The sequence below is a fragment of the Mastacembelus armatus genome, chromosome 21 (assembly GCF_900324485.2).
Source record: "Mastacembelus armatus chromosome 21, fMasArm1.2, whole genome shotgun sequence".
Taxonomy (NCBI): domain Eukaryota; kingdom Metazoa; phylum Chordata; class Actinopteri; order Synbranchiformes; family Mastacembelidae; genus Mastacembelus; species Mastacembelus armatus.
Window position 1 is genome coordinate 19,595,482 of NC_046653.1, and position 288,358 is coordinate 19,883,839.

A 288,358-nucleotide genomic window follows, 5' to 3' on the forward strand; every position below is an offset into this window, starting at 1 on the left:
GATCAGAGCGTCCCGCTGGAGGAACAACACTGGTGTGATTAATGAGAACATGCACACACACACGCGCACACACACACACGCACACACACACGCACGCACAGGGCACTGCAGGTGATAAATATGTGGTTCAATTACTATGATGCTCCATTGTTTTATATGGTCCCACTGGTATAACATACATAAATACCCCCCCCTCCACACACACACGTACTAATACACATATTCACACGGCTTTTGTCCTTTTTTTTTTTTTTTTTTAGGATTTTCTTTCAAATACTCGACTCTGCAGGGTTGTAGTTTTGTGAGGACAAATTTCAGTCCGATGAAGAAGCTCCATTTGTTCAGTTCAGTTGTTTAATGACTCAGTCTAATTTCTTAAAGCTTTTAATCCTCAGAATTGTGTTTGTTTTTCTAATTTAATTTGTTAAATTTAAATTTATCAATAGATTTCTTAGCAATAGGCTAAATCTTCATGGAAACACAGTGTCCTGCAGTGTGTCCTCCTCAGTAGGTAATGTCTGTTCTTTACTGAGATGATCAAAAACTTCTGTTTCCTCACAGAGAGGAACACAAACTACAGTCACACTGAGACTCAAGTTTATGCTTTAAAACATCAGAGAGGGAGGAGCGGCTGTGGGACCAGGAGGAGGTGGCCTTTGACCTCCGACCTCCCAGTGGTGGAATAACCTTTGACTAGTGTAAGGAGGAAAATGCAGAGAGCTGCAGATGTGACAACAGAGCACTATTCTGCTGTCCAACAACTAAACACTGCACAGTGAGTGTGTGTGTTACCGCTTCATCATTAATGCAGTTAGTTTTGTCAGATCTAGGACAAAACAGAACAATAGAGCGAAACGCTAACACACACATATTGTTCTCTATAGTTTACTATCCTGTGTCTTGTTTCTATCTGGTTCACCCAGAAAACGTGACTCTGCTCCAGGTGTGTTCAGTTATGGTGCATAGTTATGACAAAAGTAGTGAGAGATAGATTTCAGCAGAAGTTAATCTACAACTTCAGACAGAGACAGTTATACTGTAAACAGACAAATATAAATACTGATTTAGGTTTAACAGGCAGTAGTGGAAGAAATATTCCATTCACCCATTATCTATACTCACTTACTCCTATTTAGGATCAGCTGGAGCCTATCCCAGCTCTCTCTGGGTAAAAGGCAGGGGTACACCCTGGACAGGTCACCAGTCCATCACAGAATATCACAAAACAAAACTACTCAAGTAAATTTCAAAGGTTAAATAGCAATTACTTATTCTATTATTTTACATGATGCATTTATCTGCAAATAGCATTGTAGTACTGCAGCTTATTGAGGTGGAGCTAATTTTATCTATTGAACCTTCTGTTGTTTGGTTAAAGCTATGATACATACTATTAACGAATCGGTTTTTATACTGACAATATGTTCTGTATGAAAACTGTTCATCTACAAACGAGCTAATAACCAAAAAAAGTCCAATATTTTCCCTTTAAAATGTAGTGAAAATACCATTAAATGAAAATATAGTAAAAAAAACATTGTACTTGTGTATAGTACAGAGACTGCTGTCCTGAAAAGTTTTATTTTTAATTACACACACAAAGTATGTCCTGATTTATAATTCACATCAGTGAAGTGTTTTTCAGTGTTCAGTGTTTTTCTTCAAACTCATATTTGATGTTTCCCCAAATAAATCTGTTCAAAAACACCTTTAATGAGTTCATTCTTATGGACACATTAGTTTTGGTCTCATTATGTCCATTCATGGTTTTTTTATTATTTACTTTACGTTTATGTTTTATGGTCCCAACTTACAGATTCTACTACATGTATATGTTCATTCAAGGCTTTTAAATTTTATTTTATTCCAGTATTTAAAGTAGTAAAGTCAAAATAAAATTATAATAAAAGTAAATAATAAAATCATTTCTAAGAAAAAGTAATATTGTTATAATTTTCCCCCTCCAGTGTAATCAGTGGCTTCTACACACCTGATCAGCCCTGCTCCACGTTTGATTGGCTTATTTGAAAACCAGTGGTCCAATCACAGGCAACCACATCACACAAAGGACAGGTCAGTTTCAATTTGAGCTCCTCTGTTATTATGTGTTTGAGCGTCTCTGCTCTATGACAGTTTTATTTAATCGTGTCTAGTCTGGTTTAACTTCAGCTCAGAAAAGAAAATCTCACTGTCACAGTTTCTGCTCTAGGTGTTAGGTAGGTTTCCTCACTGTTTAACACCTGATGTCAAAACAACCTGGCTGAAATGACAATGAACATGTGCTCAGTTGTTGGTCTTTAGATGCACTGAGCTGATATTAATGCAGTAGTACTACAGTCAAATCTCCCTTCATGATGATATGTTTAGATTTGGTTTGAGGAGCAGGGATATGTTGTAATTCTCATGTGTCCTTGGTAAGAAGAGAACTTTTGTCGGGGAACTAAAAGTGACAAATTTATCTTAAATAGACCACAACTGCAAAAAATACTGAGTCAAATTAGCCTGATGGGGCATCAGTAGTTGTGCAGTTTGTTTCTTGTTGCTTACAGTGCAGTCATTGGTTGAACAAAAACAGGTCAGTGCTGTAATGCTACTTTTACTTGAATCAAGGGTCTGAGTTGGAGAGAAACCAACAACTGCTCTACAGCTGTATGATGCTTGATTAGTTGGTTTCCAGAAAGTTTAATCATAAACAGTTTTCGTTTTGAGTAATTTTTGGGTAATTAAGAAAAAAGTGAATGCCAAAATTCATTCACATGTGCAAGGTTGGGTCAGAGTAGTGGTCAGTTTCTGTGTGTTTTCTGTGCGTTGTTTGTTTTCGGTGTGTTTTTTTTGTTTGTTCCTGGGCAAGTCATGAAGCTGTCAAGTCTACGTTGTGTACTGCTGTGATCAAATCTTAACAGGAACCTGAAGGGATCCAATAGTTAATTTTGCCTAAATTACATCCATCGTGTTACTTCAAGAGTCCTTCTGTTTGGTTCACTCGTTCTCTCTCTCTCGCTTTCTTTTTCTGGGTCTCTCGCCCCTGGACAGAACATCTGTTTTGCTCTAACGGCATTGTGGGTCTGTGTTACTGTGGCAATGCCTCCAGTTATGCCAGCTGTTCTACTTCCTGATGTCAACATCGCTACTGGCAACCATGATGAAAACAACAACATAATTTTCATCAACATATTCTCTGTGACGGTAAGGACTAAAACCTTCATTAGTATAAACACTGGACTCGCAGTGTATTTGTCAGGTGTGTGTGTGTGTGCGTGTGCGTGTGCGTGTGCGTGTGCGTGGCAGAAATTAGGAAAGTTAATTTACTCCAATACAGCACAGTACATTTTGAGGTAAGCTACTGCTTCTGTTTGATGTTGTCCATTTTAACTGCATTGCATTTGTTTGACAGCTGCAATTACAATTATTTTACACACAAAACATTTATGATGAGCCTAAAATATGATGCGTTGTCATAATTTAAACCCATTTTAAATGAATTTAGTTCAGTGATAGTGAGGACTAATTTATAACAGTAATGGTTGCTGTAAGGATTATTCTTGTTACTGAAGTTTTTCTTTTTCAATATTATTATTATGACAAATTAATGTGGTAAATTTTTTTTTTTCTGTATATTTATTTTGTGGAAGATTATGACCCCAAAACATGTGCCAAAATCATATGCAATAAATCTTGTTAGTTTAGTATTTTCACCATTTCAGTTTCCCTTCAATGGTGCTGAGCTGACAGGAAGTGACATCACTGCAGCTTTACTCTTTGATTGGTGGTTGTTACTGCGTCGTCCTTCATACAGGATGTCCCATTCCTGCCTTTGTGTCTCACGTGTTTGTTTACTTTAATCGAGACAATAAACAAGTGGCTCTTTAAATAGTTTGCCATGGAGATTACACACACATACATATCTTACCATCTTTATGAGGACACTAGTTAACACAATATAACTTTCAGTCTGATCTGTACTAGTCACTCTAAATATTGTGTATTTATTGATAGGGTATATGTTAAAAACATGGGTGTATTTTTCTCTTCTTTTACTTTATCTTATATCTGTGGAAAGGAGCACTTTAATATAACAGTTTCCTGAAATGGATTAATAAAGTATTTCTGATTCTCATTCTGGTTCAGAATATGTTCCCAAGCCAATTGTCATCGCAACTAAAAACTAACAACAGCCCTTTCCCTTGGACCTGAATCTGACTTTAACCACACAAGAAGTCTCACATCCAAAATATCATCAAAGTGCAAACATTTCATTATTGCAAGAGTTTTTAAAAACTAAAATGTGTCCTCGCTCTCACTCACAGCTGGTTGAGAAGACATCTTTGTTTTTATGAGAGGGCTGAATGTACAGTGGAGATGTTCTTATGAGAACACACAGAAAACATGATGTTAAATGTTTGAGATGATCCACTTTGACCTCAGAGTGTAAACAAAAGCTACTGTTATTTGAATCAATGTAAATATGCATCAGTCTGGAGTTTTATTTTTAGATTTGAATTTATTGAAGATGTACATGATTTGGGGATTAATGGTGACTTCATTCTCCAGAGTTACTGTTGTCTGCCTCGTGAGCCTCATGCAGTCTGGCAGTTTGTGTGGTCGTAAATAATTATACAATATTGCAGCCAATACACGATTTCTGAAATAATCAAAACAGCTACACAAGATGGCAGTATAGGTTACAAATAGAGAACCAATCCTAAATCCTCTGCCGTGTTCGTGCAGTAGCATCAAATTATTGCAGGGTCTCATGCTGCCTAACACACAGTGCAAGCAGAATAAAAATTGCATAAAAAAGCAGAGCAACAGTAACTTAGTGGCATATTCCAGTCACTCCAGTTTAAAAAGGCAACTGGTTTAAATAGATTTGAGATTTTTGCTTGTTCAAATATGTTGATATATGTGACCGTAGTTGGCAGTGTCACAACGACCCGCTTTCTATTGTCCAATGAGGAAGAAGTAAAGGCAAGGTTTCCTCAGATAACTTTATAATAATATAGGAAGGTGAGGGATCAATTGGTGGGAGGCGGGGTTGAGGAAGAAAGACAGAACTGTAGGGTGTGTGTCCATGTGTGTGTGCCTCCAGGATGTTATTTATCACAGATGTGAAGAACTGCACTTTTATTTTGACAAGAGGCCAGCATTCACCTCTTTTATTTTGATATCCTTAAATAGGAGAGGCCTTGACAGAGGTGAACGTCCTGTGATGACAGGAAGAGGGTGAGGCGGAAACGGAGGCTAGACCAGCATCCGTCGTCAGGGGTAACAGTCCCCAAAACCTCGCCAGTCACACACGTTTTACTGCTGAAAAGAACAGAGGAAGTTCAGTGAGGTCGTCATGGTTACCGAGGTATTTACAACCAAAACCAGCTGAGAGGAAGTGGTAGTCAGTGTGATGACCTTTTGACCTCTCACTGTTTCTGAGTTCAGGTTTTTTTTTTTTCCAACCGCAGACACATTTTCCTGATAGTTTCCAAAACCTGAAAAGCTCATTTTCATATTTCAGCAGCACAACTGGTAAGAAATGTTAATAAAGCAGGGAAATTATGTTATAGAGGTGAAAAATCACACTTAGAAGTTTGTTTGTTTTACTACCAGTGAGTCAATGAAATGTGATGCAGTGAGTTTACATAATTTATACATGAATATAGTACGTAAATTTATATAAGTACAACCTGTGGTACTTGTATTTTCCATTTTCTACCTTACTACATTACAGATAGACATATTGTGCATTACTACCACTACTGTGTTTGTCCAGCAGCTGCAGTGACTAGTTAGAATATTACATATTGAAATGCTTAAAAAAATCTTATCTTGTGGCTTTTGGGAGAGACCAGATCCCACGGTTGGGAACCACTGGACTAAACTACCCAAACACATGTAAAGAGTTAAAACGATCTCCACCTTACAAAGCTACAAAGGTTATGCTTTAAAAAACAAAAAAACAAGACTGGATGGCGAATCATGTTGTTTATGTTGGTTCCAAGCAGCCTCACTATTTATAGAAAGGGCTGAGATTCAATAAACATATGGACAGCAGCACTAAGACTTTTTTTTTTCCAGGAAGACGTCCATAATGTTGCACTTGCTTAGTCACATCAAAAATAACTGTGTCTAAAGGAAAAGGTCATTGCAGGTCATTTACAGGATGTACTGTGTGAATGTCTAATAGCTAAGATTCAGATATTAGTAAGGGGGGTTTCTAAAGCTGATCGCCCGTCTGTGCAGTTCTGATGCCGGCAGCTTCTCACACCACCCAGCTGAGGGATTTGGGGGGCCAGTGTGTGGTGTGTGTAGGCCTGCTACTGGCTCTAATGAGGATGCCCTTTGAAACAGTAATCCTATAAGCTAAATGCTAACATGATGATGTTCAGCACTTTTTTTTGTTTATCATCCTCATCATCATAATATAATTGTTTAGCACTAAACTCAAAGTCTGGCTGAGGTGACAGAAATTTCTTTTGCAGATATTTCATCATAAACCAAAATGAAAATTCCAAATAGAAATTTTGACCAAAGGGAAACTTGGTTGTCTGAGAAAGGTTTATGGCTTAATGTTATCAAGCTGAAGATGTGTGTGTTTGTGCATCATGTGACGCGATTTAAGTCACCATGTGATACTGTGACTTCTGAAGGACAAGAGTTGAATGAGATCATTTCATTGTTGAACTGCATAAACACGCTACAGTCTGTTACTGCGCTCCGTCTTCTGTCATGGGTTTAAAGTCCTAGAGGTACTTAGGTCAAATGACTGGCAGGCACATACAGTAACCCAACACACACACACACACACACACACACACGCACACACCAATCAGTGATTTAGTGTCTGACTTGGATGTCAAGGTTATCAGAACAGTGATTGATTCTCTTCTGGTCCGGACTGGCCTCTGTTCAGTCAGGAGGTAAATAGTTTAGTGTGAGATGTTCAATGACTCAAGTCAAATTTGAATTTATCTTTATATACAGTATATGCTCAGAAGAAGCAGGACAGATTCAAGTTTTCACACAAAAATTCAAGCTACCTTGAAAGTTATTTAAGTTCTTCTTTCTTTCACACCTCCACACAGCTGGTTGATCGTGCTGCGACGTGGGCGTAAAAACAGAATGTTCTAACACAGCCCCCTCTAAAGAACAGAGGGTTTCTAAAGCTGTTACATCAGACAAATCAGGCAGTTCTGGTTGAGTAAACGGGTATTTAGATCTACTGTATATGATCGACAGAGAAACAAGCTGCAGCGGATTTGACACCTCAGTAGCTCCATCCATGTCAGCTCGAACCATATTTCTTGACAGCTGTCTGTGATGTAATCTGAAGGCAGCCTGTGACAGGTGAAAAGACGGGGACTACTAGATGTATGGAGAGTTAGAAAACAAATGTGGTTTCTTGCTTCCTGTTTTCAACAGACAATCAGCACGGGTTTATTTTATGTCAGCCCCTTCCCCTAACCCCAAGCAAATGGTTTTTGTGCCTTAACCTTAACCAAACCTTCACCACAGAGCCAGAGTTTAATTTTCAGGTTTATCAGACACCGACAAATGATTGTTGTTCTGATGATGGGGCAGTAGGTTAGAAAATGCTTCTACTTGATGTATTTCTATGGAGGACAGCTGGATACAGTGGTTTGACTTTAATTTAGGGAGTTGTTAGTGTGGAGTGCAGTTGTAACAAATCCACTACAGTTCGAGGCGAGCTGAAGTGGACTGTGGTGGCAGGAACCAGGACCACAGCAATTAAGTCACTTTCTGTGAAAAGTCCAGCTCTCATGATGAACTGCAGCTGTGTGTTGCAGCGACACAAAGAGACACAGTTCAGAGGACAGACAGGCTGAGACCAAACTTATAAGAGAATCGTTTCCTCACAAAGAATCACGTGAGGAGAAAAAGAGCTTAATCTCCAGCAGGGTCTGTTAATGAATCGTCAACAGTTGGAAACCAGTCAGAAAGCTGTGGGAGACGATGCAGCTGCTAATGTGAGTGTGAGATCGTTGTTTGCACTTAAAGCCTCAGTAAGACATCGCACTGTGGGCTCTGTCTTAACGCTGACATCATTATTTTCCATCCCAAAATGAATGAAGGAATAAAAAATGGTCCCAGTCCATGAAAAGAAGCTCTCATTTGTCAAGGAAATTTGAAGACATCTATTTTTAATTGTGCCTCCACAGTTTGAAACAGAATGTAATTTCTGCAGCTACATAATAAAACCATAAACTCCATACTGTGTAAAGACGCTGACAGTGCATTATATACTGTTCTGCATTAATACATTAAAATCCATTGACATCTTGTATAAAGCCTCACAAATATATAACTTTTTTTCTGTTCATTTTTGATTCTGTGCAAATGCTGAATAATTCTTTGTGCTGCTGTTGAATTGTACTAAATTATACAGTGTTTTTGTCTAACAAAATATAAACACTTGTCAGTATAATGCAATTCAATTCAACAGCAGTACAGCTTCCTACATGATCAGTGGAAACACCTTCCTAAAGCAGCAGGGCTGCCACTGTTGTATCTAGGTGTACCAACTGAGTTCATCTCAAAAGCTCTGGGAGTCTTAAACATGCTGCATGTGCAAGACAACCTAAAAATATCTCAGAACATGGTGCAATTTGCTGGGAAGCATGAGTGAAAATCCCTAAATCAAGAATAAAAAGACTTTTGTGGCTGCAACAAAAAACAGTCCACAGATTGTGGACAGTAAGTGGTTGTTTCTACATACTACGTCCTGACATGGCTCCACTATGGGAGGAAAACTTTTACCGTATTTTCCTGGACTATGTTGCACTTTTTTGTTTTTGTTTTTTTATTTAACTCCTCTGGCCTGTCCTGTGACTTATATGTGTAGATTTGCAGTCATTTTGTTGACTAGTCACTGGTGTTAGATGGCACTCTGGACTCAGCTGGTGATAATATTTGTACCGCCGAAGAAATAAAAATGTTTATGTTCACACTAAACTACAACTCCTAGTGTAACACAAGTGAAAATGCCACCCAGAAGAGCTGTACTGCAGACTTCACAGTGCAGGTAATAAAATCTGCAGCTGAAACAAAGTTTGGAGTGAGAGTCGGCTTTGATTGTTGAAAATATCCACCTTTGGCTTTGATTACAGTTTTGCAAACACTTTCACTGAGTATTTCCAGGTATCTTGCTGGAATCTCTCACCAGATTGTCTGCAGACATTGCCAGAGCTATTCTGCATTATTATTATTATTTTTTTGGGCTGCAAGTTTTGAACCCTATGATCCAATTTGTTCCAGAGAGTGCCAATCAACTGAAGCTGTAGCATGATGCTGCAAGGAGGGGGGATAGCTATGTTCATTGAGTATTTCCTGGGTTTTGTGGAGATTTCCATCTTGGTCTGCAGCAAAACACCCAAACCCTCTCAGATCCTTCCCCTTGTTCCACTGTTGGAGTGACACACCCTCATCTTTCAAGACTGTCACTGTCTTGTTTCTAAGGGCGGCTGTTTATAGGAGAATTAACAAAATCTCTGGCAGATCAGCGTGGCCATAAAACATGCAGACAGCAATATGTTAGCTGTTAGTTTAGAGGTTGAAAGTCCAGGTGTTTGGGTTGGAATCCCATGAAGCTTCATGATTGTTAAGATACAATTTAGCTTTCCAAAATAACATAACATAGCAACAAACCTGAATGAAAGCAAAGCTGTATTGTAAAATGTTTGAGGCATTTTCAAATTTTTTGGGGGGGGTTAGTATCTTTCAGGTAGATGTTTTTTCACCTTTTAACATCTGCCATGTCTCATACTGGAGGAAGTGGTTCAGTTGTCACACTCCGCTTTTTTGCGATCAGATCTCATCTGCTAAGATGCCACAGGTCACTCTGAATGATGTCTAAATAACAGTGTGGTTAAAATTTGGTACAAAAGCCACTTGTTGGCATGAGGGACAGATTGTGGTTTGTATTAAAATGATGTGAAATCAAAAGTGTGTTCAAGTTCAGCATGTGTACTGGTTTTACAGCCATAATACCTTTCCTCTGTGGACTGTCACCTGATTTCCTCTTTAGGGCCAACAGACATGAGTCATAAGACATACAACAAACAGGGTGCTATGTATAGAAATGCTGCTTGGGGACGCCGCTGATATGACTGCTGTTATTTTTCTCACCAGGACGGTCTATGAAGCAAGTGTGGTTCTACCTTGAGCGTCAGTGCAGTCATCACCTGGGTTTTCTGGTCAGTGAATGAACACATCATTTGGCTCATAATGTACTTTGTGTTTTATGGTTCCAGTTTTAAATTGGGCAACGCAAATATGACTTTGTTCCACATAAGTGGAGAATGTCCTCTGTCTCCTCTCTCCCCGAGTCTGAGCTCATGCTGACACACACACAAGTTTCATTAGGGATGATATTGTTGTGAACCCATTATAACTTCCTTCCCCCTACACACACCCACCACAGGAGGTCACAGACATGAAGCCAACAGCTGGATCCAACATGGACACACACACACACACACACACACACACACACACACACACACACACACACAAAGACAGACATCCTTTCTGGGAGACCAGAGGGACAAGGTCTTGTACAGCCATTAGAGCTGTGTGTGCATACTAGTCAAAGATAAGCGGGTCAGGGCCACAGAAAGATAAAATTCAGGATGAAGCATGAAGCACCCCTCCACACATACATAAACATGTTAGTACAGATATCTTTGTGAGGACACTCATTGACATAATGCATTCCCTTGCTCCTTGCCCTAACCTTAGCCATCACAGTTAACCCCCAACCTTCCCACAAAACCCAGTTCTAACCTGAACCCTAAATTCTTGATTCTCAAACAGGCCTTTGAAGATGTGTCAAAGTCCTCACTTTGATGGCTCAAACCTCAGACTGGTCCTCAAAAAGATGGCCATACAAACACGCACACACACACACTGGCTCTAATGGCTGTTTGAGCCAATCAGCTCTCAGCTCGTTAACACACTATTAGTTTCCCTCTGGGAGAGAATTTAACTGCAGCTCATTAACATAATTAATTGATGCTCGTTAGCTTAATGAAGCTGCAGGTTAATAGACAGAACAAAGTCCTCAGTGTTCATTTGGACTCTGACACAGCAGATGAGTTCATTGGAAAATTAACTCTCATTAACAACACATTGGTGTCCAAAATGATTTAACAACACAACCTGACAAAATATATACATGTCATACAAACATGATCCAATACATAACACAATTTAACAGTTGTAGAGTAATTTCATTGAGTGCTAAGTGGAAAGTTGTAAAATCAGAGGTCTAAATTTCTGTTTTAGACACTTTTCAGTTCATCTGTAGGTTAACAATTGTCTGGGGAATGTTTTGTCTGTTAAGGCACTTCTAGACGGCAAGTGGTGGCTGCTGCTCCCTCCATTGTTTCCAATGTGTACACATTGGCAGCGACGCCAAGAAAAGATGGCTGCTGTTTCCGTGAACGTGTGCAGCTATTTGTTGCTGCCGTCTGGTCTGATGATGGCTGAAGTTATTTTTTTGTTTATTTGTTGTTTTGTTTTTTTTTTAACTTGATGGCTCAATGTGTTATAACATAGAAAACAACCTGCACAGAGCAGACATATCAATCAACAAAAAGCAGTTGTGAAGCCAATAATAAATGAGATGAAATGAAAACAACTTAATATGTTGAACGGATTAATGCAAAGTTGTACACAGCCACAGTTACCTCATGATGGACTGGACATTGGTGATCTATCAACTTTATCAAGCTTTCGACTGTTTTAAGGAGTCGATATGTTGGCTGTGAATCAGTCTGCGTATTGTTTGTAGCGTATCTTGGCCCACACACACTAAGTCACCTTCTCCTCTAATCTGACCCGTGCCGGTGCCGACATATAGTAACTGAACACTGTTACTGTGCCGTAATGTACATTCATGCTGACGAACCTCCACAATGATGCTTCCTGTTAAATGGCAGCACTCACTGACCCTTGCTGGGGAAGAACAGGCCATCCATGGGAAGTTCACTTCCTGGGGAGCACAATGGCTGTTGTTTCAGACCGGATATGACATCACTGTCAAGGACTTTGGGACAGGAAGGAGCTGATGTTGAAACTGCATCTCCTGCCGTAAAGTGGAGGCCAGACCATTGTATCCGTCCATCCATCTGATCCAGTGTAGTTTACAGATAATCACCTAATCAATGTTGAACTGGCATTTGCAATAACTCATTAGGGTCCTTGCCATCTTTGACGCCAGACTGTCCGGTCTTGGGGATTGTAGAGTCTCGGTCTGAAGATAGGCCTGTGTTGAACTGATGGGAGTTTGTTTCGAAGAAGAGATAACTGACCTCATTAATTTGGTATAAGTGACAGGTAGAGCGAGGGGTGGTTCAGAAGATAGTGTGTTTCTTGTCTGTAGAGTGTTTCATCTGGGATAAATCCATTCAATCAATCCAACAGAAAATGAATGTTTTTTTTCATTCATCATAGTAGCTCCAAATGCTGATAGAAGTGTTGTACCTCATCAGGTAATGTTGTGGGTTTAAAAAGCCTGTTTATATTTCATTATATTTATTAAGGGTCTATTAAGGATTATTAAGAAAGCCACTTTTTTTTCCTATTACAAAAGGCTGTTTGTGAGTCTCGTTTTGGACATTTGACTGTGTAGTCCTTTCCTCAGTCAGCTGTGTGTGCATGTGTCCGAAGGCATCTTCTGCAGTAACAGCTTGTGTTGCCTGTGGGACAGCACACACAGTATAACTGCTGCAGGCCTGTAGCTCATTAATGATTCAACATATGGCTACACACATAAAACAGTCTCATTCTTCTGATCTTGTCATTAATTACTGTTGTATTGAAAGTAAAACAGACTGATGATATGAACTCTGACCCTGTTCAATAGACAAGGCTTATTTATGTTGTGTTTCCCAGTTGGGCTCCTGCGTCTTTCTGAGCTCAGTTTGGTCTGAGCTGTTTTCTGTCATCAGGACACAGTAGGTGTTTCTTTCATCTGTGAAGAGTTGATTGTTCAGCTTATAGTTTTGAGTCAAAGACAGCTGGGTTTCCTGATTTCTTTAAGAAGATGTTTCTCTTATCTTTTCATCCCTGTCATCCTGGCTGGTGAGGAGTCCCAGATATTTTTAACCTCCTTTTAAAATTCTGTTTATTTTTCCATCTTTCTATATCATCCAGTCCTTTCCCTAATGGCTCTGATAATTTCAGACGTGTATATATATATATCTGTTTATAGGGCTGCATAAGCAGATGCATTATTGGGGCATACAATCTGCACACTTACGCATTTTTAGCTACATGCCCACAAGAACTGAGAACTATAACAGTTCTTAGAAAGATGTTTTTTGGGAACTGCATTGGCAGCTGGCATTTTTAAAAGTATATTTTAGTAGTCTAACCAATTTTCTACATGGAAAAACTTCACACAACACCGGTCACGTTCTCTCCAACAGTTAGACGAGGAGACTGACACCACTGATAAAGGTGGCGGTTAACACACAGGAAAATGTCCGTGAATAGAAAGTTGGGCCTCTTTGTGTAGTTAGATGTCATGATACCTTGTACTCTGCTACATTTATCGGACAGTTATTGCTACTAGTTAGTTTGCAGAGACAGATTATTAACCATCACATAATTATAATGCATCATTATAGAGTAAGCTACTCAGTGGTGTATTAAGTGGTTAAAATTGAGTTGAAGCATGGGTCTCTGCGGTGGTGTTTTTGCCCTATTCACCCATTCTCATGACCTGGTCAGACTTTAGTTCTCCTTCCTCTAGAGCCAAGGTCTTTTTAGTAGTTTCCTTTTTTGCCACTGCTTATGAATTGGAAGTGGACAAACTGAACTTCCATGAAACATACTGTTTTTTTTTGTTTTTTTTTACTATGGCTGGCTAGATAGTTCAGCTAATGATTACAATGGCAACAGAGCTCTCACACACATACACACACACACGCACACACACACACACACACACACACACACACACACACACACACAGTCTGATGCCTGATGGAACCAATTAGCAGACGTTATCATGGCCTGGAGACGTCACAAGCTGTTCAGACACCCCTACTCTCCCCTCCTTCCCTGGGGGGTCTGTGTGTGTGTAAGTGCTTGTGTGCTTGTGTGCGTGTGTGTGTGTGTGTCACTGCACATACATCACTGCTTAAGTATTTACAGTCCTTCTGTGTTTTATAGTGTATATTACTGACCTACATTCATCTCTGTGTGTGTTTGAGGGCTGTTAAAGACTTAGTAGTGGGGTTAGAGTGAGAGGTAGCAGTTGGGGTTACATATTTAGTTGTGATGGTTAAGATTAGGGTAAGGGGCTAGCCTGATGTCAGTCTCTTCACATAGAAAAGCTGTAGAAATCTGTGTGAACATGAATGTGTATGTGCTGTCCTGTCCTGGCTAACTGTCAGTGACCTCAGTCACAGGAACATGTCCATTTAAGGCTGCAGATGCACAGAGCTGCACATGTTTGAAATCAGTTTCCCCCTTTTGCATCTGTTGAAAACCATTGTTGGGAAACAACTTCGTCATTCATTCTGAGCTACAGGGGGTTACACTGTGGGAGGACTTTCAGACACCCCTGGTTCTGCAAGTCCTGTTACTTTTACTGAGAGACAAATTACGGGACTGAAAGCTGGATGGTCATGAAGCTCTCTTAGTTGGATCATCAGTGCAAAAAATTAACAGTATGAAAGTACCAGCTCCATTAATTAAAGAATCAAAAGTATGTGGTTTTGTACGTAAAAACGTCAGGGGCGTAACTGCCAGGGTACGTTTTGGCAAGAAAGATCTAATCACTAAAAAATAAAAGTCTGCTACATGTGCTGCTAATGGCAGGTATTAGCCAAAATCCCCTGCTAAGACAAGAAATTTCACTGTGAAATAATACTGACTACTCTTTTAACGACAACACACAACAGTTACCACACATAGCAGCTCCATAAATGGCTTTGTGGAGCCACATTTACATGACCAAGTTAGTCATACTTAAACAAATAAAGCCCAACTTGGGCTTTCAGGGAATTTCTAGTTTATTACAACTTCACTCTCAACACATGCAGCCTATGTGGTTAGGCTGGATCTGGGTGCACTTAATGAATTACTTGTTATAAACCAATCCCTGAATCACAACTAAATTGCCTGTCCGTTATATCATCATATGGAGTTGCTATAATCAGTTGATTTACTTGTGGAGGTGAAGAAATATATCTGCAAAGACCTGTGTCGGTGACCTTTGATGTGAATATGCTGTTGGCCAGTAGCGGGCCATCCTGAAAGAGCTCACCTTTAAGTGATGGTTTATCCTGCAGACAGTTATTAAACAAGTATCTATGGTCAAAATGCACGAATTTATTGTCTGCACGGAATGACATTATGACCGACTAGAGCTAAGGCGTTCCTGGCTGGCTAGAGTGTTAGCAGTTAGTTTGCTGGTTAAGAGTAGTTCTTCAATTTGCTCTATGTGTCTATGTCACTGATCATCAACAACATGCGTGATCTTTGCAAAGACACACACATGAATTTTGGTGTTTCCTTCTCTGGTGTGACTGGGCCTGTCAAAAACATGTATTTTCTATGATCATGTGGACTGTTTTAATTTACACGTTCAAGAAGTGTGAAAGTGCTTGTGTCAGCTGTGGTCAGTAGTTCTTTGTGTGTGGAAATAACTAGCAGTCATTTCCTTCCACTTTCAGTAATGTCAGCAACCCCACCCATCTCCTCAGTCCAGCACCCCCACCCCCATGTCTCCTCCTGACCCCCCACAGCCTCCTCCTCACACACATGCACAACCTGAGATCAAAGCCCAGTATCTGATCAGACTGATCTGTGATCAGTTGAAGTGAACACAGCAGGGATCAACGGTCTATTAGCATACCACAGATAACACGCACACACGCACGCACACAGCACACCCATCAATACTTCTGATCTCTTAACAAATACTGTAGTTGATGGTTTGATATGGCTGACATTCACATTTCCTTTACACTGTGACTGGTCTGTTTGTGACACATTTGTGCGTCGTTATCTTCATCTTGAGGTTTATGGGTACAAACCAAAATACACAATTTTATGAAATGAAGTTAAGTACAAACATATATGTAGAGCCTCACAAAATGAACATTACTGGCACAAAAACTGAATTGAAATTGAAATAACCTATAATGTCACTAGTATGAATAGCTCCTGTGTGCTTGTGTGTACTCCCAACAACGTTTGGACATGGGTCGGTAAACGGTGTCCTGGGGGATATGGTCCCAGACCTGGATCAGGCATTAGTGAACTCCTGGACAGTGTGTGGTGGTAACATGATGGCATTGGATACACTGAGGGCTAATGTTTCATAGATGCTCAAATGGATTTAGGTCAGGTGAATGTCAGGGACAGTCAATGGCTTTAGGACACACAGTAATACCAAATCGCTTTGAGAGTTTGATATTGTTGTCCCTGAAGTTTAGTTTATGTGTTATACTGTGATGATCATACGTTCCCTTGATTTTTTTTTTGAGCAGTTGACTATTTACATATTTTTCTGTTTCTGTTATTTATTCTCAGATGATGAAAATGTTATCCAGCTGTCATTCTCAAGCTGCTGTGCTGTGGTGATAAGAGTTCATAGTTTCATATCTTATACGTTAACATCAGCAGGACATAGCATCAGTTACATAGAGTGTCTGATGTGACAGAAAGTCCTTCTTAACTTTGTTATTACTAGAAAAGCTGTAAAGGAGAAACCGGTCTAATGTGAAAGTACTCTGTGGACTTTGAAAGGATAAGGCAGGCAAATGAAGGCAAAAGAGGAACTATCAGATGTGTTAGCTGTGAGCACATTCAAACACACATTTAGCACAGGAAACTGAGTAACTGACAACGCAGCTGCTACTTTTTATATTTATGGGAAACATATTCCTTATACTGGTTGTTTTGTTTTAACTGGTCTTACTGGCATTTTTTCCTGGTGAAATGCACAGAAAAAGGCAGGATTTTTACAATTGTGTTTGGTGTCTTCATCATTTTAATCTGAACTGAATAGAAACTGGGTATAAAAGGAGGATTTAGCTATGTTGACACTAAAGGCCTTAATTTTTTAGTTAGATTTTCCTTTTTTCTTTTGGCAGCTCATGTTCATGTTAAAGTGAGCAGTGGCAATACAGTGAGGTCCTGCCACACATGCAAGAAGCAGAAAGTGCTTGGTTATTATATGTTCCTACTTACTTGGCTTTAATAGAAGCTTCACCTTAATTGAACAACAAATTTGAAACTTCGTTATCTCTCCATGGAGCCTGTCGCAGTTGTTGCTCTCCTCTCTTTATTTTTTACCAGTCAGTGGCCAACATTGAACAATGATGCCTGGGTAGTATGAGCAATAAGACTCAATGGACTCCCAGATGGTGGATGTGTGGTTAGCACTATTGCCTCACAGCAAGAAGGTTGTGGGTTCACAACCTGGCCTTTCTGTGTGGAGTTTACATGTTCTCCCTGTGCTTGTGTGGGTTTTCTCCAGGTACTCTGGTTTCCTCCCACAGTCCAAAAACATGTATGTCAGGTTGATTGGTGACTCTAAATTGCCCATAGGAGTGAGTGTGAGTGTGTGAGGTTGTTTGTCTCTATGTGGCCCTGTGATGGACTGGTGACTTGTCCAGGGTGTACCCCTGCCTTTCACCCAAAGAGAGCTGGGATAGGCTCCAGCAGATCCCTGGGACCCTGGTTAAGGAATAATAGGGTATATAAAATGGATGGATGGACTCCCAGGTGTTCTAACATCAGACCATAACCTACTCAGAGCAGGAAACACGACTCTGCTTTATGTTAGTTTTTTGTTTGTTTTGTTTTTAAAGGACATAAAGGTGCTCAAAGTGTGTGGGACGGTGGGAACAGTAGCTGGTCAGTTTCCAACATAACTGCAGGGTCATTAACAGGAAATACCAACAAACACACTCAGTGAATGTGTATGTGTTTATGTAGCACATAGTTCCTGTCCAACATTTCCCAAACAGTCTGTCTGCACCACAACTGTCTTTCTGTCTGGAGCTATTTTTATCAGAAGGGTTAAAATCACACTAATAGCTTAAGTTATATAGTGATAAATCTAGGTTCTTTACCACACAAGATTCTGACATGAGAACAAATCTGGTATTTTATTTTATTACATAGATTAAAAGTGTTTAGAAAACATACCATAGAGAAATGCTACTCTGTTAGTGTTAAAATGTTTTCTTTTCTTACTGTCCCTCTGTTTTTTTTAATGATGGTTGATTGAAGGTCTGGAATGAATCACACAGCGGTTCGACTTTTAAACTGACCATTTCAGGACAAATATTCTTTCCCTGAACTTCAAATAAACACAGCTATCGCCAGCTGTTCATAGTTCAAAGTATAAAATCATTGTTTGCTGAGTCAAGACTAATGCTGGATTACAACTGTTTGAATCACATAGTTATGTTTATTTTATTTTTTTTATTACAGAATATACTGTAAATATGTCAGTGGCCAATAGGTTGTCCTACATTTGCCAGTTTATTATGTACACCAAACTGGAACTAATACAGTCTAATATGTACTATGGTTCAACATAAAGTCTGTTTACTCAGGTATTGTACTAAAGTGCAATTTTGAAATGCATTTATTTTTTTACATTTCATTTCATTTTTTACTTTTACTTTTTAGACTATGGTATTTCTATTTTTACTTATGTACTTAAGTACTACTTTCATCCCTGCATCCTGAGGTGGTGTGAGAGATTTTTGGTCCCATGAAAGAATACAGTCCTGGGCCCTTTATATAATAAGGGGGCCCCTGTTAGTTCTGGGCCCTTGGGCTTGGTATCCATGAATCCTTGGGATTCAGCTCATAGAGTCCATGAACCAGCCATTGAATGTCTTAGGTGGTCAGAGTCCACAAATGTTTAAGCTGAATTTAATTTTTTATCTGTTTGTCTGTCTGTCTATTTGTTTGTCTACCTGTTAGTCTGCCTGTCTGCTGTTTGTCTGCCTGTTAGTCTGCCTGTTAGTCTGCCTGTTAGTCTGCCTGTTAGTCTGCCTGTTAGTCTGCCTGTTTGTCTGCCTGTTGTCTGCCTGTTAGTCTGCCTGTTAGTCTGCCTGTTAGTCTGCCTGTTAGTCTGCCTGTTTGTCTGCCTGTTAGTCTGCCTGTTAGTCTGCCTGTTAGTCTGCCTGTTAGTCTGCCTGTTTGTCTGCCTGTTAGTCTGCCTGTTAGTCTGCCTGTTAGTCTGCCTGTTTGTCTGCCTGTTTGTCTGCCTGTTAGTCTGCCTGTTAGTCTGCCTGTTTGTCTGCCTGTTAGTCTGCCTGTTAGTCTGCCTGTTAGTCTGCCTGTTTGTCTGCCTGTTAGTCTGCCTGTTTGTCTGCCTGTTAGTCTGCCTGTTTGTCTGCCTGTTAGTCTGCCTGTTTGTCTTACCTGTTTGTCTGCCTGTTAGTCTGCCTGTTTGTCTGCCTGTTAGTCTGCCTGTTTGTCTACCTGTTTGTTTGTTTGTCTACTTGTTTGTCTGATTGTCTGCCTGTTAGTCTGTCTGCCTGTTTGTCTGTCTGCCTGCCTGTCTGTCTGTCTGTATATTTATGCAGTAAATGTTTATATCCTATGAGCTTTTGTAGACCCTGAGTAGTTGCCTGTTGGCCTTGTAAACTCCCATCATAGACGATATGACATTTTTGCTTGTTTGTTTGTTTGTTGTTTCTCTGGTGCATTTGTTGAGTCTTTGTGTGTTTCGACATTCAGACAGTACAATCAGATTACAGCCACACAGACTTCATTCACACTCCAGTGATAAGTGCAGAGGAAACACCCCAAACACACACACACACACACACACACACACGCACACACACACGTGCATATCCTCGCGCTCAGTTTTAGGCGGACACTCCTGGTGTGGAGAGGAATCACCCTTACACAGAGAGAGGATCTGGTCTCCGGTGTCCTTTTCTGTGACTTCATCGGAAACTCTGATGAACTTTAGTTTTTGGGCAGATTCCTCTCATCCCTTCAGTTTCATCACTTTCCTGTCTGTCAAACTATCCCGGAGCCTCGTGCGCGGCTGCCTCGCGCGGAGGGAGAGACGGTTAACGGTCGGTGGAGGAGCAACAGGGGGTTTCGCCGCAGAGTCGCACCGGGAACAAACTACGGCTTTTTGGACACTGCCTGCCCGCTATTGACTCAACATCTGTCCGGGACCGACTGGAACCAGTGGCTGACCCGGGAAACCTGCTGTCTGAGCGGTACAGTACCTGTTAAACGTCCGTTAACGGGGACAGTTGGTCGGTTATCAAGTTAGTAGATGGACAGAAATGATGGATGAGACATTATTGTGTCTTTTTCTAAAGTGCAGTGACCTAAATGTCCTAAACTCAGTGTTTGTGAGCATCTGGGCTGTGAGTCAGATTAAACATTGATTTTAATTGATTGATCAGAATTAACGGGATATGGTGCCAACCACAGCGGCTCATGTTGGCTTCAATAGTTCTGCTTAGTTCTTCTATAGTAGTTACATATATATAGTATATATAGTATAGACAGCAGTCATTGCGTTACTGGAAGGTAAACATTAAAATAAACCAAATCATTTTTACACTTTAACTAGAATTCTTTACTGTGAATTCTTTACAGTTCTATTAGTTTTTATTTTTTAGAGGGAAGTCTAGGTCATGGTGGTATATGCAGGCTAAATATATGTTAGCATCACGTACCCCCATTACTCTACATGTACTTCTCCAGTAGTATTAGTGGGAATTGTAATACACCATTTCTTTTGGCCTTACTAGGCATTAGTTATTATTGGCTTCCTAAGATCTGTCCAGATGTTCTGTTGCTTGGCTAACATCCTCCTGCCTCCCACCAAAAGCCAGGGGTCTAGGGGATTTCCCAATACAGGACTGGCCCTCTTAATAAGCTTATCCGGTCTTTTCCAGTCCACAGTCGAGATGCTTCTGTCCCAACAGATCACACCATAACAGATGGTTGATGCCACCACTGTGTCAAAAAAAGGTCCTGAGGAGTGTGCCCTGCACTCCTAACGACCTCAGTTTTCTCAGCAGGTAGAGCTGGCTAGCAAATACCGTCTATTATTTACACAGACTGAAATACTGAAATCACAGTCCACATGTCTAAGAGCGTCTACCAGAAATATTCTATTATATTTGGACAGACAATAGGATTTTTTGAAACAAGAGACTGAAGTCGGCAGTTAATCACCAAAATACTTGAACTTTCTTTTGGAAGCTCCTTGTCTAAATTGCCCTGCTCAAAGAGCAGGTTATCATGGCAAATCTTGAAAGCCCCACAACAAAATCAAGCTTGAACCCTTGCCTATCCTAAACCTGGTCACATATTATAGATTTCCTGAATTTAAAGTTTGTTCTGATTTAAGGTGTATTAATTATTGATTCTTGATTACTGTCTCTCTGGTGTTCTTCAGGTTGGTCTCCATTATGTGTCCCTCAGCATTCAGCATGCGTGTGCACTGCTGTCTGATCCTGGTCCTTGTCCTGGTCCATCCTGTAGTAGGATACAATCTGGATCAGGACCACAGTCTGGTGTTCAGTGGTCCCTCCAACTCTATGTTCGGGTACTCAGTCCTGCTGCACCGCCACAGAGATCACCGCTGGTCTGTATCTATACTGGATTATGATTGATCGTCTATTGATTACTTATTGCTATTGGAGCTGTGTTTATTCTTTGTTGATATGAACATTGCATCTGTTACTTGTGGTGTATATGCAGTTATGACATCATATTGTAGTTTCAGTGTGTTATATTTAATGTCAGTGGGTCTGGTTGTGATGATCTCACCAATGGTGAGTCATGACAAGTGCCAAAAGCAGCTCACCATCCTAGACAACATCATACAGGATATTACAGCATTATGATATGGAAGTTCATACTGTTGATGATGAATCTTTTCAGTTATGAACACTAACATTAAAAATAAATGACTGCTGCTGCTTCTCTCAAAGAGCTCTGGAGATCAGTACATTTAAATTCAATTAATTACAAAGTGATGCTTTATTATCTGGCATTTTAACAGAAGGACTGTGTCTGTGCATGCTAATTCCCCTGTTCTTGTCAGTGACAGAAGCTCTTTGATGCTACTACACACACATACCATTCAGACACTGAACAGATAGGAAGACTGATTCTGTCTTACCGCCTCTCTCTCTTCCCCCTCTCTCCTTCCCTCTCAGGTTGGTGGTTGGAGCTCCAGTAGCGAACCTGTCCTCCAGTGTATCAGTTCAATCTCCAGGAACTGTTTACCATTGCAACATCACTGCTGAGTCCCATTACTGTCATCCTATGCCTGCTGGTGTGTTTCTGTCTTTGTGTTTGTGTGTTAAATCTTTTCTCCAGCATTTGATTGTTCCAAAAACCTGAGAGAATCAGCCTCTGTGCATGCGCAGCTGCACTCTCCACTGAAAATAATGGCCTTCCTTTGCTCAATGCCAGAAGTTCAACAAAGTTGTGTTCAAAATGATAGTATTATGTCAAAGAACACAGTTTGTATCATAACCATAGGATGGCTGGTGCAGAGGCTCAGGAGTCAAGTACAGTATAACTAGTAGAAGAATTAATCCTGGATCAGTTTTATCCCCCAGCACAGAATAACATCATCAACATAGCAAGTTGTTGGATTGTCCAATCAAATGTGTGCATATTCCAGATAGAAAAACTTTAGAACTCATTTGCAATTTTATCACTTACCTCACAATTGTGGACACAAAGCTAAAAATTACTGTTGCAGCAGTATATGTGGTGTCTGTCAAGACCTGAAGCTTAGTTCTGTCCCTCAAATGGCAGGAAGCAACATATCCACAACAAAACAAAGCTGTTGTCTGTCTGAACACAACTAAGCATAACCAATGCTATGAAATGTTTTTTTTTATATATATATATAACTTGGGGACAGATGCTTGTCCTGAGAGTGTACAATGTTCACACAGGACAGTTTTGGTGGCACTGCATTACATGTGAAAGCTGCATGTGTTAAACAGTGGAGACACCTGAGTTGTCTGTGTGCATATGTGTAGATGTTGTGAACTGTGGAAAGACGTGTCAAGCAGAGAGTGATAACCAGTGGCTGGGAGTCAGTCTGTCCAGGCAACCAGGAGACAAAGGAGGACACGTTTTGGTAATACACACATCCATGCTCTTTCTCTAGCTCTCTTTTATACTTTATACCTAATCTTCTGCAGTTTTATCACAAGACCACACATGCCCTTTGTCTTCCATCTTTGAATAAATGCCGAAGTCACATCTTGCTTCCTTGTTCGACTTTTGTTGAAAGTACTGTAATTAGATCATTTAAATATATTTACCACTGACGAGAGTTTCTAAAATCACTTTGACACTGAACACCCAATATGACTAACAGGTTGGAGGCCAATGTTTTCTTTGTTTGCATTATGGAATGCAATTTATATTGGATGTTTAGGTACTGTTTCCACAAAAGTGTCCAAATAATGTACGGCAGCTTTATATTTCTTTATACAAGAATGGAGAATTCCCGGCTAAGTCAGTTTTAATTTCAGTTCATACTTAAATAAGACCAAGGAAAATCTAAGATTAATCATGGAAATAATCCAGCAATGTTAAAGACATGTTTGAAAGAAGCTTTAAATTTAGTGATTGAGCAAAACAGGCTCCAGCCTGCACTATTTCCTTATTGTGATGATTTCTTAAACAGTGAATTAATGTGATACTGCAGAGTTAAAATAAATACATAGCTGGACTGACAGTGTTCAGCAACACAGTCTCTGTCACTCTGGTATGGGTTATGTATATATATCTACACTGCTGTTAACTTGTGATTGTGTTGTCGATAATGAGACTGTCACATGTTGTTTGTGTGTTGATGGTGTGTATGTGTGTATGCATGCCCAGGCGTGTGCTCACCGCTGGAAGAACGTTTTCTACTCAAGGAAAGACAATCAGAACAACAAGTTGCCCAATGGAGCCTGTTTTCGTTACAGTAGTGACCTCAGACACTCCCAACCCATCATCCCCTGCTATAGAGGTACACACACATACACACACTCACACTGTTTTAGATGTTAGGTCAATTTTTTTTAAGTTGCTTTTTGTCCTTATACCTATGAGAGAATCAAATGGTTTTATCAGTGGTTTATAGTGTGTGAAAAAAGGTAATTACCTGAACCTAAAATCTAACAGTACTGCAGTGAAACAAAAGTTTGTGTTTCTCAAAGCAGATAAGTTAAAGTTTTACATCCCCATGTTCCAGAGGGCATCTAATTTAACTTAGCACAAAGACTGGTTATTGTGCTTCTGTTTTTTGTTCTCCACCAACTCTTACGGGAAGTAACTGGCGCTTCAGCAGTTAAATGCTACACTGTTCACTAGCTAGTTGCTTACTTTGCTTCTCTGCTAGCTATTTGAGCCTATCCATGTAGTTCACAATGTGTTTTATATTGTGACAATCCTATTCTTTTTACTGTTATTTGATGCAATATACTTATATTCTTATAATATTAAAATATTGTTACTTTAAACAAATTTTCACCATCCAAATGCTTAATGAGTGGAAAAATAGAGACCCATCTGCAGTTTGACATTTTGGAAAGTAAGACCATTCTCAAATGTTTGTGTGTTTGTATGAGCGAGAAACCAACAGCTGCTGATCTGCAGGAGGAAAACACTTGGGTTTTATCTTGTTTATCTTCACCTCTCAACATCTGTCTGTCTCTTGCAGACCATCAGAGGAAGTTTGGTGAGGATTATGGGTCATGTCAGGCTGGTATTTCTAACTTCCTGACAGAGGTCAGTAACACAGAGGCAGCAAACTTTTTTACAATCCTATTTATCTATCCTATTTATCTTATTTATAAGTTCAGCAGTACATAGTGTTTTTAAAAATCTGCACTTATTGTAACAAACACACTGTTCTCTTTTCTGGTTCTTTGTCATGCTCTGAAATGAATTTCTCCTATTTTTGAAAAGAGAACAAGGCCTATCCCCTTCCTGTGTCTAAAATGAAAACTCAGCTACATAAATTATGATTTAGCAATAGGTCACATGTATGATATAATATAGACATGTGAGTTACATTATATGATCGAAGCCCTGAAAAATGCATATCTCTCTCAGGATCTGATCATCATGGGGGCTCCGGGGACCTCCTATTGGACAGGTTCTGTTCTGGTCTTTAACACATCCAGCAGAGGGATGTCAGTGTATCTGGACAATGATGCTGGAACTGTTGGCTTTGGAAGCTATCTGGGTAAGTGATACACCAGCTGCTGCTGCTACAGACATAATGCGATATCTATACAGTACATACTTTGGCCAGAGCTGATATTATTGTAGCTACATACAGGTGCTGCTGAGGCCAAATAGTTACACGTGCTGCCACTAAAATGCAACAACTAACTGGCAAATAATGCACATGCTATTACTGGTACACTTGTTCTCACCAGCTGTGTGCACCTTCTCCCCGTGAGTTCACCTATGCCACGATGAAAAAAAGTCATGTGCAAGCTGCATGCACAGACACAAACAACAAGCACACAGCTACATTGCATATGCACTGGGCTGTGGAAGCTGTCTAATTGCCACTGAGCCCAAACAGTAACTATAGCCGAATGCTTCCTGATATGCTGCTTCGTTTCCTGTGTAGACGGTGTAACACCTGCATGATGGCTTGATGGAGGAGACAGTTATTTAGTCACTCTAAATGGATCAGTGATTTTCAATTACGTTTTATTTTTTATTTTTCTTACTGCTGTTAAACAGCACTGGCCGAAAAGAAATATATCAAAGAAATCGGTGTTTTCTGCCCACTCACATGCTGCATCAGGGTTTTTCTTGCAATTTTTCTTGCAATAATTCCACTACACTGTACAGTGATAGTTTCTTCTAACTTTCCTTAATAAGTACTAGGCTTACATTTCGTTTAAAAATGTCAAATGTTTTCTTCTGCCTCTTGTTGACATTATACATCCACAAGATTGTTTTGATAGTGAACTGTGCTGCAGAAGGCCGATTATTTTATATATATATATATATATATATATATATATATATTTTTTTTTTTTTTTTTTTTTTTTTTTCTGTGCAGTTTTTGTCAGGACCATCAGTCCTGCAGCCCAACTCGCTCATCTGTTTTTTTTTTTTTTTTTAGTCATATTTTTGTACTTTGGATGGTAAGGTAATTAAAAGGGACTTTAAAGTACATTCTGTTTCATAATTTCTATTGGTGAAAGGTATTTAAATTTATTTTAAATTTATCATGGTGAACCTGCAGAAACCTGAAAACTGACACAGTAAGTCAGTTTTTTTTTTTGTCTTTGCAAACAGGATGTTGACAAGATGGTGTGATCTTTGTTCTGACTCTGTTGAAAGCAAACATTTTCTGTTCTTGTGTGAAAAAAAGTTCTTTTATACAGAGATCGTGACAAATGTCATTGTGTTGACCTTACTTCAGAGCTTTTTTGATTTACGCTCATCTCAGAAAAGTTGACAAACTGTTTCTCTGTGTTCATTTGGCACAGCTGCTGGTATCCCAATACCGGGATACCCACCATCCCAGTGTATCCAGGCTGTTAGGCTGCTATCAACCATAACAGCTGCCTGTCATATCTTAACCCTGACGCAGATGAGACTAAACTAGGTTCTAACTGTATAGCATTAGAGAGCAGCATATGAGGTAAATTATGTATATCTTAAACTTGTACCTTTTCAGTACTCAAATATATCTTGCTTTCTGTCCACCTTTGCACCATTACAGGGTACTCTGTTGGAGCTGGTAACTTCCTGAGTCCTGCTAGTGTGGAGGTGGTGGGTGGAGCTCCTCAGTACAACCAGAAGGGCAAGGTAGGACATGTTTTCCTATATGAGGTGTAGATATTTTTGTAATGTCAAGACATCTTCATGTCCTGTCGATGGAGTTGTGATTTTGATTATTATTATTGTTGATGTTTTGTGTAGTGTTATGTAATGGTTGAGGTGTGTGTGTCTTGATGTGCAGGTCTTCATCTTTACAGTAGAAAACACCATGTTGCGGGTTGTCTCTGAAGTGTCTGGAAAACAGGTAAGAAAACACATAGCATTAGCCTTCTCCATCCAAACAATGGAAAAATGTACAAATACTTTGTTTGTGTATGTGTAGCTGGGATCTTACTTCGGCTCCAGCGTGTGCGTGGTGGATCTGAACGCTGACGGTCTGTCAGATCTGTTAGTTGGTGCTCCAATGGCAACAGGCATCACTAGAGAAGAGGGACGAGTCCACGTATACATCAACCAGGGGCAGGTAAACAAGCACACACTTACTATTATAGCACAAAATAGTGAATATAATAATACAGTATATATTATTAGTATATATCCTAATAATATAATGTGTACATATAAATTAGGTGGTTCTTCTGTCTGGATATGTCTCGGCCTCATCAGCATACTAATATTTTTACACAGTATGGGATATAGGTCTTCGCTGCTAAACTGCCAACAATTATTGGGACCACTCACCAGTTCTAGTGCACCCCTTCTGTTCACTACAAATGAAAATATTCTTGATAATGCAAAAGATATTTTTTCCAATGTGAACCTACTATATTTTATATAGCGTGGAATGGGCTTTTTCACAGCAGACATTCTCACTTGTCTGTTCTGGAAAAGAACAAGCTTTAATAATAACACGAACAATGGTTCTATCTTTTCATGTCCCAGTAAGTCATGAATAACAGCACCCTGAATCTGGAGCAGCTGAAGGGAATTGTGCCTTCATTAATTTATTTACATTTTTATTTTTATCTTCCTACTGAGACATGTTGGAATGTCTTTTGTGAAAAGGGCTTAGCTTACTGGAACTCTTTGTTTCCTTACAAACTGACTCTTGTCTCAGGCGAAGCTGTTGGAGGCAGAGTTTCAACTGAGTGGCGGAGATGCTTACGCTGCCCGGTTTGGAGAGACCATTGCTGACTTGGGAGATCTGGATGACGATGGTTACCATGGTAACTATTACACCTATTTAAAAATGCCAGCTTCCAGTGGTTAGTGTTAGTGTTACGTTAATGTTTAACAAATCAACATGAATGTGTAGGCACTTTTGGACCAGAGGAAGTTTTTTATAGTTATAGAGCCTTTGGAGGAAGAGCTGTTTGGTCCGAAAGTGCCTTACAACTTCCTCCAAAGGTTCTAAGAACTACGAAAAGTTTCCTCTTGTCCAAAACGTTCTAAGAACTGTTATAGTTCTCAGTTCCTGCGATGCAGACACACAAAAAAAGGGAACTTCCTCCAGTTATCTATCTATGCTATCTATCTATGGAAAATGTGCTCCTGTCTGAAAGTGCTTTAAGGGCCATAGTCATTTTTAGAAAGAGCCAGGTCAATTTAATAACTTATGCTTCTGCTCTTTTTGGTACTGCTGCTAATTGTACTGCAAATCACTGCTTCTTCTGATAGTACTAGTAACTATTGCTACTACTGCAAATACTGCTTTACTTTGGTTTTCTGTGTCACTTCAGCAGTGATAATTATGGAGGTTTAAGTGCAGCTCTTTAACTTTCTGCCCAAATCTACACACCAAGCACCACCAACAGTCACTGCTACTTCCTGATAATTAAGAAACACCACTCACACATACAGGCCCCCTCACCTTCTGTGTGTATGTGTGCATAATGTGAGGGGTGGAGTGTGTTATTAAGTTCATTAAAAGTGTAATGACAAACTGTTGCTGCTCTGTAGCTGAACCTGCCTTCTAATCAGCCCTGGCTGGATAAAAGGTTCTCTGTGTGTGTGTGTGTGTGTGTGTGTGTGTGTGTGTGTGTGTGTGTGTGTGTGTGTGTGTGTGTGTGTGTGTGTGTGTGTGTGTGTGTGTGTGTGTGTGTGTGTGTGTGTGTGTGTGTGTGTGTGTGTGTGTGTGTTCGTGTTCGTGTTCGTGTTCGTGTTCCAGGAGATCACTCTTTGTAAGAAAAAAACTGTTTAACTTTCAGACCTTCACATCTTCAAAGGACGCCAGTTAAATATTAAAGGACCAGGCTGGTGTTTTCTCATGCTTATGTACTAGTCCTGGATGCTTTCATCCTGAGGACATGAGTCCAAACCAGAAATTAGGTCTTTACATTTTGTTATTATCGGTATTTTTTTAGCCTTCTGAGTTGCATGGGTCCTCTGAATGGCAATAATATGACTATAATTTAATTATTTAATAATAATTTGACTGCTAATCAACATAAACCAATAGTTGTCTGAAAGTAAGCAATTCAATTTGTTGAGGTTTGGCTAGTGAGTTTGTGGGCGGGGAGACCAAGAGTCCCCACAAATAGAATAATATTAACATGAATGTGTTTGTAGATGTGGCGATTGGAGCCCCACAGGAAGACAACCTAAAAGGAGCTGTGTACATCTACAACGGCAGGAAGGAGGGCATCTCACCAACTCCATCTCAGGTACAAATACCAACGCCACAATCGCGGTCATACTACTACTACTAGTACATGTAGGCTAATTCATTGATTACTCATTTAGTTGAAGTGTATATACTTCTGGTTAGTTCATTTTTTTTTTTTTTTTCTTTTTTCCATGCATAATATTGTAAGTGCTTATATGATCTGTATACACATTTGAATTTGTAAAGTAACTAGTTCATATTGATGGAGATTTAAATATACATAAAGTTGAGAAGTATTAAAGTATAAATTGCCATGAAATTGAAATAAAATTTAAAGTACTTAAAATTTGCACCTAAGTACTATACTTGATTAAATCTATTTAATTACATTCTGCCACTGGTTCTGCGATATACAGCATGATGTGTGTGTGGGTGTGCGTTTTCAGAGGATTACTGGATCCACACTAGGCCATAACCTCCAGATGTTTGGCCAGTCACTGAGCTCTGGCATTGACATCGATGATAACGGCTACCAGGGTAACCTCAACTGCTACAGCTGTTGCCTATGTCATAACCTCTGCCAGATTTTATATGTCTGTTCTCATTAGATCTCCTTTTAATCTCTTTCTGTCTCTGCAGATGTGGCAGTCGGTGCATTCCTCTCAGATTCTGCTGTGGTTCTCCGGTAAAACCACACTGAACCACACTGTTCAGGAGCTAAAAATTTTTCAGCTGTAGTTTTGTGTTCTTTCATAGAAGTGTACAGAGAGAAAGCATCCCCTCTATTAACTGATTTCAAAGTTAATCTTACCTCCGGGGAAGAAAGATATTATTTGCTTTGAGGAAGAATATTTTCTAGATTCATAGTTGTAAATAAAATCTACAGTTTTCAATCATTATATTAGCAGTATCCACAGATTTTGATATGCGTGCACTTCAGCCTAGTCATCAATCTGTAAAAATTGCTTTGAATTTGTCCTTCAGAACCCGTCCAGTGATTCAGGTGAAGGCCTCTCTGGAGCTGCCTGAGCACATTGACCAGGGGGTGGCGCTGTGTCAGGAGCACAGGACTCAAACTGTCTGCTTCAATGTCACTGTCTGCTTCAGTGTCAAGTCCAGGCAGTTCAGAGGAGCTATAGGTACTGTAAAGATGTCAAATGCAAACTCCATACAGAAAGGTCCCTGACAGGTTGCGAACCCTTCTTATGTATGTCTTCTTTTCTGAGAAGTTTAAGATTGTTTGTGTCCTCTCTTCTTCAGACCTTCAGTATAATTTGACCTCTGACCTTCTCCATAAACCATCCTTCCCTCATCGTTTCTATTTCCATGGTAATGGGACATCCAATAGCACGTGGGGGCATGTGAAAGCACGGCATGGCCAGCTCACTTGTTCAAAACATTTGGTTTACCAAAGGGTAAAAAACTCACACACACAAGCAAAAAAAAAAAATACAGTGAAATATGACTGTAAATGTCAATAACTGATTGGATTAGTTGTCATGATGGTAACAGTGTTTGTGTTCCCTCTGTACGTATCTCTTTCTCCTGCAGAAAGAGGTGAAGGATATTTTTACGCCGGTCCAGTTTAATGTTTCCTACAGTCTCAGAGAAACCAACGCACACAGAACATCTAGAAAAATCTTCCCTCCATTAAAATTCATTCTACAGAAGCGCACAGGACAACAGAACACTATCACCAACCAGGTACCAACCAGTGTTAACCCTGACTACATATCAGTAAATGCTAATACCAGCCAGATGCAGATTAGTTCTAACACTAACATTTTTATAAATTCTCATTCCCTGTATAAGGATTCTCCAGAAAAGTCACTTTAAAAAATATAGGCAGTTCTCTTCAAAGGATGTGACTTACTGGCCAGATCTGTCAGTAAGCACTGTTACCACATTTACTGAGAGAGTTGCAACATTGTCTCTTATCAGAGCAAGATGCCAAACTAAGACAAATGTGATAACTAACCTCTCAGTCTCCTGTCAGAGCAGCTTCAGTGTCGAATCTGTCTGTTCACAAGTGTTTTCAAAGGAAGGAAACGGCTAATCTGATTTCAGCACCACTACACACACTGATAATGACTTCCTGCAAACCTAGATGTATTTACAGCTACACGTCATTACCCAGCAACAGTCAGCTCATCCTGTGTCCAGACCATGTCCCACTGACGCGTAAAAACAGAGTTAAGAGTAGAAATTTATAATAAACTCTTGTCTCTTTCTCTCTGCCAGACTTGGTTCACTCGTTCCTGTTCTCTGGTGAACTGTTCAACCAACATTCAGCTGTCAGCTCAACTGGTGCTGCCACAGTAAGAACACGCATGCACACAACACACATTAGAGCAGGAAGCTTTGTGTGAATCACAAGGAAAAGGAGAGAAATAGACTGAAACAAAAGCAATATTGTATTTTATACTTATAATTGAACCCATAATAATGACTTCTCCTGAATTGTGTTTTATGTAAAAGAAGATCCAGTTTTCAGTTCTTTACAGATAACATGGTGGATATTATTTCACTGACAGAGGCCAACATTATTAAGTGCTGAAAACTTCAGGGGGATTCCTATAGAACATCACATAGCAGCATTGCTTTTTCCCTTATTTTGGCTGGACCATGCTGGTGTTGTTCATGTTAGGGCTGGGTGACATAAAAAGCTATCTATCTATTTACTTGACATTTTTTGTGAAATATGATTTGCTTGAGAATGATCAATATCAATTTCATGTTTCATGTCTGTGTTTGAGTATGGAGTATTTATTTTTTGTTGTTTGTCCTCAGTGAGCAGAAGTACTTTGCTCTGGGCTCTGGGCAGACCATCATGTTGAAAACCTCACTGCTGAACTCTGGAGATGATGCATTCCTACCACGGCTGACACTGCGTTTCCCAAACATCATCCACTACATAAAAGTACTCCAGAATGTGAGTATCGGTATACATACGGCAAAAATCTGTCTTTTCCAACATGCCATGAGATTCCACCTAAATGCATGTTACAAGTAGCTTTAGAAATAATAATAATAATGAACAGTTCAATGAATTGGTTAGCTTGCTGTGGAGGTGTTCAGCCTGATAATTACTGAAAATCAACAATAACACAAATCATTCAATGTATACCCAACAAACTATCTGTGTGTGTTTACTTTTTGCAGGAGGACAATGTGGTCAATTGTGATGTCACTGAGGAAGCTAACAGCACAACAGTGGGTGTTGACTGCAGAGTTACCAGCTTCCTCCTCCCAGCCCATGCCCAGGTAAGACACAGTTCATGAAAATATTTTAGAATGCAACTAAGGCTACAGCAATGCTAGGACTGAGAATGTAGAGGACTGGAGGACTGAGAATGTAGGACTGAGAATGTAGATTTTGCAGGTATTTTTTACAGCTCAATATTATAATTCAACCTATATCTGGCATGAATTTCTGAACCAAATGTCAAAGCAATCCATTCAAAGCACAAATGTGAACCTCACCATGGTGCTAGAGTCAGATCTGGTGGTGAGCTATGAATGGCGCTATAGAATCGGAGCTAATAATGCTCCTTCACCCCTGTCTCTTTAAACACTGCCTGTATTTTAGAGATCACATGTCAAATCCAGTGTTGTCAGCAGATACTGCAGTTGTTCATTTCAGTAAATATTGCGAAAGAAGCAGAGCAGCAGTTAAGGTCACATGTGAAAGGTTATAGATTGATATGACCATAATGAATCAACTTACCTAACTAAACCAAATGAATAAGTTCTGCTAGTTTAGTTTAAATTGAAGGAGGAAGGGGACGAAACAACCTGCATCATTATTATATACTATTGGAAGTCAATGACATTTTCCTGTTTCTTGTAGTTGTATATCAACTTCCTATTGGATGTGAATCAGAGCAGCACCCCTGGTGACATCAGTATTCATGTCAATGCCAGCAGGTAAGCGCCCTCATCTCCAGATGTGAAGATAGTCCTTGAAAGTATCAAAGGCTACAGAAATCAATGTCCAAAATATTTTCATCCAGTTTAATTTCAAAGTTGCAAAACCAGACTGGTTTGATTGATCCATTTTTATTGAACTAAACCTTCAACAAAAACTTGGATTGGGTTTTTTTTGCAGCTCAGAATGTGTTAATATATTAAAGCTGGTTTCTCTTCAGTGATAACTATGAAAGGGAGGAGTATCTCCATGACAACGCCATCAGTCTCCTTCTTCCTCTGAAATATGGAGTGGATGTCAACATCCATGGGTGAGTCAGCATATGTTACTTTCTTTCCAAAAGTAAAATAATAAGTCATTCATGTTTTCAACAGATATCCTATTATATATGAAAAAAGAAATAAGAACACACATGACACACACCATATATATTGAATATGGCTGTTGAGGCTGCAGCTAAAACTCTGCTGAGTCAGTCCTGGCTGACTGCCTGTCTGTCTGTCTGTCTGTCTGCAGTTTTGTGACTCCAACCTCTTTTATATTTGGAGATGAAGACTCGTCTCCAGTTGACTGCTTCACTGAAAGATTCAATTACACATACAAGGTAAACATCAGTCTGGTTCAGGATTGTCCTGCTCCCAAATGTGGGGGAGGCACAATTTGTTTGTCTGAAGGGGGCTCACATACCTGTTGTTCTGTTTGTCTGCAGGTGATAAACCTGGGTCCCAGCAGGTCATTAGACACTGTGGTTGACATCGCATTACCAAAAATCCTCACACCTTACCAACACAGACTGCTGCAGGTGGTTGACTGGCAGGTACGTCTAATATACTGTAGCAGTAGCATCAGTGGTAACAGATAAAGACAGGGAGCAGTCAGTGTAAATCTGTTAGTAGTATCTGTGTGGTTTCTCACAGGTTTCTGAAAATATTTTTTTTTTGCTGCAGTTTGAGTTTACCACATGCTGCCATCTTTGTCAGTTACTGGAGCCACAGGGTAAAAAATGGCTGGAGCTGAGGTGGGAAGAACAACCAGCAAAAACCATGGTTGAGTGTGATAGATAGACTGAGACACTAAATACTGCAAATATGTCCCTAAATAATGGAATAGTTCTCAGGCTCTCTCCCACATAATGGGCTGATGTTAGGCACCCAGCCTTGGGATTCACACGGATGTTGGATTTGTGGCAGTTTGTTTGAGAAGCATTGAACACTCACCCATGGTGGTTGCTGATTGGGTCACGGTAGCAGTGATGGTTGAAGTAGAAGTTGTAGTAGTAGTGGTAATAGTAGCAGTCATATTAGTATTAATAGTGGTTGTGGTAAATGAACCATCCATGCTAGGACAGTGTGTATATAGTAGTAATATTAATTAGATTATTTCTTGCTCTTTGCAGTCATCTCATGGTGTGTGTTCGATCAGTGACACGACTGTTTCAGTCACTGAAGACTGTAATGTCCCTCAAGCTTCCTTTATCAAGCAAATCATCTTCTTTTTCTCCTTCACCTCCACTCGGAGAATGGTACACACACACACACACACACACATACACACATGTTCAAGTAAGGCTGTACAAAATTTCTAATGTAATAATCAAAACGTTTAAGCTATTTCAGTGAAGAGTCCAATATTGTCATCAGGTTTCAGTGTAAAAACAGCAGTGGTTTTCTTTGTATGTGTGTGTGCAGTTTTGTGGCCGTGGCGATGAACTGTGTGAGCGGTTGGTGTGTCGGCTGGGGAACCTGGAGGCAGGGAGAGATGCCACCATCCAACTGGAGATCAGACTGAACCCTGCTGTACTACTGCAAGCTCCGGTAACACACACACACACACAGACCCACACATTATTGTTTCAGTCAGATGGAGTTGTCTGATATGGAGTTACTACTTAAATCAATACAACTGTCACATTCATTCACTCTTTATATATGTAGCTGCAACTAAAAGTCTTATTTTAAGTCCATTTGTTGTGTACTGTGTGATTATTGGACTGAGTGCTGCCAAAATATAGGTGAACAACAAACAGTATCTGACTGCAGCCTGTGAAACAAGGACTGCTGCTCTGTTAATGTGATGATCTTGCATGGAGGTGTGAAACTGCTTCAGAGATTAAAATAATGCCTTAGCTGATGAACTTAACACCTCCTGCAGAAGCTTTAAATTGGCAACCACAATTAGTTTAGAAACTTTAGGAAGTTTCAGTTCACTTAAAAATATTTTCCCCCAAAGGGGAAATTGAGGCCAGCAATTTTTCAAACAAATAAAAATCACATGCACATTAAAACAACTAAAAAGCAATTATGATTTTTTTTAGAAAAAAGGAGCTATAAGATTCTTTTAAGTATAATTTTAATAAATTATTAAAATTAAAAAGGGTATGTGAGATTATTTCTGGTTGTATAATTTGTTTTAACCTCTTTACTTGTGTTGCAGCACAGAGTTACAAGGTCTTATAGAGTGAATCTAATCATCAAATTAAAACAGGCTCTTTCAGGGGGTCAATTTTACATAAAATGTGATCAGGGTGTTTATTCATACAAGACATGTAAGGAGGTTGTTTTGCATTTAGAGAAACCTGGTGTGTGTCTGCATCTCTTTGTCTCAGGGTCGTCATACTATCATGATACTGGAGAGCACAGCAATGATGTCATCTCCCAGAGAAGACCATCACACCGTACTCATCCAAGAACAACCTGTAGCACAGGTAAAGGCCTGCAGCCAATCACAACCAACAGCTTATCAGAACCAACAACACTGGAGAGCCAGACTGGACCATATCTGGAACTACAGTAGCTGTACTGTACCAGGAATTTAAAAGAATGACTTTTACTTGTGAGAGTATTTTTATATGAACATTGTTTCACTAAATTAAGGGATCTATGTGGGCCTCTCTCCATATGCTGTTCCTCCACCGCTGGTAATTAGCATTGCCAAAGACTTATTGGAGCTAAAGTGGTGCAGTATTTAAAAAGGTGATGTGATTGTAGTACCCTTGAGATTTTACTAATAATCATATGGCGTCTGGTACATTTCTAGGTGTTGGTGGAAGCTCTGTTCACTCAGAAACCCTCAACAACAGTGAAGGTCTTCATCATCGTTGTCAGTTTAGTTTTGGGTCTGATGATCCTGGCTGCTCTCATCTGGTGTCTGTGGAAGGTAAATCATCTCTGAAGAAATATCTTTGATTTGATAATATTAAATTGTTGAACAGTGCACTCCTTAATGCTCTCTGAACAACTAACACTTTAACAGTTGTCTCTAAATTACTATAGCTCAAATGTTGTCATGTCCACCTTTACTGATGATACTGAACATGCTGTATCAGATGAATTCTGATATTAACCATGCACAAATCTGAACAGATTTGCTTTACTTTTGGAGCAAATCGAACTTACTTGATAAACCACCATACATTGCAACATAATGTACTGATACCCTGAAGTATGTGGCAATGTTTAAATGAAGTTGTACATTATAATATACTGATAAACAACAGTACAACTGATAAACTATCTTTATATTTTTGCTATATACGGTGCTGATAATTTATATATATGTGTAAACAGCACAATGTCACAAGATGACAGATATGCTAGCAAAACCATCCTACTTTTTTGACTCTCTGTCCACTCTGTCTTTCAGGCTGGTTTCTTTAAGAGGAACTTCCACAAAAATGATAAAAGAGACAGCTGGGACTACGTTCCTAAAAATGAGAGCACTTCCTAATCCTGACTACAGCCTCTGACTAAAAGGTGGAGTTCACATCTCACCTCCTTTTATTGAGACATACAGCAAGTGCTGATGGACGGTGAAAATCATCAGCTGATGCAGTCTGTCCTGTGTCAGAGGTTTGAAGTCAGCCCAGCTGGATTCAACACAGACCTGTGAGTGTGGCAAATGGTAACATGTCTCAAGTGAACACCTCCTCAACACACTTGAATCAGCCTGTAACCTTTCAAACTATTTACCTGATGTGCCTTCACAAATTGTAAGAGACTGAAGCGATGGATGGATGGAGTATTAATACAAATGCAGGTGAACCTCTAAAAATCAAATCTAGACCAATTAGAAGGCCTTAGGTCTTCCTGGAATCATCGCCCTGTTGACCAGATGACCTCCATTTTGACTTTTTCTAAGAGGAAGTGGCTTTTGTAGACCTTTGATCTCAGAGGGTTGAAACCTCTGGAAAACCTCCCCTTGGTCTGTGCATATTTTTTCTGCATTTTTATTCACCTGCTCACCAACACTTGCACTGGTGAGACAGAGCAGACACACACATTGTGTGTCCCATTTAATGGCAAACTGAAGAAGTTCAGTGATGGCAGCCCAGATGTAGTGGTACATCACTGTAGATACAGGTGGAGATGCTGGGAAATGGGTGTAGAAAAGTCTCCAAGGTTGTTAATGCACAATATTACTGTGGTTTGTCCTTTGGCCTGTTTTTACTCTGGGATTGCTTTGAGTTTTGTTTATTATTCCTGAGCAAGTAAAGATGATTGTGATAATGACAATTTTAGAATAAGAAATTAAGTTGCAAATATAACTGATTCTGAAAGTATTTTTATTGTATATTTTTAAACTGTAGTTCCTGATTCCACTGGTATTTCCCTAATCTACAAAACAAATCATAATCATAATCTTGAAATAACAGTTTCACATTGGCTCGTGATGATGACAGACCTTAACTGACTTCTGGATCATAATTAGCAGAATGTAAAGCACCCACTGTGTCAACAAGCTTCCAGGCAAACGTTACCAGAACATATGGAGGAGTTTTACTGTGACACATTCTGGTCTGACCCGGCCTTAAAACAGTCTGACTTCACTTCACTTCACTCGCTTCAATTTTTTCTGATCTGCTGTTTGTTCGTGTAGCCTGCTGTGCAGCTGCTCACCTCCACTCTGAGGAAACAGTTCAGGGAAATGTAACAGAAAAACAGGAAACTGTTTTGGTGCATGCAGGAAAAAGTGAGAACAATGTACTTCTGGGCTGAGCCACGTGAACACGGCTGAGGGAAGGATGACCGCCTGTGTGTGCTTCTCCTCCACAACCCTCCTAGGGACAAATATCATGTGACAAGTATGGCATGAATGGTTTCTGCTGTTTAGACATCAGTGAGATAGTTTTTCCATCCCATATAAATGCTCTTCCTGTGTGAGTTATAGAATAATTACAATAAGACATTTTATTTATAGAGTGCTTTTAGTTGTAAAAGATGTCACTGGTTGGGTGACAAACAGCAACATGTTGAGCCACAGGGTTGAATAATGGAAGATTACTTGAAAAATGACAGTGTTAAAAAAGTTTTTAAGGTGTTAAAAGCATTCAGAGGCATTGTTTTAACTGTGTGTATTCTGTGAATGCAGACATTTAAAACAGCTGCTACCCTCCCTTTTGCTTATCTCTTTTTTACAAATGCACATCACAGAGATTTTTTTAAAAATATTTTAATACTTCAGTTTGTTTGTATGAAGTTGTTCTGCACTGGAGTCTGACTGCTTTTATCAACATTTTCTATTAAAATCAAAGATTTTCTATTTAAAACAGCTACAGTTTGTACTGTATTTTTTTTTTCTCCTGATGTTAAAAATCTGCATTTTCTCAAAAAAACTTTTCCAAAGCATTTACATAAAAAGCAACAGCTCTATTATAATCAAATATGAAACTTGTACAGTCTTTGGACACATTGACCTCATCTAGAGTGGTTCTGGTTTGTGTTGCAGCACATTATCTGTACAGAAAACTGCTTGACTTATCAACGTGCAGGCACTATTAAAACAATAATACACTAAGGAACAAAAAAATGTACTGCAGGTAAGTCTTCATTTGTTTACAGGGTTGGGTTTAGAAAAGTATATTGAGCTCACATTTATGTTTGAATGCAAACTAAATTAATCGTGTATTTTTATATTTCATTTGAGCAAACATATTTATTTTATTCATGTTTATATAATTATTCATTACAAATTGTTACATTAAGTTCATATCTTAAATGCTGATGCATAACTAAAAGCTGGTGGAGAAAAAATGAGTTTAATTTGTAATAAAAATATGCAGATTTTGTTAAAGTCAAGTTGTCTGACATGAGCTGGTAATAAAAATAAAATGTAAACATTCATTTGAATAAAAAACATGTTATCAGTCATAAAACTTATAATCTTAATTTATCATAAAGCACTGGAATTAACAATAGCTTATAGGCTTTTTAAAGCTGCAGAAATCAGTCAGTTAAAATCAATGTATGGAGGCACAATGCTCCAATGCTACTTTTGTGTCTTTTTGCATTAGTTCATGTTCCACAGAGTAATGACCTCCAGCGGATGTTGCTGAGTCATTGTGGTTACCATGGTGACATTTCTTGGTCCCGACCACACAGGCGGATGGAGCGTCCTCTGCTGGACTCAGATGCAGCTGCACGAGACAGTCGACTCAGCCTCCTGCACCTCCTCCCCGTACAGAGTGATGAGCTGTGAGTGGACCCTGAATGCACCACAGAGAATTATGTTCAGCAGAAAGGTTGGATACAAGCGTTTGGCCTGATTTATCATTTTCATGCTCAGTATATAAAATGATGGAAAACTAAAGTAATGTCACGATAATGTTCAACTCATCTAAACCATAAAAAGACCAAAAATCTTGGTTCACTCTGATGGTTATCTGTCTCTCCATTTTTGCACATTTTCAAAATATCTGAGGGCAGCAACACCTCCAGTTTGTAGTGAATGTTTTGTGCAAGAACATAACCGCAGTGACACCACATATTCTCCCAGACATGACAAATCTTCGCCAGAGCTGAGCCTCACCGACCATGATAAACCCATCGTTGTGTAAAATCAATGTCTATGTACTACCTGAACTAAATACACCATTTTCATACCCTTTTCACTTTCATTATTCTCTTGTTCAGTTTATCAACATTATAGTTAGCAGATGAATCAGTAGTTAATTTAATGATTAATTGTAGCCCTTTTTAACTTGGTATAATGACACAGTGTAAATAACTATATTTTTGATATTTATGAGGACTGTTTTCTGTCTCATACCTGATGAGCACCTCGTTAGCAATCTCCACCAGCTCTCCATCGATGTTCCAAGGGAAGGCAGCTCCCTCTGATTGGATGATGGGTGTGGTTTTGGAGTCTCCCTCCTCCTCGCTGTCCTCAGACCAGCCAATCAGCGACCGGGGGCGGATCTTTACCGCAGACACAGTGTGTGTCTCCACAAAGGAAAAGCTGAACTGAAGACAGACAGACAGACAGACAGGTGGATCAGGACTGACGGTGTGTGTGCGTGTGCCAAAGGTCAGATAAGTGTGTCAGAAAATCTTGGTAAGCAGCTTTTCAATCTGCAGCAGGGACAGAGGTTCTTCCTGTTTAGTGCCCTCTGTTGTCTCTAATGAAACACATGACGCTCCAACAGGGGGCAGCAAAGACCAACAGACAGGACAGAGACAGTCTTGTCTGTCCTTCCACTCCACTATTTTTCTGGGATATATAACATTGTACTTTTTTACTCCACTACAAAACATTCATAAAAAATGAAGATTCTAAACCCAGTCTTAAGAGAAATGTTTAAAATATGACGCATTGTAAAAGTTATTGCATTTAGCCTCTCAGAAATATGTAAAGTTTGAGCTTGATTGAGTAATGACTTGAATTAGTTGATTGGTCAATTATCACAAATTAATCAGCAACAATTTTATCTGATTAAGTTCATTTGTATGCAAATAGGAACATTTCTTCCACTACTATGGTCAGGTGTACCCATGACCACTGCAGCACTTTCAGACAGGTGAAGGTCCACAGTCGGACTCAAACTGGGGTTGTCATGGTTACACATCGCCTGATTCCCCAGGACGACTTGTCGTCCTATCTGATGTTGAGCTGAGGCTGAAAGGATGTAGGTCAGTGAGTAAACAGCCTGTTTACAGGACAGTTAACGCCACACTGTATATTTAGTAATTGGGTTAGTGTGCAGTCTGATAGGCCAGACCAGGATGAACCAGCTAATCTACTCACTAAATAGTTTGTTTTTCATTTGCTCTGTGAGAGGAGGAGCCTGATATAAGAGTGTACCCATTGATATAAGGATTCAGATATTTCTGTTGAGTAGTAAAAGTAAAAATACTTATAATCATGGATTACAGTTTTACTTAAATACAAAAGTTTTAGCATAAAAATATTCTCCAACCACCGAAAGTGTTAATTGTATATCTTAATCTGAATCTGTTAAATTAATCTATCTGTTTGTTAGCGAGTAGTGTCTTTTTCTCCCCTATAATCAACATTGTCAGAGCAGTAAAAGAGAAAAAACTGTGAAGTTGTGGAGCAGACAGCTATGTCCTGTTTTCTGATACATCGTTATAATAAAAAAATGATACAACACAGCTACTTTAAGGATCTCCCAGTTTGACTGACAGCTGCTCTCACCTGTCCACTGGAGCTGCTGTATCTCTTCAGGTGTTTGATGAACTCTGACCTGGAAGTGTTTCTTACTGTGATCAACTCTGCGCTGCCATTTGCCAAACTGTCATAAACAGCAAGGGCAGGAGAACGATCAGTCGCAGAAACATGATGAAACAACGCAGAGGAGCTGGTCAACATACAGCCGTGTACCTGGTGTTGGGTGCCAGCCCTTGAGGCACATGTGGACTCAGACAGGGGATGGACATGATGCTGATACTCAGGTACAGGCCCTGATTGGTCATCCAGGACTCTTCCCCTTCTGCATCAACCAGTCATAGAAAGATGAACAGTAAATCAATCTATTGACAGATGGAAATCTTTCCCATTATAGACATACAAATAACTGTCTTACCTGACTCTGGGCTCTCGTCCTGGTCCTGGTCCTGATCTCTGAAAAAGAGGAGATCACTTTGTTTTAAATGCAACAAACAGTAATGTTTATTTTAAAGGGAATTTATGTCACACTGACAATAATGTCTCTGTTATTAAATCAAATATTAACATTTTGTTGTTAGACGATAATTAGAGACTGATTGAACCAGTTATAAACCACAGTGATATAAACAAAGGTACAGAGTTGAAGGAGGTAGATGCATCTGTGGTCCATGAGAAACAACTATAGAAATGTATAATTAACAGGATGAACTGTCTCGGTGGCCATTCAAACTGCACACACTGTTTAGATGAATTAAACAAAATGTGAAAGCATGTTAATAATGAACTTTCGAGGAGCTGACAGGCAAATTTTCTTTCTTTTGGACATAATCAGACTACCTTTTGCTGTTGTTTCCATTCCTTATTCTAAGCTAAGCTAACTGGCTGCTGAGCTGAGCTGGGAGACCTGCACATGGGGGGATTTCTCCAAGCGGAAATAACGTCAGTCTTCAGATGACCTTAACCTGACTGTTTCTTACCGATGTTCGAGCAGATTTTTGGTCAACTTCTTTGTTGGTAGGAAAGACAGCTGACAGTCCTCTGGTCTGACAGAGCAAGAAATGTTTTTAAAAAATTACTTTGTCTCAATAAATATTACAAGACATATTTTTAAAAGTTTACTTTAAAGTCTCAATAAATATTACAAGAAATTTTTAAAAAATACTTTAAAGTCTCAATAAATATTACAGTAATTGCCATGAAAATATGTACACATATATATGTTTTCCATATTCAAATATATGTAATTCAATTATAATCATTTTTTCACCTCAGTTTTGCCAGTGTCTTCACCAGAGCGTAGTCTCGTCGCCGTGACGAAGGCATCCACCTCTTCCTTTCTGCCCGTGCTAAGCTTTGCCCGCCAAATCCAAACATGGCAGAGAAGCCGAAACGCACTAACTGACCGCGAGACACAAAGCTGCACATGTCCACCTGCTGCAAATGACCTGCGGACAGAGAGAAACAGGTAAAATACTGATGTCTGAAAAAACTTCTGTTTGATGATGAATATTTATTAGAAAAAATTAGGACCTTCTACACACAAACACATCCTGTAATGAGGCCAAGTGGTCATATGGTGGAAGGGTTATTAATATTCATGAGCAGCAGTACTCCAAATATGGGTGACAGAAAGAGGTCATGAGTGTGTGTGTGTTAATATCCATATATCTTCAGTGAGTGCAAACACATTACAGTGGATTGACCAGTCTGTGCTTGTATTACTATTACTTGTGAAATTACTATTATAATTATTGTGAAATTTTACTTAAACTGTGACTAATCCTATAATTTGACTGTGTTTCATTGTGTGGAAACTTTACAGAAACAACATGAGATGTGTCAAAATCCTCTGAAACTACACCTGCTGATGGAGACTGCAACATGTGGCCAAATTCTCCACAGTTTCAGTAAGTGGACGTTTTTGTCAAAACCTGACCCTTAGAGCCTACACATATTATATACAACTGGATGAGCTGCGGTTATGACACCAGGAAAGATTGTTTCTGAAGGTTTCAGGCAGCTAGTTGGCTAGTTCCCAACAGTTGGCTAGTGTAGGTGACAAACAGCTGCTAAACACAGTTTGATCTCCCAGTTAAACATAATACCATTGTTTTAAACCTTCCACGCTCTGAACTGAGACCTGGGGGACACAGCTGAGTATCAGCCTGTCCTGTCTGTGATGCTAATGTTAGCTTAAGGAGCTAAAGTTATCAGTCAAATACAGCACACTGTCATTGGTACTTAACAGCAGTCTGGCACTATTGAAATAAATAGACAAATATTTAACCACTGATCAAGAAAAGTTTGTTTTGGTCTTGTTCGCCTACAAAAGAAAAGCCACTCTTCACATCCCTCAAATCACTATGGAAAAAAGTATTGTGTGTTTTCACTTAACATGACAGATTTCCTTCTCTCAGGTATACTTAATATATTCATGAAATTTCAAAGCAGGAGACTAAATCTAATACTAATACTAACAGCTCTGAAATAAATTCTCCTTCATGAAGGTGATTATGTTCAGTTGTATTCAAACTGTTGTGTTGATTCAGCTGCATGATCATTTTGGAGGCTAACGTTTCTGATAATGTTTAACTGTATTGCTATTATTTTGTCTACCCCATTTATATCAATGCATTACAATTCAATAGTAGCACAAACTACAGCCTCCAAAATGATCAGTTCATTTGTCATGCAGTAAAAGTACCGTAATTACTGTGTTGATCCTTCACAGTGGTATCTTTGTTTACTTCATTTCTTCAGTAACATTTACTGGAAACTGAATAGCCTAGATCTGTAATATATTAATGAACTAACCAAAAGTTTACTTATAAATTGACTCTTTCTATCAGTGCCAGGTTTCAGCCAGTTTAGTATGGGAATATATCAACAACAAGCAACTAATGTACATTATTTTATCTGAATCTGTATTTGTGTACAGATGAGACACATTTATAACGTTTGCCACAATTATTACTTATATATATACAGATGTGCATACTTTCAATGTAATGTATAGCAAACAATCAGAATTTACAGTAGATACACAACCTTCAACACAAACAAAGCAACTACAGAAATATTTGATATCTACACTGCCATGCCAGTGATAGTGAGAATAGCATTAATCTCTACTTTTTATTGTCCCACAGGCTGTGAATGCATCACAAAACAGAATGAACAGGAATAGAATATAAAAAACCTCATCAAAATAATTTCACCATCAAGACCATTCAACAAGACGCACAATCAGCTTTCAGAGAGACACACACACACACACACACACTCACACACACACACACTCACACACTCACACACTCAGTGCACCATCTGGTCACATACCTGCTGTAACCTACTGAACTGTTGTCTCCCCACCTGTCTGTCTGATGGACTGCCTGTCTGTCTCTCTGGAGAGAATCTGATTTCCTCACCATATGGCGTGTCGTGATTGTGTATGTGTGTGTGTTTGACCGTGTGTATAGGATTAAAGCTGAGACTGTCAGTGATCAAACCTGCAGCGCTTCTTAAAGGTCCAACCAATATTTGTTTTGACCATGTAAACAACAGTTCATATCCTGGAGAGTTTAATTCATTAACTCTACAAAATAATCACATAACAGGGACAGTGATATGAATGATCAGTTATGTTCACCTGTTTATGTCATGAACACATCTGCCCTCACCTGTAGTCGCCTGGAGTCTGTGGGAACAGCTTCCTGTCTGGAAATTTTAACAGTTTTTCTATTGTTCAGGAATCGGTTCAATTAAAGCCACTCTAAACTGCCATCTGCTGCATGTAGCATACAGTATTAATTAGTGTTAATGACCCACCATCTCACCACAACCTGCTGCCAGCTGATTGGTCAGCAGGTTTACCTGAGAGGAGAGATGAAGAGGTGGGGCCACACTGAATGGAGTAAATGTGGGATTTAAGTGAAACTGATCTTGCTGTTCGACATCTGTGTGCTCCCTCCCCCAGAGCCCTGTCACACCGTCTGTTTGTTTTTAAGCTGTGTCCGTGTTGCCTGTCAGCCAATCACATCAAAGCTTAGCAAGAACTGAAGCTCCTGATTGGCTCACTATGAGTCAGTATAAAACAAAATAAGAACAATGATAGAGACTATCTAAAAGAGACAGAACCCACCCAGGATAATCAACATCCACAGATATAGAAGATGTAGAACCCACCTATTATGGTGTTGCTATAGATCTTTGACAGGTAGAACTAGTACAGAGCTATAGAAGATTTAAAACCTGCTCAGGACACTGTGGCCATAGATCTTGAAGAGGTCAAGGTAGAATATATCCAGGATGACATAACTGCAGAACCCACATCAATCTGATTATAAAGATAAACAAGATACAGAAGAACTGATCTACAGTAGGAAAAAAGAGTATATAAGCCACTCATTGCCGTCAGACTATAGACAACAGAGATGTAGATTTATACCACAGCCAGTGTGACTGGAGGATAATGTGTAATGTAATGTGTACTAAGTAGAACCTACCCAGCACGATGTGTAGAGCTGCAGTGACTGGATCTCTGACTCCATGAACAGAACAGGAAACCACATCTGTAGAGCCTGTAAAGATGGACAGACAGACAGACAGTTCAAAAGAGGACATCACACCACGTAGAGTGATCTGCAGTATTTGGGGGTGTGTCCTCTCCCTTACCAGCAGGAATTATCCCCAGTGGCAGCACTGGTTTTACTGGTTGTTCTGGAGAGTCTGCATCCAGCTGAGCTCTGAGGACCAGAGCATGGCATAGCTCTGCCACTGACCCATCCCCACCAACACACACCACCCTGACAAACAGGTGGCAATAGACCAGTGTCAGGTGACAGGTAGAAAATGATTTAAGTCTCTCATCTCTGGCATGATGAACAGGTATCCACCAGGATAAACACCAAGAATGTTCTCTCTAACACTGCATATTGAACTTTTGGTGTGTACACATTCATGCATAAATAAAGTAACAATTATTCTTTGAATACTCAAAGTTTGTGTGATGGCTAGTCCAACATTTCTTAAGGTTTTGCTGGGGCATATGTTAAAAATGAAAAAATAAATAATGAGCTGTCAGGAAAACATCGAGCTCTGTGTGTTACCTACATAGCTGTGTTTTCTTTAAGATTTTTTAAATATTATTATTGTCGTGTCGTGTTTAATTTTCGTGGGAAATTTGTTAGGTGTAAGGTATTTTGGGGCCAGGTCTATCAATTATGTGAAAGTGAGTTTTTCAGTTTTTCTTTGTGTATTGTAATAATATTAATATTAATCAAAATGTTATTGTTTCACAGGTGTGTCCATGTGTTCAGGAGCTCGAGAAAGTTCGTCTGCAGATTCTGTGTTTGCAGAATATATGAAGTAAACCAGCCTCCTTCTCCTCCATCCTGCGTATGGGATTACCTGAAGCTCTGGTTGCCATGGTGACGGCCAGTCTAATTGGCAAATGTAGGTTTCAACCAAATCCTCACCAGAGAAGCCTCACACACACATCTCACAGTCAGCAGCTAGCTTAGCAACGCTGAGCTAATCTTTAAGCACATTAAGCTTTATGGGGGCTGAGCACAAAAGCTGCTTACACACACACACATATATACAGCATCACAGACACTGTGATAGAAGTTTAATCAGTGTTTTATTATGATTAGGTCTAGCTTTTGTTGTTGTATTATTTGTTTCAGTAGCATAGCATGTTATTTTCACTTTTATTACACATTACAGACGTTAACTCCACATTAGCAATACTCGAATGTGTGTGTAATCAGTGAGGGTCAGTGTGTTTCCAGGCCAGTGTCTGACAGTAAACTAGTATTAATTATCTGGTTCAGCTCAGTCTGTTGTGGAAGAATGACACAGTTTAAAAATGACATGTTAATCTTCTACTTGAAATTAGCCTTTTCATTTAGTAACTTAAGTGTCTTAGACTTTTCCTGTAAAATAAAATGAATAGGTTATGTCTTGTTTTTATATCTTTGTCCATCATTTCTATTAGGAATAATAATAACAATAAAAACACTCCATCAACCTGAGTTAAAGCTATTACCAACTCCTGAAGTTAAGGTTAATTTGATTATCAAGACAGCCACAATGGATAAGATCTGAAGGGAGCTAGAACTCCAATAATGTATCCCAGTAAGAATTTTTGTATAAATCTGCCACCTTTATCTAGGAAATATCTTCTGAAACTCAAAGCTTTCTAGCATTTGTGTGCAAAGTAACCATCTCTAAATCTCATTAATGCTGTCACGCCACTGCTAAAACCAAGTTCGACCTTACAATTCAATTATGTTAATATAACTGGATTACTTTTCTGTGCTGCTGCTTTTTCATTTACAGAACTTGTCATGCTAAAATGGCCAATGACAGTGCAGTTGTGGCATATCAAGTGAAGAAAATTGCAGAGGAAACAAATATTATCATATAAAATGCGATAACCTTAATCTATGGCAAGAAATCACATTTTTTCCAGGACAGGAGTGATATACTCCCATTAAGTAATCATTGTAAAAACAGGAGAGACAGAGAAACAACTAACCCATCATATTCATCCAGCCTGCATTCCTTCATCACTGAGAGAGCATGACCCTTCCTCTCTGTCACTGGAGAGAGAGAGACAGGTAGAGAAGGAGAGATGGGTAGAGAGAGAGGAGAGAAAGAGCAAACAGATGGAGAGACATTTAGATGGACAGAGATAGACAGTCAATGCATGTGTGTGGTCACATGTAGACAAGTGTGTGTTCGATGGGTGCCAGAAAAAATTGGGACAACGGATATTACACCATCTGCTGAGAGAAGGAGAGAGATGATAGAAAACGAAAGGAAGGGAAAGGAGAAGTGAGGAGGCACAGAAACCAGGAGAAAATAGAAATGAAAGGGGAGAAAACAAGAAAAGTCATCAGAGGGGAAGAAACAAGGAGAGAAGAAGGAAAGGAAAGAAAATCAGACGAAAATGCACGAGAGAGAATAGGAAAGGAACCAAAAATGAGGAAGGAAAGGAGAGGAAAGGAAAGCAATGTAAGGAAGAGAGAGAGGGAAGGAGAGGAAACAAAGAATACAGGAACAGGTTGTCTCCCTCTGTCACAACAGATGGGCTAAGCCCCGCCCCCTGTATCAGTTTACCTAGCGACCAGAGACCGCCATTAACTCTGACCTTTGGACCTCCTCCGCACACACACACAGATTTCACATCCTCAACTCTGATGTCAATAAAGGCGAGCTCTATCTGTTAAAATCAACATACTGGCCTTAAAAATACCTTCATTAAATCTGCATTAAAAAAATCCCCTGTGGACTGACTCAATGCCAGTCTGAGGCATGAAATAATAACCACTGCCCAAACATTATCCTCTTCTTCCTTATTTGTTGTAACGTAAACAAGTCAGTGTACTGACCAGTGATGTTAGTGCGGACATCAGCCATCTTGAAGAGCGGAGCCACGTGTTCTCTGTAGATGTGAACGGCCTCCTTTCTGTGGCTGCTGGGGTTGATGAAGACTTTAAGGTACCTGGGACGACTGCTGATCTCTGCACATGCACACACACATAGACACACACACACACACAGGTCAAAATTCACTCATCCAGTGAAATACCTGAACATACTGTCTATCAGATGTGTTGGCACTAAATCTTGTGTAGAAATTGATATTTCCCAGACAATAAATCATAATAACTATGTTTCTTATCTGACTCTTAGTCCTGTTACACCAAAACAGCTGGTTCATGTTCTTCCTATAGATTTACTTTTGACATGTCTGTTTGCTTTTTTTGTCAATTAACATATTTGTTTTGTTATCAAGACCCGAGATAGACCTGTCAGCTCAAGGCTCCTCCACCATATGACCCTACAAAAGATGGAAATAACATTTTTTTTTAATCATTGCTTAATCTATCTATTTAGTTTAATTAATTATTTAATTATATAATCTGTGGCCACAAATGACAAAAATTACATTACGTTTCAATTTCTGCTTCCTTCTCAAATGTGAAGGAGGTCTGTTTGATAAGAAATGTTTAGAATATCATTTACACTGCTGGGAGACTGTGTGTGTGTGTGTGTGGTTCTGTGGTATTGACTCCAAACTCCAGACACACACATTGGCCCCCCCTGTACTGCTCATCATTAGGCAGATTTAGAGACCGTATTATAAATCCCCATGGACCATCACAGATCGATACACACACACACACCAGCTCCATTAGCCAGCTCATTACTATAATCTGCTCCCAAAAGGCTATGACCTCGCCCTGTTAATGACCCCACACACATTCAGAGTGCACCCCCTGCCATCAATCCACCCCATGGCTCTGACCAGCATCTCAGGAGTTCCTGTGAAGAGGAGCTCAAAGACCCAGGATGGTACTGAGAGCCAAAGGGGCTTGGTACTCCATTCAAGGGTTCCCATGCTGGTTTTTATTAGCGTAACTATGAACTTGATACTAAACCAAGGACACAACTTCTGTGTATCTACTGGGCAACTGAACACTGGCAACACACCTGATACATTACTTCAGTGTCTTAACACTAGGGCTGCAACTATTTTTATCTATATATAAATATATATACTGCTCATTTACTCAATTATAGAAATAGAGAACAGAAAATACCCATTATAATTCCCCCAGTGACCTCATTAAATGGATTATTTCGTTCTACCAGCTGTCCAAAAACCAAAAATATTTAATGTATCATCATTTCCAAGATCAAGTGCAAATAAATGTCAACAAATCCAATTAGAAATCATTGGATATTCTAACTTCTAACTCCTCTGCTGTACAATCACCATAGTAATATCCTCAGCCCTGATCGTGAACAAGGCCTCTCTAGCTCCAGCTCTCTCCCTATGCATGATTGATGCTCTCTCACACAAACACAGTCCCATAGGAGATTATGTCATGCGATTTGTTGATATTTTTCTAAGAAGGAAGGCAGACAGACACATAGATGTAGAGATCAGGTATCCATCAGATCATCTCCCAGCCCCAGTTACTATGGTGCTGCTAAAGCGTTACCATGGTAAACAATCCCAACGTTGTCAAGGAGAAGTGTTGAGTTTCTGGCGCTGAACACTTAGATGCTGAATGTTGTTGACAAAAACGGATTATATTATATAGCCATCTAAGGTCAGTGCACAGCTGTAATCAATTAAAGGCTTTAAACATCCAGTTTAATCAGACTCTGTTCTAGTTGCAGCTTCTTGCGTAGTTTCTTGTGTAAATTTGCAGTTATCTCTGTTTTCTATCACAGTAACATCTTGGGTTGTTGGTCGGACAAAATAATAAATTTAAAGATGTCACAAATGGAAATTGTAACACATTTTTCACTCTTCATAATGACTAAACATAAATATTCAAAAATACAGATGAACTAACTGAGTGACAGGTAATAGTAAAAACATTTTGTTGAGCAACATCTGGGTTGCCAGGTTGCAATAAAATCAGTGAGCAAAATAAAGAGGCTTCTGTACATATGAATGTGTACTGCTGTACAATAAAGTTAGTTTCCAAACAAACCAATAAAGCCTTAACCTGAATATGAAAGAGAGCGGTTGGCATGTCACTATGGATACGCAGTTAATATGTAACGCAGAGCTGCATACGGCCTCAGACTGAACTCTCTTCTGTTAAAACGTACAAACTAGAAGAGTTCATTGATCTGAGTGGTCACTTTTTGGTGAACCCTGTCGTGCAGGTCACCTCTCAGCCATTAATAGTCATCAAATGAAAAAGAACATTATTTAGACCACCATTAAAAAGTATAAGTTAAAGTGTAAAAGTCTTCTTTGTCCAGAAAATTTACATTTTCCAGTAATTTATATTTTAGTATTTAGTTTCTGAAAGGCAAACCTAATCAAATTCTAATAAGGGACTTGAAAAGGATTTGATGAAGTGCTATTGAACCATTCCAACTACTGTCATTTAGACATTATGACCCTTTACAGTATCACCCAACGACCACTGCTGCCTCCCACTGATTGCCACCGTGAACTCAAGCTAACAGCTCTGTAAGCGACAGGTGAAACTGACATTGGATTGACATGACAATTGATCTGGGAGGAATCGCAATGGCACCTGGCGGCCTGAGCGTACTCAGCCCGGCCGCTGCCACCGCTCCCTGAGTCTGTTGTGCTATTTAACAACTGCAGTCAATCCATCCCTCCGTCTGACTGCGCGTATGGAAACAGACTCTATACAGCATCACTGCTCGCCTTTTGTCGCTCTGACTGCCATTCACTCCTTGTACGGCGTTTTGCAGCTGCCTCACACAGCAAGCAGCTCAGAATAACGCTCTGGAGACAGGAAGTGTCTGCTCTCTGCTCACCATTGTGCAGCTGAATGTTCAGATCTGAAGGTTAAGAAGTGGCGTTGGACTGCCTGCTCCACAACGCCACCATTCACACAATACGCTTTTCACACTGACCTCTGGCTGGAAAATAGGCTTAATGTCCGCACAGCAGCAGAGCGGCCGAGTGTGTTTACCACACACACACACTCCTCTGCCACAGTGTGTGAAGTCACAAAAGCCGTCACAGATTGATGTGCAGTGTGACCATGCAAGCTGACACACGACCTGTGAACCCTTCTTATGTGTGTGTGTGTGTGATGCCAAAGACAAACACTTAAAGAAGTTGTGACTTTGCTGCAGGGCCTCATGGGTAATCTGGTTTGATGGACAGACAGACGGACTACCAGACAGGTGACCAGCGATATGTCAGACTGATGCCATGGTGACAGGACAATGGTAGCGCCTGTGTGAGACCTTTAACCTCCTCATTTATGGATGGCTTGTAAAGTCTGTTGGAGCTGACATTTCTGGACGAACATAGAAAACCTGACATGTCGTGTGTGTGTGTGTGTGTGTGTGTGTGCGTGTGAGTTAAATCCATACACTCCACACTATTGTGTGTTAAGTGTCAGGCACACACCGCCCAGTACAGTGCACCTGGGAAACCACCGTCTGGGAACTTCAGTCTGCAGCAACAGGCAGAACGTCATGGTGCTTAGGTCTTGTCAGGAGGTGGTGGTGTTTAGGAAACGTGATAAACATGATGAAATCTACACAGAAGAACACTTACTTCCTTGCAGACAGCACAGACAGTGTGCTGATTTTTATACATCTTAGGCTTGACTGGTTTTAGACAGAAATTTAGATCTATGTATATACGTACAGAATTTTTGCAGCAGACATGGCGTAACGTTAGCATTTATTTAAAGTCATGTTTGCAAATTTCACTATTGCATCAGCTTTGGTTTGGTCTCTGCCAACTCCTGAAGAAATAAATCTAAAATGATCTATAACTACATCTTCCCTTTAAGGGGGTGATAATCAGTTCTTGTTGAAACTGTCTTAGAAAGGTGATGACTCATCAGTCTGATCATATTGGAAGTTGTAGCTGGTGCTGTTGTTGAATTGTGCTGCATTATACATAGATCTGTTTCTGTTTTTAGCCTGGTCTTCAGTGTGGAAAGCCTGGTGGTGTATGAGCTGAAGTGTAGACAGTAGTTTAGCTAATCTGTCTTTCAGACAATATGATTCAACCGCTGACGGCAGGTTATTGAGAACTGCTGAGTGTGTGTGTGCGTGTGTGTCTAATCTGTGTCTCTTTGTTCCGGTGGATTAGCAGATTAGCTCTCCTGTCTGATGTAACTGACTCACCTCATTAAACTGAGTGGTGAACAGGCTGAATGAAAACCATGAAATTATAATCTAAGCAAGTAATGATTATTCAATAGAAATCATCCATATAAATATTGAAGAACCTGTTGGCCTTGATTTACATTCCAGCATGTCCCTTATATGTGCCGAATGGCCATTTCTCTTAGGAGCATGTTTTAAAAATATGTGTACATGTTTCATCTTGCCTTTATGGCAAATAGGGTAGGGGCCACAAACATTTTAGTCACTCATTAATAAAATTTGTTGCAGGCAAATATAGTTTAATGTAGATAAAAGACAACACAGAAAAACATCTTTGATTCTGTCATCATTCTTGAGTTTACAAATGCCTGTATGGCTAATATTTGGAGTGTCACAGTCCTGGATCAGAATTTGGTTCTGCCTAATAAAATATCAACATGTTACATGTATTGTATCTGGCATCAAATACCTGCAGTATATAACATGATTTCCACCTTATGGAAAACAGTCATCATTTAGGAGTTTCTCTTACAGTCACTTGTCATTAGACCATCATTGTTTATTTAAATATTAAATACTTAAATGTATCTGTCTTCCAATCTGTGTCCACTGTATCTGAGGTGAATGCCTACAGGGACAGTGTTAATAAGTATTATTCAGCAGGGTGTGTGTGGAATCATCTTACAGTATGACGCTCGCAGAAGCACTGACTCATGTTTCTAGTTTATCTCATCTCTTATGTAACAGAAAAACTGTTTGAAATCTTATTATCAGCTTGGATGCTTTTATTGGTCCATCAGATTAGCAGTGATTCCACAAGGGGTCAAAGAGGCTCCAAACTGGACCCCAAGTTAAATATGTGTGGATTAAAGGTCAGTGCATCCAAATCATAAAAAAATATCTATACTTAAGTTGTTAAATCCCATGCCACTGTGCAGATATGTTAATTCCCTACATTTTTGTTGCGTTTGCTCTTCATCTTAGAGGTCTTCTCTCACTACTTAGGAACTGACACCTGCCTGGAACCTGAGTCAGTCCAGGTCCAGAATCTGCCCAGCTTAATCAGGATGGGCAGGGCTGCATTTTGCTGCGGGTGTTGGGTCTGTGTGTCATATGCTGAGTGGGACAAAATTGCTGAAAATAAAAATGCAGGACATGTGGGAACAACAGAGAGAATGACTGTGAATTTCACAGCTCACTGAATCTTTGTTAAAGGAACTAAAGCCTGAACCTTATTTTATCTAAATGGATATGGGAAACATATTTAGAGTTTATGTTAAATAGCATTTTTTTTTATTAGACAATAATTAATAATATGAATATTCTTCTCTAACATAAAAACCAGTTATGTCTGTCTCTCTCTGTTTTGGTAATTTTGGATGGGTCTCTTGTTTTGTTGAAACTTTATGCAAACTTTTAGACCAGTAAAGACCTCTACCTCATAGTGCACATCTGAGTTTTATGTGTTACCTTTGAGCAGCTCTTTCAGGGTGTTGTACCAAGTGTGTGTGTGTTCGGCTGAGGCGTTATGGAGGTGCAGCGTGTCCTCCTCCAGCCTCCTCCCTCTCCTCCTGCAGCAGAACAGAGCCACACCGAGCACAGCTCCCCCCGACTGATGGCCAACTGCTCGACGCCGCTTCACCTTCACTGCAAACACGTCCTGCAGCAGCAGCACACCTGGCTGCAGCATACACACCTCACCTGCCATGACAGGGTAAGGAGACTTAGTGCAACACAAAACTAAAAAGTCCATATTTATCTCAACAATCTTATGTATTATTGCTGTTCATCCATCCATTATCTACCGCTTGTCCTGGAACATCCAGGGTCATGGGGGGCTGGGGCCAATCCAGCTGACATTGCACAGGGGTGGTGGGGTACACCCTGGACAGATCAGAGATCTATCATAGGGTTTAAATGCTATTAATTTTATATTAACATTTTATAATTTGTTTTATTTAATTGCATTGCTTTCCAGCTCTTCTACACATATACTTGTTTGTCATATTAACCAGGCTTATCCTGAAGAAATCTGTTATTAAACCTATTTAAATCAAAATCCCTGCAGCTGCTGTTTTTTTAATGATTATGAGTTATTGGTTGGTTTGTTTGTTTGTTTTTTAAAAATGTGTATGGGGAGAGTTCTTTATGTTTATGTCAGTCAGTAAAATAAGAATGTAGCATAGTGTTGCAGGTTCATCCCTCTTCACATTACATAATATTATTAACTGTATTAATCATTAATCCATTCACCAGCATGTACAGCAGCACCTGTCAATCAATCAGTGTGGCCAGTGAGAAAGTCTGAAATCTGATTAGTCAGTGTTAATCATCCAACCCTCTGAGGATAATGTCAGCAGAGTTCAGATAGTACACTGAGTTAGTTTGTTTACTTTCCATATCCTAACACAAACTGTCGTCCATCTTTAAAAAATTATGTTAGCACAAAAAAAACAACTACAGGTTACATTTAAAAGCTGCGTTGCGGGCAAACTAGCTTCAGAGATGGACACATTTCACAGCAGCTGGATAAACATCTGTAGATGAAAAAACTCTTTAATGACATATATTAATTCACTTCAAACAGAAAAAAAATCCCTCCCGCTGTTATCAAATACTCCAAACCCCCCACCCATTTTCCACACAGAAAGGCCAATGTCCATATGCCATAGTGTCACAGTGTTTTTGCTATTTTTTTGCTATATATATTGTAAATATTACACTTTCTGGACACTCTTAGGACAGATCAGCTCTTCAGATGAGGAATCCAGGCAAATAGGACTGAGACACATTTAGGCACAAAGATACAGATTCCTGTTGGTGCTTGTTTTCCAAAACAATATTAAGACTGAGATGACTACACAATATCATCTTATAAAGCTTAAGAGGTGATTACCAAAAGCATTATAACTAAAGGCAGTCATATAATGATTGTATGTTAACAAATGTAAGAGTTTCTGAGCATCTTAAGAAGCTCTTCAACCTGCACAGTTAGTTTCTCCCCTACTATATTAATATGTTTTTTTTCTGATTTCCTGCTTTTATGTGTCAGCCTTGTGATAGACTGGTGCTTTGTCCAGGGTGTACCTGCCTAATGCCCAGGGTCAGCTGGAATCAGCTCTGCCCGCCATGACCCTCTACAGGCAGTAAAGATGAAGGATGGATATTGTATTTCCAGGTCATGTATCTTCTCTTTTCTTTTTATTTTTGAAGCTTTTGTTAATTGGCATATATTTACATAGTCCAATACATGAACTGATAGCTGTTCTGTGTATTCATTAAACTTAAGGGCACAATCAGTGCCTCATTTTAGGTTTAATATAAGTTTAAGAGTAGAGAAGAATGAGATCCAAAACAATAAATGTGACATGAAACACGTGTCACATTTATGCTACAGACATTCCTATAGTTTTGGCCAAAAGAATCATCCTTTTTTTATTCAGTTTGACTGTCTGTTTGCTTTGCAACATGTTAAAAAAAAAGATTTAAATTAAAAGAGAGAGACAAATTTTCCATTGGACCCAATAAAGATGACTGATCTGAGTTGACAGAACCTACAGAGCTGCTGCACATACACAGTGTGTTGCCCATCGCAGGTAGCGTGTTGGCTGCCTCCAGATGGAGATGAGCTTCCCATCAGCAACCCATTGCGCCAACACACACATACTGTACACAAGCACACAAAAAATATACCATACATACATATATATATATATATATAAATATGTTGGTGTTATTACAGTTGTGAGGACCTTGTACCATATTCTTCTCATTCTAAATTTAACACCAAAAACACATCAGAACTGTAATAAATACATAAAATTAATTGTTTGATGTGTAGTGACCACACCACAACACAGACACACACACACACACACACACACACAGTGGTGGTCCAGTCTCATGGTGACCAGGCCATGTGGCTCACTGTGGGGAGTTATGGATCATAGTTTACACACACACACACAAAAACACACGCACATTCTGCATTGCTCTATCACTATCACTCATGATGTAAACTGCTGATATTGTTAACTGATTGTAAATTGATCAGCTATTGTTCCATCACGTCTTACAATCAGAAAACCTCCAGAAATACTTTGATGTCTGCAGGAATCTTCATCTCTCACCCAGAAACATGCAGATTGTCCACTTCCATAATAATATTAAAAGTAATTTTAAAACTCTGTAGCATCATCAGTGTAACTTACATCAAGTTTCAATAAATTGTAGCGCACATTTTAAACAACTCAGAATCCAACTCTGAAAAACAAATAAATACCAAATTAAATAATGTATGGTTTCATCCATCACCTCAATATGAATGTTATCCATTCACTGTGGTGCTACAGTAACACAACATTGTATAAAATGTGGCTCAAGATGATGTATTGTAAGGAAAAACACACAAGTCAATCCTTAAATGAGGGGCAGTTAGATGGAAAGATGGAAATACTCTTATATTTTATATAAAATGTCTATTTTGTGTGCTTCGTGGAAATAATCTATAATGCTTCATTAACTCACTAAGTGTGTTTCAATTGCACTTTATTGAGGCACAGTGACAGCGACACAGTGGTTCATGTTTTGTACCATTGATTTAACCATAACAGTTTCATGCTGATCCGAGCTGTAGAAGTGCTCACACTGTGAGTCAACAAAGACTTTCTGGAGGAAATGAATTGAACTTTTATTGACCTTTTACAAAATTAGGGGTTTATTCCACTGCAAAAGCAATTGGAATGTCTAATTGTTTGAGTTTATGGTAGAACAAAGCTGTAAAGTACTTATATTATTGTGTAACAACTGCAAACTGGGCTGAGGATCATTAGAAATTCTTTCATACTTCAGCGGATACGATAACACAATCAGTTTGTTTATCTGACAGCTCGGGTCTCACCTCCCTGACAGACAGACAGGCTGCTGGGTGAGAGGATGAATTTATGTGTAGAAATAAATAACAGCTGATCCATTTATATAGTAATATCTAATCAGCACATACACACACCAACCTCACACAGCATGCTGACAGGCTGACTCGTGTGTGTGTGTGTTAATCTCCTCACACTGAGAGACTCTAATAACCCCCCATGGGCTGAACCAACTGCTCTCTACTACTGCCAACACACACACACACAGTGCTGGCTTAATGACATTAGGTTGGATGAAATACAGCAAAACAGATTGGCTTCAAACACACACACAGCATTTACACCTTCATCTTGCTCCACTAACCAGATCTGTTTGAATGGATTTCAACCAAAAACTAACACACAACACGGGACATTGCCAAAATAATACTGTAGTGTTATCACTGTTATCAAAATATTACCACAATTTCAACACAGCATGGCTGTGTCAAAGATGGTGTTAACCCTTAAAAGATCTATTACACTGCTCTATAAGTTTCAAACACTTCTCCTCTTGCCAAATAAACATAAAACTGTGTGTCTTGAAAATGTGTTTTAGCTAGCTGGAGGAGTAGCTAACGTCTGTTACTGTCTGTTATCACACAAGACAAAGTCTCTTTCTGCTGTTGTCAGAGCTGCAGGAGCCAACATGGATGATATAGGCTTCTGTATGAATAACAGCGTTGAACCTGCTCATCCCTAATGCATCAAAGTCTGACTATTTACAGAACAGTAATGGATGGAAACACATTAAATAGCTGTAAAAATTTTAAAAACGTGAATGTTGGTGTGTTGTGGAGAATTCAACATGTGCATCTTCATCTGATCTGACTGTAGGGTTTTCCTGATGCAAGTGTTACAGGATAGGTGGGGGTTCTTCCCTTTTAAAGACATAACGTAACAGGCCAATGACTGAAACATTGACTCCAGACAAAGGTAATATTCACCCTTAATCTGAGGTGTTTTTTGGTTTTAGTTTTACAAGAGAGAAACTTCAGTTCATATATTTGGCCCCAAAAGCATCTTAAGACTTAAGATAAACCTGATCTTACGAACCATCTTAAGCTTAAGAGGTGTTTCCCAAAAGCATCAAGACTAAAGACACTCTTAGAAATTACTGTAGATTAACAAGGGTCTCTTTCATGCTGGAGGAGGCTGACAACATTAAAAAAGCTTCAGAACCTGCAGAAGGAACCAGAAATTATTTTTCGTCATTTTTAAGTCTGTTTTTATTATGAACTCTAATATTCTTTGTTGAGTGACGTTTAACATGCGATCAGTAATAATGTTTGATTAAACAAAAACAAAAGTAAAACTTAACTAAGACACAAGCACTAACTAATTATTTTAATTTTCAGCATCATCTTAAGCTCCACAGTCCAGCGACGTTATCAGTGTGCACATGCTCTTATGCTCAGGTTCTGCTTTGTAGAAAGTATAGAAATGCTCTTACAAAACTCTGTCTTGTAAGAATGGCCAAAACTGGTCAGCGAAACACACACACACACATACACACACTAGGTTTTCTATGGGAATCATCTGAATCCTCGTCTATGTCGCGGACCTGTACGACCAGATGTCATGTTTCAGGTGGTCTCAACATGACAGAACTTCTCCATTACAGCACCAGCTGTCTCGACATTACACACAGTCTGCGTGCCTGTCTCACCAGTAGGACAAATGATCACCATGGCAACCTGTCACTGTAGTAACTGACCTGTGGGGGTCTCCGGGATGATGGGGGTCCAGGTCAGTCTGGTTCGGGTGAGCAAAACGTCATGACTTTTCTTCCCCAGTTTGAAGATCCCACGCAGCACAACACACTCACTGACACACAAACACACACAGAATTTATTTCAACCAATCAGAAGTCAATTACATACATTTATCAATGAAATATTGATGTTCATATTGATTAGGACTGCCGCTAACTATTATTTTCAATAGAATTTAATCTATTGACTCTTGTCTCAGTTAATCTATGAATCATTTGGTCTACAACATGCCAGAGGATAGTGAAAAATCCGTTATGATGGTGCGAGACAATAGCAGAGGAAAGAGGATTCTTAGCTTTTGAACTTCTTTTTTCAGAAAGACAGACACCCTGTTTTTTGTGAAGAGGAAACATGTCATGAAGTGCAGTGGTGTGGCTCCCTGGTGTCTTTTTAATAGTTTTTGGACAACAGTGCAGGTCTGTGGGACACACCAATAAGCAAAATAAGATATTACAGTGAGTACAACAAATTAATTGTTGGTTTTAATCTCTCCATGTGTTTATTAAATAAAAAACAAAACCATAGAGTAGATAATCTCATATTTTACCCAGAATCTGACCACCAAAGTGGGAACAGACTTTGACTCAAGGGAAACAATCTAGCAGTTTGATGGCTTGGTTTAATGTAAATAAACAAAACTGTCATATTGAAAAGTAAACTTAAAGGAAAATATACAAACTGAAGCTTGAAGATCTGCAAAATGGTAACTGAAAACAACAGATGTGCATGAAGCAATGAGCAAGTTGTAATGTTGCTATATTCCAGGTTTTTCTCATGGTCTCTATGATTTCCCTGCACCCACTTAACTCAACAAAAGTCATTATATTTGGGGCGGAAACAAATTTTATTTTTGCAAATGTGTGTTACAATGGAGTGAAAACTTATGGAGTGTTGCATTTAAACTTTTTCTAAACTACCTTTGTACTAAATTGCATTAAGGTTAAGAGGAAGGCAGAGCTGTATTAATGTACAGTATTACGCTGTGTATTTGACAGCAGTGATGGCACAGCTTTGGCTGCTGTGGTTGGCTCAGGAGCACGTGTGTTTTTACACCCATTAACTGGATGTATAAACTCTTGTGAGGAAAAGATTTAACTAAAACATAAAACGATTAAATCGCACTGTGGCCAGAAAATGTAATAATAAAGACATATGATACTGAACATGTGTGGTCAGTGAGCTGATCTGAAAGCTGTGAAATAATCTGGTCTGTTTTTATAAATTTAAATCCATTATATTAGTTTCACTGTAGTGAGGTTTTGACTGCAGAGCTTTAACTTTAAACCACTTTTGTGAGTCTCTTACTAAAGTCCAGGCTTTAAGGATTTTCTTTAAACTCAACTAGTTTGTTGTATGAACCGTTTCCAGATCCGTGGTCCTGTGTAAAACCTGGAACTGAAGGAACCTGAGCGGAACCACTCACCTGTTGAGCTCCTCTTTCTCCTCCACCTGCTCCTGGTTCTCCTCTTCCTCCTGCTTCTTCTTCTTCTTCTTCCCGCTCCGTTTCTGTTTCTTCTTCGAGCTGTTTCTCTGCTCCACCTGAGGCTCGTCCTCACGCGCCGACATGTTTACTGACGCAAACAAACAAACAAACAAACAAACAAATAAACAAACAGCGTTCCTCCCTGATAAACAAAGCGGCAGATAAACGTGCAGTAAGCTGATCACCACTGGCAGGTTACGGTGTATTTCCGGGGTCTTGTCGCTATGGAGACAGACACCGGCGGCTCGTGCGCGCTCTGGCGTAGCCGAGGGATCTAGACAGGAGCGCGCGCGCGCCTGTTTGAAGCAGTTTAAAGCTGCTAATCGATCAGTTTTTGATCGATCAGATGAGCAGCAATGATCGTAAAAAAAAAAAAATCAGGTTTCAGAAAAAGTACCAATACTGCATTGTAAAAATATTTAATTACAAGTAAAAGTCCTGCAGAAACATACTCAGCACAAGTATCAGGACATTGTATTTGAAGTATCGATTACATCTTCTAAAATTATGCAAGATATCACAGATGGATGAAAGGGCAAGAAAATGTTATACACCCCCCTTTTTTAAATCAGTGTGTTTTCCCACTTTACTGTAGAATATAAACAATTTAAAGTACTAGTACCAGTAAAATTGAGTTTTCTCCCAGGAGCTAATAACATGTTGCTGAAAGGCTTTTTTTTTTTGTCTCAGGTTACTTTAATTTCACTCGTGTGGGTTATTAAAGCACCAACCTCAGTTTAGGTGGTTATCTACTGGTAAAGGATGGTCTAGAGCTTTTAAAACAGGCAAATACACAAAAAAAATGAATATAATTATCTTTGAAAATTTAAGAGTTGGTAACCAGTTAACTCAGTTATTTGAGTTTCACCAGTGTTGATTACCTGCAGATAAAAATATCTTATTGTTTCTGATTATTGAAGGTGTGATTTTAACACCTGCTGGCCAGTGTCAATCCTGGTTGTGATATAAAGACCATATTATGAGCTACAACTCACACACACAGCATGTGTGTTGATGACAGATGGCTGAGTCTAAGCTGCATTAATCAGCGTTATGATCAGCCAACAGACTGAAACACAAACCCTCTATCACAAAGACTACTGCTAATACTTCTATTAATACTCCTAATACCACTGCTGCTACTACAGTACGGTAGCTGTATTCTGAGTGTAATGACAACCCGTCCACATGAGGTGGAAATACACCAGAGTTTGTCCTAACAAATATAAACATTTGCAGAGGAAAGCTCTGGTTCTTCAAGGAATTTTTTAAAATTTTTTTATTTTTATTTCATCAGGACTCTGCATTTATCTGACCAGTGTCTTGTTATTTGTTATTTTAAAAACACCTTTACTGTGACTGTCTTAGTGTTTTAACACATCCAGTAAACCTTATATCTGAAATTCGTATAATTTAGTCCTCCTCTTTATACCAGTGAAGCTAGAAATAGAACACAGTGCAATTTAACAGCGTTTGAATCAACACATCACTAAAACATCTTAACAAAGAATATTATCACTTTCATGAAGGTAATAATGTTCAGAATTTATTACAGGACTGTTGCACTAGACTGAATCAGGTTTACCGAGTCCCCAATATACTGACACCTGAGTGTATCCTGTTTCATTTAAACAGTCTGAACAATCTATATACTAGAACCTGACTTTGTCTTATTATTATTCAATGTTAACAGGGAGGCTAAATGGTGGGATATGGCCACCATATTGTCCCTGTTGAATTACACATTTAAACACAGACGCACACACACACACACACACAGCAGGGCAGCAGTATGTATGGAGGGGGGCTCTCATGCATAAATGAGATCATTTTCATAAATTAAAATCTTGCCTGCAGAACGAACATCTGTGCCCTTCACACACACACACACGCACGCACACACACAAATAGACACGCACACATTTTCATAGCTCTCTTTGTGAGGACACTCATTGATATAATGCATACCCTAACCCCTACTCATCACATCTAAATGGCTGAACCCAAACGTTTCCCTACCAAAAGAAATAGTTTAGTTATTTATGAGACACTGGAGACATGCTATTAATTTAAAGTCTATCATTTTTCTGATTTGAGTGTTTTATGCATAAACATGTTTTCCAACATCCAGAATAAAAATTAATTTGACTGAAGTGCACTTGTAAAACATGGACTGAATGGGGTCTAATTTAGCCTGGAGACAGCACCTGTTTGTACCTTCACATTCAGGTCACAAAAGCAACCATCAGTTTCTTTTAAAGTGCGATGTTTGAAAAGCCCAGAATGGCTTATAAAAACATATTTGGCATATATTTTCATAATCCTCAAGTTAATACGCTCTTTTCCTTTCCAAGCAGCTGATGGACTGGCATCTTTACTGTGTGTTGGAAACAGAAGCACACCTTGTAACTTTCGGAAATGCTGTTATCACAGTAATTCAGGGGACTGTATTGTTTATCATCCAGATGGTTATGGTAACGTTTGGGGTTGCTGCGACTGCCTTCAGAACTATGCTGAGTCTTAAATTTCTGTGGGTTTGTCAACTTTTTATTTTAGAGAAACTGACTGATGGTTATGTCTCTGGATACAACCACAATAAGATGGATTAAAGGGACGTGTTACTTGTTTTTGTGTTTTGAGCTGATGAACAGAGTCTCGGACAAATCATATTGAATTCCTTTTAATAAAAGGCCTTTATAAACATCTATCTTATAAAATATGAAGAAGAGTCACATGAAATGTTAACAGAATGCTACAGGAACATTATAAAAAGCAAAAAGTAAAAACCACATGAACAACATGAACACTTTGACCCACTGCCAGCTTAATGCCAGCCCAACACCGGCCCAGCGCTGCCTCACACACTGACCAAAAAATAGAGAAATCTTTATTCTTTCAACATTTGGAATCATCAGCTGAGCATTGCCCAGGTTTTAACAAAATTGCATAGTTTCCTCCAGATTATTGCTTATTGATTATTGATTATTTTTAAGTGATAATAGGGATCATAACGAAACATTCAGAGAGCATCTTCACAGGATGAAGTGCTAAAAAGATTACATCATCAGTGTGACATCATCATGGACATCACCATCCTCATGACCAGACTGAGGAAGCATGGTAGAGCCTGACGCAGACGGAAAGAAGAAAAGAACGAAGGACAGAAAGAAAGATATAGTGGTCTGTCTGTTCATCTCTCTGTCTCCATCAGTCTCTCAGTCCTTCATCCTCCTCTTCCTCACGAGTCGTGGAAGATGGCGTTGAGCTGGGCGTTCATCAGCCGCTCATGGTGCGAGTGTCCATCAAAACCCATCAGCCCGTCCACCTGCAGCTCACCACACCGTGGGTTGGAGCCCCCACCGCCATAGATGGCAGCATGGCCCCCAGCTCCTCCACCCCCGTAGTGCACACTGAAGGAGAAGCTTTTGTCATAGTCGCCGGGTGGGACGGCCTCATGTTTGAAGGATGAGGAGAAGTTCCCGTTGATGCTGAGTGGCGGGCTGAGGGGCGGGTCAAATGCGGGGCCGTCCGACACAAGGACACCATCAAAGAAGGGCTCCAGAGGGCCGTAGGGCTGACCTTTGACCTGGTGGAAGATGTGGGAGGGCTCCATAGTGCCATAGGGCGGGCTGGGCAGGCCGGCTGTCAGCCCAGGACTCTGGTAGGAGAAGTGTCCAGGATAGGCGGCAGCACTGACGGGGGGAAGATGAGCCGGCAGGTCAGGAGTCTGCTCTGGCAGGAAAGTCCGGGGGTTCAGCTGCAGGCAGCCAGCCACCAGGTTAGTGGTTGGCTGAGACAGGCCTGAGAACAGAGAGGCAGTAATCAATCAGTACTAATTAATGTATTTCATACTTTCATACATGAGTTAATACACAGAAAATAAAAGACCTTCACATCTGCCTCAGTGGTACTTTCATTTTAGTGCTAATTAGCATGCTAACACTGTAAAATAAGATAGTGAACATGGTTAACATGCATATCAGCTTGTTAGCATTGTCAGCATGAGCATGTTAGCATTTAGCTTAAGGCAACACTGTGGCTAAGCTGCTAGTCTGACTATATTCTGCCATATTTTCCTTCCCCAACTATTTTGTTTATTTCTCTGAATTAAAAAATACATGTTAATATGTAAGGTTAAAGTTGAGTACAAATATACTCATATGTTTTGTCCCTAGTGGAACTTCCAAGTTTGGGATTAGAGTGCGCTGTAAGAAAATCATGACGTTTTGTTACTGGCTCTGGTGACATCTATTTCCTATGACCAAACATCTCTGTTGCTTTTATTTGAGGCTGACCTTTGCAGAGCGCCTGCACAAAGCTCATGAGGTCGGGTGCCTTTCCTGAGCGTAGGATCTCACTCAGGGCCCAGATATAGTTCTTGGCAAGGCGGAGCGTCTCAATTTTGGATAGTTTCTGGGTTTTGGAGTAACAGGGCACAACTTTCCGCAGACTCTCCAGAGCATCGTTCAGCCCGTGCATACGGTTCCTCTCCCGGGCGTTGGCTTTCATACGACGGATCTTAAACCTGCAGAAGCACATTATTGTTAGCCCTGTTAGCAATTATCATAACGGCATGCACAAATTACTTGTGAGTAAATGTACATGTTATTTGTAGATGTCTATGACTATTGGTTGCACAGACAGTAATAACACTGCAGCTCAGAAGCACTCAGTATTTCAGCAAAAAGGAAATAATACAGTAGGTGAGAAGAGGGACTGAATTAATTTTTGTCTTTTAGTCCATGTCAATTTTACCTCAAGCATCACTTAGAATACCAGTCTTTATACAAAAGTTCTGACTTAAAAACTAACAAACCAATACAAATTGAAATAAAGCAGGTTATTTTTGGTTCTTCCTGAACCTTCTTAAGATGCTCAAATGGACAGGAGCCACTTAGTATCATTTCTAAATTATAATGCTTTCTAAGAAATAATCTTTTTTTAAGTTTCAACCTGCAAAAACTGGATTTTTGGCCTCTTGTGGGCAGTGGAAATACCACTAATGTATCATCACCTTTCATGGTTATATGGTAAAGTTGTTAGCAAATAGTTATTATTACTGACATCCAGCAGTTATAGAGTAATTTTATTAATTATTTAGTTTTGTTTCTGCCCACATGAAAAATTTAATATCCAGTATGACCATGAGAGCAAAGAGAGCTGCTGCTTCTGTTCTTTTTAGATAGAACAAGAACGGCTGAGGCTTCAGGGTAATGACGTACTACTGTCAAATGGCAGGTTAAAAGAAAAAAAAAAACTATATAGTTTTAGATCACACCCCTCAAAATGTGATGTTTCTGTTTTTGTTTTTTTCCTCAAATAACAGTGAATATTTATGTCAAACCTGCTTAGTAAAATTTTTGTCCATCCACTTTGATCCTGATGTCTTTTTGAAAACCTGCTGATCCTGCTCCTCAGAGGATGAACCCTTTTACTCTGAGTGACCTTTCCTCTAGCACCAACCTCAGGACAGACTCTTTTTTTCATTTTAGCTGAGCTCACATAATCTTACTAAACATAATTAAAACTCAGAACACAAAATGAAAACTATCTCCTTCACCTCTGCATTCGAGCCTTTGTCATCTTCTTTTTCTTCGGCCCTCGCCTCTTGGGCTTGTTCTCGCCATCTTCCTCCTCATCATCCTCCTCTTCCTCCTCGTCTTCGTCTTCCTCGTCTTCTTCCAGGTGGTGGAGATGGTCCTCCTCCTCTTCTCCTGCTCCTCCTCCCAGTCTTTCTGGCTCTCCTAGCTCTTGCTGCTCCTCCGAGTCCAGTGACTCCTGTTCCTCCCGCACAGACCTGGTCATGATGCTGATTTTCTGAAAAACACATATTCACATGTTCATAGTTTGAGGCACACATTGATTTTTTTTACAGCAGCATTTTATATCATCTCCACAAGCCATGTCAGCCTAATTTCCTACAACTTAAATTTCCATTTTTTTTTTCAAAAACTGTAATAAGTCATGAAACATTTTGCTGTAAACTCATTTTGCATTTTGCAAGGAAGTTGTTTTTCTTATTCATATCAAAGATGATCAGCAGGACTCAGTCCACAGTTATCAGTTATTAGCCTTCAAATTCCACATATAGCCCAGTTTTAAGCTTCTAGGCTGGAATTGCTCTTAGTTTTGTCATTAACCATGTTCTTCCTGCTGTGTATCCAATGACCTTAGAGATGAAGGAAGCTGAATTGAACTGACTGATGAAAAGGTTTATTCTCCTGAGAGCAGAATATGTGGTTCATTTCTATCCTTAGGATCAGCAGGGCTAAGCCTGGAGATGAATGAAGGTTGTAACTTTTATTTTCTTTTAAATGAAAAGGGGCAGACATGCATTAAAAACCATCTTGTGATTCTTTATGTGAAATCTAAATAAGGAGAAAAAGAGTTGGAACAATGTGCTTTTAAAAATGTGAGAGGCATCAACCAGCAAGTCCTTACTAAAATTATTGCAATCAAATAGTTTTAATCTTAATTAATTTAATCTTACATCACGAATAGTTCTAAGATTTAAGTTATTGCGTGATTTTAGGTGCGATTCTTCACGCGTGTCTGTGCAGCAAAAATGAAACGGAAAAATAAGAGATTTAATTTAATTTGCAATTTAATTTGGTCTAAATTACAAATTCAACAGGGGAGGTTTTACTACATGATAACACTACATTTAATTTCATATTTAACTGGTAATAAAATAATAAAAATGTTGAAAAATCCTCAGATATTCGAGTGTGAAACGGAACCAGCTTCATTCAGTTTCTTTAATAAACTGCAGTGTCGCTCAATTAACTTCAACATTAAAGGCGAATCAATTTAAAAGATTTCCCACAGGGACAGACGATCCTTTAAAATAACTGAAACTAAATATTTAGCTAATGAATCAGAAAACACAACAATAAATCTTTAGTTTATTCAACGACTGGAAATAGGGAAAACTTTTTAATTATATTGAGAATCTTAATTGATCAAATCCGATTTTCTGTCCTTCCCGTTTTTCTGCTGACTGCTCCCGTTAATTCAACAAACCGGTGGATGAGAGTGGACATATACAGTAGCTACCGGACGAACACGAATAAAAAAATAAATAAATAAACAAATCAATCAATAAATGAATAATATATGAAATATAATATCAGGAATGAAGAAAATAAAAATGATATGTGCAATAAAAAAAATAGAGATTTTTAATTTTAAATTTTAATGGTCTAATAAAAAGCTGAAAATGAAATAAAGCAGATAATTTTCTTTTTTTAGTCTTTTGTATTTTTTTAATCTACTGCCAACGACTCTCAGTTAAATTAAAGCGTTAACAGATTAATATTAATTTAACGCCCTGAAGGTCACATCAGACATCTGAGGGCCGATCAGAGCAGCAATTTATCAATCAGATATTAGTGATAGTTTGTTTCAGACGTACCTGTTGTAATGAGCCGCTGTCCGTCAGATCGCACGCATCCCGCGCGCTCTATCTGCGTGCGTGACTGTGCGTGACCTGCTCTGAGCTTTCTGAGGTGTGTGTGTGGGAGGATGCTGCTTTTATACGAGCAACACACACACTCGCACACACTCGCGCGCCCCGGGGGCTAATTAGAATATTCCGACCACGCCCCCCCGGCACGCGCCATATGGTGCATACGTCATTAAAACCCCGGGGATCACGTGACAAATCTTCCATTCGTATGAGCCAACATCTCTCTCTCTTTCTCTCTCTCGACCATCTGTCGCCACATACACACACGCATGCGCGCACACATCCACCATATCCATCACGGTTTGTGTGACTACATGCGGATCCTGGTTTAATGTGGCTGTTGTGGATGATGATGATGGTGATGCTGATGTTTTCTCAGAATCTGCAGCTACTTCAGCATCTAAACTCAGCAGAACATGTGTGTTTGCATAGCACGTCATACACAAAGTGTTTACATGATGCATTTAAAAGCAATAGGAGCACAGTAACAGCAAAAAGCCTTAATTAAATGATCATCACCTTTTTAAAGGAAATTTGAAAAGTTAAGAACAGAGACATAAACACAGGAAAGCAGGGTGAGATTGTTTACAGTGAGTCTTTAAGGTTCAGTCAAAGGCGTGCACAACCTAAAAGCTTTTCCCTTTAACAGACACTGTCCCACCCATGGGACATTTTGGCCTTGGCAGCACTACTTTAGGTGTGTTTCACTCTGTTTCTTTCTATTCATGAGCTTAATTTTTAAAGCCATTATAAATAACTTTGATGCAGAACAGGTTCAGACTTGTGGTGTCGAAGTATTTTCCAAATAAATAATATCTGAGGCAAAACAAAATTTACATTTGTATTGTTTGTGCCTCTGTAACCTTCGTTCTATTCTACTCATTTTGACCTTTTCTTTGTAAAATTTGGAATTACCATTCAAAAGTACAGTATTTTTTTTAAATTGTAGGTACATTATTTTTGAGCTTCTGAACAATAACAGGTTGTGTCTGTTGATGGTTTACCTGGATTTGGTTAAAATGGTTGAGCCAGTTCCAGCTCTGTGGTGTCTGTCCATGTTTAGTGTAGTAGCAGTTGTCCACAAGGTCAAGAGGGTTGACATGATCCTGTGCACGACCCCAATTTATTTACACTCTCTGGTCAACGTTTTGCTGCAGTAAGAACAATTCATTTGGAAGCTTTTTTAAATTTTATTTTTATTTTTTTTCATGGGATTTGTTGGCAGTGAGAAAATATAAAATATCACCAAACTTAAAGACCATTTCCAGCTGTGATCTGACTGGTCCAGGAGCATTGGGATTACATCGTATTCTGTGCTTTTTTTCTCTAGATTTATTGTGAGTTTTTCCTGATCTGGATAACATACCCAGACATTATTAAAGGTACCCTATGGGGTGTTCTCTTAAAAAGCTGCCTTTACATTCAGTGCTAATCAGTACATGTCTGAATTAACTGTGAAACTTTGGTAATCTTGTGACTTTTTGCGACTAAATACCTGCAAAACTAATGACCCCTAGCAGCCTTAACTGCAGTTTGTGTTTGTGCTAATTCATAAATGTTAGCATGCTAAGATTGGATATGGCTTTTGTTAAAGGCATAAATATTGAAAAACAAACACTGACTTTGCTGGAACGCAGTTGTCTGTGGTCACTGCATGATCTTTGCCAAAGGAACTGAAACACCAACACACACAAACATCCAAAATTACGTCACTGTATTCAGTGGCTGTGAGTCTAGAAATGCAGTGAAGTCTGGACATTTACATAAATGTTGGATTTACCCTTTGATCAAAAATGTTGAGAAATGTATGCAAAGATTTTTGAGACAGAAATGATCAAAATTATATCATGTTGTCACCTGCTTGTGTTTATAGATAATTCAATTTAAGATCCTTACTGACCGTGCTGTCTCAGTTCCCATTTATGTTTTTAACCATCACCTGATTGTAACTGTAAATTTGTATGTTACAGTAGATCCAACAAATCATCTGAACTGGACTCTGTCGTGTATTAGTATTTATGTCAGTGATGATGTCCTTATTAACCCAGATGAGTCACAGTTACGCTGATAAACCATCACACACTTGTAGCTTTCGGACTCTGTTATAGTCACTACAAGCAGGTGCTACACACTCTTACTGCAGGTACTAGGTCGGGCTCTTGTAGTTGGACTAGGCGCATCAGATTCGGCCTTTAAGAAAGATGAAGTGGACTTTGGACCAGTGAAGAGGTTGCTACGGTGATGATAAAGTGGTTGCTAGGAGGTTACCAGGCAACATTAGAGGACCCGTGTGTCTGTCCATCTCTGACAGCTAATGGTTAACACACAATCAATCTCTCTGCTGTTCTGCTCAGGATTAATGAATATACAGAGCACATCTGAAGGAAATGAACTTTTTTTACAACAACTCTCTCTGGTTGTACTTTAGGATTTTAGGAATAAAAGCACATATACTAGAAAACACGTGGCACAGAGTTTGATGACGTTTTTAGAGCTTTTTCATTTTAAACAGACACCTGAATAATCTGGATGATTACATGAAGAAGTCTGAAGATGCACAATTCAGAATATACAACAGCAAAGTGACAGTAATTCACAAGTCAGTAACTGCTTGTTATTTAAAGCGAAGTGAACAAACAGCAAAGCTACTCGCTGTTGAATACGAATTATTATTCTATACTGCAACGTCTATGTGTGTGTGTGTGGTAAAGGTCAAATTATCTTATTCATAGAAAGATCGAAGTAGCCAATGAAAACACACACAAAGCTCTTGGCATGTATTATGCTGTTTAAGCTTTTTGCTAAGACTTTACTCTTAGTACTTAAGTAAGATTTTCATTGCAGGGCAGTATTTTTATACTGTGCAATTCAACTTAAGAAAAATTATGATTTACCTGGAGTCTGGGTCAAAACAGAACGTCAGTGCCAAGATTAACTTTCTTTATAAGATTCATATTTATTATAAGATCCCACCCAGTCCATTACATTGTCCAAAGTATCATTATCTTGTTTATATCACTGACACCTCAGTAAAGATCATCACAGTTCACTGGTGTTTGGTTTCCATCTGCTGGTTACAAGTTGGTCCTGCAGATAAAAGCACAACTTTCCTTTTTGTTTCTTTCCACATTTCCATTTATTGTACCATGAAAGTGATAAATAATATAACATATTTATTAGTATCACATATTTTTGCTTTCCTGGGGCATAGTCTTATATTTCTGTGCCTTTATGTGTCAGTACTTTGAACATAGAAGTGTTGCCTCCATTTGTCATTTGACTGGATGTACCAAATAAATATTTTTTAATTCTGAAATCTTGCTACAGTACAGCATCAGATCATCACTGTTGGTTTGGATGAAATTCAAAGAGACATGTCTTTAAGTATTGGGGATTCAACTAGATCAGATTGTAACTGCACACAATATGGGTTGGACAAAATAACTGAAACACCTCTAAGTTAGAATAGATAAGAAGAGATAAGACTTGATTTATCCCCAAAGGGAAATTCAAGAAAGGCATCATATTGCAGGACTGTTAGGCTAGTGTCTGTTAATTAAAACTTGGTGTACCTAATAAACTGACTATGGTACAGGCTGCTGGTATTTGCCTTTTGTTTAAAGTGATTTAAGTGTAATATTGAATTATTAATCACCATAACCATTATCATTTGTAATGATCCTGCATCACTGGACGCTTCCCTTCCTGTCTGCTATTATATTATATATATATTATCACTGCACTGAATGCGGGTGCTGCAGTTCAGGAAGTGTCCGGCAGGTGTCGGTGTTCCTCCGCTGCAGCCTGCAGGAGACACGCCTCCACCTCCTCCTCCTCCTGTCGGCCCACGCTGCTTTTGCTGCTGCTGCTGCTGCTGCTGCTGGTGGTGGTTTCAGGAAGCGGAAGCAGGAATGTTGGAGTGTTTTTTAGAAAAGTTTGGACAACTTTGACAGTTTGGGAGCTGAGTTACAAACTGCGGAGAAACATGACGGTGAGTTACCGAAGCGCGCACAGCATTGACAGCAATACCGCTTATTGTACTTCTGAAGGTGGTAGTACTGTAGTACTCTGTGTTATGAGTTGTAGAGAGTTTTACTACGACTGCTCAGTCGTGTCGTGCGTCTGAAACAGAGCAACTGAACAGGATAAACAAGTTAGTCTGAGCTAAAAGCAGAAGAGGGAAGTTTAATATCACATGATGACTCTAAAAACGCTTTTAAATTATTTTTATAAAACATAAATTAGTAGATTAGAGTCGCTGCACCTCACAAGTGACAGATCAGCATCTACGAGACATGGCTTCATGACTGTGTATAAGCAGAGAGAAAAGTAGTAGTAGTAGTAGTTGTAGTAAAAGCAGTAATATCACAGTATTGATATACATTAGTTTCCAGTGAAAGTCCTGCATTCAAAGTAGAAGTACTCACTACACAGGCTGTACTTGCAGACACCAAAATTAGAAGTACTGCAGAGTGACAGAAACATATTCTACTCATTGATGTGTACATGACTTTAATGTTGCAGCTCATAAAAGTGAGGATGTTAGATACTTTATAAACAACAGTTTTATTTATGGTTATAAATTAGATATATTGTTGATGTGATTATACTTTGGTTCAATACTCTGAAAATATCAATGACTTGTAACTTAAGCACTAATAGCTAAATGTAGGGGAGTAAAAAGTACTTTATTTTTCTCTGAAATGTACTGCAGTGGAACAATGAAGTACCATAAAGTGGAAATACTTACCTCAAAATTATACGCAACTACAGTACTTGGGTAATGAAGTTACTTTGGACCATCACTGGTGTGTTGTTTGTGTGTGTTTGTGTGTGTGTGTGTGTGTGTGTGTGTGTTGACAAACAAGCCGTTTCAGCTTGTGTCAGAGGAAACAATGACTGGTGAAATGTGATGAGTGGTGAAATGTAACTTAGCACAATTCCTCAAACGCTGTAACTAAATATAACTACAGGTATCACTTTATACTTTATACATCATAATCCAGAGGGTAGTATTGTACTTTCACTGCCCTAGATTTATTTAGCAGCAGTAATTACCTTACGCATGAAGTTGCGACACCTGCGATGACCTAACAAAGAGCCATGGATTGTTCCAAGATACTGTAGTTTTGACATAACAGTATCTAAATTAAATCACAAGGTTGAACTTAATCTAGTTTGGGTTATAATCGCACTGCCACAATACTGGGTTAACTAACTAACCCTGTTAGTGTTTGTTTTTTAAAACCCAAAATACAATACAGTTTCACTACAAAAAAGAACTCTAACACTGTTTCAAAATAACAGTTTAACAATATACAGTAGTTTTCTTGGGAAATATTGTGGACAAGACTTATAGCAGTGAATAAAACTAATGTACAAGTACTTCAAAATTGTACATAAGTGGTGGTAGACAAATTCAGATTATTTACTCTTAGTAAGTGAAAATACTACAATAGAGTAATCCTTCTCTGTGTGTATACAGTATCTATAGTGTCTATACTATATGTTGTACTAATTTATATATTTATGTAAAAAACACCATCAGAGGTGACAGGTGATATCTCCATACTTAAAAAAAATAAAAAAAAACAGGTGCTGAGTATTTGTTGATAATTGACTAATCAAGTGACTGTTAAGTCCCTAAGCTGAATTTTGGGCGCTACACTTCTGTGTATCTGTATTTTTTTAATGTTTTGTTTGCAGAATCTTAATTTGTAAAATAACATAAACTACACTAGTGAATTAAAAAGGATTATTTCCTCAGAAATGTAGTGGCGTAGCAGTATAATGAGCCTTAGAATGTAAATACTAAAAAAAAAATACAGATACTTCATATTTGAATATCATCACTGTACTTAAGTAAATGTATTTACAGTCATCTTCCACCTCTTTGATGTTTCTGCCGTCTTCTTCACTTTGTTGTGATGACAGCTGCTCACAACGTCAAAGTGAAAAATAATAGTTAGAGGATTTGTTGGGTTTCTGTCTGTAACAATAATGTGAACATGCTCTGTTTCCCACACTGTTATTTAACTGTGTTTGAACGAGATGAAGGTTCAAGTGTCAGAGCAGCTGGAGTGTTTGCTGTGTCCAGACTGCAGGAAACAGACTGTAACAGTGTGGTTTCATTTGTACAGTCCCTGCCCTCTGAGTCTGGGCTCTGTCTCGGTCGACAGGTTAACTTGCACACAGACTTGACATTTCATGCAGTCACTTGGTTAACTTTTCTCAAAACGTTCAGTTTGTAATGATATAAAACAGACAAAACTGTGAATCATCACTTTTCATACTTTATTGCAGGAGTGCATAATGTCCATTTTAAACAGGCTTACACTGTACGTACTGTAAAGCTGCAGCAAGTTAATTTAGAAATCAGTCAGTTTACAGTAAATTACTCAGCAGCTGTTTGATAATGGCTGTAGACTGTTTCTGTTCAACAAAACTACCCAAACTTCTCAAAGTCAATAATGTTAAATTAAGATTCAACAAAAAACAACTAACTTCATAAAATATATATTTTAGTTATTTTTTTCTAAATTAGGAAATATTTGCTCAATTTGCAGCAGTTTTTCATCACTAAATACTTTAATAACTGAGTCCAACCTGAGTGCAACTGTTCTCTGAAGACTGATGCTTTAAGACTGCGGGAGTGTCTAACTGTATGAGGACTCACTCCCGGCACACTGTCTGTATGTGTTGTTGTTGCTTTCTTACATTCCAGTTTATTTGACATTTACAAGCGAAGTCTAAAAATAACCCTAACCCTTTGTCGCTCTCTCGGACAGGAAGTTGTTCTCTTCTTCTATCTAAACACTCGTTTCCTGATTCACACGTTCATTTAGATTTGGCAGCATGCTCCTCTTTTTCCTCACTGTAATAGTTTCAGTAATTAATTGGATTAAAACAAGTTGATAATGAAAATAATCATCCAATCTAAGTAAAATCTCAAACATGTCTTTCCTCTCTTGGGATTTTGTCCATTGGTGACAGTGCTTGAGGATAACGCCTGTTCATGTACGTCTTTTTCTTTAACCATCCATCAGTTTTTGGATTTATGCGGCTGTTTGCTTCAATTCATTTCTATCCAATCAACCTCTGGAAACCTGAAAGTTGTTTCAGAGAAGCTGCATCAAAGTCAACATTTATATATCTTTATTTTTCTTGTCATGGTCTTGTTTGGAAAGGCTCTGTGGTTGTGTGTTGAAAGTCGCTTGGATGCTGCCTGACAGCTGCTGAACATAAACCTTTCCAGTGCAAGAAACCACAATATTCCCACTATTGTGGAAAAAGTGTTCGGATTGTTTAATTCAGTGTCAGTATGAACTAAGACGATGTCTAATTGTGTTTGAATTGTTGAATAACAAAAATGCTCAGTTCTTGTTGTACGGTGGTGTCACAGGGTGGAGTTTCTTCCTTCACAAAAGATCTTTGGCTGAACGAACAAACCTGACAACAGACAAATTTGTTTTTGGCTGTTATTAAGTTACTCACAAAATAACATTAATTAGCGATGATTGATATACCCTGACACCAGAGACATTTGCCATTTTAACCAGTAACGATTGGCAGAGAAGCTGCCATGCAAATGTTTTGTTTGCTTAAAAAATGCAAGTGAGACCAATCATTTGTAAAATATTGGGAAATGGAAACACTCATGAAGGCACATGTTTGTCTGCTGTGAGAGTAGTGTACGCTTAGAGATTTTCCCTTGAAACAGTGACTGCTGTGGCAGAAAACAACTTTATGAGTGAACCACAAATGAAGTTGTGCACGAAACAACAAGCTGAAACTCACGGTAGCTTCTTAAAGTGATGTGCATTCAGGCACCTTCCACATTATAATATTGTTCTCACGTTGACATTACTGTAGTACATATACTTGTTTTCCACAATGTTTTGGTTGCCTTAGTGTTTGTTCATTTATTCATTTACATGGGCTGTTGTGTCTCCGTGTGTGTGTGTGTGTGTGTGTGTGTGTGTGTGTGTGTGTGTGTGTGTGTGTGTGTGTGTGTGTGTGTGTGTGTGTGTGTGTGTGTGTGTGTGTGTGTGTGTGTAATCTCAGCAGGTCTCAGTGTGGGTAACTCGGTCATCAATAATAAAAAAAGTCTCTTCTAGCTTCTCCCCTCACCACAAAACATCGTTACATGGTTTTATCTGTCCAGGATGGACCACACACTTTTCATTTAGGTTCATTTGAATTTGACAGGGTTTAGAATGAATCACTCTTTGCTGTATCTGTGTTGTGCACATGTCATGGTGCTTGCTGTCATTTATTGCCACCTGTCTGTCATTTATGTACTACTATAATGTTTTTGCAACATCTGTCTGGAAATACAGATGAAGGGTCACCTTTAGGCTAACTCTGCTACATTTACATCAGATTTTATTAATATGTGCTGTCCCTGTTAAATAAACAAATAAATAAGATTTTCTCTCTGTCTGTCTCTCTCTCTCTCTCCATGTATGTTACCTGATGCTGATGTTGCTGAAGAGTCATCAGACATTTCTAACCGAATGACACACAGACAGACAGATATGGAGACTGGAGCTCTGGGAGTGGACACCAGTGTTGCTCCAGGTGCGTTGTCTTACTTAAACTGTTAAAAGTGAAATAAAAAAAGTATTATCTATTACCCAGCCCCAGATAAGTGAATGGATATTATCTGTTACTAATTATTGTAACTGTTACTGTTATAATTGTTACTTAATGAACAAATTAACTGCTGATAATGTGTTTAAGGGGGACGTAAAATAGACAATTAACTGAAAAACATGAATAAAACATGAGCTAATCTTCAGGGCCCCACACCAAGGTCACTCTACAACCCTAACTTGGAGTGCACATCCAATGTTTTCACAGGTCCCCATACAGAATGGGTCATGCTGGTCATCCTGTTGGCACAGACCCGCTAGCACAGTTAATTATACTTGGTGGCAACAGGACAGCTCAAACCCTGTAGCTACAACACTACAATGACTGTCAGTGTCACTGTTCAGCCACACTGTTTGTTACGCTGCCTTGAATTGTTTTTCGTCCTGTCTTCTCTATCCTGCTAATACTACCAGTTATATTAATTGAAGAAGAAATACCAAATTCACAACCTTTATGGCGCTTCTGTGTGGGTCACAGAGTGCAGGCAAGTCGACAGGTTCATTTCAATAATGGTGTTTTGTTTAGTTGGTTCCACGACACTAAGAAGGCTCAACAGTGTGTTCCAGAGACCCAGAATCACCACCTGCTTTGCCTGCACCCACATCCCCATCACAAAGAACCTAGCAGGCCTCAAGCCTGCCTCTATAGAGTTGCTTTTAACTAAGCTAGTAAGCCTCAAGATAGTTAATTAACAAATATTGCTGCTAACCTGGACAGCTCGCTCCGTAGTAGAAAAAAAAACTAAGCTATTAGCAACTAACTAATCTAATAGGCCTCAAATAATAGAAACTGTTAAATTGAATGAATAAATAGTTGAAATATATACCTAAAAAATGGACATATATAATTTTTAAGGATAGAAATAGTTAAAAACAATAGATAAAACATTAAAAATTGTTAGCAAAACATGAGAGATTAATGTTAACCATTTAAATAGCTAAATGTAATGCATTAACAATTGAAGTTGTTAACTACAAATAACTGGTAAAGTCTTGAATAATTAACTAAATGTACCTAATAAACAGTTGAAATAGCTAAAAGTAGGGCTGGGACTTTAACGTGATAATGTCGATCAATTTATCACAGAAACAATAACGCATTTAATCGCACTTTTCTATGGTGGAACTTCCGCGTTTTTTTGTTATTGTTTCTGTATTTAATTGACCATAACGTGTTAAAAGTCCCAGCCCAAGCTTAAAGTAATGGAAAAACAACAGTTAGCTGAACGATAAAGAGTGATAATAGTATGATTGCAAACTGGGCCAAACCAATTGAAGCAATTGTGTTTTCAAAAAATATTAATTTTATTTATAGTGTTACTTAACATCACAACAGCCTATTTAGGACATGCTGCGAATAATACTGGAGTGTGTCTGATGGAGATATGGGGCTATATCAGACAACCAAAAGAAGGTTTTGATGCTTCGCTGTTTTTGTTCATCAAAGGTCCACTTCAAAGTACTGGTCCACACAAAACATGATGTGACAATGTTTTAATTCTAGGCCTCTTGTCTATATTGTCTCCTCTCAGACTGGTGGTTGAAAAGATCAGTTAGATGACGTATATATGTAGGTCAAGAGTGTGTGATTGCTCAACTTGACTCTCTGGCTGTGTTTATTTTTTTTTTTTACTTGATTACAGCTTCTGTTTGTCAGGTTGAATACCTGCAAGACCTGATTGATGACTTAACAGCGTGACAGACTATTATTTACTTAATTGATCCTCAGATCCCAGAGTGACGTCAGGCTGCAGCAAAGCCTCTATGCGCCGTCTGGCCTGGGCCCAGAGCAGAGACTCGCAGTGGCAAGAATCAAAACAAGAGGCTTGTAGCTTCCAGGGGCCCCACAGAGATGAGGACAGACAAAGACCCTCAGACGAGCCAGGTTAGATGCTCAACTGTCATCAGCAGTATCACAATGGAATATTTTGAAAGTTCACTGTATTTTGAAATATTTCATATTAATCCTGTATTTCAGGCACTGTATGTTCAATATCAACTTCCCTGCCACCTTGCAGGCACATTAACTAAGTGCCAGTCAGTAGTGAATATCACCTGTTATTGGACAGTTTTATCTGGCCACAGTTATATAAATATGGCTGTAAATGTAAGCTAATAAGTAACAGGTGAGTGAACAGAAAGCCCAGTGGTATAGTGTATCTTATGCACCTTAGACAGGGTCTCCGATACAGTTTTCAGATGGAAAATAATCCACTCAGTGCATATCTTGATCTTAATTATTTGATACTATGATTATTCTCTATTAATAACATAATTTAAAAAAGCTTGTTAAAAACGTGTTTATAGTGTTACATTATAAAACTATTGGAAGATATACGGCGTTTTCTGTATTTGCAGCGTGTTTCTATAGTTGGTTGTGTTGTCTCTTTGCACCTCAGTTATGCAACGAAAACATACAAAACACAACCAATATATTTTCTGTATTGTTTTGTCATATTGGTTAAGAGAACTTGTAGTTTGTCCATTTGTATTTTGTTTGTATTTTAAGAGCAACTAATTCTCTGGGCCACCATAAGACTTTCTGCTTCATTATTTTCAAGATTTTAGTTTGAGGATGTAAAGGGCATTATCATTATTTTACCTTATATTTATTGTTTCCCAGAGAGTTCTGCAATGTGTCAAGGTGTGAATGTGAATGTGGCTCATTTAGTGGCTCATTTAGTCGTAAAATCTGGTGGAATTGCAGCCATCTGGTGCCATCAGATATTGAGAGTTGTATCCTGAAGTCTGACACCAGTGCAGTGTTTTTATAGCAAGTTTTAATCACTATTGCACACAGCATCTGTCAACTGCTTTAACATCCTCACCTGTTTTTCTGTCAGGGCGAGTTCCTAACAAGATCACCAGCTGGCTGAGTGAATGCAGGTATGGTATCCATTCAGTGCTTTATTAAAGGATCATGCCAGTATTTTTTAATGCTTTGCTTTAGCCTCTTTACCATATGTCATGTCTTAAAGCCGTACAAACGTTTCAGATCCATCTGCGTTTGTTGTTATATTAAAATAAAACTGAATAAATGTTCAGCATGGGGATGGGGGCATTATTTCTCTGTAGCACGCTTAGTGTTGTTGACTTGAAACTTTGACTCTGTAGAAGGGAGAAAACTAATGGATGAAGGAAAATGAGCCATGGGAATGTGTGGCAAAGAGAATTTGTAGTTAATAAAAAAACAGGCATAATGCTTCTTTAGCTGGATGTACTGGTTTATGATGATTTTCTGGTGTCGTGAGGTGCGTGTGTTTAGGAGCAGTGTTATTACCTACTTATTTAGACCTGACACGCAGCCAATACTGAGGCATACAACACTCAGAACACACACACGCCCAGATATTGGCCATATAGAGCTGTTAAGAGAAAATAGAAGAAAAGAAAGACTCAGGAAGAACCTGACAGAAGACGGAAAGAAAGGGAGAAAAAAGAAGTGAGAGTAAACAGAGGAGGGGTTCCTGCTGCTGAGTCAATACTCTTATCTCACACACACACACATACACACATGATTAGCCGGTGTCACTCACAACCGTCCATTTCTATGGTGCTGTGACGTGTCCTCTGTAACATCACCACGATAATGTGACCAGTAGAATCAGAATCACACGTTACCATAGCAGCCACCGAAGGGCAGGGCCTGGGGTCAGCATGGCTGCCAGTGCAAGGGTAAGTGAACTGCGGCTGCGCAGTTACACAACCATTGCTGTGTGTGTACGTGTTTCTCCTACATTGTGGGGACTGAAAACTGTTTACACAGTGACATCCTTGTAGGGACCAAAGCCAGGTCACCACCATGTAATTTATTCAATTTTAAAGAGACAACTTGGTTTAAAGGTAGGGTGAGGTTAGAGTTAGGTTAAGCTTAGGGTAAGGGTTAGGGTTAGGCAGCTAGTGGTTAAGGTTAAAGTTAGGGTAAGTCTCCAGATAGGTCAGTGTAATGTCCACATGAGGTATAAAAACAAGTTTGTGTGTGTGTTGAATGGCACCATGAAGTTTGTCCCATTGATAAGAGCTGCAGGTTGTGTAACAGCTCAGTGTACCCAACGTCCAGCTGCAGACAGCACCTCAGATCCTTTAGCTTACTGCTACTGTCAGCTAACCTGATCTGTCAACTAGTTAGCCTGGGACAAATTGTCTGGTCAGTAGAATTCCTGGGATTTGGCTTGGGGTTATTTAATCTAGCCTTGGTCTTGGCCTGATCAGGAGTTAGCACTGCGATACAGTAGTTAATCTTTGCCCAACATGTAGTTAGCCTGTGTCACTAACCAAGTTGTTAGCACAGCAAAAGTTAGTCGTAGGCTTCTTAGCCTGACAGGAAGTTAGTTCTGGGATAGTTGATGTTCACCTGACAGGCAGCTGGTCTGTGTCACTTCACCTTTACCTGAGCAACTAGCTTGGCTTTGTTTGCCTCCAAACAGCTAACACTGGAATAGTTAACCTTTTGCCTGGGGTCATTTTCCTTTACATAGCATGCTTTAGTGTTGAGATAATTAGCCTTAATCTGACAGACAAATACTTTAGGCAGATGTTGGGTTATTTAGGTTAGTTAGTGATGTAAGGGCTAATGAGCCTTTCGCAGCCAGAATCGAATCTAAGCAGGTATTGATCCTGGATAGGTTTGATACATACAGTGGGGTAGTTTTATGACATGGTTTGCTTTATATCAAGTATTAGTCCAGGATGATTTTGCTTTATACCGACAAAGGGTTTGCATGGATTTATTACTCTCCACCTGAGTTTTGATGTTAACTAGTCTAGCAAGGTTGGGGCTGTGCAGTATGACTATGTCATTGAAAATTCATAGAAGCTGCACATCATTGTGGGTTCCTACATCCTGGTTGTTGTATACCCTTGATTTCCTCTATGTGGTGCATTATATCTGGTGTATGCTACTGGTGTCACAATGTATGTAGCCACATATAGTATGCAATAATAGGACCTAAGCTCATGCATTTTTATGTTTTAGTAGTTTGGGTTGATTTATAACTCTCCATCTCTTTCTCTCTTATCCAGGACTCCCCTTGGAGCCTCTCTAGATGATCAGAGTGCTTCTCCCAGCAAAGGTAATTCACATTGTCTGTAGTTTATATATTAAACTTTAAACTTTAAGGACCCCTACCTGTTATGACATTGACACCACCCTCATACTTGGGACTTTGGTTTATGACTAAATACTTGAAACCAGTTATCACAGTTAACAGTCACTGTCAGTATGTGTCAGAATTGGTTTCTCCTATACTGTATTAATATGCATATGTAACTGAAATTCTCACAACTTTACCGTATCTGTGTGTGAGAACAGGAGCACTGAAGAACGGCTGCAGCTTTGAAGATGACCTTTCACTGGGAGCTGAAGGTCAGTAAATTCACAATACAAATAAGATTAGAGATTTGTGCTCATTGTTAACAGTTTCCTTCCATGGTCTGCTAATAATATTTTAAATTATGCCATGAATACAAGGAAAACTCTTGGAAAATGGTCTTGTTCTTTATTGTAGATGAGAAGGTTTATATTGGTACTGTTGCCACTTAAACTCTGATGATTTGAACAGTTTGTCGAGAAGTTCCTTATTCAAACCCCACATTGTCACCCCAGTTGCTAAGTGCTAATTTAACTTTAATAGAAATACATTAGTATGACTAGAATGAAACAAAAACCAGTGATGATTTCCTTACAGCTAGCTTTTTTGTCTTAAAAAAAAAAAAAAAACAGTGCTTATTTTTTCAGACAATCAGGTAATCTAAGAGCAAAAATGAAAATTACCTTAGCATTTTAGACTACTAAACTAGCTGTCAATAATAGCAACAAATCTGCCCTCAAAATCTGTTAAAGCGTGATGTGGACCATTGTGGAGTCTTCTGGATTATCTCTTAATTCCACACACATTAAGGAGTTGTTTTTTTTGGCACTGAAGGACTTGGGGATTTACTCTTAGACCAATAAGACTCTTACGGTTGATTCACTCCTTAGTTCAGGGAGTTGTTGTGGAGTGAGCATGTTTGGAGCTACTTTTAACCTGGTGATATTTTGTGAATGCAGCTCATTATGTGTGTCAAACACAACAATGTCAGGAGAACTGACAGAAAATCGTGTGAAACATTGCTTCACATTCATTCCTGTCTTGTTTCTTCATGAAGTTAAAGTAAACACACAGGTGTGGAAACACAATACATGCATGACTGACAGTCATCTGCTTGTGTGTGTGTGTTTTCATAATGTTTCTGACCACCTGTGAATACATTACATTATTTAGGTAAGCAATAGCCTGTAATGACTTGATGTTGAAGCGCTAAACACTGACATGGTTGTGTGTAGTGGCTGTGTGTATGTGTGCGTGCATGTGTGCGTGCGTGTGTGTGTACGGGGTTAACGCAGAGTAGCAGGGACTGAATAGATGCTAATGAGTTGATGATGAAACATTAGAAGTTGTGTAGATTTTGACTACACAAATCAAGTTAACTTTTACTGTATTTAATTTTAAAAAACATCATAATGACTGCTCCCCTTTTGAAATAACCTGTCCTGCATCTTAATTTTCTTTTTTTTTTTTTGCTGTAAAACCAAAACAACGAGCTGAAAGATGTAGAGTAGATGTAGAGTTGAGGGCAGCTGCAGATTCGTGTGTTAATTTCTGTGGGTTTGTCACTATGAGCAACACCGTCTTAAATTCAAATAGTAAGGTGATCAGTGGTTAAAATACTAAATATTTCTTATATTTGCTTTAAGCCAATGTTGATTTTCGAGGGTCACATGGAAAAATTTACAAGCTAGACAAAAAAAACAGAGTATATCAATTTAAATTTGTGCACAAGAAAATGAATGTATCAAATATTTCATAATAAAATGATGAATATTGCCTAAAAGTTAAGTGGGTGGCATGAGTTAAACTCAAGCTCATCTTTTTAGTTACTGTCTCTGTGTATTTCTATCCATCCCTGAAAATGTTGTGTCATGTTTTATGTTCAGACACCACACCCTGTGAACACCCTCAATCCTTTCTCCATTTTCATTTCACGAAGCTGTCTGTGTTCATGTGTACAGCACTTTAGGATTAAAGCTTTGTAGATTTGGGTGAAGTATTTGTTGAAAAGTGGAGGAGCTGTTCTGTTCCTTCTACTTCCTGCATTAGTGTAGATCTCACCGCCTTAATCATGCTGAAAGTGATATTTGACAGTAGTGGCTAATGTCCTCAGCAGTGCAAGAGGCTTTGGAGATGTCATGTATGAACAGATCCTAATGGGCTGTAATGTCAAACGTTAACAGGATAGGATAGGAAGGGATTAAAGTGTTAATGTGTGAATGAGAAGATAGCGAATTAGTAAATTAAATGGTCCAGAGTGAATAGGATACAAATGAATAAGTGAATTAATGTAAGGAGGTCAGTTATCGACATGTTTGGCTCCTTTAATCCAGTTGTCTGTCAGAGAAGAAAACACTGGATTCAAAGAAACATTCAGGAGAAATGAAGCAGAAAGAAAGGAGGCACACTCACATAGTTAGCAGCAGCACCGCAGGTCTCAACAGGTTCAACTGAGAAACCAGCTGTCATACCTCCAGCTAGTGACGACTTTTAGTTCTCTGACATAATTAAAGTTAACCTGGCTCAGCTTTATTTACAAAGTGAGAATGGCAGCAGCTTTAGCTCTAAAATCATTTTAAGCTCAATGGGTTCAGACAGACTTAGAGCAATTTTTAGCAGGCTGTTGTTTAATGCTTATTGAGCCAACAACTGTCTGGGGCAGATTTTAAAGCTAGTTAGCTGATGAAGCCAACTTTTTATGTTTCCACTTAAGTAGTTTTAAAGTAAGAACATCATAAGAACATAAATTCACGCTTAGTAGATACATGCATGATGTTGTGCTAATAGACTGAGGCTGACCCTGCATGAACAGATCTGTGCATAGGTTTTAGGAACTAAAAGTGTAGTAAGAATGCTGTCTAAAAATAATGCCATAAACAGTTTAAATTAACTTGACACACAGTGTAGTAACCAGAAACGCCCTAAATTTAATTTGTTCTGATCACCTTTGCCTCTAAAATGGCACCAGCTGTCTTTAGTTTTTAAAGGCACTTGGCACGTAAGTCATTGCAAGTATCTTGGAGAACTTGTTCTCCTGTGGATTTTTGCCTGTCTCTGCTGCTTCATATAATCCCAGGCTGACTCTTGATGTTGAAATCAGAGCTCTCTTAGTCACCTAAAACCTTTGTGTAGTACTGTGTCCCAGGTGTAAAGAAATGATTCTTTCTTATGTGAATGTAAATAATAAAAAACATAATTGTTTTTGTATTGCATTGTAGAGCTTGTTTGACCTGGTATTATAAATATGATGAACAAAAATGTTAGATCAGACTATTATTATGTAACCTGTTTGGCTGCTTTGTTTCTAAATTATATGCTTTCGCTTTTAATGTTACAAGAGAAAGGGCTTTTAGCATGACAACCAGCTGAGGTATTTGGCAAAACTAACACTTTCTCTGGTATTATTAGCACGAGTTGCTGGAATGTAAACTTCCTCAAATCCAATAAAGAGCAGGAAAGAGCAACTGCATCTTATGTTAGAAGAGATGATCACTATTTAGGTCATTTTTCTTGTTTTTGGGGTTTTGAAAGACCCCAAAGACCCCTCTTTATTTGCATTGAGTTTCCTATAGTACAGTGACATGCACATTTGGCAGACCTAGTGTGCCTAGTTATTGTGGCTAAGCTGTGATTCAGCAAATGCTCTGAGTGGGGAAAGATTAAGTGAACAGTCAGTTCATTCAGATGATCAATCTGACAAAGAAGCAATTTGAAGAAGTTACCTTGAGTTGTCAGGGGGAGCTTGTGATGGCTGTTATCACTGATTTTTGACATTTCTCGACTAAATGATTTATCAGTCAATCAGAAAAGTCACTGGCAGATTAATTAATCATGAGTAATCTGTATTTTCTTTTTTTTCCATGCAGCCAACCACCTTCATTCCACTAACAATAAAACTGAACCCTGGTGAGTTATTTTATTTTATTCTCTACGTTTAGTCACCCATTTAGCCATTTTTACTGTCGATCACACAATAAAAGCAAATTGAATATATTCACTTGGCCATCGTGAAATAGCAATGGACCATTTTTATGTTCTGACATTTTCTACACTGAAAAACAGTCTATTACAGAAAGTCCTTGTCAGGTCTACTGCTCTAGTATAACGGGATAATGTGATCTGGCCTAAGGTTTTTCTGTGTGTTAAACACTTTAACACAGAAATAGATGGACCCCGTTTAAAATGAAGAAGCTTAATATGAACAAAATATTCAAGTCTTAAAACTAGTTTTTGACATGAGGCCACTACAGTCCTAATCCCAACTGGTTTCTCTTTCTGCACTGTGAATGTGTGTGTAGTTTCAGTCTTGCGGCAGATCAGAAGAGGAGTCAGTTTAAAGAGAAAGGAAGAAGTATGAACTCCACAGGATCTGGGAAGAGCAGCACAGTGTCCAGGTCAGTCCACACTGTTGGTCAGACTCACGGAGGTTTCTGCAGGAAACAACAGGTAGAGCAGGACAGGGACACAGAGCCGTTACTTAACTTCAAACCAAATAAACAACAATGCAGAACATGCATTTGCACCTAATAAATTCAGCCATATTGTGTTATAACCTGCAGTACAAAATGTTAAATATATATAGGTTATCTACCACAGAGCTCTAACAAGTTTCTATTCCAACTGGACAATGGTCTGATGAATAATGCTAAATGCATCTTCCCTAAAAATATTTGTTTTATTATGCATTTTGTATTTTTAACCTCAAAAGTTGCATATCAGTCTCTTAAGTAGACACAGCTTAATTTTAGTGCTGCAATAATTTAATCAGTAAATGACTTATTCAATTAACTGAGTATTTTGTTAAGAATAGTCAGCAACACCTTTTATACTTAATCATTTATTTGTCTGTGCAATAACCCTAATACATAGAAATTAATTTTACTTTCATGTGAAATAGCATAAAATCCTCACATTTCAGAAGAAACATTTATGCTTATGTTTATTTTGATTATCAGTATTTACAGATTCATTTTCTGTTTATCAGCAAATTAATCCACTGATTGTTGCAGCTCTGCTTCATTGTAAGAAGACGCAGAAACATTTTTTGTTTTCTCAAGATACTTTCTCGTTTTTCCTGTGAAGATGTGAGTTAGATTTTCCTCATCCAAGTAAACTTTAACTGGTTTGAATGATAAGAACAGCTCACAGTGTCACTGCTCTGTCAGGAATGTTGGGTTCTAACACTTTCAGATCTCTATCAATGAAGCAGGTGGTGGTCAGAAAACTAACTAAATATATTATTGTACTGTTTAAGGTGCAACAGCAGATTTGTGTTTGGAGGATTTACTGATGAACTGGTAGTGGGAGGTTGACTTTTTGGTGGTGGGGAGCAAAGGGTTCGACTGACAGTGCAGAGTTTGGGCAGTGCAGCAGTAGTTGGAGGTGTAATGGTTAATAATGTGCTGTGGCTGGTGCATCATGGGTGATCCATCCCCTGTTGTATGTTGGTGACGCAGGGTTTGAGAGGCTCCTGGGCTGCGTTCAGTGTGGCAGAGTTTTGCAGCAGATTGTTCAGGTTTCTGGGTGTTTCAGGATGAAAACCAGTTAATTCACAGTTAAAAGCCCAGAGATGGGTCATGTACAGTAACATACAGGGTTAAAAACAGGTATCAGACCTTCAGGGAACCACATTAGCTTCATTAAAGGGCAAATTCAAAATTTTTAAAGTCTTTAAAGTCTTTCCTACAACAATAGTTGCCTCTCCTAATATTTCCTATCTAATGTGCTTTCAGTGTAGGTAAAGAATTGGAAAATAAAACAGGGAATCATTGTCTAGGGATTAGCTCCAGACAAACTTTGAATTAGGAAGGCATCATTTAATGGCCTGCGTTATCAAGATGATTGATTTTATTAAGACAAATCCCTGACTTTTGTTTCTAACATGCATGAAACAATGTTCTTAAGACATATTTTAACCTTTACGGTCAGGGAATGAGGACAAAAAGCTGAATCTATTTTCTGCTGCAGGAGCCACTGAAACAAAATATGTGATACCTGTCCTGATAGTGTACCTCTGATTCTGCTTTAAAAAGGTTTTTGTACTAACCACTTAACACAAACCCAGGATTACTGCATCATTTGGTCCCTCCAGGAATCTGTCATGTTGTGTTCACAAGCGTGAATGTAAATTCAAACAATCTGTGTGATTTTTAAAGACATTATGATCAGAAAAGGTCAAATTCAGTGAAGGCTTTCCAATTTTACCAGTCACCACATTGTTGCATAGAAAAATAATTCAATGCAAATCAAACCTACATGTTGACTGGAACAGGAACCTTTCTGGTACTTTTTTGGTCTAAAAACAAAGTGCTAAAGAGGATATTCCTGAGATAAACTAAGCCTATTTTTCAACTTACTGGAAGTCTTTGTGCGTCATGATTATGAGTCATTTTTTTTAAACAGTCATGTTTGACATATGACTCACAGCTTTTAATATTAGAGCAAATTAAGGCAAAATACCCAACAACAGCTTTTTTTTGTTTTTTTCTAAAGCTGATGTAAAGCCTTAATTTTGTTATTTTGGTCCTCAATAGTCACAAATAAATTTTGCCAGAAGCTGGAGGGACTGATCTGCTGCTGCTGGTCGGGTTCTTCAGGTGTCTACTGTACTTTCTCCAGGTGGGGTTGTTGACGATCTGGGGAGGGGCAGAGCATTGTTGCAATCTCCAGGGAGGCTGCGTCATCACTAACTCTCACTGACCAAATAATGACCTAACTACCTCACTAACAGACTAACAGCGCTAACATCAAGCTGTGTGAGAAGTACTAACTGGATGTCTGTTTTCATAGTGTTTCAGGGGTGTTGGAGCAGGCAGAGACGTACCCAGTGAAGATCCTCCTTACCCTGCGGTTAGACTGACTAAACTAACCAGCAGACTAACTCAACTGCAAACTGACTGACCAGATGACTCACCTGCTGACTCACTGTCTGTGTGTATGTCCACAGTGTGTCAGAGCTGCTGGACCTGTATGAGGAGGACCCTGAGGAAATCCTCCTAAATCTTGGTTTTGGTCGAGAAGAACCTGACCTGGCCTCAAAAATTCCCTCCAGGTTCTTTAACAGCTCCTCCTCAGCACGTGGCATTGACATGAAGGTACTGATGAAAATGGGGTGATTGATCCTGATTGATCAGGAAGCAAAAACCTTTGAACTGCTGGTACCAATACCAGTTTACTCCCTATGTCTCCAGGTCTGTTCATTTATTGGCAACCAAAAATCGCCCAGAACAGCCGTTTTAGACAGTCACTCACACATACACAACCATACTGTCCTGTCCACAGTAACACTGAATAAATTAAATGCACAACATAAAGCGAAACAATCCATAATGTGAGGCAATAGCAGGGTGGAAAAAAGACCTGCCACTCATTTCACTCTTGCTGGTTTTTCTAGGATTACCTGCCCTACCTCTAATATATAACTCTACCTGTGAGAATACACCAGAGTCCTTTTTGGAGTCTGCCACCTGCTCTGTCAGTAACACTTATCACTGATGCAGTTTTATAATGACATCTCTTCCTGTGCTTCACCTGCAGGTTTACCTGGGAGCTCAGCTGCAGCGCATGGAACTGGAGAACCCGAACTACGCACTGACAAGTATGTGCATCTATACCATACACATTACAGTACTCCTGCATCTGTTCCAGTGTTTACGACTCTCTGCATCCCTAACAATGTGTTCTACTGTAATACGTTTCAGTCGGGCAACAAAAGCCAAACACCTTTGTACTGCGGGTGGATGGTTAATCGTGTTAGTGATGTGAAGCTCAGGAGTTCGTGTCCTGAAACTGTAGATAGAGGAAGCTCAAAGACTGTGTGTCCTGTTCCCAGCACTTTTGTGGTGTTTTGTGGGGTCCTTCAGTTCTTTTAGCAGTTTTGCCAATTGCCTGGACAACACAGCCAGCAAGGACAAAGATCTGTTTGTCCCAGACACACACACACAGACCTGCTCCGCTAACATCCTGGCCTCTTTTTGTTTTCAAACTTGTGTTTGCATGAAGGTACCGGGTCGTTAATTGAAGACTCACATGCACACACGGCTGATTCTTTTCTTCTTGACAGTTTAATTGTCTTGGTGCTGTAAAAAAAAAAAGGCTTAACCAAAGATCCTTTGCGTGTGAGAAAATGAATTACTCCACAGCTGAAGTATTTCAGGACTGGAAAAGTTTGATTTTTCACCTTGGTCTTTGTTTGACCAGATTGAACCTCATGACTGGGCCAAGTTGGTTTGAGGTGAATGAGATAGTTTTTTGTTTAGCAGAATGACCTCAGCATTTGAAATTCAGGATACATTTGCCTGGACCAGAATTTATATCTTTGTTCTTTTGATTTGTAAGGTTATTATGCTGTTCAGTGAAGCAGATTTGTATTTTTGCCAGTATGAATTTTCCAAGACTTATTGACCTTATCCTTCCTAGCCTTGCTCATTTGTTTGTTGTTGCTGGCTATGGAAGATGCAGCCTGTCATGTATTTGTCAAAGTTGGGAATTCAAAAGATCAGATGGCCTGAGAACAGCACATTCACCACAGATATCAGATTGAAATGACTATTTTCAGTGCAGAGTTATGTTCAACATTAACCAACTTGCAGCAGCAGCTCCATGTGCGCTGCACTGTTTTACTACAATACAGTTCTTGGTGCTTTTGACATTTAATTTTGAACACAAATTAAGACTTTTCATCTATATGCTGGACTGTTCAGGGTAATAGTGTAACTAACTGGATAAATGTCCACAATCAGACAGGCTTTGTTGTGGTATCATACTGTTATTAATTCACAATAAACGACAAATGCAGACACATTCTGACTTGTCACTATCGCTGTTGTAACAGCATGATCCTGGCACTGTGTGGGAGAACTGATCTAACAACTATGTAAATATATAACCATCTATATAGCCTTTATTTACGCTCTAAAAGGACACATTGAGGAACAAGAGCCCTGTTTAACAAGAGCATGTTGCTGAAATGCATATGTTGGGTTATCTGATAATGTCAGAGTGACGCTGGCTAACGAGCAGATTTCTGGTCTGGGTTTTCAATGGTTCAGGATTTAGATGTCTCTTCGGCCTGCTGGTCAGAGGTCACCAGGTGTATGAATCTGAATAATTACAGAAGAAACAACCTGACACTGTTTGTTATGAATGTTCAGAGCGGGTGTGGTGGCTTGTACGTACACATAGTTCCCATTTGCTTATCTTAGGATCATGACCTATTTTTTTTTGTTATCTACTGATAACAACTAAATGAGTCACGAGTTGTTAGGTGGCACGCACACTGAAGCTAAATTAACTGAGTCAGGAGACAGGAAAAGGGCCGAAACACCTGCACCACGCAAAAAAACATCCACCATAATGCATTAAAAAAAATAGCTACGTATCAGTACTAATGTCAACAACAGATGCTTCAACATCAACCAGTTTAATTATCACTTTGAGCACTGAGACAGCAGAAACCGAAAGTCTGCACTCTTTGTGTTGACAAGACATCAGCCTGATACCTGCACATGGAACAGGACTGAACACACAGTTCAGTCGACTGCCATGGCCTCACATGTTGTAGCCAGAGATAATCTCTATCACTATGGTTTGTCCATTTTATATATATTATATCTTTAGATTAGATTACATATAATTTATCTCTAAATTAGTGATATTTCTCTAGATTAGTAAAATGATAGTGTTTTTAATGGGCAAAACACTTTACAGTTGCCCGCTGGGAATTCTTTGCCCAAGGACACTTCAGCATGTAGACAGGAGGATGCTTGGGGATCAAACTGGTTAAATGGTTAAATGCTTTTTAGGTGTGAGTGAGTCTCTGTCAGCCCTGTGATAGACTGCTGATCTGTCATTGAGCGAGACATTTAGTTTCTCACCCAATGTCAAGTCCCCATGACCCTCTACAGGGTAAGTGGTAGGCTATCCTGTAGCTGATAGATGGATAAAAAATATTCTCCATTGTGTGGGCAAACTGTCTCTGGCTGAAATTTTTGATAACTTATCTTTTTGTGTGATCCCTTTTGATGTATTCTTCTGTTTTTGTGCTCTATTCAGTGGCGTGCTTTGTCCTCATTTGGGAAAACCAGACTCTCTGCCCCTGGTCTGACTCTTCCCTGACTGGTCTAGTCGCAAAAAGTAAACTGATCTCAAGTCATGCAGCTCACAACCACCTGAGTGATGGATGTGTTGTGTTTACATTGCCTGTTGTGCTTTGTGAGTTGCCAGTTGCGAGACAAGGACTTCATTGAACCTTGCTGAAGCCTTAAATGTAAAACACCTGCTGACTAACCATCAGAAAAGCTGCAGAGACACAGGTCAGAACTGGACCTGTTTTTCTAAGTGAGCTGCTCCTTTAACAGTCTCTGTTCTCTCTGTGGTTCCTGGACTCTTTCTTCCTTTCCAGAGCATTCTCATACTGTCCTATTGGTTCCCGGGATCCCAGACACGTGTGTGTGTGTGTTGTTGTTTGTTATGTAAGCTCTGTTCTCACCATCAGAAAGAATCTCTTGGGATGAGGAGAGAAAAAAAGCTGGAGTACATGTCGTTTTTTTTCTTATTCCTCACTTCCTGTTTTAGAATCCTCAGAATGAGCATTAGTGCAGAGTCAGCAGTCAGCAGGAAACATAGCATTAATATCACAACACACAGCTGCTGCTTCAATAAGAGGTTTTTGTTCTGTAGTCATGCGGGGATGTGACTGAAATACCTGTGTGACTGCCTGACACGTTGATAATAATAAATTAGCAATATATTAAGTAATAAATTAAGTAATATATGTTTTAACTTAAAGTAGTGCTTTGTGCCTGTGATGGACTGGTGACCTGTCCAGGGTGTACCCCTGCCTTTCACCGAAAGAGAGCTGGGATAGGCTCCAGCAGATCCCTGTGACCCTGGTTCAGAATAAGCAGGTATAGATGATGGATGGATTGATGGTGATCTGTGTTTTTCATTGGCCCTTTGGCAGCAGAACAAGTTGAAAGCTGAGTGACAATGTTATCACCTAATAAAAATGTTATGGCTAATATTTAATCAGACCATTGTTGTTACATCCTGTAGTTGCAGAATGAAATTATCGTCACATTAGAGTCGTGTTTGTGCAAACCAGATCCACAACAATCAACGATTTCTGAATTTATCTTTCAGCTGTTGGTAAAACCAAAACAAGGATCTAAAAACGGCTCAGTATTGTGTAGATCTGTAGATCTGCTATGGATTCAGTGAGTTTTGCTGTGGGCTAACACTGGAGGGTTTTTTGGGTCTAGATTTGTTTAGATTATGTGATTAGAAAATGCAGAATTAGCTGTTAGCTGTTTCTGTCACAGACAAGTATCACAGAAATACTTTCATACTGTGGAAAACATTGACTCTTAGGTGTGTTTATGGATATTCATTTGCAAAATACATTGGGGATAACAATTTGTGTAATCGGTTGTCAAAGTCTAAGATAGACCACATCTAAAACCACGTATCTTGCCTGGTCATGTCAGGTTTTCAGGATAACTGTTGGGGATTGTACTGTAAAAATGTGTTGACTTTGCCCATCCCAGCAGCTCAGTGATTAAGAAATATGCCATGTAATTCCAGCACGAAACCTGTCCCATGTTTTTTTTTTTTTTTTTTTTTCTGTAATAAAGGCCAAAGGAATTACCTTTAGAAAATGTGCCAATATTATGTTGGGCTTTACATTTATAATGGCACCTATCAGTGTTTTAAGGTGTTTACTATACTAACACAGTTAGTTTAAACTCACTGTTAGATTAAATGAGAATGAAAATCACCAAAATTGGAGTTGGAATACTTTCAGTGACGTGACTAAATTTATCGACCAACAAGTCTGTTAGAGGCCAGGATGGGGTCAGAGGTGCGAGAAATAGGCCTGGACTCTGTTTGAGGTGAAGACATGGAGTTATGAGGCTTTTACAGAAGACAGACATCTGTGTTCATAACAGACTGACAAGTATTTAGACAGCGAGGGATGGTGGGGAGGAAGGAAGGAAAGTATGCAAGTCATCATCCTGACAGCTCAACTTACACAACCATAGTAGAAGAAGAAGAAAAGAAAGAGGAGTGGCTCTGATGCCTGCATTCAGTCCCAGCACAAAGCTTTTTATTTTTGCAGTCTTTTGCTGCACACCCACAAACTCTTTTGTAATTTAGGTGTGAAAATCATCCAATTGGATGAACGATATGTATTCTTTCATTAATAAAGTGTATTTTGGTGCAGTAGTCTAACTAGTTCTGGCTGTATCTAACATTACTCCCTTCACTCAAAAGTGAAGGGAGATTTTTGACACATAATGTTATGCTGAAAATGCAGAAAAGAGGCCACAACGTAGCAAATTATTGGATTAACCAAACATAAACGGTCCCTTGTGGTTTCCATATGTGTTTTCATTTTGTGAGGTTTTACTGGTGCTTTATTCTTTCTCTTTTTCAAGACTCATCTTCACAAGGCTGAAGATGGGACAGGACTGAATTGCCCTTTTTAGATGGGTGTTATTTTGAAGAGTGCCTTAAAAACAAGCCGAGAGACACCAGGAAACATAGCAGAGATATTTGGACTGGCCCAGAGGAGGGAGAGAGCTGCCTCACTGTTGGATGTTGACATGTTCAGACTTTTAACTAATCTGCCTCCTGATCTACTCCTTGCCACTTATTACACTTAAAGAAACAGTCTTAACAATTTAGGAAACACTGTTCTCAGGCTTATGGACCTATTTTAAGCCCTCTTCACTTCCATTAAGATTGAGGTTCTTGTCACGGTAGAAGTGGTGTACAGAAACAGATGGTATGGTATGAGGTTTTTAATTCCATCTGTTATTGGCTCTGTAGGCAAAATGTGCCTGTTGCAGTTGTGGGTGTGATAAAAGTGTCTCCTGGTTTCTGGCTTTGCTTTGCTGCTTTCTCTAGATCAGGGGTCACCAAACCATGTTCTTTAAAATCTTCAGCCCTGCTTGTTTTCCTACTATCCCTGCCCTAGCCAGGGATGATTACCTGGGCCAAAGCTTTAAATTGAACATGTCACAGTGAACTAGACTTCACAGCATTTCTCTCACAGATATCAACTTTCATCTGCACCAAAACCCTTTAGTCAGATGAGGTGATGGATTTCATTTTCATATCTGTGTGACCAAAAACTGTTTAGCCTAACTTAGCACAAAGACTTAAAGCAGGGGGAAACTGCTAGCCACCCCTTTGAGCAGGTCATGTTTAATGTTTCTCCTGCAGTGCCTCAGCTCTAGTACTTTTATTTGTTTGATTCATCACCTAAAACTGAAAAACAGGCAAATTCTTACAGACTTCAAATTATGGCAGAATTTAAACGTTTTATTTGAATTTTGCGTTTGGTCTTTTCTGTCTTTATTTTTACTTGGGTTTGTCTTGGTGAAGCATTTAGAGACTGTGGTTTTGTGTCTCTCTGTCTCAGGTCGTTTCCGTCAGATCGAGGTGTTGACTACAGTAGCTAATGAGTTCTTCCAGCTCTACAGTCAAGTCTCTGGTCAGCCAGTCCAGTGCATCAGCTCAAGTGACCAACAAGGTAACAATGCCAAGTCTATGTCAAGTCTGCTGACACATGGAAAAAATCTTTTGGTTTTATCTGTATTTAACAAATATTTAGGATTATACGTCAGATAGGGATTCAGTCAGAGTCTGACACTGAAGGTTTAAAGTTGTGAACAACACTGTTGAATACCAAGAATGCTAAAAGCAAAAGCTGAATGCAGCTGTGGTTGCAACAGTTTAATTGTATGCAGATGTTCCATACAAAATATACTTCGTATGGTCCTCTTTCTGGTATTTGTATCTGTTTAATACTTTAAGAAAATAAAAGAAACCCAACTATAAAAGAAAATAAACGTTTTGTTCTCAAGAAAACAACTTTGACGGCCCCAAATACACATGAAATGAAAAGTGATTATGAATCAACATCTTCAAAATATTTGTGGTAATTTTATCAGATATATTGAGTTAATGGTAAATTTAATTTTAGGCTTACGACTTTTTTCATGAATGATAAACAGATATTTAGACATTAGCTTCAGTTTCATAACATGGTCATGTCATCAGTCCTTTGTCTTCACTATAGAAAAAAACTTGACAAATGGATTCATGAGTATATGTTCATCTTCACAGGAGGAGAAAGAGGAGGTAACGAGTCCTCTCCTCCTCTGAAAAGGAGCAGCTCAGCTCTGAACGTCGCTAAATTCCTCAAGAGGACCATCAGCAATCGCAACCTGCTCACGTCCGCAAATGCCGAGTCATCTGAAACACACACAGCTAACCAGCACAAACAGCTGAACGGACACACTCCCTCTGAACACACACACACTAATGGCCACGTACACGCTGGTCCAGAACAGGACAACCCAGACCTCCAGGCAGAAACGGTCAGTCAGAAACACGTCCGCAAGAGAGACAGTTCCTTGGCAACAGTTACCGAGGAAACCAACGGGGACGGTGATACAGATCGGCTGAGAGACGACAGGTAGCAGTAGCTACTTATTATTATTTATAATTTATAATTTATAATTTTGCTAATAATTTATTATTGTTATTTCTACCAGTTGGCAGCGGTGGAAGAATGTGGCATTTAATAGAAAAAATTGCCCCATTCAGATACATGAAGTTTTTAAATTTTGGGACCTAGCTTGAGCTGATAACAAATCATAGACATCTGAAACTGGCGAGAGTCCCAAACTAGAGACTGCTGGTTTAGTTTTTATCAATATATTGAATTTTATTATTGTCATGTCTTTTTATAAGATCATCAATTGTAAAGTAAATAAATAAATAAATATAGAGCGTCCCAGTAGCTGATCGGTTCTGGCAGGTGCTCCATACACATGGGGCACGGTTTGCAACATCTGTGGTTTAAGTCCAGCCATCAACATGTGTTGTGGGTCACCCCAATCTTTCTACCCTGTTGCCTCTCTATGACCAGCTGTCAAATGTAGGCAATTAAAAAAATATAGTGAAGAAAAAAAATGACAGGATTTCCCTCTGAAATATAGTGGCATACTGTATAATACAAATAAGTACTTTCCACCACTGCCAGTCTGTATTCACTGCTGATTTCTCAACAGTCCTAAACAGAGCAGTACTGAACCAGCAACCAATGGAGAGTGTCAACCAGAGTCAGGTGACCTTCAGTCACCCAATCAGAAGACAGAAGAGAGACCCCAGGTGGTCAAAGAGGAGGACAAGGAGAACTTGATCTCAACCACAGAGAAGGTTCCTCTCACCCTGGCTTTACCTCAGCTGGCACAGCTTCGCAATGAAAACGCAGACTCTTTCGACATAGAGGAGGTAACGTGTTCTCCAGGTGTGATTTAAAGTGAAATTAGAACATAGGAAAACTTTTAACTATCAGTAGAAGACCTGTGTCCCTGACACATGAACATACTTTAGTTTGTTCATGTGTGCCTCCCAGTGCCAGAAAAGTACTATAGAAGTATTCTAGTAGTCAAATTCATACAAATAAGGTTAGATTGAAATCCTCTTCTCATCATATTTGAATGTAACACTAAGGTGATTTTACTGAAGGTCTGTTGCTGCAGCAGAACAAGCATGTTGATAGTGTGTCTGTACAAATCCACGCTGTTTATCTTTTTTTTGTTCTGTTTGCTTTTCCTTTGACTGAAGATACTAACCTGGAGCAGCTCTTTGTTTCCTTCTTTTAAAATTCATCCTGTTGTTTGTTATTCAGATTCAGAGTAATGAAGATGATGCACTGCCACCCAGAGACAGAGCCACTGGTGAGTCACCCTAAAATCTGATTTTAACCTCACCTTAATCTCTGACTTGTCCTGCGGGGTTTTCCTGCAAACAGACAGAAGTAATGTTTATATTTATGTCACTGAGATGCATTCTCTGTATGTTGAGGCCTTATATACTTTTACTACTTCATAAACAATTTCCAAACCAATGTTTTGAACATTTTGCATTGTTTACTTGCTATTAGTTGTTTTTATTGCCTTTGTTAGGAGATTTCCACACTTATTTGGCAAAGACCCTAGAAGCCTCCACATGGTTATGAAATAATTTAAGTAATTGCTAAGGTATATAGCATTTGCACCACTGAGGTGCAGTAGACAACAATGAGTCCTTTATCTTCTGGTTGTCAAATCTAGTTTAAATCTTTAATCGTTTAAGTTTATATTTAACTGATTTTGTACAATTAGCAGTTAATTGGTAATTACTAGTTATGAAACCTTCATGTATATTAGGAGTCAGGACCTCAGTAGCTTCTATTACATGTGGTTAGATGAACTCCTATGTAATGCAGTCCTGTGACAGCACTTATTAAACACTGAATGTCAGTATGAATAGAATTTGTAATGTCAGTCTGTAATCAAATATTATTGATGGTTTTTATAATTCACCTACAACAGACATGTTCACACATGTTTACACACACATCTACAGTCTGAACACAGATTGTTTAAGTCAGGTACTGATCCGGTAAGTCAGGTTCATGGTTTGGGAATTTCAATTACTGAAAGAAAACTGGAATATGATATTTTCTTCACCAACACAGCAGAACTATGTGCATAAATCAATAAAATGACAAACTTTTTTTTTACAAATCTGTGAAATTTGGGGATTTTTTTGTTGACATGAAATTATAACAATTGTCTTATGTAAGATCCATTAGAGAAACACCATATATAGACAGGTGAAATCCTAAAAGAAGCTTATTTTTGTTATTGATTTTCATTTAGCATGCGTCCGTATGTATTCTTTTTAAATCCTCTAAGCAGAATCTCACTTGAACATCTAGCGTCTATGTTTCTGTTCGATATGAGAGTTTTGATCTATTCCCTACTATTGAGTGTATACACATTTATACTGTGTATTAAAAGCTTGTTTCTGCCACCTGCTGGACATAAGTGGTACTACAGGAATAAGCCCAGATGTTTTTATCGTCTCTGTCTCTCAGACCTGCTGAGGACAGTCAGCCAGCAGTCAGACAGCAGTGGTTTTGCTGAAGAACCCTCTGCTGATTCCAGCAGCTCCCTCAAGGTTTGTTTGTCAAGGGGTCAAGTAATAATGTTCTTAAATTACTAATTAAATTCAGTAATTATGACTCAATCATTACACAACAAGGTATCCTGAGCAGATAAATTAGAGACGTTATCAACTCTAAAATAATCACATTTTGCAGATAAGATGTCTGTAGGGCTTTGAATGCAGGAATATTTCTATATTGTGTTGGTATTTAAAATCCTATTACATTGGTCTGCTAAGTAATTCTTTAATTGTATTTAGGTGCAGGAGAGCAGCGACAGCTGTGACAGTGAGACCACTGTGACATCACACGTGTCACGAGATGTGACCACGCCTCTCGCAATGGACCAACCAGCATTTATTTTCCCAGATGGCAGAGTGGAAGAGGTGGCTGTTAGGGGTGCTGCTGAGGCTGATGGGAAGAGTAGTTCCAATGAAGAAGATGAGATTGATGGGATTTCAGAGCAGGTTCCACTCTATTCGGCCCACCAGCTCCCAAAGAACAGACCAGTGGAAGCAGAGCAGGATGAAAACCAGGGGGAGGAGCAAATTGAGAATGGGGTCAGGACTGATTCTGAACCAGAAGCAGAACCGGAGGTTACTCATACTATGTCTGCTTCAGAACAACCACCACAACAGAATAAGACCGAGATCACCTCAGTGACGGAGGGAGTGGGTGTGGAGGATGAGACCCATGTGTTCTTTGATGATTCCAGTTCATTTTCTTCTTCTGTGGCATCCTCTGTCGTCCTTTGTGCTCTGAATCGAGCAAAACAGAACCAGCTGAGTCGGGTACCGATCAACTCTCTGCCCAGCGAGACGCCCCAAATCCCAGGAAGAGGACGAGGAGGACGTGGCATCCGCATGGAGAGGTCCTCCTCCCTGCCCTCTTCACTCCTCTCACCTTCCAGGGTTGTCTCCTCAGTCAGGATCCAGTTTGGCCGTGGGCAGTCATCCTGCACCCAGCCCAGGTACTCCTTTAGATACACCCAGGAAAACAAAGGGGACAAAGAAGAAGAGGAAAAGGAGCATAGGGAACAGGAGGAGGAAGGACAAACCAGCTGTCGATCTACTCTCTTAATAAACCCTGCCTCCTCATCTGGCTCTACCAACCAACCAACAACACTTCCCACAGAAGGTCTCATCCCACCTAAACCCATCCCACGCTACTTGATGGAGTCATCCTCTTCACTGCAGGGCTCCAGTCCTCCTCCTGATTGGTCAGGAGGAGGCCACAGCCACTACTGGAGTACCCAGAGTGTTCCTGATCTCTCCTTCACTCAGCAGCAGCCAGGCTACTTCCAACAAAACATGAGCACCAACCAAAACAAGCAAACCTGGAGTCCAGGGCACATGACATATTCTACTCCTTCACCTCAGTACTTATACCCCAGCCCCAATAGTAGTCCCAGCGTCAAGCCCAGCCCTTACCCCTTCTGTCGAAACACTCCTCCACAATACCCCTCCCCTCTCAATCCATATGCTAGTCTTCCTAACCTCCATCACCACCACAAAACCTTGAACCACCATTCCAGTCTGACCAGTCTCCACCAAGCTACATCTCCCACATTTCCCAAGCAAGGCAGCTTCTCCAGCTTGCATCATCCCTCAGCTCCCATACCTCCTCACCACAGCAGTCTGGGAAATATGGATCCTATGACGTCCATAATGCACCAGCAGAGCTACAATCACTCATACAGTAACCAGCTGCCTTATCATCCCAGTCCTCACGGCTCACAGATTGGCTCACCCTACCTGGGTTACCATGGGTACAACACAAACCCACATCTCATGTACCCCCACCCCATCACCCAGTGTCCACCACTGGCCCCAGAACACAGCCTTCACCCAGGTCTTGCCAGCCCTGCTCCAGGCTTCCACCCAGGCCTGGCCTCAACCTTCCCTTTAGGCCACAACCTCCACCCAGGGCTCACTCCTCCTCTTGTTCCAGCTCCAGGACTCAACCAGGGCCCATCAACCACTGAGATGCAGCTAAGGAGAGTTCTGCATGATATCAGAGGAACAGTTCAGAGTCTGAGCCAGGTTATTCCTTTTCAGTCTTAATCCCTTTAGCCTATGTGGTTGCTTTAGTTGTTGTTTGTGGTAGTTTGCATCTCTAATCTCTTTAGATGAAAACATTGGTCTGTAACAATTGTGGTTTTCTTGTTGTAGCTTTTTCTATTTGGCCATAAAAATATGTCCAATGGGACAACAAACACCCATCAAATAGGGTGTAAACAAGCCAATAGTTTGTCTTATTCCCTACCACAGTGATTGAAGGTAAAACAGGGTTTTTTTGGTTTTACATTTGGGGTTTTATACAGATTAAATAAAGTTGATAAAACCTTTAGCCAGGCTAAGATGGTTAATTTCACGTTTAGCACACAAAGACTTTGTTAATCTCCTCAAGTCTTGGCAAAACAGGTAAGAAACCAATTTTCTAAAATGCCAAACTTGTCCTTGAAGTGTAGTTGGTGTTTACAACACTTTGGGTTATAGTTTTACTTTTTGCCCTTCTTTTTTCAGCCAGACAACCTGGGGCTTCATGTAAAATCAATATGGTCACTAACTGCTCCGACCTGCTGCCCTATTAGGCCTATCTTACTATTGTTGCTTACTTATGTTTTGTAGGAGTTGATTTGTACACTTTGAGTAAAATAGGTTTGACCAAGTTAACTCCAACTTTGTTTTTGTCATCTTGTTGTGTTCAACATCCTGTACTGAAATCACTGTCCCATTTCTCTCACGTAGAACCGAGCTGACACTCCAGATGCATTCACAGACCACAGAGCAGCTCTGTCCAGCCACCAGGTACTATCATTCCTCAAACACCCCTAGAATTTTGTGCGTGCTCTTAATGAAGTAGTTATAATTGTGGTCTCGTTTGTGGTTTTGGTTTGATCCAGGATTCGACAAAGTGACTGATCTATTGTCATTGTCACTGAAGTGTGTTTCCCTCTATCTCTCTCTGTCTTCAGTCTTTGGCAGAGTTTCAGCAGAAGAGGAGGAGTCTGAACTTATTTCGCAGTCAGATGATGGACTTGGAGCTGTCAATAATCCGACAGCAGGCTCTGGTCTACAAACACCTGAGCCCTGCTGACAGGTGACACATAACTGTGAACAGATACGTGTTTCACAGTATCCTGGACTCATGTTAATTGATAGAAAGCAAAACCTGGTGATTGTTTGTCTGTGTAGGTTGGAGATGGAGCAACTTCAGGCTCTGAGGTCAGCAGTGAGAGAGGAACTACAAGAGCTGGAACAACAGCTGGAAGACAGACTGTTGGAGATGACGCATCATATGGTATGTACACACGACACACAGGTTATATACACATAAAACACACAGTATATACACAAAACACTGTGTATATATACTCACACACTATGCACACACAAACTACAGTCTACATACAGCCAATACACACACTATAGGGTATCTGTGCACAAACGATAGAGTATAGAAACACAACACACACAAATCAGACAATACATGATCCAATACACAATGCAGGTATAGAGAAACAACACACAAAAGGTTTGATGTGATGTGTCCTTGTAGTAATGCTGTCAGTCCTGTTCTCTTCCTCAGGGTCTCCATAGAGATGGTAGTGTTGACAGTCTGTCCACCAACTCTGCACTGAGAGCCATGGAGCCGGTCAGCACAACACACACACACACACACACTTGTGTATATAAAGATAAAATTAAAATTTGTCTTAATGGATGACTTCATCTCATCTGTCCAGGTATCGGACCTTCTCAGAGAGCAGCTCTTCCTCCAATCAGAGCTCAGCTACGACGGCCAGGGCCCCTCCACCAACCCCTCCTCCCGATCATCCAGTCCAGTCAGAGAAGGAGGAGATGGCGAGCAGAGGCAAAACAAGTACCGAGCATCAATCAACATAACCCCTGTCCTCCCTCCTCGACCTAACACATGCACTGAGGAAGAGGAGGAGGAGGAGGAGGAGGGAGAGAGGGATAAAGGTGGTGGTGGTGAAAGAAGTCATGGTGAAGTACCAGAGGAAGACGGAGCACAGGGCGTCAGAGTGGAAAACCTGCAGCAGCTCATCAGAGAGGTAACAGTCTGTCAACACAGGCCTTTGAATAAAACTGTAGTAGTAATGAATTAACATGTCTGTTGTTCTGTCATCATCATTTAGGTTTTTTTTACTGATCAAAAAAAATCTCATAGCTGTGATTAGATTTTGGTAATTTTACATGTGCAATTTCTACTGCCCTCAGAAAAAATGGTGCTTTATCTAAATAATATAAAATATTTCCTATTTCCTGAAATGTCTGTTTTAGGTTTGCTGTAGTAAAATGAGCACACTCACCAGGTGTGTTTTATAATGGTCATTAGTCGTCTTATTCATGTTTGCCCAACCAGTAATTATCTATAGAGGAATCGCCTGATGGTATTACTGAAGGGCCAGCTCCGCTGTGTGATTGTGACGTTGACACGGACCTGATGGCTGACATTGTTTCATCTTTTGTTATAGAAAAATGATCAGTGATTAGATTTTAGAGCACTTTCTACATAAAGTGTTTACAGCATTTTTTACAAACGTTTATCACTTCTGTCTCTGTTTTCCAGATTCGAGAGAGCGTGGCGCAGGAGGTCCGACAGGAGATTTACAGTGAGCTGCTGGCTGCTGTGTCGCCACGGCGATCACCCCTGCCTACCAGGCAACATCCCCTGTAGTGATGGCAACAGCAGAGCACCACCTCTTTCACCTTCAGCCTTAGTAACCACAGCCTGAACAGCACCACTGTCTGTCTGTAACACTGTATAGCTGAGTAACACTGTCTGTGTGTCTTTAACACTGTACGTCTGAAACACTGAGGATGAAATGAACAGCTACACATGATAAACCCCACCCACCCCACCCGTGGCACGAACTTCTTAACAAGCATGGTTTAAGTGAGAGGTAGAGGGTGGAGCCTCAGACAGGAGTCAGCAGCTATGTGCAAAATCACTCCCAGCTTACTATATAATGTGTTCACCATTTTGTAGTGGTGTCTAAATGCTGATTGTGTAAGTCTGTTCACTATATAGTGCACTCACACATCTACAATGAGATGTAATGGCATGTATATGCTTGATGTGATGCATGCTGGGAACCCCAGTCTGGACCAGCCTGTCCAGAACCCATTTCCTTTGAGCCATCCGAAATGTTTTTCTTTTTTTGCTCACAGTCCTTCTAAACTTTTCTTTTTCTGAAACCAGACCTTAAACTACTACTACTACTACCACTACCGCCAGTACTACTAGTGCTACAACTAGTGCTGCTAACAGTACTGCTAACATTATCACCACTTCTAATCCCAGTCCTGTGGGTGTGCCAACAAAGTTCTTAACTTGTGGTGTTGGTCTGAGATTAGATCACGATGTAAACAGATATGTTATGTCCAGGTATTTCTGTTCCCCCACACAATAAACTACACTTAAAGTAATGATAATTAAGGAAATAATACAAATTATCAGCAACATAGTAACTTAATAATCAGTAACTTGAAATGTTAAATGTTTATATATATATATATATATATATGTATGTATGTAAACAACAACATAGTTCACCCAATTTACAAAAAACACTTTTATTTCCTCTCATTGTGCTGCTTTTCTTTTAGTTAGTTAGTATTGAAATCTCTTTTACACCCAAATGCAACAAAGGTGGATTGAATTTGTTTCTTCTGTGTTTACAGCAGTGAATGATGAGTGAAGCGTATATCAAATTCCATGCATCTAATGTAGGTCAGTCGTTTGAGATATGAAAACTAGTTATAGACAGGTAGAAACAGAATGTAATTACATTGAAAGATGATGTTGAAAATTGCTGATCAAACATAATGTCACAAACAAGAAAATCTCAAGATTATGATTTTAAATGTTACTGGTTTACGTGGTCGTCCATGATTTTGGGATGGAGGCAAAGTCTCAGAGACTTTTTGACAAAATATAATCAAAAGTATTTGTATGAAGAGATCCCATGAGAGGAAAGAAAGAAAACATATTTTTTGTAATTTGGCAGACTTGAGCCACAACACACACTCAGAGGACAACCTCCCTTTAAAAATACTACAGATGATACTGCAGTTATTTATGCACAAGGTGTTACATCCATTCATTTTTAAAGTTAGAGTTAAACTCAGTTATTTTACATGCACAGTTACTCATTCCATGCACATTTCTGTTTAACATAAAAGGTTTAAAGAGGATTTAACATATACCATTAAAACAACATGGATCACAACTGTCATTACTTCATCATCATCATTGTCATTATGCTTCTCTTTCCCTCCTTCACAATTTAGTCCATTTCTGTTTTCTCTGGTTTGACGTCACAGTCCTCTGGTCGTCAGTTCATAGAATGACTCAGTTCAAACATCTTTTGTTTTCTCAGCATTGTGAAGTGAGGTTATATTATGTTACAGGAGGTTCATTCTTGCAGCGGTTTCTTGTTATTTTAGATGATGAACACAGGTCAACAGAAGTCAGTTTGGTAATCGGAGAATCAGAGCAGTAGTGGCTACAGCAAATGTGTTATATCAAATAACCTGGGTAAACTGTACTTTAGGTAGGCCTGTAGGAGAGGACACTTGTCATGCTACAGTGGCTCAAACCAGTGTTTCCTTTTTATATTTCTATTTCCACAACTGCTCAGTAAAGGAGATATAACGTAAATCAGACAGCTCAGTAGTTGTTGGCAGGTGGATTGTTCAGCCATGGTTTGTGCTAAGCTAGGCTAAAATGCAGGGATTTTCTCAAATGTTGTACTGCTCTTTTAACACTCACTCCTTTCTTTGTTTGCACCTGAGCAGGTGATAAGTGTATTTGTGTAATGTCATGAGGTACAGATGTAAGGCTCAGTGGTCCAAGGTTACTGTACAGCAGCAGCAGGTCTCGGTAAGTTGTCATGGTGATGGTGATGATGATGATGTAATGACTGATGGGAGGAAGGAGCTTAGTGAGCAGGCATTGTAGCCTGAACCTTAGCTGCATTAGCATGTTGCTTCACACTGTCCAGTGACAAGTTTGTATGCAATAATATAAATATATGTACTGAGGTTACTGGTAGTAAATTATCAATAAGTCACTGATAACATTTCAGATGTGGTCAGTTATCCTGCAGATCTCTGAAACACTGTTTACCTGTATGTCTAAAACAAATTAATCTCTGCCTTGCTGTGTTTTGTTTGTTTGTTTTGTTTTTGGGAAAACTCACTTCACACAGAACCGAATGATCATTGCACAATTACTTACTAATTGCCATTTACTGAATGATCTGTTTTCTTTAGCATTAAAGCCTATGTGTAGTGTGGATTGCAAGGATGCCCCATCGAGAGACGTGCCAATCAAAGCAAACATGCCCATAAATACCTCTTTTTTTTTTTTTTATCTTAACAATCCTTATGAAAATTTTCACACAGACATTAGAATTGAAATTATCTACTGAATGCAGACCTTTGTGTATGTGGATGTTCATTCTTGTTTATTGGGAGAAATATAGAGAATGTAAGTGCAGAAGTCCACTTACTAATATCAGGGAGCTCTCAGATGCATCTGACAGTCTTTATTAAGCAAGTGGGGCTGACTCAGGTGTGAGTGTGTGTCAGTCAGGTTATAGCTTATTATTAGCTGGACTTTTCACCTTAGATTCTCTTCACTGTTTGATGCCTTTTGTAGAAAACGTTTTATTTGTCATGTTTTATTGATCACAAATTCTGCTCTGCTTGGACCAACACTCACTGTGAGCTCCAGCTCCAGTTTTATATTTACTGATCAAGGATTGTTCAAGTGCTTCTAATTACACTTTGTTTGACTCTTGGTGCCATTAATTTCTATTGATGAAAACGTCTATTAATGATGATGTTTATTTTGTACTGATATCTTGTCATTGGGATGCAGGGGAGGGATCACTCTGTAGAGAGATGAGTATAATAAAGATGTATTTATTTTTGATGGCTGCCTCATTTGTGTCATTGGTTGGCTGCCATGGTAATTTTCAGCATTAATCTGCACACATGGATACAGAAAGTACTCAGAGCTCCTCTCTTTTCCAGGATGTCATAGAAAAGAATCTACACTGTTACTTTGACTGAAACTTTTATCAGTACTTAATTGCTAATTCAATTTTTTTTAACATTTGTAATGTGACTACAGCTTGGGCTGTAGTTAAACTCTTTCAAATGTTTCATCTGCAAAATTTAAGCGGTGAAGCGACAGAAAATATTGAGACAGCTTAAATCCACAGATCTGCAGTTACAAAAGAACTGGTCCTGTCTTAAAGGCAAATGGTGGCAACACCAAATGTTGATTTAATTTAGGGTTTTTCTTTCACTTTGCATAAAGTTAATTTGTAAATAATTCTCTCTTTATGTTTGGTGCTCTTTTACAATACTCTAGATTTTCTTTTCTGTTTACCTTTTTATTTGGACATAATTAAACATTTGTACTGTTTTTCGTCATCACAGCTGCCGGTTTTCTCTTCAAACCTACATCAGACACTGAAACTCACCCTCCTCAGACGCGGTAATTTTATCACCACTAGGGGGCGACACGCCCACAGCCTCCCCGTTAACACCTTTGGACTTTTATTGTGAAATCCGGAAAGCTAAGGCTGACCTGGAAGTGTTTTCGGGAATAGAAGGAAGTTTTCCGCCATAAGACCGACACTGATTTAACCAAAAGTCGGCGACAGATTGGTAAGAAGGCATTAAAATGTCAGGAAGGAGATATTAGAAAGTGTTTCTCTTTAATAGGACAGAAAGAGAAACTCGTTTTTGACTAATACCAATGGTTTAGCTAGCTCGGTTAGCGCTATGGTAGCATTAGCAGGCTAACGTTGGCTAACTGCAGCTGATCCAAACACACATGGCGATAAAACAGACGCGTTTGTTGGAAATTGTTGTCTGTAACCAGAGGCGGATTTAGAGCTAATTGTTGTTTTTATAACCTGGACGAAGTAACTTGTAAATGAGTAGCGGACTTATTTATTTGGATGTAACCGGTCATTGAGCACAGTGCGTTTCTTAATTAAAAGTGAAAATCAGAAAATCAGCTATGTTAATCATTTTATTTTCATATAAAACTGCCTGATGATGAATGTCACTATTTGGTGCTGGTTTATACCCAAGCCCAAGCCGAGAATCTGTGAACCATAAAAACATTTCACTGCCTTCATATGTTATTGATGATTAATTGCAAAAATAAACCTCTTGATTTTTGGACTAATGTTGGGGCTAAACTAGAGATGTGATTTGTCAAGTTTGTAAAATTATGACTAAAGTTGTTTTGTCTGTGTGTTTTTCAGATATGGACCCTCCAGGCAGAAGTCGAAGCCCCAGTCCAGTGCAGAGAGAACACAGTGGTGAGTAAAACCTGCTCTCACTACTTTTTGTTGAAGTAACAGGAGCAGTTCTTTGAACTCAAGCTGTAGTTTTAATAATAACTGTCATCTCTGTCTTCAGGACCTTCAGAGGATGAATCCAGCCCAGCCGCAGAGAGGCCCCAACAAGCCAACTCGGTGGAGAGAAGCCCCAAATTAAGACTGTCCCCTCAGGCCAGTCCTGCAGGCCATAACCCCTCCGGAAGCTCTTCTTCCAGCAGTTCAGATAGCAGCCGCAGCAGCAGCAGCAGCAGCAGTAGTAGTAGTAGTGAAGATGAGGATGAACATCATGGGGCACTGAGGAAGATCAAGAGTAGCGTGGCTCAGATCAAAGTAAGCAAGGACTGATGTGAATGTTAATAGCATTTCATATATTTACATACTCTGGATACTGTCGACTTACTGAAGTTATTGAGCTTCATGTAAAGGAGAAAAATGGGATGTCTTACACTTAGTTTTTTTTTTTTTTGTTTGTTTGTTTTTTTTTTTTCAGAGATCCAGATCCAAGTCCCAAGAGGAAGACAGATCCAAGTCCAGAGAGAGACCCAGATCCAGGGGACACGAGCGTTCCAAGTCCAGAGACAGATCCAGGGCACAAGACAGATCCAGATCCAGGTCCAGGGCACGAGACAGATCCAGATCCAGATCCAGGTCAAGGGGACGAGACAGATCCAGGTCAAGGGGACGAGACATCTCCAGGTCCAGGGGACGAAACAGATCCAGGTCCAGGGGACGAAACAGATCCAGGTCCAGAGAGAGAGACAGATCAAGGGGACGAGATAGATCCAGATCCCGAGAGAGAGACCGGGACTGGTATGACAGAGGACGCTATGCTAGGTAATACAAGAATCGACACAGCTTGTGATTGGCTTTTAGTATTTTTTGCTGTTTTTTATTACTTTGACATGAGAGGATCAGCATGTTAAAAACATAAGATATGTAACATAGAATTTATCTGAAAAAAAACAGAGATTTAGTTTAGAATAAAACAGAATTAAACTATAATCATAATAATACAATGTAATCATACAATAAAATCATATTTATCCAGTGACATATAATGAAATCGCTAGAAGATAAAATTTCTTTCCATAGTTATGTTCTACCCCCATCATGACAAGAACAGAAGACTGTTATGCCCCAGTTACAGGTAGAATTAGTTACTCTAGATACATTTTTGCTTATATTATTATTATACTATTGTAGTTGTATATCCTTTGCCAAAACACTAAATACATTCACCCTTCTCTTTTCATTTTACTTATAATAAAGGCATTTTTGACTTCAGAACTCAGACCTGAAACAATCTCACTTGGTGTTATTATGAAGTAATTACAGTAATTGTGTCTCATGCGCCTTTTCCTCTGTTCTATGCAGAGATCGCTATGATGATCGGGATCAGACCAATCGGGATGCAGATTCAGATCAAAGGAGACGGGGCCGCCCTGCTTCCTCTCCGGCTGACAAGGAGCCAGTGGCGGTCGACGAGCCACCAGCAAAGAAGAAGAAAGAGGAGGTTGATCCGATCCTGACGAGGACTGGTGGAGCCTACATCCCCCCCGCCAAGCTGCGCTTGATGCAGCAGCAAATCACTGACAAGACCAGGTAAGAGCTCAATACAAATCATTTAAATTTGACTTATCCTTCAGTGATTGTCGATGAAAAAGAGAAAGGGGATAAAACAGAGAGCAGGATTGAAAGATTAGAAAAGTAATTTATTAGTTGTGGAGCTTTATGAATTTGGCAAAATAGACCTGGAGCCAAAAATGTCACCAGCTATTTGAACCTAGATTCCAGTTTATTGATGCTGTGAAAATAGAAATGTGAATATGCATATGTGCTACTCTAAAAGATACACAGCAGATTTATATGCTGTACAGTAACTTTGCGCAACAGTATAAATTGAACCTGCAGCTGGGATAATCTCTGCTCTAACACTGGGATGTGTTCATCTGTGTGAGCTGTTACTAATGGCCCACCTCCTGTGCAGTCTGGCCTATCAGAGATTGAGCTGGGAGGCTCTGAGGAAGTCCATCAACGGTTTGATCAACAAAGTGAACGTTTCCAACATTGTCAATATCATCCAGGAACTGCTGCAGGAGAATATCGTGAGGGGCAGGTGAGCAGCAACGCACGCCATCAACTAATAATATTCAAATCTAAGCCTCTGCAACGGCTGCATTCACATTTTGGCAGATAATACAAATCAAATCACAAACACAAGGATTTAATCTCACAAGTTTATGAGAAAACTCTGGAGGTGACGTGTTGCCTCACTACCTCTGACTGTGTTCATGTCTGTCTGTGAATCCTTGCTGTCAGGGGTCTGCTGGCTCGCTCAGTGCTGCAGGCTCAGGCGGCTTCTCCGATCTTCACTCATGTTTACTCTGCCGTCGTGGCTATCATCAACTCCAAGTTCCCTCAGATTGGAGAACTGATCCTCAAACGCCTCATCCTGAGCTTCAGGAGGAGCTACCGCCGCAACCTCAAGGTACCCGTCTGTTGATGTTGATCAACGGAAAATGAAATACCTTTTTTATTGTTTCCTTTTGTTATCAAATAACAGTTAATACCTTATTAGCTGCAGCAGTAGTGTTAGTGATGTATTAAAACCAGTCTGTCATTTGTTTTCCAGCAACAGTGCCTAACAGCCTCAAAGTTTGTGGCTCACCTCATTAACCAGAACGTGGTAGGTCCCGCAGCCTGACTTTAATATTGGTGGAGAGTTTGAGTGCTGAAGTTCAGCCCTAATGAGGCATTTTTACTTGTCTCTGTGTCTGCTTCAATGTTTCTCACCCCCAGGCCCATGAGGTTTTGTGTCTGGAGATGCTCACACTGCTGCTGGAGCGACCCACTGACGACAGCGTGGAAGTCGCCATCGCCTTCCTGAAGGAGTGTGGACTCAAACTAACTGAGGTTTCCCCCCGAGGAATCAACGGTACACTGCAGCTGTGTCCAAACGCTTTTTATTGTCATTGTCCTCTTTTCTGTGTTAATTCAAAGTGAAAGTGGGGAAACTATATTGGCTAAAAAGTTTAATGTAGTAAGCCAGTTCAGCCAAGTTTAACCCCTGAAGTTGTCTTATTTTCCAACTATGTACGACCTTCAATAACCAAACATGTCCACTAAATTATTTCTAGTTTGAAAACCTGACCTCGGCTGTTAAACTTGATTATTTAAACAGTGTTGTATTTCTCCGAGAAAACATACAAAGAGATAGATTGCAAAGACCCATTGATTAGAAACATGCTTATGCATTCGTACTGTTTGTCTTTTCAGCCATATTTGAGCGTCTCAGGAACATCCTTCACGAGTCAGCCATTGATAAGAGAGTCCAGTACATGATTGAGGTGATGTTTGCCATTAGGAAGGATGGCTTCAAAGATCATCCAGTGATCCCAGACGGCTTGGACCTGGTGGATGAGGACGACCAGTTCACTCATATGCTGCCGCTGGACGACGAGTACAATACAGAGGATATCCTCAGTAAGACCCATACAAGAGGGGCCGGGGTACCAGACTCTTTGTCTGTCTGCAGAAATAAGTATGTGCATGTAACCCTAATGTGTGTGTGTGTTCACTCAGATGTGTTTAAGATGGACCCTAACTTCCTGGAGAATGAGGAGAAATACAAAACCATTAAAAGAGGTGAGAATGTACACAAACAGCACACTGCAACAGTCCAGTCAGCTGTCACCTCCTTCACAGTTTAACCAATCTGCTGTCGCCTCCTCCTGTCAAGATATCTTGGACGAGGGCAGCAGTGATTCAGGGGAGGAAGCAGACGGCAGCGACGAAGATGAAGACGATGAAGATGAGAACGAGGAGGGAGGAGAAGGTGAGCTGGACATGCTTTTCTGAATGGAGCATTTCTGATTTTACTACCAAGTCAGTCAAGCTGTTAAATAGTAAAATAGAGAGAAATGCTGCTTAAAGGTCCATGTAGATAGAAGGAGAGTTAAAGTTACAGTCTTGCAGTTTTCAGTCCTGGTTGATTTAGAGACACTTAGTGGTTGTTTAATACTGAATATCACTGAGCAGCACTATTGTCAGAAATAATATTGTTATTATTTATAATATTTTGTTTGGTATTCTAGTATGAACATGACTTTATCATTAGATTAGCATCCTGCCTGACTTTAAAGGTTCTCTCTCCCTCTCTCTCTCTCTTTCTCTCTCTCCCTCTCCCTCTCCCTCTCAGATGAGAAGGTCACAATCTTTGATAAGACAGAAGTCAACCTGGTTGCTTTCAGAAGAACAATCTACCTCGCCATACAGTCCAGGTACACACACACAGTGAAACACTATGTAGTTGTAAGGATGTAATTCGTTCCCTACCTCCTTACCCTTACTTGTAATACCATAGTTAACTATCTAACACCAACCCCTAATCTAAACCTGATTCTGATCTGCACCTTAAAACCAAGTCTTGACTATCAAACTGCTCTTTGAAGATTGAAAACCAAAATTTCCTTCAAAGGATATTTTCAAGATAAAATTTGTCCAGACAGCCATAGAAACACTGACTCAGTTGTCTCTCAGGGTGTTGGCAGTTATTTACAGCTCCTGTTATATTCAATAGACTTGGACTAATATTTAAAGCTGTGTGTGCGCAGCCTAGTTGCCATGGTTTCACTGAAGAACAGTTCACAGGTTTAGAGAACGGCACGAAACACTGAAGCAAGCTGATAATTACACATGAGCTCACTGATGCACACTGACTTATTGACTGACTGGTTGTTTCTGTAGCTTGGACTTTGAAGAGTGCGCTCACAAACTGATCAAGATGGACTTTCCTGAGAGCCAGACGGTAAGTACGCACATTCGTACAGCTATCTTTGTGGGGACACTCTTCATATTGCAAAACTGCACATATGATTGTTTTTAACTGGTTTCACAATACTGCTGATTTTACAGCAAAGCTTTGAATTTAATCTGAACTTTAATATGTAGTTTTTGCACAAACATCTTTGCTTTATTAAGATATTTTATGTCTGTCTGAGCAGAAGGAGCTGTGTAACATGATCCTGGACTGCTGCGCTCAACAGAGAACTTATGAGAAATTTTTTGGTCTCTTGGCAGGGGTGAGACACACACACACACACTGTTTTTTTTGTTTTTTCAAATATTTTTGGCTTCATTTGCTTAAGTTTTGATATTTCTGCTTCCAGCCCAACACAATGGAGCTGGATTTTAGACAATTTTGTTTCTGTGGTTTATTACATTTAGAATTTTTATCTGCCACATTTGACTGTAAATAATCAGCAGGGGAAATAAGGACAGTTTTTTTATATTTAATAACACTAGCATTAAATTATCACTGTAAAACACATAATCTGGTCTAGAGTGATTTGCTGTTCAAAACACTTTTGACTTGTTAATGTGTGTGTGTTTGTTTAGAGGTTCTGTCTGCTGAAAAAGGAGTACATGGAGAGTTTTGAGGGGATTTTTGCGGAGCAGTACGACACTATTCACCGACTCGAGACCAACAAACTGAGGAATGTTGCACGACTGTTCGCTCACCTGCTCTACACAGACTCTGTTCCCTGGAGTGTAAGGACATGTGCATACATGCCTGTCTTTCTGTAAATAGTGGGGACACGCATTCACATAAAGCATTCTGTAGCTCCTTACTTTAATCTCAGCCATTCCAACAAAATACCAAACCCTGACTCTATCGAAATTCCTAAAACCAACCCTCAAATAGCCATTGAAGTAATAAGGACTGGCCAAAGTGTTCTCACTGAACTAAAATTTATCCACACAACCATAGAAAGACACATATACGCACACAGTCCACAGCAATTAAATCCACTACAGTCTGATTGAACTCACAATAAACACACAAGACCAACTGTCCTTTTACACTGAATTTCCTTAAAGTTCATTCTCTCTTTCTGTCCTTTTCTCTCTCTCTGTGTGTTGGGGCTTGTGAATGTCTCTCGACCAGGTGTTGGAATGCATCCGAATGAGTGAGGAAACCACAACATCGTCCAGCAGGATCTTTGTGAAGATCCTTTTCCAGGAACTCTGTGCCTACATGGGGCTCCCCAAACTCAACCAGAGGCTCAAAGACACGTATGAACACACACACACACACACACACACACACTAGACAGTCATACCACCATCACACAGAGTACTCAGACTGTTTTAATGAAGGTCTGACCCACTTGATAAAGATAAATAACAGGTTTCTGCTGTTGTAATGGACATTAAAATAACAAAACCTCTTATTTACACAAAAATGACACATTTCAGCCTTTAAACACTGGTTGAACATTGAGATGGTATTAGTAGAGGCCTGTGGCGAGATGGCTATTAACAGCAAGAGCACACATTTACTGTGAATGTGTTAAGGAAATACAGTAATTTGTAATATACATAAAGATGGAAAATTAGATAATGAAGAGAATGTGATTGGCTGCTTTGTGATTAAAACTAACTTAATCCAAGTTTGCAGATGTGACAACATGGTTTATATTTAAAAAGCCAAATTTTAAGAAATAACAGTGACAGTCTGACAGTTAAGGCAAATGATAATCAAAATAAGTTGTAATTTGTGTGTGCACATGTTTCAGGACTTTGCAGCCATTCTTTGAGGGTCTGTTTCCCCGTGATAACCCCAGAAACACTCGCTTCGCAATCAACTTCTTCACCTCTATTGGACTGGGAGGACTGACGTAAGAGACACACACAAACATACACACACATGTAATATACTGTATGCACAAGACTAAAAATATGAGGACACCTGAACATTCCTGCTATGTGTGAATATTAAACATCCCACGGTTTTGTCTGCTGTTTTACCTTGTTGTCTCCATGTCTATATCCTCTTAAGACACTGAACTCAGTTTCCTCAGTGTTAAACAAATGTACTTAAAAGTCATAAATTCCACTTCCAGTACTTTAAGTCCTCAATGTGTTGTCTTGCTCTATTGTGACATATTTTACACACATAATTCTCTCGTCTTTCTCAGGGACGAGTTGAGGGAACATTTGAAGAATGCGCCGAAGATGATCATGACTCAAAACCAGGAAGTGGAATCCTCTGACTCCTCCTCATCCTCTTCATCCTCCTCCTCATCCTCCTCCTCCTCAGACTCTTCCAGCGAATCAGATTCAGACTCCTCTGATTCAGACTCCTCCTCCAGCAGCAGCAGCAGCTCAGGTATGATGAGTACTGTACTGACTTAAGGTCAAGCTGTATCTGAGCAGAGGGTCAGTCCCTTAAAAACAAAAGCATCTTAAAATAATTTCTATATTTCACTGGCCAGTACCAGGGAGATATGGTATAAAATAAATCGAGACTGATCACTTTACACTTTTCCTCCAGATTCAGATGCCAAACATAAAAAGAGGGGGAAGAGAAAAGAGCAAAGTGAGGAGAAGAGGGAAGAGAAGGACAAGAAGCGGAAGAAGAACAAACCCTCTGACAAGAAACGGGTCCAACGCAAAGAAGATGACGAAGATGACAGTAACAACGAGAAGCAGTCGAGGAAGGACAGGAAAGGTCGTGCACGCGATACACGTGAGGCTGAAGTTAAGGAGCGTGCACATGAAGGCCCTCGTCGAAGCCGACCAGATGAAAGAGAAGAAGAGGAGAAGGATGAAGTGGAGGAGAGAAGACGAAAAATGGACCTTCAAGACAGAGAAAGAGACAGAGAGAGGGAGAGAGACAGAGACAGAGGAAGGGACAGAGACAGAGAGCGGGGGAGGGAGAGAGAGAATGAGGAGAAGAGAGACAGAGAGAGAGATCGAGAGAAGCAGAGGGAGAGAGAGAGGAATAAAGAAAACAGAGACAGGAACAGAGAGGAGAGGAGGAGGAGATAAAACTCATCCTGCATCCTGAAGCGGAAGTGATGGACTGATGACAGATGAGTGAATTCTTTCCTTGTCATCTCTCTTCTTTGCCTCATCATGTCACTGGTGTTTTGTATTTGGGACCTGCCTCTGTCTTTCACACTCTCTCCATTTTCTATTGTTAATTTTTGTTGATGAAATGAGAAAAAAATCATTAAAGTTGACTTCATTGTTTTTTTTTAAAATCTGTTTCAGTTTTAACTCCTTCTACCTCACGACCAGTGGTGCAGTATTTTATTTTATCCTGCTGGCTTAAGACGTTTCTTGTCATTTTTCTCAGGAAAACTGTCCTGGCTCAGCCCCCTTGAGTTTTTGGATGGATTTAACAGATGAGATACAATTGGTGAGCTATTTTTGGACAGAGCCAGGCTTTGTGCTAAGCTAACCAGCTGCTAACCTGTTTTCTGTACAGACGTCAGAATAGTATCAATCTTCTCATCTAACTCTTTGTAAGAAAGGGTGCATCTCTCAAAATCTAAGATGTTTCGCAGACCTTAAACCATCTGGGTGGACGGTTCTAGAGATTGAGTTTTTGTACAGGTTGGGAAGTGATGATGTTTGTTGTCATAGGTTTCAATGTGTTTTCGTTGCATGTATGTTTTTCATACTTCCTCCTGTGCACTCGTTTCTCTGAATATTTTCACCAAAACCTGTGCCACAGCTCTTCCACAAGTCTCCCCATCTATGACAGTCGTACTCCTGGGTTGACTACTACTGTGGAGTACTACATTTGTGGTAACCGTGCAGTATTCCCTCACCAGTGTTGGGCAAGTTCTATGAAAACTGTGTTTACCTACTCACTGAGACGTTACTCATTGATAAAAGAAATTATTACTCAGCAGCAAAAGAAGTTGTTACCGTGCTGTCGGCTTTGTCAGAGGTGCATTTAAACAACTCCAACCCTTCCCCCGACATGTTCCAGCTTTTGTATTTAATATTACAGTGACATTACAATGTAACAAGCAGGTAGTTTGAAGGGATTTACTGACCAACCAGCAGCAGCTGGTTTATCCTCTACAAGAGTTTCAAAATGCTCTGAGTTGCTGTGCTGCTCAAACCACAAGACATTTAATGTTGTCATGACACACGTATACTGCTGATCTCAACATTAGGTGTATTGATTTTCGCTTTAATAACTATCAACCTGGAAAAACCCAAGACTGGAGCATTTTACAAAAAAATGTGAGAAGTCAACCTGAGGCAGCTTTTTGAGGTGCATGTATCAAACCAGAACAGCAAAACACATTGATGGAATTTACAAATGTTTTGGTGGAGGAAAACAAAAAATTGCATATGTACTTCTGTAATGGTTGCAGCTCTAAGTGATACAGCAGTACTTCTAACACTGACGAATCAATGTATTTTTTGGAAATCTCAACAGTTTTCAGATGGATTTTCATTTTTATAATTTTGGTAATTTCACTTCTCCTCTAGCACCATCACCAGGTCATTTGACACCAGGTATGACAGTGGCATCAATCTTCATCCATGTTAATTCATAATTTTCCCACATTATCAAAGTGTTTCTTTAAGAAGCAGCGTTTCTGACCAACACATTGCAGCAGGTTGATGAGAAAGTTTGCACCAAACTGGGATCAGTTGTTAAATCCATGTATGTGTGTTTGTACTGGTTCCACAGGAGTGTTATCCTCCGCCCAACACACACACGCACGCACACACACACACCCACACACACTGCTGTGTCCTTGTACAACCTTGATGTGATGTTCAAGGTGAGAGGGGGAGATGCTTGTGTGTAAGTGTGTCGTTGCAGTGCTGGGTTTTGATTGGCTGGATGTCCTGAGGAGCAGAGGACTCAGATTGGTTTGCTCTGGCAGCAAATGGAGGAACGGATCCACTGGGACTTCAGGGCTGCAAGGAACTCTGGGAAGCCACATCAAGGCCCTCTGCTGAGGGAGAGAGGAGTGGAGGTGAGAAATGGAGGAGTGAAAATTGGAAAAAGCACAGGATAAAATAAAAGCTGTGGAGGGTCTTTATGGCTGTTGAGGAGAATGTCAAAGTTTACAGAGAAATGTTCATTTCATGTATTTAGAACGACAACACACTTTAATTAACATTCAGTAAATGTGCCAGACTGAGCCAGCTGGCTTACTCTCAACTGCAGTCCCTTGGTGAGATGTTATGAAACAAATCATAATAATTAAAATTTACAGAGAAGACAACAAGGTACCATGAAGACAGAAATAGCAACAAAAGCAGCAGTTACAAAAGAGTACAGTGGCAATATTATATAACTCACACATAAGTTGTGGACTTACAAGACACAACTATAGCAGATCATTGTTGATAAATTACTAAGTACACGATGCATATCAAGCCAATCGTATATGCCAGGCTGATAAAAGACAACTGAAATTATTTCATTTGCAGCCGTAGCAAAGCTTGGAGTTTTTAGTTGAATGTTTAACTCGGTGTGAATAACACATAGCTTCAATTAAGATAATACACTGTAAATGTATGTAAAGAGAAATGCTTAGAACCTGATTTTGGCTACTTGAAGGCAACAGAAACAGACTGTAAACACATTATTTACATTTATACTGTCACCTTGTGAAGTTGATAAGACAACCTTGTGTATTTACTTATCCAGCAGATACTGAGCAATATTATTAATTCAGAGTCGTGTTTCTGGATGTATTCAGTATTTTTTTTACCTCTGTTTTTCGTCTCTGCCACCTCCTGAGAGAAATATCTGGCTCTTTGGCAGCTAAAAGATGCATATTTTCTGTTTGTGTCCTGAGCAGGTAGTGTACAGTGTTATGGGTTTTTTACTAAAACCACCTGCCTGCTGCAGCCAAAAGTGGCTGTTTCAGGTCAATGTGAATATTTATAAAAGAGAATTTCTAAAAAAATCTAATAATGACTAATAATATTACTTCAGTCTAAACTTGCTGAAGAAAGTATTTCTATTTTTCTCATGGTATTTCACTTAAAAACTGAAGCAGGGTTGCAAGTATTCACATTTATTTATAATATTTTATCCTATATCTGTAGTTTATTGGGACCTGGAGTCAAATTTCTCCCCAAATGTGTTCAGTGTTTTTTTTTAAACTTTGATTAAAGTGTCAGACATCAAACAGTCTTGTATTTCTGTACAGCCCCTTAAGGCATACTGGACAATGTAAATAAAATTGGAGTCGACTGATTCAGGCTTTGATTTTCAACATTAATCACAACAGAAATGTGAAAACTTCAACTTCTACAGTTTCACTTTAGGCTAGATGAACCTGTAAAATGATGCTTTAACCTGACACCTCCTGACATCATGCACAGGTGAGTTGACAGTAAATACAGAAGGAGGACTGATGAGAGCAGTGCCAGTTGCAGCCAGTGCTTACAGGTTTAAAATAGATTTTTATCTGGTTTTCTGCCAAGAAAACCTGAAAACAAACCAACCAAAAACTGCTGTTCTCTCTCTCTCTCTCTCTCTCTCACTCACTCACACACACACACACACACAGGTAACAAGCTGGTGTCAGATATTTTTGTCTTTAAAAGTCCATCCAATTGAGATTATTTTATTTTTATTGGATCTTGTTTAAGCCGTGTGTGTGTGTGTGTGTGTGTGTGTGTGTGTGTGTGTGTCTTTGTCTTTGTGTGTCTCTTGTCTGTCTGTCTGTCTGTCTTTATCTGACCCCTGTATGAGGGTTAACACTTGGTTTCAGGGTTAAGGTGAGAATAAAGTTTGTGGGCAGGTTGAAGTTAAATAATTCAGCTGTGGTGGTTAAAGTTGGGATAAGGTCCAGGGAATATATTATGTCAATGAGTGTCCTCACAGAGATAGAAGTATGGATCGAAATATGTGTGTTTGTGTATGTGTGAGTGAGTGTGTGAAGCGCATGCGCAGTTCCTCCGCTCAGCGGTCGGTGCGGCGCAGGGCGCGCTGCCTCAGAGTTGCTCAGTGTCCTGGGTGACACCTGATGTATGGATGATCGAGGAGTGATCAACTCACAGACTGGACACCCAGGCCCGGTTCTCATTGATTATTGATTAATGATCGGCAGCTGCAGAGAGTGCGAGCAGAGTTCAGCGCTTCAAGCCAACAGGACTGTACTTTCTTCATCCATCCATCACCTCCTCCTCCTCCTCCTCCTCCTCCAGCTCCAGCTCCGGTAAGTCACCTTTCTCTTCTTATTTTATTCCTCCCCGGTTATGAAACGGAGCGAGCAGCAGCAGCGGAGGATTTAAACCACATATAGCGGGGTCTGCTGCTCCTCAGTCCGGTGATTTTAGTCCGGTCGGTCACTTTCAGGCTGCTTCTGTCAGTCAGAAAAAACAGGTCTGACTTTCTACACGTTTGTTTACCTGTCCGTCTTTTTTTTTTTTTACTCCTCTATCTGTATATTATCAAATGTTATTATTATTATTATTATTATAATATTCTCTCTGGGCGCTGGAAGTCCCCAGAGCTTTTACTTTGGTAAAAGCGTCAAAATATACTACAGGCTGAAGAGTATCCATATGCTGTACATCAGTCTAAGTACCAAAACCACTGTACTGTGAATACATCAGTGTACTCGGGAAAATGCCCTTAAAGAAAAATATGAAATCAAAGGAATTGTCCCATTGAGTGTAGTCTAAACATTGTTGGTTATATCTAATGATATATATTAGAACGTTATATACTAAAGGCCATCATTTGATAATTATTAATATTTTAGCAGAATATTAGTGGACTGCAACTAATAGTTTCATCATGGACTAATGTGTGTGCTGGTGTTATTTGATTATATCCTGTATTTTTGTAAAATGACAGAAACTGAAGAAATGTTACCCAGAGCTGACAGGCGACTCCTTCACAGTCCAAACCTTATTCAGGTTACTGTAGTTTAAGACAGCAAGAAGCTGCAATAGGTCGTGATGGAGAAGCTGAAACGATGGAAGATTTTCCATGAAAAATGACCTAAATGATCACAGCTGATTATTTTTTAATACATATCTATGCAAGTAAAAGCTCAAAATTTATGTTTAAGCTCAGTTACTGACTTTTTTAATGTGAAGTTGCATGCAGAGATTTTTTTTAATCCTTTTATAAATCAAGCCTGCACATGTCCCCTACAAAATAACTCCTCCTTCCTTGCTTTTCTTCTTCTCTCCTTTTATATTTCCTGCCCTCTTCTTTTTTCTTCCTTTAATTTTTTTCCTTTGTGACCTGAAAAAGTAGAGCTGCTGTCTCTCCAGTCGTCCCATATGAAATGAACCTGACCTCCATCCTCCTGTCCTTTTTTTCTGCCTTCCTTCCAGCAGATAAGGTTTTCCTCCAGTTGAGCTGCTGCTTGCTGGTCTTTGTTTGGGTGTTTGGACTTTCAGTCTGGGAGTCTCAGGCCTTTGTGAGTCTAATTAACACTGATCAACTTAATTAAAGTAGAAGTCTTCTGTTGACTACAGAAGAGAAAACCTGACAGCGAGGCAGTCACGCTGAGCTTCATGTCCAATCAGAAGAAACAACCACAGCAGAGGGCGGGGTCATAGGAGGTCAAGGATCGTTAGGTTGCGCTGATTATTAAACTGTACTGCTGTTAAACACATTGGTCATCACTAACGCACTAATGAGCCATACAGACTGATTGATATGAACTAGTTAAGTAGTACCAGGCTGTAAGACTGTGCTAACCAAGTCTTAGTTTGTACCAACCTGCTGTTAGAGGTTTTCACACTGCGAAGCAAAGACAGTGTGTGAAGCGAAAGGGACAAGTGCATGCAGGTGTCCACACTGCTGCTGCTGCAGTTTCTGACAGTGTTACCATCGTCAGCTTTAACTTCTCTGTGTTTCCACACAGCTTATAAAGGCAATTAAAGAACTTACTGCAATTTCCATCATGTGTCTCGATTATGTCCGTGTGGCCCAGTGTTGGATTTTAAACCACTGGACTGCCAGACCTAACAAACCTGTTAGACTGTGCTCACCAGTTGTTAGACTATGATAACCAATTGTTAGACTGTGGTCACCAGTTGTTAGACTATGATAACCAGTTGTTAGACTGTGGTCACCAGTTGTTAGACTATGATAACCAGTTGTTAGACTGTGGTCACCAGTTGTTAGACTATGATAACCAGTTGTTAGACTGTGGTCACCAGTTGTTAGACTATGATAACCAGTTGTTAGACTGTGGTCACCAGTTGTTAGATTATGATAACCAGTTGTTAGACTGTGGTCACCAGTTGTTATACTGTAGTAACGTACCGTTACATTCCCTGAACTAACCTGCTGGACTTGCCCAACCTGTTGCACTAATCACTTGGTGGACTGTACTATATAGTAAAGTGGTAAGATGGTACTAATGGTTCAAGATTATTAGGATGCTCTAATGAGCTAAAACTGTAGTTTTAAATATGCAGTAGTAGTCTGATCGTTTACGTTGCCCAGTTGTACAGTAAAGGTAGATTTATCCTACTGTAACACACCATCTCCTCCACACAAATCAATTTGAACTATTTATAGAACATGACAACATCACTAAACACTGCATATATGTGTGTGTGTTTATGTGTGTGTTTGTTTGTGTGCGTGTGTGTGCGTGCCAGGACTCCAACAGTGGGCAGATTGAGAAGCAGCATGTTGTTACGTCAGAACAGATTAGTTTGGAAACCTGCGGAGAACACACACACACACACACACACACACACAAAGCACACAGACCTCAGATTGTTTTAGTACAGAAACAAGTCTGTGTTTACATCCATACTGTGTGTGTGTGTGTGCGTGCGTGCGTGCGTGCGTGTGTGCGTGTGCGCGCGCGCAAAGCATGTTTACCTAATCTATACAAAATGTATACAAAATATCTATACAATATCTATACAAAAACATAAGTCTATAAACAACACTGCATTTTATAAGGCAATATGTAATGGACTGTTTCTTGAGAGTTATGCTAAGCTAAGCTAATAATCACCTGACTCCAGCTTCATATGGTATAGACACGAGAGTGTTGTCAGTATTCTTATCTAACTCGCAGCAGAAACAATGTAAAGGAAGCATATTTTACAAAATAATGAACTTTTTTGAACTTTTGTGCTTGCTCAGTAATTCTGTTGCTGGTAACACTTGTGTTGACAACAGTGTATAACAACAGTTTTTCTTGATGTGGAGTGCCGTGTGTGTGTGCGCTCAGGTAGCGAGGTGCTACCTACAGTACACAGAGCTAACAGCTAACCACCTCATTACTCCCATTCTGTCCTCTGTGATTTATGGAGCTACCTGTCTTTGTGTGGATCTGCACCTGCTCCCCATGTTGTCTCAGGAAGTTTCAATTAATCTCCCGTCACATGACCAAGAGGACGCAGTGACAGTAATGAAATGTGATTAGATGATTATTATCAAAAACACAATTAGTGGCCTGACAGAGACGTGAGAGAGAGGGAGGTTGGGTAGAAAGGACAGTGCATGAAGGAAAAGTCGACAGGGTGTGTGAAAGAGAAAGTGTGTGTAAATAGGACGACAGTGATGAAGTGTTTCCTCACTACTCGTGTCTCTGAGGTATTACACACACAAGGGGAGGTTGAAGAAGGACGCACATACACATGCACACGCTGTGTGTCATCAGTCGGGAGGCTGTGGGAAGTAGTTGGAAGTTTAACTGGTGAGAACAGTCAGACCACATCCAGCTGAGCTTCAAACTGAAGCGCGTTCACAGAAGTGTTTTTTTTATTCAGTTCACACTGAAACAGCCAAACAATAGGAAAACAGCTAAATGACTTATTCTTCATGGACTTTGAGTCTGTGTTCACCGCAGACAACAAACAGAGTCTTGTTAAAGCAAATGTCTGACTCTTTGGGAAATATTTGTCTTTCTGTGGAGAGTTGAGATGAGAAGATTGGAATCACTGTAATATTTATCCATTCAGTATGAATCTCAAGCCAGTGGCCGGTTACACACGTTCCCCTCCAGTTTAGCATTTATAAGCAGTATATAAACATTTATTACATGTTTATATAATGTAGTGTTAAATAATTTACAATGTGCATTGACAGGGACTATATAAAGTGGTGGATTAATACATGTTTTGGTGCTCTTGTGACAAGGCAACAGGTCAATGTATGTAAACTACAGTATGTGTGTTAATGTTTGTTGGTAAGATCAGTTTGCTTTTGGTTTTGGTCTGTTAATGGGATTTACTGGAATAAAAGAAAAATAGACCAGACTTACTAGACCTCGACTCTTCTGCCCGAGCATCATTTTCCATGTTCACAGTGAAACATAAGGTCAGTGTTTTCAGATTCATCCACTGGCTTAGAGTAGACATGACTCTCAGAAAGACAGACAGCTTGTATGTGTCAGCAGTAAAATGACAGTAAAGTTAATCCTGTCAAACACAGTCACAGTGTCCTTACCGTGAAGGTGATGGCTGTTCTTTTTATAGAAAGTCAGACACACCTTTTACTCATCCTGCATCATCTCGTCCGTGGTGTCATTCTGCCAGCGTCAAACTTCAACTTGTAATCTGGAAAACCATTACAGTGAGAATGAGTGTGTGCTAACTTAAACCACCTTCAGACCGAGGTGTGTGTTTCTGTGAGTTTGTCTCATGTTTCTCCTTCCATTAGTTGAGTGGAGCAGCTGCTGAATGTTTGATAAGTCACCATGCTAAGAAGGAAGTGATGTCATGGACGTCTTCTCGTCTTGCTGGCCGGATTAATATTTTCTCAATGTGGCTTCAAGTCCTCAAGTCGTACTGTGAAAACTCTGATACGCATCTTGTTTTACCCATATAACATAGTAATGACGTGCAGTTTGTGGTACTGAGGTTCTGAGCTTACTCACTGGAAGACGTTTGTGTTAATGGTGTCACAGTAAAGGTAGAAGTGATTTGGCCTCTGTGATGTGTTTGTGTACCTGCTGTGACGCACTACATCGGGTGGGCAATCCTTGGTCCTCAAGGGCCACTGTCCTACTTGTTTTCCAATTATCCATGCACTTCACTGCTGATTACAGTTTTGTCCAGAGTAAATGGACAAATAGAAGAGTTGACCTGATGATGACTCTGAAGCTGGAACAACTCTGGGTGTTTCTCAATTTCAACAATAGGCTTCTCTTCATCTGTAGTGACTTTAATTGCTAATGAAGCAAAGAAGATAAAGTGTAATCAGGCAGTCGAGGTGAAGGCACAGTGGCTTCTCTCGGACACTGGCATATCCCAGCATGGTGACGTGTCACTTTGTGCAGGTGTACATAGAGAACAATGGGTGTGGCCTAACTGGCGCCCGTACGTGTTGCTGTTTAGAGTCTAAACATGCCTGGTGAGCTGGATCTAGACTAATGTTGACACAGATTTCATCAGCCTGGTGTCACACTGCAGCTGCTGGCAGAGAAATTGACTTGACCAAAATAGTACTTTTCATGCATTTATATACACATACGTATCTTCTTCAGCTTCTTTTCCCAAATCCCAGCTTTTCCCAGTATTAGAGCCACGTTAAGCTGGAGAATACTGCTTGATATACTACTCTGTACTGTTGGAGTATTTAAAGTGTGTATCTTCTGAAAACTAATGTTCATCTCAATAACACACATCCACCCACATACAGTGATGGAGGTTGGAGGTCTAAGCAACACTTCAGCAGAGTGGAGGAAAGTTAGACGGCTGCCGTTAGATGTTCAGAAGAATGTGAGGGGTAATCACTATTATTAGACCACAGATTATACTAACTGAGCTACGACACACACACACACACACACACACACACACACACACACACACACACACACACACACACACACACACACACACACTTATCTGTGGATTATAATCCAATCCCACAATCCCCTTCTGGACCAACCAATCATGTCCCACCAAATCCTACACAGCCTGCTGGGTAACCTACATGCAGTGTGTTGTATATAAATGTGTGTGTATGTGTTAATCCCTGATGGTCTGTAATAGAGGAACATCTGGTTTATCCCTGTGACTCTGAAGCTTCCTGTTCAGATAGGAAACTGAAACACCTTTAAAACGATTAATTCAAATTTAGTTTAATTATGTCGTAGCCATAATTACCAGCACCTGTGTTCTCCAGGTCATAGCTTGTTCTGGCCAGTGTTGTCTACTAATGTATCACTGAAAACTTTTTTAAAAGCTGTAGTTGAAGTTTATTATTTATTTACACTGAAGCTACAGCCAAGAGACAGTTAGCTTAGCTTAGCATAAAGACCGGAAATGTGGAAACAGCTACTCTGGCTCTGTACGAATTTCAAAAGCCAACCAAGCTGCATATTTGAAGCAACATTCTTTTATGTGGCCATGCACACTGACTCCAATCTGCCGGACAAACCGCTTAACAACTACAAATGTTTTTTTTTTTTTTTTGTAATTTCTTGTGACTAGGCAGGAAACAACTCCAAGCAAACATGGAGACAATATAAATATGGAAGAGTCCATGATGAATAAAATAAGAAAAACTAGAGTTGAACAAAAAACAATATGAGCATGTGCATTTTTTGAGTGCAAAGATTCAGGAGTGTGATGACTGAGGATGTGAGTCTGGTAGTCCATGCACGGATGCTCCAGTAACATTTACCAGAAGTGAGAAGGGTCTGTATTAACTCTATTTATCAAGGCTTTTGCTCTTGTAGTAAAGGTCTTTTCACACATCATGAAGTCCAGCTGTTCCTTACACAGAGGAGTTTGTCATTCACCATCCTCACACTAGAACATTATCAGGCAGCTTGTGGGTTTGAATTCACTCCAGGTTCTCATTAGGATTTGTAGCCACTCTGATACAGAGAAGCATCATAAACACAGCTGCATATATTCTTCATTTTTGAGTTCAGTGGCAGCTGAACAATGAGGTGGTTCATTAGTGACGAGCCCCCCGGGTCTGCACCTTTGTTAGCAGCAGCCCTGCAGTGGGACATTGCAGTTCTGCGTTTTAGTGTGAAAGCTGCGCTTCACCTTCAGCAATAAGTGTCAGGTCCTGATGGAGTAGAGCAGCTATTTAAAGACAGGACTGAAGTCACAGCGTCCTGAAGTGAAGGTTGTACAGACAGACGACAGAATAACCTCGATGTCTCTAGTGCTGTGTGTGTGTCTTTCTAATCCCTGCTGTGGTATGTAAACCAACCAACATCAGGAGATTAAAATTCACACAACCACAATTTACATCATTGTCTGGCCATGCTCCAAATGAAACCTCTGATTCTGTCAGTCTGTTCACTCAGAGACACAGACTGACATCATTACTAATCACTCATTAATGACAGTCCCATAAAATCGTATTAACTGAGGTGATTTCTCTAACTTGGTCTCTAATTCAGAAAATTGTTACGCTCAAAAACATGACCATCCTTTTTTTTGTAGATAAATTTTTGATGGAGAACTGTTGTCAGCATGAACCTTGATGAAAACTACATCATATTTCCTGTGACTGTCACAATAAAAGCCACACTAGTTTTCAATATGTAAAGTAACAGTAATAGTAATAATAGGAATGTGAATAGTAAGATTCATATCAATAAGATCACAAACGGTAACACTGCATTTAGAGCTAGACCAATAAATCAGCAATATCAGTTTACTGGTGATTAATGGAATATGGGTCAGCTGAAAACTATAGTCAGGTTTGCAGTTTGCAATGTCATAATAGCTTATAGACATTTCCCACTGTTTTGAAATAAGCAGCAAATAAGCTGGAAACCCATTAAATTACCATTTAGAGATCAAGTTCACTTAAATATCTGAAGATCACTGGAGCTAACAGCTGATTCTGCATGCTGATTTAAAAGGCATTGTCTTTATTTTCAGGTATTGAACTTTCTCCAATTTTTACCTTTGCAGTTTCTACAGTTTTTGGAACTAAAACAACTTTTCATGTGGATCTTATCATAAGCTCTCATGTCATTTTCTGCACAAACATCTCAATGATTATTGTCACTGTTACATGTTTTTGTTTCCCTTAGTCACCAAAACATAGATAAAATTATGTTTTATATTATTAATTGGACTCAACCAAGATGCGTTTCGTAATTCATGAAAATACTCGTTTTCTTTACATTTTTTCTTAGTGGTGGACAGAAAAGTGAGAATGTAACAGGGATTGTGTGTATTTGTTTCCCAGTGGACCGACAGACCGCAGTGACTTCACCAGTTGTGTTGTTATTACACTGTGCCTCCATGACAACCAGAAAACAGACAGACACAAGGCCGAGCTCTCTGCAGACTTGTGTTTCCACCTGTCTGACTCAGTGGACACTTTCCATTCACCTAATTCGTGTCTCTTTATTGTGGTGTCCCGCAGGGACGTGAGAGAAAGATGTGAGGAAGAGAGACAGGAAGATAGAAAGTGTATTTACTAAACAGGACAGTCCCACAACACAACAGTCCTTTAATGTGCAGACCAGACGATTTGGTGTCTCGAATCTCCTACAGCCAATGATCTCCATTTCATATAGACACTGGAACAACAACCAGAATAACTTTCCAAACACACAGTATTCTTTGTCTTCACACTCAACACAATATAATATACATAGGCCTATGTTAGTCGAGGCTGTGTTTGTGCTGTTATTCCTAGATTACAATCAAGGAATTCAGTTTGTTCTTTTACTGTCTCATCAGATCAGTTGATAAATTAATCAACTCATTCACAGTGGCGAGGTGTTGTGAGTGAGCCTCGATGTGTGACTGATCTGTGGGCAGCTGTCTGGAAGGGGGAGGCAGCATTAGCTCATGTGTCCTCAGGTATCAGTCTCCTGCAGGTCTCCAGATTCTCTGCAGTCTGAACCTGAATGCATGTGAAGTGGTTCTCATCAGGCTGGTTTGTTGTCAGTGCCTGAGGCTTGAATGGTTTTATGTGTGATGCTGTTTATACATGACAGAGTTTACTTCTCCGATGAGAAAGCCTCATGCATCTTTTTTCTGTTACCTGCCTAAATGAAAATGTCGGGATCAAAAACAGAATAACTGGTTGATTTAGGAACTCAGGGTCATTTCAGTGGGAATGAGAATGTGCATCACATGATCCAGTGCTGCGTGGTCACTATGCCAAAAATCATCTCATAACACTGAACGCTGCTCCTGGGTGTTTGGCCACAACCATGAAAACAGTGCGAGAGCTCGGGTGTGTCCATCAGTTTTTACTGTCCCCTGGAAGCTTCTTTTGTTTCACATTAGCAGCACATTTCTGTATTTGGCTGAGTTGTTCAGATTTGCAGGGTGTTTTGGTGATTATGTTGTGTTGCACAAGAATATATCAACACTCAATCAGCTTAGTGTCTGTATCAGTTTATGTTTAATCTGCCCTTCCGATGAGATAATAGAAGTAGCACTTTTTATGTATTGATTTCCATTTTGTTTGGAGGGAAAATGTGACTTGGTCAGTAGCTGTATCTAGAGCAATTCAGCTAAATAATCTGTGAGAGTGTTTTTGGCCTGAAATCAGCCTGTCAGGTAGTTTTTCCTCCTAGTGAGCTTTGTACATCCAATGTTCAGTTTTGTGGTGTCAGGTCAGTGCTGCTCCAGTTTGCGTTTTGAGGTTAGAAATGAAATAGTTTGCTGAGATTTGAACTTGTGGAGCCTGTTGGGGGACATATGCAATCTGGCTTGCCTACCCCGGGTCTGACCTATAGAAAGATATGTTTCCAAATGTGTTACCAAAAATCTTTGGCCAAATTTGAGAAGTCACAATAAAGTAGAAAGTGTTTCCTTTCCAATGATACCAAGCTCATCAATATAACCCTTAAAATGTAAGTACAACAGCTGGTTTAATTTGGGTATGAAAAAGGAGGATAGGTAACTGATTTTAAAGGAACCAAGGAGTGATCAGATATTGATATATTAAAAATAGTTTTCTATCATTGGGTCTGAAAAGTGTTACTGTATTTAAAAAGTTTAAATGTTTGCTTAACTTTAAAATGTTCTATTTGCTTTGTTTCTTCTAATTGTAGAATCTCAGATTTCTGCAAGGACAAACATCAAATTGCATCTAGCATAGTTTGTTTCAGCGTCTCTGATGCTGCTGCCTCTGCTCTGTGTGTTTGTGTGTGTCTTGGACCTTTGTCATTACCAGCTACTGCCCTCGGGATGAGACACAGCCACTTTAAGACTTCTCTCTCTGTCGTTTCACATCTCCATTAGTTTCTTTGTCCTGTCATTCCCCCAGGTTAGTGTGTGTGTGTTAGTGTGTGCGTGTGCAAGAACAGGGAGCAGGGACATACATTAGTGTGCCCCTCCATACCTTCTTCTCTTTGTCTTTTACACCAGTGGGATTCAGACCAGACCAGACAACATAATATATCTCCATATTTAGTGATTTTTTTTTTTTTTTTCATGTTGAAGGGTAACATGCCTCTATGGGTGAAAAAAAAAAAACTCTTCCATGCAGATCTGTGCCTTGAAAAAGCTTTCATACCCGACTGAACAATAACACACTGCAGTTTCTGAAAAGCTGACATACATTTTGGACATAAAAGGTTTTCTCCAGAGAACATTAAAAAGTATTAATGGCCATACATCATGATGAGTTGAGCTGAGAGTGGTTAAATTGACTTTTATATTTTTCCAGAGTAGAATCAAGCTGCTCTATTGATGAATTTCTATTTTGAGATACAAATAAGCATTTCAATAATTACATAAGTTACATAACTGGGAAATTTTTTTTTTTTTAAATGAAATTAAACAATGAAATGTTTTTCTAATTAATTTTGTTAGATGAGAAGATTGATACCACTCTCTGTGAATGTCTGAGCTTTGGAGGTACAAGTATGCTACGTGCATAAAAAGATGTGGAGATGAGACTAAAACTTTTTTTTTTTACTATTTAAATTTTTCGATTATTGCAAAGCACGGTGTTTCTTGGCTTTTCCTCTTCAATCAGGAATCACATAGCTACTTGCGTGCGTGTGTGTGTGCGTGTGCGTGTGCGTGTGCGTGTGTGTGTGTGTGTGTGTGTGTGTGTGTGTGTGTGTGTGTGAGTGAGTGTGAGTATGTGTGTCTGTGTGACGAGAGAGAGATTATAACCCAAAACTGGCATCTCTGATTACTCGTCAGCTTGGATTAGATCAACACACACACACACACGCGCTACAACAAAAAGGTAAATATACCTATTCCATTTCATTTTGATGCTGAATGCTCACTTCACCAACTTGCACTTTCTTCGTCTGCATTCTAATCTATTTATGTGTGTGCGTGTGTGTGTGCGTGTGTGTGTGCGCGCGCGCGCGTGTGTGTGTGTGTGTGTGTGTGTGTGTGTGTGTGTGTGTGTCTGTTGTATAATTCCCAGCTCAATAGAGCAGATATATTTAATCTTTCCCTTGCTAAAGCTCATGTCAGCGTCAGCTGGCTGTGTATGTGTGTGCATTTGTGCATTTTGTAGCTAATTCATCACAGTGGCAGATTAACCAGCTGTCTGCAGAACATAATGTCGGGGGCTAACAACCAGCTGGAAAAGAAAGAGAGAGTGGAAGTGTGAAAGCAGGGAAGTGTCCTCTATAGTATTGGTTTGTCTTTTAGCTGCAATTTACAGGTGTTTTATGTTCATTACACATTTTTATAGTTTTCAGTTAGATTGTTATGTGGATTTACTCTAAATACTACAGTTCCCAAGAGCCTCTGCACTCAAAATCTAGGTTTTTGAAAACCTGTCAAAATGTGTCTGAAATCCCATCCTGCAACAGACCCTTATTCTGTAGTGAGCAGTACATTTTTAGCAATAATTTTCATCATCTTTTCCAGCTAAAAATCATTTCTTTAGGTGAGTGTCCATTCACCTTCTTTTATGTGTATTTTTAAATTGTGCTTAAGAAAAAAGAGCTGACAAAAACGTATTTATGCTTGACTGAAATGGAAAAAGTCTCAATAAAGGCAAAATGCAGGTAAGTCCAATGGAAACAGATGTCGCAAATTAATCATGTAGCTCAAATGTTCATTAGAGATCAAAAATAGCAGCAGACTAAAACAAATCTGTGTGGAGCGAAGATGAGATTTTTTGTGTCTTGGCTTTAGACATGAAACATCATCACAACAAATGAAATACTAATACTCATGTAACTCCCTCAGTGGATAGAATAAATGTGCAGTTTGTTGTACTAGTTTCCTTGAAATCCAGATAAAGTTTGTGCTACATTTGGATGGAAACCCACTTACAGTGTTTGCGGAACATGCTCTATGTGCCATTTCTATAGAGTAGTAATGTATGCAGGCTGTGGAAGTAAAGCTAACAGAACGTAAAATAACTGAGTGTGTGTTTGTTCCCTGTCAGAGGTCATGTTATTTGGCAGAGCTGACAGGAGAACAGATGGACACAGTCATGGACTGACACACACTGTACACTAGACACACACATATGTCATCCTACCTCTCTCCTCTTACTCATTACTTCATCACTCTCCCTGTGAGCGTTTGATGCCTCACACGCTGCATCCGGTGTCATTCAGGCCTCACTCCTGTCTGTCCACCTGTCTGCCCCTCAGTGATGGCGTCTTTTAGGTTTTTCCTGTTAATAATAACCTAATAATTCACCTGTATATTACAGATGGCCATCATCAGTGATCATTTATGTCCATCATTTATGTTTGTTTTGGTTTTCTTCTTCTTCTTCCTCAGGGATGAAGACACCTCTCAGCCCCTCTCAGCTCTTAGAGAGTGGGCAGATCTTTGTCTTTGGGGGCATGTGTCAAGAGCTCATGGACACGCCCACACCTACAACCATCAGTCTCTCCATCCAGCAGACTCCATCCCCAGGTGATTGACATATTCCAGCACCAGTGCCCTGCATTGTCTCTTGTAAATACAGTGCATCCTTGTTGTTTTCTCCTACAGTCTGACCTAACCCTTTTTTTTTTTTTTGTCCAAGGTCAAGGTGGGACCTACTCTCTCTGTAAGGTGTGTAACCTGCAGCTGACCTCTGCTGCTCAGGCCCAGCTGCACTACAATGGCCGCTCTCACCTCCGGAGAGTGAGACAGCTCCAGGCTGGAGAGACAGGACAACAGGCACCAGGTACATTACCACTACTACTGTCATGTGATTGTGACCTCAACCCATGACCCAAGGGTCTATTTTTGCTTTATTTCTAATCTATTTCAACCTTAAAGCTTAACTGGATATCACAATGCATGAGCTAAACTCTGCCTTTCCACCAGTCAAGGTCTATGTCTCAAATTGATGGAGGACTGTGGGCTGCAATTATAGTTTTTAATAGTTGCAGTAGCAGAAGTTATGGTACTAGTAGCTGTAGCAGTACCAGCCAAGTGACTTCAGCAATAGTACCAATAATAGCAGCCACAGGAATAGAAGCAGTAATGTGGGTTTGTATCCAAATATAGCACAAATTTTCACTGAAAATAAACAAAATCAGTAAAAGAAAATGCAAATTTATTGTGTTTCATTCATTTAGTGTTATGTGAATGTTTGGCGTTGGTGTTGAGGAAGATAAACAGCTGGTTGCATGTTTTTTTTTAATCAGGCACCATTAGAAGAAGATACGTTAGATGAGATATAGAATCATATAAAGACTTTAAATCTAAAATGGATAAAAAATTGGATAAAAGATGAAAATGTGGAATTTCTATTTATGTCGAACTAATTTGAGAAACATTATACTCTTGATGTCTCCACACAGATCTGCCACTGTTGTCTTCTGTAGACGTGCATACATTTTGTACTTTGTTTTATTTGCTATAACATTTTCCACATCTTGCTTTCATTGATATCTATTTCTCCACCGCAGGCTAACATAAAACGTTTTATGAAATTTACATTTTTTTCAAAATTTTTGGCATTTCCACATTTTTTTTATGTTCAAATTGAAAATACACATAAAGTGAACACAGTAATAGTCACAAACAACAATAACAGAATATCACCAGGAGCACACTTTCTTTATTACTGTCAGCTCCTTTTATTTTTCTGATGGCCCCCTTTATTCCAGCAGGGTCTCAGTCCAGGTCTCTTCCCCAGGCCACAGGGCTCAGCTCTCAGCCTGCAAGACTGACATCAACCCCAACCCTCAGTCCGGGGCTTAGCGCTCCATCCAGCACGACTACAGGTAGGATCAGCATTACTACTCCTGCTGCCACTTATCACAATGAACACTATTCATTGTGTATTTTGAGAGAAAATGACTAGTCGTTAGTCTGTCCTACTCCTAATCCAAACAACCACAGAAGCTGGACAAGTTCTTACAGTAAGCAGATATATTAAGAGCTGAGCAGGATATGAATTTGTAAAGTCTGACTCTCCGTCTGCTGACTGTGACTTTGACTCATCCGTCATCAACAGCTGCTACCCTCTGGGAGAGGTCACAGAGTGTGTATGTATGAGTGCTGCAGATTGACCCTCAAAGGATAAACTTACTCTGCATTAACCCAGATCATTGCTTCAGTTTTATGCTCTGTATGGGTGCGGTTAGCTCTGCCTCAACACCTGTCAGTCATTTTGATGAACTGTTAGCAGAGTGTTTGAGGCTAATGTTAATGTGTTTGAATGTCAAGACTCTTCTTTCTTAAGTCATTGTTGCAGTAGAAGTGTAACACTCTACACTGCCTGTTACTAAATAAAGTACCCTGACTATTCTTCCAGCTGCACCAACGGATCAACTCCTCCTCCAGTTGGCACAGGATTTTACACAGATATACATTTGGGTCGGTTCCACAGACCCAGTTAATATTTATTAGTAGCTATTTGGCAACACACACAATGATACAGGCTGTGTGTGTGATGGTTCAGGTCCATATTATCCTAGGTGTTTTTCATTAGTGATAATATTATATGTTCAGTTTTAAAAGGTTAGATTTTTATGGTTTAATCATTGCAGTTGTATTGGTTCAAAGTACTTCCAGCACCCTCTGCTGGTGAAGTCACAGTTGAAACTCATCACATGACCTGACCCTCTTTTCGTTCTGTGATCAGATGTGACTGGATCTGTTTCAGAACGTCTTCAGCGATTCAGACCCAGTTTTTTAAAGTCAAGCGGCTGGTCAGCAGAGTGAGAATGTGCTGTGAGATGTAAAGGAGTTAAAGTGGGGCAGGCAGCAGCAGGTCATTAAACTGGGGCACAGTGCTGCTATGAAACCACACTGATGGTTCTCAGACATCGTTAAATATTGCTTGTATTGATTCTTATCATTCCATGTATTTGGTGTTTGTTGTTGTGGTGTTTGGTATGTTTGGTCCTTTAATTTGTCTGTTTCCTAAACGTTCTGCTGTGATAACATCTTTATGCAATCAATATTCAACACATTGTTCCAGTTTGTTGTCGTTTTCTTTCCGTCTTTATTAAAACACCATGCAGAACTTCAATTGGAAATCTGCCATTTTAGCACTGAGTGAAAATGTCTTGACAAAATACATAAGGAAAATAATTTTAGTATTCAAATACACATCTATGTGTTATGTGTGTGGGATGATGAGACAGGAAACAGAAAGACACTGATACCTGTGTGTGTGTGTGTGTGTGTGTGTGTGTGTGTGTGTTCGCGCACAGCAGCTGTAATTACATACTGTGTACCCATATCAGTGTACAAGCTATGATAACACTGATTAAAGATTAAATCTCTCTAGTGGATACACAGACACACATACACACACCACTCAGCCTGAATGGCCATGTCTCTCTCTCTGTCTCTCTCTCTCTTTCCTTCTTCGTCCATTACGTGATGCTCGCTCGACCATGAAAAGCTCTTTGGCCTGAACTCAGCTTCTCTAGGCCAGGCTGTGTGTGTGTGTGTGTGTGTGTGTGTGTGTGTGTGTGTGTGTGAGAGAGACACTGACCTGGCTGGCTGAGCAGCCTATCAGCAGTCAGGTCAAATGACATCACCATTAATACAAACTGTTGTGCTGCAGGGAGCTGGTTGACATGGTCTGAAAGCTCCTTGATCAATAAGGTTTATACTTTAAACTGCTGGAATCAGTTATTTTCTATTAACTGGTGTGTGGTGTCTCTTTTCTTGTCTTTTCTGCAAAATAACACCATCAGTTGTATTTAAAACTGCAGTGCAACCGTAGCTGCAGTGGAAAACTCTTGACTTAATTAGGTGTTTAAATACACCAGTGAAAGATAATCCATTTTATTTTAACTATTGGCAGAAAAAGTGTGTGTTATATATTATATTAGTGACGTATTCATGTGTAAGCACCAGTATAATGGCCTTGCAAGTGAATATTGAGCTGATTTTAACTATTTCATTGACTGTTTGGTATTTTCATCATAAATGTATTGTTTTCTCAGACTGAGGAGTTGAGAGAAACATCAGCTGCTGAACAGTGAGGATTTGACCAAATACAATCATAGCTGTTTTCTCCTCTGTGGCAGATTGTGACCACTAGGAGGCAGCATACACACTCAATTACTCTTACACAGTAATTATAGAAGTGAATTCCCATGATTCACTTGCTCACTAGAAATAAAGACATTAACTCTAATGAGACAAATAACATTTACAATGCTAAAGCTCCTCTTCTCTTTGGCCTCTGAATTTTGAATGAGTGTGAGCTAAGTCTAATTAGCTCTCCTGGGCTAATAAAGGTCAGGATATCGTCCTGCTGACACCCCATACATAATGAGCAGGGAAATAGACAGTTATTAATAGACACGTTGTGCAGCAGTGTGTGAGATGGGGCAACTGTGCCGGTGTTGACGCGTGGTCTTGTGTTGATTTATTTTACAGTGTATGAATAGACCCTGCTGACAGATTCACAAACTCACTGTGCGGCACAGAGGTGACAATGGGCTCTGAGGTGAAGTGACGCAGGTCAGGGCTGAATGGGAGTTTGTGAGCAGATATGAAACTGTGATATTCCCACATTGATGGCTACCAGTAGACTTAAAGAGGAATAATCAGTGTCTAGTAGCTTCTTTTTGTGATGATTGTCTAAATTTTTGTTGGGCCATTTATTTCCTGTTTTCATCAGCTTTTTTTATCAGTCTGTTTTCATTCTGTATTTTCTTTTTAAGAATGGAGAAGCCTAAAGCTTATAGCCTCTTATTTTCTGTCTCCTCTCCCCCCGTCCTCTTGTCCTGTTTGATTCACAATGCCACGAACTGGCTGAGAGTGAGTGGAGCAACACAGAGACACAGCGACAGAGAAAGAGGGATTTCCATTGAGACAGAGGAGCTGTCATCACCGCTCACCCTGAATATCATCACCTCAGTGATTCACATACACTGCACTCTGTCTCTTTCTCGCTGTGTGTCAGTCGCCCTCCTCTATCCACACACGTGTCTCTCTGCGGTCACACAGACAGACACTCGGACGGCGATTCTCTGCTGTTTGGTTTGGGTTTGCTCTTCATTGCTTTTTGTTACCGGGGGTGCAGATGACGGGGGAGAGGAGAGAGGGGGAGGAGGCGGAGGAGGAGATGAAACAGCTGCCTCCCTGTTAATGATGTGGAGTAGTTTCCTGAGTCGAGGTAGGAAATCCTTATCCTGTCTATTTCTGTTTGAGCTCCATATTTAGCCACTTTGGTTGTCAGTGTTAGTGTGTTTTCTTCCAGTATGTGGCTGCATGATTATATTTACACTTTGTCTTGCATACAGTTTGAGCTCGTAGTCCCAGCTCTCAGTAAGTTCAGTTTAAAACTGGTGTGGAATCTGTCATTATGAGGTTCAGCCGTTCAGCAGAGGATGATTGTAATTAGAAATTCTGCACTTTAACCTAATAATCATTGTTTTGGTACAAATTTAAAGCTCTGGATTATAGAAACAATACAATTAACATGATTAAGAGCCTATGGACATGGTAGCGGCTTTGTGACGTATTTAGGCCCAGCTAAAACCATCATTATTTCCTCCATAATAATATTAACAGGCTGATTTTTAACAGGTAAACAGGCTACTATGTACGCATTCTTAGTTTAGAGTGTGCTCATGCTTTTGCAGGTACTTGGTTGTAAACCACAGTATTGGACCACTAAAAAGTTTGACTTTACGTTCATCTTGAGGTGAACATGAATGTGTTTGATTTAGGTGGGAGGATCACCAAAGTATTTATGATCCATCCACTGGAGCTCATGAATGTATACGCCAAATTTCCTGGCAGTCTCTCCAACGGTTGTTTAGATATTTCAGTCCTAACCAAGTGGTGGATTAAACATCAGGTCAGTTTTGCTGCTAGCATCTTACAAATTTGTTTTCATCAGCAGTTGTTTTTGGTCTATTTATATAAAACTTTTCTACCTTAACAAAGCAAACATACTTTGATTTTAGTTTTCAAACTGCTTCATTTGCTGTCTCCTGTGTGATTTGTCCACTAAATCTGTTTCCTGTCCGTGTGTCTGACGTGCCTCTTATTATAGATAGCGTGATTGCTGTGATTACCCACACACTGTTGCTCATCAGTGCAAAGTGTGCTATTGTGTGTAAAGACACACAATAGGTTCCCTTGTCCAGTGTGTGTTTACTTTTATTTCACTCTTCACTTCATTTGTTTTTTTCTCTCTGAAACTGACACACACAAATTTATCCATGTTAGAAAATGCTGGTACATTTGGGCTCTGTTGTGTCTTTGGTTGTTCAGTGATCATTGTGGTTGCAGTTGCCAGGTTGCTTAGTCTGCCTTCATTTTCTGGGTTGTTCAATGTGCAGTTTCGCTGAGGTTTCTTTTAGTCAGAACTGGTTTCATTATCCACACACAAATTTAGGTCTGTCCAAGAAAGTTCATGTGGATGACCATGCAGTGGCATTGTCACACCACTGAGACTGTTTGATATATTACATTTAAATTGCACTTGAAGCTACACAACCAGAGTTTATGCGCCAGTATACAGAACATTATTAAGAGCTAGAAAATCTCTGGAGACAATGCTGCCAGAAGAGAGATCAAAACTCAAACAGCAGATTGTCCCATATACTAAAAAAAGAAGATATTTATTTGTTAAAAGTTCAGATTGTTTGGAACTATGTTATTTTGAGTTTTACCTTCTAAAAACTGGGCAGCATGGTGGCTGAGTGGTTAGCACTGTTGCCTCACAGCAAGAAGGTCGTGGGTTTGCAACCCGGTCTTTCTATGTGGAGTTTGCATGTTCTCCCTGTGCTTGGGTGGGTTTTCTCCAGGTACTCTGGTTTCCTCCCACAGTCCAAAAACATGTATGTCAGGTTGATTGGTGACTCTAAATTGCCCATAGGAGTGAGTGTGAGTGTGTGAGGTTGTTTGTCTCTATGTGGCCCTGTGATGGACTGGTGACCTGTCCAGGGTGGACCCCTGCCTTTCACCCAAAGAGAGCTGGGATAGGCTCCAGCAGATCCCTGGGACCCTGGTTAAGGAATAAGCAGGTATAGATGATGGATGGATGGATGGACCTTCTAAAAACCAATGAGAACAGTTGTACACAGTAATAGCATTGTAGTTCCAGATCATTTTTTATGTTAAAAAAACACGCAGATGGTCATTTTTAACCTTAGCCTGTCTAATATTTAGTACTACAACTGATTATAACTTTCATTATTGGTTAATCCAATGAGGATATTCTTTTCTTTGAGCTTTTCTTTGTTAATTAGGAAATTAATTGCTTGCGTCATACAATTTTAAATTATAGTTGAAAAATGCTTAATATAATCTCTCTCGGCCCGAAGGGATGCTGAGGCGATCAAAGTCGATTTCTGCTGCAGGTGATTGTTGTTTCTGTTTTTGCTGAATCTCAGGCTTGAACTGTCCTGTTTTCTTCCATATTCCTGATCTGTGTGTGTGTGTGTGTGTGTGTGTGTGTGTGTGTGCGCGCGCGTGTGCGTGTGCGTGTGCGTGTGTGTGTGGTGTGTGTGTGTGTTCTCATTTTGGCTGAAGTAGGATCTAAACGTGACCCACTTACACACACACACACGCACACACAAACACAGACAGGCTTGTTATGTTGTGTGTTTTTCAGCATAATAATAATTCAGTGTGATGTCTAATGCTGCCGTCAGCAAAGCCAGACTCAGTCTATGTGGATCTACCCCTCTACCTCTCTGTAGATGTGGAACATTTAAGATGCAGATGAAGGAAGTCAGATGATTACTCCTCCCAGTAGCATCACTGCTACAGTGATTTCTGCAGTGAGAAGCAGAAGACGTTATTGGTTTTAAAGTATAACTAGAAGCTTTGGGAACCTGCCACTATGTGTCTTAACTCTTACACATGGATAAATATAGATGTGTAGTTTCGGTGCAGTCTGGAGTAATAGAGATGATAGTTCCTGTGACCACCAACAATTGAAACATCTGATACCATCTTTTATTTATTTTTAATGTGTATTGTATTAACTGTGAACCAGCTGGTTTCCTGTCTCTCTCTCTCTCTCTCTCTCTCTCACACACACACACACACACACACACACACACACACACACACACACACATACACACACACACACACACTTCTTTGTGTAACAGGAGATGGTGTGAAACAACACCAACTGCTGACTGATCTTATCACACAAAGGAGCATCTAAAATGTCCTCACTACACCAAGTTGTCCTCACTTTAAAAAAAAACATGTTTTAAGGTATTCAACTTAAACAGGTCTTCACAAGGATAGCCACACAGGTACATACACACACAGACTGCAGTGGGGTAATTTAATCTTTAATCCTCGTATATAATCTGTGAGTAGTGTGCAGGGCTGTTTTCTGACTCTGGCTCTCGTCCTCAGGGATAGAGTTTCTTCTCTCCTGAGGAAATGGCAGCGGGGGATTAAGAAGTAACACACACACAGAAACACACACCTGACGTCGAGGGTTTGGGAGTTCAGATAGCGATGACACATGCCACTCTTGCTTCAGTCACCTGATACACTCTCTCTGACACGCAGCGAGTGAGTAGTGGGTGAGTTTGACTGTTGCTCTTAAGGTTTGTAAAAAAGGCAGGGAGGCCGAGTAATAAGGACAGAGAGAAAACAACAAAATTAGTGGAGTAAATACAGACACAACAGAGAATCTGGATCAAGATAAAGAAAAAAGACCCCTGGTTGAGGTAGGAACCTTTCATCAAAAATGACCCCCCTCCTCTTCTTCATTGTCAGCCTTCATCACTTCCTTATGTCTTTGTGGGGAATGTTTCTGCTGCTGACGGTTTCACTTTAACTTGATCCGTTCCAGTCACTTTACCATCTGGTTAACAGCACCAGATGTTTATTCTTTTCTCCGCTGAGTTGGAGGATTATACGATGAGGCTGTAATGTCAGTCTGGATGATAATACACTGTCGTTTATACAACAGAAAATCCTCACACAACTCATTATGAAATTAGGTGGGATTATAATTCAAGAGATGGAAGAGACTGAAGTGAGTATTTGCACAAGTACTCCACATATTTGTGCAAATACTCAGTACAGCTGTGTGAAAAGAAGCTGATTGGGATTTTTAACTGTGTAATTAGAAACTGATGAGCCTCTCAATATATTACAGTAAACATACCTTATTCTTACTGTGTGTTGTGACATGCAAATTGTAATTTTGCACATTACAGTTAATTGCCAACACTAAATTTTCCAATGATGTGAATCCTGTACATCAGGTTAAAAGTTTTTTAGTTTGACACTGTGATCGTCACAGGGCTGACCAATTAATGGACTGGAGGAAATGATTGTAGCTTATTAGCCGACTTGCACAACCATGTTACCTTGCACACAGGTGATTTAGTTTATTTTGGATAATTAAGGCTCATTCTAGGAGTGTGTGGGAATGTGTAGACTTTTCCTCATTCTCCTCTTAACTTTGTAGCATCTGCCACATATCCTGCCCACAGCTCTGCCCAGATTTAACCTGAGCAGGTGTTTTACTCAGCCACGATAAATGCAGGTGTGCTGGGTCTTTAGACTCCTCTATCAGTGTCTGAACTGTTTCACAAAAGAAGAGAGGACTTTTGGACAGGAGATTGCTAAAATCTTCTGATGTTACTGTTCTGTTAGCAGCCAACTAGCTACTTGTCCAGAAAGTATTTTCCTCTCAAGTTACTCTGTGTTGAAACTTCATTGTGTAAGGTATTATCCTGAGATTAAAATGCACTGGGGGAGGAAAAGCCTAAAGGAGAAGCTGTTGTGATTGGATGCAGTTACAGCTACAGTAGTTTACCAGTTAATGCTCTTAAAACACATATTTTCAATCCTGTTCATTCAAAAATGGTTCAAACCAGTGAGCATCAGTTTGTATTGATTTGAGCAGGCTCCAGTATTGGACTGCTCTAAAGCAGTGTTGGTCCATGCGTGTGTGTATCATGTTGGTCCAAACTGGTTCAATGTCAGTTCCAGTAATAGACCGATCACTTCCAGCACATACTTCATCACTCAGCAGATATACAGGCTGGGAAAAGCTCATTAAAAGAAAACCTGTGAATACGTTTTCAGCCGTGAGTGATAGTTTGTTTACAGGTTTACTGCCCTGAAGGGATCTACTGACCAATCACCAGCAGCCCGAAATAAAACCGTTTGGTTCATTACTTCGTTATTGGCCCGGTTTCAGGCTGGTCTGCAGACTTTCCATATGAATGCGCCAGCAGATGTGTACCAGTATTTATAGCAGCTTCTTAGAACAGCAACTTACTGTAAGAGAGAAGGGTTACTGTGTACATGTATGTTGTAACCAGATCTCAGAGGACAGAAGGACAGAATTAAGATGAATCTGTCACCACACTATTCATCACACCCACAGAAAATATATTAAATTCATACTGGAAACAGCTTGACGCTACCCAGTAAATATACCAGTTTAATTATGTAGTAACTGTAATAACTAACTTAAGCAAAATAAAAATAAAGCATAGAGAAAAGATCACTAGATAGTTGAATGTGGCATTGATGGATGCTGAAGCAGAAAAGGTCAGACAGTTGTGAGGCAGGAGACTGTTTGTCAAGGCTTAAGGGTCTTTAGGACAGCTGAAAGATGTCCAACAGGCCCTGTGAGTGGTTTAAGACATCCTAGAGTAGATTCTCTGTTACCACAGTGACATTCCTACAGTCTTATAGGTGGTTCAAGTATTCCTTGAAGTCCTAGGGATCTCCAGTGTCCCCTCAGGGTTTTTTATTGGCTCTTGATTTCACTTGTCCTTGAGATTAATATTAAAATGAAACTAATGGCAATCTGCAGGTCAGATTTATTAGGGTTGCAGCTTCATATTAAATATATAAAATATATAAATATATTAAATATTATATTATTGAAGGCAAAGTTTTCTTTTTGGCAGGTGAACTAAACTGACACATTACACATGCATCTTTCAAAACTGAGCTTTATTTACTGTCATAAATAATCTTCCAACTAATAGCATCTGATCCTGACAGTGATCTGAGATGTGTGTCCAGCTACATGTGTTTAATTACACCACAGTGTTGTGTCATGTTGTTCTGAATTTAATAATCAGCTGCGGTGATAAATACAGACATTGACTCACAGCTCTGCTATTTGAGAGTAGCAGCATGGCACATAGCTAATCCACAGCTGGCCCACTGTCAGTCTGCAAACATACATACAGTTTGCATGGCCTTGGTATAAACTCTTAAACCAGATTTATTCAGATAGCCATTTAAAACTGTCATAGAAATCCTCATCTGCAAGGGTTAGAGCTGGATTTAAGTTATGTTATAATGATTAACAACAAGCTATAATGCATTTTAGAATGGATTATAAAACATTCACAACCATGGGTTATACTGAACCCACTCCAGTTGGATTATAAGGCATTAAAAATGCATTAAAATGGGTTTCAGTGCACTACAGGGGTTGTAATGGCTTAAAAGCTATTTTAAAATGCAGATGCAGTGTTTATTTTGGCATCTGGTTTGGGCTTTAGTCTTAGTCTCTTTACAAATATGTTTTTGTTTTAGTGAACATGTGAGGAAAGATTTAAATGGCTGTCAGATAGAAAATATTCGACTGAAAGTCACTCTGACATCACATCCACAACACTGAGCAGGACTTTACATAAAGATGGTAATTATTTATTTATTTTTCACATTATAGTTTAGGTTTTTTGGCAAATAATTTAATACATTTTATTCAAATGTTGCTTTTTATCTAGTTTTAATCTCAGTTTTGTTGTGGAGAAATAATCAGTTTTTTTTTTTTCCTTCTCCTTTGCCAAAATTAACACTGGACAAATGGACAAAACCAAAAAGACCAAAACTTCTCTTCTTCCTCCTCCTCTTATGTCAGCTGTGATTCAGTTGCTCTCAGTGTTTCCACCCACACTTCGTTGTTATGAAACAATTCACTGCAGGGTTTCTGCAGCCTCTGGCTTTAAGTGTACACAGAAAAAGGAATGTTTTTTCTTTGTTAGATCGTCTCCTTGTATTTGTGTTCTGTATATGTAACACCCCTTCAGTTAACTGGGAACAAACAGGTTTAAGTTTGGATTCAGACTTCAGATTCGTCACCACATTTCTTTAAACTGCCCACGTCCCACGAGTGCCACAAAATGAATCATGTTGATGTTGATGTGATGTGTTGTCATCATGTTTTCTAGTCTGCAGGTGAAGCATCCATGTCTTTCAAGGGAAAGTGGAAACTATGCAGCAATTTGAAAATCAACACGTGTACATTTCCCAGTGGTGCCTTTTGCCGATAAATGCATAACAGAAATCTTGTATTAGAAACTTTCAAGACCTAAATCAATATTGTCATTAGCTCTGTTGTCAGAAATCAATTATTGAAAGTCTTGTTTTCTCTCTGTTTCCAGGAAGTGGGTGCGGTACAGTAGGCGGGACATTGCCGGGGCTGATAGGTGCCTCTTGTCCCTCAGTGATGATGAAACCATTCCTGTCGTTCCCTGTCGAGACAGCGGCGCCGGTTGGACTTTTTCCAAACTTCAATACGGTGTGTGTGTGTGCGTGTGTGTGTGTGCGTGTGTGCGCGCGTGCGTGCGTGCGTGCATGTAAGTGTGTGTGTGTGTGAAGGACAGTAACAGTGACAGGGTGTTGTAGCTGCAGGCAGTACAAACAGACTGTGATAAAGGGACCTGTCATTTTGTCACCATCACTCTGTCACCACTGTTTCAGTCAGTCCTGAGCAAGCTGATGACCTCTGACCTCTGTGTGTCTCCTGTAGATGGACCCAGTGCAGAAGGCCGTCATCAACCACACCTTTGGCGTTACCATGGTACCCAAAAAGAAACAGGTCATCTCCTGTAATGTCTGTCAACTGAGGTTTAACTCTGATGTAAGTGTGCATGTGTGGGTTCATATGATCAACTTCCAGTTATGTGATTCATCTACCCTCGGATCCTGCTGTGACCAAAATGTCTGAAGTACATTTAAAGGAATAGTCACTGTAATACAGGGCTGTGCTCTAAAATGGAGCAATCAGCTTATCAGTGAATATTAGCATAGATTGCTGTAATTATTGATAATGCCAGATTTTTTATTGATGTTTGATGCTGAAAATTACCATAATTTACAGTTTTCACTTTTCCTAGAGCTATTCGGGTGGTTTTCCCCTACATCTAGTTTTTGCTAAGCCAGGCTAATACACCCTCCACCCTCCCCTAGATCAGGGCTGAGCAACTAATGTTCCCTCCTCTGCCCTAAATGCACTGAGATTAAACTAATTGAAGTCAGTGCTGGACTGGTTCCTCAGAACATGACTAAAATGTTTGTCTGCAGAGAATCACTAGGGAAAATATTTGATGACAGTGCTTTAATGCAGCTGAGACTGTGTGATATTTGGGAGTGTTTGCTAGTTTTATTTTGTGTACTGGCTTCCTTTCTCCGGTGTTCATACACAACATAAGGTGTGTGTAATCAGGTATAACCCCAAACACTTCATACACACCATATTACCACAGTGCTGTGTAAATGACACTCATTCACATAGTAACTGCGCTAAGAGGTAAGGAGTGGCCTCATTAGTGATGTGCCAATCAACCCTGACTAATTTATGAGCTGGTAAAATTATTCATGAGCGAACATCAAAACAGGAATCCCTGCTGAGGAGAGGGGAGGAGGACAAGAAACACGGAGCAGGAACAGCAGTGCATGAAGTCATACAGTAATAAGCACTGAGCTATGGAGCTTCCCGACAGTCACACAAGGACACTGTTAACCTCTGGGGTTATTACACTGTGTGGTGACAGCAAGGATGAACAGTTTTTACAGACCTAAGACTCCATCTTGACAGTACCTGGTATAAACATTTGATCTAAGTCTTGTTATCTTGTCTGGATCAGTAAAAACCCATTATCCAACAGTCCAGTCCAGACATGTGCAGATGGTTAGATTCATGTTCTGAACAGATAGAAATAAAACTTTTCTGTCCCTCTGAATGTCTTTTGCTCAGTCTCAGGCTGAGGCTCATTACAGAGGCAGTCGTCACGCCAAGAAGCTCAAGTCTCAGGAGAACAAGGCCAAGGCCAAGCTGTCAATCACTGGCGAGACCAATGGGAATAGCTCTAGTCCTGCTGGCCCTGCCCCTCATGTACCAACAACTAATGGCAGCAGCAGTCAGCACGCAGGTTGAGTTTATCTCCAAACAATGTGAATATTATCATTTCTAACAATTCTGGGGTGAGTTTTAAAATTATTGGGTGATTTTTTTTTTTTGTTTCTCCTCTTTTTTTCCTTTCTTCTTTCCCACCTTCTCCATCCAGAACTCTTATCCAGTCTCATTGACTCCTCCTGTCCTCTTAAACCCTTCCTCCTCCCTTCCTCCTGCCCTCTCTCCTCTCCCTCCTCCTCCTCCTCAAGCAGAGCAGGCAGTGAGCCTCCTCCCTCAAGTCCTCCCTCCGCTCTCCCTGCCCCAGGCCTCATTTCCAACTCTTCCTCCTCTTTGTCTTCCAAATCCTCTCCACCTCCTCCAGCTGCTGTCATCTTCTCTTCATCCCCTCATCCTCCTCCTCCTCCTTCCCAGGATGCTCCTCTCCCAGTGGAGTCAGAGGAGGAGAAGGCAAAAAAGCTGTTGTACTGCTCTCTGTGTAAAGTTGCCGTAAACTCTTTGTCTCAGCTGGAGGCTCATAATGCAGGTCAGGAGCAATGAGATGCTGCTATGAAATTCTTATTTTATATGTATTTGATGTTGTTTGTGTTGATATCAATATTGGCTGTGTCACACACACAGAGAAAAAATACTCCTGGTTGCTCAGCTGTGATATGAAAACCATGAATGATTATTTTTAAGTTCCTATAATGTAACTTCATATTAACATTGGATCATTAATGATGACTCAATATATGTGAAAGGGCCTTGCATGGAGTGATGAGTTATCACCTATTTATTAGGATTAAGTCTAAAACGCCAACAGCTGTATTTTTACAGTTATATTGTTTGATTGAAGCTGGTCTGTGTGTGTCTCAGGTTCAAAGCACAAAACGATGTTGGAGGCTCGGAGCGGCGCTGGGCCAATCAAGGCCTACCCTCGACCTGGAGCTAAGCTGAAGAATGGCAGTAGCACTGGACTGAAGGGCTCTGGCCTGCAGAACAAAACCTTCCACTGCCAGATTTGTGACGTCCACGTCAATTCTGAGATCCAACTCAAACAGGTAGAAACACACAGAGGGCACCAACAGTGTAATCACATTTTCTTAACATACAACAGGATGTTTTCCGTCATGTACAGTAACATTCAACCATAATATACTCCATATTAAATATATTCCTAACTCCACAAGATCTAAATGGAGGCTCTTCATTTTATTGACCAGTAGCCTTGGGGAATCATTGTTTCAGAGCTGAATTGATGATGGAGTCAACCTTGTCTGTAAAGTCAAGCTCCAGGTTTATGACTGATGTTTGATTCCACAGGCAAAGATCTTCCCTCTCATTTTTGTTGGATTATAGTCACTGGTGATTTCAGTATATCAGAAGAGTTAACTTTCCTCATAACTCAGATTATTCTTTCCATGATCTGCTGTTGCATCTCTCTAAGTGTGATTTCACTGTGGTTCTGTTCAAGTTCGGGTCTGATGTGTCCTTATTCCCAATCTTTTTCTCTTTATTTGTTTTTTTTTAATAATTTAGAAAACACAAATCTGTCTTCTCTGCCCTTAGTTTTGCTGGTGGTGGATGTTTGTTGTTGTTGTTGTTGCAGCACATCTCCAGCAGGAGGCACAAGGATCGAGTGGCAGGAAAACCCAGCAAACCCAAATACAGCCCTTATAACAAACAGCAGCGCAGCTCACTCACTGTAAGTGTCTCTCTACCATTCTCTCTCACATTAAATTGAAATGTGTTTTATTAATGTGACCATAAATAAGTGCAGATGTAGATCTGAAATGATTAATAAATCAGTTAATTAAACAGATAAATGTTAATTTAAATTCATAATGAGGGACTCTTCTCACCTCTTGTTTTTATTCCTTGTCCCTGCTTTATTCCTCTCCTTTCCTTGAATCCAATATCTTTTCTCTCCTTTACTGTCCTCCTTCCTTCTTTGTTTTCTCTCATGTCCTATCCTGCCGTCTCCCTGTCCTCAATCCTTTTCTCGTCTCCTCTCCTTGATTCTTTTCCACTTATACCCTTTCCACCTCTCTCCTTCTTTCCTCTCCTCTCCTCCTCAGAAGGAGTTAGTGAAGCCCTCCCTTTCTCCTTCCTTCCTCTCCACTCCCTTTGCTCCTCCATCCTCCTCCCTCACCTCCTCCATCACACTCCCTCCATCCTCTCTCTCCTCCTCTCCCCTTCTTTCTCCCACCTCCTCTCCCCTTCTTTCTCCCACCTCCTCACCCCTGACTCCTGCCATCTCTCTCCATCATCGTCCTCCAACCTCCTCATCCCTCTTTGCTGCCTCCTTTCTGCGTCCAGCTCCTGGACCAATCAGAGCAAGCCAAGGATCGATTCTCTTCACACCCTACTGAGGGCAGCAGTGGGGTGGGGTCGAATCTGTGACTTTTGACCTCTGACCTCTTGTTGGTTGGAGCTACTGGGGCAGAAAAGTCCAGAAGAGACATTGGTTCTGCCATCATGGCTCCAGCTGCACCCAAGTAAAGAAAGACATTAGGGAACAGAACATCTTCATCTCCATTTCTGAAAATATCTAAAAAAAAGAAAAAACCAACAATACCTGAACTTGCTCCTTAAACACTCACAGTGAAGAAACATTGATCTCGGTTTTGTGTTGAAACCAGATGCAAAGTTGGACAAGAAGGAAACCAGGACCCAGTTCAGATCAGGTTGAGTCAAGTCGTCCTCAGAGTTTGCAGGAGGTGGATTCTGTCCAAATAAATCTCCTCTGAACACAGAAGCTCTTCCGCCTCCTGCTGGAGGAACCAACCAGCACAAACAAGATGTCAAAAAATGTCAATGGCAGACGTCCTGTGTGATGAATAAATACTGCAAAGACTGCAGCTGTTTTCATGTCAAACCAACACTGGACCTGCGTCTGACCCTCCGACTCTGTGTGTTCACATTCATCGTGTCTCATTCATCGTTTCTAACATACAGCATCTCGAGCAAACAGTGTGCAGTGGAGAAGGAGAAATTAAATACTGGTGAGTTCCTAACATTAAAAGATAAAATCTAATACTGCGTTTATCACTCACCTCAGAGTGTTTACCTGCCACAAAACACAAAGAATAGCCAAATATTTAAGTTTTAACTTCTGTTAACGTCATCGCTCTGCATGCTACATCCTCTCAGCCAAGTATGTAATTCTAGTGGGCACAAAATCCCTTTAATTGTGATATATTATGTCTTTTTATGACCTAAAACAGTCAGGTTTAAGTGTTTTCATTAATACCAAAGCAGCTGAATTGGTTAACCCTCTGGAGCCTATAGGCCTGACAGCAAATAATGTAATAAATGAACAGTGGTAGGCTCTGAAGGGTTAATATTTGTCATCTCTGATATGTAACCCCCTAATATCCCCCAAACATTAGAGGACTCAGTGTCCTCAGTGGTAGCTACAACTCTCCCAGGAATAAACTAGAATGATCCTTTTATGGACACACAGTGACGAGAGCCTAAACTAGTTAAAATTTCTCTTTTTATTATTAGCAACATAAAGTCCAGATGAAAATCAGTTTTAACAAGTCTGCGTCACAATAATCCTTAACAGGAAGTCACATGAAGAGAGATCCAGTACCGTTTGTTGCTGCTCACTCTCGTTTCCTGCTGACTAAACTTGTGTGTTTGGGACTGAAGTACACAAACTTCTCTTTCTCCCTTTGTCTGATGTCCACACCTTGGCCTGACCTGCTGTGTCCACTGATAGTGTGCTACAGACTCATTTGGGACTCTGGGTCAGGCTATTTCCTGGTCTTACAGTGGAACAGGCCTTTTATTCTGACTGTTCAATGGTGTAAACACTCGTTTATTTATGTCGTTTTTTTGTTCAGCCATCCTGTTACTCTCACTGATTCTGAGCAGCACTTTCTGGAGTTTATACATCTGAGCAGAAGCTTTTATCACAAAGAAGAACATTTAGGACTTCACATATCACTGGAACTTTACACAACCTGCAACAGCAAAGGAACATTTTCCTTAAGTAAGCTTGTTCACTTTACATGAAAAGTATTACGATTTTTCTGGTTATAATTTATTTTAGTTTGTCTGTTGTTAATATTCAGCAAAAGGTTTTTCATGACTTTCAAACAACTGCGTGATCTAATTATTAATATTAAGTGAGACAGATGTACCAAAAACCTCTAACCAGATGTTTTAGATTTTAACAACCTTTCCTCTAGAACAAACTTTATATCTTCAGTCTTTGAAAGTAGTTCAATATTTATGAAGTTATGTGTGACATGAGTATCATAACTCAAAGTCCACTTACTGGCTTTATTCTGAGCTTTCAGTTGCATCTACACTTTTATTGGCCTAGGACTGGATCTTTTTGCTGTTCACTGACCTTTGACCTCTCCCCAGACCCTGCTTTGACCCTTTCTGGTCTGATATTGTGTTCATTGTTCATTTGGTCTCTCCTGGTTTAAGTTTTCTTCTCCCACTACTGAAAAACTAATGAAAACAAAAAAATAAATAAATAGGAGTACACGTGACAAGGTTTCCAGATGTTTCCTGTACCATTTGGTCTTTAGTGTTAGTCTGGGTGGGTCTGTTCTGCTAGGATTCAAACAGCTCCTCCAGCATCAACAAAATAAAGCTCAGTCAACAGCAGCATTTTAAAATGGGATATATTCATGAGTCGTTTTCATGTCGTACTGTTTGCCTGACAAACTGTAATATGGTTCTGTCAATGGGGTCAGTTACAGTTTTGACACCACGTTGCCCTTTTTGCATTTATATCTTGTAGCCAAGTTTGTCTCTTCATAAATATGGTCCCAATATAAAACATGTTCTGACCCACACAGATGCTCCTGGTGGTCCCAGTTCACCGGACAGTGGTTTATAAAGCAGTGGGATTCGCAGTAACCACTCCATGTGACTTAGGTCATGTGGATGAGGCTTGAACTGACTCCATTCGCTCTGAGACTGTGAGGGGATTTGGTTGAAAGCTCAAATTTAAAAAAAAAAAAAAAAAAAGCTTATAAGTGGACCTTTGATTTGAGATGATTTTGTTTACACAAACTGATCATGGTTAAGAATGAACATCCATGCTCAACATCAACAAATACTGCAGCCTGGAGGGGACAGAAGTTTGACTCAAAAACAAACATCTTTGCAGAAAATAGTTTTCATTAACTCTTTAAATGATCAGGTTGGTGTTTGACAGTTGTGAAAGGGCTTCACAGAACCAAGAGAAACCATAGAAAACACAGGTCAGATTTAAAACTCATTGACTTTATTGAATTGTTTGTGTGTAATTTATTGACCTACTTATTCATGTTGTAGCTTTTTTGTTGACAAGCTTTTCCAGGCTTGGGACGCACAATTTTCTAATTCTTTTCCAGGTTTTTCATAACTTTCTGTAACCCGCTTAATGGATGTATTCACATTTATTTATTTACAGACAGTATGGAAGAGAGGAGCTGTTTCACCGACCAATAACTCTTGAAATGAACACAAGGGCATGTGAGTGTTGTATCACTATAAACTTGAAAAAAATGTGAACTTAGCCTTTAATTAGAAAATACTTAAGAATACGTTAAGAATCTCATTTTCTTCAGGAGAATTTTTAAAAATCTAAAAAATGAAAGTAATTTAATAGCTGCTGTTTTTTAAACACAAAAATATGTATCTGTGAGTTATTGTTTAATACAGTATAAAGCATTTTTAACCTGCAGTTATTTATTTGTGTTATTAACCACATACGAAATGAGATGTTTAAACATAATACAAAATTGCATTAATTTTTAAGCAATAATCTAAATAAATATTATTTGATATTTTTATTAAGTTTTTATCATCACTATTGTCAATATTTATAATATAAGCAGAAATATCCCCTAAATTAGCAGTAGTTTTCTATGGTTTCAAATGGTCAAATGGTGTTTTCTTGTCTGTCTTCCTGCCTCCTCCTGAATAACTTGAAGCATGTCAGTCTTCCAATAATGAACAAACAGGTGTGAGGACATTATGTGAGTATGTGTGTGTTTATCTATGCAGCATTTGTTCTCACGGTGCAGTAACTCGAGCTGTCTCATCAACATGTAAAAAGAAAAGCGTCATGTTCATGTCGATGATTAAACCTCCACCGAGGATGTTCAACAGCACTGAACTTCCTCCTCTGTCTGATGATGTCACCATGATGCAATAATGTACAGATCAGCTGCTGCTTTTCTATTCGCTCTGTGCCCACATCAGAAATTCTCAGGCCTGAGAGTCTTGACAGTAGAGCTAAGTTGCAATAATGGAAAGAAGGAAACAGGGATGCAGTGTTACAGATAATGCTTTGTTTCTTGTCATCATGGCTTTGTTGAAAAATGAGGTTCTGAGTGTGTGATGGTTGTGAGTCTGTTATCACCATGTGTTCATTACCAAAACGAAAGCTAAGTTTTCCATTAACCCAGATGAGTGTTTAAAGGAGCAGTCCACCCAAACAGTTACACATAGTTCTCCTCTGAACCAGGCAAAGTTATTTTTAACATTTTTGAGTTAACATAGACTTAGGTTAGCGTAAAGTTACTTGTGCCAGCAGGTATGAATTAAATATTTTTTTCTTCTCTCCTTTTGAAATTAAATTTGATAACATTTGAAAAGCTAGTTGCGATGGTGGTGACACTAGGGTTGGGTTTTGATATCTGGATCTACTTATTGTTTTTTATTTGCAAAGACCAATGGTGAAAAAATGCAGGCAAAATTAGCACAGACTGTTTGATTATTATAATGTCAATTATATCAGCTTGAGCTTATTAATGTTAATTGTACATCAGCTTCATTGAAACTACTACATTCGTTAGTGTGCTCCCTTCAATTTGATGACTGTACTGAAACATTGCTCTACACTGAAGTGTGTTTTTGTAGAGTGTCTTTTGATTAAATACAGGAGAGTTGCACTTAGATTTTTTGTTCAATCAGCTTTAAAAATCTGTTTCATTGTAAGTAATCAGTTTTTTACTTTGAAAGGTAAACCTAATGAGACTAAGGTATTTGAGAGGTTTTGGATTTGATCAGCTGCTCTGATAATAATTCAAAGGGTAAAATGCTATCAAACCCCAGCCCTAGGTCACCAAGTTAACACATTGATACTCTGCTTTATGAGGCAAAAAAATCCTTCATATTCAGTCAGTTCAACTAATCAAAACCTATACCTATATATTACCAAAACCTCATAAACCTTTCAGAGATTATATTTAATGGAAACAGATAAATTGCTTCAATTGAACCATGAAATGTTGGTATGCCAGAGGAACAGTTCTGAGCTGAAATGGATCATTTCCTATAGAGTTCAGCAGTGTTAAGTCTTTCTCAGTGTATTTACTATCAGAGCCTCTGACCACTTCTTTATGTACAGTATTTATTCTTTTAGCTTATTTTTTATGATGATGATGCAGATATGCAAATGCAAACTTGTCAGGTTGAGATTATGTAATATTTCTCCTATCATTTTATTTCTGTAAATTTGTTTTATTTGTTTTCATTAAAAACTGCTCAATATCCTGCACCGCTCCTGCATTATTTAAGATTTTAGCAGTTCGGACATTTGTGACTATTAACACTGTCACCTCACAGCAAAAAGGTTCCTGGTTTGAATCCTGTGCCTTTATGTGCAGAGACTGGTTTTCACTGCATACTGCAGCTTAAAGTCAGTGTGAACATGAACTGCACCAGCACTAAAATGCATCAATATATAATTTGTTTCTCTTAAATAAATCAAACTACTGATGTGAAAACTTTCTTATAGACTTTGAGACCTTAAAAATAACTATCATCTCTTGACCACAAGAGGGCACTTAACCTACATCCACCTGAAGATCCAAGTTCACTCATGAGTGGAAATAAACTGGAAACTGGTCTGTGTGGTTAGCACTATCGCCACACAGCAAGAAGGTTCTGGGTTCAAATCCTGTTTGAACCTGGGCTCTTTTTGTGTGGAGTTTGCATGTTCTTGTGTTTTCTGCAGGTACTGGAGGATTGTGTTTCTCATAAGACCTGACATTGATAACGATGTGGACCGTCATTTTAGTTGCTGGTTTTGGTCACAATCTCATTACAGAACATCAAACATTAGATTGAATGTTTATTTAATCTGTAAACTCCAACAAACTCTGTGATTTGTTTAATTTTGGAAGGTTTTTTTTGCCCAAAATGCAGGTTCATGATCACCTGTAGAGAAATGAAAACACTGAGTCAATCTTAACTAAGCAAAGTGGTACCTCTGAGGTCACTTAGACTGAGATCTTGACTGGACTGGAAACTGGTTTGATCATTTACAATGCAGTGTTGAAAGTGATGATGACGATGATGATGATGATAGTGATGGTGCTTCCTGGTAGCAGGAGAGCCAGAGAGGGCCAGTTGTAACCGGTACAACCTGAAACTAGTCTGAAGCCAGAGAGAAAATCTGCAGTATTACACAAAGTATAGAGAATATTTTAAATAGTGCACAGTAAAAAAAAAAAAAGTAATATTTTGCATCTCTTGGGGCTTTGAATTGTTATTTAGCTAAAGGTTTACATCAAATCTTAATGCTCAAGAAATTGAATCTTTTAAGTCCAGGGTCATTTAATGTATTTTCTTGTATTTTTATTTTATCACTAATCATTTAGTAGCTATGACCTTATATGTGACATTACTGCCATATGTGACATGTCTGAATACCACCACTACTGCCACATCCCTACCCACAGCAACTTCAGCCAGGACTGGATCCAGGCCAGCATCCCAATACAGGTCAGAACCAGCCCCATCTGAAGCCAGGCCAGTTTAAGCTGAATGATTCTGTCCAGTTAAGTGACCAGTAAAGTGAAAAAAATATTTATTAATTATTACATATGACATGTAAGTCTTTTATTCCAACACATCTTTATTCAGTCATATAATTGATAAATCACTCTTTTTTTTTTTTTTTAACTGTATTGTCCAGCTGCTTGGCATATCTGGATGCCTTGTTGAGCTAACAGAGCTGTTTTTCCCAGAAGTGTTCCAGCTCCTCTTTTTTATTTTGATAGTTATTCTGATGGTGCCAGGTACAGGACAAGTCAGGGGTGTGGGGACAGAATGGATAGAGATAGAGAGTAGATCGAAAGGAAGAGACGGACAGATAATAGAAAACAACTGCAGTGATGCATATACAATATCAACAATAACAATGTTTATACAATGTCAGTAATATAAGATATAAAATGGCAGTAATATAAAATAAGTGTGAAACAAAGTCACTGATATCAACAGTGCATTGTTATTGTCAGTGATAATGCAACACAATATTGCCAATGATAGTAATAATAATAAAAACTATAACGTTAATAATGTGAGTTACAGTGTCAGCAACAATATGCAGAGATGACAACTACCATAGAATATGTGTGTGTGAATGTGTGCATGAGTACGTGTCTGAGTGTGTGTGTGTAAACGTGTGTGTGTGAGTGTGTTACCAAATGTTATAAAGAGCAAGAGCAGGAGGCCACCACCAATCAATCTTAAACGTAATTCTCTTTAAAGGTTCTTTTATTAGCCCATTTCCACAACCAGAATGTCTGACAGCTTGTCTTTGAGTCCTACCTAAAGGCTAATCGTAAATATGGAAAAATTGTTATTCACGTCGGCAGCAATGACACCCAATTACCAAGAGCAGTGTTGACTGTTAGAAATGGGAAAGAGCACCGTATTGTGGAAAAGTCTGACTTTTGTTCCATCCACGGTGACTCTCTCCATCTCTTTATCAACATCACATCAGAGCTCTGTCACTTGGTACTAAACAAGTTGTTTGAGGAACAGAAACTTCGGCTGCTGCTGGACGTTCTCTGTTTATCAGTCTGTTTGTGTCAGACTGATGGTGCATTTGCTGACCCATGAGCTAAATAATAACAATAATTAATCAAACCCATTAATTTCTTCCAAGGCACATTTAATAAAATACTGGGATTTAAACAGTGTGAACTATGTTCCCACTAAAGCCTGCAAGCTGTTCTGTGCACACATGGCATATTGTGATACTACTTTCTGATAAGGCACTATTTGTAAAGGATGTATATACTGTAATTAATCAAACTATTGTAATTAGTAGTAAATAATTTACTAGTGGTCACTGAAGCCATTTAAATAAACAACTTTTGAGCTGAGCGGTTGTAGATAATCATTTTTAATGTCCTTTTATCAAGCCCTTGAATTTATTGGAGATTTAAATGGAAAGAAAAATTATGTTTCTGGATTACCTCAGTCAACTTCAACATATTTATATATATGGAAAGTAAGATAGGATCAAGAATAGAGCCCTGCGGAAAACCAAAACTCAGGAAGAAACTGTTTCGCCAATAGCAACAGTAAATGTCCTATTACCTAAGTAAGACTGATACCAGCTGAACACAAAGCCACAAACACCAACTCAATTAGAAAAGTGATGAATTAGTGTTCCATGATCAACAGTATTAAATGCTGTGGTGAGATCCGAAAGAACTCACCAGTTGTTTTTATCAACTGACAAGAAAATACCTGTTCTTCCCAATTGTTTATGACCACCAGATCTGCTCCTTTCTCTGCAGTCCTGTTTACCTTTTTCCCAGGAGCCTTGGTCAACAGAGAGGAGATAACAAGTACGCCCAAACATCTGCCATCCTGCAGGACAACATCTGTTTTCTGTATAAAAAATAAAATGCTAAAAATCAGACTGAGTGTCAGAGACACAGGTTAGGGGTTAAAAACATGCACATTTGGTGTCGGGGATCTGCTGGAGCCTATCTCAGCTCTCTTTGGGTGAAAGGCAGGTGACCCTGGACAGGTCACCAGTTTAATTCAAATATAAGAATTTGAATTTTTTTTAATTAACTGTGATTTGATCCATTACTATAAAACACCAGAAGATAAATTATGATCATTAATGTGGCAGTTGGGGATATTTTGAGGCTGCATCTTAAATTGACTTAAATTCAATTACAATTGATTACAATTGATCAGTCCTGCTTGGTGACCACCTGTTCCTTTCTAACAATAACTATCATTTCTGAAGAGTAGTTTACACACACACTCCAGTGTTATAGCTAAGATAGTGCCTGGTTAGGTTATGGAAACACACTGGTTTCGGTTACATTATTACATGGGGTAAAGTGGTGCCTTCCTCATTGTTTACAATACTAAACATGTGGTGAGCGGTTACGATACAATCACTGCTGGAAACTTTGTTGCTGGTGTTAGTCCAATGGATGAATTATCAGGCAGGGTCTTCTGAAACACCGAGCAGAGCAGGGTCAGCCTGTCTGAATTAGAGTCCATGAAGGAAGCAGGGACCCCTACTACTATGTGTCACAGATTAACCAGGTAACCTTAAAGGGGAAGTGTGTCAGCATAATTCAATCCAAACTGATGGTATATGAAACCAAACAAAAAATAAATCTCAGGACAACTCACAAAACATCAGATGATGTATTGATTGGCTGACAGTGCATCCTAGCTTATGTCTCTCTGGAAGGTATGCTCATACATATCATTCATTGATGCATGGCCACGGCCTTAAACCAAATATATGACATATACAACTGAAGGTGAAGAAGCTTTCACACAGTTAGACTGACTGCTAGTTAGACTGACTGCTAGTTAGACTGACTGCTAGTTATACTGACTGCTATTTCCACTGACTGCTAGTTAGACTGACTGATAGTTCCACTCACTGCTAGTTAGACTGACTGCTAGTAAGACTGACTGGTAGTTATACTGACTGCTATTTCCACTGACTGCTAGTTAGACTGAAATAGTGAATTACACACACACACACACACACACACACACACACACTAAGTCCTCCATAAGAAAAGTGTTGCCGCATTGGTCTGTGGGGTTTGTTCACATGTATGTTCACAAATTGCAGAAGCATGAAGTACCCACAAGATGGCAGCATAAGACAACTTGAAAACTTGAATTGTGTTTTATTTTTCACACCTGCCTGAAAGCTGCTGTGTCAGAGTATAAACAACACAAAGTGAGGAGTTGCTGGGTCCACTGAGTTTAAGTAAAAACAGTATGATAAGATATGCAGTAAAATCAAGCTAAAATAAAATAACACACATAGCATGTTTTATTTGTTTACATTTGACATGTTGACACATGGCAGCAAATTCAAAATCAAATGTTAATATTTGAGATGTATTAGAGTCTGAAGAGCTAGAAGTTGGGGCTGGGATATAGAACTGTAGGACATTAATCATATTAATTCATGGGGATCTATATTAACGCTATCTATTTTTACATTAATTTGATTGAATTGTTGAAAACAAATGTGAAGAAACTATCCGTAAAGATAGAGTTATTACTATCTGGGACAACATAAAATAATCTGCATAACATTTCTTTCAGTTCTTGTTGAGTCTTTATCTATGCAGGAAGAACTATTTTATTTACCTTTAAAAATCCAAAAATCACTTTTCTGATCTGAGGCAGATTTAGGCCATAAACTAGAGGGTTACTGATGGGAGGAATGATCAGAAACTCCAGAGATAAAGTAATAATGGCAGATGAATTAACCTCATCAGCATCAGCATCATATTGACTCATTGAAAACTCACAGAACAGAGATAACCTTTTAGGTTAGGTTAGGTTTTAGGTTCGGCATACGGCTGAAAAACACATACCCAAATTAAACTAGCTGTTGTTCTTACATTTTAAGATTTATATTGATGACCTTGGTGTCGTTTGAAGGAAAAGCTTTCCAGTTTTCTAACGGCGCTGTAAAATGTGAAATATGACTCCCCTCCCCCTCTAGCGTCGAGCGCCGCTTGCCCAGCGTTGTCAAGGCAATTTACAATAGCGGTGGGGGCCCTTTAAAGCCCACTGTTGCGTCATCAAACAGAACGAGTCATATACTGTTTGAAAGGTCTCATCATTGGCTACAAGATGCGTCAGTCATCATTAACGAGCAATGCGATTGGCTAATTACACTGTCAATCGAAGTTAGTCTCTGCCCCCTGACTGGGATTTGCTCTGAGGGTGTGAACTCTATTGGTTTTAGCTTAGTGACGCTTTGAAACGTAACAAACGTTTGAGTGAGGCCTCATGTGATTCACAGAAAATTGCTATGTCAAACTTTATTGAATAAACGGCGAAATCAACTGTAAAACGAAGCGGATTACAGCTTTTCACGAGGAGGACGATGGTTTTATGGATTTACTGTATAATAATACGTCTTTTGGACTAAAATATGGGTGCACTTTGTTCTATGGATTCGAACGAACAAAACGATCTGCGACACTCGATGTTTGAGTACACATATGAAGTAACGCGACAAAAAGGTAAGGACCAGCGTACTGTACTGTATTTGTACTTTTGTTAAATATTAAGAAACTGTAGTCGCTGTGATTATTCATTCCTAAATTGCTTTATACCATTTGAATCGTGAGACTTTCACCTTTTATTAGATATAAAATTTGTTAGACTGTATTCAAATTTGTCTGACGATCTTTGATGAAATATCTGGAAATACAAGTCCCAACACGATAGGCATAATTCCCAAATGTGACAGGTATGGGCAGGCAGGATTGTAACGCCTTTCCTCTGAAGTCAAATGAACTTCTGCAAACAAGCAGAATGCGCAGGTAGGTGTACAGGACAAAGGACAGGGGGACAAAGATCGATATCACAATACAAAACTAACTTGCAATTCTGATCACTGTCGTGTCCACACAGGAGAGTTCAATTTCAGAGCAGCAAGTACAAAAAATCCTGTGCAGTTTATTTCCACACAAAGGTAAACTGCCGGTCAGATAGAAAAAATAAATTAAAATACACACAGGATAAAGTACAACAAACATCAGAAGCAGCAGCACTGTCCTAAATGTCATTTTACTGTGATAGTGTAAAGGCTGGCAAATAGCAACAAATCTATTGTAGGCCATGACTGTGAGAAGAGTTAACTCATGTCCAATGTAGAGTTGAATAAAATACATCTGAATGAAGCAGAACGGACGTGAGATGAAATGAGTGTCGGACAGAAGGTCCATCAGGAACCTGGGGAAGAAGCCGGCCGAGCCGTACAGAGAGTTTAAAGACAGACAGCAGATGAAAATATACATAGGTTGATGCAGAGAGTTCTCCAGGCAGACTGTCAGAATAATGACAACATTAGCAGAGATTATAATCATGTAGATCAACAGACACAGGCTGAAGAACAGATATCTGAGGGGCCCATAGTCTCCAAACACAGTGAACTGAAAATAGAAGGGAGTCAGGCTGTTGTTGCTCTTCATGTCTGATCAACAGCAGAGCTGGAAGAAGACACGTCAGAGGGATGGAGAAATGGAAAAAGGAAAGAAAACATACATTCAGACAGGCCTGATAAACATAAATATATTTCTTGTCATTCAAAAATACACTCAAAAGACATAGGCTACCACTGTAAAGTCAGAATGACATGTACTAAATACAGAACCAGTCTCACGTGTACTGAGTCAAATAATTCTTCCAGAGCAATATACTTTAAAAAAAGGTGATATAGAAGTGAGAATCACGCTGTTCCCTCCTTATCCACTGTATTTTCAAAGTTTCTACATTTATGTAAAGCTAAATTTACCACATGCAGAAGCAAACACAAAGTACTGTTTTTATTACTGATTAAAAGCTTTTATGTGCAAAACATGTCAAATGAAACAAGGCGCAAATCCTTCCCCTTCGCACGTGGGAGGTTTTTCATCATTTCATCATTTCAACATTCACAACTTAATGCTTCTATGCATGACAGCAAGTCTTGGTGAGTTATACCATTTGTCTTCACATGAAAGTTACTGCTTACTAATCTTAGCCTGTTAAATGAACGTTTTACAGGTGAAGTCTCTGTCCTGACCCCACACAGCTTCTGTGGAACTTATGAGTTTATCTTCTTCTGCTACTAGAATACAAGCCACAACCTACACACAGAGATGGTCCACAGGGATCATTGTTTGGTTTTCCAAGACCTGTTTTACAAAAGCTACATACACACGAGTTGAGTGGCACTTCTCTGATGTGTCTGCTGAATCTTGAATCTTGGTATATCGTGGCAAATTTCAAACTTGTGACAAAGGAGAAAAACTATACTTTGAAATTAGTAACGAGACACTTCTGTGAAAAGTAACTGGCAGCAGCTGCCCTGTGCTGGTTGTGTTTCCTTCCAGGTCTTTCCTTCCTGCTACTGTCAGACTCTACAATGATCACTGCTAACTGTACATTTGTTTACATTTCCATCTGCTGTAATCATGTACAATAGTGTAGTATAATGTAAATCACCTCAGTGCAATATACTGTAGTCACTTTACTTGGTATTTATTTATATATCCAGTGATGCCCATATACTGTACATACCCATAGGCACATACTGTATATACTTATAGTTTTTGTAGCTTCATACTTTTATTCCACTTAGTACTTTTTTAATATTTTTATTTTCTTATTTATCTTACATCTTGCTACTTCTGGTTCTCTGCTGTGTACTGTACTTTGCAACAATGCAAATTTCCCCATTGCGGGACAAATAACGGTTTTCTTATTCTTATTCTTAGTTCTGTGTGCAATAACAGAAGTTGTGTGTATATTTATATAAAAATTGAATTTGACAGAAAAAAGAATATACTTTAACTTTACAAATTACAATTGTAAAGAAAGCTAAACAAGATTCACAGTTACACAGCTAAATCCAGGCTGTTTATATAACAAAACATTAATATTATATTCTGTTCATGTGGATTGGACTAGGTTGATAATTTCAGGAGTTTTAATATAAGATATAATGCCCGGTACAATAACGCTGAGAATCAGAATGGACAAAAGCATTTTACACAGGCATGTAAATTTATACGCCACATCTTTCCAGTTACATATGTCTTCTTAGGAAGTGCAACATGTCACTTGTCTCAACACCTGGACACCCACAGATTGTTTACCTTTCCCCTTCACTAGTGGACAAACCTGACAAAACATCTGGAATAATCTGGAATGAGTTTTATGTGCAGAGTTTTATTGGTCCTACACTCTGTCCCTCTTCTTTTTCCATAGAAAGTCTGAGAAATAATTGTTGCAAATGCCATACCAAATGACATGAATATAAATCCATCTAACATATATTCACAATAAACTATTTAAATAAAACACAGAGACAATAAGCACATCACTATTTTTCTGTAGGTCATTAAAAAGAAATTGTTAAATTCAGAATCAAACAGTTGATTTTAGAATAAAAATGCACCTTTGGGTTTGGGGGTTTTAAAGCTTCTTCATTAGAGATTATATTTTTAAAGTGGATGATTCTTACTGCATTTGTGGTTTAGAAATAAATCTTTATAATCAATTCTTTTAAAAATCCAGGGAAAAAAAATAATGACTAATGACTGATCAGTACATTAGTCTTGAGGTGTTTATAAATTTCTTTCATTTTTAGTCCGTATATGATTGGATTAAAGACTGGATTATAAAGAATTACCTCTAAAGCCATTATTAAACGGACAATTGGTGGAAAATCAGTTTCCAGTCGAGCTATAATTAAATGAAATCCAAGCAGACAAGAATAATTGATTAGAACAATGAGGTGAGGTAAACAGGTCTGTGCAGCTTTTCTCCTGACTTCTCTACAACATTGATAGGTGATTATAAATATCCTTATGTAGGTAAAGAGGATGAAAAGTACAGGGAGAAATATAAAATTTACCAAAACAACCAAGCCATACACATATAATACTCTTGATAGAGCACAGTGAAGTTTTAAAACTGTACTGCTGCAAATGATTCATTTAAAAATAAATTTACAGAATTTAGCATCAGCACTCAGACTAACTGCCCCTGATATCTGACAAAGGCAGAATCCATGCAATCCATGCTATAACCAGTTAAATACAGACATTTGTTTTTGCCATGATAGTTGGATACTGCAGAGGTTTACATATAGACACATACCTGTCATAGGCCATGGCTGCCAACAATAAAAACTCGGAACGGGCCAGAAAGAAATATATAAACCACTGAAAGAGACAGGCTGAATATGATATGATCTGTTTTTCAGATAAAACATCAGTTAAAATCTTTGGGTAAAGAGCAGTGCTGAGAAGAACAGAGTTCATTAACAAAGCTGCAATGAAAATGTACATAGGGTCATGGAGGTTTTTGTGAATGACTATCAGACACACAATAGTAGAATTAAAGCAGATTATTAGAATATATGCTGTAAACATGATTACAAAATAAAGATATCTGTATTTGTGAACTTCCACATAACCATCGAGAGTTAAATATGTCACATTTAAGTTATTATCCATTAAAGATGTCTGAAACAAAGAGTTAGCCAGTGAAACATGTACGTAACTTCTCCCAAGTGTCATACAACCTGCATCAGATTGTCTTATTCAGTAGTTGTTACTGACCTTGAAATGCACCTGTGTGGTGTAACAAGCACAGAAGCTCAGAGATTGGATAGTGGTCGGTTTGAGTCTTTGGTCAATGTTCAGTTATGTTTAAGTGCTATACAAAAAGAGTTTAATTGGTTTCATATTTAATAGGGACGTCAAAATTAATGCGTTAATGCAAACTCATTTTAACGGTACTAATTTTCTAAACTCACAATTTCCTGTCTGACCCATGGAAATCGAAAATGCATCCATAGACAGGAGTGTAGCAGCAAAAAATGGTTCTGTCAACAAGACAAAAGTTGTCAGTCAGTAGGTAGTGTCACCCTATCAATGATGCAGATTCTGTCCATCCTTAGGAGTTCCTCTTTAACCTTTTGCAGCATGGGGAGGGGTACGCGTCTGGATGTGTGTACGGCGTACGGCTAAGCATTGCCTTTCCATTGTATTCTCACTGGTTCAGTGTTTAATGTCCCATGCTCACCGTATGCCAGCACGTGTCCCCTGCTGTACACTGTTTCTTCCGTTCTCCTCACCAGATTCATCTGCACAGACAGCGGCCTGCTCAGGAGATTAACTATGCTTCCACGAACAATATATGCTTTGAGTGGGTAAGTCTTTCCTTTATAAGCGACAGTGCCCTGGAACTGACCCATGCACTGCAATCCCCCACCTTGGCTGTCCAGAGGGATATCAAGTGATATCAAGGGATATCAAGCTCAAGTGGTCTTTTGGGAATCAGAGTGGTTGGGCTCCTGGCAAACAATTTTGAATTCGACAAGTGTGGAGCCCTGATGATCCATCAGTGGTTTGCTCACTTCCCCAAAGAAATATAGCTGCTGATGTTTTTGTAACCTTGTTCACTGGCCTCCTATTTATGCACACTTTGCTCCAATGTATAACTTCACTCCACGTGTTGCATGTGGATTTGCGGGTCAGAGAGATTTCCCCTTTTCTGTAAGGCATTTTCCCGCACTTGCCACATTTTCTATTCCCCTCTTTCTGCTTACCATGTTGTTTATTGTACTTGTTTTGCTTATGTGTGACTTTGTGCACCACCGCTTTTGCCTCACCTTGCCTACTGACTTGAGGGAGGGAACCTTCTCAGACAGTCTCGATGGTCACTGCCAGTGTCAGGTCCTTTGTTAACTGTAGTTTTCGTGAAATGTTCTTGTCGAGTAGTCCAACAACGATCTGGTAACGAATGTTCTCTTCCCTACTTGCACTGAAATCACATGCTCTTAGTACATACAAAGCCCTTATAAAAGTTTCTGTACTCTCTTCCGGTTTCCATACCTGTTGGTGGAAACATCCCCATTCATGTAAAACATTTCTTCTTGGCACAAAGTACTTGCCGAACTTTCCACGCACAACATCAAAATTATTCCTCTTTGTCTTTCGTTTTTCGTTTCATTCTTTGTCCTCACCTGCAACCTCCTCAGGCTCCTGGGTGGTTTGTTCCTCCTCATGTCTTGATCCACCCGTCCTCACCTGCTGCGGGTAGGACTGCAGGGTCTCCACCACCTCCTGATTGGACATACGCAAGAGTGTGTCAGCGGTGGAATTATCCTGGCCCCTCCGATACAGAACAGAGAACTTGCGTCTGTAGAGGTGGTTATAGAACTTGTCCGTCACAGCCCACTTGAGAGTGAGGAACTCAAATTTGTGTGTCAGATACCTTGTCTCAGGTGGGCTCAAGCCCCTGCTCGCATACACAATGACCCTTTCCACCCCTTGGACCTGTACTAGCACAGCATCAAGCCCCATTCCTGAGGTGTCGATCTGCACCTGAAAGGGCCGACTGTAGTCCGAATAGCCTAGCACCGGTGCACTTATCAGCTTTTAAAGACTGAAAGGCCGCCTCACAGTCTGCAGTCCACAGAACCGGTATAAAGGAGCAACCAAGTTAGAGTAGCCCTTAACATACCTCCTATAATAACCCATGAAACCTAAAAACTGCAGCACTTCCAAACAATTAGTAGGCCTCTCCCAATCCTTGACCTTGCTGATCTTCTCTGGGTCTGTCATGATCCCTGCCGCAGACACCAAGTGACCCAAATGTTGCACTTCCTTCCTCAGGAGCTGGCACTTGGAGGGTTTTGGTTTTAACCATGCTCCTGAAGCCCATCAAAAGCCAGCTGGAGTTTCTCAAGGTGTTCATTAAAGGACTTAGAGAAAATAATAATGTCGTCAAGGTAAATAAGGAGATGGGTAAAATTTAGGTCCCCGAAACAGGAGGCCATCAGCCTTTGAAAAGTGGAGGGTGCGTTTTGCAACTCAAAAGGCATTCTGTTGGCCTCGAACAGCCCCATGGGAGTGCTGAATGCTATCTTGTGCTTGTCTTGTTCTGCGACCTCCACTTGCCAGTATCCAGATGTGAGGTTGAGGGTGGAAAAGTACTTTGCTTGCCCTAAAGCCTCTAGAGCCTCCTCTATCCTTGGCAGAAGGAATGCATCTTGGGTGCTGCAGATGTTGAGCTTCCGATAGTCGATACACAGTTCATCCTTCTTGGTCACAACCACCACAGGGATACGTACGGACTTTTACTGGGGCCAATGACTCCTGCCGTCTTCATCCCCATCAATAACTGCCTCACATCTTGCCACTGGGAGGGGGGTATTTTGCGCTATGGCAGTCAGAAGCATCTTGGGTCAACCAGGGGAATCTCGTGCTGTGTACGGTTGTGGTGTGACCATAGTCCATGGGATGCTGGGAGACAACATCCACATTTTTGTCCAGCAGAAGCTTAAGTAGAGCTCGTTGGTCCTCATTTTCCACCGCTGCTTTGCTGAGGTCAACCCTGCAGCTAGCCACTACTCCAGACTGAGACATGCTCCACTGTTCCCAGCTTCATCATCCTTTTTATCTGGGAACTCCACCACCTTGTCCACCAGGACTGCACTGGCCAGATTTGTAAGTCTCTTGATTGTGATGACTCGCTGGGAAAGATTCATCACTCTAACCGGAGCACAACCTCTTTTCACATTAGAAAGCACTTCGGCCACCAAGCCGTCCTGGGGGAGCTGCAAGGAGGGATGACTTTCTATCAGGGCTGTATAAGTCTTCCTTTGAGGGGCAGCTTTAATCTTACTTACTTACTTACTTTAACCTTATCCCCTTCTCCACTGGCTGCTACTTTGTTGTAAACTTGGCAGTAGCTCGTAGCTTGATTAGTAAGCCCATGATTCCCTTCCAGGGCATCGTCTCTTGTAGGGTCACTGAATGCCTCCTCAACAGACTGCTCCACCTTCTCTTTGGAACTTATTAGAGTCCCAGACCTTCGCTCCCCCAGAAGTGATTTAGTGAAGTGGTAGGGGTCCTTTATAAACTGAGCGTTTATAAAGTGCAGCTTCATGCTTCTTTCACCTCTGTTTGAACCTGTCTGCTCTTCTTGTTCTAATGAGCTGCTCATGGAGGCTGGCTGTCAGCTCTTTTTATTCCTTCCTTTTCTTCTGTGCTTGCCAGTTTGAACTGCTTCCTCAGGTTTTGATCTCCTTCCTAAATTGTTTAATCTTTCTTTCTCTTCTGTTGTCCTGCCTTTCTGGTCTTGCTTTATTGTCTCTCCTTGGCACTGTGCCAAACCGTTCCTTTGCCACATTGTAGGTAATGGCTTCAGTAAATTCACCTTCCTTTCCGCTGATCCTGCTTGAACCGCTCCAAGCACTTCATCCAGATCTTCATCTAACATGAACCACTCCTTCCCATCACTCATTTTGGGCCACTTGATTCTTTCCTTCGTTGGCTGGGGTGGGCTTTCTGGAATGGGGTTGGAGGTTCTCCTTGCATGATCTTGTGGGATTGCCAGCACTGAGAGATCTCTAGGACTATGGTGTGCTTCCTGCCTAGGGTTCTCCTGCATCTCACCAGACAGTTCGTCTGGGTGGTGTGCATGCATCCATCCTCGTCCACACGCAGACTTGCTCTGGTGTATTTTGAGCCCTCTTACGCCCTTGCAGATCCTTCTGCAACTGCATTTCACTTCCGGTGCCTCCTCGGTCAAGGTGGTTTGTCTGAGCCTTCTCTGCGTCTGTATTAATGTCCTTGTCGTAGCCATTGAATCTGTCCTGGTGACCCTCTCATTATCCCCCCCTCTCGGGAGACTCTGGGCGTATTTCTCATTTGTCGATTCTGTATGTCTCCAAATTATTTCTCTGAGATTTTGATGGTGCTTAAGCATGGTAGGGGTTTTAGGTCACCTGACCAGTTTCTGCTTGATATCTCCAGGTCAAGATACAAGCTCTGGGGTGACCGAGCCTTTTCTGTTGCTGGACCCAGCTCTTGAATAATCTCCCCCGACATGCGTTTGATCACCTCTCTGGACCTTTAACAATCAAAATTTAAAACGTATCTTTTCAGGAACGCTTTAACACCCAATAGTCCGGTTAAACTTTAATTCTTTTTATTTTTCCATTTTATTCACTTTCCTTTTCATATGCTCATACAATTGATTTCTTATGCTGGTTGTATTTTTAATTGCTGTTTGATTGTTTGTAAAAGCACTTTGGTCAGCCTAGGGTTATTGGAAAGGGTTATAAAAATATACATTTACATTTAGAGACATTTATCTTGGACTGGTTTTATGTCTTTGACCTTCCTTTGGTCTCACACTCTGCCTCTGGTTATCCCTGACTGGGTTTGTCTGCCCAGAAAAGTAAATCTTGAAATCTCTTGTGCTACAATAACATTATTTGCCATCCTGCACCCTGACATGGGGAAAGTGCACTGATGTTTCTACTTTGCCTTCTGTGATGGGCAATAGTGCTGAGGTTTCATATATTTCAGCAGTAAGAGCATGCCACAAAAATAAAGTGATTAGCTTAAAGCACCATAACTACGTGGTTAGTTGTTTATGCACAGGTGACCCTGGGTGACCCCAGCAAACAATGTCTGAGGCTGTGTTCACATCCCAGGCCTTAAGATCCTAATGTTTATCTGTTTGTTCCTTCCCATCCATGTCTGTCAGGGACATGTATACGGCTCTGGTGTGAACATGTTGAGCTCCTAACCTGCCACCATGTACTGACTGAACTGAAATGTGAGCCACGTGCTACAAGAAGAACAACGTTATTTTTGTGATGGTCAAATCGCAGTTTCCTCCGAAACTGCTCAGTTCCCACATGTTCCTTCCAGTTTGGCTCCATCAGATGCTTCTCCGTAAAGGTCCAACAAATTTGAATCAGCTTCCTGGTCTCTCTACTGATGACAGGTGTTATGTGCAGAGGAGGGCGACGTTATAACAACCAAATGGATTCTGATCTGACCGTTCTGATGGTGCTCACACACTCACACATCGGACTTGGAATCAGATCTAGGACCACTTATGCAGGTAGCCCAGATCTGATCTGAGAACATCTGGTCTGGTTTGTTCCAACTGTGAGAACATCAGGACTAAGTCTCCTGGAGGGTAAAAGATCTGATTTGAGAAACTACAACACGTAAATATGAAGCCAATTAAACTTTATTTGTATAGCACTTAAAAACAACCCAACATCAAACAAAATGCTTCCATAACATAAACAACACACTAAACACAATACGCCAGTAAATAAACAAAGCAGAACAACTATGAGGTCTCTGGAGTTATAAGTAAGTTGGTGCAGAGTCTAATGAGATCCATGGGGGTGAATTCATTTGATAAAAACATTGCACAGACTCAAACCAACCACTGTCCAATCTCTGAGCTTCTGTGCTTGTTACACCACACAGGTGCATTTCATGGTCAGTAACAACTACTGAAAAGATGACATTCACAGCACTCTGAAGTAAACACTTTAGCCTACAACATGCAGGTCTCCAAGGTCTTGTGAACCAATGTTCTGTTTGTGTTTTATGGTCTTATTTCAGTGAGTAAAAAATTTTAGTTTTTCACTGACCATGCATAAACACTTTTTTCTCAAAAACACAATCATGTATAAACTTGCTGCTCACATATTATTGTAGCCAATTTTGTGCTGATTACAGTGTTATTAGACTTTAGACATTAATATGTTTAAAAAACACTGAAAAAAGCACAAATGTCAGGACCCAAAAACCCCCTCTGGGGTCGACGCACGCGCCGGCGCATTTTGACGCATCTTTTTCTGATAAGGCCGAAACAAACTTAAATTACTCCGTCAATTCTGATCGTACAGATAAAAGAAGTATATCATTCAAATCTGTAAAGGATCTAGTTTTAGTGGTATACCATCATAATAACAACAAAACGTTGTGCTTTTTTAAAATAAAGAAAGCCGACAGGGTGCGCTCTCGGACTTTTCTGTCTCTGCCATTTCTCTTCACAGACGCGTAAATAAAACAACCAGAATCTCAGCGAATACTTGCCTCATAAAAATAAGACTTATATGGTTAAAAAGCTTGAAATGTTTTCTTTTGAGTGAAACAATTCAAGTCAAAAACGAATCATCACTTTTTATTTAATCTGTATGAACGTAAGGAGAAGTCAGTTTTTTTCTGTCTCACCTCATTACAGGTAATGCGGTCCCGCCTTGTACACTGTTCACTGTTCACATGTAAATAATCTCAGGTGAACCAGGTAAATATGTGCACACCCCCGAGAAATGACACAAAATATCAAACTTCATCATAGAATTTACTCACTTTTTCTGCGCGTTTCGATGATGGCGCGTTACGCACGTGAAGCGGCGCTCCTTGTATTCCACACAGAGACAAATAGTTTAGCTTGTCCTCAGAGTAAAAACACTGATTTTAACTCAAATGAGGATCGTTTGGCTCCTCATTGTGTTGTATTGTGCTGCACTAATCCGTCCCATCTACATTGACTGAAAGGCTCATTATGTGCGTCTTTGTCTGGTCGTTATAATGTATGAATGTATAATGTATAAACTTGCTGCTCACATATTATTGTAGCCAATTTTGTGCTGATTACAGTGTTATTAGACTTTAGACATTAATATGTTTAAAAGACACAAATGTCAGGACATGTCAAAATTTGTATAGGCCCCAAAAACACCCTCAGACCCCAGAGGGTTAAGCCCAAGAAATCAAGGAGCTTGGTGATCCAAAAGGGCAAAACAACTGGAAGGTTCAAGCTACTTGTTCAAGGGGAAGTGATCCCAAACATCCAGGGGAACCCGATTAGATGCCTTGGAAAGTGGTATGATGATTCCCTGTCAGACAAGAACACCATCTCCAGCACTGGAAAACAAGTTGAAGAATGGCTGAAGAAGACTGACAAGTTTGGCCTGCCAGGGAAATACAAGTGCTGGATCTACCAACATGGCCTGCTTCCGAGACTAATGTGGCTTCTAAATGTGTATTAGGTGCTCCTATCAACTGTTGAAGAAATGGAGAGGAAGTTCAACAAGCACCTTAGAAGATGGTTGGGAATACCCCCGAGCTTTACAGCCTTGGGGCTTTACATAAGGTCAGGCCAGCTCCAGCTTCCCCTGTCATCAGTGGTGGAGGTGTTTAAAGTCGCCAAGTGCAGACTGTCCCTGACATATAGGGACTCTCGAGACCAACTCACCAGGGAAGCAGGAGTCAGAACAAGATCTGGCCGTAAGTGGGCCACCAGCACGGCAATTAACCTGGCAGAATGTTCTCTTAGGACCAAAGAGATCATTGGTAACCCTTGCACTGGAAGACAGGGTCTAGGAACAGCACATTTCCAGCAGTGGTCAAAGTCCACCCCTTGGGAGAGGAGATCCATGATTCAGGTTGAAGTCCGAAACCTTGAGGAAGAAGGGAGAAGAGCAAAAGCCATCGAGCGTGTAACTCAAGGCGCCTGGACGAGGTGGAACCTCCCCAAGAGAACAATCACATGGAGTGAACTGTGGCGGCTGGAGCCCTTCCGTATATCCTTTCTACTCAGAGCAGTGTATGACACCTTACCAACCCCAGTTAATTTGCACAGGTGGGGGAAGAGGGAGGACCCAATGTGCAGGTTATGTGGCGGGAAAGGAACAATGGCACACATTCTTTCAGGGTGTAAGATCGCATTGACACAGGGCAGGTACAGGTGGCGTCATGATAAGGTGGTGGAAGTGCTCACAGACATCCTGGAGAAGGAAAGGGGGAAGAAACAATCGGCCAAAGCAAGACCACTGCTGAGCACCATTGCCTTTGTGAAAGAGGGCCAAAGACCTGCCGTCCACAGCCAAGCTAGGCAGAATCTCCTGCAGTAAGCCCAGGGATGGGAAATGGAGGTCGACCTCGGGATGAGACTCCACTTCCCAGAGGCGGTACAGTCCACAAATCTAAGGCCCGACATCGTTATGTGGTTTTTAGAGGGAATGAAGACCATCCTGGTGGAGCTGACGGTACCATGGGAGGAGGGTTGTGAGGAAGCTGCAGAGAGAAAAAATGGCAAATACCAGCAACTTGTCCAAGACTGCCGGGACAAGGGGTGGACAATATGGCTGATGACAGTGGAAGTCGGGTGTTGAGGATTCCCAGCTCAATCTGTGTGGAATCTAATGACAAAGGTTGGACTGAAAGGCCACTTGAGGAAAGCAGTCGTTCGTAGGCTGGGAGAAGCGGCAGAGAGAGCCTCCTGTTGGCTCTGGCACAAGAGGGAGGACACAAGCCGGAAGCCTGAAGGAGAGGGGCAGTGACCTGGCCAGTCACTGCTGACCAGCCAACTGGAGGGTGTTGTGGTTAAGGGTCTAAGCACACAGAGAAGGTTGGGGACCGCCTGACAACCTCTCTTCCAGGCCAAGGCTTCATCCATTACAAATGGGTATGTGTTAGCATTGTAGATGTATTATACAACTGAACGGAGAAAGGCCATGAAACAAACAAAAGTTTAAAGTTTATCTTAAAATGAACAGGAAGCCAATAAAGTGATCAAAGGGTAGATGTAATATGCTCTCTGTATACTTGTGCCAGTTAAAAGATGGGCCGCTGCATTTTGCACAAGTTGAAGACAGCTGAGGGAGGACTGAGAGATGCCAACATATAGTGCATTGCAGTAATCAACTCTGGAACTGATTAAAGCATGGATGGCTATCTCAAGGTCATCACAACTCAGAAAGGTTTTAGGTTAGGCCAACAAAAGCAATTGATAAAACTCATCTTGACTAGGTTATCAATATGTTTATCAAACTTCAAATAACTGTCAAATAGCTTCCCAATATTTCTGACTGTTACGCTGAACCTTGGGGATAGTGTGCCAAAGCCAGCCATCACCGTGTCCTACAATATACTCTGTTTTATCTTCATTTAAACAAAGAATACTTTGGCTTAACCACTTGATGTCATTAATCCTGTCAAATGAACAATTTTGTGAGTGATTTTGTTCTGTGTTTCAAGGAGGATAGATTTGCAGATTGTCTGCATAGCAGTGGAAAGACAAATTATGCCTGGCTATAATTGACCCAAGTGGTAATAAATATAATGAGAAAAGAATAGGACCAAGAATAGAACCTTGAGCGACTCCACAAGAAAGACTTGCAACCTGATAGTTAATAATTCAATGAAGATTTGGATACAGTTTAGAAAACAATATGGTCTATCTGAAGCTTCTCTCCATGTACCTATTATACGAAAGCATTTATTTTTACCATCTACCATCTACCAACCAAACCTTTAGAAAATGGGCATGGGCATGAAAGTGTATTAAGTGATCTGACAAGGGGCAGGTAGAACTATCTGGTATACACTGATCAGTCACAGCATTAAAACCACCTGCCTAGCATTGTGTACGTCCCCTTTATTAGAAAGAGCTATACACCTGTTTGTCTTGCAGTTATTGAATATGACCATCGTGTACCAGCAATGCAATTTCAAACTGGTTTCATGAACATGACGATGAGTTCAGTGTACTTCAGTGGCCTCCCAAGTCACCAGATGAATTTGGAGGAAAATCTCAAAAATAATGTTTCCAAGATCTGGAACTTGAGATTGTTTTGAGATCAAAGTGTAGCCCTACCAAATATTGGTATGCTGTTTCTAATAAAGTGCTTGTGAAAGGACATGATAATGTGATTATTTGAAAGTCATTCTGAAGTTGAAATTATCACAGAACTGTTCCTCAAAAGTCTTTACAATTACAAGGCCTTAAAACACACCATGTCTCCAGAAAGTTAACTGACCATGACAGTACAGTGTGTTTTAAAAGGTTGCTTCATCCTCAATGGAGTTTGTTAAACTTCTCATCAAGGCCTGCTACCATGTCCACAACTTCGTCAAACTCTGGAGTCTGAGTTGCTTGTTAGTTGGGAAAACTCTCAATGATACGTAACTTGCGAGGGGACTTGCCAGGTGTTGTAATAGAAGCTCTTCCTACAGTCAGTGTCCATTTTTGGTACCGATAATTGACATTGTCAATAATCTAAAATGTTTACTATAGAATATATGAACCAGTTGCTGAGCAAATGGGGTGGAAGTGGAGGTACAAGGGCTTCTAGCTTTTTACACTGATCATCTAGGTTGACTTGATTCAAACCCTGATGTGATTTCAGTCTTCACACCTGTACAAACAACACAAATATTAATGGACAAGTGTCCAATTAAAATGTACTTGGAAGCATGAAGGACCCCTTCAACCCACCTCAGCACTATGTTTTGTAAACATGGCAGACTATACATGAACAAAAAAATTAATTCCTGTGGTTTGCTTGGTGAAATAACTTATGAATTGCACAACAGGCCTTCCCAATTTTCTGAATTAATGATGGACAGCTAACACTTTAGACTGGCGGATAGGATGCAGGACATGAGGCTGAGGAAAATCACATCCAGCACAGTCAGATCTGGTGTCTTCCAGGGATGCATGTTCTCCCCACTGCTCTTCTCACTCTGTCTGTTAAACTTCTGAGACAGATAACAGATCTGTATAAAGAGAGCAAAGCAACTTATTTGTGTATATTTACAGTAATTTTCTTCCAGTAGTCATTAGTGTTAGATGAATCGTTCAGGTTCAGGTTAAACTCTAACTCCTAGTGTAATACAAGTGAAAATACCAAAAACAAAGAGCTATACTACAGACTTCAAAGTGCAGGTAATAAAGTCTGCAGCTGAAACACAGTTTGCAGTGAGTGTTGACATTCAGACAACCTGAGAGAGGAGGAGGAGACACTGCTTCACCTTCCTCTGATTGTTTACTTGACACAATAGATAAAGCAGTCACTCGAGACTGTAAGAGCAGACAAACCAACCTGTGCACCGCCTGGATTGACTACAAGAAAGCCTACGACTCAATGCCTCACCTGGAATGCCTGGAGCTATAAAACATCAATAGGACTCTAAGAACCTTCATAAGGAACTCAATGGGGCTGTGGAAAACAACCCTAGTGGCCAACCTCAAGCCAATTGCACAAGTCTCCATCAAGTGTGGCATCTACCAAGGAGATGCTCTGTCCCCGCTGCTGTTCTGCATAGGCCTGAACCCTCTCATCCAGATCATCACTAAGACTGGCCTTGGATACAGACTACGAAATGGAGCAACCATCAGCCATCTCCTGTACATAGATGACATCAAGCTGTACGCCAGGAATGAGCGAGACATCGACTCACTGATCCATACCACCAGGGTATACAGCAACAACATTGGAATGTCATTCAGACTGGACAAGTGTGGTTGTCAGGACTGAAGGAGTTGAACTTCTAGAAGGCAGCATAGTGGATGTTGAGGAAGCTACAAATACCTTGGAATCCCACAGGCAAATGGGAACCAAGAAGAAGCCGCAAGGAAAGCTGCCACAGCCAAATACCTACAGAGAGTAAGGCAAGTCCTAAGAAGTCAGCTAAATGGGAAGAACAAGGTCCAAGCCATCAACACCTACGCCCTTCCGGTCATCAGATACCCCGCTGGCATAATAAGCTGGCCAAAAGAGTACATAGAAGCTACTGATATCAACACAAGGAAGCTCTTCACAATGTATGGAGGACTTCACCCCAAATCCAGCATCCTGAGACTGTACACTAAGTAGAAGGAAGGAGGCTGAGGACTGGTGAGCGTCGGAGAGACTATCCAAGATGAAACAGCAAAGATCCATGAGTACATCATGAAGATGGCGTGCAAGCGATGGAATACTTAGTGAATATCTCAGGCAACAGAAGCCCGATGCAGAGGAAGAGGAGCAAGAACCATCATGGCAGGACAAACTCCTGCATGGTATGTACCACTGACAGATACAAGAAGTGGCTGATATCAAAAAGTCCTACCAGTGGCTGGAAAAAACTGGACTGAAAGACAGCACAGAGGCACTAATAGTAGCAGCACAAGAACAGGCCCTGAGCACAAGATCGATAGAGGCTGGGGTCTACCACACCAGGCAGGACCCCAGGTGCAGGCTGTGCAAAGATGCCCCTGAGACAATCCAGCACATAACAGCAGGTTGTAAGATGCTAGGAGGCAGGGCATACATGGAACGCCATAACCAAGTGGCTGGCATAGTGTACAGGAACATCTGTATCAAGTATGGGCTGGAGATCCCAAGGTCAAAATGGGACACACCTCCAAAGGTGGTGGAGAATGACCGAGCTAAGATCCTGTGGGACTTCCAGGTACAGGAGGAAAGTGTGCACAAATGATGTTGCCTTTGTGAATCTAGAGAAAGTCCTTTGTCTGCCAACAGATTTTTTTTTACCATTGACAGACTAAAAATATTTTATAAGCCATATAAGAGAATGAAGAGTCATTATACATACATGTAACAAATATATTCACAATAAACTATTAACTATATGAACAAAACACTCAGAGACACATCACTACTGGTAACATGTTTCTATTTTGCTGTAGTTCATTAAAATCAAACTGGAATCACCTTTACATTATTGAAATGGATGATACTGTATGTACAACTGTTTAAAAAACATTTTTTACTTAAAAAATAGCAGAGAAAAATGTATCTCTGTTTTATTGTGACACTAAACATTGACTGTACAACAGTTATCAGTGTTAGTACATTAGACTATCTTACCTGGACAGAACAATTTCCTGAGGTGTTGATAAATTTCTTTCATCTTTAGTTCATATACGATTGGACTGAAAAGAGGATGATACAAAATTGTTTGTAGTGTTTCCAATTAAACTAGAAGTACATCAAATGAACCAAAGCAAGAAAAATTGATTAGAACAATGAGGTGAGGTAAACAGGTCTGTGCAGCTTTTGTCCTGACTTCTCTACCACTTCGATAGCTGATTATAAATATCCTTATGTAGGTAAAAAGGATGAAAAGCACAGGGAGAATCATAACATTTACCGAGGCGACTAAGCCTTAGACATACACTAAGAGACAATGATCACATCACTCCTTGTAAGAGGTTGATAGTTTTTTAGATTATTAAAAACAAACTTTAATATTTTAACAATACTTGTGACTAAACTAAAAAAAGCACACTGCTGAACTGGATGATACTCTATGTACTAGTGCATTAGAAATAAATTTTTGTAATAAATTCCTTTAAAAGCCCCAAAATCACATCTGTTTTATTCAAACACTAAACAATGAATGTACAACAGTTATCAGTGTTAGTACATTAGACTATTTTACCTGGACAGAACAATTTCCTGAGGTGTTTATAAATTTCTTTCATTTTTAGTCCATATATGATTGGATTGAAAAGGGGATGATACAAAATCATTTGTAACGTCATTATTAAATGGACAATTGCTGGAAAATCAATCTCTAATCGAGCTATAAGTATATCAAATCCAAAAAGACATGTGTAATTGATTAGAACAATCAGGTGAGGTAAACAGGTCTGTGCAGCTTTTCTCCTGACTTCTCTACCACTTCGATAGGTGATTATAAATATCCTTATGTAGGTAAAGAGGATGAACAGCACAGGGACAATTATAGCATTTATTAAAGCAACTAAGCCATAAATATACAGAACTATTGAACTCACACATCGAAGCTTCAAAACTGCACTGCTGCAAATGATTCCTTTGAAATTAAATTTACACAGTTTAGCATCAGAACTCAAAACAACTGGCACTGCTGTCTGACAAAAAGGCAGAAGCCAAGCTACAACCAGGACAATACAGATGTTTGTTTTCCTCATGATAGTTGGATACTGCAGAGGTTTACATATAGACACATACCTGTCATAGGACATGGCTGCCAACAGATAGATCTCTGAACCAGATATAAAGTAATATACAAACCACTGAAAGAGACAGGCTGAATATGATATGATCTGTTTTTCAGATAAAACATCAGTTAAAATCTTTGGGTAGGCAGCAGTGCTGAGAAGAACAGAGTTCATTAACAAAGCTGCAATGAAAATGTACATAGGCTCATGGAGGTTTTTGTGAATAACTATCAGACACACAATAGTAGAATTACTGCAGATTATTAAAATATATGCTGTAAACATGATCACAAAATAAAGATATCTGTATTTGTGAATTTCCACATAACCATCAAGAGTTAAATATGTCACATTTAAGTTATTATCCATTAAAGATGTCTGAAACAAAGAGTTAGCCAGTGAAACATGTGCAGAACTTCTCACAAGTTCTCACAACCTGCATTAGATTGTCTTATTCAGTAGTTGTTACTGACCTTGAAATGCACCTGTGTGGTGTAACAAGCACAGAAGCTCAGAGATTGGATAGTGGTCGGTTTGAGTGTGTGCAATGTTTTTATCAAATGGATTCACCCCCATGGGTCTCATTAGACTCTGCACCAACTTACTCCAAACTCTAGAGACCTGATCTTCTAAATGTTACTGTGTTTTCAATGCCTGCTGAAAAGACCCAAATTCAGTATTTTACCCTCAAAGTGACTAAGACCGAATGTTGGAAGCAAGTGTGAACAGACCAGACCAGATGTTCTCAGATCAGTTATGTGCCACCAGCATATGTGGTCCTAGATCCGATTCCTATCTGATGTGTGAGTGTGAGAACTCTGTCAGAACGGTCAGATCAGAATCCATGTGATTTTAACGGCTGTCGTCATTCAGTGTGAGAAACAATGTGGTTTTTGTTCCTCTCACTGAACACTGTGTACCAGCTCTATACCTACTTCAGGGTGATCACCGGTTCTTATTCATTATTTTTATGAATGGAATTTCTAGGTGCAGCCAGGGCCGGAGGGAGTCCAGTTCGGGGAACACAGGATTTCATCTCTGCTTTTTGCAGATGATGTTGTCCTGTTGGCTCCATCGAGCCAGGACCTTCAGCATGCAGTAGGGCGGTTTGTAACCGAGTGTGAAGTGGCTTGGATGAGAATCAGCACCTCCAAGTCCGAGGCCATAGTTCTCAATTGGAAAGAGGTGGCTTGCCATCTCCAGGTCAGGGGAGAGATCCTGCCTCAGGTGGAGTTTAAGTATCTTGGGATCTTGTTCACGAGTGAGGGAAGAACAGAGCTTGAGATTGACAGATGGATCGGTGCATCGGCAGCAGCAATACGGTCGATGTACCAGCCTGTTGTGGTGAAGAAGAGGCTGAGTCGAAAGGTAAAGCTCTTGATTTACCAGTCAATCTATGTTCCTACTTTCACCTGTGGTCATGAGCTTTGGGTCATGACCGAAAGGACAAGATCTCGGATTCAAGTAGCTAAAATGAAATTCCTTCCTAGAGTGGCCGGGCTCCCCCTTAGAGTTAGGGTGAGGAGCTCGGTCACCCAGGAGGAGCTCGGAGTAGAGCCGCTGCTCCTCCACTTCGAGAGGGGCCAAGTGAGGTGGCTCAGGCATCTGTGCCAGATGCCTCCTGGGTGCCTCCCTGGGGAGGTGTTCTGGGCATGTCCCACTGGGAGGAGACCCAGGAGAAGACCCAGGACATGCTGGAGGAACTGTTCTGAGGAACCTCCCTCATTAGGATGAAGCCTCTTGGATGAGTGGTAAAACATTTCTACTTAACACGTCCACTTGCCATGACTCAGCTTTTACGTAACTTCACCTTGACAACAATTTCACAGGCAGCTGGTTTATGACTTTGATTACAGCCTGTCTCATAGTATTCACATTGGTGAAGACAAACGAAAAGAATGAATATACTGTTTACTTCTGAAATCACACAGGTTTGTGAAGGGAATTTGGTCCCTGCAAAAATTTAGACCTACTACAAGAATTTCACATTGGTTGAGACTGTGGTCAGATCAGTTAATGTTGCTTTAAACACCAAACCAGGAGGACAGTTTGTCAAACAATCTGTGCTAAAATAAGTATGCATCAAAGTGCTTGGGATGTGTCCTGCAACTTATGACCCCATTACTCCCATGTGTACACAGGATATCTCCACGGCTCATATGTTTGTCAAGTACCTTTTACATCAGATATTGACAAAAAGAGGTGAATTTGGTGTGTGAATAAGACATAAGACAAGGGATTTCCTGAGAAACGAGTGTTTGTCTGTGCCTAAACTTAACCACATAGTTTTGTTTTCACTACATCTAACCGTATCGTTTTTTTGTGTCTAAATGTAATCAGGTATTATTTTCATTAAAACAGGTCTAACGACAATCTGATCTCTTGAGTTCTCACTTACTGATAGTACCTATATGTTAGTAAGTCTGGTTGGAAAGTTTAATGAGATCCATGGAGGATAAATCAGTCTGATAAAAATACTGTATAGGCTCAATCAGTTCTCTTTCTGTGGTTTGGAAATGAGCACCTCAATGAGTTTCAAAAAGGTAACTGTGAATAATAAAATTCAGTACAGAAGAAATGTTATTGACATTTGCAAAGTGAAATCCTCTACATCAATTTCTATTCACACACTGGAATTTTTTCTTAATCAATTTTATTTTATGATTTCAATGGAGAAAGATTTAAATGTAACATATATAACATTTGGTGGGCATGTGGAGGTTCACAAATACAGATACCTTTATTTTATGGTTGTTTTAATAGTTTATATTCTAATAATCTGCAGTAATTCTACTATTGTGTACCTGATCTGGAAACACAGAGACCTCCATGAGCCTATGTACATTTTCATTGCAGCTTTGTTACTGAACTCTGTTCTTTTCAGCACTAATATCTACCCAAAGCTACTCATTGACTTTTTATCTGAACAACAGATCATATCTTATCAGGCCTGCCTTGTTCAGTTTTATATGTTTTATTCTTTAGGTGGTTCAGAGTTTTTACTGTTGGCAGCCATGGCCTATGACAGGTATGTGTCTATATGTAAACCTCTGCAGTATCCAACTGTCATGACAAAAAGAACAGTCAGTGTCTTTCTAGCTTTATCTTGGCTTGTGCCTGCATGTCAGGAGGTAGGACCTGCAACAATGAGCGCTAATCAAAAACTCTGCAGTTTTACTCTGAAAGTCATTTTTTGCAATAACTCAATTTACAAACTTTTTTGTGTGAGTTCCAGAGCTATAACTGTACATGGGCTGTTCATTTTTTCAAATATTGTTGTTCTTCCTGTGCTCTTCATACTTTTTACATACACCAGGATACTTATAATATGTTATCGAAGTGGTAGAGAAGTCAGGACAAAAGCTGCACAGACCTGTGTACCTCACCTACTGGTTTTAATTAACTATTGTTTTTTGACAACATATGATGTTATTACTGTTCGACTGGAATCAGACTTTCCAACGATAGCACGTTTAGTAATGACTTTACAGATAGTTTTGTATAATCCTCTATTTAATCCAATTATATATGGACTAAAAATGAAAGAAATTTATAAACACCTAAAGAAGCTGTTCTGTCAGGGTAAAACAAACTAATTATTTGATTATTATGATACCTTATGAAAGAATACTGCTGAGATGTGATTTGTCTGCTCACTGGAAATAATTTAATGTCAGGATTTGTTTAGTTTCCTTACACACAGTAAAGAGCATTGTCAGATTCAATAATGTGATGACTGATCAGTTTCTGCCAAATTCCATCTTTCCTCTTCTGAGTCCCACATTTCTTTTTTGTGTTCACCTGTCAATCAGCAGCCCATTATCATGACCTTCACATTAAAGTGGAATTGTACAGTGTTAATGTTTGGCTACTAGACTCTGATGCTGTTGCTGCCCACAAGGAAACACTGAGCTTCACTCAGCAGAGTGAGGAGTGAAATTATTATATAAAGTCGATTGTTCTAAGGATCTTGGAGAAGCTGTCACAGTTCTTCTGTGGGTACAGGCTGATTTAATGTCATCTGTCTCTTTATCCCACACTGATGTTGAGATCAGGGATGTGTGGGGGCCACAACCTCTGCTGCAGGACTCTTTGGCTGATCATTGTAATATGAGTCATAAAAACAAGTGGTTACTAAGAGGCAAGAATTCTCTGATATTTATTTATTGGTAATTGAGTAGTTAATGAAAGATTGATTGTTACTAGGTGTTGTTATGGAGAGATTAGCCTGCAATGGGAAATAATAAAGTACTGGCCTTGTGTTACTGTGACCTGGCAGTTTCACTGTTATCTATTACCAGACAGGACATATGGCTTTTGTTCCTCTCACCCTTGTAGAAGCACTGTGAGAAATCTGATTCAGATTGATGTTACTGATGCCATGACATGGAAGTCATGTACTCCATTCCTTGATTTCCACTAATCACCTCACAATTAAACTTTGGACTGACGTTACCTGCTGTGAATAAAGTTGATTGATCATAGAATCTGGAGTTATCATGGCTCAAGAACTTAACTATTCAAGTTACTGCTTCTCTTCTTCAGATGCTATTATTAATAGTGAGACTAATTTGTAATAGAACAAGTACACATTACAGTGGGCTGGTTCATAGCTACCAAAGATACTTTAAAATCATCAAAAGGTCTTTTAATGTGGCACTGACAAACCCAGCAGGCCCAAGCTCCAGCAAACCAGGTGTTGTGCATTGCCCCTTTAAGAACGTCGTTTCACTGGGCTCGTGATCATTGGGGAAAGAGAGCAGACGGAGAAGACAGGACATGTTCTCCTGTAGTTTGTCGAAATTCAATTTCATATGAAATAGGATTTAAACTATATATCCCCAGCGTGGTGAGTAATATTTTGTTGTTTAAGTAACCTAAGGCTACAGATATATCCCTATGGAGACAACACAACAACCACAGAAATATGTACAGTGTGAGTTCTGCACTAGTGGAATAAAGGACAAAATCAAGTTTCAAGTTACTGCTATGATTTCGTGGGTAACATTAACCCTCTGGGGTCTGAGGGTGTTTTGGGGCCCTGGACAAGTTTTGACATGCCCTGCCATTTGTGCTTTTTTCAGTGTCTTTTAAACATATTAATGACTAAAGTCTGATAACACTACAATCAGCACAAACTGGACTGCAATAACATGTGAGCAGCAAGTTTATACATGATTGTATTTTTGAGAAAACAGTGTTTATGCATGGATTTGTGAAAAACGAATGAATGTGAAATAAGGCCATAAAACACATACAGAACACTGGTTGACAAGACTTTTGAGAAATGGATCTTGTACCCAAAAGTGTTTGCTTCACAATGATGTGAAAGTCATCTTGTTCACTCATTCACAGAAAACAATACACTGATTTAAATTTTCTAAGACACTTTTTGTTTAGAAAGGACACATGCAGGAAGGTGTGTCTGACCATGAATAGTCATGTGATTTACCTAAGATGACAAAGATGCACTCAAAGACTCGCACAAAGAACCACAGTATGTTATATGTTATAGGCCACATTAAAAAGGAAGGTTTTTAGCTTACACTTACACATTGCCAGAGATGAGGCTTGTCTAACATCATCAGGAAGATGTTCTCAGAGTTCGAGATGGTTCATATGGCATCAACATGTCAGAGATGTAATGTGGTGCTGAGCCATGAAGAGACTTATACACAAGCAGTGCTGTTTTAAAGTCTATTCTCTGAGAGACAGGAAGCCAGTGCAGAGATCTGAGAACAGGAGTAATGTGGTTGTACTTCCTGGTTCTAGTCCCAAGCAGCAGCGTTCTGAATGTTCTGTAGCTGATGTTGTTCACATGACGACAGCTCTTGGTGGAGAGTTTAATGAGATCCATGGAGGGAGAAACAAGCTGATAAAAATCAACCCACAGAGTCAAACAGTTCACTTTGTATTCTGGAGGTTTGTATTTGTTGCAGTATATTTCAACACAAGTTCATGTCAAGGTCGGGTATCAGTGAATACATTAGACAATTGAATGACAGATATACTGTATAATATGTTCATGTGATCTTTGCTTTGATACTTCAAGTCTTTGTCATTAACACTTTGTTTTTAAACCTTAATGGATAATAAGCTAAATATAACATATATAACTATTGATGCATATGTGGAACTGGACAAATATAGATTTGTTTACTTTGTGATCATGTTTACAGCATATATTCTAATAATCTGCTGTAATTCTACTATTGTGTGTCTGATAGTGATTCACAAAAACCTCCATGAGCCTATGTACATTTTCATTGCAGCTTTGTTACTGAACTCTGTTCTTTTTAGCACTGCTCTTTACCCAAAGATTCTGTTTGATGTTTTATCTGAAAAACCAATCATATCACATCTTGCATGTCTCTTTCAGTTTCAAGTGGGTTATTCTTTAGGTGGTTCAGAGTTTTTACTGTTGGCAGCCATGTCCTATGACAGGTATGTGTCTATATGTAAACCTCTGCAGTATCCAACTATCATGACAAAAACAAACATCTGTATTTTACTGGTTGTAGCTTGGACTCTGCCTGCTGGTCAGTTAGCAGTGATAAGTGGAGTAAATGCTGATGTTAAACTATGTAAGTTTAATTTCAAAGGTATTATGTGTAATAGCACAATGAACCAACTGTTCTGTGAGACATCAAGAGTGCTAGATATGTATGGCTTGGTTTGTTTTGTTAACATTTTAATTCTCCCTGTGCTTTTCATCCTTTTTACCTACATAAGGATATTTATAATCAGCTATCAAAGTGGTAGAGAAGTCAGGAGAAAAGCTGCACAGACCTGTTTACCTCACCTCATTGTTCTTATCAACGTTTCCTGTTTGGGTTCATTTGATGTACTTCTAGGTCATGTTGCTCAAACTGATTTTCCTAAAATTTTGTTTTTAATAATGTCCTTGCAAGTACTTTTATATCATCCTCTGTTCAATCCAATCATATATGGACTAAAAATGAGAGAAATTTCTAAACACCTCAGGAAATTGTTCTGTCCAGGTAAAATAGTCTAATGTACTAACACTGATAACTGTTGTACAGTCATTGTTTAGTGTCAGAATAAAACAGAGATGTGATTTCTCTGAGCCTTGAAAAGTATTGAGTGTAAAGATGTTTCTAAAACCCTAAATCACAGTAAAGAGCATTATCAGCTTCAATTACACTATGTAATCACTACTAACTAAGCAATTTGCTGCAGAACCCAGAAATACAGTTTGATTCTAATTGTCAGTTTGATTCTTGTGTTTCCAGTTTGTTGTGGCTTAACTGTTAATTCACTGAATATTTTCATATTGGCATCATATCTGGGTGTATTGTTAAAGTAGAAACACTCCATTGTCAGTTTATTAGGTCCACCTAACTATAACTTAGTCAGTCTAGTCCAACAGTCCTGTAATAAATCCTCCTTCATAGAGGTGATAATGTTCAGTTTGTGGTCAAACTTTCAGAGACGTGTTGATTCAACTGGTTGATCATTTTGGAGGTTGTAGTTTGTCATGCTGCTGAATTGGATTGTATTGTACTGACATGAGTTTCTCTTATTTTCTCCACCCTCTTTCATATCATTGAGTTCAGCCTAAAAAACAGCACCACCTCTCTGTATAATGCAGCAGAGTTCAACTGGAGAGCAGACTACATCTTCTAAAATAATCATACAGTTCAGTCTGCACCTCTTTTAAACAGTTTGACCACAAACTGAACATTATCAAATTCATGAAGGAGGATTTATTACAGGACTGTTGGATTAGACTGACAAAGTTTAGCTGGCTGAGTGTACACAGCCTACAACAAAACTGAGTTGACGCTAAATTGCACTAAAATCTTAAGTGATACCTTACAATAACTATATACCCCCACACATCCCACAGGATCCAGGATCGCAGCACTGTAAGATCATAATTGTTGTGATACCACTGCAAGACATTATTACACTACAGGAAGAACACAAAAACTTCCCTGATTTGATGTTCTTGTAGAGATGCTATGAGACCTTGACTTGCTGTAGGGACCAGACCTTTGGTCCTCAATGACACTGATGCTGGCGGCTGGGGTATCACAAATGGTATGTGAGGACATGGAAGTGTGGCAAGGAGGTGGGGGTCTGTGTTAGGCTGAAAGGTAACCCTAACCAGCCAGCTCTCCCATCAGTCCTTCTTTCCAACATATGCTTCCTAAATCAATATGCATTAACATTGATGGCAAAGGACTACCCAGTGTGAATCTACAATGTCTGTGTTTTCAGTGACACATGGGTCATTGACATATTTCCAGATGCTAGTGGCAAGTATCACTCATTGCAGACAGTCTGGGGTTCTAAGTGAACTGCAAATGTGTAGATTGTGTGTTGTCAATGTAAATTTCAAATCAGAGAATGTAGATTTTGTCACATGTAGGGCGCTTGTTTACACAAACATTACTGACATGAACCATTGGTGTCACAGTCCTGTATTTTGGACTTCCTGTGTTGGACATATCCTGTGTTTTATTTTGCATTCTCGTTTCCTACAATATAAAGTAGTGAGTGTACAGCTTGTATAACAGTATAAATTTGCTGTCCCCTCAAAATAACTCAACACACAGCCATTAATGTCTAAACCGTTGGCAACAAAAGTGAGTACACCCCTAAGTGAAAATGTCCAAATTGGGCCCAATTAGCCATTTTCCCTCCCTGGTGTCATGTGACTCGTTAGTGTTACAAGGTCTCAGGTGTGAATGGGGAGCAGGTGTGTTAAATTTGGTGTTATTGCTCTCAGTCACTCATACTGGTCACTGGAAGTTCAACATGGCACCTCATGGCAGAGAACTCTCAGAGGATGTGAAAAAAAGAATTTTTGCTCTACATAAAGATGGCCTAGGCTATAAGAACATTGCCAAGACCCAGAAACTGAGCTGCAGCACAGTGGCCAAGACCATACAGCGGTTTAACAGGACAGGTTTCACTCAGAACAGGCCTCGCCATGGTCGACCAAAGAAGTTGAGTGCACATGCTCAGCGTCATATCCAGAGGTTGTCTTTGGGAAATAGAGATATGAGTGCTGCCAGCATTGCTGCAGAGGTTCAAGAGGTGGGGGGTCACCCTGTCAGTGATCAGACCATACGCCGCACATTGCATCTAATTGGTCTGCATGGCTGTCGTCCCAGAAGGAAGCCTCTTCTAAACATGATGCACACGAAAGCCTGCAAACAGTTTGCTGAAGAGAAGCAGACTAAGGACATGGATTACTGGAACCGTGTCCTGTGGTCTGATGAGACCAAGATAAACTTATTTGGTTTAGATGTTGTCAAGCGTGTCTGGCAGCAACCAGGTGAGGAGTACAAAGACAAGTCTGTCTTGCCTACAGTCAAGCATGGTGGTGGGAGTGTCATGGTTTGGGGCTGCATGAGTGCTGCCGGCACTGGGGAGCTACAGTTCATTGAGGGTATCATGAATGCCAACATGTACTGTGACATACCGAAGCAGAGCATGATCCCCTCCCTTCGGAGACTGGGCCGCAGGGCAGTATTCCAGCATGATAACAACTGAGGACAAAAAGCAGGCCGATTTTTAAAAATGGAGGGTTTGAATCTTCTGTCGGAAGCAGTCAGACGTCCCATCCATGACTCTTCCAGTGACGTCACACCTTGTCCAATCAGTGGCCCGCGGTCTGATGTCACATCTTGGTATCGGCTCGGCTCATTTGGGACCTCAGCTGAGGAGGTACTTAAAAGTACCTGGTACCAGGTACTATCCCCTAAAGGAAAACCCCAAAAACTGAGTCGAGTCGAGCTGAGTAGTGCTAGTGGAAAAACCCCATTAGACCACCTTTTCACTGCTTATACTTTCCTTAGGAGAAAAACAAAACCACTTATTAAAACTGTAAAAATGTAGCCAGAGAGTGCACTACCCCAGCTGCAGGACTGTTTTGTCCTCAGAGTGGAACATCTTAGAACATAAAAATCTACAATACTTTACTGACACAGTACTCTCTTACATTAGTACTACACTGATGATGTCAGGGTTGATATGTGGTTATCCAAACCGTAGGCCTTGGATGACACGTGAAGTTCAAACACTCCTGAGATCCTGAATCTCTGCATTCAGTTCTGGTGATAAGGCCAAGTACATCTTGGCAAGAGCAAACCTTAAAACTGTGAAGGAGGGCTACAAATGGAAAGTTGAGGAGTATGCAACGGGTATATTATTTTTAAGAGATAATTTTTGGGAGGCTTTTATTTTGACAAGTGTTCCGCTTTTAGAGTGTGCCGTAAGTGCAGCGGGAAGAGACAAAGAAGAGAGCGGTGTGTGAGAGCGGTTGTTGCCATCGAGAAGCTTGTTCGATAAAGTTGTTGAAACCGAAGATTATCGAGGCTTAAGTCGAATACTGGACGACAGGACAAAGTGCAAGTGTGAACCGTAATCCGCAGTCCGTAGTTGGAAGAGTTTTCCCTGTTTGTTCCCGTGGCATATGTTGGCTGTTCGAGTGACGCAGTAACAGATCATGAAAGCAACGGAAGCTGTGAGTACGTTTCAAGTGCAAACCTTTGATTTTTGTCTTCAAGAGACTTGCTACATGTCTTTGTGCTGCATCTTGCACTTTTTGTGTTTTTAATGAAAAGCAACGCCAAGCGCTAACCGTTCAAAGGAACTGTTCACGTGTAATTGAGCATCTGGCACGTGTCAGAGTACGTGAAACCGAGATCGCGGAATAATGCAGTTAATGCAGAGATGTGACTTTTCCATCAATTCTGGTTTGAAGATTGTGTTGCTGCCCTGACATCCAAGTGACATTTCCGTTTGATTCATGTCCGGTTGATTCATTTCCGTTTGACCCTTTTTGAGACCGCTTATCTATGGGACATAAGACTGAGTGAATTTTTGACCTATAAATTTCCACCACATTAGAGAATACACCAATGGAAAACTCACATTTTTTGAAAAAGTTTTTATGCTTAGATGTCGTGGTATTTCAGGCATATCAAAAAGGGAATACAGTATTTCGTAAGACTGCAATGGAAACACTTCTTTTGCATTAAGAATCACGATCACCAAAAACAGCAAAGATTGAGTGTTTTGCAAAGTACTCATAGCATGTGCTGAGGAGCTATCTGGGGTGTTTAAGATCTTTAATCTTTACCTGACATATGTTGTTGTCTGCCACTATACAGTAATTCCAGTCTGATAATCCCTGATATCCTTGTGGATAAATTAACTTTCCTCAATTTCCCTCCCACAACGTGGCTCAAAAACTTTCTTCCGGTTCCTCACATGGCTTTGTGCTGAGCCTTCTTCTGCATGTTATTCACCCCTGACTGTCTCCATCAATCGAGCAACATTGAAGACAGTCCAAGAGTCCGTATCATCAAATCTGCACCAGTTCTCAACTAACTCAACTGCCAGAGATATGATTTAGACTCTCCCAAAGTTTTCACAGTCTGTTTCCTCCTCAGTGGACATGTTAGTTTGGTTCAGGAATTTCTCAAAGTGCTCCTTACACCTGGAAAATGTTTGCAGGCCTCTGGCTCAGCTATGTCTACAGGGCTTCCTTCTTCTACCTGATCCTGTCCTTCATTGCTGTCAGTGGATCCTCACTATGCTGCAACAACAGGCACCAAAAACTTCCTCCTCAAAACTTTGAGTAGCCATTTCCCCATTGGAGGATTTGAATGTGGCCACTCAGATTCCATGTCCCCACACATCCACCAGGATGTCCAAAAAATTCTTCTATAGGTGAGAGTTCAAGACCCCATTGACTGGGGCTTCAGCCACATTTTCCCAGCTCTTTCTTAATACACACTTGAGTTCACCATGTTTGTCCAGCAGTCTCTTTGACCATCTGGTCCAAGTCATCACCACATGCTGATCAGTTGATAGTCCTGCTCCTCTCTTCAGCCAAGTCCAGAACGTGTAACCACAGAATTAATGATACAATGACAAGGTAGGTCAGTCAATCAGTCTGAGGCCTCAGATGTTCTGGTGACATTAGTAAATCACACTAATTCCAACATGGTGTTTATGACCAACCTAAAACCAGCACAAGCATCCAATAAGAAAATAATACCTGGGGTTCAGATTAGATCAAGTCATCTGATCTAATCACCCTGGATGGATTCATGCTGCTGATGCGAAATCCTGAGCTGTTCAGCAGTGTGGTCAGAATTTGGCATCAGCAGTAATGGTCCAGTTCTGGTGAGCCTGTGCCCACTGCAGCCTCAGAGTTCTGTTCTTGGCTGACAGGAACCTGGGCTGGTCTTCTGCTGTTGGACAGGGCAGTTGTTAAAAATGGAAACTGTAGACTTTCTCTGCAGTTCAACCAGTCAGTCTGACCAGTTTCTGTTTCTGTTGCTGTTACTGGGTATTTTTTGTTTTTTGAACTATTCTGAGTAAAGTCTAAAGCATGTTGTGTCTGAAAATACCAAGAGAATAGCAGGTTCACAAAAACTGAAACCTGCCAGGCAGCAACTGTCAATACACACTGATTTCTCCAATTTTAGAATCTGAAGTTTTGTTGATCTTCCATGTACTCTGACCTCCTTCCTACATGGACTTAATCTTGAAATCAGACTACTTCTTCCTTTGCTTCTGAAAACAAGGGTTATTCCAGAAACTTTATGAAACCAGCAGATTTTGTCATTGTTCTTGAGAAGAGAGTTGTTCCAGGTTCCATCTGATGAGAACACAAGGCCATGCAACAGTGTAATGGGGATCAGTGTTTGGCAAGTCACTTAAACTTTACTAATTAGGCAGCAACTAAAGACATGTGTGACATGACTGGTTCCTTTTATTACTCAGCTGGCAGCTCCATCAAAGATGATAACAAAAAGTGAAACAGTGGAAATGGGAAACTTCTTCTCTACAGCAACACACTTCTTCAGATCATTTTACTGTATAACAACAGAGGACTACTGTTTGGATGTTTATATGACGACAGCTCTTGGTGGAGAGTTTAATGAGATCCATGGAGGGAGAAACAAGCTGATAAAAATCAACCCACAGAGTCAAACAGTTCACTTTGTATTCTGGAGGTTTGTATTTGTTGCAATATTTCAACACAAGTTCATGTCAAGGTCGGGTATCAGTGAATACATTAGACAATCGAATGACAGATATACTGTATAATATGTTCATGTGATCTTTGCTTTGATACTTCAAGTCTTTGTCATTAACACTTTGTTTTTAAACCTTAATGGATCAAAAATTAAATATAACATATATAACACTTGATGGATATGTTGAACTGAACAAATATAGATTTGTTTATTTTGTGATCATGTTTACAGCATATATTCTGATAATCTGCTTTAATTCTACTATTGTGTGTCTGATAGTGATTCACAAAAATCTCCATGAGCCTATGTACATTTTCATTGCAGCTTTGTTAATGAACTCTGTTCTTTTCAGCACTGCCACCTACCCAAAAATGTTGTTTGATGTTTTATCTGAAAAACAGATCATATCATATTCAGCCTGTCTCTTTCAGTGGTTTATAACTTATTCTTTAGGTGGTTCAGAGTTTTTACTGTTGGCAGCCATGTCCTATGACAGGTATGTGTCTATATGTAAACCTCTGCAGTATCCAACTATCATGACAAAAACAAACATCTGTATTTTAGTGGTTGTAGCTTGGATTCTGCCTGCTGGTCAGTTTGCAGTGCCAATTGGTCTGAGTGCTGATACTAAACTGTGTAAGTATTATTTCAAAGGAATACTTTGCAACAGCACAGTTTATAAACTACACTGTGAGATTTCAGCAGTACTAAATATATATGGTTTGATTTGTCTAATTAACATTTTATTTCTCCCTGTGCTTTTCGTCCTCTTTACCTATATAAGGATACTTATAATCAGCTATCAAAGTGGTAGAGAAGTCAGGAGAAAAGCTGCACAGACTTGTTTACCTCACCTGATTGTTCTAATCAACTTTTCTTGTTTGACTACATTTGATGTACTTCTTCTACAACTGGAAAATGATTTTCCAACAATTGTGCGTTTAATAATGACATTGCAAGTGATAGTGTATCATCCTCTCTTTAATCCAGTTATATATGGACTAAAAATGACAGAGATTTATAAACGCCTAAATAGGTTGTTCTGTCCAGGAAAAAGAGGCTAATATTCCAAAAAGGATAACTATTGTACAGTCATTTATTTCTTTCTATGAATCTTGGATGGAGTTTAGTAGAGTGAATGACATTAGTAGTGTCTATTTTTCCACATAGCTTCTTGTAACACACTTTATCACAATTCAAATGCTCAGACCTTTAAGTGAAAATCGGGTTTCAAATCAGAAACCTTCATGCTGTGAGGCAGCAGTGCTAACCACTAAACCACCGTGCTGCAACAAGTGAAACTATTAAGTTGAAATATTCAGTTTTGCCATAGGATTCTTCACCTTTCACAGGTGTTATTTTCAACTAAAAGCATTTTAGACAAAATGGTCCTTGCAATCTGTGACAATATCAGTCCTACTTAGAAAACAGTAATTGTATATATAAGCGGCAGTGTGTATACTTAAGTCTATACTTATAGATATAATTAAGGAAATAGATGTACTGTATACATCATTATATAAACATAAATTTATTATAATTATTAACCCCCCATTATATAATTCATTATATAAACATAAATTTGCAACAAAAGTGTGAAAGAGTCTTAATAAAAGCTAAACTCAACTTTCAACAATGGTTTTGACTGAAAGTGAAGAAACATAGTGTGTCTCAGGTCTGTATTCTGTTTTGAACAATCTCTAAGGGTGTACTCACACTAGGCATGGTGCCACCTCCCCAGCCAAAATTCACAGTGTACTTGAAATGATCCAAGTTGAACAGGATCACATTGTGTGTACTGTGCCTGAGTCCAACTGAACCTACCCTGGCACAGTTCTTCAAGCAGGCTTGGGTCTGGTTCAGTGTCTGTCATGGCACAGAGAACTTGCACTATTTCAATTCAATTTCAATTTATTTGAATAGCGCCAAATCATACAATCATCTCAAGGCACCTTACAAAAAACAAAAAAACCCAACAAATCCCTTACGAGCAGCACTTGGTGACAGTGAAGAGGAAAAACTCCCCTTTAACGGAAGCAAAAACCTCCGGCAGAACTGGGCTCAGTTTGGGCAGCCATCTGCCTCGACCAGTTGGGGTGAGTGGATAGAGGAGAGAGAAAAGAACAGCAACAATAAACAACAAATAGACACTGCAGGTTGGTGGGGCCAGTAACCAGTATACAGCTCCAGGCCAGGGACACCTGCAGAAGATACAGAGAGAGAGAGGGAGAGAGCACAAACTAGGGGAGAGAGAAAGCACAAGGTTAGTGGCATTGAGTGGTGGAATATACATGTGAGGGGGGAGCAGGGGAGGAGAGGGGAATAGAAGGGAAGGTAGGGTTAGGGTAGGGGAGCTCAGTGCACTGATGGTCCTCAGGTAGTCTAGGCCTATAGCAGCATAACTAAGGGATGGTTCAGGGTTACCTGAAGCCAGCCCCAACTGTACGCTTTGTCAAAAAGGTAGGTTTTAAGTCCAGCCTTAAAAGTACAGAGAGTGTCTGCCTCCTGAACCCAGACTGGGAGCTGGTTCCACAGGAGAGGAGCTTGATAGCTAAAGGCTTTGCCTCCCATTCTACTTTTGGAAACTCTGGGAACCACAAGTAGACCTGCACTCTGAGAACAAAGTGGTCTATTGGGATAATATGGTACTATGAGGTCTTTAAGGTATGAAGGAGCTTGATCATGAAGGGATTTGTATGTTAGAAGGATTTTAACCCTCTGGGGTCGACGCAAGCGCCGGCGCGTTTTGACGCATCTTTTCCTGATAAGGCCGAAACAAACTTAAATTACTCCGTCAATTCTGATCTTACAGATAAAAGAAGTATATCATTCAAATCTGTAAAGGGTCTAGTTTTAGTGGCATACCATCATAATAACAACAAAAATAATGTCGACACAAACAATTTTGTTTCATCCTCTTTTCAATCCAATCATATATGGACTAATAATGAGAGAAATTTATAAACACCTCAGGAAATTGTTCTGTCCAGGTAAAATAGTCTAATGTACTAACACTGATAACCGTTGTACAGTCATTGTTTAGTGTCAGAATAAAACAGATGTGAGTTCTCTGAGCCTTGAAAAGTATTGAGTGTAAAGATGTTTCTAAAACCCTAAATCACAGCAAAGAGCATTATCAGCTTCAACTACACTATGTAATCACTACTAACTAAACAATTTGCTGCAGAACCCAAAAATTCAGTTTGATTCTAATTGTGAGTTTGATTCTTGTGTTTCCAGTTTGTTGTGGCTTAACTTGTTCATTCACTGAATATGTTCATATTGGCATCATATCTGGGTGTATTGTTAAAGTAGAAACACTCCATTGTCAGTTTATTAGATCCACCTAACTATAACTTAGTCAGTCTAGTCCAACAGTCCTGTAATAAATCCTCCTTCATGGAGGTGATAATGTTCAGTTTGTGGTCAAACTGTTTCAGAGACGTGTTGATTCAACTGGTTGATCAATTGTGTGTTTTTACGTGTGTGTGTGTGCCTGTATGTTTATGAGTGCATATAGGACTTAAAGCTTGTATATGTGTGATTGTCAACGGTGGTAATATTCTGTAGCATGATCAGACTAATTTATGAATGTGCATCACCTTTGGTCCTGGCTTCTCTTATCCTGACTCTTCTTCACATGAATGAGGAAAAGCATGAGTTTCAGAGTCTGCTGCATTTTTCACATGATTCCTTAAGGTTGTTGACACTAAATGAGTTTTTCTGCTGCTGGGCACATAAGTAGCCCTGTCAATGGCGTTATGCTTTTCTCTGTCTTTTAAAAAGTCCCCTTTGTCACGTAGATATTTGTAGTGTCCCTTCCCAGTTTCTCATAGGTGTGTTGTTCCTCCAAAAGGTAGGTTATTTCTCTATGAGAGTTTGCCATTTTCATTTTTTTTCCAAATAAACCTATCCATAGACTGAAGATGTCAGGATCCGTGTTTTGGAGTTCCTTTTTCGTGCTTTTATTTTGTAAGTTCCTTTAGGATGTGGTTTTGTTTTGTCTTTTTCCACTTTACTTTGACCCAATTAGTTGATTGTTTTCACCTGTGCCTCGTTTGTGTTCTTCCCTTCTTATATCTTTGTTCAGTTACAGTTCTTTGGCAGGTCATCTGCCTTAGATGCGTTTTGCTCTGCCTTACATGCCTTTGCTCCGCCCAATATGCGTTTGTTCTGCCAGATCTGCCGTCACTGCCTTTTGTTCTCCTGGGTTTAAGTCAAGTTATCTGCCTCTGTTTGTATGTGTTTTTCACCATGTCTCGTCTTCTTGTTTAGCTCCCCGGTGTTCATGTTTAGTCCCCTTTATTCATGCCTTGTCTCCTTAGTGTTCATGTTTGCCTCGTTGTCTTAGTCTTGTCGTGTGTCTCCTGCTCTGTCCCTTTAGTCTGCGTGCTTGTTTCCCTGGAGTCTGGTGTGTCCCCGAGGTGTGTGTGACCACAGACCTTCGACCCTTGTTTGTTTGTGTGAGTCTGGTGTGTCCCCGAGGTGTGTGTGACCCCAGACCTTCGACCCTTGTTTGTTTGTGTGAGTCTGGTGTGTCCCCGAGGTGTGTGTGACCCCAGACCTTCGACCCTTGTCCGTTTGTGTGAGTCTGGTGTGTCCCCGAGGTGTGTGTGACCCAGACGTTTGCCCCCCTGAATTCGTTCCCTTGTAGTCTGACGTGTTCCCTGAATATATGTGTGATTTTGACCCTCCTGTCTCGTCCCCTTGACTCGTGTTGTCTTGACCCTTTGCTTATGTACCTTTGTCCCTTTAGTTTCCTGTGATTCATGTTTTGGCTTTCGTTGAGTTTTGTTCTAAATAAAGTTTCGTTTGAACTTGATGTACCAGAGTGGGCGTAATCCTTGGTCCGACTTCTAACCCCCCAGCACCAACCCTGACAGAAGAAGCCAGAAGCATAAGTGGTGAAATATTTTTAGTGAATGAAAAATAATGCAGTTGCCATAACTCAGCTTCTAGATAACTTGGACAAATGAGCGACTGAGAATCTTCACAGACATGTTTCAGCACATTTTGGAAGTCCCTGAAGTTGGTGAGGGGATATGAAAGGAAAATGTCAGATTACATGACTCACTTATGCTTTAACATCAGACAAAAACAGAGAATCATCCCAACCAGCCTATGCCTGCGGTCCACAGTTGTGAGTCACAGGGACAACAAGATCCTTGAGAAGGCACAAGACCATCTTCTCAATGTAAGGATAAGATAAACTTTATTCATCCGCTTATTTTATTTGCAAAGAAATTCATAAAATCATCACTGCTGAGAGCTAAGGGAACACTGGGCTCAACAGAGCTGTGACTTTTTGTCAGCCTGGCTACAGTGCTGAAAAGAAACCTGGGATTGTTCTGCCATCTGCCATTGGCCAAGTTATTGTAGGGCCTGATGGCAGCAGGGACGAAGGATCTCCTGTATCTTTCAGTCCTGTAGCTCAGTGAGGTGAGTCGTCCAGTGCAGCTGCTTCTCTGCTACATCAGGATGTTGTGAAATGGATGGTCAGTTTATTCTAGGATGGTCTCTACCTTTATCTGTGAGCATCTCTCCACCACAGCCTCCAGTGAGCCTCCAGTCTCATTCCAGTCACTGAACCAGCTTTTGCACCAGTCTCCTAAGGGTCAAAAAAGGTTCTTGTTTGTACAGCGACATGTTTCTTCAGATGATTTTAGTGTATAGCAACATAGGACTAGGGCAGCATGGTGTCTGAGTGGTAATCACTCAGCAACCAGGGTGTACCCTGCCTTCCACTTGCCTCACAGCAAGAAGGTCGTGGCTTCGCAACCCGGCATTTCTATGTGGAGTTTGCATGTTCTCCCTGTGCTTGCGAGGGTTTACTCCAGGTACTCTGGTTTCCTCCACAGTCCAAAAACATGTATGTCAGGTTGATTGGTGACTATATTGCTCATAGTAGTGAGTGTAAGTGTGTGAGGTGTTTTGTCTCTATGTGGCCCTGTGATGGACTGGTGACCTGTCCAGGGTGTACCCCTGCCTTTCACCCAAAGAGAGCTGGGATAGGCTCTAGCAGATCCCTGTGACCCTGGTTAAGGAATAAGTGGGGATAGATAATGAATGGATGGATGGATGGATGGACAACAGGGGTCTACTGTTTTGATGTTTACATGACGACAGCTCTTGGTGAAGAGTTTAATGAGATCCATGGAGGGAGAAACAAGCTGATAAAAATCAACCCACAGAGTCAAACAGTTCACTTTGTATTCTGGAGGTTTGTATTTGTTGCAATATTTCAACACAAGTTCATGTCAAGGTCGGGTATCAGTGAATACATTAGACAATTGAATGACAGATATACTGTATAATATGTTCATGTGATCTTTGCTTTGATACTTCAAGTCTTTGTCATTAACACTTTGTTTTTAAACCTTAATGGATAATAACCTAAATATAACATATATAACTATTGATGCATATGTGGAACTGGACAAATATAGATTTGTTTATTTTGTGATCATGTTTACAGCATATATTCTAATAATCTGCAGTAATTCTACTATTGTGTGTCTGATAGTGATTCACAAAAACCTCCATGAGCCTATGTACATTTTCATTGCAGCTTTGTTAATGAACTCTGTTCTTTACAGCACTATTTTTTACCCAAAGATTTTAACGGATGTTTTATCTGTAAAACAGATCATATCATATCATGCATGTCTCTTTCAGTTTCAATTGGGTTATTCTTTAGGTGGTTCAGAGTTTTTACTGTTGGCAGCCATGTCCTATGACAGGTATGTGTCTATATGTAAACCTCTGCAGTATCCAACTATCATGACAAAAACAAACATCTGTATTTTACTGGTTGTAGCTTGGATTCTGCCTGCTGGTCAGTTTGCAGTGCCAATTGGTCTGAGTGCTGATGTTGAGCTATGTGAGTTTTCTTTGAAGCACATATATTGTAACACTGCTGTTTTTAAACTTCAATGTGAGCAGTCAAGAGTACTAAATATATATATTATGATTGCTTATGTTAATCTTTTAATTGTCCCTGTGCTGTTTGTCCTTTTTACCTACATAAGGATATTTATAATCACCTATCGAAGTGGTAGAGAAGTCAGGAGAAAAGCTGCACAGACCTGTTTACCTCACCTGATTGTTCTAATCAACTTTTCCTGTTTGGCTTCATTTGATGTACTTCTAGGTCATGTTGCTCAAACTGATTTTTCTAAAATTTTGTTTCTAATAATGTCCTTGCAAGGACTTTTATATCATCCTCTTTTCAATCCAATCATATATGGACTAAAGATGAAAGAAATTTATAAACACCTCAGGAAATTGTTCTGTCCAGGTAAAATAGTCTAATGTACTAACACTGATAACTGTTGTACAGTCATTGTTTTGTGTCAGAATAAAACAGAGATGTGATTTCTCTGAGCCTTGAAAGGTTTTGAGTGTAAAGATGTTTCTAAAACCCTAAATCATAGTAAAGAGCATTATCAGCTTCAACTACACTATGTAATCACTACTAACTACGCAATTTGCTGCAGAACCCAGAAATACAGTTTGATTCTAATTGTCAGTTTGATTCTTGTGTTTATTGTTTTTTGTGGCTTAACTTGTTCATTCACTGAATATTTTCATATTGGCATCATATCTGGGTGTATTGTTAAAGTAGAAACACTCCATTGTCAGTTTATTAGGTCCACCTAACTATAATTTTGTCAGTCTAGTCCAACAGTCCTGTAATAAATCCTCCTTCATGGAGGTGATAGTGTTCAGTCTGAGGTCAAACTGAGACGTGTTGATTCAACTGGTTGATCAATTGTGTGTTTTTATGTGTGTGTGTTTCAGAGTCTGCTCCATTTTTCACATGATTCCTTCAGGTTGTTGACACTAAATGAGTTTTTCTGCTGCTGAGCGCATAAGTCAATGTCAATGGAATTGTGCTTTTCTCTGTGTTTTAAACAATCACCTTTGTCACGTAGATATTTGTAGGGTCTTTTCGCAGTTTCTCATAGGTGTGTTGTTCCTCCAAAAGGTAGGTTATTTCTCTATGAGAGTTTGCCATTTTCATTTTTTACCCCACTAAACATATCCAACATATCCATATCCATAGACTGAAGAAACCAAAAGCATGAGTGGTGAAATATTTTTAGTGAATGAAAAATAATGCAGTTGCCATAACTCAACTTCTAGATAACTTGGACAAATGAGCGACTGAGAATCTTCACAGACATATTTCAGCACACTTTGCAAGACCCTGAAGTTGGTGAGGGGATATGAAAGGAAAATGTCAGATTACATGACTCATTTATGCTTTAACCCTCTGGGGTCTGAGGGGGTTTTTGGGGCCTGGACAAATTTTGACATGTCCTGACATTTGTGCTTTTTTCAGTGTTTTTTAAACATATTAATGTCTAAAGTCTAATAACACTGTAATCAGCACAAAATTGGCTACGATAATATGTGAGCAGCAAGTTTATACAGTATTGTGTTTTTGAGAAAAAAGTGGTTATGCATGGTTAGTGAAAAACTACAATTTTTTACTCACTGAAATAAGACCATAAAACACAAACAGAACATTGGTTCACAAGACTTTGGAGACCTGCATGTTGTAGGCTAAAGTGTTTACTTCAGAGTGCTGTGAATGTCATCTTGTTCACACATTCACAGTAAACAATACACTGATTTAAATTTTCTAAGACACTTTTTGTCCAGAAAGACCATATGCAAGAGGGTCTGTCTGAGGATGAATAGTCATGTGATTTACCTGAGAACACAAAAGACGCACTTAACGACCAGACAAAGACGCGCATAATGAGCCTTTCAGTCAATGTAGATGGGACGGATTAGTGCAGCACAATACAAAACAATGAGGAGCCAAACGATCCTCATTTGAGTTAAAATCAGTGTTTTTACTCTGAGGACAAGCTAAACTATTTGTCTCTGTGTGGAATACAAGAAGTGCTTCATCACGTCTGTGACGCGCCATCATCCAAACGTGCAGAAAAAGTGAGTAAATTCTATGATGAAGTTTGATATTTTGTGTCATTTCTCGGGGGTGTGCACATATTTACCTGGTTCACCTGAGATTATTTACATGTGAACAGTGGACAGTGTACAAGGCGGGAACGCATTACCTGTAATGAGGTGAGACAGGAAAAAACGGACTTCTCCTTACGTTCATATGGATTAAGTAAAAAGTGATGATTTGTTTTTGACTTGAATTGTTTCACTCAAAAGAAAACATTTCAAGCTTTCTAGCCATAAAATTCTTATTTTTATGAGCCAAATATTCGCTGAGATTCTGGTTGTTTTATTTATGTGTCTGTGAAGAGAAATGGCAGAGACAGAAAAGTCCGAGAGCGCACCCTGTCGGCTTTCTTTATTTAAAAAAAGCACAACGTTTTGTTGTTATTATGATGGTATGCCACTAAAACTAGACCCTTTACAGATTTGAATGATATGCTTCTTTTATCTGTACGATCAGAATTGACGGAGTAATTTAAGTTTGTTTCGGCCTTATCAGAAAAAGATGCGTCAAAATGCGGCGGCGCGTGCGTCGACCCCAGAGGGTTAACATCAGACAAAAACAGAGAATCATCCCAAACAGCCTACGCCTACAGACCACAGCTGTGAGTCACAGGGCCAACAAGATCCTTGAGAAGGCACAAGAGCATCTTCTCAATGTAAGGATAAGATAAACTTTATTTATCCCCAAAAGGAAATTCAGGTGGTCTCATAGTTAGAGAGAGCACAAACTAGGGAAGAGAGAAAGCACAAGGTTAGTGACATTCAATGGTGGAAAATACATGTGACGGGGGAGCAGGGAAGGGAAGGGAAGGGAAGTGAGGGGAGGGTTAGGGTAGGGGAGCTCAGTGCACTGATGGTCCTCGGGCAGTCTAGGCCCATAGCAGCATAACTAAGGGATGTTTCAGGGTTACCTGAAACCAGCCCTAAGTATACGCTTTGTCAAAGAGGAAGGTTTTAAGTCTAGCCTTAAAAGTACAGAGGGTGTCTGCCTCCTGAACCCAGACTGGGAGCTGGTTCCACAGGAGAGGAGCTTGATAGCTAAAGGCTCTGCCTCCCATTCTGCTTTTGGAAACCCTGGGAACCACAAGTAGACCTGCACTCTAAGAGCGAAGTGGTCATTTGGGATAATATGGTAGTATGAGGACTTTAAGGTATCAAGGAGCTTGATCATGAAGGGATTTGCATGTGAGAAGAAGGATTTTAAATTTTATTCTGTATTTTACCTGGAACCAGTCCCCTGAAGAGAAGCTAATACAGGAGAAATATGATCTCTCTTGCTAGTTCCTGTCAGGACTCTGGCTGCAGTATTCTGGAGTAACTGGAGGATTTTTATGGAGATACTGAGACATCCAAATAGTAATGAGTTACAGTAATCTAGCCTTGAAGTAACAAATGCATGGACTAGTTTTTCTGCATCATTTTGAGACAGGATGTTCCTAATTTTGGCAATGTTGCACAGGTGAAAGAAGGCAGTTCTAGAGATTTGTTTAATGTGTGAGTTAAAGGACAAAAATAACTCCAAGGTTTTTCACAGTAGTGCTGGAGGCCAGGGCTATGCCATCTAGAGTAACTATAATTTTAGAAAAGCAGTTTCTGAGGTTTTTAGGCCCAAATACAATAACTTCTCTATTCTCTGAATTTAAAAGTAGGAAGTTACTGGTCATCCAGGCCTTTATGTCAGTTAGACACGCTTGAAGTCTGGCTAACTGGTTTGTGTTATCAGGTTTCATAGATAGATACAGCTGAGTGTCATCTGCATAGCAGTGGTAATTAATTGAGTGCTTCCTAATAAAATTGCCTTAAGGAAGCATGTACAGGGTGAACAGAATTGGTCCTAGCACAGAACCTTGTGGAATTCCATAACTAATTTTTGTGCATGTGGAAAGTTCATCATGGACATTAAAAGCTGGAATCTGTCCGATAAATAGGATTGGAACCATTTTAATGCTGTTCCTCTTATACCAGTTACATGCTCCAGTCTCTGTAATAAGATGTTGTGGTCAATAGTGTCAAATGCAGCACATAAGGTCTAGGAGGACAAGTATAGAAACAAGTCTATTATCTGAGGCTAACCCTAGCTTTTTCAAGGATTTTAGAAATAAATGGTAGGATGGATACTGGTCTATAATTAGCCAAGACTCCTGGATCAAGATTAGGCTTTTTGAGTAGCGGTTTGATTACTACAGTCTTAAAGGCCTGTGGTACGTAGCCTGATACTAGCGATAAATTTATCAAGTCTAATAAAGATGAGATAATTAATGGCAGGGTGTCTTTAAGCAGTCTAGTCGGGGTCTCTGAGACACGTTGATTTAGATGAAGCAACTACTGATTGTGAATTCAGAGAGATCTATGGGAGAGAAGCAGTCTAAACATAACTGAGGTCTTACTGATGATTCAAAAGCTACTCTAGTAGAAGATTCATTTATTGCAGCTGTTGGAAGCATCTGCTGAATTTTATCTCTAGTAGTTATTATGATGTTATTTGTAAAGAAACTCAAAGTCATCACTGCTGAGAGCTAAGGGAACACTGGGCTCAACAGAGCTGTGACTTTTTGTCAGCCTGGCTATACTGCTGAAAATAAACCTGGGATTGTTCTTATTTTCTTCTATTAGTGATCAATAGTATGCAGTTCTTGCTTTGCGGAGAGCTTTTTTTTTGGTATGTTAATAGCCAGTTTTTCCAGGCTAGATAAAATTCCTTTAAATTTGTGGAACGCCACTTCCTTTGCAGCCTTCGTGATGCTGGTTTAAGGTATGAATATGTAAACTGTACCATGGAGCTAATCTCCTAATGCAACAAGGGGGCACAATCCAGGTAAATGCAGATGGTTGTGTTAGGAAGAGGCATCCTACGTAACATTTAAGCCAAATCAAACATGCGAATCACAAATATTGACTTGACTGTGACTGCCTCTGGTGCTGTTGACCCACAGGGTGCCAGTGAAAATTGGAATACTGTTGGTCAAAGAAGGAGAGGAGGAAGGCGTGTTTGTAGGCAAAGAGAGAAGAGGAAGGGCAGGACTGTAGGACTCAGAGTAGGGACTTTGAATATAGAGACTTTGTCAGGGAAAACTAGAGTTGGCTGATGTGATGGAGAGAAGAAAGATGGATCTCTTGTGTGTTCAGGAGACCAGGTGAAAAGGTAGCAAGGCTCATAGATTAGGAGCAGCGTTCAAGCTATTTTATCATGACGAGGATGAAAAGAGGAATGGAGTAGGAGTTTTCCTGAAGGAGGATTTTTCTAGGAATGTTCTGGAGGTGAAGAGAGGGTCAGATAGGGTGATGAGTCTGAAGCTGAAAGGTGAAGGTGTGATGTTGAATGTTGTCAGTGGTTATGCCCCACAGGTAGGATGTGAGTTAGAAGAGAAGGAGAAATTCTGGAGGGAGATGGATGAGGTGATTCAGGATATCCCTAGTGGTGAGAGTGTGGTGACTGGGGCAGATTTCAATGGACATGTTGGTGAGGGAAACAGAGGTGACAAGGAATTGATGGTTAAGTTTGGTATGCAGGACAGGAATGCAGAAGGACAGATGGTGGTAGACTTTGCAAAAAGGATGGAAATGGCTGTAGTGAATAAATTTTTTGAGAAAAGGGAGGAGTATAGGGTGACATATAAAAGTGGAAGCAGGAGCACACAAGTTGATTACATCTTGTGCAGACATTCCAACCTAAAAGAGGTCAGTGACTGCAAAGTAGTGGTTGGAGAGAGAGAGTAGCCAGACAGCATAGGATGGTGGTGTGTAGGATGACTCTGGCGGTGAGGATGATGAAGAGGACAAGGGCAGAGCAGAGGACCTGATGAAGCTCATATTGGTCATAAGATGAAAATAAACATTTTAAATGTTGAAAACCTAAACATATATGTGTTGATGGTTAATGTTTTCATTTTGCCTTTAATCACAGCAACAAACTCCTACAAGTCAATTTCTTAATTTGTTATGATTCAGTACTGTGGGCATTAAAGTCAGACAAGAATTTGAGTAATGAGGAAAGAACTGTCATGTCTTGTGCACCACTGCTTTCACTGTACATGTAGAATTATTTTTCCACATGCTGCACAGTGCAAAATTAATGTATGAGGATGACGTGTGACTTTAGACAGACAGGGATGTTGGCTTGTGACAGACAGATTAAAGATGGTGGTGAAAAAAGGTAAGAGCTGATTAGCGCAGGCCTTGAGCACTTTCCCTGGTAATCCATCTGGGCCAGTGGCCTTTGTGGGGTTCTCTCTTTTTACTCACATCACACTCGTGTACAGTCAGTGGTTTGTAGCGGGGGGCACGTGAAGTGTAGGGTGATGTGGATGTGGTCACAGTGCTCTATTCAAAATGGGCAAAAAAGCTCTTTAATTCCTCTGCCAGAGATACACTTGACTCCACAGATGTTAACCCTCTGGGGTCTGAGGGTGTTTTGGGGCCCTGGACAAGTTTTGACATGCCCTGACATTTGTGGTTTTTTCAGTTGCTTTTAAACATATTAATGGATAAAGTCTGATAACACTGTAATCAGCACAAACTGGGTACAATAATATGTGAGCAGCAAGTTTTATACGTGATAGTGTTTTTGAGAAAACAGTGTTTATGCATAGTTAGTGAAAAACTACAATTGTTAAGTCACTGAAATAAGACCATAAAACACAAACAGAACATTGGTTCACAAGACTTTAAAGAAATGCATCTTGTAGTGTAAAGTGTTTGCTTCACAATGATGTGAAGTCATCTTGTTCACCCATTCACAGAAAACAATACACTGATTTAAATTTTGTAAGACACTTTTTGTTTAGAAAGGGCATATGCAGGAAGGTGCATCTGAGCATGAATAGTCGTGATTTACCTGAGAGGACAAAAGATCCACTCAAAGACCCCCACACAGAACCGCATAATGAGCCTTTCAGTCATTGTGGCTGAGAGGGTATTAGTGCAGTACAATACAATACAATGCGGATCCAAACGTTCGTCATGTTAGTCGTGTTTTTCCTCTGAGGACAAAGTAAACTCTTCATCGCTATCTGGAACATATGAAGCACTTCTTGACTCGCGTAACGTGTCATCATCCAAACGCACAGAAAAAGTGAGTAAATTCCCACTAGCCCACTAGCCCCCTAGCCCCCAGCTGGAGTCATGTCCGACTGGTACCAGGGCCCAGTCTCCACTTGTAACTGTTTGAGCCACCCTCAAACCTTGACCCAAAGGTCAATGGGCATCCACTGGTTTGAGCCTGAGGTTGTTCACACGATGACAGCTCTTGGTGGAGAGTTTATTGAGATCCATGGTGGGAGAAAAAAGGTGATAAAAATCAACCCACAGAGTCAAACGTGTGTATTCATGGTTTTTGTTACGTGGCGGTGGTGTGCTGGAGAAGGAGAGGCGTAAGATCCAAGTGCAGGACAAGAAATAAAGGTTTTTATTCCCTGGATTTACCAGGTCTCAAGCAAAATACAAATAAAATGTTATCTTAGCATCCACTGATAACTACGAACAGATGATAAAGCTCCCACAAACACAAGGGAAAGAAGGAGACATATAAAGAGAGCGAGAACAAAAGGCAGAGTGTGATCAGGTGAAAGTGATTACAGTTTAAAGTTGCCGGGGACCAGTGCAGGGGAAGAAGGAAGTCACTTACAAAATAAAGTCCCTGGCAGGAAGTCCCAAAAGGGAATCATGACAGTACCCCCACCTCAAAGTTTAGCTCCCAGACAGCCAAAGTCCAAACACAAATTCTGGATGGGAGGAGGGGGACGAGGAGATAGGCACCAAAGGGCGGGTCGGGGGAAGACAGTCCAAAGTCCAGAGGTTTGCCCCCATACTGGCCCGGAAGGAGGTGCGAACTGAGAAGACAACCCTTTGGGCAGTTGAGTGACTCAGGTTGCTCTGGAGGTCGGCCGTTCCGGCACCAAAAGTTCTAGAACCGCTCTGGAGAACAGCCTCTTAGGCAAGTTGAGACTTGGGGCTCTTCTGGATGATGGCCCCTGAAGCGAGCATAGGTCCGAGGCCGTTCGGGAGGATGGTCTCTCAAGCTGGTGTGGAACTTGGGCCTTTTGGGTAGACAGCCCCTGAAGCGAGCGTAGGACTGGGGCCGCTTGGGGAAAGGGCCTCTGGGCCAGGAACGTAGGACCGCTTTGGAGAACAGTCCCTGAGAAGAGCTGGAGACGGCAGCGAAGGTCTGACCGCGAACTCAGGTTAAGGAGTAGCCAGAGACTCAGAGGAAGAGCTGGCCAAAGGCTCGGGTGAGTGGCTCGCCAGAGACTGAGATGAGAGGCTAGCCGGAAACTCAGGTGAACAGCTGGCTGGCAACTGAGGCAAAGAGCTAGCTCGAGAGTCAGGTGAGAGGCTAGCTGGAAACTAAGTGAGAGGCTGGCTGGAGAGTCAGGTGAGAGACCTGCCGGAAACTCAGGTGAAGGGCTGGCTGGAGGCTGAGTTGAACAGCTGGCCGAGGACTGGGGTGAAGAACTAGCCGGAGACTTGGGCACAGGTGTGGCTGTGGGCTCTGGCAAAGGGCTAGTCATGAATTCCGATTGGGCAGCGCCGTGGGACCCCAGGTGTGTGCTGACCTCTGGCCGGAAAGAGTGCTAGGCTGAAGCTGGAGCATGCTGAACTCTGGCTGGAGAACGCTGGCCTCAAAATCAGTGGAAGGGCTGACTGGAAACTGAGGTGAAGAGATGGCCAGAGACTAAGGCGAGGAGCTAGCCAAAAACTCAGGTGAGAAGCCTGCCAGAAACTCAGATGTATAGCGGGCTGGAAACTGAAGTGAAGAGCCTGCTGGAAACTTTAGTGAGAGGCCTGCTAGAAACGTAGATGAGGGGCCTGCCGGAGACTGAGATGAAGAGCTGGCCGGAGACTAAGGCGAAGAAACTCAGGTGAGAAGCGTGCCAGAAACTCAGACGAAGGGGCTGGCTGGCGACTGAGGTGAAGAACTAGGTGCTGGAGACCCTGGCTTAGTGGGTGGCGCTGGAGAATCTGGTTGAGTGTGCGGTGCTGGACACTCTGGCCGAGTGGGCCGGGACAGCGAGTGCTCATCAGGCAGTGGCTCTGGAGGCAGAGGCCAGTCCACAACGTCTCCTTCAGACCACTGGGGACAAAGATGAACCTCAGCGGTGACGGGATCTTTGGTGCATTGAGGTCTATGCAGCTGGAAGGAAGGGACCTCAACGGGGACGGCTTCGTCACAACACTGAAGTTCTGGAACCTGTTTCTTCAGATGATGGCAACATCGTTGTCGTTGAGGCTGCAAGACCGGAGGTTCGGGCTGTGGCAGCATTTGAGGCTCGGGCTACTGCAACACTGGAGGCTCGGGCGGCGAGAAGGCAACTCTGGGCTCCGGCGGCGGTGAGAAGGCAGCTTGCATGTACCATTGGGAGGAGGCCTCAGGGAAGACCCAGGACACCCTGGAAGAACTACCCCCTGGTATCCCTCCGGAGCTGGAGGATGTGACTAAGAAGAGGGAAGTCTGGGCATCCTTTATTAGACCACTGATACCACAACCCAGCCCCGGATAAGCAGCATAGAGGGATGTACTGACATGAGTTTGTTTTATTTTCTCTACCCTGTTTCATATCATTGAGTTCAGCCTAAAAAACAAAACCACCTCTCTGTATAATGCACCAGAATTCAACAGGAGAGCAGACTACATCTTCTAAAATAATCATACAGCTCAGTCTGCACCTCTTTTAAACAGTTTGAACACAAACTGAACAGTATCACCTTCATGAAACAGGATTTATTACAGGACTGCTGGATTAGACTGACAAAGGTTTAGTTTCTGTCACTTTCCCAGTGATGAAAATGGAAAAATTGTCCATGCTGTTGAATGTTATAGAAATAGTTAGTTGAAAGTTTCTGTGCTGCCTTCACATTTTGCAATATTCAGGAAAGAAACATAAAAGCCAATGGCAAGTGACACTAAGTGAGTCTCATGTCTGACAGGTTGTGTTTCAGGAACAGACACAGGTTGGTCACATTTGTTGTCATTTTACAGTTGTTCCTCTTCCATAATGAACATTCCAGTGATGTTCTTTTCATGTAAAAGGCTTTTCTAGCATTCCCTAACGGAGAGTCAGAATTTCTCTTTAGCTCCATCTTAGCTTTAATTTTAAAGACCAAGTGACTTTAAAGTGTAATAAAGTAACACTGGAATTTAAGAGAGTATGAAAAATAATGCAATAGCCAGTAAAACTTCATCTATCAACCCTACAGCTTCAAAGGCCCAGCGGTTGAAGTTGTTACCAAGTTACTAACTCTTCTCTTTGAATGGTTCAAGCAGATCCACAGAGGATCGGGGTGTCTTGATAAAAGCAGGGCAAACCTCCCAGTGAGTTGACTGGGAGGTTGACTGTGTTCACTGTAAGCTCCTCAGTAAAACCTCTGAAGGTGTGAATCATTAATACAAGTGAATACAGGTTGTGTGTTATTGCAGTACTCACAGTGAGATTTCTTTTTTTAGTTATTAACCATATGTCTGTTACAGAGTTTGCCTGCTTTGTTCATTTTGCTTATATTTGGACAGTCTTGATGGGTGATAAATTAAATGTGACATATGTAACTCTAGATGGGTATGTAGAGTTACAGAAATACAGATACCTTTATTTTGTGATCATGTTTACAGTTTATATTTTAATAATCTGTTTTAACGCTACTATTGTGTGTCTGATAGTGATTCACAAAAACCTCCATGAGCCTATGTACATTTTCATTGCAGCTTTGTTACTGAACTCTGTTCTTTACAGCACTAATATCTACCCAAAGCTACTGATCGATTTTTTATCTGAAAAACAGATCATATCATATTCAGCCTGTCTCTTTCAAGCTTATGTATATTACACTTTGGCCACTTCAGAGTTTTTACTGTTGGCAGCCATGGCCTATGACAGGTATGTGTCTATATGTAAACCTCTGCAGTATCCAACTATCATGAGGAAAAGAAACATCTGTATTTTACTTGTTGTAACTTGGCTTGTGCCTGCTTGTCAGTTAGCAGTGTCAGTTGCCCTGAACGCTAACATAAAACTCTGTAGTTTTACTCTGAAAGGAATTTTTTGTAATAATTCAATTTATAAATGTCAGTGTGTGAGCTCAGGTGCACTATCTATATACGGTGTGTTCATGTTAGTAAATATTGCACTGCTCCCTATGCTTTTCATCCTCTTCACATACACCAGGATACTTCTTATATCCTACCGAAGCTGTAAAACAGTCAGAAACAAAGCTGCTCAGACCTGTTTACCTCACCTGCTGGTTTTAATTGGCTTTTCTTGTTTTTTCATTTATGATATTATTATAGTCAAGGTAGAATCAGATTTTCCAAAAACTGCTCGTTTAATAATGACATTGCAAGTGATTTTATATCACCCTCTGTTCAATCCAGTCATTTATGGACTCAAAATGAAAGAAATCTCTAAACACCTGAAGAAGTTGTTGCTTCAGCTCAAATCACACTAATATATCCACACTGTTAACTAATGTACAGTCATGTCATCTGTAGTAATAATGCAGAGATGTGTTTTTTTCAAAGACATTTGATGGATAAGTTTGTGTGACTGATGAGTATCGAGTATCATATTATTGATGTTCGGGTGATGTTCATATCAGTATCGTTCTCTATTGACTTTCATGTTCATAATAAGTGAAGATAAACATTTTAAATGCTAAAAACCTTAATTTAAAATGTTTTACATTTTAAGCACATGCCTCCTCATGATACAACTGTTCTTCATTTTACAATTTATTACAGATTATGATTCATTGCTGTGATTAAATTATGAAATGTTTTTAGTACAGCATTAATAATGTTGTCTGCTCCACAAAGCTGACACACACTATCACAATTTCAATGCTGAGACTTGTGAAGTCTGAGCAGAAGTGACACTATTTAGTTGATATTTTCAGTTTTGCCATAGGATTCTTCCTTATTTTCAACTAAAAGCAATAAAGACCTTATTTGATGTTAATGTCACTTCCAGTTTGATTAATGTGCCGTGCATTTACTATAGCTTGAGAAACTACATTACATGGCGCCAAGATTCTCATAAAGTTCAATAAAAGAAAACTTAGTTTTTTCGACAAAATGGTCCTTGCAATCTGTGTCAGTACCAGTCCTACTGAGAAAACAATAGGGTATGATGGGTGTATACTTGTAGATATAAATAAGGAAATAGATGTACTGTATACATCATTATATAAACATAAATTTACAACGAAAGTGCGAAAGAGTCTTAATAAAAGCTAAACCCAACTTTCAAACCAGAGATGGACTTTACATCCAATCTGTTAGGTTTAGTGGTCCTAAAAGTCATGGTGTTGACTGAAAGTAAAAAAGATGCAACTGCTACTTTATTTAAGCACTTAAAAAAATAAAAACAACTAAAGTTGACTGAAGTGCTGAACAAGATAAAAAACATAAAATGAAAAAAGGCACACAAACCGTACAACAGACAAAATCAAATAAGATAAACAAAATTACATAAATAATGTCAACATCTTATATTGTGTCAGTGACAACAGGTGAGTTTTAAGAACAGATTTAAAAACAGGTAATGAGGAGGCCTGACTAACGTGCAAGGGCAGCTCATTCCACAGTTTTGGTGCTACCACTGCAAAATCTCGGTCCCCCTGAGCTTACGTTTAGTCTTTGTTACACTCAGAAGCAGTTAGTCAGCCGAGCTGAGCAGCTATCCCGACATTTAAAAGCAAATAAAAGAATTTCAAATGTACCATAAGGTGCACAGGCAGCCAGTGGAGTGAGGATAAAACCGTAGAAATGTGCTCATATTTGTGTGTGAAACATAGTGTGACTCACTTTAACCAAATGCTGCCAGTGCATAAACATAAACATGATGCTGTTATATTAAGCTTGGGCCACTAACTAGTCTAACTAGAAGCTGAGACTGGACTTGAGTCAAAATATTTCACCTCTTTGTGGCTTCTTCAGTGTGAGGGAAGGTGGTTAGAGATCTCAGAGTCTGATGTTCACATGACGACAGCTCTTGGTGGAGAGTTTAATGAGATCCATGGAGGGAGAAACAAGCTGATAAAAATCAACCCACAGAGTCAAACAGTTCACTTTGTATTCTGGAGGTTTGTATTTGTTGCAGTATATTTCAACACAAGGTCATGTCAAGGTCGGGTATCAGTGAATACATTAGACAATCGAATGACAGATATACTGTATAATATGTTCATGTGATCTTTGCTTTGATACTTCAAGTCTTTGTCATTAACACTTTGTTTTTAAACCTTAATGGATAATAAGCTAAATATAACATATTTAACTATTGAGGCATATGTGGAACTGGACAAATATAGATTTGTTTATTTTGTGATCATGTTTACAGCATATATTCTAATAATCTGCAGTAATTCTACTATTGTGTGTCTGATAGTGATTCACAAAAACCTCCATGAGCCTATGTACATTTTCATTGCAGCTTTGTTAATGAACTCTGTTCTTTACAGCACTATTTTTTACCCAAAGATTTTAATGGATGTTTTATCTGAAAAAGTGATCATATCATATCATGCATGTCTCTTTCAGTTTCAAGTGGGTTATTCTTCAGGCTGTTCAGAGTTTTTACTGTTGGCAGCCATGTCCTATGACAGGTATGTGTCTATATGTAAACCTCTGCAGTATCCAACTATCATGACAAAAACAAACATCTGTATTTTACTGGTTGTAGCTTGGATTCTGCCTGCTGGTCAATTAGCAGTGCCAATTGGTCTGAGTGCTGATGTTGAGCTATGTGAGTTTTCTTTGAAGCACATATATTGTAACACTGCTGTTTTTAAACTTCAATGTGAGCAGTCAAGAGTACTAAATATATATATTATGATTGCTTATGTTAATCTTTTAATTGTCCCTGTGCTGTTCGTCGTTTTTACCTACATAAGGATATTTATAATCACCTATCGAAGTGGTAGAGAAGTCAGGAGAAAAGCTGCACAGACCTGTTTACCTCACCTGATTGTTCTAATCAACTTTTCCTGTGTTGGTTCATTTGATGTATTTCTATATCAAATGGAAAATGAATTTCCAAAAATTGTATATTTAATAATGTCGATACAATCAGTTTTGTATCATCCTCTTTTCAATCCAATCATATATGGACTAAAGATGAAAGAAATTTATAAACACCTCAGTAAATTGTTCTGTCCAGGTAAAATAGTCTAATGTACTAACACTGATAACTGTTGTACAGTCATTGTTTAGTGTCAGAATAAAACAGAGATGTGATTTCTCTGAGCCTTGAAATGTATTGAGTGTCAAGATGTTTCTAAAACCCTAAATCACAGCAAAGAGCATTATCAGCTTCAACTACACTATGTAATCACTACTAACTAAGCAATTTGCTGCAGAACCCAGAAATACAGTTTGATTCTAATTGTCAGTTTGATTCTTGTGTTTCTAGTTTTTTGTGGCTTAACTGTTAATTCACTGAATATTTTCATATTGGCATCATATCTAGGTGTATTGTTAAAGTAGAAACACTCCATTGTCAGTTTATTAGATCCACCTAACTATAACTTTGTCAGTCTAGTCCAACAGTCCTGTAATAAATCCTCCTTCATGGAGTTGATAATTTTCAGTTTGTGGTCAAACTGTTTCAGAGACGTGTTGATTCAACTGGTTGATCAATTGTGTATTTTATGTGTGTGTGTTTCAGAGTCTGCTCCATTTTTCACATGATTCCTTCAGGTTGTTGACACTAAATGAGTTTTTCTGCTGCTGAGCGCATAAGTCAATGTCAATGGAATTGTGCTTTTCTCTGTGTTTTAAACAATCACCTTTGTCACGTAGATATTTGTAGGGTCCCTTCGCAGTTTCTCATAGGTGTGTTGTTCCTCCAAAAGGTAGGTTATTTCTCTATGAGAGTTTGCTATTTTCATTGTTTTTCCCAGTAAACCTATCCATAGACTGAAGAAACCAAAAGCATGAGTAGTGAAATATTTTTAGTGAATGAAAAGTAATGCAGTTGCCATAACTCAGCTTCTAGATAACTTGGACAAATGAGCGACTGAGAATCTTCACAGATATATTTGAGCACACTTTGCAAGTCCCTGAAGTTGGTGAGGGGATATGAAAGGAAAATGTCAGATTACATGACTCACTTATGCTTTAACATCAGACAAAAACAGAGAATCATCCCAACCAGCCTATGCCTGCAGACCACAGCTGTGAGTCACAGGGCCAACAAGATCCTTGAGAAGGCACAAGAGCATCTTCTCAATGTAAGGATAAGATAAAGTTTATTCATCCCCAAAAGGAAATTCAGGTAGTCTTGTAGTTAATTAATCAGTCAGTAGTGAGAATAGTCAATCATCATCTCAGTTCAATTTGTATTTGTATAGCACCAAATCACAATACAAATCATCTCAATGCACTTTACTAAAACTAAAAACCCAACAAATCCCTTATGAGCAAGCATTTGGCGACAATGGAGAGGAAAAACTCCCTTTAACGGAAGCAAAAACCTCCAGCAGAACCGAGCTCAGTTTGGGCGGCCATCTGCCTCGACCGGTTGGGGTGAGTGGATAGAGGAGAGAGAAAAGAACAGCAGCAATCAACAACAAATAGACACTGCAGGTTTGTGGGACCAGTAACTGCACATCAGCAAAATACAGCTCCAGGGCCGGGGACACCTGCAGAAGGTACAGAGAGAGAGAGGGTGAGAGCACAAACTAGGGGAGAGAGAGAGCACAAGGTTAGTGACATTCAATGGTGGAATATACATGTGACGGGGGAGCAGGGAAGGGAAGTGAGGGGAGGGTTAGGGTAGGGGAGCTCAGTGCACTGATGGTCCTCGGGCAGTCTAGGCCCATAGCAGCATAACTAAGGGATGTTTCAGGGTTACCTGAAGCCATCCCTAAGTATACACTTTGTCAATGAGGAAGGTTTTAAGTCTAGCCTTAAAAGTACAGAGTGTGTCTGCCTCCTGAACCCAGACTGGGAGCTGGTTCCACAGGAGAGGAGCTTGATAGTTAAAGGCTCTGCCTCCCATTCTGCTTTTGGAAACCCTGGGAACCACAAGTAGACCTGCACTCTAAGAGCGAAGTGGTCATTTGGGATAATATGGTAGTATGAGGACTTTAAGGTATCAAGGAGCTTGATCATGAAGGGATTTGCATGTGAGAAGAAGGATTTTAAATTCCATTCTGTATTTTACCTGGAACCAGTCCCCTGAAGAGAAGCTAATACAGGAGAAATATGATCTCTCTTGCTAGTTCCTGTTAGGACTCTGGCTGCAGCATTCTGCTTTAACTGCAGGCTTTTATGGAGATACTAGGACATCCAGATAGTAATGAGTTACAGTAATCTAGCCTTGAGGTAACAAATGCATGGACTAGTTTTTCTGCATCATTTTGAGACAGGATGTTCCTAATTTTGGCAATGTTGCACAGGTGAAAGAAGGCAGTTCTAGAGATTTGTTTAATGTGTGAGTTAAAGGACATGTCCTGGTCAAAAATAACTCCAAGGTTTTTCACAGTAGTGCTGGAGGCCCGGGCTATGCCATCTAAAGTAGCTATAATTTTAGAAAAGTTATTTCTCAGGTTTTTAGGCCCAAATACAATAACTTCTGTTTTCTCTGAATTTAAAAGTAGAAAGTTACTGGTCATCCAGGCCTTTATGTCAGTTAGACACGCTTGAAGTCTGGCTAACTGGTTTGTGTTAACAGGTTTCATAGATAGATACAGCTGAGTGTCATCTGCATAGCAGTGTAATGTCGGGCAGCTTTACTTCCAACGCCCCACTTTTGTTTTGAAGCGTCCACGTGCGGTCGGTTGCTCTACGTTTCCTGTCGGCTAATCCGATAACATTACTCACCTGTTTGCTCTCGTATTTCACAGCTCTTATACTCCTCGCCGACCACAATCAGATCGCCGGATTGTCTGCTTCGCCACCTACAAAGGAGAGTCATTCATGCTGCCTGATCCAGAAAAAGATTCATTGCCAAGTAAGCCTTTGTTTACCTTAAAGAAGAACTTTGGTTGTTTTCAAGTGGACGAACACTCGCACAAAGTCGAGCGGCCCCAGAGGATCTTCTTGAGTATTTGAAGTTTCAAGGAAGCATTGTTTATGAACTACGATCCTCCGTGTTTAGTTTTGTTGACCTTTTCAAGTTACCAAGAGAACTCTGATTTTCTCCCTCCCATTCTTGTTTTGGAATACTTTATTGGAGGAGATTTTGCGTTACGTTTAACTCCGAACTGTTTGAGTTTGCTTATCAGAGGACCTGGAGTTCCTGACCAGAACAATCCCGATACCGTCAGATGTTGCTCTGCGGGCCAAGATTCCGGATTCCCTCATTCATCTGCCTAGGCAATCTCGAAGTTACCGGCGTGAGCTTAGTCAGTAATCATCCCGTTCCATATATCTTCTGGTCTTTGTCTCCACTTACTGGTCAAACCATATTCCACGTTTCATACTAATTCTTGTGACAATAAAATCTCTTAAACTGAGAGTGGTGTGAGCGCTTTTTACAACCCAATATCTAGGGGAAGTTTTAGGGAGTAACATGCATGCCAGATGTAGGAAGGCAAACAGATTTATTTACAGGACAAAAAGAACCTGCGATTCTTACAATAGAGAACGGGGAATGGGGTGACTCTGGAGTAAAAGCATACTCTAACAACAATGAAAATAAAAAAAACCAAAAAGCCAGAAATAAACCAAAACCTCCAGGTCTATGCAAATACAGTCAAAATAAGAATAACAAAAAGAGAGCTAGGTGGCTGACTAGACTGACCTGCTATACAGCAGTAAAGGCACTGAGCAATGTTACAAAACACAGAGGTAGCAAAACCCACACAGTAGTAGCAAGACAAAACCGCCACGCGGTGTACAAACCTAACAAATCTAACACACAGAAGTCTGAGGAAGAGTCACAACACCAAAGATGAACTGACCACAGGCAAGGCACAGCTCAACCCGAGCAGTGGACACACCCAGCTCTAAATACGCGATGTGCTGAGGTGTGGATAGTTGCTTGGTGGAAGGCTGGAGCGGTAGGGCAATCAGGCGAAGGGGCGCGGTCCATGGTTGATCTTCTTTCAGCTGCTGATTCGCGACCCCGTCGGCCAATGACAATCCAAAACAGCTCCACCAAAAGGTTGGAGGTTGTTTTTCGGAATCCCAATCACTTTCCCCGTGGCGCACTCAGACGGAACATAAGAAAGCAACAGTACAACGGAGGGGGCGAGGAACAAGAAGGCTGGTGGCCGTAACAGCGCTTATTTGGTCCTCAAGTCCGACGAACCCTGACAAGCAGTGGTAATTAATTGAGTTCTTCCTAATGACATTGCCTAAAGGAAGCATGTACAAGGTGAACAGAATCGGTCCTAGCACATAACCTTGTGGAATTCAATAACTAACTTGTGCACTTGGAAGTTTCATCATGGACATTAAAAAACTGGAATCTGCCCGATAAATCGGATTGGAACCATTTTAATGCTGTTCCTCTGATACCAGTCACATGCTCCAGTCTCTGTAATAAGATGTTGTGGTCAATAGTGTCGAATGCAGCACTAAGGTCTAGGAGGACAAGTATAGAAACAAGTCCATTTTCTGAGGCTACAAGAAGATCGTTGGTGACTTTTAACAGTGCTGTTTCTGCACTATGATGTGCTCTAAATCCTGATTGAAAATCATTCCTCTGTAAGTGGTCTGATAGCTGCTTAGCTTCTAGGATTTTAGAAATAAATGGTAGGTTGGATATTGGTTTATAATTAGCCAAGACTCCTGGATCAAGACTAGGCTTTTTGAGTAAGGGTTTGATTACTGCAGTCTTAAAGGCCTGTGGTCCCTAGCCTGATACTAGAGATAAAATTACTAAGTCTAATAAAGATGAGTTAATTAATGGCAGGGTGTCTTTAAGTAGTCTAGTTGGGATGGGGTCTAAGAGACACGTTGATGATTTAGATGATGCAACTACTGATGTGAATTCAGAGAGATCTATGGGAGAGAAGGAGACTAAACAAAACTGAGGTCTTACAGATAATTCAAGAGCTACTGTAGTAGAAGGTTCATTTATTGCAGGTATAGGAAGCATCTGATGAATTTTATCTCTAATAGTTGTGATTTTATTTGTAAAGAAACTCATAAAGTCATCACTGCTGAGAGCTAAGGGAACACTGGTCTCAACAGAGCTGTGACTTTTTGTCAGCCTGGCTACAGTGCTGAAAAGAAACCTGGGATTGTTCTGCCATCTGCCATTGGCCAAGTTATTGTAGGGCCTGATGGCAGCAGGGACGAAGGATCTCCTGTATCTTTCAGTCCTGTAGCTCAGTGAGGTGAGTCGTCCAGTGCAGCTGCGCCTCTGCTACATCAGGATGTTGTGAAATGGATGGTCAGTTTTTTCCAGGGTGGTCTCTACCTTTGTCTGAGAGCATCTCTCCACCACAGCCTCCATTGTGTCCAGCCTCATTCCAGTCACTGAACTAGCTTTTGCACCAGTCTGTCCAGCTGCCTTGTATCCCTCTGCAAATACAAACCTCCAGAATACAAAGTGAACTGTTTGACTCTGTGGGTTGATTTTTATCAGCTTGTTTCTCCCTCCATGGATCTCATTAAACTCTCCACCAAGAGCTGTCGTCATATAAACATCAAAACAGTAGTCCTCTGTTGTCCATCCATCCATTCATCCATTCATTATCTATCCCCACTTAAGCCTGATAAAATTCTTCAGTGACTGGAGTCACAAAAACTGCCTCCTACTGAACTTCTCTAAAACCAAAGAGGTGGCAGTCAGATGGTTAATGTCTAAGCCCCCTACTTTTCCAGTCAACATCATTAGTGTGGACATTGAAGTGGTGCCAGCCTACAAATATCTAGGCGTGCAGCTGGACAATAAATTGGACTGGTCTCTTAACACAGACGTTCTATATCAAATAGGACAGAAATGACTTTTCCTCCTAAAGTAGCTTAGGTCCTTAGACATCTGCAGGAAGATTCTGCACATGTTTTACCAAACTATGGGAGCAAGTGTGCTGTTTTATGCTGCAGTCTGCAGTAGGGGGCTTAGACATTAAACATCTGACTGCCACCTTATTGGTTTTAGAGATGTTCAGTAGGAGGCAGTTTTTGTGACTCCAGTCACTGAAGAATTTGGTTAGGCCACTGTACTGCTCTTTCTGTCCATGTCTGATACTTGTAACAATCACAGTATTTTCAGAATACGTCTGAATATGCCAACACTACATGGATTTTGCTTTGTACAGTGTGTAAAGGAATGGAGCCAAAACAGTCCTCCCCTTCTTATATTTTTTTCTATTAATATATTTAATTGTACCTGTCCAGGGTGTACCCCTGCCTTCCACCCGAGAGAGAGCTGGGATGGGCTCCAGCAGATCCCCGTGACCCTGATTCAGGAAAAGCGGGTATAGAAAATGGATGGATGGATATTTAATTATTGTTTGTGTTTTTTTTATTTATTTTCTGCTCCTACTTTTTATCTTGTGCCTCATTCCTGCTGTGACTATGTGAACTTCCCTGCTGAGGGACAACAAAGGTTCTTGTTTGTACAGCGACACGTTTCTTCAGATGAGTTTACTGTATAACAACAGAGGACTGCCTGCCTTCCACTGTTGCCTCACAGCAAGAAGGTTCCTGGTTTGAAACCCATCAGGGGCCTTTCTGTGTGGAGTTTGCATGTTCTCCCTGTGCTTGCGAGGGTTTACACTGCATACTCTGGTGTCTTCCCACAGTCCAAAAACATGTATGTCAGGTTGATTGGTGACTCTAATTTGCGCATAGCAGGGAGTGTGAGCGTGTGAGGTTGTTTGTCTCTATGTGGCCCTGTGATGGACTGGTGACCTGTCCAGGGTGTACCCCTGCCTTTCACCCAAAGACAGCTGGGATAGGCTCCAGCAGATCCCTGTGACCCTGGTTAGGAATAAGTGGGGATAGATAATGAATGGATGGATGGATGGACAACAGAGGACTACTGTTTTGATGTTTACATGACGGCAGCTCTTGGTGGAGAGTTTAATGAGATCCATGGAGGGAGAAACAAGCTGATAAAAATCAACCCACAGAGTCAAACAGTTCACTTTGTATTCTGGAGGTTTGTATTTGTCGCAATATTTCAACACAAGTTCATGTCAAGGTCGGGTATCAGTGAATACATTAGACAATCGAATGACAGATATACTGTATAATATGTTCATGTGATCTTTGCTTTGATACTTCGTGTTTGTCATTAGCACTTTGTTTTTAAACCTTAATGGATAATAACCTAAATATAACATATATAACTATTGATGCATATGTGGAACTGAACCAATACAGATTTGTTTATTTTGTGATCATGTTTACAGCATATATTCTAATAATCTGCAGTAATTCTACTATTGTGTGTCTGATAGTGATTCACAAAAACCTCCATGAGCCTATGTACATTTTCATTGCAGCTTTGTTAATGAACTCTGTTCTTTACAGCACTAATATGTACCCAAAGATTTTAATGGATGTTTTATCTGAAAAACTGATCATATCATATCATGCATGTCTCTTTCAGTTTCAAGTGGGTTATTCTTTAGGTGGTTCAGAGTTTTTACTGTTGGCAGCCATGTCCTATGACAGGTATGTGTCTATATGTAAACCTCTGCAGTATGCAACTATCATGACAAAAACAAACATCTGTATTTTACTGGTTGTAGCTTGGATTCTGCCTGCTGGTCAGTTAGCAGTGCCAATTGGTCTGAGTGCTGATGTTGAGCTATGTGAGTTTTCTTTTAAGCAAATATATTGTAACACTGCTGTTTTTAATCTTCAATGTGAGAAGTCAAGAGTGTCAAATATTTATATGATGATTGCTTATGTTAATATTTTAATTATCCCTGTGCTGTTTGTCTTTTTAACCTACATAAGGATATTTTTAATCACCTATCAAAGTGGTAGAGAAGTCAGGAGAAAAGCTGCACAGACCTGTTTACCTCATCTGATTGTTCTAATCAACTTTTCCTGTTTGGGTTCATTTGATGTACTTCTAGTTCTAATGGAAAGTAATTTTCCAAAAATTGTGCGTTTAATAATGTCAATGCAATTAATTTTATATCATCCTCTTTTCAATCCAATCATATATGGACTAAAGATGAAAGAAATTTATAAACACCTCAGTAAATTGTTCTGTCCAGGTAAAATAGTCTAATGTACTAACACTGATAACTGTTGTACAGTCATTGTTTAGTGAATAAAACAGAGATGTGATTTCTCTGAGCCTTGAAAAGTATTGAGTGCAAAGATGTTTCTAAAACCCTAAATCACAGTAAAGAGCATTATCAGCTTCAACTACACTATGTAATCACTACTAACTAAACAATTTGCTGCAGAACCCAGAAATACAGTTTTATTCTAATTGTCAGTTTGATTCTTGTGTTTCCAGTTTGTTGTGGCTTAACTTGTTAATTCACTGAATATTTTCATACTGGCATCATATCTGGGTGTATTGTTAAAGTAGAAACACTCCATTGTCAGTTTATTAGGTCCACCTAACTATAACTTAGTCAGTCTAGTCCAACAGTCCTGTAATAAATCCTCCTTCATGGAGGTGATAATGTTCAGTTTGTGGTCAAACTGTTTCAGAGACGTGTTGATTCAACTGGTTGATCATTTTGGAGGTTGTAGTTTGTCATGCTGCTGAATTGGATTGTATTGTACTGACATGAGTTTCTTTTATTTTCTCCACCCTCTTTCATATCATTGAGTTCAGCCTAAAAAACAACACCACCTCTCTGTATAATGCAGCAGAGTTCAACAGGAGAGCAGACTACATCTTCTAAAATAATCATACAGTTCAGTCTGGACTGCTTTTAAACCATTTGACCACAAACTGAACATTATCACCTTCAGGAAGGAGGATGTTTGTATTAAACTGAAAAAGTAGCTTAGGGCTCATAATAAACTGAACACAGAGAGTACAGTCTACCACAGAACTGAGTCCATGAGAAATTGCAGTACAATCTTAAGTGACACCTTGCAATAATTCTATATTTGTAAGTTGAAGTTATTCTATAATGATGGGAAACATCTCCTCTGCAGCGACACACTTCTTTAGACTTTTAATGTAATACAAATATTAAAAATTATTCTTATACTTGTAATTGTGTAACTTCATCCCATCACTTATGAGACACCAGAAATGGGGGTGGTTCTATAAAAATGGTTGTAGTTCCTAAATGTTTAATGACACACTATTGAATTAAAGCTGATAGTCTTCATTTTGCTCACTTCTTGTTTGATTTCAAATTCAATGTAGTAGTGTTCAGAGGTTAAATGCCAAAAAAAATTAATTGTCCCAATTTATATGAACCTGAGTAGACTTGGTCTTTGTTGATGCTGATATGTTCCTAGATTGGGTCAAAGCATTTGAGAGCATGCTGCAACAAAGAAAAGTGTAAATGACCCACATACAGTGGGTACGGAAAGTATTCAGACCCCTTTAAATTTTTCACTCTTTGTGTCATTGCAGCCATTTGCCAAAATCAAAAAAGTTCATTTTATTTCTCATTAATGTACACTCAGCACCCCATCTTGACAGAAAAAAACAGAAATGTAGAAATTTTTGCAAATTTATTAAAAAAGAAAAACTGAAATATCACATGGTCATAAGTATTCAGACCCTGTGCTCAGTATTGAGTAGAAGCATCCTTTTGAGCTAGTACAGCCATGAGTCTTCTTGGGAATGATGCAACAAGTTTTTCACACCTGGATTTGGGGATCCTCTGCCATTCTTCCTTGCAGATCCTCTCCAGTTCTTTCAGGTTGGATGGTGAACGTTGGTGGACAGCCATTTTCAGGTCTCTCCAGAGATGCTCAATTGGGTTTAGGTCAGGGCTCTGGCTGGGCCAGTCAAGAACGGTCACAGAGTTGTTCCGAAGCCACTCCTTTGTTATTTTAGCTGTGTGCTTAGGGTCATTGTCCTGTTGAAAGGTGAACCTTCGGCCCTGAGCACTCTGGAAGAGGTTTTCTTCCAGGATACCTCTGTACTTGGCCGCATTCATCTTTCCTTCAATTGCAACCAGTCGTCCTGTCCCTGCAGCTGAAAAACACCCCCACAACATGATGCTCCCACCACCATGTTTCACTGTAGGGATTGTATTGGACAGGTGATGAGCAGTGCCTGGTTTTCTCCACACATACCGCTTAGAATTAACGCCAAAAGGTTAAATCTTGGCCTCATCAGACCATCCATCTTCTATACCCGCTTTTCCTGTTCAGGGTCACGGGGATCCGCTGGAGCCTATCCCAGCTCTCTCTCGGGTGGAAGGCAGGGGTACACCCTAGACAGGTCACCAGTCTGTCGCAGGGCCACATATAGACACACAAAGACAGACAACCTCACACACTCACACTCACTCCTACGGGCAATTTTAGAGTCACCAATCAACCTGACATGCATGTTTTTGGACTGTGGGAGGAAACCGGAGTACCCGGAGTAAACCCACGCAAGCACAGGGAGAACATGCAAACTCCACACAGAAAGGCCGGGATGCGAACCCACGACCTTCTTGCTGTGAGGCAACAGTGCTAACCACTCAGCCACCATGCTGCCCATCATCAGACCAGAGAATCTTATTTCTCATAGTCTGGGAGTCCTTCATGTGTCTTTTGGCAAACTCTATGTGGGCTTTCATGTGTCTTGCACTGAGGAGAGGCTTCCGTCGGGCCACTCTGCCATCAAGCCCCGACTGGTGGAGGGCTGCAGTGATAGTTGACTTTGTGGAACTTTCTCCCATCTCCCTCCTGCATCTCTGGAGCTCAGCCACAGTGATCTTTGGGTTCTTCTTTACCTCTCTCACCAAGGCTCTTCTCCCACGACTGCTCAGTTTGGCTGGACGGCCAGATCTAGGACGAGTTCTGGTCTTCCCAAACTTTTTCCATTTGAGGATTATGGATGCCACTGTGCTCTTAGGAACCTGGAGTGCTGCAGAAATTCTTTTGTAACCTTGGCCAGATCTGTGCCTTGCCACAATTCTGTCTCTGAGCTCCTTGGGCGGTTCCTTCGACCGCATGATTCTCATTTGCTCTGACATGCACTGTGAGCTGTAAGGTCTTATATAGACAGGTGTGTGCCTTTCCTAATCAAGTCCAATCAGTTTAATTAAACACAGCTGGACTCCAATGAAGGAGCAGAACCATCTCAAAGAGGATCAGAAGAAATGGACAGCATGTGAGTTAAATATGAGTGTTACTGCAAAGGGTCTGAATACTTATGACCATGTGATATTTCAGTTTTTCTTTTTTAATAAATTTGCAAAAATTTCTACATTTCTGTTTTTTTCTGTCAAGATGGGGTGCTGAGTGTACATTAATGAGAAATAAAATGAACTTTTTTGATTTTTGCAAATGGCTGCAATGACACAAAGAGTGAAAAATTTAAAGGGTTCTGAATACTTTCCGTACCCACTGTATATAGTGCAGTTTCTCATATATAGTTTGTGCATTTGCGTTTTATAGTTTGTTTGCTTTTGTTTTAGAAATTTCCTGTTGAGAAGCCTTATTTCCTGAAAAGCTTATAGACACTTAAGAAATGGTAACTTGACATAGAGAAAACCAAGATAAAGAAACAGACAAAGCCTCTAACACACTGATGCAAGCACAGTGAGACTTTTAGCATCAGTCTTATGTGGCAACGAGGTTTGTGTCTTCTACCTTTACTCACTAAAGTGATCTCGTTCACTTGAGTGCTGACTCATAGGATCCAGGTTAATGGAGACCTGGGACTCGTGATTCCTGATTTAGTACGAACATTCAAATCATTAACCCATGTGATTCAGGAACCGATCAGCTCTAGCTCTTAGCTTGTTTCACTGTTTGATGCCCACAAAATAAAACAGCAGTGTCAGACCATTAGTTCACACGTCTTTCTTCGATTAGGACGCAAAAAACTTTGTGACGCATTTGCCACCACCACCAGGGTCGTTCGTTAATATGCCAATAGACTTTGTACATAACATCATGACTCTGTGCCAGGCATATAAACATGTCTTGTTGGTGTTGGTGACATATTCTGTAGAATTCTGTGAAGTTGTGGGTTTTATCATGTCATTCAGTGTCATCTGCCAACAGCTACCAGTGTCACTGCAGGGCTCACAAAATTACAAAATACCTGTTAGCCCTTCGAGCAGGCACTCTTCAGTTTTTGGTAGGCCAAAATTAATTTTAAGTAGCCAGATTAAAAAGGTACAATATGTTGTCTTCACTTCACTTCATGCAAGAAAATCCTCTCTCACAGATGGCTGTTGCTGGACTAAGTGTCAGCATTAACTTGACCAGCAACAAGATATGAAAGAGGTATTCTGGATTCTCAGAGAGGAGATCTCTATACAAACAATCTAGCTTGATATCCCGGTGTTCTGCAAACCAGTGGGTAAATAATAATAGATTGGTTCTATCATGGACAGAATCATATCAGAAAGGAAACAGGTGATCCTCATTCAGTCGCTAGTGTAACTTTGGAGGGTTAAACACATGAAGGGGGTCAGAGTCACACATCGAACAAGAAACGTCCCGTTTCGCCACATCTAGAACAACTTCACAGTGATCACACACCGGACACATCGTGTTCAGTTCAGCAGTCCAAAACAGTTAATCGAATCACCAAACATACAAAAGTTCACTTCAGGAATTCAATTCAATTTCAATTCAATTTATTTGTATAGCGCCAAATCACAATACAATCCACAATACAAGGCACCTTACAAAAACCAAAAAACCCAACAAATCCCTTACGAGCAGCACTTGGCGACAGTGGAGAGGAAAAACTCCCTTTAAAAGAAGAAAAAACCTCCAGCAGAACCAGGTTCAGTTTAGGTGGCCATCTGCCTCGACCGGTTGGGGGGTGAGTGGATAGAGGGGAGAGAAAACAACAGCAACAATAAACAACAAATAGACACTGTAGGTTGGTGGGGCCAGTAACTGCACATCAGCAATTTACAGCTCCAGGACCAGGGACACCTGAAGAAGGTACAGAGAGAGAGAACAGAGAGAGAGAGAGAGAGCACAAACTAGGGGAGAGAGAGAGAGCACAAAGTTAATGACATTCAATGGTGGAATATACATGTGAGGGGGGAGGAGAGGGGAAGGTTAGGGTACTTAGCTCAGTGCACTGATGGTCCTCTAGGCCTATAGCAGCATAACTATGGGATGGTTCATGGTCACCTGAACCAGCCCTAACTATACGCTTTGCCAAAAACGAAGGTTTTAAGTCTAGCCTCCTGAACCCAGACTGGGAGCCGGTTCCACAGGAGAGGAGCTCGATAGCTAAAGGCTCTACCTCCCAATCTACTTTTGGAATCTCTGAGAACCACAAGTAGACCTGCAATCTGAGAGTGTAGGGATTAGAAGTTATTATATGCTTGTATCAAGCGCTTGCAAAAGAAAGTGACCTTGAGTGCAGCATAGTGTGACTAGGAAGAGAGATAGAGAGGCAGAAGTGGCTACATCCAGGAACACGTTTTCTTAGTAAACATGTGTTACAAGTCAGATGACCTCAGAATGAGGAATACCTAGAAACGGTCAGTAAAGAATTCTTTAGATTTTACAGATGGGCGCTGTTACGGCCCCTGAGGTGCCGTTTGGCACTCCCTAGGACACTCCGGCTATGATCTGTGGCTGTTGGCTAGTGACGTGTGATGTGCGCCAGCTGAGATGCTTCAGCCAATCATTTTGTCCTGTTTATAAGGACCGGAAAAGCCTTACTCAGGCGCGGACTGGGATTTGAAGTGAACAGTTCGCCATTCGCAAAGCCTTTGATACCATTTATGCCTTTTTGTAGGCTAAGTATTGTTCACTAGATCTGTTGGTCAGAGTACGCTGAACGGGTTGTCGATCCGTTCGGTGTACTCGTGTGTGCAACTGTTGAGTGTTGGTTTGTTTTGTTCCTGTCTTACACTTTGTCGTATTAGTTATGTTGTTTGATTGTTTGTAAATAGTCATTAGATTCTTCAATGCAAATAAATCTACTAAATTGAGATACTGTGATGAGTCCTCATTGCAGAAAACTAACGCGCTTACAAGAGCAAAGTGCTCTACTGGGATAATATGGTAGTATGAGGACTTTAAGGTATCAAGGAGCTTGATCATGAAGGGATTTGTATGTGAGAAGAAGGATTTTAAATTCTATTCTGTATTTTACAGGGAGCCAATGAAGAGAAGCAAATACAGGAGAATAATGATCTGTCTTGCTAGTTCCTATCAGGACTCTGGCTGCAGCATTCTGGAGTAACTGGAGGCTTTTTATGGAGATACTGGGACATCCAGATAGTAATGAGTTACAGTACTCTAGCCTTGAGGTAACAAATGCATGGACTAGTTTTTCTGCATCATTTTGAGACAGGATGTTCCTAATTTTGGCAATGTTGCACAGGTGAAAGAAGGCAGTTCTAGAGATTTGTTTTATGTGTGAGTTAAAGAACATGTCCTGGTCAAAAATAACTCCAAGATTTTTCACAGTAGTGCTGGAGGCCCGGGCTATGCCATCTAAAGTAGCTATAATTTTAGAAAAGTTATTTCTGAGGCATTTTTTAATTGAACTTTTAAAGTATTACTTACTTAAAAAAGATGGCTGGTTGACTTGAATATTTTGAGGTAATCGGTTTCCACATACGTTTTGAGTACTGTGAACTTGTTCGGGTTTACAGTGTGCAGCTGCTTCTCTGCTACATCAGGATGTTGTGAAATTGATGGTCAGTTTATTCCAGGATGGTCTGTCTCTACCTTTGTCCAGCCTCATTCCAGTCACTGAACCACCTTTTGCACCAGTCTGTCCAGCTGCCTTGCATCCCTCTGCTTTATGCTGCCTCCCCAGCAGACTGCAGCATAAAACAGCACACTTGCTCCCATAGTTTGATAAAACGTGCAGAATCTTCCTGCAGATGTCTAAGGACATAAGCTACTTTAGGAGGAAAAGTAATTTCTGTCCTTTTTGATATAGAACATCTGTGTTAAGAGACCAGTCCAACTTATTGTCCAGCTGCACGCCTAGATATTTGTAGGCTGGCACCACTTCAATGTCCACACTACTGATGTTGACTGGAAAAGTAGGGGGCTTAGACATTAAACATCTGACTGCCACCTCTTTGGTTTTAGAGATGTTCAGTAGGAGGCAGTTTTTGTGACTCCAGTCACTGAAGAATTTTATCAGGCCTAAGTGGGTATAGATAATGGATGGATGGATGGATGGATGGATGGATGGATGGATGGACGGATGGACAACAGAGGACTACTGTTTTGATGTTTACATGACAACAGCTCTTGGTGGAGAGTTTAATGAGATCCATGGAGGGAGAAACAAGCTGATAAAAATCAACCCACAGAGTCAAGCAGTTCACTTTGTATTCTGGAGGTTTGTATTTGTTGCAATAGTTCAACACAAGTTCATGTCAAGGTCGGGTATCAGTGAATACATTAGACAATTGAATGACAGATATACTGTATAATATGTTCATGTGATCTTTGCTTTGATACTTCAAGTCTTTGTCATTAACACTGTTTTTAAACCTTAATGGATCAAAAATTAAATATAACATATATAACACTTGATGGATATGTTGAACTGGACAAATATAGATTTGTTTATTTTGTGATCATGTTTACAGCATATATTCTAATAATCTGCTTTAACTCTACTATTGTGTGTCTGATAGTGATTCACAAAAACCTCCATGAGCCTATGTACATTTTCATTGCAGCTTTGTTAATGAACTCTGTTCTTTACAGCACTGCTTTTTACCCAAAGATTTTGTTTGATGTTTTGTCTGAAAAACAGATCATATCATATTCAGCCTGTCTCTTTCAGTGGTTTATAACTTATTCTTTAGGTGGTTCAGAGTTTTTACTGTTGGCAGCCATGTCCTATGACAGGTATGTGTCTATATGTAAACCTCTGCAGTATGCAACTATCATGACAAAAACAAACATCTGCATTTTACTGGTTGTAGCTTGGATTCTGCCTGCTGGTCAGTTTGCAGTGCCAATTGGTCTGAGTGCTGATACTAAACTGTGTAAGTATTATTTCAAAGGAATATTTTGCAACAGCACAGTTTATAAACTACACTGTGAGATTTCAGCAGTACTTAATATATATGGTCTAATTTGTCTAATTAACATTTTATTTCTCCCTGTGCTTTTCGTCCTCTTTACCTACATAAGGATATTTATAATCACCTATCGAAGTGGTAGAGAAGTCAGGAGAAAAGCTGCACAGACCTGTTTACCTCACCTGATTGTTCTATTCAACTTTTCCTGTTTGACTACATTTGATGTACTTCTTCTACAACTGGAAAATGATTTTCCAACAATTGTGCGTTTAATAATGACATTGCAAGTGATAGTGTATCATCCTCTCTTTAATCCAGTTATATATGGACTAAAAATGACAGAGATTTATAAACGCCTAAATAGGTTGTTCTGTCCAGGAAAGAGAGGCTAATATTCTAAAAAGGATAACTATTGTACAGTCATTTATTTCTTTCTGTGAATCTTGGATGGAGTTTAGTAGAGTGAATGACATTAGTAGTGTCTATTTTTCCACATAGCTTCTTGTAACACACTTTATCACAATTTAAATGCTCAGACCTTTAAGTGAAAATCGATCCATCCATCTATACCCATCCATCCATCCATCATCTAGACCCCCTTATTCCTAACCAGGGTCACAGGGATCTGCTGGAGCCTATCCCAGCTCTCTTTGGGTGAGAGGCAGGGGTACACCCTGGACAGGTCACCAGTCCATCACAGGGCCACATAGAGACAAACAACCTCACACACTCACACTAACTCCTGTGGGCACTTTAGAGTCACCAATCAACCTGACATACATGTTTTTGGACTGTGGGAGAAAACCGGAGTACCTGGACAAAACCCACACAAGCACAGGGGGAACATGCAAACTCCACACAGAAGGGCCCCTGCTGGGTTTCAAACCAGGAACCTTCATGCTGTGAGGCAGCAGTGCTAACCACTAATCCACCGTGCTGCAACAAGTGAAACTATTAAGTTTTGCCATAGGATTCTTCACCTTTCACAGGTGTTATTTTCAACTGAAAGCAATAAAGCCCTAATTTGATGTTAATGTCACTTCCAGTTTGATTAATGGGCCGTGCATTTACTATAGCTTGAGAAACTACACTACATGGTGCCAAGAGTCTCATAAAGTTCAATAAAAGAAAACTTAGTTTTTAGACAAAATGGTCCTTGCAATCTGTGACAGTATTAGTCCTACTGAGAAAACAGTAATTGTATATATAAGCGGCAGTGTGTATACCTAAGTGTATACTTGTAGATATAAATAAGGAAATAGATGTACTGTATACATCATTATATAAACATAAATTTATTATAATTATTAACCCCCATTATATAATTCAGGCTCCAGCAGATCCCCGTGACCCTGGCTTTCAGGAAAAAGCGGGTATAGAAGATGGATGGATGAATGGAGAGTCTTAATAACAGCTAAACTCAACTTTCAACAATGGTTTTGACTGAAAGTAAAGAAACGTAGTGTGTCTCTGGTCTGTATTCTGTTTTGAACAATCTCTAAGGGTGTACTCACACTAGGCATGGTGCCACCCCCAGCGAAAACTCACAATGTACTTGAAATGATCCAAGTTGAACAGGATCACATTGTGTGTACTGTTCCTGAGTCCACCTGAACCATGCCCTGGCACAGTTCTTCAAGCAGGCTTGGGTCTGGTTCAGTGTCTGTCATGGCACAGAGAACTTGCACCATTTCAATTCAATTTCAATTTATTTGAATAGCGCCAAATCAGAATACAATCATCTCAAGGCACTTTACAAAAAACAATAAAACCCAACAAATCCCTTATGAGCAGCATTTGGTGACAGTGAAGAGGCAAAACTCCCTTTAACGGAAGCAAAAACCTCCAGCAGAACCGGGCTCAGTTTGGGCAGCCATCTGCCTCAACCCGTTGGGGTGAGTGGATAGAGGAGAGAGAAAAGAACAGCAACAATAAATAACAAATGGACACTGCAGGTTGGTGGGGTCAGTAACTGCACATCAGCAATATACAGCTCCAGGACCAGGGACACCTGCAGAAGAAAGAAAGAGGGAGAGAGCACAAACTAGGGGAGAGAGAAAGCACAAGGTTAGTGACATTCATTGGTGAAATCTACATGTGAGGGGGGAGCAGGGGAGGAGAGGAGAGGGGAAGGGAAGGGAAGGGAAGGGAAGGGAGGGTTAGGGTAGGGGAGCTCAGTGCACTGATGGTCCTCAGGTAGTCTAGGCCTATAGCAGCATAACTAAGGGATGGTTCAGGATTACCTGAAGTCAGCCCTAACAATACGCTTTGTCAAAGAGGAAGGTTTTAAATCTAGCCTTAAAAGTACAGAGAGTGTCTGCCTCCTGAACCCAGACTGGGAGCTGGTTCCACAGGAGAGGAGCTTGATAGCTAAAGGCTCTGCCTCCCATTCTACTTTTGGAAACTCTGGGAACCACAAGTAGACCTGCACTCTGAGAGCGAAGTGGTCGATTGGGATAATATGGCACTATGAGGTCTTTAAGGTATGAAGGAACTTGATCATGAAGGGATTTGCATGCGAGAAGAAGGATTTTAAATTCTATTCTGGATTTTACAGATCAAGCAAGAGAGAGCAAGAGGGCTATGCCATCTAAAGTAGCTATAATTTTAGAAAAGCAGTTTTTAGGGTTTTTAGCCCCAAATACAATAACTTCTAAAAGTAGGAAGTTACTGGTCATCCATGCCTTTATGTCAGTTAGACACGCTTGAAGTCTGGCTAACTGGTTTGTGTTATCAGGTTTCATAGATAGATACAGCTGAGTGTCATCTGCATAGCAGTGGTAATTATTTGAGTGCTTCCTAATCAAATTGCCTTAAGGAAGCATGTACAGGGTGAACTGAATCGGTCCTAGCACAGAACCTTGTGGAACTCCATAACTAACCTTTGTGCGTGTGGAAAGTTCAGCATGGACATTAAAAAACTGGAATCTGTCCGATAAATAGGATTGGAACCATTTTAATGCTGTTCCTCTGATATCAGTTACATGCTCCAGTCTCTGTAATAAGATGTTGTGGTCAATAGTGTCAAATGCAGCACTAAGGTCTAGGAGGACAAGTATAGAAACAAGTCTATTATCTGAGGCTAACCTTAGCTTTTTCAAGGATTTTAGAAATAAATGGTAGGTTGGATATTGGTCTATAATTAGCCAAGACTCCTGGATCAAGACTAGGCTTTTTGAGTAAGGGTTTGATTACTGCAGTCTTAAAGGCCTGTGGTATGTAGCTTGATACTAGAGATAAATTTATCAAGTCTAATAAAGATGAGATAATTAATGGCAGGGTGTCTTTAAGTAGTCTAGTTGGGATGGGGTCTTAGAGACACGTTGATGACTTAGATGAAGCAACTACTGATGTGAATTCAGAGAGATCTATGGGAGAGAAACAGTCTAAACATAACTGAGGTCTTACTGATGATTCAAGAGCTACTGTAGTAGAGGATTCATTTATTGCAGCTGTTGGAAGCATCTGCTGAATTTTATCTCTAATAGTTATTATGATGTTATTTGTAAAGAAACTCATAAAGTCATCACTGCTGAGAGCTAAGGGAACACTGGGCTCAACAGAGCTGTGACTTTTTGTCAGCCTGGCTATACTGCTGAAAATAAACCTGGGATTGTTCTTATTTTCTTCTATTAGTGATCAATAGTATGCAGTTCTGGCTTTGTGGAGAGATTTTTTTTTGTATGTTAATAGCCAGTTTTTCCAGGCTAGATAAAATTCCTTTAAATTTGTGGAACACCACTTCCTTTGCAGCCTTCGTGATGCTGGTTTAAGGTATGAATATGTAAACTGTACCATGGAGCTAATCTCCTAATGCAACAAGGGGGCACAATCCAGGTAAATACAGAGGGTTGTGTCAGGAAGAGGCATCCGACGTAACATTTAAGCCAAATCAAACATGCGAATCACAAATATTGACTTGACTGTGACCGCCACCGGTGCTGTTGACCCACAGGGTGCCAGTGAAAATTGGAATATTGTTGGTCAAAGAAGGAGAGGAGGAAGGCGTGTTTGTAGGCAAAGAGAGAAGAGGAAGGGCAGGACTGTAGGACTCAGAGTAGGGACTTTGAATATAGAGACTTTGTCAGGGAAAACTAGAGTTGGCTGATGTGATGGAGAGAAGAAAGATGGATCTCTTGTGTGTTCAGGAGACCAGGTGAAAAGGTAGCAAGGCTCATAGAGTAGGAGCAGCGTTCAAGCTATTTTATCATGACGAGGATGAAAAGAGGAATGGAGTAGGAGTTTTCCTGAAGGAGGATTTTTCTAGGAATGTTCTGGAGGTGAAGAGAGGGTCAGATAGGGTGATGAGTCCGAAGCTGAAAGGTGAAGGTGTGATGTTGAATGTTGTCAGTGGTTATGCCCCACAGGTAGGATGTGAGTTAGAAGAGAAGGAGAAATTCTGGAGGGAGATGGATGAGGTGATTCAGGGTATCTCTAGTGGTGAGAGAGTGGTGACTGGGGCAGACTTCATTGGACATGTTGGTGAGGGAATCAGAGGTGACAAGGAAGTGATGGATAAGTTTGGTATGCAGGACAGGAATGCAGAAGGACAGATGGTGGTAGACTTTGCAAAAAGGATGGAGATGGCTGTAGTGAACACATTTTTTGAGAAAAGGGAGGAGTATAGGGTGACATATAAAAGTGGAGGCAGGAGCACAAGTTGATTACATCTTGTGCAGACATTCCAACCTAAAAGAGGTCAGTGACTGCAAAGTAGTGGTTGGAGAGAGAGTAGCCAGACAGCATAGGATGGTGGTGTGTAGGATGACTCTGGTGGTGAGGATGATGAAGAGGACAAGGGCAGAGCAGAGGACCTGATGAAGCTCATATTGGTCATAAGATGAAAATAAACATTTTAAATGTTGAAAACCTAAACATATATGTGTTGATGGTTAATGTTTTCATTTTGCCTTTAATCACAGCAACAAACTCCTACAAGTCAATTTCTTAATTTGTTATGATTCAGTACTGTGGGCATTAAAGTCAGACAAGAATTTGAGTAATGAGGAAAGAACTGTCATGTCTTGTGCACCACTGCTTTCACTGTACATGTAGAATTATTTTTCCACATGCTGCACAGTGCAAAATTAATGTATGAGGATGACGTGTGACTTTACATAGACAGGGATGTTGGCTTGTGACAGACAGATTAAAGATGGTGGTGAAAACAGGTAAGAGCTGATTAGCGCAGGCCTTGAGCACTTTCCCTGGTAATCCATCTGGGCCAGTGGCCTTTGTGGGGTTCTCTCTTTTTACTCACATCACACTCGTGTACAGTCAGTGGTTTGTAGTGGGGGGCACGTGAAGTGTAGGGTGATGTGGATGTGGTCACAGTGCTCTATTTAAAATGGGCAAAAAAGCTCTTTAATTCCTCTGCCAGAGAGACATTTTGACTCCACAGATGTTAACCCTCTGGGGTCTGAGGGTGTTTTGGGGCCCTGAACAAGTTTTGACATGCCCTGACATTTGTGCTTTTTTCAGTTGCTTTTAAACATATTAATGGATAAAGTCTGATAACACTGTTATCAGCACAAACTGGGCTACAAAAATATGTGAGCAGCAAGTTTATATGTGATTGTGTTTTTGAGAAAACAGAGTTTATGCATAGTTAGTGAAAAACTACAATTGTTAAGTCACTGACATAAGACCATAAAACACAAACAGAACATTGGTTCACAAGACTTTAAAGAAATGCATCTTGTAGTGTAAAGTGTTTGCTTCACAATGATGTGAAAGTCATCTTATTCACTCATTCACAGAAAACAATACACTGATTTAAATTTTGTAAGACACTTTTTGTTTAGAAAGGGCATATGCAGGAACGTGTGTGCATGAATAGTCGTGATTTACCTGAGAGGACAAAAGATCCACTCAAAGAACCGCATAATGAGCCTTTCTTTCAATGTGGCTGAGAAGGGACTAGTGCAGTACAATACAATACAATGCAGATCCATTTTATATACATTTTATGTCATTTCTCTGGGGTGTGTACAGAACTACCTGGTTCACCTCAGATTATTTCCATATGAACAGTGTGCTCAGTGCGAGGTGGGATCAGATTAGCTGTAATGAGGTGAAACAGGAGAAAACGTACTTCTCCTTACGTCCATACAGATTAAATAAGAAGTAATGATTTGTTTTCGACTTGAATTGTTTCATTTAAAAGCATTTCAAGCTTTCTAGCCATATATGCATGTCATTCTCCCCTGACTGTTTCCATCAATCAAGCAACATTGAAGACAGTCCAACAGTGTCCAGAATCCGTAAGTGCTCCTTACACCTGGAAAATGTTTGTAGGCCTCTGGCTCAGCTATGTCTACAGGGCTTCCTTCTTCTACTTGATCCTGTCCTTCATTGCTGTCATCTACCAGTGGATCCTCACTATGCTGCAACAACAGGCACCAAAAACCTTCTCCTCAAAACTTTGAGTAGCCATTTCCCCATTGGAGGATTTGAATGTGGCCACTCAGATTCCATGTTCCCACACATCCACCAGGATGTCCAAGAAATTCTTCTATAGGTGAGAGTTCAAAACCCCATTGACTGGGCCTTCAGCCACATTTTCCCAGCTCTTTCTTAATACACACTTGAGTTCACCATGTTTGTCCAGCAGTCTCTTTGATCATCTGGTCCAAGTCATCACCACATGCTGATCAGTTGATAGTCCTGCTCCTCTCTTCAGTCAAGTCCAGAACATGTTACCACAGAATTAATGATACAATGACAAGGTAGGTTAGTCAATCAGTCTGAGGCCTCAGATGTTCTGGTGACATTAGTAAATCACACTAATTCCAACATGGTATTTATGACCAATCTAAAACCAGCACAAACCTCCAATAAGAAAATAATACCTGGGGTTCAGATTAGATCAAGTCATCTGATCTAATCACCCTGCATGGATTCATGCTGCTGATGCAAAATCCTGAGCTGTTCAGCAGTGTGGTCAGAATTTGGCATCAGCAGTAACTGTCCAGTTCTGGTGAGCCTGTGCCCACTGCAGCCTCAGAGTTCTGTTCTTGGCTGACAGGAACCTGGGCTGGTCTTCTGCTGTTGGACAGGGCAGTTGTTAAAAATGGCAACTGTAGACTTTCTCTGCAGTTCAACCAGTCAGTCTGACCAGTTTCTGTTTCTGTTGCTGTTACAGGGTATTTTTGGTTTTTTGCACTATTCTGAGTAAAGTCTAAAGCAGGGGTATTCAACTAAAATTTAAAGAGGTCCAGTTAGAGAAAATTTCTTGAAGCAAAGGTCCGGAAGATCATAATGTCTAACTAGTTAGTGTGATATATATTTAAGTAGCCTAGTAGTTTTATCAACATCTGCATGTAATCACTACCTGACTGTCAAATCAAATGAATTCAGTACAATTCAAAAACTTTCTGACAATATTTATTGTCATGTAACACACAACTGAACACATATGTATGGCTGTAGATATGTATAATGTTCTCTCGTTAACTAAGTTCTCTCTCTTTCTCCGTCTCACTCGCCTGTTTCTCTCCCTTTGTTTTCTACATGTATCGCTCTCTTTCTTTTTCTTTGTACTGTCTTTTCATGCAGTGTTGCCAACTCGTCAGTAAGGAAAGTAGCTATTGGCTGTCCTAAAATGACGCCATCGTGTAATTTGCATAATGTCCATGGCACATGCTGTAATTGTGATGGACGCTTTTGCCAACTTCAGAAATGGAAAGTAAGAGACAATTGTGATTCTTTATAAGAAATAAGGGACAGAATAAGGGACACTCAAAATATTTGTACTGTGCCATATAATGTAGCATGACGGCCTGCAGTTAATAAGTTCTCAGAACTAAATACATTTGCCTTGCTGTAAATGACTGAGGCTGTTTGAGTCAAATGCAGTGATTTATTTTAGACAAAGAACATTTTACTTTTTATTTTATTTTATTTTTTTATTATGCCATGCATCAGTACAGATCACGCACATTGCAGTCGGGACGCGGAGGCGTGAACACTTCCTGCTGTGACTGCAGCTGGGAGGGAGGGACTGCTGCGAGAGGACTGGGGCCGCCTGTGAAGGCTTTGGGACGGGGGAGGGGCTCGCGGCTGCAGCTGATTTGCAGTCTTACTGCGGCAAATTGAGAAGTGTAAGAACGGTGCAGTACAAACACATCAGTCTCCAAAAGTCTCAAGTAACACCAGAAAAAGTCGCCAGATTTGTCGCTAGTCCCTTTAAAAAAAAAAGTGTCGCTAGAGGGGTCTGAATACTCACTAAATATAGCGACAAAGTCGCTAAGTTGGCAACACTGTTTTCATGTGTAACTTGCCTCTAGCTCTGTTTACACTGTAGAGTCGTAATATTTACCGCCTGGGATGCACAGACTTGATTGGCTGAGTGGTATCACGTGGGATGGCTCAATTCGCATGCAATTGGTCTGTGCGTTTCCACCACTGTAAAGTCTAAAAAAGCTGCTCCGGTGGAAATAGAAGCGCCCCGTTAGCTTTTAAATCACAATCTTCTCTTTTGGCTATACGTCCGGGTCCGTATGGGGCGGCTTCTGGGTCCGCCTGTTAGTGACCTCTGGTCTAAAGCATGTTGTGTCTGAAAATACCAAGAGAATAGCAGGTTCACAAAAACTGAAACCTGCCCGGCAGCAACAGTCAATACACACTGAGTTCTCCAATTTTAGAATCTGAAGTTTTGTTGATCTTCCATGCACTCTGACCTCCTTCCTACATGGACTTCATCTTGAAATCAGACTACTTCTTCCTTTGCTTCCGGAAACAAGCGTTATTCCAGAAACTTTATGAAACCAGCAGATTTTGTCATTGTTCTTGAGAAGAGAGTTGTTCCAGGTTCCATCTGATGAGAACACAAGGCCATGCAACAGTGTAATGGGGATCAGTGTTTGGCAAGTCACTTAAACTTTACTAATTAGGCAGCAACTAAAGAAATGTGTGACATGACTGGTTCCTTTTATTACTCAGCTGTCAGCTCCATCAAAGATGATAACAAAAAGTGAAACAGTGGAAATGGGAAACTTCTTCTATACAGCGACACACTTCTTCAGATCATTTTACTGTATAACAACAGAGGACTACTGTTTGGATGTTTACATGACGACAGCTCTTGGTGGAGAGTTTAATGAGATCTATGGAGGGAGAAACAAGCTGATAAAAATCAACCCACAGAGTCAAGCAGTTCACTTTGTATTCTGGAGGTTTGTATTTGTTGCAATATTTCAACACAAGTTCATGTCAAGGTCGGGTATCAGTGAATACATTAGACAATTGAATGACAGATATACTGTATAATATGTTCATGTGATCTTTGCTTTGATACTTCAAGTCTTTGTCATTAACACTTTGTTTTTAAACTTTAATGGATAATAACCTAAATATAACATATATAACTATTGATGCATATGTGGAACTGAACAAATATAGATTTGTTTATTTTGTGATCATGTTTACAGCATATATTCTAATAATCTGCTTTAATTCTACTATTGTGTGTCTGATAGTGATTCACAAAAACCTCCATGAGCCTATGTACATTTTCATTGCAGCTTTGTTAATGAACTCTGTTCTTTTCAGCACTGCCACCTACCCAAAGATTTTGTTTGATGTCTTATCTGAAAAACAGATCATATCATATTCAGCCTGTCTCTTTCAGTGGTTTATAACTTATTCTTTAGGTGGTTCAGAGTTTTTACTGTTGGCAGCCATGTCCTATGACAGGTATGTGTCTATATGTAAACCTCTGCAGTATCCAACTATCATGACAAAAACAAACATTTGTATTTTAGTGGTTGTAGCTTGGATTCTGCCTGCTGGTCAGTTTGCAGTGCCAATTGGTCTGAGTGCTGATACTAAACTGTGTAAGTATTATTTCAAAGGAATACTTTGCAACAGCACAGTTTATAAACTACACTGTGAGATTTCAGCAGTACTTAATATATATGGTCTGATTTGTCTAATTAACATTTTATTTCTCCCTGTGCTTTTCGTCCTCTTTACCTACATAAGGATATTTATAATCAGCTATCAAAGTGGTAGAGAAGTCAGGAGAAAAGCTGCACAGACTTGTTTACCTCACCTGATTGTTCTAATCAACTTTTCCTGTTTGAATACATTTGATGTACTTCTTCTACAACTGGAAAATGATTTTCCAACAATTGTGCGTTTAATAATGACATTGCAAGTGATAGTGTATCATCCTCTCTTTAATCCAGTTATATATGGACTAAAAATGACAGAGATTTATAAACGTCTAAATAGGTTGTTCTGTCCAGGAAAGAGAGGCTAATATTCTAAAAAGGATAACTATTGTACAGTCATTTATTTCTTTCTGTGAATCTTGGATGGAGTTTAGTAGAGTGAATGACATTAGTAGTGTCTATTTTTCCACATAGCTTCTTGTAACACACTTTATCACAATTTAAATGCTCAGACCTTTAAGTGAAAATCGATCTATCCATCTATACCCATCCATCCATCCATCATCTAGACCCCCTTATTCCTAACCAGGGTCACAGGGATCTGCTGGAGCCTATCCCAGCTCTCTTTGGGTGAAAGGCAGGGGTCCACCCTGGACAGGTCACCAGTCCATCACAGGGCCACATAGAGACAAACAACCTCACACACTCACACTAACTCCTGTGGGCAATTTAGAGTCACCAATCAACCTGACATACATGTTTTTGGACTGGGGAGAAAACCAGAGTACCTGAACAAAACCCACACAAGCACAGGGGAACATGCAAACTCCACACAGAAGGGCCCCTGCTGGGTTTCAAACCAGGAACCTTCATGCTGTGAGGCAACAGTGCTAACCACTAATCCATGATGCTGCAACAAGTGAAACTATTAAGTTTTGCCAAAGGATTCTTCACCTTTCACAGGTGTTATTTTCAACTAAAAGCAATAAAGCCCTAATTTGATGTTAATGTCACTTCCAGTTTGATTAATGTGCCGTGCATTTACTATAGCTTGAGAAACTACATTACATGGTGCCAAGATTCTTATAAAGTTCAAAAAGAGAAAACTTCGTTTTTAGACAAAATGGTCCTTGCAATCTGTGTCAGTACCAGTCCTACTGAGAAAACAATAAGGTATGATGGGTGTATACTTGTAGATATAAATAAGGAAATTGATGTACTGTATACATCATTATATAAACATAAATTTACAACGAAAGTGCGAAAGAGTCTTAATAAAAGCTAAACCCAACTTTCAAACCAGAGATGGACTTTACATCCAATCTGTTAGGTTTAGTGGTCCTAAAAGTCATGGTGTTGACTGAAAGTAAAAAAGATGCAACTGCTACTTTATTTAAGCACTTAAAAAAAATAAAAACAACTAAAGTTGACTGAAGTGCTGAACAAGATAAAAAACAAAATGAAACAGGAGTAAAAGGCACACAAACCGTACAACAGACAAAATCAAATAAGATAAACAAAATTACATAAATAATGTCAACATCTTATATTGTGTCAGTGACAGCAGGTGAGTTTTAAGAACAGATTTAAAAACAGGTAATGAGGAGGCCTGACTAACGTGCAAGGGCAGCTCATTCCACAGTTTTGGTGCTACCACTGCAAAATCTCGGTCCCCGCTGAGCTTACGTTTAGTCTTTGTTACACTCAAGCAGTTAGTCAGCCGAGCTGAGCAGCTATCCCGACATTTAAAAGCAAATAAAAGAATTTCAAATGTACCGTAAGGTGCACAGGCAGCCAGTGGAGTGAGGATAAAACCGTAGAAATGTGCTTGTGCTGTCCTCGGTATATGTACTGTATATAACTTGACAGCCAGATAAACTCTTCCCTAACATCAAGACTCTGAAGACAGGCTCTTCGTCCACAGGTTTATTGAAGTTGTGAGGAAAGTGTGAAACTGAAACGTACAAACAAAAGGCATAATCAACAGATATACAATAAATTGAAATGCTCTTTCGTCCCTTTACTTTGGCAAATTTATAAATTTATCCAGCATCCTTAAACCTACTGTATACATATTTCTTATGTATTCAATTTTCTTAATCACCTTTATCTGAACTGTATTAATGTGAACTTTAATGATCTGGGAACAGTATGCCCATTACCACGACAAATATCCACTAACAGTAGCGAGGTAGACGGAAGCAACAAACTCCTAACAACCTGCTTCATAAGATTTAACACTGTCCCCAAATAATCATATACATTCGTAAATATAGCCACGAGCGGTCAATACCTACCCACGATGCTACAACAGAAACAAGATGTATACGAATGTCACGGCATAAATTCAGCTACGCAAAACACGATGCTCTCAATGTCCCCGCTTACTCGCTTCCTGATTAGAGGTCACGTGACATGGCTCTTACCGGAACCTAAGGTTCTTGAAGAGCCACAACCTAAAAAGTAAACAAACCCATACAAATCAGTAGCTAAGAAATAAAAACGCGAAGCATACTAAACGGTAACAAAACAGTGCTCATATTTGTGTGTGAAACATAGTGTGACTCACTTTAACCAAATGCTGCCAGTGCATAAACATAAACATGATGCCGTTATATTAAGCTTGGGCCACTACTAGTCTAACTAGAAGCTGAGACTGACTTGAGTCAAAATATTTCACCTCTTTGTGGCTTCTTCAGTGTGAGGGAAGGTGGTTAGAGATCTCAGAGTCTGATGTTCACATGACGACAGCTCTTGGTGGAGAGTTTAATGAGATCCATGGAGGGAGAAACAAGCTGATAAAAATCAACCCACAGAGTCAAACAGTTCACTTTGTATTCTGGAGGTTTGTATTTGTTGCAATATTTCAACACAAGTTCATGTCAAGGTCGGGTATCAGTGGATACATTAGACAATTGAATGACAGATATACTGTATAATATGTTCATGTGATCTTTGCTTTGATACTTCAAGTCTTTGTCATTAACACTTTGTTTTTAAACCTTAATGGAATATAAACTAAATATAACATATATAACTATTGATGCATATGTGGAACTGGACAAATATAGATTTGTTTATTTTGTGATCATGTTTACAGCATATATTCTAATAATCTGCACTAATTCTACTATTGTGTGTCTGATAGTGATTCACAAAAACCTCCATGAGCCTATGTACATTTTCATTGCAGCTTTGTTACTGAACTCTGTTCTTTTTACCACTGTTATTTACCCAAAGATTCTGTTTGATGTTTTATCTGTAAAACAGATTATATCATATTCAGCCTGTCTCTTTCAGTTTTATGTCTGTTATTCTTTAGGTGCTGCAGAGTTTTTACTGTTGGCAGCCATGTCCTATGACAGGTATGTGTCTATATGTAAACCTCTGCAGTATCCAACTATCATGACAAAAACAAACATCTGTATTTTACTGGTTGTAGCTTGGATTCTGCCTGCTGGTCAGTTAGCAGTGCCAATTGGTCTGAGTGCTGATGTTGAGCTATGTGAGTTTTCTTTTAAGCAAATATTTTGCAACAGTGCAGTTTTGAAACTTCAATGTGAGCAGTCAAGAGTGTCAAATATTTATATGGTGATTGCTCTTGTTAGCCTTCTAATTCTCCCTGTGCTTTTCATCCTTTTAACCTACATAAGGATATTTATAATCACCTATCAAAGTGGTAGAGAAGTCAGGAGAAAAGCTGCACAGACCTGTTTACCTCACCTGATTGTTCTAATCAACTTTTCCTGTTTGGGTTCATTTGATGTACTTCTAGTTCTAATGGAAACTGATTTTCCAAAAATTGTGCGTTTAATAATGTCGACACAAACAATTTTGTATCATCCTCTTATCAATCCAATCATATATGGACTAATAATGAGAGAAATTTATAAACACCTCAGGAAATTGTTCTGTCCAGGTAAAATAGTCTAATGTACTAACACTGATAACTGTTGTACAGTCATTGTTTAGTGTCAGAATAAAACAGATGTGATTTCTCTGAGCCTTGAAAAGTATTGAGTGTAAAGATGTTTCTAAAACCCTAAATCACAGTAAAGAGCATTATCAGCTTCAACTACACTATGTAATCACTACTAACTAAGCAATTTGCTGCAGAACCCAGAAATACAGTTTGATTCTAATTGTCAGTTTGATTCTTGTGTTTCCAGTTTGTTGTGGCTTAACTGTTAATTCACTGAATATTTTCATATTGGCATCATATCTGGGTGTATTGTTAAAGTAGAAACACTCCATTGTCAGTTTATTAGATCCACCTAACTATAACTTTATCAGTCTAGTCCAACAGTCCTGTAATAAATCCTCCTTCATGGAGGTGATAATGTTCAGTTCGTGGTCAAACTGTTTCAGAGACGTGTTGATTCAACTGACTGATCAATTGTGTGTTTTTACGTGTGTGTGTGTGTATGTTCATGAGTGCATATAGGACTTAAAGCTTGTATATGTTTGATTGTCAACAGTGGTATGATTCTGTAGCATGATCAGACTTAGGTGTTTAATGTGTGCATGTGCATCACCTTTGGTTCTGGCTTCTCTTATCCTGACTCTTCCTCACATGGATGTTGGAAACATGAGTTTCAGAGTCTGCTCCATTTTTCACACGATTCCTTCAGGTTGTTGACACTAAATTAGTTTTTCTGCTGCTGAGCACATAAGTAGCCCTGTCAATGGCATTATGCTTTTCTCTGTGTTTTAAAAAGTCACCTTTGTCACGTAGATATTTGTAGGGTCCCTTCGCAGTTTCTCATAGGTGTGTTGTTTCTCCAAAAGGTAGGTTATTTCTCTGAGAGTTTGCCATTTTCATTGTTTTTCCCAGTAAACCTATCCATAGACTGAAGAAACCAAAAGCATGAGTGGTGAAATATTTTTAGTGAATGAAAAATAATGCAGTTGCCAAAACTCAGCTTCTAGATACCTTGGACAAATGAGCGACTGAGAATCTTCACAGACATATTTCAGCACATTTTGGAAGTCCCTGAAGTTGGTGAGGGGATATGAAAGGAAAATGTCAGATTACATGACTCACTTATGCTTTAACATCAGACAAAAACAGAGAATCATCCCAACCAGCCTATGCCTGCGGTCCACAGTTGTGAGTCACAGGGCCAACAAGATCCTTGAGAAGGCACAAGAACATCTTCTCAATGTAAGGATAAGATCTTTATTCATCCCCAAAAGGAAATTCAGGTAGTCTTGTAGTTAATTATTCAGTCAGTAGTGAGAATAGTCAGTCATCATCTCAATTCAATTTTTATTTGTATAGCACCAAATCACAATACAAATCATCTCAAGGCACTTTACAAAAACTAAAAACCCAACAAATCCCTTATGAGCAAGCACTTGGTGACATTGGAGAGGAAAAACTCCCTTTAACGGAAGCAAAAACCTCCAGCAGAACCGGGCTCAGTTTGGGCGGCCATCTGCCTCAACCCGTTGGGGTGAGTGGATAGAGGAGAGAGGAAAGAACAGCAACAATAAATAACAAATACACACTGCAGGTTGGTGGGGCCAGTAACTGCACATCAGCAAAATACAGCTCCAGGACCGGGGACACCTTCAGAAGGTACAGAGAGAGAATAGAGAGAGAGGGAGAGAGCACAAGGTTGATGATATTCAATGGTGGAATATACATGTGAGAGGGGAGGAGAGGAAGAGAGGGAAGGGAAGGGAAGGGAGTGTTAGGGTTAGGGTAGGGGAGCTCAGTGCACTGATGGTTCTTGGGCAGTCTAGGCCTATAGCAGCATAACTAAGGGATGGTTCAGGATTACCTGAAGCCAGCCCTAACTATACGCTTTGTCAAAGAGGAAGGTTTTAAGTCTAGCCTTAAAAGTACAGAGTGTGTCTGCCTCCTGAACCCAGACTGGGAGCTGGTTCCACAGGAGAGGAGCTTGATAGTTAAAGGCTCTGCCTCCCATTCTGCTTTTGAAAACCCTGGAAACCAACAGTAGACCTGCACTCTGAGAGCAAAGTGGTCTATTGAGATAATATGGTACCATGAGGTCTTTAAGGTATGAAGGAGCTTGATCATGAAGGGATTTGTATATAAGAAGAAGGATTTTAAATTATATTCTGTATTTTACAGGGAGCCAATGAAGAGAAGCTAATACAGGAGAAATATGATCTCTCTTGCTAGTTCCTGTCAGGACTCTGGCTGCAGCATTCTGCTTTAACTGCAGGCTTTTATGGAGATACTAGGACATCCAGATAGTAATGAGTTACAGTAATCTAGCCTTGAGGTAACAAACGCATGGGCTAGTTTTTCTGCATCATTTTGAGACGGGATGTTCCTAATTTTGGCAATGTTGCACAGGTGAAAGAAGGCAGTTCTAGAAATTTGTTTTATGTGTGAGTTAAAGGACATATCCTGGTCAAAAATAACTCCAAGATTTTTCACAGTAGTGCTGGAGGCCAGGGTTATGCCATCTAAAGTAACTATAATTTTAGAATAGTTATTTCTGTGATTTTTTGGCCCAAATACAATGACTTCTGTTTTCTCTGAGTTTAAAAGTAAAAAGTTACTGGTCATCCAGGCCTTTATGTCAGTTAGACAGGCTTGAAGTCTGATTAACTGGTTTGTGTTAACAGGTTTAATAGATGGATACAACTGAGTGTCATCTGTATAGCTGTGGTAATTAATAGAGTGCTTCCTAATGACATTGCCTAAAGGAAGCATGTACAGGGTGAACAGAATTGGTCCTAGCACGGAGCCTTGTGGAACTCCATAACAAACTTTTGTTCGTGTGGAAGGTTCATCATGGACATGAACAAACTGGAAACTGTCCGATAAATAGGATTGGAAACATTTTAACGCTATTCCTCTTGATACAAGTCACATGCTCCAGTCTTTGTAATATGATGTTGTGGTCAATAGTGTCGAATGCAACACTAAGGTCTAGGAGGACAAGTATAGAAACAAGTCCATTATCTGAGGCTACGAGAAGATCTTTGGTAACATTTAACAGCGCTGTTTCTGTACTATGATGTGCTCTAAATCCTGATTGAAAATCTTCAAATAGTTCATTCCTGTGTAAGTCGTCTGATAGCTGCTTAGCAACAGCTTTTTCTAGGATTTTAGAAATAAATGGCAGGTGGGATAATGGTCTATAATTAGCCAAGACTCCTGGATCAAGACTAGGCTTTTTGAGTAAGGGTTTGATTACTGCAGTCTTAAAGGCCTGTGGTATGTTGCCTGATACTAGAGATAAATTTACCAAGTCTAATAAAGATGAGTTAATTAATGTCAGGGTGTCTAGTTGGGATGTGGTCTAAGAGACATGTTGATGATTTAGATGAAGCAACTACTGATGTGAATTCAGAGAGATCTATAGGAGAGAAGGAGACTAAACAAAACTGAGGTCTTACATATGATTAAAGAGCTACTATAGTAGAAGATTCATTTATTGCAGGTATAGGAAGCATCTGATGAATTTTATCTCTAATAGTTGTGATTTTATTTGCAAAGAAATTCATAAAGTCATCACTGCTGAGAGCTAAGGGAACACTGGGCTCAACACAGTTGTGACTTTTTGTCAGCCTGGCTACAGTGCTGAAAAGAAACCTGGAATTGTTCTGCCATCTGCCATTGGCCAAGTTGTTGTAGAGCCTGATGGCAGCAGGGATGAAGGATCTCCTGTATCTTTCAATCCTGTAGCTCAGTGAGGTGAGTCGTCCAGTGCAGCTGCGTCTCTGCTACATCAGGATGTTGTGAAATGGATGGTCACTTTATTCTAGGAAGGTCTCTACCTTTGTCTGAGAGCATCTCTCCACCACAGCCTCCAGTCTCATTCCAGTCACTGAACCAGCTTTTGCACCAGTCTGCTAAGAGCCAAAAAAGGTTCTTATTTGTACAGCGACATGTTTCTTCAGTTGATTTTAGTGTATAATAACAGAGGACTAGGGCAGCATGGTGTCTGAGTGGTAAGCACTCAGCAACCAGGGTGTACCCTGCCTTCCAATGTTGCCTCACAGCAAGAAGGTCGTGGTTTCGAAACCCGATCTTTCTGTGTGGAGTTTGCATGTTCTCCCTGTGCTTGTGTGGGTTTTCTCCAGGTACTCTGTTTCCCCCACAGTCCAAAAACATCTATGTCAGGTTGATTGGTGACTCTAAATTGCTCATAGGAGTGAGTGTGAGTGTGTGAGGTTGTTTGTCTCAATGTGGCCCTGTGATGGACTGGTGACCTGTCCAGGGTGTACCCCTGCCTTTCACCCAAAGACAGCTGGGATAGGCTCCAGCAGATCCCTGTGACCATGGTTAAGGAATAAGTGGGGATAGATGAAGGATGGATGGATGGACGGACAACAGAGGACTACTGTTTTGATGTTTACATGACGGCAGCTCTTGGTGGAGAGTTTAATGAGATCCATGGAGGGAGACACAAGCTGATAAAAATCAACCCACAGAGTCAAACAGTTCACTTTGTATTCTGGAGGTTTGTATTTGTTGCAATATTTCAACACTAGTTCATGTCAAGGTCAGATATCAGGGAATACATTAGACAATTGAATGACAGATATACTGTATAATATGTTCATGTGATCTTTGCTTTGATACTTCAAGTCTTTGTCATTAACACTTTGTTTTTAAATCTTAATGGATAATAAGCTAAATATAACATATCTAACTATTGATGCATATGTGGAACTGGACAAATATAGATTTGTTTATGTTGTGATCATGTTTACAGCATATATTCTAATAATCTGCAGTAATTCTGCTATTGTGTGTCTGATAGTGATTCACAAAAACCTCCATGAGCCTATGTACATTTTCATTGCTGCTTTGTTAATGAACTCTGTTCTTTATAGCACTAATATCTACCCAAAGATTCTGTTTGATGTTTTATCTGTAAAACAGATCATATCATTTTCAGCCTGTCTCTTTCAGTTTTATGTCTGTTATTCTTTAGGTGCTTCAGAGTTTTTACTGTTGGCAGCCATGTCCTATGACAGGTATGTGTCTATATGTAAACCTCTGCAGTATCCAACTATCATGACAAAAACAAACATCTGTATTTTACTGGTTGTAGCTTGGATTCTGCCTGCTGGTCAGTTAGCAGTGCCAATTGGTCTGAGTGCTGATATTGAGCTATGTGAATTTTCTTTTAACCAAATATTTTGTAACACTGCTGTTTTTAAACTTCAATGTGAGCAGTCAAGAGTACTAAATATATATAATATGATTGCTTTTGTTAATCTTTTAATTCTCCCTGTGCTGTTTGTCCTTTTTTCCTACATAAGGATATTTATAATCACCTATCGAAGTGGTAGAGAAGTCAGGAGAAAAGCTGCACAGACCTGTTTACCTCACCTGATTGTTCTAATCAACTATTCCTGTTTGGCTTCATTTGATGTACTTCTAGTTCTAATGGAAACTGATTTTCCAAAAATTGTGCGTTTAATAATGTCGACACAATCAATTTTGTATCATCCTCTTTTCAATCCAATCATATATGGACTAAAAATGAAAGAAATTTATAAACACCTGAGGAAATTGTTCTGTCCAGGTAAAATAGTCTAATGTACTAAAACTGATAACTTGTACAGTCATTGTTTTGTGTCAGAATAAAACAGAGATGTGATTTCTCTGAGCCTTGAAAAGTATTGAGTGTAAAGATGTTTCTAAAACCCTAAATCACAGTAAAGAGCATTATCAGCTTCAACTACACTATGTAATCACTACTAACTAAGCAATTTGCTGCAGAACCCAGAAATACAGTTTGATTCTAATTGTCAGTTTGATTCTTGTGTTTCTAGTTTCTTGTGGTCAAACTGTTTCAGAGACGTGTTGATTCAACTGATTGATCAATTGTGTGTTTTTACGTGTGTGTGTGTGTGTATGTTCATGAGTGCATATAGGACTTAAAGCTTGTATATGTTTGATTGTCAACAGTGGTAATATCCTGTAGCACGATCAGACTTAGGTGTTTAATGTGCGCATGTGCATCACCTTTGGCCCCGGCTTTTCTTATCCTGATTCTTCCTCACATGGATGTTGGAAACATGAGTTTCAGAGTCTGCTCCATTTTTCACATGATTCCTTCAGGTTGTTGACACTAAATGAGTTTTTCTGCTGCTGAGCACATAAGTAGCCCTGTCAATGGCATTATGCTTTTCTCTGTGTTTTAAAAAGTCACCTTTGTCACGTAGATATTTGTAGGGTCCCTTCGCAGTTTCTCATAGGTGTGTTGTTCCTCCAAAAGGTAGGTTATTTCTCTATGAGAGTTTGCCATTTTCATTTTCTTCCCAGTAAACCTATCCATAGACTGAAGAAGCCAGAAGCATGAGTGGTGAAATATTTTTAGTGAATGAAAAGTAATGCAGTTGCCATAACTCAGCTTCTAGATAACTTGGACAAATGAGCGACTGAGAATCTTCACAGACATATTTCAGCACATTTTGGAAGTCCCTGAAGTTGGTGAGGGGATATGAAAGGAAAATGTCAGATTACATGACTCACTTATGCTTTAACATCAGACAAAAACAGAGAATCATCCCAACCAGCCTATGCCTGCGGTCCACAGTTGTGAGTCACAGGGACAACAAGATCCTTGAGAAGGCACAAGAGCATCTTCTCAATGTAAGGATAAGATCAACTTTATTCATCCCCAAAAGGAAATTCAGGTAGTCTTGTAGTTAATTATTCAGTCAGTAGTGAGAATAGTCAGTCATCATCTCAATTCAATTTTTATTTGTATAGTACCAAATCACAATACAAATCATCTCAAGGCACTTTACAAAAACTAAAAACCCAACAAATCCCTTATGAGCAAGCACTTGGTGACATTGGAGAGGAAAAACTCCCTTTAACGGAAGCAAAAACCTCCAGCAGAACCGGGCTCAGTTTAGGCAGCCATCTGCCTCGACCTGTTGGGGTGAGTGGATAGAGGAGAGAGAAAAGAACAGCAACAATAAACAACAAATAGATACTGCAGTTTGGTGGGGCCAGTAACTGCACATCAGCGATATACAGCTCCAGGACCAGGGACACCTGCAGAAGGTACAGAGAGAACAGAGAGAGCGGGAGAGAGCACAAACTAGGGGAGAGAGAGAGCACAAGGTTAGTGACATTCAGTGGTGGAATATACATGAGGTGGGAGGAGAGGAGGGGAGGGGGTTAGGGTAGGGGAGCTCAGTGCACCGATGGTCCTTGTCCTCGGGCAGTCTAGGCCTATAGCAGCATAACTAAGGGATGGTTCAGGGTTGCCTGAAGCCAGCCCTAACTATATGCTTTGTCAAAGAGGAAGGTTTTAAGTCTAGCCTTAAAAGTACAGAGAGTGTCTGCCTCCTGAACCCAGGCTGGGAGCTGGTTCCACAGGAGAGGAGCTTGATAACTAAAGGCTCTGCCTCCCAGTGTGCTTTTGGAAACTCTGGGAACCACAAGTAGACCTGCACTCTGAGAGCGAAGTGGTCTATTGGGATAATATGGTACAATGAGGTCTTTAAGGTATGAAGGAGCTTGATTATGAAGAGATTTGTATGTGAGAAGAAGGATTTTAAATTGTTTTTTATATTTGACAGGGAGCCAATGAAGAGAAGCCAATATAGGAGAAATATGATCTCTCTTGCTAGTTCCTGTCAGGACTCTGGCTGTGGCATTCTGGATTAATTGGAGGCTTTTTATGAAGATATTGGGACATCCAGATAGTAATGAGTTACAGTAATCTAGCCTTGAGGTAACAAATGCATGGACTAGTTTTTCTGCATCATTTTGAGACGGGATGTTCCTAATTTCTGAAATGTTGCGCAGGTGAAAGAATGCAGTTCTAGAGATTTGTTTTATGTGTGACTTAAAGGACATGTTCTGGTCAAAAATAACTCCAAGGTTTTTTACAGTAGTGCTGGAGGCCAGGGTTATGCCATCTAGAGTAGCTATAATTTTAGAAAAGCTGTTTCTGAGATTTTTTGGTAAAAAGTTACTGGTCATCCAGGCCTTTATGTCAGTTAGACAGGCTTGAAGTCTGGTTAACTGGTTTGTGTTAACAGGTTTAATAGATAGATATAACTGAGTGTCATCTGCATAGCAGTGGTAATTAATAGAGTGCTTCCTAATGACATATCCTAAAGAAAGCATGTACAGGGTGAACAGAATCGGTCCTAGCACAGAGCCTTGTGGAACTCCATAACAAACTTTTGTTCGTGTGGAAGGTTCATCATGGACATGAACAAACTGGAATCTGTCCGATAAATAGGATTGGAACCATTTTAACGCTGTTCCTCTGATACCAGTCACATGATCCAGTCTCTGTAATAAGATGTTGTGGTCAGTGGTGTCGAATGCAGCACTAAGGTCTAGGAGGACAAGTATAGAAACAAGTCTATTATCTGAGGCTAAGAGAAGATCGTTGGTAACTTTTAACAGTGCTGTTTCTGTACTATGATGTGCTCTAAATCCTTATTGAAAATCTTCAAATAGTTCATTCCTGTGTAAGTGGGCTGATAGCTGCTTAGCAACAGCTTCTTCTAGGATTTTAGAAATAAATGGTAGGTTGGATATTGGTCTATAATTAGCCAAGACTCTTGGATCAAGACTAGGCTTTTTGAGTAAGGGTTTGATTACTGCAGTCTTAAAGGCCTGTGGTACGTAGATTTACGTAAATTTACCAAGTCTAATAAAGATGAGTTAATCAATGGCAGGGTGTCTAGTTGGGATGGGGTCTAAGAGACACGTTGATGATTTCGATGAAGCAACTACTGATGTAAATTCAGAGAGATCTATGGGAGAGAAGCAGTCTAAACAAAACTGAGGTCCTACAGATGATTCAAGAGCTACTGTAGTAGAAGATTCATTTATTGCAGATATAGGAAGCATCTGCTGAATTTTATTTCTAATAGTTGTGATTTTATTTGTAAAGAAACTCATAAAGTCATCACTGATGAGAGCTAAGGGAACACTGGGCTCAACAGAGCTGTGACTTTTTGTCAGCCTGGCTACAGTGCTGAAAAGAAACCTGGGATTGTTCTTATTTTCCTCTATTAGTGATGAATAGTATGCAGTTCTGGCTTTACAGAGAGCTTTTTAATATGTTAGTTAACTGTTTTTCCAGGCTAGAAAAATTTCCTCTAAGTTTGTGGAACGCCACTTCCTTTCCAGCCTTCGTGATGCCTGCTTTAAGGTACGAATATGTAAATTATACCATGGGGCTAGTCTTTTCTGATTCACTAACTTCTTTTTCAGGCTACAGGGGCTACAGAATCAAGCGTTTCACGCAGTGATGTTACAGCACTGTCAACAATATGATCAATTTGGTAGGGAGTGGGATTGAGGCAGCTGCCCTCCATTATGTTTGTACTTGGCATAGATGTAAATAAAGATGGAATCATTTTCTTAAATTTATTAACAGCGTTGTCGGATAAGCATCTGCTGTAGTGGAATTTTCTTCCAAACGCTGCATGATCCATCCATCCATTTTCTATACCCGCTTTTTCCTGAAATCCAGGCTCACGGGGATCTGCTGGAGCCTATCCCAGCTCTCTCTCGGGTGAAAGGCAGGGGTACACCCTGAACAGGTCACCAGTCTGTCGCAGGACAAAGACAGACAACCTCACACACTCACACTCACTCCTCCGGGCAATTTAGATTGACCAATCAACCTAACATGCATGTTTTTGGCCTTTGGGAGTAAACCGAAGTACCCGGAGTAAACCCACACAAGAACAGAGAGAACATACAAACTCCACACAGGAAGGCCGGGTTGCGAACCCACGACCTTCTTGTTGTGAGGCAACAGTGCCAACCACTCAGCCACTCAGAATGATCTGAGAAAACAGGATTTGGGGGAAAAACTATTAGATGTTCAATTTCGATACCATAGGTCATAGGTGTGATTGAAACGGTTTGTTTTTTTTTAACATTTTGAATGAAACCAATTGAATCTAATATAGAATTAAATGCAATGCTGAGGCAGTTATTTTCAACATCTACATGAATGTTAAAATCTCCCACTATAATGACTTTATCTGATCTAAGCACTAAGTCAGACAGGAAGTCTGGGAATTCAGTTAAAAACTCTGAGTAAGGGACAGGTGGACAGTACACAATGACAAGTAGAACTGGTTTTTGTGTTCCATCTCGATTTCAGAGTGGGGGTAAAAGGTCAGGTTCCTTCTCAAACAATTTACAACATCTTCCTCTTCTCAAACTCACAGTCTGAGAGTTCTTCAGGTGCTTTCTTGCAAACTCCAAGCAGCTTTCATGTGTTTTGCATCGAGGAGAGGCTAACATCTAGCCACTCTGACATAAAGCCCAGATCAGTGGAAGGTTGCAGTGATGGTTGTCCTTCTGTAAGAGAGTGACCATCTGGTTCTTGGTCACCTCGCTTCCTAAGGACCTTCACCTATTATTGCTCAGTTTAGCTGGGTGACTAGCTCTCGGACAAGGCCTGGTTGTGCTAAGCTTCTTGCATTCTAGTATTATAGAGGCCACTGTGCTCCTGGGAACTTTCAGTGCAGCAGAATTTCTTTGTATCCTTCCCCAGCTCTGTGCCTATCAATATCAGATAGGCTCTGAGCTCTGCAGAGACACTGAATGCACTGTATGTGACACAAAGAACTGGCAAACCGGGGAGCAGAAAATAACAGGTATAAGTATGCACAAGGATTCTCACATGACTAGAATGTGGAAGTAAAGCTAATGGAAAAACACCAGAGGAAACAGAAAGTGAACCGACCCAACAAAGTAGGAGTCCAACCGAGGAAATTACATACACTGCTATTAAGTGTATTGATTTAAATAGTAGACAGAGAGCTGAAGAGATAAAGTGACCTTGGTTCATCATTTCAGACGTTTTGAACTTGTGACTAGAATAAAAGAAAAATACCTTCATATTGTTGAAGTAGATGATACTCTATGTATTAGTGTTTCAGAAACAAATCTTTATAATGAAATCCTTTTTAAGCTCAGAAAAACCACACCACTTTCATTCTGACACTAAACAATGACTGTACGACAGTTATCAGTGTTAGTACATTAGACTATTTTACCTGGACAGAACAATTTCCTGAGGTGTTTATAAATTTCTCTCGTTTTTATTGCATATATGATTGGATTGAAAAGAGGATGATACAAAATCACTTGTAGTGACATTATTAAACGCACAGTTGTTGGAACATCATTTTCCAATCGATCTATAAGTATATCAAATCCAAACAGACATGAATAATTGACTAGAACAATCAGGTGAGGTAAACAGGTCTGTGTAGCTTTTCTCCTGACTTCTCTACCACTTCGATAGGTGATTATAAATATCCTTATGTAGGTAAAAAGGACAAAAAGTACAGGGACAATTACAAGATTTACCAGTGAAACCAAGCCATAAGCATACAGTAATCTTGAATTCACACAGTGAAGTTTTACACTGTTCTCTTCTGTCCTCTCAGTGTCCCACTTCTTATTAGTTAAGCTTTTTCTCTTAACACACTCCTGAACTTCCTCATTCCACCTGCTTATCTGCTTTCCTCTTTCCAGATGACACACCAAGTAGTGTGAACGCACAAGATATCCACCTTTCTTCTCTCCATCATATCAGCCAGCTCTCTTGTTTTCCCCGACAAAGTCCCTACTTGAAGTCCTACACTCCTGCCTTTCCTCTTGTCTCTTTGCCTACAAACACGTCTTCCTCCTCTCCTTCTTTGACCAACAGTAGTCCAATTTTCACTGGCACTCTGTAGGTCAACAGCACCGGTGGCGGTCGTTAACCCGGGCCGCGACTGATCCGGTATGGAAGTCATATTTGTAATTCACATGTTTGATTTGGCTTAAATTTTACATTTACATTTTTTTAGCTACCACTGTACACAAAGGACATGTTGGGTTTATTCAGATATTTAGAAGATAGGACCACTTCCAAGGTTGTACCTATCATAAGCTAATCCTTTTAGCCTCCATATCCCACACTTTTCCCCAAGTTGATTTATTTTCTACCAGCGTGTTCCAGTCTCCTAATCTTCTCAATAATCAGTTTCCCCCTGTAAGTTGCTGTTGCTTTGCTGAAACTAACTTGAATAAAATCAACACATCAATATGATACATGCCCTCCAAAATACCTTTACCATACAGGCACATGCTGTATAGGCAGTATGGAGCTCCCAGCCACCTTCTAATGTAAGGCTAAATGTTCTCTCTAGCCTCTATGCCTTCGAGGTGGGTACATGATAAATTGTCAAGGGCCCATAACAACTGTACTAAAAGACCAAACTGCAGGAACCACAGTAAGAGTTTGCCTGGAAGGCCTGATGTGTCTGATCTCTGAATACGATCAATAGCCTGCTGCCTCAGGCCCTAAACCTGCTCTTTATTACTTAGAGCTGCCTAAACTCTGACTGGCTTCTCCACCCCTGTTGGGATTGATTCCCCATCTAGAGAAAGTCTTTTGTCTGCCAACAGATTTTTTTTTACCATTGACAGACTATATAAAATATTTTATAATCCATAAAAAAGAACAAAGACTCATTATACATACATGTAACAAATATATTCACAATAAACTATTAACTATATAAACAAAAACTCAGACACACATCACTACTGGTAACATGTTTCTATTTTGTTGTAGTTCATTAAAATCAAACTGGAAAATTTTTAATTTACCTTGTGATTTGAATAAAAAAAAAACATCTATGCATTATTGAAAAAAACATGTTTTTATATAAAAAAAAAATCCTTTAACACACCAGAAAAACCATGTCACTGTTTTATTATTAAAAAAAGCAATGATTAAACAACAGTTATCAGTTAGTACATTAGATTATTTTACCTGGACAGAACAATTTCCTGAGCTCTTTATAAATTTCTTTCATTTTTAGTCCATAAATGATTGGATTAATGATGGGATGATACAAAATCACTTGTAATGTCATAATTAAACGCACGGTTGTTGGAAAATCAGTTTCCAGTCGAGCTACAAATATATCAAATCCAAATGAACATGAATAATTGATTAGAACAAACAGGTGAGGTAAACAGGTCTGTGCAGCTTTTCTCCTGACTTCTCTACCACTTCGATAGGTGATTATAAATATCCTTATGTAGGTAAAAAGAATGAAAAGTACAGGGAGAATTATGAGATTTACCAATGCAACCAAGCCATATACATATAATACTCTGGATAGTGCACAGTGAAGCTTGTAAACTGTGCTGCTGCAAATGATTCCTTTGAAATTAAAGTTACAGAGTTTAGCATCAGCACTTAGAACAACTGGCACTGCTGTCTGACAAAAAGGCAGAAGCCAAGCTACAAGCAGGACAATACAGATGTTTGTTTTTGTCATGATAGTTGGATACTGCAGAGGTTTACATATAGACACATACCTGTCATAGGCCATGGCTGCCAACAATAAAAACTCGGAACGGGCCAGAAAGAAATATATAAACCACTGAAAGAGACATGCTGAATATGATATGACCTGTTTTTCAGATAAAACATCAGTTAAAATCTTTGGGTAAAGAGCAGTGCTGAGAAGAACAGAGTTCATTAACAAAGCTGCAATGAAAATGTACATAGGCTCATGGAGGTTTTTGTGAATCACTATCAGACACACAATAGTAGAATTAAAGCAAATTATTAAAATATATGCTGTAAACATGATCACAAAATAAAGATATTTGTATTTGTGAACTTCCACATAACCATCAAGAGTTAAATATGTCACATTTAAGTTATTATCCATTAAAGATGTCTGAAACAAAGAGTTAGTCAGTGAAACATGTACAGAACTTTTCCCAAGTGTCATACAACCTGCATCAGATTGTCTTATTCAGTAGTTGTTACTGACCTTGAAATGCACCTGTGTGCTCTAACAAGCACAGAAGCTCAGAGATTGGACAGTGGTCGGTTTGAGTGTGTGCAATGTTTTTATCAAATGGATTCACCCTCATGGATCTCATTAGACTCTGCACCAACTTACAACTCCAGAGACCTCATAGTTATTTGGCTTTGTTTATTTACTGATGTTGTGTTTAGTTGCTACAATGGTGCTTTGTTCAGTGGAAGTGTTATGTTGTTTATGTTATGGAAGTACTTTGGTCAATGTTCAGTTATGTTTAAGTGCTATACAAATAGAGTTTAATTGGTTTCATATTTAATAGGGACGTCAAAATTAATGCGTTAATGCAAACTCATTTTAACGGCACTAATTTTATAAACGCAATTTCTTGTCTGACCCATGGAAATCGAAAATGCAGCCATAGACAAGAGTGCAGCAGCAAACAGAAATGGAGAAAGAAAAAGGGCTTCTCAACAGTAAATTTATTTACAAAATGGTTTTGTCAACAAGACAAAAGTTGTCAGTTAGTAGGTACTGTCACCCTATCAATGATGCAGTTTATTTACATCCTTAGGAGTTCCTCTTTAACCTTTTGCAGCATGGGGAGGGGTACGTGTTGGGATGTGTGTACGGCGTACAGCTGAACATTGTCTTTCCATTGTATTCTCACTGGTTCAGTGTTTAATGTCCCATGCTCACTGTATGCCAGCTTATGTCCCCTGCTGTACACTGTTTCTTCCATTCTCCTCACCAGATTCATCTGCACAGACAGCGGCCTGCTTAGGAGATTAACTATGCTTCCACGAAGAAAAGATGCTTCGAGTGGGTAAGTCTTTCCTTTATAAGCGACAGTGCCCTGGAACTGACTCATGCACTGCAATCCCCCACCTTGGCTGTCCAGAGGGATATCAAGTGATATCAAGGGATATCAAGCTCAAGTGGTCTTTTGGGAATCAGAGTGGTAGGTCTCCTGGCAAACAATTTTGAATTTGACAAGTGTGGAGCACTGATGATCCATCATTGGTTTGCTCACTTCAATTCAATTCAATTCAATTCAATTTTATTTGTATAGCGCCAAATCACAATACAAATCATCTCAAGGCACTTTACAAAAACTAAAACTAAGACTAAAAACCCAACAAATCCCTTATGAGCAAGCACTTGGTGACATTGGAGAGGAAAAACTCCCTTTAACGGAAGAAAAAAACCTCCAGCAGAACCGGGCTCAGTTTGGGCGGCCATCTGCCTCGACCGGTTGGGGTGAGTGGATAGAGGAGAGAGGAAAGAACAGCAACAATAAATAACAAATAGACACTGCAAGTTGGTGGGGCCAGTAACTGCACATCAGCGATAAACAGCTCCAGGACCAGGGACACCTGCAGAAGGTACAGAGAGAACAGAGAGAGAGGGAGAGAGCACAAACTAGGGGAGAGAGAGAGCACAAGGTTAGTAACATTCAATGGTGGAATATACATGAGGTGGGAGAGAAGGGGGGGGGTTAGGGTAGGGGAGCTCAGTGCACCGATGGTCCTCGGGCAGTCTAGGCCTATAGCAGCATAACTAACTAAGGGATGGTTCAGGGTTGCCTGAAGCCAGCCCTAACTATATGCTTTGTCAAAGAGGAAGGTTTTAAGTCTAGCCTTAAAAGTACAGAGAGTGTCTGCCTCCTGAACCCAGGCTGGGAGCTGGTTCCACAGGAGAGGAGCTTGATAGCTAAAGGCTCTGCCTCCCATTCTGCTTTTGAGAACTCTGGGAACCACAAGTAGGCCTGCACTCTGAGAGCGAAGTGGTCTATTGGGATAATATGGTACTATGAGGTCTTTAAGGTATGAAGGAGCTTGATTATGAAGGGATTTGTATGTGAGAAGAAGGATTTTAAATTCTATTCTATATTTTACAGGGAGCCAATGAAGAGAAGCCAATATAGGAGAAATATGATCTCACTTGCTAGTTCCTGTCAGGACTCTGGCTGCGGCATTCTGGATTAATTGGAGGCTTTTTATTAAGATATTAGGACATCCAGATAGTAATGAGTTACAGTAATCTAGCCTTGAGGAAACAAATGCATGGACTAGTTTTTCTGCATCATTTTGAGACAGGATGTTCCTAATTTTGGAAATGTTGCGCAGGTGAAAGAATGCAGTTCTAGAAATTTGTTTTATGTGTGAGTTAAAGGACATGTCCTGGTCAAAAATAACTCCAAGGTTTTTTACAGTAGTGCTGGAGGCCAGGGCTATGCCATCTAGAGTAGCTATAATTTTAGAAAAGTTATTTCTGAGATTTTTAGGCCCAAATATAATGACTTCTGTTTTCTCCGAGTTTAAAAGTAAAAAGTTACTGGTCATCCAGGCCTTTATGTCAGTTAGACAGGCTTGAAGTCTGGTTAACTGGTTTGTGTTAACAGGTTTAATAGATAGATATAACTGAGTGTCATCCGCATAGCAGTGGTAATTAATAGAGTGCTTCCTAATGATATATCCTAAAGGAAGCATGTACAGAGTGAACAGAATCGGTCCTAGCACAGAACCTTGTGGAACTCCATAACTAACTTTTGTTCGTGTGGAAGGTTCATCATGGACATGAACAAACTGGAATCTGTCCGATAAATAGGATTGGAACCACTTTAACGCTGTTCCTCTGATACCAATCACATGCTCCAGTCCCTGTAATAAGATGTTGTGGTCAATGGTGTCGAATGCTGCACTAAGGTCTAGGAGGACAAGTATCGAGTCCATTATCTGAGGCTAAGAGAAGATCGTTGGTAACTTTCAACAGTGCTGTTTCTGTACTATGATGTGCTCTAAATCCTGATTGGAAATCTTCAAATAGTTCATTCCTGTGTAAGTGGTCTGATAGCTGCTTAGCAACAGCTTTTTCTAGGAATTTAGAAATAAATGGCAGGTTGGATATTGTTCTATAATTAGCCAAGACTCCTGGATCAAGACTAGGCTTTTTGAGTAAAGGTTTGATTACTGCAGTCTTAAAGGCCTGTGGTACGTAGCCTGATACTAGAGATAAATTTACCAAGTCCAATAAAGATGAGTTCATTAATGGCAGGGTGTCTTTAAGCAGTCTAGTCGGGATGGGGTCCAAGAGACACGTTGATGATTTCGATGAAGCAACTACTGATGTAAATTCAGAGAGATCTATAGGAGAGAAGCAGTCTAAACATAACTGAGGTCCTACAGATGATTCAAGAGCTACTGTAGTAAAAGATTCATTTATTGCAGGTATAGGAAGCATCTGCTGAATTTTATCTCTAATAGTTGTGATTTTATTTGTAAAGAAACTCATAAATTCATCACTGCTGAGAGCTAAGGGAACACTGGGCTCAACGGAGCTGTGACTTTTTGTCAGCCTGGCTACAGTGCTGAAAAGAAACCTGGGATTGTTCTTATTTTCCTCTATTAGTGATGAATAGTATGCAGTTCTGGCTTTACGGAGAGCTTTTTTATATGTTAGTAGACTGTTTTTCCAGGCTAGAAAAATTTCCTCTAAGTTTGTGGAACGCCACTTCCTTTCCAGCCTTCGTGATGCCTGCTTTAAGGTACTAACATGTAAATTATACCATGGGGCTAGTCTTCTCTGATTCACTAATTTCTTTTTCAGAGGGGCTACAGAATCAAGCGCTTCACGCAGTGAGGTTACAGCGCTATCAACAACATGATCAATTTGGTAGGGAGTAGGATTAAGGCAGCTGCCCTCCACTATGTTTATACTTGGCATAGATGCAAATAAAGATGGAATCATTTTCTTAAATTTATTAACAGCGTTGTCAGATAAACATCTGCTGTAGTGGAATTTTCTTCCAGACGCTGCATGATCCATCATTTTAAATTCGAAAGTTATTAAAGAATGATCTGACAAAACAGGATTTGGGGGGGAAAATTATTAGATGTTCAATTTCGATGCCATAGGTCAGAACAAGATCAAGGGTGTGATTGAAACAGTGGGTGGGTTTATTAACGTTTTGAATGAAACCAATTGAATCTAATATAGAATTAAATGCAATGCTGAGGCTGTTATTTTCAACATCTACATGAATGTTAAAATCTCCCACTATAATGACTTTATCTGATCTAAGCACTAAATCAGACAGGAAGTCAGGGAATTCAGTTAAAAACTCTGAGTATGGAACAGGTGGACGGTACAAAATGACAAGTAGAACTGGTTTTTGTGTTTTCCAGTTTGTATGTGAGAGACTAAGAGTGAGGCTCTCAAATGAGTTATAACTGTTCTGAGGATGAAAGTTTAATAATAAGTTTGACTGGAAGATTGCAGCTACTCCTCCACCTCAACCTGTGCTTCTAGGAACATGATAATTTTTATGACTGAGGGGGGTTGATTCATTCAGACTGACATATTCATCCTGCTGTAACCAGGTTTCAGTAAGATAAAGTAGGTCAATTTGGTGATCAGTTATCAAATCATTTACTAACAGAGATTTAGAAGAAAGGGACCTAATATTTAATAATCCACATTTGACAGTTCTGTTTTTCTGTTCAATAAGAGGAGTGGTCTTAATTTTTATTAGGTTTTTATGAATAACTCCTCTTCTATTAACTTCTGATTTATTTGATTTATATGTTCGAGGGGCAGACACAGTCTCTATGTGGTTTGAGGGGGGCGGCGGCTCTAAGGAAACTGCAGAGAAGCGTTTTAGACTGAGTCTCTGCATCCCGGTCCCCACCCTGGATTGTCAGGCTTTAGGTCGGCTAAGAAACTCGGCCAAATTCCTAGAGATGAGAGCTGCACCATTCAAAGTGGGATGGATGCCATCTCTCGCTACCAGACCGGGTTTTCCCCAGAAAGTGGCCCAATTGTCTATGAAGCCCACATCGTTTGCTGGACACCACCTAGACAGCCAGTGACGGAACGACGACATGCGGCTAAACATGTCATCGCTGGTCAGATTGGGGAGGGGTCCAGAGAAAACTACGGAGTCCGACATTGATTTAGCAAAGTTACACACCGACTCAACATTAATTTTAGTGACCTCCGATTGGCGTAATCGGGTGTCATTGCTGCCGACGTGAATAAGAATTTTCCCATATTTCCGATTAGCCTTAGCCAGCAGCTTCAGATTTGACTCGATGTCGCCCGCTCTGGCCCCAGGAATACATTTGACTATGGTCGCTGGTGTCTCTAGCTTCACGTTCCTGACTATGGAATCGCCAATTATCAGAGTCGGTTTCTCAGCAGGTGTGTTGCTGAGCGGGGAAAATCTATTAGAAACATGAACAGGCAGGTGATGAGCCGTGGGCTTCTGCTTAGGAGTATGTTTCCTTCGGACCGTGACCCAGGCTAATTCTCCGGGCTGCTCCGGAGCTGCCCTTGGACCGCTAACAGACCCTGAGCTCGGTGGCTCCACACCAGCTAACTGGGCTGGGCTAGCTGGCTTTTGTTCGAAGGTGCGGAGCCGCGCTTCCAAATCAGTGATCCTCGCCTCCAAGGCTAACAGAACCTTACATTTATTACAGGTATCATTATCGCTAAAGGAGGCAGAGGAATAACTAAACATGTGGCACACCGAGCAAGAAAGAGAGAGAGAGGGAGAGGCCATGTTAGCTAAGCTAACTAGCTAGCTAAGCTAACCGGTAGGCCAACGAGCGCTAAGTCAGGAAATAGCAACAAACACCGGTCAAAACAGAAAGGTACCCGACCAGCACCGGAATGCAGCAGCCAGTGAACCGTTCAAAGTTTAGCCGGTTCCCAGGTGTGCCAAACCACAGCTAGTCTGCCGCCAGTCTGCAGACGAACCACACAACACACACAACACGACACGCCTGCAAGACAAACGTGATTCGCTTACCCGGATGTTCAGCTTTCTTTTACTTCCCCAAGGAAGTATAGCTGCTGATATTTTTGTAACCTTGCTCACTGGCCTCCTATTTCTGCACACTCTGCTCCAATGTATAACTTTACTCCACGTGTTGCATGTGGATTTGCAGGTCAGGCAGATTTCCCCTTTTCTGTGAGGCATTTTCCCGCACTTTCCATATTTTCTATTCCCCTCTTTCTGCTTACCATGTTGTTTATTGTACTTGTTTTGCTTATGTGTGATTTTGTGCACCTCACCTTGCCTTCTGACTTGTGAGGCAACCTTCTCAGACTGCCTTACAGTCTCGATGGTCACTGTCAGGGTCAGGTCCTTTGTTAACTGTAGTTTTTGTGAAATGTCCTTGTCGAGTAGTCCAACAACGATCTGGTAAAGAATGTTCTCTTCCCTACTTGCGCTGAAATCACAGTGTTCTTAGTACATACAAAGCCCTTATAAAAGTTTCTGCACTCTCTTCCGATTCCATACCTGTTGGTGGAAACATCCCCATTCATTTAAAACATTTCTTCTTGGCACAAAGTACTTGCTGAACTTTCCAAGCACAACATCAAAATTATTCCTCTCTTTGTCTTTCGTGAATGACTGATACACATTTTCCGACTCGTTCACCATGGCATATATCAGGCTGCTCACCTGCACTGCGCCATCTTCCGTACGGACTTTTACTTGGGCGAATGACTCCTGCCGTGTCCATCCCCATCAATAACTGCCTCACATCTTGCCACTGGGAGGGGTTTATTTTGCGGTATGGCAGTCGGAAGCATCTCAGGTCAACCAGGGGAATCTCGTGCTGTGTACGGTTGTGGTGTGACCATAGTCCATGGGATGCTGGGAGACAACATCCACATTTTTGTCCAGCAGAAGCTTAAGTAGAGCTCGTTGGTCCTCATTTTCCACCGCTGCTTTGCTGAGGTCAACCCTGCAGCTAGCCACTACTTGATCCGGACTGAGACATGCTCCTCTGTTCTCAGCTTCATCATAATTTTTATCTGTGTTTACCTTGTCCACCAGGACTGCACTGGCCAGATTTGTATGTCTCTTGATTGTGATGACTGTCTGGGAAAGATTCATCACTCTAACCGGAGCACAACCTCTTTTCACATTTGCAAGCACTTCGGCCACCAAGTCGTCCTGGGGGAGCTGCAAGGAGGGATGACTTTCTATCAGGGCTGTATAAGTCTTCCTTTGAGGGCCAGCTTTAATGTTACACCTTAAATCCATCTCTTTTCCACCAGGGATGTGAATTGTCCGACCAGTGTAGACAGCAGGATCCACAATGTCATGCATTTCACTCTGCTCGGCGCTCTCCACCTTCTGTAAAGCTGTGTACCACTCGGGATGATTCTCTTTGACATGGTGCATTAACTGTGTGCCATAAGCTGCTTGAAGGTGGGTTCGAGAGGCTCAGATGACATTGTTTTCTACCAGCAGAGGCAGTGGTAGTCGGAATCAGGAACAACAAAGGTAGGTACAGCCTTGAATTCTTTCCCCAGCACTTTCAGGTCGATGTGCAGGACCCCATGGTATGGCACGGTTGACCTGCTACAGCCTCTATAGGTATTTTAGAAGACTGTAGCTTTTGCTTCTGTAGAGCTGGGTGGCTCTGCCAGTAGTTGTGCGTAATACTGGTGATCTGCAAGCCAGAGTCAATGAGAGCCTTGCAAGCCTTGCCATTAACTTCCACTTCCCCTTCGTTCCTGGGACCGACTAGAGGTGTTTCCCCTCCTTCAGTGCGAATCCTCTTGATGGGTGGATGGGGCCCTTACTGTGTACCCATGGATGTCCCAGCTGCCATGGGCACTAAGCGTTTAAATGTTGAGCAGAGTACATGTGCCCATGTGCACATGCTGAACATGTTCTTCCTGAATGAGAGCTAGCTTCTTAACCATTTCTGTAAACTCTGATAATTCAGATGTGTGCTTTGCCCTATCTATTTTGGTGTTTCCACCCCCTCCTGACGTTACATGCACCATGAGCATATGTTTTATTTGTCTTACTCTGTGTCTGGAACTTTCTCTAGCTAGATTTCAGAGCTCTGCCTTGGTGCAATTCTTCTGTACACCTCCTCATCAGTAAGGCTTCTCATGAACTGGCCTGAGTTGTGTCACATGTGCGTGGGCAGACTGGCTGGCAGATGTAGGTGGAGGAGCAGCTCGAGAGAGAGCATCAACATGCATGTTGGGGTGGGAAGCTAGAATTTGTGTCTGTTGAGTAGACAGATCAGGAGGAGCCTCAGCAGCTGCCTGGTCTAACACTGCCTGAGAGCTGTGCAAAGTTATGTTGAGAACCCATGCATTGGCAGATGGGGTCAACACTAAAGCGTGGAACTTGAGTGGCAAGAAATGTGGCTTCGGAGGAATGCACTTGAACGGAGAGGTTTGGAGGAAAACTCCACATCGTGTTACACTCCAGTAACCCCTAGGCCGGGGCGTAACACCTGCCCAGTAGCTACTTACTGTAATACACTTACACTTACTGTAATATCTGCCACTGGTGGGCTCTGGAGACTCGGTGCGGGCACATACGGGGGACATGAATAACCAGCGTAAACCTGGGGGCCTGGCCTAATAGGCTGGGCTGGATATGGTGATGCAGCTGGATAGGGTTTGAGCGACTGCTGCACAGCTGGCATCTCAACAAGAACCTGATGCATAGTGCTTTGCCAAAGCTCGCAACGGCCCATGGCCACTGTGTTGCCGAAGAGAGGCATCAGCCGATCTATCTACCTGGCCACCTGGTCTTGTCTTGTCTTGTCTTGTTGTCAAAGCAGAGTGGCAGTACCAGTCCTGAGGCCCCAGTGCTTGGCATCCTTGGTGCATGGGCTGGTGTCACATACTGGTCAGCATAGGGCAAGTTTGAAGGGAGTCATGGAGTATATTGTTCTAAGGGCAATGGTGGGTCATTCATGGCGTGCTCAGTTGGTGGTAGGAGATTGGATGCACCAGTGGAGAAGCACTGCATGTTTGGAGTCAAGTTTGCATAAGTCTGCAATACTTTAAAATGTAATTGTGTGTTTACTACATGCAAACAGACTAAATGGCAGTGTAATTAGATTGTATGAAGGTGTTGAATCTATGTAAAATGATACAATCTCTCAAAAATATTTCAGTGAAATCAGCACAGCTTATTTAAAAAATGTAACTTATAAACTAAAATGGCTCATCAGATAAAACTTAAATATCTCACTGAATATCAAGTAGATGCACAGTAATCTCAGATGAATTACACAAATCTCAATAGGCAATAAAAAATAAAAATAAAAATTTTCCTCTTATCAATAAATCAACAAATTTACTCAAATTAAAAATTACTCAAATTGAAAAAGCAGAACAGTTAAGATTCCCAGCAGACTGTAAAGGATATAGCGGTGATGGCAACTGTGTATCCCACCAGTCAAATCATCAGTTTGTTTAAGAATTTCAGTCTGTTCATGAAATATAGTTCAGCATTCAAACCACTGGCTGTAGAATTATCTTCCTCTTAGGTCTAATAGAGCCAGATCCGGGTCATGGCACCAAAGATGTAGCCCTCTCTCTCTCTCTCTCTGCGCGTTTATTGGACTCTAGCACCGCCGCTGCTACTCTGCGTTGTGTTGTGTTCGTGGTGGTAGAGAGATGGGACATGGACAGAGAGGGGTTCCAGCTCAATACAGACAAGACAGAAGTGATTGTTTTTGGCCCCAAAGATGAAAATGTCAAAGGTCATTGTTCACCTTGACTCCATATCATTGAAAGCTACAAATCAAGCCAGAAACCTTGGTGTATTGACTCAGACCTGAATTTTACAACCACATAAAATCCATCACTAAATCTTCTTATTACCACCTGAAAAACATTGCTAGAATAAAAGGTTTTCTGTCTAAACAACACACAGAAAAACTTGTTCATGCATTTATTTTCAGTAGGTTAGATTATTGCAACGGCTTGTTTACAGGTCTTAGCAAAAAGTCAAGCAGGCAGCTGCAGCCTCCAGAATGCTGATGCCAGAGTCCTTACAAACTGGGACCATATCACACCAGTTCTTAGATCACTACACCAGCTTCCCGTTAGTCAACTAGATTTTAAAATCTTACTGCTAGTTTATAAAGCACTAAATGGTTGTGGAGCAAAATATATTCAGGATGTATTAGTTCCCTATGAGGTTTCCAGACCCCTCAGGTGATCTGGGACAGACATCTTACAAACTTGAGTTCATCTTATTTTAATTTACTTTATTTTATGTAAATTTATTTTATTTTAAATGTCCTTGTTTTTAAATGCTCTTTTCCATGCTTTTAATGTAAACCGTTGCTTTTATTCTAGATTTATTCTAGATTCTAAGATGTGGTAAAATTGGTCGTTATTGAGTCTTTCAGCAGCATAATGACCCAAAACATGTCGCAAAATCTACTAAAAAATGCTTCAGCAGACACAAAATGCAGCTTCTCCAATGGCCATCTCAGTCCCCAGACCTCAACCCGATTGAAAACCTATGGGGTGAACTGAAAAGGAGAGTGCGTAAGAGAGGACCCCGGACCTTGGATGATCTGGAAAGATTGTGCAAAGAGGAATGGTTAAAGATCCTTCTCTGTATTCTCCAACCTTATGCGATGTTAGAGGAGATTAAGTGCTGTCTTGTTGGCAAAAGGGGGTTGTACAAAGTATTAAGATCAAGGTTGCCAATAATTGTGGCACGCATGATTTCATATAGAGTCAATTATTTGTTAATGTTATTTTTGCTTTTTGCTGAATAATTGTACTTCAATTAAAAGTTGGATTTTCTCTTTCTTTCTGAATTTTGGTTCTATTTTTAAAAATAAAATGAATTTATTAGAAACTTAAAATCCAATCTTAATCAGGGGTGCCAATAATTATGGAGGGCACTGTATATGCCTGGTAATGCACTTTGAATTGCCTAGTGTATGAATGGTTCTATACAAATAAATTTGCCTTTGCCTTTGCCTTTTGCTATTCTGGAGCTGCACTGGTCCTGTCACATCCTTATACTGCCCTGTTTCATGTTTCCAAAACATCAACTTCACTAACTGATTGGTCAGTTGCTGCAAGTTAGCAATCATACTGTGCATACTGTGCCCAGGTATGGCACAGAGCAGTTATACTAGTCAAATGAGCAAGACTTTGGTGATCAAAGTCACCCACATTATGGACTACCTAGTGTCTGTACATGCTAAGTGTATAGTCACCTGTAATGGGTGTTTCTGCAGCATACAGCTGCAAACAAAGAAGGAAACAGACATTTGCAAAAGTCTACAGGGAAACTGTGACAAAGGAAAGTGCAACAACCCTATCAGGGTGATATCACCTGCACTATGTGCTCTGCCAGAGTGCTTCTCTTCAACGGTATAGTATTGACGTCAGTGTGTTCGGACCCTGATTGTTTCAAGTTCAGCAAGAGTGCAGGCTAGCAGGGGGGAAGTTTGGGGAATCACACTCAGACACTGTACAGGCGAACATGTCTAGTGTTAGTTCACCTTTACTGAGCATTTTATTATCACAGCTATACAACCGTTTAGTCTTGCAAATATACAGTCTAACTATCATGTAGTAGCAATGCAATTTTAAACTGTAGATAATCATTAATGTCAAATATAATGGTTTAAGGGTTTAAGAGGAGAGCTGGAAATGCTAATTAGATTTAGGTCTGTTCCCCTTTACTGCACTTGGGTGATCTTAATTGATAAATTAAGACACTATGTTTCCTTTGAAAGCTCAGAGAAACCACAGCCCTGTTTAATAATGAAATAAAATGAGTCTTATTGATATTAGTACATTAGACTATTTTACCTAGACAGAACAATTTCCTGAGGTGTTTATAAATTTCTTTCATTTTTAGTCCATATATGATTGGATTGAAAAGAGGATGATTCAAAATTACTTGTAACGACATTATTAAATGCACAATTGTTGGAAAATTTGTCTCTAGTCGAGCTATAAGTATATCAAATCCAAACAGACATGAATAATTGATTAGAACAAACAGGTGAGGTAAACAGGTCTGTGCAGCTTTTCTCCTGACTTCTCTGCCATTTCGATAGGTGATTATAAATATCCTTATGTAGGTAAAGAGGATGAAAAGCACAGGGAGAAATACAAGATTTACCAAAACAATGATGCCATATATATACAATACTCTTGATATCACACAGTGATATTTCAAAACTGAACTGCTGCAAATTATTCCTTTGAATTTAAAGTTACACAGTTTAATATTAGAACTGACTACTATTGGGGCTGCAAATGTACAAGCAGGCAGGGTCCAAGCTACAACCAGTAAAATAAAGATGTTTGTTTTCCTCATGATAGTTGGATACTGCAGAGGTTTACATATAGACACATACCTGTCATAGGCCATGGCTGCCAACAGGAAAAACTCTGAACAGCCCAGAGAATAATATATATACCACTGAAAGAGACAAGCTGAATATGATATGATCTGTTTTTCAGATAAAACATCAGTTAAAATCTTTGGGTAGGCAGCAGTGCTGAGAAGAACAGAGTTCATTAACAAAGCTGCAATGAAAATATACATAGGCTGATGGAGGTTTTTGTGAATCACTATCAGACACACAATAGTAGAATTACTGCAGATTATTAGAATATATGCTGTAAACATGATCACAAAATAAAGATATCTGTATTTGTGAACTTCCACATAACCATCAAGAGTTAAATATGTCACATTTAAGTTATTATCCATTAAAGATGTCTGAAACAAAGAGTTAGCCAGTAAAACATGCACAGAACTTCTCACAAGTTCTCACAACCTGCATCAGATCGTCTTATTCAGTAGTTGTTACTGACCTTGAAATGCACCTGTGTGGTGTAACAAGCACAGAAGCTCAGAGATTGGACAGTAGTCGGTTTGAGTGTGTGCAATGTTTTTATCAAATGGATTCACCCCCATGGATCTCATTAGACTCTGCACCAACTTACTTACAACTCCAGAGACCTCATAGTTGTTCTGCTTTGTTTATTTACTGGCGTATTGTGTTTAGTGTGTTGCTTATGTTACGGAAGCACTTTGTTTGATGTTGGGTTGTGTTAAAGTGCTATACAAATAAAGTTACATGTATGGTAGTTTCTCAAATAAGATCTTTTACCCTCCAGGTGACTTAGTTCCAACTGTGAGAACAAACCAGACCAGATGTTCTCAGATCAGATCTGGGTCACCTGCATATGTGGTCCTAGATCTGATTCCTGTCCGATGTGTGAGTGTGTGAGCGCCATCAGAACGGTCAGATCAGAATCCATTTAGTTGTTATAACGTCTCCTTCCTCTGCACATATCACCTGTTGTCAGTGGAGAGACCAGGACGCTAGTCCCTCCTGCATAGGATGCAGGAAAATAAAATGCAAAAAGAGGACCTGAGGAAACAATATATTCTAATAAAAATTCTGGTGACTATGTGGTTCTTCTGCTGCTTGATTTAACTGCTGCACTCGATACAATGGAAAATGATATTTTAATCTCTCATTTAGAACACTGGGTCGTTATAAAGACTGTAGCTTTGGACTGGTTCAGGTGCTACTTGAAGGGTAGAACTTTATGTGTGCGTTGGAGACTCTGAATTCTACATCCCTTTCCTATGGGATCCCACAGGGCTCAATCTTAGGCCCTATCCTTTTCTCTTTATATTTGTTGCCCCTGGGCTACATAAGTGATAAGATGACATTAAAGCCTGGATTGTCATGATCTGCATTTTGGGACTTCCTGTCAGACTTTTATTTTTGCGGGTCATGACCGGATCTAGTTTAGTCTGTTTTAGTTCCACTTTACTTTGACCTGATTATTGATTTGGTTCACCTGTGTCTTGTTTTCTCCCTCTTAGTTAAATACCCCTTTGTCTCCCTCAGTCTTTGCCAGGTTGTTTGTCGACTGTCGTTTGTGGTTTCGTTCCGGTCAGAAAATTCATGACCCGTTTTAGATAACACCCAGCTTTGTTTCCAGCCCTGCCTGACTTTTCCTATCTGGATTTTGTCTGTGGAGCCTTACGTGTGTTAAGTAATTTTTTTAATGTTTCTTTGAGTTTTCCCTCCGTGTCTTGTGTTGTGCTCTGTCTGTATGTTTGTGTAGCCTGACATGTCCCTAGTGTGTGCGTGACCCAGGCAGCTCCGAGTTTTGTGTTTAGTAGTTCCCCGTGAGTGTGTCTGACCAGACCCTCCTCTGAGTTCCCCGTTTGAGTCTGTGTCCCCGTGAGTGTGTGTGACCAGACCCTCCTCTGTGTCCCTGTGGGTGTGTGCGACCAGACCGAATTCTTAGTTTTCCCCATATTTCTGTGTCCGTGTGTCTGTGTTCTGTGTTTCTAGGATTACTATTGCAACAACACATCGTCAGTAGGGTAAAACTAACCTGTCTCACGACGGTCTAATCCCAGCTCAGGTTCCCTATTAGTGGGTGAACAATCCAACGCTTGGTGAATTCTGCTTCACAATGATAGGAAGAGCTGACATCGAAGGATCAACAAGCGACGTCGCTATGAACGTTTGGCCGCCACAAGCCAGTTATCCCTGTGGTAACTTTTCTGACACCTCCCGCTTAAAACCCAAAAAGTCAGAAGGATCGTGAGGCCCCACTTTCACGGTCTGTATTCATTCATACACAGTGTTTGTTTTCTCAAAAGCCTTTGTTCCTGTGTTGATTGATTTCCGTTAATAAAATCACCCTGCACTGAGTACCAGTTCTCTGTGAGCGTATTTGGTCTTTTCAAACTAAAACCACAAATCATGACATGGATGGTTTAAAATGGACTTTGATCTTGAGCTTGACAGCCAGATCCGATCAGTGGTCAAATCCAGTTTCTTCCACCCAAGGCAGCTGGCCAAAATTAAGCACTTTCTCACACAGCAGCATTTTGTAATCCACTCCTTCATCTCCACCTGGCTTGATTACTGTAATGCACTTTACTTTGGCTTGAGTCATTCCTCACTTTCTCAAGTGCAGCTCGTACAAAATGCTGCCGCACGTCTTTTAACTGGCACACACAAATATGAGCATATTTCCCCAATTTTATCCTCACTCCATTGCCTGCCTGTGCACCTTATGGTCCATTTTAAACTTCTTTTATTTGTTTTGAAATGTTTGAATGGTGTTGTCCCGCTCCTGCTAGCACACAGTCCAACCTGGTTGCTTAGCTCAGCTGACCAGCTGCTCTTGAGTGTACCAAAAACTAAACAAAAGCTCAGAGAAGACTGAGCTTTTGCAGTGGCAGCACCAAAACTGTGGAATGAGCTGCCCTTGCACATTAGTCAGGCCTCCTCATTACCTGTTTTTAAGTCTCTTCTTAAAACTCACCTATTTAAAAAATAGCCGAGAAAAACATATCTCTGTTTTATTCTGACACTAAACAATGACTGTACAACAGTTATTAGTGTTAGTACATTAGACTATTTTACCTGGACAGAACAATTTCCTGAGGTGTTTATAAATTTCTTTCATTTTTAGTCCATATATGATTGGATTGAAAAGAGGATGATACAAAATTGATTGCATTGACATTATTAAATACACAATTTTTGGAAATTCATTTTCCATTTGATATAGAAGTACATCAAACGAACCCAAACAGGAAAAGTTGATTAGAACAATCAGGTGAGGTAAACAGGTCTGTGCAGCTTTTCTCCTGACTTCTCTACCACTTCGATAGGTGATTATAAATATCCTTATGTAGGTAAACAGGACAAAAAGCACAGGGAGAATTAAAAGATTAACATAAGCAATCATAATATATATATTTAGTACTCTTGACTGCTCACATTGAAGTTTGAAAACAGCAGTGTTACAATATATTTGCTTCAAAGAAAACTCACATAGCTCAACATCAGCACTCAGACCAATTGGCACTGCTAACTGACCGACAGGCAGAGTCCAAGCTACAACCAGTAAAATACAGATGTTTGTTTTTGTCATGATAGTTGGATACTGCAGAGGTTTACATATAGACACATACCTGTCATAGGACATGGCTGCCAACAGTAAAAACTCTGAACCACCTAAAGAATAACCCACTTGAAACTGAAAGAGACATGCATGATATGATATGATCAGTTTTTCAGATATAACATATATGTTATATTTAGCTTATTATCCATTAAGGTTTAAAAACAAAGTGTTAATGACAAAGACTTGAAGTATCAAAGCAAAGATCACATGAACATATTATACAGTATATCTGTCATTCAATTGTCTAATGTATTCACTGATACCCGACCTTGACATGAACTTGTGTTGAAATATTGCAACAAATACAAACCTCCAGAATACAAAGTGAACTGTTTGACTCTGTGGGTTGATTTTTATCAGCTTGTTTCTCCCTCCATGGATCTCATTAAACTCTCCACCAAGAGCTGTCGTCATGTGAACATCAAAACAGTAGTCCTCTGTTGTCCATCCATCCATCCATCCATCCATCCATCCATCCATCCATCCATCTTCTATACCCGCTTTTTCCTGGCTCAGGGTCACAGGGATCTGCTGGAGCCTATCCCAGCTCTCTTTGGGTGAAAGGCAGGGGTACACCCTGGACAGGTCACCAGTCCATCACAGAGCCACATAGAGACCAACAACCTCACACACTCACACTCACTCCTATGGGCAATTTAGAGTCACCAATCAACCTGACATACATGTTTTTGGACTGTGGGAGGAAACCAGAGTACCTGGAGAAAACCCACACAGGCACAGGGAGAACATTGCTGCAAACTCCACACAGAAGGGCCCCTGCTGGGTTTCAAAGACTTTGTTGCTATTTGGAACACGTTGATATTTACAAATATTTACAGTCTGTAACTGATGAAGTCAGCTGGGGATCTACTAGGAGCAGTGCTGGTTGTAAAGTCTGACAACAAGAGGAAACAAGGACCTGTGGCTCCATCACACATTTGGGATGGATCAGTTTGTCACTGAAAGAAGTGCCCAGTACTGTCAGAGTCTCATGCATTGGCTGACAGTCATTCTCCAGCAGGGATGTTGTCAGTTTATTAGGTCCACCTAATAATTTGTCAGTCTAGTCCAACAGTCCTGTAATAAATCCTCCTTCATGGAGGTGATAATGTTCAGTTTGTGGTGAAACTGTTTCAGAGACGTGTTGATTCAACTGGTTGATCATTTTGGAGGTTGTAGTTTGTCATGCTGCTGAATTGGATTGTATTGTACTGATATGACTTATTTTAATGAAAGAGGTAAAGACTCTTTCATATCATTGAATTTAGCCTGAAAAACATGGCACCACACATTATCATATTATCATTATCATTACATTGTAATAGGGACCAGTGTTTGGCAAGTCACTTAAACTTTATGAAATATGTGACACGACTGGTTCATTTTATTACTTAGCTGTCAGCTCCATTAAATAATATAATAATTATGGGAAACATCTCCTCTGCAGCGACACACTTCTTTAGACTTTTAATGTAATACAAATATTAAAAATTATTCTTATACTTGTAATTGTGTAACTTCATCCCATCACTTTTGAGACACCAGAAATGGGGGTGGTTCTATAAAAATTGTTGTAGTTCCTAAATGTTTAATGACACACTATTGAATTAAAGCTGATAGTCTTCATTTTGCTCACTTCTTGTTTGATTTCAAATTCAATGTAGTGGTGTACAGAGGTCAAATGTCAAAAAAAATTCATTGTCCCAATTTGTATGAACCTGAGTAGACTTTGTACGTCTTTGTTGATGCTGATATGTTCCTAGATTGGATCAAAGCATTTGAGAGCATGCTGCAACAAAGAAAAGTGTAAATGACCCACACATATAGTGCAGTTTCTCATATAAAGTTTGTGCATTTGCGTTTTGTAGTTTGTTTGCTTTTGTTTTAGAAAATTCCTGTTGAAAAGCCTTATTTCCTGAAAAGCTTATAGACACTTAAGAAATGTTACCTTGACATAGAGAAAACCAAGATAAAGAAACAGACAAAGCCTCTAACACACTGATGCAAGCACAGTGAGACTTTTAGCATCAGTGTTATGTGGCAACGAGGTTTGTGTCTTCTACCTTTACTCACTAAAGTGATCTCGTTCACTTGAGTGCCGACAAATAATTAATGGAGACCTCGGACTCGTGATTCCTGATTTAGTACGAACATTCAAATCATTAACCCATGTGATTCAGGAACCGATCAGCTCTAGCTCTTAGCTTGTTTCACTGTTTGATGCCCACAAAATAAAACAGCAGTGTCAGACCATTAGTTCACACGTCTTTCTTCGATTAGGACACAAAAAACTTTGTGACGCATTTGCCACCACCACCAGGGTCGTTCGTTAATATGCCAATAGACTTTGTACATAACATCATGACTCTGTGCCAGGCATATAAACATGCCTTGTTGGTGTTGGTGACATATTCTGTAGAATTCTGTGAAGTTGTGGCTTTTATCATGTCATTCAGCGTCATCTGCCAACAGCTACCAGTGTCACTGCAGGGCTCACAAAATTACAAAATACCTGTTAGCCCTTCAGACAGGCACTCTTCAGTTTTTGGTAGGCCAAAATTAATTTTAAGTAGCCAGATTAAAAAGGTACAATATGTTGTCTTCACTTCACTTCATGCAAGAAAATCCTCTCTCACAGATGGCTGTTGCTGGACTAAGTGTCAGCATTAACTTGACCAGCAACAAGATATGAAAGAGGTATTCTGGATTCTCAGAGAGGAGATCTCTATACAAACAATCTAGCTTGATATCCTGGTGTTCTGCAAACCAGTGGGTAAATAATAATAGATTGGTTCTATCATGGACAGAATCATATCAGAAAGGAAACAGGTGATCCTCATTCAGTCGCTAGTGTAACTTTGGAGGGTTAAACACATGAAGGGGGTCAGAGTCACACATCGAACAAGAAACGTCCCGTTTCGCCACATCTAGAACAACTTCACAGTGATCACACACCGGACACATCGTGTTCAGTTCAGCAGTCCAAAACAGTTAATCTAATCACCAAACATACAAAAGTTCACTTCAGGAATTCAATTCAATTTCAATTCACTTTATTTGCATAGTGCCAAATTACAATACAATCCACGATACAAGGCACTTTACAAAAACCAAAAAACCCAACAAATCCCTTACGAGCAGCACTTGGCGACAGTGGAGAGGAAAAACTCCCTTTAAAAGAAGAAAAAACCTCCAGCAGAACCAGGCTCAGTTTAGGTGGCCATCTGCCTTGACCAGTTGGGGGGTGAGTGGATAGAGGGGAGAGAAAAGAACAGCAACAATAAACAACAAATAGACACTGCAGGTTGGTGGGGCCAGTAACTGCACATCAGCAATATACAGCTCCAGGACCAGGGACACCTGAAGAAGGTACAGAGAGAGAGAACAGAAAGAGGGAGAGAGCACAAACTAGGGGAGAGAGAGAGCACAAAGTTAGTGACATTCAATGGTGGAATATACATGTGAGGGGAGAGGAGAGGGGAAGGTTAGGGTACTGAGCTCAGTGCACTGATGGTCCTCTAGGCCTATAGCAGCATAACTATGGGATGGTTCATGGTCACCTGAACAAGCCCTAACTATATGCTTTGCCAAAAACGAAGGTTTTAAGTCTAGCCTCCTGAACCCAGACTGGGAGCCGGTTCTACAGGAGAGGAGCTCGATAGCTAAAGGCTCTACCTCCCAATCTACTTTTGGAAACTCTGGGAACCACAAGTAGACCTGCACTCTGAGAGTGTAGGGATTAGAAGTTATTATATGCTTGTATCAAGTGCTTGCAAAAGAAAGTGACCTTGAGTGCAGCATAGTGTGTCTAGGAACAGAGATAGAGAGGCAGAAGTGGCTACATCCAGGAACACGTTTTCTTAGTAAACATGTGTTACAAGTCAGATGACCTCAGAATGAGGAATACCTAGAAACGGTCAGTAAAGAATTCTTTAGATTTCACAGATGGGCGCTGTTACGGCCCCTGAGGTGCCATTTGGCACTCCCTAGGACACTCCGGCTATGATCTTTGGCTGTTGGCTGGTGACGTGTGATGTGCGCCAGCTGAGATGCTTCAGCCAATCATTTTGTCCTGTTTATAAGGACCGGAAAAGCCTTACTCAGGCGCGGACTGGGATTTGAAGTGAACAGTTCGCTATTCGCAAAGCCTTTGATACCATTTATGCCTTTTTGTAGGCTAAGTATTGTTCATTAGATCTGTTGGTCAGAGTACGCTGAACGGGTTGCCGATCCGTTCGGCGTACTCGTGTGTGCAACTGTTGAGTGTTGGTTTGTTTTGTTCCTGTCTTACACTTTGTCGTGTTAGTCATGTTGTTTGATTTTTTTGTAAATAGTCATTAGTCCCTTTATTGTCATTGTTAAAATGAACACTGAACTGTTAAGCAGTACGTGAGCTGTTTTCGCCTTCTCCTTTCCATTTTCCCTTCCCTTTTTACATTATGTTAAATTCCGTTTGGGCGGGGAAGTGACAGCGCTGTCGCACAGGACTGGCGGAAGAAAATGCCAAGAGGCTGGAACTAGCCTGAGCACCAATGAAGAGAGTTAAGTCTAAATCCATGGTTACTCCCCACCAGTATAGACCAATAGTCACACATTTTCATATATAAGTTTGTGTAATGTTAAGGATAGTATCTTCTCTTTAGAAAGTTGGTTGCAGTTAACTGCTTGCAGACTGCGATTTTCTGAACAAGGTGAGGTCCATGTACATGCTGATGATTCTTCAATGCAAATAAATCTACTAAATTGAGATACTGTGATGAGTCCTCATTGCAGAAAACGAACGTGCTTACAAGAGCAAAGTGCTCTACTGGGATAATATGGTAGTATGAGGTCTTTAAGGTATCAAGGAGCTTGATCATGAAGGGATTTGCATGTGAGAAGAAGGATTTTAAATTCTATTCTGTATTTTACAGGGAGCCAATGAAGAGACGCTAATACAGGAGAAATATGATCTCTCTTGCTAGTTCCTGTCAGGACTCTGACAGGACTCAGCATTCTGTTTTAACTGCAGGCTTTTTATGGAGATACTGGGACATCCAGATAGTAATGAGTTACAATAATCTAGTCTTGAGGTAACAAACGCATGGACTAGTTTTTCTGCATCATTTTGAGACAGGATGTTCCTAATTTTGGCAATGTTGCACAGGTGAAAGAAGGCAGTTCTAGAGATTTGTTTTATGTGTGAGTTAAAGGACATATCCTGGTCAAAAATAACTCCAAGGTTTTTCACAGTAGTGCTGGAGGCCCGGGCTATGCCATCTAAAGTAGCTATAATTTTAGAAAAGTTATTTTTGAGGTTTTTAGGCCCAAATAAAATAACTTCTGTTTTCTCTGAATTTAAAAGTAGAAAGTTACTGGTCATCCAGGCCTTTATGTCAGTTAGACACGCTTGAAGTCTGGCTAACTGGTTTGTGTTATCAGGTTTCATAGATGGATACAGCTGAGTGTCATCTGTGTAGTAGGGCTAATTTTGTTAGAACTAGGATATCCAATCACCACTAGGGGTGCAGTATATAGACGGTGAGCTTCACTCACACTCTTTCTTCGGCCTCACGCATGCGCTGTCAGCGAGAATTATCAGCGTCTTACACGTTACCGGCTTCAGGTAGGCAACTGGTAGTTGCTATGTGTATTTTCTTAACATAGTTTTTTTTTTTTTTAAATAAAAGAAAAACCCAATTATTGATCGCAACACCAGTAGTGCAAGCGCCTTCCGTGGTGTTTACCTGTCCTCCTGTGTGGATCGAGGTATTAGATGCATCTTTCCTCTTTTGTGGTTGGAGCGGCTTTCTAGGGTATGTGTTTCTGCTAGTTAGCAGCGAAAGTCATTACAATTATAACATCTACTAATATACTTTGTTTCCAATAATAGGAGCTGCTGTTTTGTTTGCCTGATTCTGCCTAAACTCTGGCTCTGATCCCCGAAGTTTGGGGAGTTGAGTCTTTACTACACCGTTTGTTGTACGGTGTCGGCCGTCAGCACTACATAGGAACTGTTGCCTCACGGATTCGTGGTTACCTGGATTGCAGCCACGCGCTGCATTATACTCTGTTTTTATGTTTTCATTATTGTACTGAAGAAGTTAATGTTTTTTTTTTTTTTTTTAGTATTTCAACTACTATTGAGTTCTTTTAAAAATTATTACAGGATTTATGATTTTGTCCTTTTTTGGTTGTTTGTTTTTTTTTTACCTGTTTATGTTTATTAATTTGTGTGTCTCTTGTTTAGGAGAAGAGGATCACAGGGGTGTTGGTGTGGGACTTTGGTGGTGGTGCTTCGCGGTTGGTTGTAGTAGGACCCGGCTAGTATGTAGTATGTTTGCCTTGCGCACGCGCTGTGTGTTTCTTCGTTTCGTGTGTTTTCCCTCTCTTGGTCCCCTCTCCTAATCCACGGTTGAGTTTTCCTCTTATACTTTATTTAGCTTGGTTATAATTATTAAATTTCAATTTCTTTTGCTTAAAAAATTGTCAATAAAATTATTTTACTGATGGATACCTGTTTCCCTGGGTAGTTCCCGGGATGACATTGTCTGTGGAAAAGTTCAAATCATCACTGAGTGCGGGTTTATTTTAATAAACAATTGTCACCATCATTTTAAGTAATAATCCCTACCCTACCCTCGCCACATATGCATAGCAGTGGTAATTAATTGAGTGCTTCCTAATGACATTGCCTAAAGGAAGCATGTACAAGGTGAACAGAATCGGTCCTAGCACAGAACCTTGTGGAATTCCATAACTAACTTGTGCATGATGAAAGGAAGGTTCATCATGGACATTAAAAAACTGGAATCTGCCCGATAAATCGGATTGGAACCATTTTAATGCTGTTCCTCTGATACCAGTCACATGCTCCAGTCTCTGTAATGAGATGTTGTGGTCAATAGTGTTGAATGCAGCACTAAGGTCTAGGAGGACAAGTATAGAAACAAGTCCATTATCTGAGGCTAGGAGAATATCATTGGTGACTTTTAACAGTGCTGTTTCTGCACTATGATGTGCTCTAAATCCTGATTGAAAAGCTTCAAATAGTTCATTCCTGTGTAAGTGGTCTGTTGCTTAGCAACAGCTTTTTCTAGGATTTTAGAAATAAATGGTAGGTTGGATATTGGTGTATAATTAGCCAAGAGTCCTGGCTCAAGACTTGGCTTTTTGAGTAAGGGTTTGTTTACTGCAGTCTTAAAGGCCTGTGGTCCCTAGCCTGATACTAGAGATAAATTTACTAAGTCTAATAAAGATGAGTTAATTAATGGCAGGGTGTCTTTAAGTAGTCTAGTTGGGATGGGGTCTAAGAGACACGATGATTTAGATGAAGCAACAACTGATGTGAATTCAAAGAGATCTATGGGAGAGAAGGAGACTAAACAAAACTGAGGTCTTAGAGATAATTCATGAGCTACTGTAGTAGAAGTTCCATTTATTGCAGGTATAGGAAGCATCTGATGAATTTTATCTCTAATAGTTGTGATTTTATTTGTAAAGAAACTCATAAAGTCATCACTGCTGAGAGCTAAGGGAACACTGGTCTCAACAGAGCTGTGACTTTTTGTCAGCCTGGCTACAGTGCTGAAAAGAAACCTGGGATTGTTCTGCCATCTGCCATTGGCCAAGTTGTTGTAGGGCCTGATGGCAGCAGGGATAAAGGATCTCCTGTATCTTTCAGTCCTGTAGCTCAGTGAGGTGAGTCGTCCAGTGCTCTGCTACATCAGGATGTTGTGAAATGGATGGTCAGTTTATTCCAGGATGGTCTCTACCTTTTGTCTTTTGTCTCCACCACAGCCTCCAGTGAGTCCAGCCTCATTCCAGTCACTGAACCAGCTTTTGCACCAGTCTGTCCAGCTGCCTTGTATCCCTCTGCTTTATGTTGCCTCCACAGCAGACGGCAGCATAAAACAGCACACTTGCTCCCATAGTTTGGTAAAACATGTGCCGCATCTTCCTGCAGATGTCTAAGGACCTAAGCTACCTTAGGAGGAGAAGTCATTTCTGTCCTTTTTGATATAGAACATCTGTGTTAAGAGACCAGTCCAACTTATTGTCCAGCTGCACGCCTAGATATTTGTAGGCTGGCACCACTTCAATGTCCACACTAATGATGTTGACTGGAAAAGTAGGGGGCTTAGACATTAAACATCTGTCTGCCCCGTCTTTGGTTTTAGAGAAGTTCAGTAGGAGGCAGTTTTTGTGACTCCAGTCACTGAGGAATTTTGTCAGGCCTCTGTACTGCTCTTTCTGTCCATTCCTGATACATGTAACAATCACAGTATTATCAGAATACGTCTGAATATCCCAACGCTCAGAATTGTACATGGAGTTTGCTTTGTACAGTGTGTAAAGGAATGGAGCCAAAACAGTCCTCTGTGGAGTCCCTTTGTTGCTCAAAACTCTACCAGAGATGCACTCCCTCAGCCTGATGAACTGTGGCCTTTCTGCCAGTTAATCTGTGATCAAGGAAACCAGTTCTGTACTGGGAAGTCCCCTAGACCCAGTGCACATGGTGGGAGACAGGAGTATATTGGCCAAGCTAACATCCCTGCTGGAGAATGACTGTCAGCCAAAGCATGAGATTCTGACAGCACTGGGCACTTCTTTCAGTGACAAACTGATCCATCCCAAATGTGTGATGGAGCCACAGGTCCTTGTTTCCTGCTGTTGTCAGACTTTACAACCAGCACTGCTCATAGTAGATCTCCAGCTGACTTCATCAATTTTCAGACTGTAAATATTTGTATATTTGTATACAAGAGTCCACTTCTTATATTTTTTTCTATTAATATATTTAATTTTGTTGTTTTTTTTTATTTTCTGCTCCTACTTTTTATCTTGTGCCTCATTCCTGCTGTGACTATGTGAACTTCCCTGCTGAGGGACAACAAAGGTTCTTGTTTATACAGCAACACGTTTCTTCAGATGAGTTTACTGTATAACAACATAGGACTAGGGCAGCATGGTGTCTGAGTGGTTAGCACTCAGCCATCAGGGCGTACCCCTGCCTTCCACTGTTGCTTCACAGCATGAAGATCCTGGGTTCGCAACCCGGCCTTTCTATGTGGAGTTTGCATGTTCTCCCTGTCCTTGTGAGGGTTTACTCCGGGTACTCTGGTTTTCTCCACAGTCCAAAAACATGTATGTCAGGTTGATTGGTGACTCTAAATTGCATATAGGAGAGAGTGAGTGTGTGTGAGGTTGTTTGTTTCTATGTGGCCCTGTGATGGACTGGTGACCTGTCCAGGGTGGACCCCTGCCTTTCACCCAAAAAGAACTGGGATAGGTTCCAGTGGATCCCTGTGACCCTTGTTAAGGAGTAAGTGGGGATAGATAATGAATGGATGGATGTATGGGTGGACAACAGAGGACTACTGTTTTGATGTTTATATGACGACAGCTCTTGGTGGAGAGTTTAATGAGATCCATGGAGGGAGAAACAAGCTGATAAAAATCAACCCACAGAGTCAAACAGTTCACTTTGTATTCTGGAGGTTTGTATTTGTTGCAATATTTCAACACAAGTTCATGTCAAGGTCGGGTATCAGTGGATACATTAGACAATTGAATGACAGATATACTGTATAATATGTTCATGTGATCTTTGCTTTGATACTTCAAGTCTTTGTCATTAACACTTTGTTTTTTAAACCTTAATGGATAATAACCTAAATATAACATATATAACTATTGATGCATATGTGGAACTGGACAAATATAGATTTGTTTATTTTGTGATCATGTTTACAGCATATATTCTAATAATATGCAGTAATTCTACTATTGTGTGTCTGATAGTGATTCACAAAAACCTCCATGAGCCTATGTACATTTTCATTGCAGCTTTGTTACTGAACTCTGTTCTTTATAGCACTAATATCTACCCAAAGATTCTGTTTGATGTTTTATCTGTAAAACAGATTATATCATATTCAGCCTGTCTCTTTCAGTTCTATGTCTGTTATTCTTTAGGTGCTTCAGAGTTTTTACTGTTGGCAGCCATGTCCTATGACAGGTATGTGTCTATATGTAAACCTCTGCAGTATCCAACTATCATGACAAAAACAAACATCTGTATTTTACTGGTTGTAGCTTGGAGTCTGCCTGCTGGTCAGTTAGCAGTGCCAATTGGTCTGAGTGCTGATATGGAACTATGTGAATTTTCTTTTAACCAAATATTTTGTAACACTGCTGTTTTTAAACTTCAATGTGAGCAGTCAAGAGTACTAAATATATATATTATGGTTGCTTATGTTAATCTTTTAATTCTCCCTGTGCTTTTTGTCCTGTTTACCTACATAAGGATATTTATAATCACCTATCGAAGTGGTAGAGAAGTCAGGAGAAAAGCTGCACAGACCTGTTTACCTCACCTGATTGTTCTAATCAACTTTTCCTGTTTGGCTTCATTCGATGTACTTCTATATCAAATGGAAAATGAATTTCCAAAAATTGTGCGTTTAATAATGTCAACACAAACAATTTTGTATCATCCTCTTTTCAATCCAATCATATATGGACTAAAGATGAAAGAAATTTATAAACACCTCAGGAAATTGTTCTGTCCAGGTAAAACAGTCTAATGTACTAACACTGATAACTGTTGTACAGTCATTGTTTAGTGTCAGAATAAAACAGAGATGTGATTTCTCTGAGCCTTGAAATGTATTGAGTGTAAAGATGTTTCTAAAACCCTAAATCACAGTAAAGAGCATTATCAGCTTCAACTACACTATGTAATCACTACTAACCAAGCAATTTGCTGCAGAACCCAGAAATACAGTTTGATTCTAATTGTCAGTTTGATTCTTGTGTTTCCAGTTTGTTGTGGCTTAACTGTTAATTCACTGAATATTTTCGTATTGGCATCATATCTGGGTGTATTGTTAAAGTAGAAACACTCCATTGTCAGTTTATTAGATCCACCTAACTATAACTTTGTCAGTCTAGTCCAACAGTCCTGTAATAAATCCTCCTTCATGGAGGTGATAATGTTCAGTTTGTGGTGAAACTGTTTCAGAGACGTGTTGATTCGACTGGTTGATCAATTGTCTTTTTACGTGTGTGTGTGTGTGTGTATGTTTGAGTGCATATAGGGCTTAAAGCTTGTATATGTGTGATTGTCAACAGTGGTAATATTCTGTACCATGATCAGACTTAGGTGTTTAATGTGTGCATGTATATCACCTTTGGTTCTGGCTTCTCTTATCCTGACTCTTCCTCACATGGATGTTGGAAACATGAGTTTCAAAGTCTGCTCCATTTGTCACGATTCCTTCAGGTTGTTGTTTTTTTGCTGCTGAGCACACAAGTAGCCCTGTCAATGGCATTATGCTTTCTCTGTTTTAAACAATTACCTTTGTCACGTAGATATTTGTAGGGTCCCATCGCAGTTTCTCATTGGTGTGTTGGTCCTCCAAAAGGTAGGTTTTTTCTCTATGAGAGTTTTCCATTTGCATTTTTTTCCCCCAGTAAACCTATCCATAGACTGAAGAAGCAAGAAGCATGAGTGGTGAAATATTTTTAGTGAATGAAAAGTAATGCAGTTGCCATAACTCAGCTTCTAGATAACTTGGACAAATGAGTGACTGAGAATCTTCACAGATATATTTGAGCACACTTTGCAAGTCCCTGAAGTTGGTGAGGGGATATGAAAGGAAAATGTCAGATTACATGACTCACTTATGCTTTAACATCAGACAAAAACAGAGAATCATCCCAACCAGCCTACGCCTGCAGTCCACAGTTGTGAGTCACAGGGCCAACAAGATCCTTGAGAAGGCACAAGAGCATCTTCTCAATGTAAGGATAAGATAAAGTTTATTCATCCCCAAAAGGAAATTCAGGGAGTCTTGTGGTTTATTAATCAGTCAGTAGTGAGAGTAGTCAGTCATCATCTGCCATTGGGAAAGTTGTAGGGCCTGATTGCAGCAGGGATGAAGGATCTCCTGTATCTTTCAGTCCTGTAGCTCAGTGAGGTGAGTCGTCCAGTGCAGCTGCTTCTCTGCTACATCAGGATATTGTGAAATGGATGGTCAGTTTATTCCAGGATGGTCTGTCTCTACCTTTGTCTGTGTGCATCTCTCCACTGCAGCCTCCATTGAGTCCAGCCTCATTCCAGTCACTGAACCATCTTTTGCATCAGTCTGTCCCGCTGCCTTGCATCCCTCTGCTTTATGGTGCCTCCCCAGCAGACTTCAACATAAAACAGCACACTTGCTCCCATAGTTTGGCAAAATGTGCAGCATCTTCCTGCAGATGTCTAAGGACATAAGCTACCTTAGGAGAAGTCATTTCTGTCCTTTTTGATATAGAACATCTGTGTTAAGAGACCAGTCCAATTAGCTGACTTCATCAATTACAGACTGTAAATATTTGTAAATATACAACATACAAGAGTCCACTTCTTATATTTTTTTCTATTAATATATTTAATTGTTGTTGCTTTTATTTTTTTATACTCTGCTCCTACTTTTATCTTGTGCCTCATTCCTGCTGTGACTATGTGAACTTCCCTGCTGAGGGACAACAAAGGTTCTTGTTTGTACAGCGACACGTTTCTTCAGATGAGTTTACTGTATAACAACAGAGGACTAGGGCAGCATGGTGTCTGAGTGCTAGAGTGTACCCCTGCCTTCCACTGTTGCCTCACAGCAAGAAGGTTCCTGGTTTGAAACCCATCAGGGGCCTTTCTATGTGGAGTTTGCATGTTCTCCCCGTGCTTGTGAGGGTTTACACCAGGTACTCGGGTGTCTTCCCACAGTCCAAAAACATGTATGTCAGGTTGATTGGTGACTCTAAATTGCCCATAGGAGTGAGTGTGAGTGTGTGAGGTTGTTTGTCTCTATGTGGCCCTGTGATGGACTGGTGACCTGTCCAGGGTGTACCCCTGCCTTTCACCCAAAGAGAGCTGGGATAGGTTCCAGCAGATCCCTGTGACCCTGATTAAGGAGTAAGTGGGGATAGATAATGAATGGATGGATGGATGGATGGACAACAGAGGACTACTGTTTTGATGTTTACATGACGACAGCTCTTGGTGGAGAGTTTAATGAGATCCATGGAGGGAGAAACAAGCTGATAAAAATCAACCCACAGAGTCAAACAGTTCACTTTGTATTCTGGAGGTTTGTATTTGTTGCAATATTTCAACACAAGTTCATGTCAAGGTCGGGTATCAGTGAATACGTTAGACAATTGAATGACAGATATACTGTATAATATGTTCATGTGATCTTTGCTTTGATACTTCAAGTCTTTGTCATTAACACTTTGTTTTTAAACCTTAATGGATAATAACCTAAATATAACATATATAACTATTGATGCATATGTGGAACTGGACAAATATAGATTTGTTTATTTTGTGATCATGTTTACAGCATATATTCTAATAATCTCCTTTAATTCTACTATTGTGTGTCTGATAGTGATTCACAAAAACCTCCATGAGCCTATGTACATTTTCATTGCAGCTTTGTTACTGAACTCTGTTCTTTACAGCACTAATATGTACCCAAAGATTCTGTTTGATGTCTTATCTGAAAAACAGATCATGTCATATTCAGCCTGTCTCTTTCAGTTTTATGTTTGTTATTCTTTAGGTGGTTCAGAGTTTTTACTGTTGGCAGCCATGTCCTATGACAGGTATGTGTCTATATGTAAACCTCTGCAGTATCCAACTATCATGACAAAAACAAACATCTGTATTTTACTGGTTGTAGCTTGGATTCTGCCTGCTGGTCAGTTAGCAGTGCCAATTGGTCTGAGTTCTGATGTTGAGCTATGCGAGTTTTCTTTAAAAGAAATAGTTTGTAACACTGCTGTTTTTAAACTTCAATGTGAGCAGTCAAGAGTACTAAATATATATAATATGATTGCTTTTGTTAACCTTTTAATTCTCCCTGTGCTTTTTGTCCTTTTTACCTACATAAGGATATTTATAATCACCTATCGAAGTGGTAGAGAAGTCAGGAGAAAAGCTGCACAGACCTGTTTACCTCACCTGATTGTTCTAATCAACTTTTCCTGTTTTGGTTCGTTTGATGTACTTCTATATCAAATGGAAAATGAATTTCCAAAAATTGTATATTTAATAATGTCAATGCAATCAATTTTGTATCATCCTCTTTTCAATCCAATCATATATGGACTAAAAATGAAAGAAATTTATAAACACCTCAGGAAATTGTTCTGTCCAGGTAAAATAGTCTAATGTACTAACACTGATAACTGTTGTACAGTCATTGTTTAGTGTCAGAATAAAACAGAGATGTGATTTCTCTGAGCCTTGAAAAGTATTGAGTGTAAAGATGTTTCTAAAACCCTAAATCACAGTAAAGAGCATTATCAGCTTCAACTACACTATGTAATCACTACTAACTAAGCAATTTGCTGCAGAACCCAGAAATACAGTTTGATTCTAATTGTCAGTTTGATTCTTGTGTTTCCAGTTTGTTGTGGCTTAACTGTTAATTCACTGAATATTTTCATATTGGCATCATATCTGGGTGTATTGTTAAAGTAGAAACACTCCATTGTCAGTTTATTAGGTCCACCTAACTATAACTTTATCAGTCTAGTCCAACAGTCCTGTAATAAATCTTCCTTCATGGAGGTGATAATGTTCAGTTTGTGGTCAAACTGTTTCAGAGACGTGTTGATTCAACTGGTTGATCATTTTGGAGGTTGTAGTTTGTCATGCTGCTGAATTGGATTGTATTGTACTGACATGAGTTTCTTTTATTTTCTCCACCCTCTTTCATATCATTGAGTTCAGCCTAAAAAACAACACCACCTCTCTGTATAATGCAGCAGAGTTCAACAGGAGAGCAGACTACATCTTCTAAAATAATCACACAGTTCAGTCTGCACTGCTTTTAAACCATTTGACCACAAACTGAACATTATCACCTTCAGGAAGGAGGATGTTTGTATTAAACTGAAAAAGTAGCTTAGGGCTCATAATAAACTGAACACAGAGAGTACAGTCTGCCACAAAACTCAGTCCATGAGAAATTGCAGTACAATCTTAAGTGACACCTTGCAATAATTCTATATTTGTAAGTCGAAGTTGAAGTTATTCCAACCTATTTACTATGTAATAATAATAATTTAAAAATCATGTGAAGTGACTTGTGGCCAAGTATGGTGACCTATTTTTGGAATTTGGGCTCTGCATTTAACCCATCCAAAGTGCACACACACACCATAAGCACACACAGTGGGCAGCCCATGCTGCGGCGCCGGGGGAGCAGTTTGGTGCCTTGCTCAAGGATCTCACCTCAATCGTGGTATTAAAGAGGGCAATGGGTCTTCAGTCCCCCGACCTGAAACTCAAACCCGCTACTTCTGAGGTACAAAGCTGACTCTCTATCTATTGGGCCACAACTGCCCCTTACTATAATAATATTATAAACAAACAGGGTGATAAACAGGGTGAAATCGGTGAAGCCGTTCCTCCCAGTCACGCCCTTCCAGGTTTCATTGTCGCTGCCCACATGAGCGTTGAAGTACCCCAGCAGAATGACGAAGTCCCCAGTTGGAGAACCTTTCAGCACACTTCCCAGAGTCTCAAAAAGAGAGGCTTAAACAGAGAGGCACTGCACCCATGTACTCTTCCTGCATCCTGCTCCAAGCCCTTGTGGTCTTCTTGGCCTCCTGAGAGTTTTCATACTGATCCCCAGCACAGGGACCTCCAGCTCAAGGACAGTTTGACATATGGACAGTAGGATTTGGGAACTGAGCTGACAGCCCTCAAATACTGCTGGTCCTTCAATATGGGCCAATCACAAACTGTGGATGTTTTTATTTTTTGTCTTTAGCTCCTCACAGTTGAATTTGTAGAATCAATACCTCACACTGCATCTGAGGGTCTTTCACTTTGTACAACAGGAATCCTGAATTTTTCATTTCACCTTGATCTCATCAGGTTATTGTCACCTGTGTTTGTGCGATGCCGCTATCAAAGTTCTAACTAACTCCTTCTACAGCAGCCTTCCTGTGTGTTTGCAGTAGTTTAGTCCACAGCACCCACTACGGTGTAGGAGAGCAATGGGAACTCAGGCACATATGGACATATTAATAATTGCAGTGTCCATATGCCTGTAGTGGAGGTCACAGTCCACAGACCATGCTGAAGGTTTATCCGTCTCTGTGCCCCAACATAATAGCACTATAGGAAACTGCCTGTGTCAGCTATACCATGGG

General features: G+C 40.0%; 14 protein-coding genes, 1 long non-coding RNA gene and 2 pseudogenes across 17 annotated transcripts; 11 read left to right on the plus strand and 6 right to left on the minus strand.

The window, feature by feature from the left end:
- The first annotated feature begins 19,735 nt into the window (after positions 1 to 19,735).
- Positions 19,736 to 38,828, plus strand: itga4 (integrin alpha 4). Its single transcript, XM_026294879.1, has 29 exons — positions 19,736 to 20,234; positions 21,431 to 21,619; positions 22,197 to 22,315; positions 23,037 to 23,137; positions 23,890 to 24,022; positions 24,716 to 24,783; positions 25,111 to 25,243; positions 26,750 to 26,835; positions 26,990 to 27,052; positions 27,131 to 27,271; positions 27,866 to 27,974; positions 29,317 to 29,411; positions 29,800 to 29,890; positions 29,993 to 30,038; positions 30,338 to 30,492; positions 30,614 to 30,768; positions 30,905 to 31,057; positions 31,595 to 31,671; positions 32,144 to 32,285; positions 32,516 to 32,617; positions 33,204 to 33,280; positions 33,502 to 33,591; positions 33,798 to 33,885; positions 33,991 to 34,098; positions 34,678 to 34,803; positions 34,970 to 35,095; positions 35,887 to 35,985; positions 36,318 to 36,437; positions 36,924 to 38,828. The coding sequence occupies exons 2-29, from the start codon at positions 21,444 to 21,446 to the stop codon at positions 37,005 to 37,007; spliced, it is 3,063 nt and encodes a 1,020-aa protein (XP_026150664.1). The 5' UTR covers positions 19,736 to 20,234; positions 21,431 to 21,443; the 3' UTR covers positions 37,008 to 38,828.
- cerkl (CERK like autophagy regulator) lies at positions 38,758 to 61,719 on the minus strand. The gene is made up of 15 exons (XM_026294880.2): positions 61,681 to 61,719; positions 61,436 to 61,583; positions 59,955 to 60,064; positions 54,798 to 55,028; positions 49,082 to 49,213; positions 48,226 to 48,289; positions 46,359 to 46,489; positions 46,190 to 46,264; positions 42,952 to 43,129; positions 42,662 to 42,727; positions 42,100 to 42,137; positions 41,898 to 42,006; positions 41,712 to 41,808; positions 40,326 to 40,519; positions 38,758 to 39,762 (listed from the first exon to the last, which is right to left on the minus strand). The coding sequence occupies exons 2-15, from the start codon at positions 61,576 to 61,578 to the stop codon at positions 39,684 to 39,686; spliced, it is 1,647 nt and encodes a 548-aa protein (XP_026150665.1). The 5' UTR covers positions 61,579 to 61,583; positions 61,681 to 61,719; the 3' UTR covers positions 38,758 to 39,683.
- LOC117152793 (uncharacterized) lies at positions 40,518 to 47,528 on the plus strand. Of its 2 annotated transcripts, XR_004463355.1 has the most exons (6): positions 40,518 to 41,968; positions 42,554 to 42,698; positions 42,957 to 43,149; positions 43,507 to 43,591; positions 46,362 to 46,528; positions 46,985 to 47,528. It is a non-coding gene; the product is annotated as an uncharacterized LOC117152793 (long non-coding RNA). The 2 variants fall into 2 exon arrangements; XR_004463356.1 differs by lacking the exon at positions 46,362 to 46,528.
- A 2,654-nt stretch (positions 61,720 to 64,373) lies between the features above and the next one.
- On the minus strand, positions 64,374 to 68,990 carry neurod1 (neuronal differentiation 1). The gene is made up of 4 exons (XM_026295861.1): positions 68,910 to 68,990; positions 67,056 to 67,312; positions 65,791 to 66,020; positions 64,374 to 65,296 (listed from the first exon to the last, which is right to left on the minus strand). The coding sequence occupies exons 2-4, from the start codon at positions 67,298 to 67,300 to the stop codon at positions 64,734 to 64,736; spliced, it is 1,038 nt and encodes a 345-aa protein (XP_026151646.1). The 5' UTR covers positions 67,301 to 67,312; positions 68,910 to 68,990; the 3' UTR covers positions 64,374 to 64,733.
- A 3,828-nt stretch (positions 68,991 to 72,818) lies between these two features.
- Positions 72,819 to 107,683, plus strand: itprid2 (ITPR interacting domain containing 2). 2 transcript variants are annotated; one of them, XM_026294881.1, is made up of 23 exons: positions 72,819 to 72,954; positions 77,457 to 77,543; positions 79,347 to 79,502; positions 80,461 to 80,503; positions 82,640 to 82,689; positions 82,929 to 82,982; positions 86,574 to 86,613; positions 87,006 to 87,101; positions 89,497 to 89,556; positions 89,654 to 89,801; positions 90,244 to 90,304; positions 96,134 to 96,244; positions 96,841 to 97,192; positions 97,791 to 98,013; positions 98,414 to 98,462; positions 99,647 to 99,729; positions 99,976 to 101,757; positions 102,466 to 102,525; positions 102,693 to 102,817; positions 102,913 to 103,018; positions 103,307 to 103,372; positions 103,464 to 103,793; positions 104,312 to 107,683. In XM_026294881.1, exons 2-23 carry the CDS (start codon positions 77,480 to 77,482, stop codon positions 104,417 to 104,419), a joined length of 4,167 nt encoding a protein of 1,388 aa, XP_026150666.1. In that variant the 5' UTR covers positions 72,819 to 72,954; positions 77,457 to 77,479; the 3' UTR covers positions 104,420 to 107,683. The 2 variants fall into 2 exon arrangements, with proteins under 2 accessions (XP_026150666.1, XP_026150667.1); XM_026294882.1 differs by lacking the exon at positions 89,497 to 89,556.
- A 642-nt stretch (positions 107,684 to 108,325) lies between these two features.
- Positions 108,326 to 117,160, plus strand: cwc22 (CWC22 spliceosome associated protein homolog). Its single transcript, XM_026296380.1, has 20 exons — positions 108,326 to 108,426; positions 109,035 to 109,091; positions 109,192 to 109,442; positions 109,603 to 109,946; positions 110,487 to 110,714; positions 111,100 to 111,228; positions 111,432 to 111,600; positions 111,745 to 111,798; positions 111,912 to 112,047; positions 112,389 to 112,595; positions 112,695 to 112,757; positions 112,852 to 112,947; positions 113,311 to 113,392; positions 113,859 to 113,919; positions 114,116 to 114,193; positions 114,510 to 114,662; positions 115,060 to 115,187; positions 115,691 to 115,792; positions 116,093 to 116,283; positions 116,449 to 117,160. The coding sequence occupies exons 2-20, from the start codon at positions 109,037 to 109,039 to the stop codon at positions 116,943 to 116,945; spliced, it is 3,024 nt and encodes a 1,007-aa protein (XP_026152165.1). The 5' UTR covers positions 108,326 to 108,426; positions 109,035 to 109,036; the 3' UTR covers positions 116,946 to 117,160.
- Positions 117,161 to 121,067: 3,907 nt separating this feature from the next.
- znf385b (zinc finger protein 385B) lies at positions 121,068 to 154,820 on the plus strand. Its single transcript, XM_026296371.1, has 11 exons — positions 121,068 to 121,108; positions 133,536 to 133,673; positions 133,786 to 133,929; positions 134,864 to 134,977; positions 145,574 to 145,710; positions 145,942 to 146,052; positions 147,169 to 147,343; positions 147,479 to 147,850; positions 148,183 to 148,367; positions 148,916 to 149,011; positions 149,385 to 154,820. The coding sequence occupies exons 2-11, from the start codon at positions 133,538 to 133,540 to the stop codon at positions 149,676 to 149,678; spliced, it is 1,764 nt and encodes a 587-aa protein (XP_026152156.1). The 5' UTR covers positions 121,068 to 121,108; positions 133,536 to 133,537; the 3' UTR covers positions 149,679 to 154,820.
- Positions 154,821 to 157,975: 3,155 nt separating this feature from the next.
- LOC113122997 (olfactory receptor 6K3-like) lies at positions 157,976 to 161,552 on the minus strand (annotated as a pseudogene).
- A 10,049-nt stretch (positions 161,553 to 171,601) lies between these two features.
- Positions 171,602 to 173,077, plus strand: LOC113122999 (uncharacterized; annotated as a pseudogene).
- A 5,054-nt stretch (positions 173,078 to 178,131) lies between these two features.
- On the minus strand, positions 178,132 to 179,046 carry LOC113123871 (olfactory receptor 11A1-like; the record flags this gene model as incomplete). Its single annotated transcript, XM_026296203.1, has 1 exon — positions 178,132 to 179,046. A coding segment is annotated over exon 1 (915 nt), but the record flags the coding sequence as incomplete, so codon positions are not given.
- Positions 179,047 to 181,346: 2,300 nt separating this feature from the next.
- LOC113123668 (olfactory receptor 6N2-like) lies at positions 181,347 to 182,273 on the plus strand. Its single transcript, XM_026295889.1, has one exon. The coding sequence runs from the start codon at positions 181,347 to 181,349 to the stop codon at positions 182,271 to 182,273; it is 927 nt and encodes a 308-aa protein (XP_026151674.1).
- A 9,569-nt stretch (positions 182,274 to 191,842) lies between these two features.
- LOC113123817 (olfactory receptor 11A1-like) lies at positions 191,843 to 192,769 on the plus strand. Its single transcript, XM_026296122.1, has one exon. The coding sequence runs from the start codon at positions 191,843 to 191,845 to the stop codon at positions 192,767 to 192,769; it is 927 nt and encodes a 308-aa protein (XP_026151907.1).
- A 16,386-nt stretch (positions 192,770 to 209,155) lies between these two features.
- Positions 209,156 to 210,224, plus strand: LOC113123639 (olfactory receptor 11A1-like). The gene has a single exon (XM_026295849.1). The coding sequence runs from the start codon at positions 209,196 to 209,198 to the stop codon at positions 210,120 to 210,122; it is 927 nt and encodes a 308-aa protein (XP_026151634.1). The 5' UTR covers positions 209,156 to 209,195; the 3' UTR covers positions 210,123 to 210,224.
- Positions 210,225 to 228,178: 17,954 nt separating this feature from the next.
- Positions 228,179 to 229,105, plus strand: LOC113123854 (olfactory receptor 11A1-like). Its single transcript, XM_026296181.1, has one exon. The coding sequence runs from the start codon at positions 228,179 to 228,181 to the stop codon at positions 229,103 to 229,105; it is 927 nt and encodes a 308-aa protein (XP_026151966.1).
- Positions 229,106 to 238,050: 8,945 nt separating this feature from the next.
- On the plus strand, positions 238,051 to 238,977 carry LOC113123820 (olfactory receptor 11A1-like). The gene has a single exon (XM_026296125.1). The coding sequence runs from the start codon at positions 238,051 to 238,053 to the stop codon at positions 238,975 to 238,977; it is 927 nt and encodes a 308-aa protein (XP_026151910.1).
- Positions 238,978 to 255,364: 16,387 nt separating this feature from the next.
- Positions 255,365 to 256,291, minus strand: LOC113123001 (olfactory receptor 11A1-like). Its single transcript, XM_026294708.1, has one exon. It carries the CDS (start codon positions 256,289 to 256,291, stop codon positions 255,365 to 255,367), a length of 927 nt encoding a protein of 308 aa, XP_026150493.1.
- An 11,704-nt stretch (positions 256,292 to 267,995) lies between these two features.
- LOC113123002 (olfactory receptor 6N2-like) lies at positions 267,996 to 268,922 on the minus strand. The gene has a single exon (XM_026294710.1). The coding sequence runs from the start codon at positions 268,920 to 268,922 to the stop codon at positions 267,996 to 267,998; it is 927 nt and encodes a 308-aa protein (XP_026150495.1).
- Between the last annotated feature and the right edge of the window lie 19,436 nt (positions 268,923 to 288,358).

Bases quoted from the DNA above. Each gene is read 5' to 3' on its own strand.
- itga4 (XM_026294879.1), top strand. From the start codon at position 21,444: ATGTGTCCCTCAGCATTCAGCATGCGTGTGCACTGCTGTCTGATCCTG. The intron at 21,620-22,196 runs GTCTGTATCTAT...CTTCCCTCTCAG, and splicing joins CGCCACAGAGATCACCGCTG to GTTGGTGGTTGGAGCTCCAG. The intron at 31,672-32,143 runs GTAAGAACACGC...GTTTGTCCTCAG, and splicing joins GCTCAACTGGTGCTGCCACA to TGAGCAGAAGTACTTTGCTC.
- cerkl (XM_026294880.2), bottom strand. From the start codon at position 61,578: ATGTCGGCGCGTGAGGACGAGCCTCAGGTGGAGCAGAGAAACAGCTCG. The intron at 41,809-41,897 runs GTACACGGCTGT...TGTTTATGACAG, and splicing joins GGGCTGGCACCCAACACCAG to TTTGGCAAATGGCAGCGCAG. The intron at 39,763-40,325 runs GTATGAGACAGA...TGGTGCATTCAG, and splicing joins GCTAACGAGGTGCTCATCAG to GGTCCACTCACAGCTCATCA.
- neurod1 (XM_026295861.1), bottom strand. From the start codon at position 67,300: ATGACCAGGTCTGTGCGGGAGGAACAGGAGTCACTGGACTCGGAGGAG. The intron at 66,021-67,055 runs GTGAAGGAGATA...GTGCTTCTGCAG, and splicing joins ACAAAGGCTCGAATGCAGAG to GTTTAAGATCCGTCGTATGA. The intron at 65,297-65,790 runs GTCAGCCTCAAA...CTCTGTTCTCAG, and splicing joins TGTGCAGGCGCTCTGCAAAG to GCCTGTCTCAGCCAACCACT.
- itprid2 (XM_026294881.1), top strand. From the start codon at position 77,480: ATGACACACAGACAGACAGATATGGAGACTGGAGCTCTGGGAGTGGAC. The intron at 86,614-87,005 runs GTGAGTTATTTT...ATGTGTGTGTAG, and splicing joins AACAATAAAACTGAACCCTG to TTTCAGTCTTGCGGCAGATC. The intron at 98,463-99,646 runs GTGAGTCACCCT...TCTGTCTCTCAG, and splicing joins ACCCAGAGACAGAGCCACTG to ACCTGCTGAGGACAGTCAGC.
- cwc22 (XM_026296380.1), top strand. From the start codon at position 109,037: ATGGACCCTCCAGGCAGAAGTCGAAGCCCCAGTCCAGTGCAGAGAGAA. The intron at 109,092-109,191 runs GTGAGTAAAACC...CTCTGTCTTCAG, and splicing joins AGTGCAGAGAGAACACAGTG to GACCTTCAGAGGATGAATCC. The intron at 116,284-116,448 runs GTATGATGAGTA...CTTTTCCTCCAG, and splicing joins CAGCAGCAGCAGCAGCTCAG to ATTCAGATGCCAAACATAAA.
- znf385b (XM_026296371.1), top strand. From the start codon at position 133,538: ATGAAGACACCTCTCAGCCCCTCTCAGCTCTTAGAGAGTGGGCAGATC. The intron at 134,978-145,573 runs GTAGGATCAGCA...CTCTGTTTCCAG, and splicing joins TCCATCCAGCACGACTACAG to GAAGTGGGTGCGGTACAGTA. The intron at 147,851-148,182 runs GTCAGGAGCAAT...TGTGTGTCTCAG, and splicing joins GCTGGAGGCTCATAATGCAG to GTTCAAAGCACAAAACGATG.
- LOC113123668 (XM_026295889.1), top strand. From the start codon at position 181,347: ATGGAGAAAGATTTAAATGTAACATATATAACATTTGGTGGGCATGTG.
- LOC113123817 (XM_026296122.1), top strand. From the start codon at position 191,843: ATGGATCAAAAATTAAATATAACATATATAACACTTGATGGATATGTT.
- LOC113123639 (XM_026295849.1), top strand. From the start codon at position 209,196: ATGGGTGATAAATTAAATGTGACATATGTAACTCTAGATGGGTATGTA.
- LOC113123854 (XM_026296181.1), top strand. From the start codon at position 228,179: ATGGATCAAAAATTAAATATAACATATATAACACTTGATGGATATGTT.
- LOC113123820 (XM_026296125.1), top strand. From the start codon at position 238,051: ATGGATAATAACCTAAATATAACATATATAACTATTGATGCATATGTG.
- LOC113123001 (XM_026294708.1), bottom strand. From the start codon at position 256,291: ATGGATAATAACTTAAATGTGACATATTTAACTCTTGATGGTTATGTG.
- LOC113123002 (XM_026294710.1), bottom strand. From the start codon at position 268,922: ATGGATAATAACTTAAATGTGACATATTTAACTCTTGATGGTTATGTG.